The following is a 251,168-nucleotide window of genomic DNA, read 5'->3' as shown; positions in this document are numbered from 1 at the left end:
AGCCTCAAGCTGCCCACCCACACCTGCTGGGGACTGGGCAGAGGTGACTGGGTAGTAGCTAATGGAAGAAGGCAGAAGAAGGCAGTCTTGAAAAGTGGGGGCCCGGAAGCCAATCCTCGGCAACGCCTACCCTCAGGATCCAACCCGGAGCCCATCCACCTTCAAGACCCAGGATCCCAGCCCGCTTCCCTCGGCTCTGGGACTCCAGCCCCACTACACCGGGGCTGCCGTTGGCCAAAGACACATTTTTAAAGTCTGTCTTCACATTTATTGATTCTGGCATGGTTGAGGGAGAGCCGTCCCTGCCCTCTCCCCCAGGGCAAGTCCAGCTTCCAGCTGCAGGAAGAGGGATCAGAGCCAGACTGGAGAAAGGACTTCCCAAGGGTACCATCAGCAGCCTGGGTCTGCAGCTGGATCAGCCTCCTAGACAAATTTGACAGAAGAGAAATGCTAGGGGGAGGAGGCTCCCTGGTGAGTCAGGGCAGACCTCACTGAGACCCCCCAGGAAGGATGTGGCTTGGTCAGCTGCCAGCTAAGACCCCCCCCCCACACACACACACACCTGGGCCTCCCTCCAGGTGCTCCAGCTGGCCACGCCACTCTCTGCCTTAGGGCCTTTGCCTATGTGGTTCCCTGCCTGCAATTCCCCCCACGCACCCCAGCAGACTAGGCCAGTGTTTAGTGCTGGGAGGAGGTGCGGGGAAGGGCACTCCTGGAGGAGGGTACAATCCGGGCAAAGGCCGGGAGCCTCGACGCGCCCACAGAACCGAGCTCCACCTGCCACTTGGAGCTCCACCGGGTCGCTGAGCTGGGACAGCAGGGAGTGGGGCCAGTTGGAGCGGTAGCCGCAGCTGTAGTTGCCGGCGTGTTGGGGCCCCACGTAGGTCAGCACGAGGTCCGCGGAGGGGTGGGTGGTCCAGACCACCGCCGAGGGCTCCTCTTCGCCGGACCGTAGCAGCAGGAAGGAGACGTCGGGCACGTGGCCCTCGCAGCGTAGGACAGCGTCGCGGCCCGGAGTCACGGCCCCCGTCCACAGGGGCCGGAGCCGCGGCCTGGGCAGGGGTCCTGGGCGAGAAGCGGGTCGGTCAAGTGAAGCCCCTCGCCCCAGGCAGCAGCGGCCCAGCCCCGCTCCGCTGCCAGCCCCCTTCTCCAGCCCAGGTTGCTGGCCTCACACCGTGGTCACTGCCCTGTAACCGTAGTGTCGCCCCTTACACGCCCCCCCCCCAGACCCGGGCCTTCTCTGAGACTTCCTGGGGTCCCCAGCGAACGGCACTCAGGGCTTCAGGACAGGTGAGGAGAAGGAAGACAGGATCCAGGGGAACGGGTTCCCGCAGAGGGCACAGCGCAGTCAGTGGTCTGGCGGTGGACGCTGTGCCGGGGGCTCTGCCTGACCTCCGACCCCAGGAGATCCGGATGAGGAAATCAGAGGAACACACAAACCCCAGGGCCGGCGGGGGCTCGGGGAGAATTACAGCTCAACCCTCCACCGTGGGCACCTGGGCGCAGGCAGCGGTGGGGTCATAATCTGACTACAGCCGACAGGCGCGTCGCACAGGGAACCTGAGGCGTGAGCCAGTGCAAAGCCGTTAGCACTCTGAACCCTAAGTTCTGGGGCCTCTCTCCACGACCACCACCAGGGCGCTACACGTAGCCCCGGTGCTCACGTCGGTGGGAAACAGGCCGAAAGGCTGGGTGTCCCCGGGCCCTGGCGGCCGACCTCGCGCTCCCCTAAGGGGCCGACTCCGCGGGCAGGGCCGAGGCCCAGAGCGCTTCCCTTCGGCGTCCTGGGACAGGCGGGCGCCCTCGTGTTGCGCACGGGCAGAAGGAGGCTCCGGGCCGCTGTGCCCGCCGCTCACCGTCCACGCGCAGCTCCACGGGCGCGCTGGGCGCGGAGCCCGCCAAGGGCGGCGCCGTGTCCGTGTAGACGCAGCTGTAGTTGGCCGAGTCGACCGCCGAGACGTCGCGCAGCTCAAAGTGGGCCTCCGTCCCCGCGGGGCTCAAGAGACCGTGCACCCGGCGCTGGCCCGCGCCCTCGCGCACCAGGGCGAAGCGCACGCCGGCGCGGGGGGCCCGGCACCGCAGCTGCACCAGCGTCCCCGGCTCGGGCCTCAGAGTCGCGGGCTCGGCCGACAGCTCCGGCGCCGGGAGCGTCCCTGCGGCAGGACGCGGCAAGGCTGACGCCCAGTGCCGCATCTTTCCGCCGGAAAGAGTGCGCCCCGCTGCCTCTGCTCCCTCCCGGGAGGCCCGCCCGCACCGCCCTGCGTAAAACCGCGCCATCCGCCCGACGTCCCGGCCCCCGTCCTCCCTGGAACGCTCACGCACGCTCCTACACTGTGCCTAACTAATTTGTGTGCCACCAAATGAGAGGCGTGTGGCGTCGTGTTTTGTTGGGGGAGCATCCGCGCCGGCCTCGCCCGCCGGCGTCCGCTCCTGGGGTTTACGCCCCTGGTCCGAGTCCTTGGCGGGTCCTGCAGCCCCAAACTGGCCACCCTCAACAGACAGGCCTCAGCGCCCACCCGGACCCCGGAGGCTGGGGGCCCCCGTGCATGTAGCGCCTGCATGGCCAGACTTGCGCGTGGACCCAATTATTCTTCGCGGGGCCACGAGGCTGGGCTCATTTTTCTATCCTCAGCTGGGGAAACTGAGGCCGGGCAGATGAGTCGGGATTGAGCCGTGCAGTTACCGGGACCCTTCCCTAGGTCTCTCCTCCCGCTGCCCCGAGGGCAGAGCGCCCCCGCCCTCCCTCCCCGCTGCCACATCCCCCAGGCTCACCATCGCTCAGCACCAGCTCGGCGGGCGCGCTGTCCAAGGACCAGGGCGCTAGCTCGTCTCGCAGCCGGTAGCGGCACGTGTAGACACCGCCGTCTCCCGGGGCCAGCGTGTTCAGCTGGAAGAAGACGCGGTCTGGGCTGGTACTGGCCATGGGTACCTGCAGCACCTCCTCGCCCCGCCGCAGCTGGAAGTCCACCCCGCTCAGGGGCGCCACGCAGGTGAGAGTCGTGCGCGAGCCGGGGCGCAGGAGCCCGGCGAACCCGCTATCCAGAGTCAGCGTGGGTGGCGGCGGCGTGGCTGCAAGGCAGGGACACTCACTGGGGCGGCCAGAGTCCCAGCCACCCCCGCTGTGGGAGCGTTCCTTGGAGCCCAGCCTCCAGACCTCGGCCCCCGGAACAAGCCTTCCTTGTGGCAAATTCCCACGCCACTATCAAGGCGGGGCAACTGCGTGGCCACTGTTTCCCAGACCCAGTCCTGGGCAGGGGTATTCAGGGCCGGGGGTCAGGGTAAAAGCTACTCTGTCTCCAGGAGCCTCCGCCCCCAGGAAGCCCTCTGGGATGGTCCACACACTCACCCAGCTCCTCTATGGTCACAGTGGCACTGGGCTCCGAGGGGGCGCCTGATGCGTGGGTCCGGTAGCTGCAGCTGTAGTTGCCAGCCCGGTGGACTGGGAAGGTGGCCTGCGTGTCCTCTGGGGCCTCAGCCACCTCCAGAAACTGGTCGTCGCCTTCCCGCCTCAGCAGGAAGGTCACACCGCGAAGTCCCCCGAGGCACAGCAGCGTCGTGTTCAGGCCCCGTGTGATCCAGGGCACGGGCTTGGTCGAGAGCAAGGGTGGGGGCAGGGGCTCTGCGGCGGGGGCGGGGGGTGGGGCGCAGGGGTCACGGGTGGTTCTACCTGAGTTGGAAGATACAGGGCCCCAGCCGGACCTGGACCTCCACACTCATGGGAATGTGAGGGAGCCAGGAGATGGAAGGCATTGGCGGGGGTGGAGGGGTGGAGGGGTGACAGGTCGAGACGGGGACAGGGGACTACAAGGGGAAGTCGCGTTCAGGGCCCACCTGTGGCCAGGCCTGCCCTAACCGCTTCCTGGGGATTCAGTCATTTATTCCTCACAGCCTTCTAGGGTTGCTACAAACATCACCCTCATTTTACCAGTGGGGAAACTGAGGCTCAGAGATGTCACCTGACTTGCCCGAGGCCACCAGCCACTCGGGGAGGGGGCCGGAAGAGAGCAGGGAGAGTGAGGAGTGGAGGAAGGGAGGCCTCTCCAGCGGCCTCTCTTCCGGCCTCGAGGCCCGTGAGCCCTCCACTCACCTGCTCCAGTCACCTCCACGAGGTTGCTCAGGCTGGTCCTCCCACTGTCCATGCTGTAGCGGCAGCGGTAGAGGCCCCGGGTGTCACCGGTCACTGCTCCCAGCGGGAACCTGTACTCGGTGGCAGGTGAACCCAGGTGCACCAGTTCCTGGGCCACCCCATCCTTGAGGAGCTGGAACTCCAGGGTCCACAGGGGGCTCTGACATGTCAGCGTCACGTTGGCCCAGGGTTCCAGCAGCGATTCGACCTCTGCCCACAGGGTTGGCCTTGTGTCGAAGACTGCGTGGGGATGGGTGTCAGACCTGGGTGCCCAGGCAGGGGGCTCACCCCGCAGCGCCCACCATGCCCAGGCCCGGCCCACTCACATATGGCCTCCTCGGTCACTGGGTTCAGGGCGAGACCTGCGGAGACCCACCACCTGTGAGGCCCCATGGCTCTTCCTTCCCGCCCCTCATCCTGGCCCCGGGGACCCCAGGCCAGGCGCCTCACCCCAGAGCAGCAGGAGGGGCCACCCGTGCGGACATGTCAGCCTCAATGCAACCCCAGGAGTGTCTGCCGGGTGATAAGGCCCAGCCAGGGCGGCCGGGAGGGTGGGGGCGGTGGAGGGAGGGCGCGGGGCACTGACCTCGCAGCTCATTCGTATTTCCAGGAAAGCAGGGCTCCAGGGGTCGGGACAAAGGGCAGATGTGGCCTCAGGAATCTCAGCTATAGCAACAATCAATAACTATGCAGAATGAATAAACTAAATTAATAATAAAGAGTAAAGATAACAAAATAAATGATGTAATAACAGCAAAGAATAACAAATGAAGACAATTAATAATAAATAGTAAATGGAAAAATAATAAGAACATTTTTAAAATAAAAATAAAATTATGAATTCCCTGCTGGTCCAGTGGTTAGGACTCCACTGCAGGCGGCAAGGGTTCGATCCCTGTTCAGGGAACTAAGATCCTACATGCCAGGCAGTGTGGCAAAAGAAAAAAAAAAAAGAGAGAGAGAAAAGAAATACATTAAAATAAAATAAATACTAAACCAAGTAATGTAATAAATAATAACAAATACATTTAAATAATAGAATGGAATCATAGTTAGCAAACAAAATTACCAATAAGTCATAAGATGATTAAAGTGAAAAGAATTAATTAATGATAAGAGAAAGGATAAAACACTAAGTATTAAAAATAGATAATGCAATAAATGACAACAAATTAATAAAAGTAATAAAATAATGTTAGAAAGAGATAGTATAATAAATAAGAAATACATTAAAGTAATAAACGAATATTTAAATTGATGGTTTGTTTATAAGTAATAAATAATTGATAATAAAATAATAAATCATAAAATAAAAATAAGTCATAAAATTATGAGGCACCTACTGTTGTGGTTCACAGCATTCTGCGCGTGGACTTGGGCAGTAGGTGGTGTTACTGTCAGTTCTGCGTTAGGCGTGAAGGAAATGAGGCAGGTGGGGGCCTGTCCTCCTGGCACGTTCCCCTCTGCAAGGCCTCTCCTCTCCTCCCCCAACAGCTGAGCAGTACTGGGGTCCCCACTCACCTTGGGGCAGGTGAAGGCAGCGGGCAGGGCCCAGGCCAACCCCAAGCCCCACGTGGGCCCCCCCGACGTGCAGTGTCGGAGGTGTGCCGGCCGAGGTGGGATTCGCCCGTGTCTGGGTTTTCTACGCTTGGCGTCCTGCGGGCCTCCTGCAGGCGCATCCTGGCTCTTGCCTGGAGCTGATTCCTCCTCCAGCGCTGGTTGATTCCGCAATGTGTGACCCACCATGGATTTGGAGACACATTCGCACCCAGGCCATTCAGTTCAGACCTGTGCTTCCACCCTGGTCCTGCCCCTGTGCTCAGGTTGTGGACAGTTTTCTGAGCTGCCCTTGGTCATTCTTGTGGCTGTCGCTCACTGCGGAGAGGCCAGGCCTCACCTGTCCCCAGTGGGCCTCCCCCTCCCCCTAAGACACAGCCCAGTGGGAGAGAGTGGGAGGTGTGTTCTCACTCTGGACCTCTGAGGGGGTCCGGTCATCCCACCCCTGGAGGTCTGGTCCTCAGCCCGGGTGTCCAGGCCGCAGCTCTCCAGCTCGTCGCAGGCTTGTGAAAACCTCCCAGCTCTCATCTGCCAGCTGACCCGCCTTCCTCCTCCCCCATGCATCCCACAAGCTTGTACTGAGCACCTCCTGTGTGCCAGACACAGAGATGACAGTGTGAAAATGTCCACCCAGGCCCTGCCCGTGTGGAGCCCAGGCTGGTCAGGGAGACAGAGGTGCTGGGAAGAACACACATCCCGAGGACATGGTGGAGACGGGGGCAGAGGGGCCACGTGGCTCTGGAGGGTCAGGGAAGGCTTCTTGGGGAGGTTGAGCCCTGCGGGTCACTGGGGGAGGAGCATCAGGCAGAGGGGACAGACAGCGTAAAGGCTGTGAGGCAGCTTGAGCAGTGCGGAAACCAGGATGGTGGGAGTGGGGGAGCTGGGAAGGTGCACAACACCGTGAACACACAGCAGGAGGTGCCTCGTAATTTTATTACTTATTTTTATTTTATTTATCATTTATTATTTTATTCTCATGGATTATTATTTATAAACAAATCATCAATATAAATATTCATTTACACTCTCATGGTTTTTTTTTGGCCATGCCACTCAGCTTGCGGGATCTTAGTTCCCCAACCAGGGATCAAAACCGGACCCCTGCAGTGGAAGCGTGGAGCCCTAACCACTGGACACCCAGGAAATTCCCACTATAATGTATCTTTTATTTATTATACTATCTATTTCTGACATTTATTATTTTACTTTTATTATTAATTTGTTGTCATTTATTGCATTATCTATTTTTAATATTTAGTGTTTTATCCTCTCTCTCATCATTAAATAATTTATTATTTTCACTTTAATCATTTTATTGCTTATTGGTAATTTTATTTGCGAACTATGATTCCATACTATTACTTACATGTATTTGTTATTATTTATTACATTACTTGGTTTAGTATTTATTTTATTTTATTTTAAAAATTGTACTTATTTTTCTATTTACATCATTTTATTATTTATTAATTTTCTTCACTTGTTATTGTTTACTGTTATATCATTTATTTTGTTATCTTTACTCTTTATTATTAATTTAGTTTATTCATTCTGCATAGTTATTGATTGTTGCTATAGCTGAGACTCCTGAGGCCACATCTGCCCTTTGTCCCGACCCCCTGGAGCCCTGCTTTCCTGGAAATACGAATGAGCTGCGAGGTCAGTGCCCCGCGCCCTCCCTCCACCGCCCCACCCTCCCGGCCGCCCTGGCTGGGCCTTATCACCCGGCAGACACTCCTGGGGTTGCATTGAGGCTGACCATGTCCGCACGGGTGGCCCTCCTGCTGCTCTGGGGTGAGGCGCCTGGCCTGGGGTCCCCGGGGCCAGGATGAGGGGCGGGAAGGAAGAGCCATGGGGCCTCACAGGTGGTGGGTCTCCGCAGGTCTCGCCCTGAACCCAGTGACCGAGGAGGCCATATGTGAGTGGGCCGGGCCTGGGCATGGTGGGCGCTGCGGGGTGAGCCCCTGCCTGGGCACCCAGGTCTGACACCCATCCCCACGCAGTCTTCGACACAAGGCCAACCCTGTGGGCAGAGGTCGAATCGCTGCTGGAACCCTGGGCCAACGTGACGCTGACATGCCAGAGCCCCCTGTGGACCCTGGAGTTCCAGCTCCTCAAGGATGGGGTGGCCCAGGAACTGGTGCACCTGGGTTCACCTGCCACCGAGTACAGGTTCCCGCTGGGAGCAGTGACCGGTGACACCCGGGGCCTCTACCGCTGCCGCTACAGCATGGACAGTGGGAGGACCAGCCTGAGCAACCTCGTGGAGGTGACTGGAGCAGGTGAGTGGAGGGCTCACGGGCCTCGAGGCCGGAAGAGAGGCCGCTGGAGAGGCCTCCCTTCCTCCACTCCTCACTCTCCCTGCTCTCTTCCGGCCCCCTCCCCGAGTGGCTGGTGGCCTCGGGCAAGTCAGGTGACATCTCTGAGCCTCAGTTTCCCCACTGGTAAAATGAGGGTGATGTTTGTAGCAACCCTAGAAGGCTGTGAGGAATAAATGACTGAATCCCCAGGAAGCGGTTAGGGCAGGCCTGGCCACAGGTGGGCCCTGAACGCGACTTCCCCTTGTAGTCCCCTGTCCCCGTCTCGACCTGTCACCCCTCCACCCCTCCACCCCCGCCAATGCCTTCCATCTCCTGGCTCCCTCACATTCCCATGAGTGTGGAGGTCCAGGTCCGGCTGGGGCCCTGTATCTTCCAACTCAGGTAGAACCACCCGTGACCCCTGCGCCCCACCCCCCGCCCCCGCCGCAGAGCCCCTGCCCCCACCCTTGCTCTCGACCAAGCCCGTGCCCTGGATCACACGGGGCCTGAACACGACGCTGCTGTGCCTCGGGGGACTTCGCGGTGTGACCTTCCTGCTGAGGCGGGAAGGCGACGACCAGTTTCTGGAGGTGGCTGAGGCCCCAGAGGACACGCAGGCCACCTTCCCAGTCCACCGGGCTGGCAACTACAGCTGCAGCTACCGGACCCACGCATCAGGCGCCCCCTCGGAGCCCAGTGCCACTGTGACCATAGAGGAGCTGGGTGAGTGTGTGGACCATCCCAGAGGGCTTCCTGGGGGCGGAGGCTCCTGGAGACAGAGTAGCTTTTACCCTGACCCCCGGCCCTGAATACCCCTGCCCAGGACTGGGTCTGGGAAACAGTGGCCACGCAGTTGCCCCGCCTTGATAGTGGCGTGGGAATTTGCCACAAGGAAGGCTGTTCCGGGGGCCGAGGTCTGGAGGCTGGGCTCCAAGGAACGCTCCCACAGCGGGGGTGGCTGGGACTCTGGCCGCCCCAGTGAGTGTCCCTGCCTTGCAGCCACGCCGCCGCCACCCACGCTGACTCTGGATAGCGGGTTCGCCGGGCTCCTGCGCCCCGGCTCGCGCACGACTCTCACCTGCGTGGCGCCCCTGAGCGGGGTGGACTTCCAGCTGCGGCGGGGCGAGGAGGTGCTGCAGGTACCCATGGCCAGTACCAGCCCAGACCGCGTCTTCTTCCAGCTGAACACGCTGGCCCCGGGAGACGGCGGTGTCTACACGTGCCGCTACCGGCTGCGAGACGAGCTAGCGCCCTGGTCCTTGGACAGCGCGCCCGCCGAGCTGGTGCTGAGCGATGGTGAGCCTGGGGGATGTGGCAGCGGGGGGGGAGGGCGGGGGCGCTCTGCCCTCGGGGCAGCGGGAGGAGAGACCTAGGGAAGGGTCCCGGTAACTGCACGGCTCAATCCCGACTCATCTGCCCGGCCTCAGTTTCCCCAGCTGAGGATAGAAAAATGAGCCCAGCCTCGTGGCCCCGCGAAGAATAATTGGGTCCACGCGCAAGTCTGGCCATGCAGGCGCTACATGCACGGGGGCCCCCAGCCTCCGGGGTCCGGGTGGGCGCTGAGGCCTGTCCTGTTGAGGGTGGCCAGTTTGGGGCTGCAGGACCCGCCAAGGACTCGGACCAGGGGCGTAAACCCCAGGAGCGGACGCCGGCGGGCGAGGCCGGCGCGGATGCTCCCCCAACAAAACACGACGCCACACGCCTCTCATTTGGTGGGCACACAAATTAGTTAGGCACAGTGTAGGAGCGTGCGTGAGCGTCCAGGGAGGACGGGGGCCGGGACGTCGGGCGGATGGCGCGGTTTTACGCAGGGCGGTGCGGGCGGGCCTCCCGGGAGGGAGCAGAGGCAGCGGGGCGCACTCTTTCCGGCGGAAAGATGCGGCACTGGGCGTCAGCCTTGCCGCGTCCTGCCCGCAGGGACGCTCCCGGCGCCGGAGCTGTCGGCCGAGCCCGCGACTCTGAGGCCCGAGCCGGGGACGCTGGTGCAGCTGCGGTGCCGGGCCCCCCGCGCCGGCGTGCGCTTCGCCCTGGTGCGCGAGGGCGCGGGCCAGCGCCGGGTGCACGGTCTCTTGGGCCCCGCGGGGACGGAGGCCCACTTTGAGCTGCGCGACGTCTCGGCGGTCGACTCGGCCAACTACAGCTGCGTCTACACGGACACGGCGCCGCCCTTGGCGGGCTCCGCGCCCAGCGCGCCCGTGGAGCTGCGCGTGGACGGTGAGCGGCGGGCACAGCGGCCCGGAGCCTCCTTCTGCCCGTGCGCAACACGAGGGCGCCCGCCTGTCCCAGGACGCCGAAGGGAAGCGCTCTGGGCCTCGGCCCTGCCCGCGGAGTCGGCTCCTTAGGGGAGCGCGAGGTCGGCCGCCAGGGCCCGGGGACACCCAGCCTTTCGGCCTGTTTCCCACCGACGTGAGCACCGGGGCTACGTGTAGCGCCCTGGTGGTGGTCGTGGAGAGAGGCCCCAGAACTTAGGGTTCAGAGTGCTAACGGCTTTGCACTGGCTCACGCCTCAGGTTCCCTGTGCGACGCGCCTGTCGGCTGTAGTCAGATTATGACCCCACCGCTGCCTGCGCCCAGGTGCCCACGGTGGAGGGTTGAGCTGTAATTCTCCCCGAGCCCCCGCCGGCCCTGGGGTTTGTGTGTTCCTCTGATTTCCTCATCCGGATCTCCTGGGGTCGGAGGTCAGGCAGAGCCCCCGGCACAGCGTCCACCGCCAGACCACTGACTGCGCTGTGCCCTCTGCGGGAACCCGTTCCCCTGGATCCTGTCTTCCTTCTCCTCACCTGTCCTGAAGCCCTGAGTGCCGTTCGCTGGGGACCCCAGGAAGTCTCAGAGAAGGCCCGGGTCTGGGGGGGGGCGTGTAAGGGGCGACACTACGGTTACAGGGCAGTGACCACGGTGTGAGGCCAGCAACCTGGGCTGGAGAAGGGGGCTGGCAGCGGAGCGGGGCTGGGCCGCTGCTGCCTGGGGCGAGGGGCTTCACTTGACCGACCCGCTTCTCGCCCAGGACCCCTGCCCAGGCCGCGGCTCCGGCCCCTGTGGACGGGGGCCGTGACTCCGGGCCGCGACGCTGTCCTACGCTGCGAGGGCCACGTGCCCGACGTCTCCTTCCTGCTGCTACGGTCCGGCGAAGAGGAGCCCTCGGCGGTGGTCTGGACCACCCACCCCTCCGCGGACCTCGTGCTGACCTACGTGGGGCCCCAACACGCCGGCAACTACAGCTGCGGCTACCGCTCCAACTGGCCCCACTTCCTGCTGTCCCAGCTCAGCGACCCGGTGGAGCTCCAAGTGGCAGGTGGAGCTCGGTTCTGTGGGCGCGTCGAGGCTCCCGGCCTTTGCCCGGATTGTACCCTCCTCCAGGAGTGCCCTTCCCCGCACCTCCTCCCAGCACTAACACTGGCCTAGTCTGCTGGGGTGCGTGGGGGGAATTGCAGGCAGGGAACCACATAGGCAAAGGCCCTAAGGCAGAGAGTGGCGTGGCCAGCTGGAGCACCTGGAGGGAGGCCCAGGTGTGTGTGTGGGGGGGGGGGGTCTTAGCTGGCAGCTGACCAAGCCACATCCTTCCTGGGGGGTCTCAGTGAGGTCTGCCCTGACTCACCAGGGAGCCTCCTCCCCCTAGCATTTCTCTTCTGTCAAATTTGTCTAGGAGGCTGATCCAGCTGCAGACCCAGGCTGCTGATGGTACCCTTGGGAAGTCCTTTCTCCAGTCTGGCTCTGATCCCTCTTCCTGCAGCTGGAAGCTGGACTTGCCCTGGGGGGAGAGGGCAGGGACGGCTCTCCCTCAACCATGCCAGAATCAATAAATGTGAAGACAGACTTTAAAAATGTGTCTTTGGCCAACGGCAGCCCCGGTGTAGTGGGGCTGGAGTCCCAGAGCCGAGGGAAGCGGGCTGGGATCCTGGGTCTTGAAGGTGGATGGGCTCCGGGTTGGATCCTGAGGGTAGGCGTGCCGAGGATTGGCTTCCGGGCCCCCACTTTTCAAGACTGCCTTCTTCTGCCTTCTTCCATTAAGCTACTCCCCAGTCACCTCTGCCCAGTCCCCAGCAGGTGTGGGTGGGCAGCTTGAGGCTCCAGACATACCTTGACTGAACTGGGAGGCAGTTCAGAGGCTGCACTGTGTAGTTCTGTCTTCCCAGTCTGAGTGGCCACCGTGTGGTGGTGCCAGACTGTGTCTCCAACCAGAGGCCAGGTCTCCCACATCCGAGCTTGGAGCTGTGGGAGGAGTGGGAGTCCTGTCCTTCCCCACTGTCCCTCGATCCTGAGCCCCGTTTACCCCACCCGACGCCCTCCTGGACTGTTGCCCAACCCCTGCCTGGAGCTTGGCCCTCGAGGTGCTGGCATACAGCAGTTGTGTATTAGGCTAGCATTATCAACTAATACTTGATAAACTGTGTGTTTGCCTATTTCTTCTGAGAGGTCTGATTTACTGGCATGGAGTTGCTCATAACACTCCTGCATTCTTTTAGTGCCTGCAGGGTCTGTAGTGATGTCACCTCTTTCATGACTGATGTGGTGTCCCTTCTCCCTCTCTCTCTGTCAGTTTAGCTAGGGGCTCATCAACTGCATTAATCTTTTCAAAGAACTTACTACATTTTGGCTTTGCTCATTTTTGTACTGTCTCTTTTCTACTTTGTGAATCTCTTCTTGTATCGTTACTGGTCCCTTCCTTCTACTTACTTCTGAATTAATTTCTTCTTTTTCCTTTTCTTCAGGTGGAAACTTAGGTCATTGACTTTTGGGGTTAAACATTAGTAACAGTGTTACTTTTTAAAAATAAATTTAATTTACTTATTTTTTTAAATTTTTATTTATTTATTTATTTTTGGCTGTGTTGGGTCTTCGTTTCGTGCGGGGGCTTTCTCTAGTTGTGGCAAGCGGGGGCCACTCTTCATCGTGGTGCGCGGGCCTCTCACTATCGCGGCCTCTCTTGTTGCGGAGCACAGGCTCCAGACGCGCAGGCTCAGTAATTGTGGCTCACGGGCCTAGTTGCTCCGCGGCATGTGGGATCTTCCCAGACCAGGGCTCGAACCCGTGTCCCCTGCATTAGCAGGCAGATTCTCAACCACTGTGCCACCAGGGAAGCCCTATTTTACTTATTTTTAAATTTTTGGCTGTGTTGGGTCTTCGTTGCTACGTGTGGGCTTTCTCTAGTTGCGGCGAGTGGGGGCTACTCTCTGTTGCGGTGCACGGGCTTCTCATTGCAGTGGCTTCGCTTGTTGTGGAGCACAGGCTCTAGGCGCGTGGGCTTCAGTATTTGTGGCACATGGGCTCAGTAGTTGTGGCTCACGGGCTCTAGAGCGCAGGCTCAGTAGTTGTGGCTCAAGGGTTTAGTTGCTCCGCGGCATATGGGATCCTCCCAGACCAGGGCTCAAACCCGTGTCACCTGCATTGGTAGGCGGATTCCTAACCACTGCGCCACCAGGGACGCCCTGTGTTACTTTAAATCATGGGAAATTACTTCTTTGTGGATAAAAAAAAAAATCGACTATTGGCAAGTTCATCCATTACATCCAGTTGGTTGATGATGTTGTTCAGTTCTTTTGTAACCTTACTGATTTTCTGTCTTCTTGTTTTGTTGATTATAGAGAGAGGGGTGTTGAAGTCTCCAAGTATAATTGTGAATTTGTCTACTATTTTCTTTCAGCTCTACCAGTTTTTGTTTCCTGTATTTTAAGGCTTTGTTGTTAGATTCATACACATTTGGAATTATGTCTTCTTCGTGAAGTGGCCCTTTATCACTGTGTAATTTCTCTCTTTATTCCTGGTAATTTTCCCTGTTCAGAAGTCTACTTGGTTCGATATTAATATAGTCACTGCAGCATTCTTTGATGGAGTTTTCATATTATATACCTTTCCCCACTCTTTTACTTTAAGCTTACGTATATTATATTTAAGGTATGTTTCTTATATTCTTTTTAAAATATTCATTCTGGCACATTCTTTTAATTGGTATATTTAGATCATTTACATGTAACAATGGATATGCTTGGGTTTTCATCCACCTTTTTCTTTTCTGTTTATTCCTTCTGTTATCCATCTGTTTCCCCTTTCCTGCCTTCTTTTGGGTCATTTCTTTCTCGGTTCCATTTTTATTCATCTACTGAGCCTTTGATCATCTCCTTTTATAGTCTTTTTAAGGGGTTTCTCCAGGGATTAGAGTATTCATAACTCTTCACAGTGTACTTAGAATTAATATTTTACCACTTAAAGTGGATGTAGAAACTTTAGCACTATATAGGTCTCTTTACCTACTGCTCTTAAAATTTTTTTTTTAATTTGGTACACTAATGGTTTTCTTTGAGATATTTATAAACAGTAAAATGTTCAAATCTCAAATATATCACTGAATGAATTTTGATACCCTCCTCTCTTTATGCTGTAGTTGTCATTTATACCACATTAAAACCCTGTGGTATAAATGACATTTCATTGTCAAGAAAACCCTACCAGACAATGTTATAAATTTTTCTTTCAACAATCATACATATATTAAGGATCAAACATATGCAATCTGTTACTCTTCCTTCATTCCCAAGGTTCAAATTTTCCTTCTGCTTTCATTTCCCTTCTGACAAATGCTAAGCTCCCTATTTAGCATTTCTTTTAGAACAGGCATGCTTGCAACAAATTGTCTTAGTTTTGCTTCATTTGAGGATGTCTTTATTTTGTTTTCATTCTTTTTTTTTAAATATTTTTTTATTTACTTATTTGGTTGCATTGGGTCTTAGTTGCGGCACGCAGGCTCCTTAGTTGCAGCTCGCTGGCTCCTTAGTTGCAGCACGTGGGCTCCTTAGTGGTGGCATGCGAACTCTTAGTTGCAGCATGCATGTGGGATCTAGTTCCCTGACCAGGGATCAAAACCAGTCCCCTGCATTGGGAGCGCAGAGTCTTAACCACTGCGCCACCAGGGAAGTCCCTATTTTGCTTTCTTTCTTGAAGTGGATTTTCATTGTATATTGAATTTGGACTGACAGTTCTTTTCTTCAGCACTTTAAAAATGTTGTTTCCCTGCCTTCTGGACTTCATGATATCTGATAAGAAATCTATGATCTTTTGTATCAATCTTTATGTGAGGCATAGTTTTTCTCAGGCTGCTTTCAAAAAATTTAAATTTTAGTTTTCAGCTTTGCTTATGATGTGTCTGGGCATGGATTTCTTTAGGATTATGCTGTTTTGGGTTCACTGAGGATGCCCCCTACATCCACAAGGGTTCTCCCTAGCAGGAAGTTAGAGAGAGAGGGGTTTTGACTGGGCTCACAGCCCTCCTTGCCCACATGGACTGTCTGGTGCTTGATGAAGCTGAACCACCAGCAGAAGCTTTTCCACATGCTTCTCACTCAGACAGTGTAGTAACCAGCCTTCAAGACAGCTGCTAATGACCCTCATCTCCTGGCCTCCACACCCTTGTTTGCATATTCTTCTCTGCATTGAGTCCGGGGTGATCTGTGGCACGAATATTATACGGCATGAGTGACAGTGTGTGACCTGGACTCAACTCACTCGCTCTGGGGAGAGTCACCTGCTGTGTCATGAGGACACTCAAGCAGACATGCACAGAGGTCCACATAGAGAGGGACCACCTGCCAACCACACTAGCAGCCAGCCATGTTTGACATAGTGGCCGCTCCGTTGTCAGGGGCCCTGGTGAGTGAGTGGGGGCGAGTGTTGCCCTTGCCAACCCACAATGTATGGTGGGAGTGGGGGGTTAGTTTTAGTGTTTTCAGTCGGTAGGGCATCAGCGTTGTCACTGCAGTGGAGCTGAGCCCACCTGGTCACATTCCTAGGCTGTCTCCAGAAAGACTCCCCTTGTGTTCAGGCTTGATGGAAACTGTCACTACACTTGCATATCAACCGGGTTCCTCTTTGGTTTGAACGTGTTTAGGTCTATCACGACGACTGACGGGTGTGCATCACCCGTGACACACTGACCACACTGGGAGTCTGCCTCCCTCATCAACCCCCTCGTGTCCACCAAGGATTGCATTCTCAACAACAGAACGTCGCTTCAGAATAAATGTCCTGGGTGTCTGTAAAAGGTTGAGCTGTCCTTGGGGGTACCACTCTAGTTGGGTTTCTCCTCAGGATGAATTGTGTGGACAGTAAAAAGAAAAAACCCAAGTTCCACTTTTGCCTGAGGTGCTCCATTGGCCGCAGGGGTGGGGAGACTTCCAGGTCTCCTGAATGGCCTCTTCCACTTGCCCCACCGCACTGCTCTCTGGAATGAGCTGTCAGGCGTGCCATGTGGGCTGCAACTGCAGCCTTCCTCACAGTCTTGCACTACCCAGGGTATCTGTCCAGCACGACTTTGCTGGTGTTTAGTAAGTATACAAGGAAGTGTAAATGCGCCCCTAAAATGCTGAGAACAGAAGGGCAGGGGCATGTGTTTTCATTTCTGCTGGACTTGCGAAGAGACCAGCTTTGCGAATTTAGCCTCTACTCCCGGGTGGAATGTGACGTGGCCAGGATAGCTGCAACTTGGGAGAAACCTCTGGAAAGAGTACTGGGTGACTGGGTCCTGCCTCATGGGGGCAGGACAGGGGAGGGTTTCAAGGAGACCACCTGGCAGGACACAGTGGGCTGGGCTTGCCTCAAGAAGGACGGCTTGCCGCAGAGCAGGGGAACTCAAGCCCTCGGGAGGTGAGTCCTGAATTAAGCAAGACACAGTAAAGGGCTGGATGGTGTCCTGCAAGCCAGGCCTGGGAATGGAGAGCCAACAGCTTCCTTACCCCAGGGGACCCACACATCCTCCCTTTCCCAGGCGACAGGATTTCGGGACAGGAGACAGAAAGTGAAGGGTGATTCACCAGGGCTTTGCTGCAGGGTCCATGGCCACATTCAGGGAACCCCTTTGGAAGCACGGAGGCCCAGACGGTGAGGGACTTGGTGCTGAGCCCAGCTCTGCCCTCCCTCCAGGAGGCTCTGGCTGGGCCCCCCGCCCATGGCCTCTCTGGGCACCCTGATATGGTTGAGAGTCTTCCCTGCCCCCCACCCTCAGTTAAGGTGAGGATCCAAAGGGGTGATTAAGGGCAGAGTGCCCAGCACGGTGCCCGGCCTGCAATGAGTGTGCGCAAACCTTGGCTTCTGGAGTGGAGAGTCCTCGGAGTTTCACTTTGGAAAGAGTGTGGAGGATGGGGTGGGGAGTAAATTAGAATCATATACAAACATAACCATACATACAGCTAGGAAAGAAACACGCTGCTCCGGGTCTCGGCTGGACTCCACGTAAGTGATGGCCTCGGGCAGGTGTAGCCACACCTTCAAGTCTCCCTCCTTGATTGCGCCCGCGCCGCAGGGGCTTCTGGGAGACGTAGTCCAGCCTGGCGTCCCGACAGGAGGAGACGAGCGCTCGGGGTGGGAAGGACCCCCTGGCTTTGATGTAACGTGACATCCCCACCTGCCAATCACAGACCAGCCCAAGGTTGCCAGGGAATCCCCCCCCAGCAGAGCCCTCTCCACGGCGACCACTGAACCGCCGGGCGGTGGGCAGGCAGAGTCCCAGCCCCAGAAGCCCCCGGCCAGCGGCCTCGGGTAGGTGCACGAGGTGTGCAGGGTCCCACTCCCGAGGCCAGGGAGGTCAGAGGCGGAGGCCTCGCCAGATCTAAGGGAGGTGGGGGGGGCCCAGCTACACCAGAGGGTGTGCAGACACCCCCGAGGCGACCGAGGGCTACTGAAGCCCCCTAGGAAGCTTCAAGTGGGGGACACCTGTGGACGCCGTGTGCGCGAGGCGAGGTTTAACGCGCCGCCCGCGGGCCGCTGCTGGTGCTCGTGGAGGTTGGAGCGCTGGCTGAAGGCGCGGCCGCAGCGGCCGCACGCGTAGGGCCGCTCGCCGGTGTGCGCGCGCCGGGCGCGCGAGGCTGCAGTTGCGCACGAAGGCCCGGCCGCAGTCGGCGCGGATGCAGGGCTTCTCCCCCGAGTGCAGGCGCTCGTGCTGGTGCAGCTCGGAGCAGCCCCGGAAGGTCTTGCCGCACTCGGGACAGCCGTAGGGCCGCTCGCCGGTGTGCGCGCGCCGCCGGTGCTCCGCCAGGTGCGAGAGCAGGCCGAGTGCCTTGGTACACTCGGTGCACTCATGGGGCTTCTCCCGGCGCGGCGAGCACCTCGGCCGGAAGGCCCGCGTGGCCAGGGCCGCGGCGCGGTTGCGGTGCTCGGCCGAGTGCGTCTTCTGGTGGCCCTGGAGGCCGGAGCAGCGCACGAAGGCCTGGCCGCAGTCAGCGCACGTAGGGCCGCTCACCCGTGTGGATGCCCTCGGGCTGCAGCAGTCTTGAGGTGCACGTGAAGGCCTTGCCGCACTCGACGCAGGCGTACAGCTGCTGGGCCGGGCGGCCGGGCTCATGGGGGAAAGGACCCGAGGCCTGGTCGCACCTAGGACACATCGGGGTCCCTCGTCCCATCCGCTGCTCGTTGGGGCCCAAGCGCTTTCCGCACCGGGCGCACGGAAGGGGCTCCTCTGCCGCCTGCAGCAACTCCTGAGGGGCCAGCGGGGACATTCGGGTACAGGCCTCGCTGTGCCGGCCCGCGGCAGGAAGCTCCACGAAGGGACTCTGCTGGAGAGAGGCCGGCGGCAGGGTCCTGGGACAGGGATGTGTGCGCGGGGGGCAGTCCGAGCGGACCTCGCACAGCGCAGCGCGGGGGCAGCTCCAGTGCAGCACCTGGGCCCCACGGTGGTCACACGCGGGGGCAGCTCCAGTGCAGCACCTGGGCCCCACGGTGGTCACACGCGGGGGCAGCTCCAGTGCAGCACCTGGGCCCCACGGTGGTCACACGCGGGGGCAGCTCCAGTGCAGCACCTGGGCCCCACGGTGGTCACACGCGGGGGCAGCTCCAGTGCAGCACCTGGGCCCCACGGTGGTCACACGCGGGGGCAGCTCCAGTGCAGCACCTGGGCCCCACGGTGGTCACACGCGGGGGCAGCTCCAGTGCAGCACCTGGGCCCCACGGTGGTCACACGCGGGGGCCTTCTCCCCAGGGGGTGTCCTGGGATGCTGCACCAGGAAGGAGTTCTGGCTGGAGGCCCTGGCACCCGCTGGGCACGGACAGAGGCCCTGCCCGGCATGCGGCCCCTGGGGATGACCAGGTCGGGGTCCGGAGAGGAGGTGGGGCCACGCGGCTCTTGCACCAGGCGTCCAGCTCCTGCACTCTGACAGTCCCTGCAGTGGGGCTCACACCCAGGGGAGCTGTCCTGCCGGCCACGGTCCCTCCATGCAGGTCTCCCCCACTGAGAGGGGTGTCCTTCGGCTGGGTCCTCCTCCAGGGGCCTCAGCTCTGTCTTGTGCCTCTCCGCCTGGCCCCTGTGGGCTCCCTGGGGGTCTACCTTGGGGCTGCCTTCCTGCCGAGAGCTCTGGGCCCAAGGCTGCGTCCCGAGGCCAGCCCACAACACGGTGTCCAGGTTGTGGGATCTGGAAGAGCAGAAGAGAATGAAGGTTTGCAGTTCCCCAAGAATGCTGACCCCAGGATGGATGCCTAGTGAGTGGCCCCCACTCTCGGCAGTCCAGGGAAAGGGGCAGGAGGAATGACACAGGCCATGAGAACACTGGAGCCTCCTGTCCCTACGCTCAGCACCCACGACACTCCAGAGACCTGCTTCCCTGCCTCTCTCTGCTCCCCGGCACCCTCCCTCCTCGCCACTGCTGGAGTACCTTCACCCCTGGCTTGGGACCTCAGTGGCCCCTCCCTCAAGCAACAGGGACACCCCAGTTGCTCAGCTGCCCAGTCCCCAGGATCCCTCCTCCACTCCTGACCACCAGGCCCCCGGAGCCATGCCCTGATGGCTCCCTGCCTCGGTCTGGCCCAGGCCCATCCACCTGCCATTAGCCAGCTCTTCTGTAAGGTGTGAGATGCGACTCACCTGGCAGCAGGGCTGGAGGCCCAGTGTGCCCCTCCCCACTTCTACCAGGCAAGCTTGGTTCTCAGGACTGCCAGCCTCATCTACAAAATGGGTATGATAACTTTAAATGTAAACAGCTGAGCACGGGGGCCCCCGCTCATTCCAGTGACGGCCAACACCGGAAACGGACTGATGTCTGCAATTACTATGTCCAAATTCATCTGTGGCCATTGTTGGTTTCCTACTGCTGCTGTAACAAATTACCACAAGTTTAGTGGCTTAAAGCAATGCAAATTTATTATCTCAGTTCTGGAGGTCAGAAGTCCTCAATCAAGGTTTCGGCCGCATTGCTTCCTTCTGGAGGCTCTGAGGCTCGGTTTGCTTGCCTTATCCAGCTTCTAGACACCACCTCCTTCCCTGTCTTGTGGCCCTGTCTTCCATCTTCAAAGCCAGCAGTGAAACATCACTCTCTGTGTATGTCATCATATCTCCTGCATATGGACTCTGACCCTCCTGCCTTTTCTTGTGCAAAGACGCCTTGGGCCCACCATGAATCTCACATATCAAGATGCTTAATCACACTTCATTGTCCTTTTTGCCACGTGGAGTAAATTCCCAAGTTCTGGGGACTAGGACGTGCATATCTTTCGGGGAAGCGGGGAGCATTATTCTGCCTACCACAGTGGCCTTTTCTGAGCTTTTTATATGATTTACTGGGGAAAAACAGTAACTGCATCAAGATGCCATTTCGGTGAAACAAAACTATAAATATTTAGCCTGGAATCTTGACGGATACTCAGAACCATCCCATCTGGGGAGGAGCTCGCTCGGTGGGGCGTGGCTGCAACATGCAGCTGCACCCCACGAGGAGGGGCAGGACAGAGGAGAAGGCCCACCCGGTGGGGAGGAAGATGGAAAGAAGGGGAAGAAGAGGACGTGCATGTCAATCAGGTTCCTGGCCAGTGACAGTCACTGATGACCAGAAAACTGACCTATTAAAGAGCCCATGGGTAAGGATGAGAATTTTCTCTAGGTTCTTGTTCCTTCCAGAACAAAGACAGATCTGTCCAGTGCAGCCTCTGGGTTATGAATGTGTGACCACAGTAAATCACCACCTCGCTGAGCGCCAGGGCTCAAGCTCGCCTCCTTTTGCTGTGTGGAAGGCAGGTATTCCTCCATCAAACATTCCAGAGCTCCGAGTTTATTTAGGGAAATTGCTTGCTCCAACCTTCTCCTTCGACTCACTGTTGCTTTCCCATCAGTTTTGCAAATTTATAACAAGCAGTTGCCCAGGAACTAAAAGCAATCAGGACGCATTTAACCAGGACGCTACACATTTTCAGCCAAGGACACATCAGAATGGCTGGATGTGGGTTCTTTTTAGGATTCTGCTGCCAGCCATCACTGGTGGGTTATTTTGCCTTGGATATCTCAACCACAACGGCAGAGATGCATCAATGGTCTGCGCTCTGGGAGAAAATGTTTTTGAGTGGAAATTGGACACACTGAATTGGTTAAAGGTGAAAATGCAGGGGCTTCCCTGGTGGCGCAGTAGTTGAGAGTCTGCCTGCTAATGCAGGGGACACAGGTTCAAGCCCTGGTCTGGGAGGATACCACATGCCACGGAGCAACTAGGCCCGTGAGCCACAACTACTGAGCCTGCGCGTCTGGAGCCTGTGCTCCGCAACAAGAGAGGCCACAATAGTGAGAGGCCCACGCACCGCGATGAAGAGTGGCCCCCGCTTGCTGCAACTAGAGAAAGCCCTCGCACAGAAACGAAGACACAACACAGCCAAAAATAAATAAATAAATAAATAAATAAAAATTTTTTAAAAAGGTGAAAATGCAGAGGAAGGCACGTCCCGCAGATGGCGAGGGGCCATCTCACCAGCCAGTGCCACTGCTCTGCTCGTCAGGGGGCTGCTTGCTGGAGCCCTGGAAGCTGAAGGCCCAAGGTAGGGGTATCTTCTCTGGTCCTGTGTTCAGCAAGTAACTGGTCTGGTGCATTTTCCAAAAAAAACAAGGATGGACTTCCCTGGTGGCGCACTGGTTAAGAATCTGCCTGCCAATGCAGGGGACACGGGTTCGATCCCTGGTCCAGGAAGATCCCACATGCCGTGGAGCAACTACGGCTGTGCGCCACAACTACTAAGCCTGTGCTCTAGAGCCTGCGAGCCACAATTACTGAAGCCCGCGTGCTTAGAGCCCGTGCTCCACAACAAAGAGAAGCCACCACAATGAGAAGCCTGCACACCGCAACGAAGACTAGCCCCCACTAGCCACAATTAGAGATAGCCCACACACAGCAACAAAGATCCAAGGCAGCCAAAAAAATAAAAAAGTAAATTAAAAAAAAAAGAAAGAAACAAGGATGACAGGAAGGACATTCACAGAAAGATAGACAAAATGAAAAGGCAGAGGACTTTGTACCAGATGAAGGAACAAGATAAAACCCCAGAAAAACAACTAAATGAAGTGGAGATAGGCAACCTTCCAGAAAAAAAATTCAGAATAATGATAGTGAAGATGATCCAGGACCTCGGAAAAAGAATGGAGGCAAAGACTGAGAAGATGCAACAAATGTTTAACAAAGACCTAGAAGAATTAAAGAACAAACACCTAGAAGAATTAAAGAACAAACAAACAGAGGTGAACAATACAATAACTGAAATGAAAAATACACTAGAAGGAATCAATAGCAGAATAACTGAGGCAGAAGAACGGATAAGTGACCTGGAAGACAGAATGGTGGAATTCACTGCTGCGGAACAGACTAAAGAAAAAAGAATGAAAAGAAATGAAGACAGCTTAAAAGACCTCTGGGACAACATTAAACGCCAGAACATTCACATTATAGGGGTACCAGAAGGAGAAGAGAGAGAGAAAGGACCCGAGAAAATATTTGAAGAGATTATAGTTGAAAACTTCCCTAACATGGGAAAGGAAATAGCCACCCAAGTCCAGGAAGCGCAGAGAGTCCCAGGCAGGATAAATCCAAGGAGAAACACACCGAGACACATAGTAATCAAACTGACAAAAATTAAAGACAAAGAAAAATTATTGATAGCAACAAGGGAAAAATGACAAATAACATAGAAGGGAACTCCCACAAGGTTAACAGCTGATTTCTCAGCAGAAACTCTACAAGCCAGAAGGGAGTGGCATGATATATTAAAGTGATGAAAGGGAAGAACCTACAACCAAGATTACTCTACCAGGCAAGGATCTCATTCAGATTCGAAGGAGAAATCAAAAGCTTTACAGACAAGCAAAAGCTAAGAGAATTCAGCACCACCAAACCAGCTCTACAACAAACGCTAAAGGAACTTCTCTAAGTGGGAAACACAAGAGAAGAAAAGGACCTACAAAAACAAACCCATAACAGTTAATAAAATGGTAATAGGAACATACATATTGATAATTACCTTAAATGTGAATGGATTAAATGCTCCAACCAAGACACAGGCTTGCTGAATGGATACAAAAACAAGACCCATATATATGCTGTCTACAAGAGACCCACTTCAGACCTAGGGACACATACAGAATGAAAGTGAGGGGGTGGAAAAATATATTCCATGCAAATGGAAATCAAAAGAAAGCTGGAGTAGCAATACTCATATCAGATATAATAGACTTTAAAATAAAGAATGTTACAAGAGACAAGGAAGGACACTACATAATGATCAAGGGATCAATCCAAGAAGAAGATATAACAATTATAAATATATATGCACCCAACATAGGAGCACCTCAATACATAAGGCAACTGCTAACAGCTATAAAAGAGGAAATCGACAGTAACACAATAATAGTGGGGGATTTTAACACCTCACTTATACCAATGGACAGATCATCCAGACAGAAAATTAAAAAGGAAACACAAGCTTTAAATGACACAAGACCAGATAGATTTAATTGATATTTATAGGACATTCCATCCAAAAACATCAGATTACACTTTCTTCTCAAGTGCACATGGAACATTCTCCAGGATAGATCACATCTTGGGTCACAAATCAAGCCTCGTTAAATTTAAGAAAACTGAAATCATATCAAGCATCTTTTCCGACCACAGCGCTATGAGATTAGAAATCAATTACAGGGAAAAAAACATAAAAAACACAAACACATGGAGGCTAAACAATACGTTACTAAATAACCAAGAGATCACTGAAGAAATCAAAGAGGAAATCAAAAAATACCTAGAGACAAATTATAATGAAAACACAACGATCCAAAACCTATGGGATGCAGCAAAAGCATTTCTAAGAGGGAAGTTTATAGCAATACAAGCCTACCTCAAGAAACAAGAAAAATCTCAAATAAACAATCTAACCTTACACCTAAAGAACTAGAGAAAGAAGAACAAGCAAAACCCAGAGTTAGTAGAAGGAAAGAAATCATAAAGATCAGAGCAGAAATAAATGAAATAGAAACAAAGAAAACAATAGCAAAGATCAATGAAACTAAAAGCTTTTTCTTTGAGAAGATAAACAAAATTGATAAACCTTTAGCCAGACTCATCAAGAAAAAGAGGGAGAGGACTCAAATCAATAAAATTAGAAATGAAAAAGGAGAAGTTACAATGGACACCACAGAAATACAAAGCATCATAAGAGACTACTACAAGCAACTCTATGCCAATAAAATGGACAACCTGGAAGAAGTGGACAAATTCTTTGACAGGTATAACCTTCCAAGACTGAACCAGGAAGAAATAGAAAATATGAACAGACCAATCACAAGTAATGAAATTGAAACTGTGATTTAAAATCTTCCAACAAACAAAAGTCCAGGACCAGATGGCTTCACAGGTGAATTCTATCAAACATTTAGAGAATAACTAACACCCATCATTCTTAAACTCTTCCAAAAAATTGCAGGGGAAGGAACACTCCCAAACTCATTCTATGAGGCCACGATCACCCTGATACCAAAACCAGACAAAGATACTACAAGAAAAGAAAATTACAGACCAATATCACTGATGAATATAGATGCAAAAATCCTCAACAAAATACTAGCAAACAGAATCCAACAACACATTAAAAGGATCATACACCATGATCAAGTGGGATTTATCCCACTTGATCCCAGGGATGCAAGGATTCTTCAATATACGCAAATCAATCAATGTGATATACCATATTAACAAATTAAGGAATAAAAACCATATGATCATCTCAGTAGATGCAGAAAAAGCTTTTGATGAAATTCAACACCCATTTATGATAAAAAAAAAAAAGCTCTCCAGAAAGTGGGCATAGAGGGAACCTACCTCAACATAATAAAGGCCATATACGACAAACCCACAGCAAACATCATTCTCAGGTGAAAAACTGAAAGCATTTCCTCTAAGCTCAGGAACAAGACAAGGATGTCCACTTTCACCACTATTATTCAACATAGTTTTGGAAGTCCTAGCCATGGCAATCAGAAAAGAAAAAGAAAAGGAATACAAATTGGAAAAGAAGCAGTAAAACTGTCACTGTTTGCAGATGACATGATACTGTACATAGAGAGTCCTAAAGATGCCACCAGAAAACTACTAGAGCTAATCAATGAATTTGGTAAAGTTGCAGGATACAAAATTAATGCACAGAAATCTCTTGCATTCCTATACACTAACAATGAAAGATCAGAAAGAGAAATTAAGGAAACAATCCCATTCACCATTGCAACAAAAAGAATAAAATACCTAGGAATAAACCTACCTAAGGAGGTAAAAGACCTGTACTCAGAAAACTATAAGACACTGATGAAAGAAATCAAAGATGACACTAACAGATGGAGAGATATACCATGTTCTTGGATTGGAAGAATCAATATTGTGAAGATGACTATACTACCCAAAGCAATCTACAGATTCAGTGCAATCCCTATCAAATTATCAGTGGCATTTTTTACAGAACTAGGACAAAAAATCTTAAAATTTGTATGGAGACACACAAAAGACCCCAAATAGCCAAAGCAGTCTTGAGGGAAAAAAATGGAGCTGGAGGAATCAGACTCCTTGACTTCAGACTATACTACAAAGCTACAGTAATCAAGACAATATGGTACTGGCACAAAAACAGAAATATAGATCAATGGAACAGGATAGAAAGCCCAGAGATAAACCCATGCACTTATGATCAACTATCTATGACAAAGGAGGCAAGGATATACAATGGAGAAAAGATAGTCTCTTCAATAAGTGGTGCTGGGAAAACTGGATAGCTACATGTAAAAGAATGAAATTAGAACACTCCCTAACACCATACACAAAAATAAACTCAAAATGGATTAGAGACCTAAATGTAAGACTGGACACTATAAAACTCTTAGACGAAAACATAGGAAGAACACTCTTTGACATAAATCACAGCAAGATCTTTTTTGATCCACCTCCTAGAGTAATGGAAATAAAAACAAAAATAAACAAATGGGACCTAATGAAACTTAAAAGCTTTTGCACAGCAAAGGAAACTACACACAAGACAAAAAGACAACCCTCAGAATGGGAGAAAATATTTGCAAATGAATCCACGGACAAAGGATTAATCTCCAAAATATATAAGCACCTCATGCAGCTCAATATTAAAAAAACAAACAACCCAATCAAAAAAATGAGCAGAAGACCTAAATAGACATTTCTCCAAGGAAGACATACAGATGGCCAAGAAGCACATGAAAAGCTGCTCAACATCACTAATTATTAGAGAAATGCAAATCAAAACTACAATGAGGTTTCACCTCACACCAGTTAGAATGGGCATCATCAGAAAATCTACAAACAACAAATGCTGGTGAGGGTGTGGAGAAAAGGGAACCCTCTTGCACTGTCGGTGGGAATGTAAATTGATACAGCCACTATGGAGAACAGTATGGAGGTTCCTTAAAAAACTAAAAATAGAATTACCATATGATCCAGCAATCCCACTACTGGGCATATACCCAGAGAAAACCATAATTCAAAAAGACACATGCACCCCAATGTTCATTGCAGCACTATTTACAATAGCCAGGTCATGGAAGCAACCTAAATGCCCATCAACAGACGAATGCATAAAGAAGATGTGGTATATATATACAATGGAATATTACTCAGCCGTAAAAAGGAACAAAATTGGGTCATTTGTAGAGACGTGGATGGATCTAGAGACTGTCATACAGAGTGAAGTAAGTCAGAAAGAGAAAAACAAATATCATATATAAACACATATATGTGGAACCCAGAAAAATGGTACAGATGAACTGGTTTGCAGGGCAGAAACAGAGACAGATGTAGAGAGCAAACGTATGGACACCAAGGGGGGAAAGTGGCAGGTGGGGTGGGGGGCGATGAATTGGGAGATTGGGATTGACATACATACGCTAATATGTATAAAATAGATAACTAATAAGTTAGTTATCTGTATAAATAAGTTATAAAAAATAAATAAAATAAAATTCAAAAAAAAAAAAAAAAAAGGATGACAAGACGGACAGGACCCGAGGTTTCTCAAACAGCCCTCACTCATCACACATGTGATAATTGCACAACGCTTCCATCCCCTCTGGGCCTGTGCGGGACTGGCCTTTGACCCAGGGCAGGTGAAGCCGACACCACCCCCTCCCCTTGCTGGCTCTCCTTCCCCCACGGGTGGCACTGATCAGGGCTGATTCCTCGGAAATCCAACATCTCCCCCGCACTGTGGCAACTGCCACTTTGTACCTTGGTTTCTCCACCTGACAAGTTAGCCAGCTGGATGTCGAGAGCAAAGGGTGGGTACTCGGAGCCCCTTCTCCAAGCAAGTGTGAGGACACCTGGGTGGCAATGAACACCGGCCCATCTCGCCCCATGCCAAACTGCCCACGGGGCCCTGACAGAGTCACCAGCCATCACCACGTGAACAAATGGGAGGATGTGAGAGAGGAACATCTCTTCCCCAAACACCTGTGGGCTTGAGTCCCAGGATATTCTTCCCAGGTGGGAAGTGGCCTGGCTGCAATCCTGCCTCTCCACCTGAGACACTGACTGTGCAGCTTCCTGAGAACATGGGTGGGGGTGACGTGGGCACACTGGGGAACAGGCAGCTGTGGGCCCCACCTGCCCACCAGCGTGATCATCAGCAGGTGGGGACAAATCTAACCTGCAGCACACACCAGCTCAGGGCTGATGGAGCTGGGCTCAGTGGCTGTGGATCCTGAGGGGCCCTGCCTGGGGGAGGTCAAGGGAGGTGCTTTCTCTAGAATGTGGAGCCTGCTGTGCAAAGCAAGTAGACAAGTTGGAGGGTCCAGGTCCCAAAAAGCGTCGCTTGTCCCCCAGGACTGGCAGAGCTGCCGGCAGCAAGCCCTGTTGTGCGTCACCCACTGCAGGTAAACTGCTCAGACTCATCCAGCACTCTCCACAGGCAGCGTCTGCCCCAACAAGGACAGATGCGCAGGAAGAGCTGGCAGAAAAAGGCAAGTGCAGAACGCACTCCCACACGGCTGGTGGCAATGGAAAAGGACGCGGCCAGCCACCGTGGACAGCAGCCTGGAAGTTGCCCCAGATGGTTAAACATGACACCGCAACTCCACTCCTATGTATCTAGCCGAGAGAAATGAAGACAGGTGTTCAAGCAAAAACTTGTATGCTAATGTTCACTGCAGCATTCTTCATAACAGCCAAAAGGTGGAAACAACCCAAATGTCCATCAGCTGATGAATGGATAAACAAATTGTGGTCTATCCATACAATGGAATATTACTCAGCAATAAAAAGGGATGAAGTACTGATACCCGGTTGGACCTCGGAAAATATCATGGTCAGTGAAAGAAGCCAGACACCAAAAGACCACATAGTGTATAATTCCATTTATATGAAAAATCCAGAAAAAGCAAATCCAGAGACAAAGGTTAGATTCATGGTTGCCAGGGGCTGAGGGGAGGAAGAATGGGGAGTAATTGCTTAATGAATATGGAGTTTCACTTTGGGGTGCTGGAATTAGTGATGATGACTGCACAACATAGAAAATACATAAACTAAAAAATATACCAAAAACCAACCTGAATTGTACACTTTAAAATGGTTCATTTATGTTATGTGAATTGTATCCCCCCCCCAAAAAAAATGGAATGCACTTATGCCACAAGGTGTTCCTGCCTTTGGCGTGCCGGTGTGTCTGCCCAAGGCCGCCTGGGCCAGCCCACCCTGCCACATCCGGGATGTCATCTGAGCCCCGGCCACAGGGACAATACTGCATGGAAAGGAGGTGTGTGTGTGTGTGTGTGTTTATTTTTTTATTTATTTATTTTTTTAATTATATTTATTTATTTTTGGCTGAGTTGGGTCTTCGTTGCTGCGCGCGGGCTTTCTCTAGTTGGTGTGAGTGGGGGCTACTCTTCGTTGTGGTGTGTGGGCTTCTCATTGCAGTGGCTTCTCTTGTTGCGGAGCACGGGCTCTAGGTGCGTGGGCTTCAGTAGTTGTGGCTCACAGGCTCAGTAGTTGTGGCGCACGGGCTTAGTTGCTCCGCGGCATGTGAGATCTTCCCGGACCAGGGATCGAACCCATGTCCCCTGCATTGACAGGCAGACTTTTAACCACTGTGCCACCAGGGAAGTCTCATGTGTGTGTGTTTAAACAATACTCTTGTAGTAAGAAAAACAAGGTCTTCAAAATTGTTAGGTAAAAATAAAACATCAACTTCTTGCCCGTGGCCAAGCTAACTGCACACCAAGCAGTTTTCACATCAGAAGCTTAATGCCGGGTTGACAGCATTCTCCCACAGGGCACAGACGTTTCTTCAATCGGGTGTCTCTTAATCCACTCGTTTCAAGAAGAAAACGCTTTGTGGGAAGATGGACACAGCTGCTGGGAATAATGGGTAGCATGCTGGGCACAGGGCGATGCCTTATGGTGTCTCCAGCCTCAGGGCACTGCTGTCACCAATTCACAGATGGCAAGCTGTGATTCAGCGAGAGCGAGACTTGGGCAGGACGTGCAGCACGTGCGCTCATGCCGAGTCTGTCTGACCCTGGAGCCCTGTCTCCGCACCCAGGGGGCCCACTGGCTCCTACCACCACCCACGGCTTTCAGCATCTGCCTCTCACAGGTGTGGGCTCCACCCTCTGGCAGGTGTCTGCCAGCCAGAGAGCTGTGCAGGGCAGGCCCGTGCTGCCATCACCCCAGCTTCCCCTGTACCCCTGAGTCTCTGCCTCTGGGCGCTGCAGGTTTTGCGGATTTCCTTGGTCTGCCTCCGAGAAGCCAGGCTGACCCTGCAGGGGGACCAACTGCAGAGCTGCTGGCGCTGCCACCAGGACCCTCTACTAATGGGGATCAGTCCAGGGACACTACCAGGCTAGGATCTGAGGTCCCCAAACACAAGAGAGTGGGGGCTCCCCAGCCACGAGTGCTGATGTGGGGACCCTGCCACCCCTTCTCCTTGTACAACTATAACCCCAGGGGGAGCTCCAGCCCCTCACACAGAGGAGGGGACGCCACATGGGTGCTGAGCAGCAGGAGGGCAGGCGCCCAGGTGTCTGTGCATCAGCTCAGGAGAGGGACCAGACTTCTACAATGTGCATCCTGGAAGCCCCACAGCCGGGTTCCAGGTCCCTCTGACACAACACCAGGTCACCTGTGTGAAGGACACTGGGACCTGCCCCAAGGCTTCCAGTGAATGCTGCCCCCGTGGGGTCATGACTGCTGGCCTCACGTCCCGGTTTGCACAACAGCTGGCAGCCAGAGCAGGGCCTCAGGCCACCCCGAGTATGACTTCCTGGACCCCCAGGGACCCAGAGGCCAAGGACCCACAGGATGAGAGGAGACGCCAGGGCAACCTGGCCAACCCAGGACAACCAATCACCATGGAATCAGTGGACATGAGGTCACCTAGGACTGAGCAGGTTCCACTGAAGGAGGCTGTAGTGGATTGAATGGCACCGCCACCCCCAAAAGATACGTCCACACCCTAATCCCTGGAACCTGTGAATGTGACCTTATTTGGGGAAAGGGTATTTGCAGGTGTACTTAAGAATCTTGAGGACTTCCCTGGTGGTGCAGTGGTTAAGACTCTGTGCTTCCCTATTTACAATAGCCAGGTCATGGAAGCAACCTAAATGCCCATCGACAGACGAATGGATAAAGAAGATGTGGTACATATATACAATGGAATATTACTCAGCCATAAAAAGGAACAAAATTGGGTCATTTGTAGAGATGTGGATGGATCTAGAGACTGTCATACCGAGTGAAGTAAGTCAGAAAGAGAAAAACAAATATCATATATTAACGCATATATGTGGTACCTAGAAAAATGGTACAGATGAACCGGTTTGCAGGGCAGAAATAGAGACACAGATGTAGAGAACAAACGTATGGACACCAAGGGGGGAAAGTGGTGGGGTGGTGGTGGTGGTGGTGGGATGAATTGGGAGATTGGGATTGACATATATACACTAATATGTATAAAATAGATAACTAATAAGAACCTGCTGTATAAAAAAAATAAATAAAATTAAATTTAAAAATTAAATAAATAAATAAAAAATTTAAAAAATACTCTGTGCTTCCACTGCAGGGGGTGCGGGTTTGATCCTTGGTTGGGGAAGTTCCACATGCCACTGGGTGGGACCAGAAAAAAAAAAAAAAAAAGGATCTTGAGATGAGATCATCTTGAATTCCTGGGGTGGTCCCTAAATCCAATGACAGAATCTTTATAAGAGGAAGGCAGACAGAGATGACCAAGATTGGAGTGAGGCAGCCACAAGCCAAGGAACACATGGAATCACCAGAAGCCACGACAGATGTACAGGATGGTTTCTGCCTCAAGAGCCTGCCGAGGGCATGGCCCTACCAACACCTTGATTTCAGACTTCTGGCCTATAGAACTGAGAGAATAAAGTTCTGTTGTTTTAAGATGCCCAGTAGGTTGTAATTTGTAGTAGCTACAGGAAACCAATGCAGAGACCGGCCCAGCACCCTCGACAGGATGGGTGGGTTGCACAGGGGGCTCTCCTGATCCCTGGTGATGCAGAGTCAGATGACTGCTCAGTGCCTAGACAGAGGGTCAGGAAGACTGGGTGGTCCCAGGAAGCAGCAGCCCCCGTCTTACAGGAAGGGACCCTGAACTCGCAGGAGGCAGGGGCTGAGGGCACCCATTAGCCATGTGCACAGGGCACCTCCAGAACTGTCCCCAGACACCCTGCTCCCACCGTGGCCCCACTGCCCAACTGCTTCCCAACACTGGACTCAGCAGAGGGAAGCTGCAGACCATGGCTGTGTCTCTCTGCCTCTCCTGCCCTGCTCCTAGCCTGCACCATCAAACTCCCTTACCTGTAGCTGGATGACCTTCCCGCCATGCACCCAGGATCTGTGACTGAGCTCGGCAAGGGCTGCCAGGAGCCTGTCCCTGGCCCTGAACTGCAGCTGCTCCAGGTGTTCTACCAGTAACCTCCCGTCTGCCCTGGGTAACCATGACCTCCACTCTTGAGTGCTCGCCCAGCTTTTCTAACTGTCCCCGGGGCTGCTGGTGTATGGGAATAGGGCACGAGGCAGCCACCTTTGGGCAGGGAGGCGGGGTGCTGAGAGGTTAATATGACCCAGGCCGAGTCCTGCAGAACCGCATGGCAACAGCCCATGGAAAGGAGGTTAGTGAGGGTGAACGTTCTCAGAACCTGGACATGGCCCCCTGAGGCTAATAAGAGGCTTTTCAGGGAAATCAAGAGAGGCAGCTTTGAGGTGAGGAGGGCACAGATTCCGTGCCGAGGCCGGGGCGGCTCCACCACCCTGAATCACAAGCCAAGCTCACCCCCACTGACAGCCGCAGAGGACGCAAATCCTAGCGCGTCTGTCCTATTCTACACCGTACACCCAATGGGAAGGCAGAGCATGACACACAGTAGGGCGAAAGGAGTACCCTCTGAGTGCGGGCTAAACTCCCTTCTAGGCCTGTCCTCCCGGTGCTGCCTCCCCTCGTGGGCCTCAGCCTCCACGATCGGGATGGGGGACGCCGGAGCCAGATCTACGGAAGACAGACCCGCCCGGACCTGAAGGACCCACGTGCGGCGGCCAGCCCGGGCCCATAGCATGCGGACCGGAAGTGCGCATGTCAGGCCTCCGCCGGGGACCCCGCGTGCGGGGGTGGCGGCCGCGCCGAGCGCCCCGAGGCCCCGCCTCGCTGGCTGGGGTCGTGGGTACGCGCAGGACGCCACTTACTCGCTGAGGGCTGCCGGCACGGGTCCCCGGCTCTCCGTCCGCCCCAGGACTCCGGTTGTCGTGGTAACCGAGGCCAGCGAGGCGTGAGCCTGCGTCGTCGCCAAGGAGATGGCGTCCCGGACGGGGCAGTCCGGCCCACCCGGCCGGGGAAAAGCGGGTGAGTGGCCAGGACGGTGGTTGAGAGCCCTTGCCCCCAGTCAGACTTCTGGGAGATCTGGACAGGGAAAGGCGTGGGAGGGTCGCGGGTGGGAAACACCTGGGCGGCTCTGAAACGTCCCGGTGAGCGGGTCGCTCGCCAGAGCTGAAATCAGAATCTCTGGGAGTGGGGCTCGAGCATCTGGGTTTGAAAGCTTCAGGGCAGATTCCGCGGCCCCCGGGGCCCCAAAGGTGACCTGAGCCTGCTTGCTCTCCTGGGCGAGATGCGCTGGTCAGGCCCCCCCCCGCCCCCTATGTCAACCCGCATCTTGTGCCCACCTATCCCGTGGCCCCTGCACCACAACCATACAGACACATCTGATGTTGTTAGCCGACGCGGCCCCCGTACGGCACTCAGCAGCCGGCTGTGACGGCCCCAACGGTCTGCTCCCACTGTGTGTCCCTTTCTCCATCCTATGGGTGTTTGCACAGGGTGTTTGCCCTGCCTCGGTGAGGTCTGTCTCCCTGCCCAGGGGCAGTGTTAGGGCTTGGTTGACGCTGTTGGTGGGGCTTACCACGCTCAGTGAGGTTGGAGCGGTGGCTGAAGGGCACTCGGAGGGCCCCTCGGCTGCATGACTACCCTGATGGAACACGGAGGCTTGGCCAGGGTTGCTGCAGAGGAAAAAGCGTGGGTGCGCGGGTGTGCCGGCGTGTGGGCGGCTTCCACCTCTGGCAGAAGGCCCTTGCGCACTCCCTGGGGCTTCTCACTGCTGGCTCTCCCAGGGCTCAAGAGGCTTACAAAATTGGGACCTCTCATGTCTGTGGGCGCACTGCTGCTGGAAGAGCGTGGAGCCCTTGTGAAAGGACCTCGCACTCTGGGTGCACAGAAAGGGCCACTCCCTCTCGGGTGAATTATCTGGCGCTGCCACAGGCCCGCCTACCAAAGGCCTTCTTGCTGTCAGGCAGGCCTGGAGGTTGGAACTCCGACTGAAGGCGGGCGCCAGTGTGCGGGGCTTGTCTGGACGGGGGCCGGCTGCAGCGTCTGCCTTTACAGAAGCTTGTTGCATAAGATGCTCTCCCCCTATCCCAGCCCCCTGCCCCCTAGGGCTTATGCTGGGAGCAGCACCAGAAAAGCACCTCAGTACACTCACGGGGTGCGGGGGGGGGTGGGATTAGGAGCAAGACCCCTGGTCACACAGGACACTGGAGAGGAAGTGGGGCTCCCACACGGGGTTCCTTGAAATGTCAGGTCCTGGACTGGGGCTCATACCAAGGGCACAGCCCGGGGAGCCTGCGCCCCGGGGTAGCTGTCTGCCCACCACCCCTCCACGCAGGCCGCCCTCCTGAGCGGGGGGCCTCTCAGCAGGGTCCTCGGCCGGAGTCCTAGGCTCCACCTCAGCCTCTCCTGACATCCCAGGGCAGCTCACTGGGAATCAGCCTGCTCAGTGTACTGGCCCGAAGAGCCGAGAAATGGAGAGGCTGGAAGTTTCCAAGAGGGGAAAAGGTGCCGGGAGCCATGAAAGCAAAGCCCCATGGCTGAGGCATCCCGGATGGCTTGGCCAAACTTCCTCAAGAGTCTTGAAAGCTGTAAAAAGGGGAGAACATAAAGAAAGGCGTTTCAGCAGGAGCTTAAGCAGCCAGCTCAGTGGGTGAGGTGGTCAGGGGTAACTCTTTGCGTCTCCAGGCTTGGCTCTGCCCCGCCCCTCCACTGTCCTCTCTCACCTGTCTGACCACTGGCCCCCGGCTGACCTCTGCTTCCCTCAGACCCATCCCCTTCACCAGCTGCTCTGCACATACTTCCGGACTGCCCATCTGACAGCACTCACCCAGTGCTGGCCATTTGGTGTCTGCGCCAGCCCCACGATGGAAACTGCTGCTGACCAGGGATTAAAGTGCAATGTATACGTGTGCTCGACGGAATAACAGACTCCAAAGAGGTCCACATCCCAATCCCCAGAGCCTGCGGACGTGCCACCTCGTACGGCAAAAGGGACTTTGTGGATGTGATGAGAGACCAGGAGATAGGGAGCGTGTCCTGGATCAGCCAGGTGGGCCCTAAATGTGGTCACGATGCTCCTTATAAGAGGGAGAGCCAGAGTCAGGGGAGGAGGAGGTGTGATGACAGAAACACAGGTGAGAGCGGTGCGGCCACAGAAATAAGGAATTCGAGCCGCCTCTGGAAGCTGGAAAAGGCAAGGAGCCTTCAGGAGGAATGCAGCCCTGCCCACACCTTGATTTTAGCCCCTAAGACTCACTTTGGACTTCTGACCTCCAGAACTTTAAGATAATAAACATGTGTTAAGTTTGTGGTAATTTGCTGCAGCAGCAGCGAGCAGGAAACCTCCATGAGGCACTGGAAGGTCTTTGACATTTCCACTCTGGCCCCTCTCTCTCTTGTCAGAGCGAGGGCAGGCCTCAAGCCCGGGGCCTCTGCTTTCAGCATCATCAAGCACAGTTTAACCAAAGGAGTCTGTCCAAGAATTTACACTTCGAGTTCCCTTCTTTTTCTGGCTGTTTTTATGTTTTGGTGGATGCCGTCAGGTTTCCTTCTAAGCAAAAACAAGTGAGTTGATGTAAATCAGCAGTTCTCAACCAGGGAGAGTTTTGCCCCCCAGGAGGACCCTTGGCAATGTCTGAAGACAGTTTTGGTTGTCACAACTGGGGGTGAGGGTGCTGTGACATCCACTGGGCGGAGGCCAGGGACCCTGTAACACTCGGCACAGCCCCACCCCCAACCCCAGGACAATGCGTCAGTAGTGCTGAGGTGAAGAAACCCTGGTGTAAAGAAAACCATGAAGCACAGGAGGCACGTGCTGGAGGAAAGGGTCGCTTGGACAAAGTGGAGCTGGGCTTGGAGCTAAGTGAAAAAGCCAGACATGAAAGGCCACGTATTCCATGATTCCACTTTTATACGATGTCTAGAATAGGCAGATCCATACGGAAAGTAAGCTAGTGGCTGCCAGGGGCTGGAGGGTGGGGGGAATGGGAGTGACTGCTAATGGGTATGGGGTTTCTTTTTGGGGTTATGAAAATGTTCTGGAATTACAAAAGTGGTGATGGTTGCATGACTTTGTGAAGATACTAAAAACACTCAATTGTGCACTTTGAAATAGTTTTGTGGTACATGACTAATATCTCAAAAAAATTACAGTAAGTAGAGTAGTCAGTGAAGGCCTCATGGAGAAGGTGGGATTCAAAACAATACCTGGGGGGACTTCCCTGGCAGTTCAGCTGTTAAGACTCCGTGCTTCCACTGCCGGGGGCATGGGTTCAATCCCTGGCCGGGGAACTAAGATCCCACATGCCACATGGCATGGCCAAAAGATAAAAATAAATAAGTAAAAGACATGTGAAAGTCATTAAAAAAAAATTTTTTTTAAAAAGAAAATAAAAACAAGACCTTGGGGCAGGGGAAGAGTGAGCCATGAGGCTCCCTGGGGAAGAGCATGTTCAGTGAGGGAACAGCACGTGCAAAGGCCCTGAGGAGGCCTGTGTGGCTGGGACGGAGCTGAGGGGGAGAAGAGAGTGGAGGGTGACAGGGGCCATATCCTCTGGGCCTAGCAGGCCACTGTGTGGATTGTTTTTTCCCGTGAGTGACACAGGGAGGATTTTGAGCAGGGGAGGGATGAAACCTGACTTGGGTTTTCAGAGGCTCCCTCTGGTTGCCATGTGAGAATGGATGTTTTCCTCTTTGGGGCCTAGCCCGAACCTCTAACTTTCTGCAGGGTTGAGGAGTGTCTGAGACCCCATGGCTACGCCTGACTCCCAGACACAGGGAGCCTCACATGTCCCAGCCCACGTCAGAGCCCCATTCCCCCGCTTCCCTGGAAACCCGGGAGATGGCCTTGCCCCTGGCGCCACCCAACCTGAGTCAGGGGGCCACTCACTTGGCAGGGTCTGCTATATGTCTGCCCCATGTCTTCATACTAATAACCTGGTGGTGGGGCCTCTGATCTTTCCCTCACCATTCAGCCTCCTTGCAGATACCTGAGGGACCTAAGATTCCACACTGAAGTTGCCAAGTGGAAACAAAGGATGCAAAAGCGAGCTCACAGGGAAAGTATTTCTGGCATTCAACTCCCGGTGGCTGCCTCTGGGGGGGTCTGGGACTGCGGGCCATCTCTTTACACCTCTGTGATCATACCTTTCCTGTATTTTGTCCAGTAAGTAGGTATTATGTAATCGGAAGGCATCACGTTTTTGCTGTTACATTTCAGCGGCCCACTTGTCCTGACACCTGGGCTGAGTTACCTACTGTTGAGTAACAAACCACCCCAATATATGCATCCCCCGCTTTTCAAAAGTTTGCTTTATGCCACTTTGCTGTTATGAAAGACCTACATTAGCACCTATTTTATCTAAGTGAAAGAAATTTTCAGTTTGAAGAAAAAAGTTAAAAAGCAAAAATAGTGTTCAGCATTTGTTTCGCAGTGAGCTGAGTGATAGAGGAAGCACACACCCCAGTCAGGGGGAGAGGCATCGCCGAAGGAGCTCCTTCCCCAGAACTACTCTCACCACCTCAGCATCAAGCTGCCATAGCTTCGAACTGTCTTTGAGCATCTGTGCTTTATTTCTATTTATTTTGCGCATCTATTAGCAAGATGTGTCCTAAGGTAATTGATTCTTCGCTGTACACCATTTTGACTTAGGAAAGGTTTCATAGAAACGCTCTACTTTTGGCCAGCGGGGAATACCTGTGCTTTATTAGGCTGTGTGTGGAGATCGAGATTCCGGCAAAACTCCATTCTAACCAGATCCTCAGGGGATGTAGCTCCAAAAGCTGGAGCATCAGGAGCCTGTAGCACAGCAGAGTTTCATAAATGTCTGCTGAATGGATAATCCATTTCTATTTATTTTTTGGCCGTGCAGCGAGGCTTGAGGGATCTTAGTTCCATGACCGGGGATCGAACCCAGCCCCTCAGCAGTGAACGCACGCAGTCCTAACCACTAGACCGCCCGGGAAGTCCCTGGATCAACCATTTATTTTACTAAGCTAAAAGCGGCCACAATTCTGAGTGCCCGCTAGGCACCACCTGGCCCTGTGCTAAGAGTGTTACACACACTGATTCTTTAGTCCTCATGTCAAGTCTAGAAAGGCGGTGGCAGTACCCCACCCATTTTACAGATGGGGAAATGGGGGCTCAGACAGAGGAAGCCAGGCGTGGGCCAAATTCTTAGCCTTCAGATCTCCAGGAATCTCCAAACTTTACCACCCAGTGCAGGGCTTTAAATGCAGTTCTGGGGCCACCTGTAAAGACTGGAGCTCACACCTCTCCATGAGGTGGTTGCACGTGTCATCCCCACTTTACAGATGGGAAAACTGAGGCTCAGATAGGAAAGCCGCGCATCTCGGGCAGAACCCATGCAGCCGGACTCGCAGCCACCGTCCACGACACAGTCCAGGGCTCGACCTGCACCAACGCTTCACCTCAGCCCCGCGAGCCGCGGGAGGATCGTGACCCCGCCTCCATCCCCGAAGGGCGGAAGGGAGGGCCCCGGGGGCGGTATCCAGGCGCCCCCACCTTCACGGAAAATGGGTGGCTCCTCGGGAGCTCTAGCCGGCCCTCTACTCAGACCTGAGGCTCCTACGGGGCAGGAGGCTCAGGCCGGTCGCCCCTCTAGGCCGCGGACTTCCGCACAAGCCCGAGGTAGAGCCCGCACCGCCTCAGCTCCGGAACCAACTAGCCGACCCCGCCGCGGCCCCGCCCGGACCGGAAGCGCAGGAGTCCTGGCGTTCGGCCTTCGGGGTGCCCTGAGCGGTCGGCTCTTGGCGCCCAGAAGACTGCCATCTCCGTGGTTCTCCAGGCCGGCGCGGCGTCAGGGTCCCTTTTCTCAAAAGTGACCAGAGGAGGCCGGTACGGAGAGGCTTGAGAAAATGAGGTTCTGCCCCGGGTCCGCCCCAGACTCTGCCGGGTAGTGCAGCGGCGGAGAACCTGGCGGGAAGGGAACCGGCGATCTTGTCCAGGCTTGACTGGGCCTTAGGGTTACCATGGCGACCCCTCATTCCCCCGCCTCCGCAGGGGCGGTGGGAACTCCAGCTTCCGGGTGAAGCTGGAGCCTTCCTGCGATTCGCCATCGTCTTGGAGACGCATTACGTCATCCAGGCAGGCACTCACTTGGATTCTGGTGATTGGTCGTTCCCAGGGAAGGGCGGGGCTTCCGGCCTAGGTCCAAGCTGTCAGTCGGTTCCAAGTGCAGGACTGAGGTAAGCCGGAGCGTCCCCCCAAAGGTTTAGGCCGTGTCCTTAGACCCCCGCAAGATCCCCATGGCCGGGTCCTCCCGCTCCGTGACCAGTAACTTAAGTTCCCGCCTCTACTTCCGCCCAATCCGGATGCCTGGTTCTCCCCCCAATTCCTGCCTCTGAGTCCCCCCCAAATCCAGGTCTCTGTTTCTCTTGCAGGTAAGGCCTTAGATTCCCCTTCGAGTCCAGGTCCCCATTTCTCTCCCAATTTGTGCCTCGCACCTCCAAATCGCAGCCACCAGAATCTGTATCTGTGAGACTTCTGATTTCATATATCTGGTCTCCAAGATTTGAGATCCTGTACCCACTAATTCTGGATATTTGGATGTTCAAAATGTGTTTCTGGATTTATCCTTAACCCAAGCCTCTGAGACCCCTGTTAATACCCTGTCCTAAGGTTTCCAAATCCAGCCCAGTTCCTCCTCCCCTCTAGTCTTTACCCCAAGTGCTGCAAGTGAGAAGACAGGTCCGGATTTGATCCAGCGTTGCCACCCCCGTCCTGCACATTCTGCCCTGTTGCCTCACTCCTGCCCCCAATTCCAAAGAGCCACCATGAATGCGTGGTCCTAATTTACAGCTAAGCAAACTGAGAATGGGGAAGGGGCTTAGGCTGGCCCACCTAGCAGGTGAACTGGCCCAGGCACCTCCCTTGCCTTGAGGTCTAGACCTTCCGCTCCTGTAGCACGCACCCAGGCTAAGCCAACCACTCCTGTGAGCCCAGGTTTAGACTCATGGTCAGTGGCCAAGGCAGTGAGAGGCCCAGGACAGTGGGAAAGATCAACTTGTTCTCTGCCAGGCAGCTGTGGGAGGGGGAGACACAGTCCTGCAGGAGTTAGAGGAACAATAAATATGCTTGTTTGTTCGCATTCACTTGTTCCTTTGTTTGAGCAGGTTTGGAACCAAAGAGACCATCTTTCCTCAGTAATTACATGGTTACTGGCTCAGCAGCCTTTTCTTTAAAAAGGGAGAAGCCTAAGGCACAGGGAGAGCCCCTCTCTGGATCATGCTAGATCCAGTGGAAAGGCCCAGAGTTGACTGAACTCATTTGTTTATTGGGCACTTTGTATGTTCAGAGATCGGCGGCACTGGGGGAGACATGATGCAGAGATGGTGGAGAGGCCAGCGGAGGAGGGAGAGAGAGGTCAGGCTCTGGGGCCAACCACCTTAGAATCCAGCTCTGCCCCCTTTTGCTGTGTGACCCTGGGCAAGTTACTGCACCTCTCTGGGCCTCCCTGACTGCCTAATCAAGTTGTTCTGAAGAGCAAATGGTCTGATTCCCAGACTCCTAATGCCTACCTGGCATTAGGAAGGGGTTTCCCCAGGCTGTGGCCAGGAAGAGGGGCAGACTCAGGTAAGGAGGTGTTCTGAACAGGAGACAGCAGGACTCTGGGTCTGGAATTGGTGTCTGGTGGAGGAGGGAGGCCCAGCCGTTCGGTGTCTGCCTGAAGCCCAGAGAGGGAGCAGCAAGACTAGGGAGAACTGCCCCATCCATCCTTCCATCCATCGTTTTTTCAGCAGTTACTTGTGAGCAGATACTGTGTGCCAGACTCAGTACTTCCAGCTGGGGACACAGTGGGGAAGAAACCAAACAGCCTCTACCCTCATGGAGCAGTTAGAAAATCAGGGCAGAGGAGATGGCCAGAGCTGGTCAGCCCAGAGTGAACATGATGCACCAGGAATGCAAAGGGGCTTCTGCAGACTTTCCCCCTCCAGCCTGAGGAACACAGCACCAACATCCCTAGACTTATGGGATCAGACTCCGGATTTTGTGCCTGTGTCCTGGGGACCTGGGGAGGCTGGACTGTCTCAGGCCTGGCAAGTAGTGTGTGATCGTCAGCTATGCAAGGTGACCCCCTACCCTGCACCACATAGGGCTTTACTGCAGGACCTCTCTCCTGCCCTCCCATGCATGGTGGGTCACTCCTGTCAGGTCTATAAAGATGCCCATTATCAAGTGACCGCTGACAGTCAGGCCACAGGCTCCAAACTCACCTTGTCTGATTTAGTTCTCATTTCCACACTGACAGGGGAAACTGAGGTTCAGAGAGGGTGGGCCCCTGCCCACTTTTGAGGAGAAAGAGGCAGGGTTGGGGGGCCCCTCTGGATCCTGCTGAGTGTGAGGGTGCCTGGTGCCTACTCCCAGCCTCCCTGTTTTCCCCCAGTCAGCACCTCCCCAGCTGTGTCCCCCAGGACCAGGGAGGGCCCCCAATGATCAGAGAGGGTCCCTCCAGGTCCAGGAAGGAGCCTACTTAGCTCCTCCCCATCCCCACAGACCCCAGTAAAAGGCCCGAGGCTGCTGCTCTGTACATACCAGGGCAGAGGCCAGGGATAAGGCCACAGGCTGCAGTGGCTGGGGCCCTTGGCCTCTCTGGGTGCGGCTCCCAGACTTCAATCCACCAGAGCCTGAGGTCTCACCCGCTGCCCAGACCAGCTTCAAGGCCTGTGTCCCCCTTAGCAGTGGCATGAGCCGTGACTGACGACGACAGTCCAAGGGCACCCAGAGTTTCTGGTCTGAAACGCTCCTGGAATTGGGATAGGGATAGGGCCGAGCCTTTATAGTCAGTCAGTATCCTTTACAATCAGTGAACAAACATCGCGGCTGCTGAGCAACTGTAATGTGCATGCCCCGAAGGTGTGCAAGTGGGGCTGGTGCGGACAAATGAAGGACCGCCTGGGTCATGTGGCTGGGCCCCTTCGGGTCTGAGAAGGGGAACTCCCACCCTTGGAGGTTGAGGTGGGCACCTGGAGGTGAGGAGCCTCAGGCGCCTTGGAGACCAAGCTCTGCCAGATGCCGCTCCCTGCCATCTGCAGCCAGCATGGGTGTGCAGCTACAGTGGTCGCTGCCTCTGCGAAGCCCGCCGAGGAGGCGTCCACAACCCAGCTCGGCTCCAGAGTCTAGGCGGGGGATGTGAAGTCTTGGCACGTGCTCTCCACGCAGACCACCGGGGTCACTGGGTGCGGCTGCAGAGTGGGCAGGGCACGCACCACCGTGCCTACCCTGCACTCGATCAGTGACCTCGGCAGCACAGACCCCAGCTGGATCAAAAAGGGCGGGGGCTGTCCCCCAGGCTCCTCCTCCAGGGCCCCTCCCTGACCCCCTCCCGCACGCGGTAACGGGGCAGGAGAGGCGGGAGCCAAAGAGAGACAATGGTCGGTCGGAGGCTCAGGCCCCAAGCAGCCCAGAGCACGCGAGTGCTGGGGAGGGGGACCCGCGAGTGGTGCCCGCCCACGCGCGCGGGACCCGGACCACAGCGGACAGCAGTCGCGACGCCCTGGCTTCACTGAGCCGCCGGGTCCTGCAGCGCTTGCTTGTATGGGCAGCGACGAGCGCGGGCCAGACTTTTGCCCTCATTAGACATGGCGGCGTTGACCTCATAGAGACCTCTGCGCCTGTGCAAGGCACCCCCCCCCCCCCCCAACCCCGAACTGGCAAGTGCTGGAAATTGGACATCCGCCAGGCACAGCCTTTGGGCCCGCTTCTGCAAGTACGCATGCGCGGGGGGTTTACGGTTTCCATTTGGCCCAGAGGGTGCCTTTACATGCTCGCTCCGGATTGGTCTGTAAATACGCCTTGTTCTGCGCACGCGCCGCCTTCGGTGACCCGGAAGTTCTCGCCTCCCTTAAAAGCGTCGGCCCGCAGCGCGCGGCCTTTTCTTGTCTGTGCCAGGGCGTCGCGTGGTCCACGCCGAGCGACCGAGACGTCTCGGCTGCGCCTTAAGGTGAGGCTGCCGCGGAGTCGGAAGTCCGAAGGCCGATTCAGGGTCTTCCGGGAGCCGTGGGTGGGCCCCGAGACCAGGGGCTTCCCTCGGGCAGGGGACAAGGATGGAAGCGCGGGGAAAGTTACTCTCGCCCCGTTGCTGATGCCCCGCCGCCGCCGTAGCCTTGCCCCCAGCGGACTGGGGAATGTTGGTCTGGTGTCTGTAGTTGTACTTTATTAATTATAAGAAGTTTCCGTTATCCTTACATGCACGATGCACACTTTGGTCTGGACACGCTTTCTCCTAAATAGCAGCCTCTAATCCCCCCGTCGGGGTCGGACACCAAACTCGACCTTTGCACTGGTAAAGCGCAGAATTAATACCATTGATCCTTCTGTTTTACTGATGAGGAAGCTGAATCCACAGCGGCTTGTAGACTCTCCTAGGGTTGCAGAGCTCTTGAAGAACAAGGTTGGGATTTGACTTCGAGCGGATGCAGCGTCAGGGCATTTGGCATCTCCTGCCCGTCTCTGGGCCGCCTTGCAACCGTTGAGGGGGTGCCTGCCAGCTGTTGGCCTCATAGTTCCTGGGTGAGAGACCGGTGTTTCTTGCTGACAGATGAGTGGTTTTCTTAAGGTTCCACAAGGTGGCCTCAGATGTTCACAGCCTTTCTCGGTTCCTGGTAACTTCCCAATTCTCAGGTTGTGCGCTAGCCTCGGAATCCGTGGTGAGTATGCCTGGGCTTTGACAGTTTCTGTCCCTAGGATGACGGAGTGGGAGACAGCTGCACCTGCAGTAGCAGAGACCCCCGACATCAAGCTCTTTGGGAAGTGGAGCACCGATGATGTGCAGATCAATGACATTTCCCTGCAGGTGAGGGGGGTGTAATGATTGTGCTCCCCAGCTGGGGGTGGGTCACTTGAAACTTGTAGCTGTCCCACTAAGTAGAGTTGAAGATGGAACAGGTGAAGGAGGGATCCCTGGACCACCACCTCCATCGTGTCTGTTTTTCCTTGTATCCTGTTAGAGGTTGCTACAGTTTTTGTCAGGAGATGGTTCCTTCCTCAGGGGGAGTATCACATCCCACAAGTTGTTTAGTTAATTGTTTTGTAGTGAAGTACACATAAAGTTCACCATGGTACCTTTTATTTATTTATCTTTTTAGTTTCATATATTTTATTTTTTAAAGGTTATCTATAAGATTTGAGTGTTTTTATTTTACTCAAGTGTTGAAGATGACAAGGACAATATTTCATTCAGGCTATAAAATTTTATTTAAATTATATGTTTTAGAATTAAATAAAAATGGGCAGTATTCTTTAAGTTCAGAAGTTGTGCCTTGGAGAGACGAGTCAATTAAATTATAAAGATTCAAATGCCTAAAAATCTAAATGCCTTACCGTTGTTCCTCAGTATCTGAGGGGTGTTCTTTCTAGGAGCCCCCAAGTTTACCAAAATCTGCAGATGCTCAAGTCCCATAAAGTGTAAGGGCCTTAAATGTAGGCAATAAAACGTAACTTCAGTCTCATTTATACATTATATGTATGTGTCCCAGCACCATTTGTTTTTTTTGTTTGTTTTTGCAAGAAAACCCTTTTATTATGATTAAAGGGTCAGTACACCAAGATGACATAGCAATCCTATATGTGTATGCACCAAACAACAGAACTTTGAAATACATGAAGCAGAAACTTACAGAACTTGTAAGAGGAATAGCCAATTTCTCAATTATACTTCAGGACTTCATTATCCCTCTCCCTGCAACTGAGATAAATACTAGACAGAAGGTCAGCAAGGATGTAAAAAATCTGAGTAATAACCCCAACCAAGAGGATTGTGAAAACATTTATAGAAACTTCACCCAATGACAGCAGAATACACATTCATTTCAAGAAGCCTTACAGAACATTCAGCAAGATATACCACACCCTGGGTGATAAAACAAACATCAGCAAATTTAAACAATCAAACCAAACGTGAAACAAATAAGAAATCAGTGACAAAAAGATACCAGAAAATGCTCCAAATAGTAGGAAATGAAACAATATACTTCTAAATAATACACGGGTGACAGAGGAAGTCTCTAAGGAAATCAAGGGATATTTAGAACTGAATAAATTGTAATGAAAACTTGTGGGATAAAGCTGGAACAGTACTGAAGGAACTTTATAATACTTAATGATTTGTTAGAAAAGAAAAAAAAGTTTCAAATCAATAATCTCAGCACCCCTCAAAAAATAAAAAGAGCAAAATATAAGCAAAGCAAAGTAGAAGATAGGCTATCATAAAGATCAGAACAGAAATCAGTGAAATTAAGAACAGAAAGGTAAAGGGACTTCCCTGGTGGTACAGTGGTTAAGACTCTGTGCTCTCAATGCAGGGGGCATAGGTTCAATCCCTGGTTGGGGAATGAAGATCCCACATGTGCAGCACCATTTGTTGAAGAGAGTATTTATCCCATTGAATGGTCTTGGCACCCTTGTTGAAAATCAGTTGAGCAAGGATGTAAGGGTTTGTTTCTGAACTCTGAACTCTATTTCATTGGTCTCTATGCCTATCCTTTTGCCAGTACCACACTGTCTTGATTACTATAGCTTTGTAATAGGTTTTGAAATTGGGAAATGGGAGTTCTCCCACTGTATGTTGCCCCCATACTGTTTTACACTTGGCCTCATTAGGACTTTTGTGGGGCCTTCATAAAAAGAAATTTATGTTTTGTGACTGCATTGGTATAATGACGAATAAAATTCAGGTTTGATCATATTTTTCCCTTTCTTTTAAAAGAAATTAAAACTTTTTGTTGCCTCTAAATATATCATGGTACCTAGGCACTGAGCCTAACAGAGAATTCAAACCTGTTTTTCACTCTGAATGTCTTGCAGAGCTGTTTTCCTTCATGGGTTTGTTGGGGGAGAGGTCTGTAAACTTAAAAGGACCAGTTAGTAAATGTTCTATAAAGTCTTTGTAGGTCACATGTGGTCTGTCACATGCGTGTTTGCTTCCTTGTTTTCTTTTTCTTGCTTTTTTTTTGTACAACCCTTTAATAATGTAAAAACTATTCTTCACTTTCCCCTGGTGCTCTCCTAGGGGCTGGGAAAGCAGAAGTCAGCATGGTATCAGAGTTCTCACTCTCTTGAAAGCTGTGTTGGGCTCTACCGTGGGGCCCAACAGCTCAACCAAACGCTTGCTGGGGCATTTGGTATTCGCAGGTTTTTTTCTGGCACAGTGTGAGTCTCTGCATGGACACCCGTCTGTCTACTTGCCTGTTTGTGTAAGTGGTCCTCTCCAGGCTAGACACCAGACTCTCGTGCCTACATCAGAGTCCTCTGTGTTCTTTTCCTGTTAATCCTTGTATTTGTAGAAACTCACTGTTTGTACATGTTCTCGTGTGTGTGGTAGGATGACTTGGTGTAGGTTTCATACTGGAAATATCAGAAGTAGTCCCCACATGCACAGTTCCTCTGACTCAGCCCCCCCGAACGGTTTAGTGTTTCTAGACACTGTCTTGGGATATGTATGTATATATAGGCAGGATTGTTGAATGATTGTTTGAAACACTGGTTCTCTGGGTTAGTTCCCCCCACCCCTACCCCTTTAGGGTACATTTTTGGGTGTCAGCAATGAGGAGTGCTACTGGCATACTACAGTGCACGGGACAGCCCCTCCAGAACAGAGTTATTTGACATAAAACGTCAGTGCAGAGTGAAGAACACTTTTAAAACAAGACTGGTATCGTGGGTGGTTATCTACTTAGTTTTCCATACCCTTCCTCCCATTAGAAAGGAAGTACTCTTTTTAGTGGCCTGGTAAAGTCACTTGCTTCGGTTTTACTTTTCTGTGGCAGGCCCGTGAGTGGGCGCTACCCTGAGTGGGTGTTCAGTCTCTGTGGTCCCCTGCCGAGATCCATCCTGCTCCTGACCGTGGTCCCTTCACCCCCTCTTCCTGCTGCCCCAGGATTACATCGCAGTGAAGGAGAAGTATGCCAAATACCTGCCCCACAGTGCAGGGCGCTACGCGGCCAAGCGCTTCCGCAAGGCGCAGTGCCCCATCGTGGAGCGCCTCACCAACTCCATGATGATGCACGGCCGCAACAACGGCAAGAAGCTCATGACGGTGCGCATCGTCAAGCACGCCTTCGAGATCATCCACCTGCTCACGGGCGAGGTAGGGCCCTGAGGCCAGGCGGGGCAGAGTGCCCCTGCACACCCTAAAGCCAGCAGCCGCCCCGCCGTATGCGCGCCAGGGTCCTCCAGGTTTATGGGGTGGAGGGTCGGGGAGGGATGCCTGCCAGGTATCTGGCTCAGGGCCCCTCTCTCTCTTAGAACCCCCTGCAGGTCCTGGTGAATGCCATCATCAACAGCGGCCCCCGGGAGGACTCGACCCGCATTGGGCGAGCCGGAACAGTGAGGCGGCAGGCCGTGGACGTGTCCCCGCTGCGCCGTGTGAATCAGGTGGGCTTGGGGCTTTGGGGCACACGTGGGTGGCCAGGAACGGCCACCAGGCTCTGGCAGAATCCTGCCTGGGGCAGCAGAGGCTGGCAAGTGGGAATGTTCATCTCCGTCTGCATGTTTACCTGAGGGTCAGGTAATGAAGGCTTCCTGGATTCCCACCCCACGCAGAGCAGGTCCTAGCTCTGGGCCCTCTCCTGGGCAGCATTTGATTGAAGGGCCTGTTTCATTTGAGTATATGTTTTTACACTTTTTTTTTATTTTCTTGGACCATTTGAGAATCAGTTGCAGGTGTTTTGACCATTTCCCTGTTAACATTTCAGTGGGTGTCTCCCTAGAATAAAGATGTTCTGTCCCCACCGTCACCCCCAAGGAATTTAACAGCAAACTAACATTTGACATTACATCACTGTTCCAGTTTATGGAGCTGTCCCCAAGCATACCCTTTATAGCTGTTCGTTTTTAGTCAAGGGTTCCAGGCCAGGAACACATTGCATTTCCCTGTCACGGCTAGTTTCAAGTCACCTGTCATCAGGGACCCAGCTTCAGCCTTTGTGTCCGCACGCTTTTTTGTGCCCCTCAGTCTGATCCCAGATCTAGCAGCATGGCACCTGGGCAGCGCTGTGGGCTCCCACTGTGTCTTGCCTCAGTTGGCCTGCGGATGGCAACGTGGTAGGCAGCATTTGTTGGGTCCCAGGGTACTGGAGAGCCGTGTCCCTGCGTGGTGTAGGGGCAACCCCTACTTAGCACAGGGACCCCTGTGCTCCCTAGGCCATCTGGCTGCTGTGCACTGGTGCCCGTGAGGCCGCCTTCCGGAACATCAAGACCATTGCCGAGTGCCTGGCAGACGAGCTCATCAACGCTGCCAAGGTGGGTGAGGACACCTGGGGGGGTGAGTCTCAAGGGGAGGGTCCTCCAACATTGGAGCTAACCATCCCTTCTTGCAGGGCTCCTCCAACTCCTACGCTATCAAGAAGAAGGATGAGCTGGAACGTGTGGCCAAGTCCAACCGCTGATTGCCTGGCCGCAGCTGCAATAAACCTGCTTGCCCTTTGGGGTGGCGCCACCCACCTGTGCCGCTGTCTGTGCTCAATGGGGAAGGGTATCTGGGAGCAGGGGCTGAGGGGCAGGATGACTGGTGTTTTGGGGGAGCTGCCCATGTCCTTGGTGTGTCTTCTGGTCTCTCGGGACCTGGACTCACCAGGGGAGTGCTTGGCTCAGGAAGCGCCACTGACTCAGAACCATGGCACCTCGGGCTGCAGGCCTGGCTGCCTGGACTGTGCCAGCAGGTGTTGGAAATGAGGGGGGTGGGGTTGTCCTGGCAGAGATGTCACTGGTCTGGGGAGGGGCTTGGTGGCTGCAGCCCACCACCTTGAGAGGTGTGTTGCCAGGAAGCAGCCCCAGGGGGAGGAAGCCAAGGCCTGGGCTCTGGACCAAGACAGTTTCTAGCCCCTCGTCGTTGGCTGGACAGGGCTGGTCCGGTCCAGTCCACTGTGGGGTCAGCCTGCCTTCAACCCCCAGGACTCCAGGAGTCCCACTCTTCTTCCTGGACACGCTGCCCCCACCCAGAGCCACTGACACCCCAGGTTGCGCTCACCCCACCAGTGGCTCTAGGTGGAGGATTCATGAGGTGTTGAAGGCTGGGAGTGGTGGTGGGGATCCCCTCTCCTGATGAGCCTGGACCGTCACTGCCCAGTCAGCCTGTGCCTCCTTCCTGGCACCCCGGACATCCGGCCGAGGTCAGGCTTGGTGTTCCCTGTCCTGGGGGCGGGGAGGGCAGTGTGACAGGTCTGGTGGGAACCTGGCATCCGGAGGGAGTGGCCCCACCACAGGCACCCTCCCATGGGGAGGAGCACTTCGTATCCAGCTGCAGGTAGGGCTAGGGTTGGGGTCAGAACAGGCAAGGAAGCGCCAGCCAGAGGGAGGAAGCACCAGCGGGTGGGAAGAGCCTGCTGGCCCGCTGGGGTCTGTCACTGCGGAGTCGACTCCTGGGCTGCTGGCCACCTATCCTGAAGCTTCCGTCCTGTCCTTCATCTGCCTTTCCTGTCTGTCTTCTGTGGTCTCCCCAGGGTCTGTCTCTGCCCAGCTCTCCTGGGAGTCCCTGTCTCTCCTCTCCACGCCTGTCTGGGGTCCTTCCTGGGGTCACTCAGGTCCACCTGGCTCTTGGCTGGGGCGTCCCCCAAGTGTAGCTCAGAATCTGCGGTGCTCCCTGTCTGTCCCTGATGCTCTTCAGAACCCCTCTGGGTCTCGCCTGTGTGTCCAGATCCTCTACCTGCACGCTCCCCTTCTCGGTCCCGACTCCCAGTCTCCTTGCTTACTGGGCTCTGCTCCCCTTTCTCTGGACGCCGCTTCCCTGTGTGGGGTGATCCTTCCAGAGCCCAGCCCCTGACCCTCCCCAGACCCCCTCTGCCGTCTCCCCCCGGCCCCTTCGCTGCCTGACCGCCTTTCCCCGCAGGCCGGGTCCAGATGCCCTGCCCTCGGCCGCCCTGGCTCCGCCGCCCCCGGGTCCCCCTGGGCTCGGAGCCCAGCATCCCGGGCTCGCCGTCCACACCCCGGTCCCCCGGCAGGGGGGAGGACGAAGACGAGGGTGATGAGGAGGAAGGGGACGGCAGCCGGGGAGCCATCCTGCCGCCCGCGTCCCCCGTGGAATGCCTCATCTGCGTGTCGCCCTTTGACAGCGTATTCAAGCTGCCCAAGTGCCTGGACTGCAGCCACGTCTTCTGCCTCGAGTGCCTGGCTCGTCTGTCTCTGGCCACGGCGGGCGGCGGCGACGCGGTGGCCTGTCCCGTGTGCCGCGCGCCCACGCGCCTGGCCCCACGCCGCGAGCTGCCCGCGCTGCCCACGCAGCTCGGCCTGCTGCCCGGCTCCGCACGCGCCCCGCCGCCGCGCCAGGGCTCCGTGCGCTTCGACCGCCGGCGCGGCCTGCTCTACCTGCGGCAGCCGCCGCCCGCGCCCGGACCGCGCAAGGCCCGCCCCCCGCCGCCGCCGCCGCCGCTGCGCCTCGGCCGCCCGCTGTCGCGCCGCCTGACGCTGGCCCGCTCGGCCTGGGTCTTCCACGCGGCCGTCGCCGTGGCCGCGCTGGTGGCCGCGGGCCTCGTGGTCACGGGCCTCTACATCCTCTTCCTCATCCCGCGCGCCACCACCTCCAGCCCCGCGCGGCCCCAGCTCGTGGCGCTCGCCCCGGCGCCCGGCTTCTCCTGGTTCCCGCCTCGGCCCACGCCGGCGGCGCCCTGGACCTCCGGCTGGAGGCCGCGCCCCGTGGGCCCTGACCTGGACGCCGCCCCGCCGGGGGCTGCGGAGGACGCGCTGGAGCCCGAGGGGGTTCCCGAAGAGACAGAGACGCCGGACGGGTCCTTGGACCGCAGGTGGGGGGCGGAGGCTGGCCCTGGCTGGGCCCCGCGGGCACGCGGCGGGAGGAGGCGGTGGGGGCACAGTAAACGCGTCTGCGCCGCAGGCCCTGCCTCAGGCCTGGGGACCCCGGTGTCATCCTGACGCTCGCCATGATTCCCGTGGAGGCCTTAGAGGGCGCATGGCAAGCACGCATTTCTCTAGAGAGGCCTGGAGGGATCATTCCTGGCATCATTAGCACGGAGCAGGGACCCTCTCAAGGAGCACCCCTGACACCAATCCCTGTGGGCATCCAGCTGTGGGACCCCCATGTCTGTAAAGGTCCTGCTGGTAGGCACTCATAAACCAGCTGGGGGTACCCTCGATCCTCAGCTCTTGTGGGAGCCCAGCCGCAGAGTCCCCCTGACCAACATCGTGCAGTGGCCCTGCTAGGGGTACCGCATCCCTGATCCTCGTAAGGGTCCTGCTGAGTACACCCCAATCATCAGAGCTCCAGGAGAACGCTCATCCTTGGCTGGCACCAGAGCTTAAGTCTCTGATTTACGCATCCTTTGGGCTTTCTGCAGGTGCTGGAGGCCCCCATCTTTGGATGGCAGACTATTCCCTGGCCACACCTGTGAGTGGCCCACTGCAGGACCAACCGCCCCACTCCTCCCCAGGCTGTGGAGTTGCTGCCTGCAGGCTGAGCCAGGGTGGGATCCAGCCATCTCCATGCTGGTCCTGCATTTGCTGCATTACGCACCTGGCTGGGGCTTGGGCTTGAAGGGGGAGGTGTGGCCTGGCCAGGACTGGGGAGAGACAGCAGGGCCCGAGCCTCAAAGACTGGCTCCCACTTGGGTCCTGAGTATCAGCTTGCAATGGGGCCTCGACTTCCCCTATGGCTAGTGGCCTCTGGGATTCGCCTAATATGCTGAGGGGCAGCTGTGGTCACTGAGGCTCAAAGAGGCCAAGGTTGCCCTCTGGGTCAGCCAGTGTCATGTGATTTTGGGTGAGGGGTCGCTCCTGGACATCCCTGGCCCCTCTCCTTAGCCACTAGAGCCCTCATCACCCCCATCTCCACTCGTTAAATACTCAGCGTCGGTTACTTCATCTCCTCCAGGGCTCCATCAGCATTTTGTGGCAACCCTGCTGTACGCCAGGGTGAATGAAGCCTCAGCCCTCCCTCAGCAGGGAGAGTGGTCCTCCTCTCAGAAGCCTTCCTGGGTTAGTCACAGTGGGGTAGATAGCAGCCACCTTCTGCACAAACTGAACATGGACTTTCTGTCTCCCCCCAGGCCCTGGAGCCCCGAGTCTGCCTCACTTCACCCCAGGTTGGGATGCTGTGTGTGGCAGGTGGGCATCCAGCATTTTCCAGACAGAAATGTGACTTCTTTGGGGCTAGAGGCTCCTGTTTGATTTGTTTACATGTGTGTCCTCAGCACCTGGCATACAGTGGGTGCCAAGTAATTTTGTAGGGAGTGACAGCATTGCCGGTAACCAAGAAGCAACCCAGGAATGTCTGCGGGCATCCTAGGTTCACCCGGCTCCCAGCCACCTTGACCTAGGCATGTCAGCGGAGCTCCTTCTGATGGGAGCCGCTGCTTCCAGGTGGGAAGCAGGAGGAGGAACGTCAAAATCAGGTCCTTAGAACGGCACGTGTTAGTTATCTTACAGTTCTGCGGGCCAAGGGTGTTGAAATCAGTTTCACCAGGCTAAAGTGGAGGTGTCCGCAGGACGAGTTCCTTCTGGCTGCTCTGAGAGAGGATTTCCTTAGCTTTTCTAGCTTTTCTATCTGCATTCCTTGGCTTCCTCCTCTGTCTTGAGAGGCAACAGTGTAGCCTCTTTCAATCTCTTCCTGACTCTCCTGCCTCCCTCTTTCACTTATAAGGACACTGGGATTGCACTGAGCCCACCCAGATAATCCAGGATAACCTCTCCAACTCAATATCCTTAACTTAATCACATCTGCAAAGTCCATTTTGCCATGTGAGGTAACAGATTCACATATTCCAGGGATTAGGATCTGGATACCTTTGGGGGCCGTGACTAGGCTTACCAGAGGGTCTCCAATATGCCCCTCCTCATCCCTTCCCTCCTCCACCCCAGGCTGGGAGAATTACGGTGAGGGAGTAGAACTGGCAGGGATGGGCCCAGCCAGGGGGGTCAGAAGGGGCCCTTGGCTGGTGGTGCACAGAAGAGAAAGATGATACTTTCTGCCTGAGGGTGTTCAAGGAAGGCTGCCTGGAGGAAGAGGCCTCGGGGCTAAGGGGTAACACCAGCTGGCATTGAGGCAGGGGGCCCTAAGCAGGGAGCTGGTGGCTGAGGGCAGTGGGCAGGGTTGGCTCCTCCCTGTCCTAACGTGCTTCCTCCTCAGGACTGTGGGGAAGGGTTGCTTCTCCACCCTCCCAGCTGGGAGCCTGAGACCTCAGTCTCTCTTCCCGTAAAATGTAGCCTACCTCGATGTCTGCCCGCCCACTGCCTGCCCACGAACAAAGGGGCTGCCTGAAACCACCCCGGGGCCAGGATCACAGGGGACTCCTCCCGACACTTGCCTACCAGCCTCTGTGGCCACCTGGAGCTGTGCTCTCCCGGCCCTCCCTCTGCCCACTCCATCCCTGCCGGACGCACCCCCCCACGAATCTGCCCCAGACTTGCTCCTCCTTCCACTGGTCCCAATGCCTGTGAACACCCAAAGTGTGGGAGTTAGCTTCAGTGCCTGGCATGGGTGCCCAGGGACGCCTTTACTGGCCAGACTTTGGTTCTCGCTTCTGTAAAACGGGAGACAATAAACTATTTGCAGGAAGAATTCGTTCATCCACAAGTATTTATTGAGCGCCTGCTGTGTACCAAGGGGGGACTCGGGGCACCTTGCGAACAAGGGAGTTCGCATGGCAGATGATGTCCAGAGGGCTGAGGAGAGGAGCCATCATCTTGGCAACACTGCCTCCCCCTCCACGCTCGTGGGGCCCTCAACTCCCCAAACCTTTTGCAGGCCCTCCGCCAGGTGTCCTGCATTTGCCCCCGAGGGGCGCCAAGTGCTCCACTCTACCGGGATCCAGCCAGCCTCTCTCCTCACGAGGGTCACGGAGGCCTCTGCCCACACCACACTCGTCTCCTGTCATTGGGGCCTCTTGTGTTCAGGCCAAGGGAACAAGGCCCACGGGGGGCCCTCGCTGGACCCTGAGAGCGGAAGTGTCCAGCTTACAGATGGGGAAACTGAGGCTGGGCGGGGCAGGGCGTGGGTTCGAACAGGGACCAGAGAGCTTTCTGCAAAACACCTCCCCTCAACTCCACACCCTGGCAGGGCAGCCTCACTTTTCCTTCCTCCCCGGGCCCCTCTCCTCCTCTCATCCTGAGTCTTTCCCGCTCACAAACCTAAGCGGTGTTCGAGGCGGGGAAAGCTAGGAGGTTGTCAGCTACGCGGACCAATCGGAGGCCGCATTCCGGGCTTGGGTCGTGACCTTAATTGCCATAGCAACCTGGCCCGCCTTCGCCCCGCCGCTCTGTAGAGCTGCGCGCGCATCTTGCCCCTCCCGGAGCCTGGTGGGAGGGGCAGAGAAGGCGCGCCAGCACTGATAGCCAATCAAAAGCTTGAGACTGTCGTTGCTATGGCGATTTTGCCCGCCTTCGGCCTGTCGCGCGCATCGCGTTCAGGCCGCAGTCTAGTGGGAGGAATTGGGGGAGGGGTGCGTGTGTGTGTGTGTGTGTGTGTGTGTGTGTGTGTGTGTGTGTGTGTGGAATTGGGGGAGGCGTGTGTGTGTGTGTGTGTGGAATTGGGGGAGGGGTGTGTGTGTGTGTGTGTGTGTGTGTGTGTGTGTCCGACCAATCAGGGGCCCGAAGCTGAAGCGAAGGCCGACCTGGGAAGTGCTGGGATCCTCCGTCCCAAGGGGGAAACAGGCTCGAATGGGGAGCGTCTCCCCTAGGGGCACACACCTTGGCGGGGCAGAGCTGGGCCTGTCCTCCTAAGCTGCGGCTTCCTCTGCCCTGTCAGTCTCTGCAGAGGCTTGGGGCCAGAGGGGCCAGGAGAGACCTATGACCTGCGTCCCTCTTTCTGGGGCATGGATGTTTCCATTCTAATGGCCGTGGAAAACTCCACATTGGGTATGGGACGTCTCCCAGGAATCTTCCAGAAATCTACTCGTTTTTATTTTTAATAATAGCTTTCTTGAAATGTAATTCACACACCATACAATTTGCACATTTAGAGTGTACAATTCATCGGGTTGTTAGTATGATCACACAGTTTATGCAACCATCACCACTATCTAATTTCAGAACATTTACAAAAAGAAGCCCCATACCCTTTCGAGTCATGTCCCATTTCTCCTTTTCCTCAACCCCTGGCAACCATTAGTCTACTTTTTGTCTCTATGGATTTGCCTATTCTGGACATTTCGTACCAATAGAATCATACAGTTTGTAGAAATCCACTCTAAAAAACAGCAGTGTGTGGATTGTTCTTCCCAACCGGTGGGGCCAGCTCAGCCATGGGTGTGGACTCTGGAGCCAGAGAGATATGGGTGTAAATCCTACTCCTATTATGGCCTTGTTCTTAGCCCTTCTGAAACTCACTCTCCACTTGGGGAGTGGTGGGGTGTACTCTTGGCCTTGGGCTCTCCTGGCTTCACTCAGGCCGTGCTCCCTGCTCTCAGGTACTGGTGGGCTGTGACAGGGCTGAGGGTCTCTGCTGGATTTTGAGGAGCCACAGGAGGCCAGACACAACAGGAGCAGATGGGCCCTGGGGGCTTGTCCTCTGGCCAGCCTTGCTTCAGGCCAAGCATTTGTCCCAGTGAGCCGTGGACCTACTCAATCTCTGTCGCATGCTGAAATTTCATCTCACAGTTCTTTCCTTATCTCAAGGGGCACCTGTGATATTTGCCAGGCTCTGGGCTGGCTGCTGAGGTTGTAGCAGTGAACAAGAAGGTCACAGATGTTCTTATTTCTCTCTTCCTTAGAAGTCACGTTCCAGGGCAGAGCTGGACAGTCCACAGCCAGACAAACCATTCATAGTATTCTTTAGGTCAAAGCTAAGTGTTCTGTGGAAGACAAAGCAAAATGATGTGACAAAGACTGTCGGGGGCCCAACCTCGATGGTGGGGTCAGGGGGTAGGAGCACAGATGCCCAAACAAGGCAAGTAGAGGCCAGGGAACAGCCTGCAAGGCTGAGAAAATGGCAAGAGCAAAGGCCCTGATGCAGGGACAGGCTTACTGGTGCCACCGTGAGGAGCAGAGGGCCATTGGAGGAGGGCTGGCCAAGACGGACAGGAGTGCGGGAGGGTTGATGTTGGTAAAGAGCACTTAGTGATACGTGGGTTCTTTTGTTTCTCTTTCTTTTTTCTTTTTGTTATTTATTTATTTATTTATTTATTTATGGTTGTGTTGGGTCTTCGTTTCTGTGCAAGGGCTTTCTCTAGTTGTGGCAAGCGGGGGCCACTCTTCATCGCGGTGCGCGGGCCTCTCACTATCGCGGCCTCTCTTGTTGCGGAGCACAGGCTCCAGACGCGCAGGCTCAGTAGTTGTGGCACACGGGCTTCGTTGCTCCGCGGCATGTGGGATCTTCCCGGACCAGGGCTCGAACCCGTGTCCCCTGCATTGGCAGGCGGACTCTCAACGACTGCACCACCAGGGAAGCCCTCTCTCTCTTTCTTTCTTAAGGTATTATTTAGGAAGCCAGTCTAGGTACTTTATGAGCTTCATGTTCTCATACTTGAGGTATCCCCAAGATAAGGAGGCAGCTTATTCTTGAGAGATGCTGCCTGTTTTCCAGGGGGTTTAAAGCCTCATCGTGTTTTGTGCTAAGAAGTAGGCTACAGTTGGGACCTCCCAGGTGATCCAGTGGGTAAGACTCCACGCTCCCAATGCAGGAGGCCCGGGTTCAATCCCTGGTCAGGGAACTAGATCCCACATACATGCCGCAGATGAGACCTGGAGCAGCCAAAATAAATAAATATTTTTTAAAAAGGGGGGGGCAGGAATAGAGACACAGACGTAGAGGACACGGTTGGGGGGGTGGGAAGGGGAAGCTGGAACAAAGTGAGAGAGTGGCATGGACATATATACATTACCAAATGTAAAATGGATAGCTAGTGGGAAGCGGCCATGTAGCGCAGGGAGATCAGCTCGGTGCTTTGTGACCACCTAGAGGGGTGGGATAAGGAGGGTGGGAGGGAGACGCAAGAGGGAGGGTCTACGGGGATATATGTATACGAATAGCTGATTCACTTTGCTATAAAGCAGAAACTAACACCATTGTAAAGCAATTATACTCCAATAAATATATTAAAGAAAAAAAAAGAATTAGGCTACAGTCTTGAAGAAGACATTGATCTTTCTGCCTGTGTTAGTTTCTGCCTCAGCCTTTTCTATTGTCATATATTGTTGCTGGGAGAATCCGGCACTGCACTGGGAGGGGGGACACCTGGAAGCTTGTGCCTGGTCTCTCCTAGAACCTGCCCTGTATGCCTCTTTCCTTTGCCAATTTTAATTTGAACCTTTTCATTGTAATAAACTGTAACTAAGAGTTTGAAAGATTTTCTGAGTTCAATGTGTCCTTTTAGTCAGTCTTCGGAACCGAGGGCTCTGAGGTAGCTCCTAGCCGTCTTGCAGGGCTTGGCAAGGCCACCTCCTTCCAGCTGCTGACTTGTGATGGGAGGGCGCCCTCGCGATCTTCGATCTTCACCTGCAGGCAGCGCTGGAGTCAGTCGCACTGCAGCTGCTGAGTGTGGCCATCCCCATCCTCTCCTCCAGCAAATTCCTTCCAGCCACCTTTGTTTTACATGCCGCTCCTCTGGTTAAATTCTTCAGCTCTATGACTTCCTAATCAGGGGTCAGCAAACTTTTTCTGTAAAGAGCCAGATAGTAAATATTTTCACCTTTGCAGGATGTGAAGTTTCTGGTCACTGCTCAACTCTGCCACCATAGAGTCAAAGTACCATAAACAATATGTAAATGCATGGCCGTGGCTGTGTTCCAATGAAACTCTATTTATGGACATGGAAATATGAATTTCATGTAATTTTCATGTCATGAAATAGTATTCTTTTGATTTTTTTTTTCAATCACTAAAAAAAGTAAGAACTGTTCTCATTTTGGGGACGAGACAAAAACAGAAAATGGCCTGTATTTGGCCCACAGGCTGTAGTCTGCTGAGCCCTGGCTTAAATTACTCACGACTCTCGACTTTGATTTCCAGGTATCCCCAGAAGCGAGTGTCCTTTCCTGACTGGTTGTGTGCATGTGGTCTGAGAAGCATCATTCACGTCTGCACCAGGCTGGAGTATGGCTCTTCTGATCCAGCCCGCTCTGGGTGGTCCCCCCAACCCCCCATGGCATACAGACTTGGCTCATCAACACAGGTGGCCCCTCCCTTGCCCAGAGGCCAGTCCAGAGCTTGATGCTCCCAGCAGTTCTGGACTCCCCCCCAAGCAGAGTGAAGGGCTCTGTAGTGGGAAGAATAATGCCCCCCAAAGATATCCATGTCCTCATCCCTAGAATGTGTGAATGTTACTTACCTTATATGGCTGAAGAAACTGCAGATGTGATCGAGGATCTTAAAATGGGGAGATTATCCTGGATTCTTTGGGTAGGCCCTCAGTGCAATCACAAGTACCCTTCGAGAGGGAGAGAGAGGAGACAGAGAAAGAGATGTGACGACGGAGGCAGAGATTGGAGTAATGTGGCCACAAGCCAAGCAAGGCTGGCAGCCACCAGGAGGTGGAAGGGGCAAGGAACAGATTCTCCCCTGGACACGACGGAAGGCACGTGATCCTGCTGACACCTTGATTCTGGACTTCTAGCCCCCACAACTGTCAGACAATAAACGTCTGGGTTTTTTGGTTTTGTTTATTTATTTATTTATTGGCTGCGTTGGGTCTTCGTGGCTGCACGTGGGCTTTCTCTAGTTGCAGCGAGCGGGGGCTAATCTTCGTTGCGGTGTGCGGGTGGGCTTCAGTAGTTGTGGCACACGGGCTCAGTAGTTGTGGCTCTCGGGCTCTAGAGCACAGGCTCAGTAGTTGTGGCGCACGGGCTTAGCTGCTCCGTGGCATGTGGGATCTTCCCGGACCAGGGCTCGAACTCGTGTCACCTGCATTGGCAGGCGGATTCTTAACCACTGAGCCACCAGGGAAGACCTGTCTGTTGTTTTAACTCACCCAGTTCCTGGTCCTTTGTTATGGCAGCCTAGGAAATGAATACGCCTATTGTTCCTTCCCTTTCTGGACATTCCACCCTCTTGCCATTTCTTTTTTCTTTTTTTGTTTTTTTTGGCCACGCCACACGGCTTGCAGGATCTTAGTTCCCTGACCAGGGATCGAACCCAGGCCCCCGGCATTGGAAGCGCAGAGTCATAACCACTGGACCACCAGGGAACTCCCAGGATTGCCATTTCTAGTCTGACTTCCTCCCCTGCCTGTTTCCCACCTCTCTGTTCTCTGTCCTCTGCCTCTTATCTGCTCCTCTCTGCCGTGCTCCTTCACTCTTCACCGCTCCTTCTGCAGTGCTCTCCAAGTCGGCCTGCACTTAGTGTGTCATGAGGTGTGCACATATGCTTGAATAGCACTTGAACACCAGCTGCTCAGTTACAGTTGGATTTTCCTGGGCCTGAACACATCCTTCTACACAATGTTCACAGATGAAACCTATTTACAGAGGAGTGTGTTTGAGAGTCTACCTCCAAGCGGACTCTCCATCTTCTGTACCTCATCCCTGTCTCCGTGCCCTTCATGAGGAATCCTCCACTCTGTGATCTTGCACAGTAGCCCATTAACCTGACTCAAGCCTCCTCAACGGACATATTCTTGGTGTCAGACACACATGTGTGATGGGGCTGTCCTCTCCTATCAAAGTCAAGATGCACTTTTGCCAGCATTTCTTGGCTTTCCAGTTGTTGACTTGGAGTGCGGGATGAGGAGGCACCTTTCAAGCAGGGTGTTTCTGTAAGAGTGTCACAAGTCCTCAAGGGAGGTCCTTCCACCCAGAAGACCACCCCTGTGACACATGTAGCCCAGTCTTTTTTATAATCTAAAATGTGTTTATTAGGATGGTTTCCCGTTCATCTTGATTCAGTGTGCTTTTAGTGCCTTTTTTTTAAACGTGTGGTTCAGTCTTAAAAGACTTACACTTAGCTGAGCATTAAGAAATAATCCTTGGGTAGGAACCATACATATGTGGGGCATGTGGGAGAGGATTCTAGTTCAGTGCAAAATTTCACCAGCACCCATCTTCAAGTAATAATAATGTGTTAATAACCATGGTGGTAATGAAGTAATAACACTTATTCAGAGTTCACTGAATTCCAAGCACTATGGTTTGCCTGTCATACCTTTTATTTGAAGCTCATAACACCTCCACAGATAAGTCCTAGAGGTTGTGAAGAAGCTAAGGACATAGACTCCAGAGCTAAACTACGTGGGTTCACATCCCACCCCAGCTAATAATAAGCTCCATGCTCTTGGACAAATAATGTAAGCTTTTTGTGCTTCAGCTTCCTTAATTAAAAAATGGGGCCAATAGGGAATTCCCTGGCGGTCCAGTGGTTAGGCCTCTGCGCTTCCATTGCAGGGAGCACGGGTTTGATCCCTGGCTGGGAACTAAGATCCCACAAGCCGTGCATAGCGTGGCCAAAAATAAATAAATAAAAAAAAAATAAAAATGGGGCTGATAATGGCACATGATTTCTTGGTGTTTGAGAGGCTCAAGTTGATATGGGTAAAGGACATCAAGCAGAACTCAAAATGTGCAGTACTTGCTACTATCTCTATATCATAGGTGAGGACAGCAGAGTTCACAGAGGTCCAACTGCCTGCCCCAGGTGACTCCTCCTGTCCCCAGTGAAATTATGCTTGGGTTGGGGTTTGAACCTGGGGATACAGTACTGTTGTGTGTGCAGAGGAAGATGTTACTTTTCTTATTTCATGCCCAATTTACTAACATGGATTTGTCAAACAATTAGCATTTTAAAACATTAAGCAATCCAAATTTCTAAATAATTATAGGTGGAATGAGTAAAAAAGCTTATGGATTTAAGAAACTAATTGTATCCATGCTGATTTCATCCCACTCCTAGGTATTTACTCAAGTGAAATGAAAACTATGTTCACAGGCTTATGCAAATATTCATAGCCACTTTATTCAAAATAAATAAAAAGTAGAAACAACTCCAATATCCCATTACCAGGGTGGATAAACACAGTGTGGTGCATCCATAAAATGAAATCCGTTAAGCCCATCAGAAGCAAAAAATTAATGATCTATGCGCAACACTATGGGGAAAAAATCTTAAAAGCATGAAGGTAAGTGAAAGAAGCCACGAAAAAAGATGATAACCTGTAAGACCCCCACATATGAATTCTAGAAAATACAAAATTATAGTTTCGTACATTGGCTGCACTCACAAGGTGACAGCTTTATGAGCTCCTACAAGAAAAGGTATGCAGGGCATTTTTTTTTTTAATATATAAATTTATTTATTTATTTATTTGGCTGTGTTAGTTGTGGCTCCTGGTTTCTAGAGCGCAGGCTCAGTAGTTGTGGCACAGGGGCTTCGTTGCTCAGAGGTAGGTGGGATGTTCCCGGACCAGGGCTCGAACCCGTGTGCCCTGCGTTGGCAGGAGGATCCCTAACCACTGCGCCACCAGGGAAGTCCTGTAGGGCATTTTTGACTGAAGGCTTTCCGCAGTGGTTGCCCGAGTAGAACTCTCTGGTGTTGAACTTGCTGCTGCAGACTTCAGAGGTGGGAGATATGACTGAAGGCCTTTCCACACGCCTTACACACACGGGATTTTGCCCCATCATGTATTCCTCAGTGGTAAAGAAGGGTTGCTTCTCCTCGAAGGCCTTTCTGTAAGCCATGCATGCATAGGGCGAGTTTTCAGCGTCCGTTCTCATGAGGTTCTGCAAAAGGGAGGGATTGTTGAGGTCCCAGCTGCTGGAGACAGGTACGCACTGAGCAGTGCAGCACAGGCTCTGGGACATCCACACCTCTGCCCACGTCCAACTACTGATCTTCCCGACACCTCCTCAAACTTTGCACTTGAAATGAGTGCATTTCAGTTGCACCTCTCTACGGCCGGGGTCACCTCGGCTCGGTCACCGCGGGTACAGGGCGTGGTGGGACCTCCCCGACTCTCGCGCCTCGCCCGCTCCGCGGGCCGCGGGCCCGGGGAGCCTCCTGGACGCCATGTCCCGCTGCAGCAACCCACTCTCTCCGCCCCGGCGCGGGTCCAAAGGAACTAAAGCCGACACTGGAAGTCCCTGCCCCGCCCACGAGGCTCTCCCGGAAACGCCCCCCTCCTGGGCTGTCATTGGCTACGTCGGCACGGACGCAGTCTGCGACGTCACTTATGGGAAACGTAGTTCGCGCCCGCCCCGAACGAGGTCGCGGGTGACGCGGGCGCAGACTTAACGGAGGCGCACGGGCGGGGCGGAGCGGGACTTCCGGCGTTGCCCTGTGGTACCCGTTTTGCCGCCGCCGGTGGTCGATGCGAGCACTTTTGAGGGCAGCGCTCGCACCGCAGAGACCACCCCGGCTGAGAGAAGCGCAGGTACCCTCGCCGCGCCTTTGCATGCGCCGTGACCCCCGGGCATGACTCCCTTTTCCTGAGACTCGCTGTCGTACCCTGAGAACGTCCCGAGGTTGCTCCCAGTCCTCGGGCACATTTTCCTCGGTCGGCCGGAGGCTCCAGCGCGCTAGGCGGGGTGGCGGGTGCGGATCTCAGCTGCGTCCGCTGAAACTCTCTGCCCACAGGTTCCAATGGCAGAGGAGGCGCAGGTGAGTGGGAGGTGCGCCCCAGGCTCTCACCACCCGGATCCCCACCCAGCGGGTCCGGACTCTGAATGAGCCCGTGACAGGTGAGGAAGGCTATGACAGGTGAAGGGACAATCTATGCAGAGATAGAGAAGAGGAGGGCCGGGGGTCTCGGAGCTCCGTGTGTGGATCCCGGCGGCTGAAGGTTGAAGAGTGAGGAGGTCCTCTGTGCAGAGCTGGGGGTTGTCCTTGGCTGTGGGCCATTGGAGGTGTGGGGTGGACGAGGCAGGATGGGATTGAAGATGCTCTCTGTGGTAGCGCACTGGAGACACACACCACTGTGCACAGTGGAACGCGGGAGTTGCCAGTGGGGTGGACTGGCGAGGCTGTGGTGAGGGTGTGGAGTTGTACCATGCTGCGGTAGTTATGTGTCTGGCATGCAGGAGGACAGACTGGAGGGCCCTTGGATGATGTACTCAGGCCTAAGAGAGAGAGGAGAACATAGGGGTTTTTCCTTATGAAAGGTGATCTCTGGGACACGGACGGAATTGGCTGGCAGGAAATAGGGTGGAGCCTGAGTGCTTGGCGGGGTACGTAGATGGCATCTCTCTGGTCACCAGCCTGTTGTTGTGGGCTGGATGCAGAATTTAGTAGCAGCATGAAGAAAGAGGCACCAATGGTACTGGGGGCCCTGGGAATCCTCTGAGATAGGGGTGTTAGGAGGAGGGAGGTATGAGGGTATGTTTGGGGTGCGGGCTCAAAGGGAAAGATGATGTCAGTGAGAGATGTGGCAGGACCCTGAGACACAGGTCAAGGGCATGGATGTGTTTCTCTGTTCATATTTTGGTTGGCTTTCTGCCCACTATTGACCCTAAGGCTCAGTTGAATTCATCATTACAGGCCCCGGTGACCTTTGAGGACGTGGCTGTGTATTTCTCCCGAGAGGAGTGGGGGCTCCTTAATTTGACCCAGAGGAGCCTGTACCGTGATGTTATGCTGGAGAACTTTGCACTCATTGGCTCACTGGGTAAGTCTCTCACACTTTCCCTCAGCAAACTGACCACCTCTGCCTTTAATCCATGGGAAGTTCTGTGTATCTTAAAGCCCACAGAGGCTGTGTGCTCTTCCCCTGCGTCTCTCTGAGGAGCCCTGTTGGCAGCCTCAACACCTGTTGCCCTACAGGCTCCTGGAGTAGGGCTTGGGGTTCAGATGTCTACAGTTTGCCTAACAAATCCTATCCAGCTCTTCCTCTTTCTGGCCGCGTGACTTTGCTGAAGCTGTGGGCCCTCTCTGCTCTAGTTTTTGCCTTCTTCCTCCAAAAGAAGTTTTGTAGGGGCCTCCCTGGGCCAGGTGTGAGCCATGAATTTAAATCAGTAGATCAATTTGGGCAGGATTGCTGTCTTTTTTTTTTGTCGCGCTGAGTGGCTTGTGGGATCTTAGTTACCCGACCAGGGGTTGAACCCGCACCCTCGGCAGCGAAAGCGTGGAGTCCTAACCACTGGACCGCCAGGGAATTCCCAGGATTGCCACCTTAATGTATTTCAATCCATGAACATGGGTGTCTTTCTATTTATTTAGCTCTGTAATTTTTAAAAGTGTTTTCAGTGTACAAGGCTAAATTTATTTCTAAATATGTTATTCATTTTGATGCTCTTTTAAGTGGAATTACTTTCTTAATTTCATTTTAGATTGTACATTGCTAGTGTATAGAAATATAATTGATTTTTGTATACTGATCTTGTATCCTGCAACCTTGCTAAACTCATTTATTAGTTCTAATGGTTATTCTTTTTGGTGGATTCCTTGGTATTTTCTCTATATATAATGTCATGTCATCTGTGAGTAGAGATATTTTTACTTCTTCCTTTGCTTAACTGACTTGGCTAGAACCTCAGTACTTTATTGAATATAAGTTGTAAGAGTAGATATCCTTGTCTTGTTCCAGATCTTATGGGAAAAGCGTTCAGTCTTTCACTAATAAGTATGATGTTAGCTGTAGGTTTGTTGCATATGCCCTTTTCAGGGGAGGAAGTTCCCTTCTCTTGTTTGTTGAGGGCATTTACAGAGAAAAGTCGTTAGATTTCGTGCAGTGCTTTTCCATGTCTATTGAAATGACCATGTGATTTTTGTCCTTTATTCTGTTAACATGGTATATTACAGTAATTGATTTTCTGTATTCATAAGAGTTATCAATGGTGTAGTTTTCTTTTCTGGTTATGTCTTTATTTGGATTGAGTATGAGGATAATTTTGGCTTCAGTGGATGAGTTGGGAAGTGTTCCCTTCTCTTCTTTTTATGGCACAGTTTGTGAAATATTGGTGTTAATTCTTTTTTTAAAAAAATATATTTATTAATTTATTTTGGGGTGCGTCGGGTCTTAGTTGTGGCACACGGGATCTTTCGTTGCGGCACGTGAGCTGCTCTCTAGTTGTGGCACATGGGCTCAGTAGTTGCAGCATGTGGGCTCTGTAGTTGTGGCGCCCAGGCTTAGATGCCCTGCATGTGGCATCTTAGTTCCCCGACGAGGGATCCAACCTGAGTCCCCTGCATTGGAAGGTGGATTCTTAACCACTGGACCACCAGGAAGTCCCCTGGTGTTAATTCTTATTCCTGTGTTATTATTAATCTGTGACGCCATCTCGGCCTAGTTTTTTTTTTTTTTTTTCCTGTGAGGGAAGTTTTGTCTTTTTTTTAAAGTCTATTCAGCTGTTCTGTTTCTTCTTCAGTCGGTTTATCTCTGCTCTTTTTTATTGCCTTCCTTCTTCTAGTTTTGGGTTGCTTTTTTGTTGTTGTTGTTCCTTGAAGTATACAGTTAGGATATTGGTTGAAGATTCTTTTTAAATAATTTTTAATTTATTTTTTAATTGAAGTGTGGTTGATTTACAATGTTTCAGGGGTACAACAAAGTGATTCAGTTACACATATAGAGATCTTTTTTTTAATATGTGTGTTGTGACATAAGAAATATATACTTTGTCTTTGTTCCCAGTTCCTTGGCATGCAGCTCCTAAAACCTTTGGAATCTCTGGAGTGATAAGAGAGTCTTTTGTATGCTAATGGGTTGACGGTGGCTGGGGACCCCTAGATGGTTTCAGGATGGGGGATGGTCACCAGAAAGACCAAGGCATGATTGTAAGGTTGGATTTTCAGCTACTCCCAACCCCTCCTCTCCACTTTCCTACCCTGACCTTTGGGGAAGGGAGAGGGGCTGGAGATTGGGCCAGTCATCAATGGCCAATGATTTAATCAATCATGCCTATGTGATAAAACATCCATAAAAACTCCTAAATGACCAATTCGGAGAGTTTCTGGGTTAGTGGACACAGCGAGATCCTGGGAGAATGGTGCCATCAAGGGCATGGACACTTCTTACCCCCTATGTCCTCAATCCCCACCCCTGGCATACCTTGGCCTTTTCATCTCTTCCATTGGGCTGTTCCTGAGTTGTATCCTTTAAAATAAATTGGTAATAGTAAGTAAACTCTTTTCCTGAGTTCTCTGATCTGTTCTAACAAATTATTGAACCTGAGGAAGAATCAATAATTGTGAGAATCCCAGATTTATAGTCAGTTGGTCAGAAAGTACAGGAGGCCTGGGACTTTCCATTGATGTCTGAAGTGGGGGCAGTCTTGTGGGACTACGTCCATAACCTGTGGGATCTGATGCTAATTCCAGGTAGTTGGTGTCAGAATTGAATTGAATCCTTGAACACCCAGTTGGTGTCAGAGATCTGGAGAAATGGTATGGAAAAGCCCCCATGCATGTGGTGTCAGAAGTGTTGTGAATAAGACAGCTCAGAGATGTTTCTGTAATTTTCCCTCTAAGCAATACTTTTCCCAATAACTTTTGGTATGTTGTGTTCTCTTTTTCTTTCATCTCAAAATGTTTTGTAACTTTCCTTGTGGTTATTTAGGAGTACTTAATTTAAATTCCATAAATTTGTGAGTTTCCCAGACTCACTGACATAGAGAATAGATTTGTGGTTGCCAAGGGAAGGGGGGTGGGCAGGGGAGGGATGGATTGGGAGTTTGTGACTAGTAGATGCAAACTATTACATATAGAATGGATAAACAACAAGGTCCTATTGTATAGCACAGGGAACTATATTCAATATCCTGTAATAAACCATAATGGGAATGAATTTTTAAAAATTTGTGGGTTTCCCAAATTTCTTTCTGTTGTTGATTTCTGTTTTAATTCATTTGTAGTTAGAGAACATTCTCTATGATTTCAATTGTCTGAAGTCTACTGAGTCTTGTTTTATATCCTAGCAAATGGTCTATTCTGGAGAATGTTCCATGTGCATGTGAGAATGGAGGAGAATATGTATTCTGCTGTTGTTAGGTGGCATGTTCTATAGATGTCTTGGAGGTCTAGTTGATTTTAGTGTTATTCATGTGTTATATCCTTTTTCATTTTCTGCCTAGTGGTTCTATCCATATATGAAAGTTAGAAATTGAAGTCTCTAAATATTATTGTTTGTCTATTTCTTTCTTTAGTTACGTCAGTTTTGCTTCACAGGAGGGTCTTTTTTTAAAAATTGTGGTAAAGCAAATAAACCATGAAATCTACCTTCTTAACAAATTTTTAAATGTACAGAAGAGGTTCCAACAAGTATCTACTGTATAGCACAGGGAACTATATTCAGTATCTTGTAATAATCTATAATGGAAAAGAATATATATGTATATTTATATAACTGAATCACTTTGCTGTACACCAGAAACTAATACAACATTGTAAGTCAACTATATTTCATATTAAAAAATAAATTTTACAAAATGAACATTACAATTGCTTCTCTGACAATTTTTTTTTAAAAATGTACAGAAGAGGTTCATGTTCTAATACTTGGTTTCCTTCCTGGTTGCCATGGTGACATGAGATTCCTGTGGTACGTGTAGGGATGGGTCAGCCTTGATTTGGGCTGGCATCTTATTACCTTTCTACCTCCTAGGCTTTGCACCTTTGAGGTCCCTATGAAGGGTGAGGTGGCCCAAATGAAGGGTGAGGAAGAGCCCTGGGTGCCCAACATGGTGGACATGACTGTGGTCAGCAGAGCAGAGGCCAGGATGGGTCCTGGTCTTGGTGAATGGGGCTAGGGGGTGCCTTGGTTTCAGTGATGGGTATCTGAGTACACTGGCATTTTGGTGCTGGGGCCAGTGACCACACCTTATTCCCACCTTTCCTCTCCCCTCTTGTGGACTCACTGTGTGGTCTTGCTATCTCTACCATGGCTCTGGATGACCCACCTCTCTGGCCTCTGTGTCTTGTCGTTTCCTCTCCTCTGTGCCAGTGCAGAGCTGTCCACTGTGACCTCCTGTGTGTGTGATTTGAGATGCGTACATATCCCTCAGTAATACTTGAACACCAGCTGCTGTGTCACAGTCATGTTTTCGTTGGAGTAGACACAGCCTCTTCACAGTGCTTGCTGTCCCCAGCAGCTAAGGCCCTGCCGATACCCTTTGCACAGGAGTGACTTGGAGGCCCTGAATCCCTTCCCTGCACTGCTCCCATCTTTGTGTCCTGGTCCCTGTTGAGGTCTCCCCTATTCTGGGCTCTGGCAGAGCCCTGTTCCACTGGGCCAGCCCTTCCTCGTCCAGACCTTTCCTTGCAACCTCCTGGCAATTCTGTGGACTCCTTTATGGGTGTGTCCGACATGCACTGGTGATGAAGGTGCCTCTTCCCTCTAAGCCAGCTCTCAGTGACTGACTCTTCTGTCTCAGGTTTTCTGTGTAGACTGCGGGATGAGGAAGCCCCTCCCGAGCAGGTGAAGAGCCGCAGAGTCCGCCTGTCAGAGACCCCCTTTCTGTGTGGGGTGTCTGGGAAGGACATCCCTGCCACCTTAGGCTTCCTCCAGCCCCAGGCCACCCACAGAGAGGCGAGACCTCACAGAAGCACCGAGCGCAAGGCCTTCCCACCCAGCTCCACTCGCCAGCAACAGCAGGGAGCCCATGCCACACAGAAGCCCTTCAAGTGCAGCGACTGCGGGCAAGCCTTCCTGAAGGCCTTCGCGCTCCTCGACCATCTGATCACTCACGCCAAAGAGAGACCCTTCAGGTGCCCAGCAGGTGGAAATGCCCCCAAGGAGAGCTCAACCCTGGTTCATCACCGAAAAACTCACACTGGAGAAACATCCCATGTGTGTAGTGAGTGTGGGAAGGCCTTCAGTTACCCATCTAAACTGAGGAAGCACCAGAAGGTTCATACTGGCATAAAACCTTTCAAGTGTAGTGAGTGCGGGAAAACCTTCAACCGCAAAGATGCACTTGTTCTGCACCAGAGAATTCACACTGGAGAGAGGCCTTACCAGTGCAGCGAGTGTGGGAAGTCCTTCAGCGTTCTGTCTACCCTCATTCGGCACCGGAAAGTTCACATTGGAGAAAGGCCCTATGAGTGCAGGGAATGTGGGAAATTCTTCAAATACAACCATAGCTTCATTCTTCACCAGAGAGTTCACACTGGAGAGAGGCCCTATGAGTGCAGTGAATGTGGGAAAACTTATGTGACCCGCTCTGGGCTGTATCAGCACTGGAAAGTCCACACTGGAGAACGTCCCTACGAGTGCAGCCTGTGTGGGAAAACCTTCACTACCAGGTCCTACCGGAATCGGCACCAGCAGTTCCACACTGAAGAGAGGGCTTATGAATGTACAGAATGTGGGAAAGCCTTTAAACATAGTTCTACCCTCCTTCAGCACAAGAAAGTCCACACTGGAGAAAGGCCATAGGAGGACGGGGATGTGGGAAAACCTTTAGCCATGGCTGGCACCTTGTTCAACATGAAAGGTCTCACTCCAGAAAGGAGATTAAGGAGAGTAGCCATTTGAAAGCTAAACATGTCACACCCCAGCACCCACACTGGGCTGGCGCCAGGTATGTGGGAAGCGTTCAGGAGCTGTGTTGCACTCTCACCTGCCCAGGCTGTTGGCAGTGTTGAGTCACTGCCAGTTTCTGTGACAGAAGCCATCCCACTTCTACCACCTGGCAGGTCCCCTTGGTGTGCATCAGTCACTGTGTGTGCTCAGGGAAGCTGACCTCTGTGTTCCCCACTTGATAAAGGAGAGAATCATGAGTGGTGGAGCCCATAATGGGTCTTATTCCCTCCCCCTCCAACTGATTTAGGTGTGGACATGACCTAGTTCTGGCCAAGAGTAGCTGAGCAGTGTCTGCTGGGGGCTTCCAGGAAAGGTTAACCATTTTCATGGACACTGTTGACACTACATTTGGTCCCTGTCGTGCATTTATCCAACCCTGGAACTGGCTCACACTGCTCTGGAATGTCTGGTAATAAAGGCCTTTTTGTTTAAACCACCCTTAATCTTTGGGATCTGTGTGTGGAAGGATTGAGAACAAAATTGGGCTCATGGATAGAGGGAACAGTTTCTGTGGGGGTCCCTGACTTTTGTCTGCCTCAGTGGGGACAGCAGGATGGCAGAGGACAGCTCCAGTCAAGGTTGGCCTAATTTGCACTGGTGCCTGAGACCTCCAGGGAAAGACTGAAGGGCTTTGTGGATAAATCTTCAGCCTGGATGTCAGGTTTACTTGAGGATCCAGAGCTCACCTGAAGAATGGGGTGGTTGGCATAAGATCCCCGTGTGACTAGGGACAAGCACCTGGGTTCCTTGTTCCCAGGGAATGTTCTGCAATCTCCAGCATTGGTCAGAAGAAGCTGTTTCCAGAATCAGCTCAGAAGCCATGCCCTCTGAAATCGAGAACGTGGAGGTAAGTTCTAGACTGGCCGTAAGTCCTACAGGGGCCTGTTGGAAAGAGTAAGTGGACACAGAAGCACTGAGTGAGGTCATGTGGAGTGGGGAGTCTGGTAAACAAGAGGGTTTGAGCTGGTTCTAAAGAGGCATCCACAAATGTTCCAGGAACCATGGTTTCACAGGGTGCGGCATGCAGAATTTCTCAGGAATTGCAAACCTTTTCCCTGTGTCCAAGGTCACTGTCAGCAAATAACCTACAGGTTTCCTGGATTCTCAGAGCCTTTCCGGGCATGTTCACCTCATGGCCATCACCCTGGGACTGAAAGAAGATCCTGTAGTCCTAGGATGTGGCTTTTGTGACCCAGCTAGTGTTCCTGATGTCTCGGCACACCATGGCTTTGGCTGCTTTGGCTGCCGCTGTCCCAGGGCTCCAGGGAATGAAGTGGTTGAATCAACATATGGATCCAGATCTCTGTTTAAAATTTTGGAAACTTTTTTCAAAAGGTAAATAAAATGTCAGTTCAGCGAAACTTGTTATGTGGTTGTAGCTGTGTCCCTGGTCTAGAAATCGTGCTTCATGTCAAGAAGGAAATGTTAGCTGAGAGGTATGTTTGGGGAGAGAGCCACCAACCCCAGACTTGAGGGGCTTTGGGCCATGGTGCTCAGCCAGTACTGTGGGTTGGGGTTGGAAACTGCTGCTTCCTTTAGCTTCAGTGATTCCTCTCAGCCAGCCCCTGATGGCAGGAGGGGTGGTGGCCACGCGGGGTGGGACCCTACGGGGTTCTCGCCAGTCTCCTCAATGTCTCTCCAACACCGTAAGGCATACACCCACCCCCAGGCCTGCTCGGGCCCTTCTCCCTGTAATACTTGTCTGCCCCTGGTGTGGCGGTCTGTGTGGGAGCAGAGTTAGAGTCCAGCTGAGCAGAGTAGGGCTCAGATGACAAACAAGTTGGGGTAGGGTAGACTGAACCAAACTCCTCACCCCAGCCAAAAGGGCCGGCATGATCTGTTTCCTGACCTCTTGGCCTTCTTCTCTTCATGGGCCACTGGGTCTCCTCATTGTTCATTCCTGCCTGGGGCCTCTGCACTGCGGTTCCCTCTGGCTGGAATACCCTTCCCCTGGAGTCACCTCCTCAGCTCTTCCCAACCAATCTGCAGTAGCAGCTATCACTTTGTCACCTCTGCTTCATTTCCTTCATAGCTCCAGCCACCCTGCAATGACGCTGCTTTAGTCTGTTTGCATGTTAAATTTCTGTACTGCACATCAGATGGAGATGAAATGTATCTACCACAGAGCTCAGGCAAGAGCCTGGCACACAGTAGGACCCCAGGGAATGTTTGGCTGCTCTGAAGGACTGTGCTGGGCCCAGACCACAGCCCCGTCATCAGAGCTGACTCTGGGGAGGGAGAAGGTAGGACAGCACAGGGAAATAGTAGTACGTCCCCCTTCCTGCACTCCCTGAGTGCTTACACACCTACCCCAGGCTGTGTAAACTGCTGCTGTGCTCTGGAGACTGAACTCACCCAGCAGGGTCAAAACCCATAGGGGCCCTCCTGCATGAAAACTGACATTCTAGTAGGTGATGTAGACCAAATGTTGTGTCCCCCCAAAATACACAGGTTAAAACCTAACCCTCAATGTTTTGTATTTGGAGGTGCGGGCCTTTGGGAGATGATTAGGTCATGGGGGAGGAACCTTCATGAATGGGATTAGTGCCCTCATAAGAGACCCCCCCCCGAGAACTCCCTCTCTCCTTCCACTGTGTGAGGACACAGAAGACAGCTATTAACCAGGATCCTCACCAGACACCAAATCTGCTGGCACCGTGATCTTGGATTTTCCAGCCTCCAGAACTGTGAGAAATTTCTATTATTTATTAGCCACCCAGTTTATGGTATTTTTGTTCTGTCAGTTGGAATGGACTAAGACACGGGGAGACAGACATCCCTTAAGAAACCACACAACTGGCAACTGTGAGCAGGGCTGTGGAGGGGCCCCAAGTGTGTCGACGAGGCCCCTCCGGATGTTCCGCATTTCTGTCTCCTGGGGGCTCAGATGACCTCTGCAATTGGCTTTTACCTTTTAGTGAAGGGAAAAGTTATCATGGCTTGTATTCGTCATGGCTGATCCTTTTGTTGTAACTTTTTAAAAATTGAGCATTTAATGATTCTTTTTTACACTCTAGGGCTTATTCATATTTCACCAGTATACATGGAGACACACACACACACACACAGATATTTCTCCCTTGGTACTGCTTTAGGTATATTCCACATGTTGTGATACGCTCTGTTTTCATTTTCATTCAAAATACTTTCTAATTTTTCTTTTGATTTCATCTTTGACCATGGATTATTTATAAGTGTGCTATTTAGTTTCCAAGTGAGGGTTTTCCACACATCATACTATCCTTGATTTCTTATTGAATTCTGTCATAGTCAGGGTCCATACTTTGTATTATTTCAATTCTTTTCCATTTATCAAGCCTTGTTTTGTGGCCCAGAAGATGCTCCATTTTGGTAAATGTTCTATGTGCCTGTGAAAAGAATGTGTATTCTGCCTTTATTGGACAGAATGTTCTATAAATGTCAATTAGGTCAAGTTGGTTGGCAGTGTTGTTCGTCTTCTATGTCCTTACTGATTATCTGGGATGGATGTGGACATCTCCAACTATAATTGTGGATTTGTCTATTTCTCCTTGCAGTTCTATCAGTTTTTGCTTCATGTACCTTGAAGCACTGTTAGGTACATTAACGTTTTGGACTGTCATGTGTCTTGATTAATTAATCTCTCAACTGGCATGGGGTTAGTTCATTCCTTAACCCTCTCAGAGGCGATGGGAATGAAGCCATTCTAGTGAGCCTAGGACAATCCCAACACCCTCCAGGAAAGGAGAAGGGAGGCACAGGGAGGTGTTCTCTCCATGTATATGAAGGTGACTGCTGCAAATATTTGGATCCAGGCAGCTAGAAAGAGGTTTATGCTCCAGAGGCGAGACAGTGCTGCCTGGGTTCCTGGGCTGCTCAGAAAGGGCAGAGTAGCTTCTGAAGGCTCTTCCACATTAGTGACCCATTAGGTAATTTCTCTGTGGGTATTCTGCTGCATGAAGTTTGACGTGGCTGAAGACTTTCTCACGAAGATCATTTCTACAAGGCTCCACTCAGGTATGAATCCTCTTATGCTGAGCAAGGTTGCAGAGGCGGCTGAAGATTTTCCCACAGTGGCCACACTCGTAAGTCCTTTCTCTGGTGTGAACTATCTGGTGTCGAACAAGTGTGGATCTTTCACTAAAGGCTTTCCCACATTGGCTGCATTCATAGGGCCTTTCTTGTGTGTGAACCCTCTGGTGACGAACCAGGTGAGAGTTATTGCTGAAGGCTCTCCCGCATTCACTGCACTCATAAGGCCTTTCCCCGGTGTGAACTCTCCAGTGATAAATGAGGCTGGACTTGCGGCTAAAGAACTTCCCACATTCAGTGCACTCATAAGGCCTTTCTCCAGTGTGAACTTTCTGATGTTTAATAAGAATGGAGTTTTGGCTAAAGAATTTCCCACATTCACTACACTCATAAGGCCTTTCTCTTGTGTGAACTCTCCAGTGCTCAATGAGACTGGAACTGTGAGCAAAGGCTTTTCCACATTCGTTGCACTCGTAAGGCCTTTCTCCAGTGTGAATTCTCCAGTGCTGAATCAGGCTGGAGTTGCGACTGAAGGCTTTTCTACATTCACTGCACTCATAAGGCCTTTGACCAGTATGTACTTTCTGGTGCTGAATGAGGGTGGAGCTATTGCTGAAGGCTTTCCCACATTCACTGCATCCAAAAGGCCGTTCTCCGGTGTGAACTTTCTGATGTCGAAGGAGGTGAGAGCTTTGGTTGAAGTCTCTTCCACATTCACTGCATTCAAAAGGCCGTTCTCCAGTGTGGACCTTCTGATGCTGAGCAAGGTTGGAGTTATTGTTAAAAGCTCTCCCACACTCATTGCACTCATAAGGCCTTTCTCCAGTGTGAACCCTCCAGTGCTGAATGAGAGCAGAGCTGCGGCTGAAGGCTTTGCTACATTGATTGCACTCATAAGGTCTTACTTGGGTGTGCACTTTCTGGTGCCGAAGGAAATTGGAGCTTTGGCTGAAGGCTCTTCCACATTTGCTGCACTCAAAAGGTCTTTCTCCAGTGTGAACTTTCTCATGCCGAGTGAGGTGTGACCTGTTATTGAAGGCTTTCCCACATTCACTGCATTCATAAGGCCTTTCTCCTGTGTGGATTCTCTGGTGATGAACAAGTGTGAGTTTGTGGCTAAAAGTTTTCCCACAGTCACTGCACTCATAGTATTTTACTCCAGTATGAAATTTCTGGTGCTTCCTCAGCTTAGATGAGTGACTAAAGGCCTTGCCACACTCCTTACATATGTGAGATGTTTCTCCAGTGTGAAACTTTTGGTCATTAACAAGAGTTGATTTCTCCTCTAAGGAATTTTCAACTCTTGGGCATCTAAATTGTATCTCTTCAGAGTGAGTTCTCAGGTGGTTGAGGAGGACAGAACTCTTCTGGAAGGCTTTTCCATAGTCACTGCACTTGAAGGGCTTCTGTGAGGCATGGACTTCTAGGAGCTGCCCAAGACTGGAAGGATGTGGTAAGGCCTCCCTGCACTTTGTGCTGCTGTGTGGCTTCCCACTGCCATCTGTGTTTGGGTGCTGGAGGAGGTCATGGCCGTCCGAGACATCCTTACCACCTAACCCACATGTAAAGGGCTTCTCTGATAGACAGACTGTTGAGCTCTTCACAAACAAGTCCCTGTCCTTGTCCCATTTGAAGGGCTTTTCTCCACTGTACTCCTTCTGATGCTGGTGAAGGTTTGCACCAAACCAAAACTCTCTGCCACATGCTACACGTGTGTAGGGAGTCTCCTCAGCGTGTGTTCCTTGATGTACATCCAGGTGCAAAATGTCTTTCAAGAATGGGTCACACGTGTCACAACTGTCAGCCTTCTGGGTGGAAGGATGTGCACTGAAAATCCTGACCTGTGACACCACATCTACAGAAGCATCCTGCTTGGAATGTACCTCCTCATCTTCCACTCCATGCCAACAACCTGAAAGCCGAGAAATTTCTGGTTACTGAGTGTTCCACTTAGTGGAAAGGGTGACTTCATTAGAAATATGTGATTGACACATACAGAAATGGGCCCAAGGGTTTGTTGATAGACCAAGGGGGCCAGAGTAAGAGTGAAAGGCTCACTGTGCAGGACAGGGCCCAGCAAGCCACAGAGTAAAGGGGCCTCACCGGAGGCATGGACACAGAGGCAAAGAACTTGAAAAGACATTTCTCAAAGAAAGATAAATATACACAAATGGCCAATAAGTACGTGAAAAAAATGCTCAACAGCATTAGTCATTAGAGAAATGCAAACTCAAACCACAATGAGATACCACCCCACTAGGATAGCTATAAGAAAAAAGATAGTAACAAGTTGTTTATGAGGAAGTAGAGAAATTGGAACACTCATACACTGCAGTGGGAATGTAAAATGGTGCTGCTAATTTGGGAAACAGTTTGCGAATTCCACTGCTATGTATCCACCCAAGAGCAATGAAACATATCTACACAAAAACTTGTACCTGAACGTTCATAACAACCATAATTTTTGTAACAGTCGAAAAGTGGAAACAAGCCAAATGCCCATCAACTGATGAATGGATTAAAAAACTGGTATATCGATACAATGGAATATTATTCAGCCATAAAAATGAACAACATATTACTGATATGTGCTGCAACATGGATGAACCTCAAAAACATTATGCTAAGTGAAAGCCAGTCACAGAAAAATGTATATTGTATGATTCCATTTGTATAAAATATCTAGAATAAGCAAATCTATATAGTCAGAAAGTAGATTTCTGGTTGCCTAAGACTCAGGAGGAAGGGATGAGGGGGAATGGAGAGTGACTGCTAAAGGCTACAAAGTTTTACTTTAGGTAATGAAAATGTTCTAAAATTAGAGTATGGTGATATTTATTTATTACCTCTAATTTTTAAAAATTTTAATTGAAGTATGTTGTGTTAATTTATGCTGTACAGCACAGTGATTCAATTACACACATATGTACAATTCTTTTTCATAGTCTTTTGCATTATGGTTTATCACAGGATATTGAATACAGTTCCCTGTTCTATACAGTAGGACCTTGTTTATCCATCCAATATGTACTAGTGTGCATCTGCTAATCCCAAACTCCCAATCCATCCCTCCTCCAACTCCCACCCTTTGCAACCACAAGTCTGTTCTCTATATCTGTGAGTCTGTTTCTGCTTCATAGATATGTTCATTTGTGTCGTATTTTAGATTCCACATATAAGTGATATCACATGGTACTTGTCTTTCTCCTTATGACTTACTTCATTTAGTATGATAATCTCTAGGTCCATCCACGTTGCTGCAAATGGCATTATTTCATTCTTTTCTAAGGCTGAGTAATATTCCATTGTATATATACACCACATCTTCTTTACCATCTGTTGAGGGACATTTAGGTTGTTTCCATGCCTTGGCTATTGTAAATAGTGTGGCTGTGAACATTGGGGTGCATGTATCTTTTCGAGTTTTCTCTGGATATGTGCTCAGGAATGGGACTGTTGAATCATATGGCAACTCTATTTTTAGTTTTTTAAGGAACCGCCATACTGTTTTCCATAGTGGCTGCACCAATTTACATTCCCACCAACAGCGTAGGAGGGTTCCCTTTTCTCTACACCCTCTCCAGCATCTGTTATTTGTAGACTTTTTAATGATGGCCATCCTGCCCAGTGTGAGGTGGTACCTCATTGTAGTTTTCATTTGCACATCTCTAATAATTAGTAATGATGAGCATCTTTTAACGTGCCTATTGCCCATCTGTATGTCTTCTTTGGAGAAATGTCTATTTAGGTCTTCTGCCCATTTTTCGTTTTCTTTTTCTTAATTTATTTTATTTTTATGTATTTTATTTTTGGCTGTGCTGGGTCCTTGCCACTGCACATGGCCTTCTCTCTGGCCGCAGCGAGGGGGGTTCACTCCTTGCTGCGGTATGCAGGCCTCTCATTGCGGTGGCCTCTCTCCAGCTGCGGAGCACGGGCTCCAGGCATGCGGGTTCTAGCATTTGTGGCACACAGGCCCAGCAGGTATCTGCCCATTTTTCAATTGGATTTTTTGTTGTTGTTGTTACTGAATTATATGGGCTGTTTGTATACTTTGTAAATTAAACCCTTGTCAGTTGCATCATTTGCAAATATTTTCTCCCAGTCCGTAGGTTGTCTTTTTGTTTTGTTTATGGTTTCCTTTGCTGTGCAGAAACTTGTAAGTTTCATTAGGTCCCATTTGTTTATTTTTGTTTTTTTTTTCTATTGCCTTGGGAGACTGACTTAAGAAAACTGGTACGATTTATGTCAGAGAACATACTGCCTATGTTCTCTTCTAGGAGTTTTATGGACTATGGTGATATTTATACAATGAGAACATATGAAAAGCCACTAAACTGTACACATTAAAAAGGTGAACGTGGGACTTCTCCGGTGGTCCAGTGGTAGCGAATCCACCTTCCAATGCAGGGGAGACGGGTTCGATCCCTGGTCGGGGAACTAAGATCCCACATGCTGCGGGGCAACTAAGCCCGTGTGCCACAACTACTGAACCTGTGAGCCTCAACAAAACAGCCTGCGTCCCACAAACTACAGAGCCCACATGCTCTGGAGCCTGCGTGCCACAACTAGAGAGAAGCCTGTGCACTGAAACAAAGAGCCTGCATGCTGCATCAAAGATCCCACTTGCCTCAACTAAAACCCGACACAACCAAAAAAAAAAAAAAAAGGTGAATGTTATGATATGTATCAGTAAAGCCATTAAAAAAAAAAAGTCTCTGGGGGAAGGGGCAGAACCTAGGCATGGCCCCACACTAGGTCACCCCGCCAGGAACTGGTCAAGCTCAGTGGGATCCTTTAGGCAGACCAGAATGCCTGATCCCCAACCTCTTCTCCCACAAGGCCTCTGTGGGACATAACAGCTATTAGGATTGCTCATCAGGCTGCTCAGGGAGAAACAGGGGGAGTGCATACAGCTCAGTCCCAGCACTCACAGCACCTACAACAGGAAACCTGAGAAGGAAGCAGTGTCCATGGTCCAGATTTGGGATGAACAGAGCTTTCTATGGGGGAAGGCATAAGGCAGATGCTGGCCACCAGGCTGGGCAGGGCATAAGGGCCTTACCAAGTGAGGTCATGAGCTCCAAGTTCTCCAGCATCACGCTGTGGTACAGCTGCCTTTGGGCTGCATCAAGGAGCCCCCACTCCTCCTTGGAAAAGTGCACGGCCACATCCTCAAAGGTCACCAGACTCTGCAATGATGAGACAGCTAAGCCAGGGGGCCAATAGGTAGGCTGAATAACAAATAGTCAAATGGGCACATCCAGGCCCTTGACCTGTGACTCAGAGTTCTGCCACATCTACCACTGGCATCTCCTCTTCTCATGACCCCCTCAGTCCATCCTCCCCTCACCTACCTGCAGCTCACCCCCCTCTTCAGGCCCTCACCTCAGAGAAGACAACAGGTGCTGGCACCACTGGTGTCCTTCTCTCCTCATAGTCCCACTGGCCACTTTATCCAGACCAAACCAAACAAGAGGAACAAATGGAAGGTGGATAGATGGATGCTGTTTCAGCTCTAGGTTGGCACACAGCCCACTTCCCCCATTGGACAATTTCCCTTGTGTCCTCCAGGTCACACCTCCCAAACATAAGAAAATTTGGGCTCTCTTTTTTTCCTTAAGCCTCTAGTACCAGGGCTCATTCCCTTACCTTGTACACATAGGACCATACCTTCCTCATATCTCCACTCCCCACAGCCCGCAATACCATCGCCCCTCTCCCTGGCCACACCACAAGCATCTCCCTAGTGTACCCATATACCACTATGTACATAGCTTGTCGACAAAGGCAAGCAAAATCCAATACTAACCTTGCACTGCCCTTGATTGCCAAAACTTCCCACTGACAGAGACAGCCCTCACTCCTCTATTTAATGCCTCCCTTCTTTGCTCTGTTGCTTCAACCTTGCACCCCAGAACCATGAGTAAGATCTCAAACACCCTCATTCTCTTCCAGCTCTGACCTTGCACATGCTGTCCCTTCACCAGTCATAGCTGTCCTTGCCCTTCCTAATACACGAATCCCAGACCCGATGGCCCCCACTCTTGGCTTAGGAACTCTTAGCTTGGGCTGACCCTTTATGTCCCTGCTACTCCAATAGCCTGACAAAACCCCCTGGACCCAAGGAGGATGGCCACAAAAACCTGGTGAGCTGTAGAGAGGTAAAACAATCTAACCTCGGGCCCCTCTGTTATCATACCTGTTACTTCCATGCTTCATTTTTTCATCCCAAGTCTACACTCTACTCAGAGGCTTGGTCATCATCCTGAACCCAGCTCACAGCTGCACACAGTGTCTAAGCACAAGCCTCCACCCCTTAGATGTCTCCAGCCTGGACCCGGCAGAAAGCACACTTGGCACCTCAATTTGGCAGTCTCTGGGACATTGTCTTTTAATATTTATTATTTATTTAGGCTGCGCCGGGTCTTAGTTGCGGCACGCGGTATCTTTAGTCGTGGCATTTGGACTCTTAGTTGTGGCATGCGGACTTCTTAGTTGCGGCATGAGGACTCTTAGTTGTGGCACACATGTGGGATCTAGTTTCCCGACCAGGGATCGAACCTGGGCCCCCTGCTTTGGGAGCACAGAGCCTTACCCACTGGACTACCAGGGAAGTCCCTCTGGGCCATTTCAAATACAATAAGGCCAAAACCCAACTCTTTATCTTCCCTCTGAAATCTACTTGCACCAACTTCCACATCTGGAAAACCTATCAGGGTCAACCAAGATACCTCATTGCCACACATCAGGAAATCTAGTCCGTCCTACTCAAAAAGCACATCCAGGAACCAACCACTTGTCCTACCTCACAGGCACCTCTAAGAGCACACACCTGGACTACCGCAGTCTCCTCCTCAATGGTCTTCCTGCCTGCAACCGCACCCCACCTCCCAGTCTCTTCTCCCCCCAGCATCCAGAGGGAGCTTGTTAAGATCTGAGTCAGAACACCTCCCTCCTCTGCTCTACACTTCCTGTGACTCGCATCACACTGCGAAGAGAGGCCCCAGCACCTCACTCTGCTATTCCAGGCCTGCCTCCAGTTCCCCTGCTCGTTATTTCCACCAGACGAAATGGAGACCTGTGGTTTCCCTGAACACTTCCACCTTATACTCACCTCCAAGCAACTGGCACATACTGATCCCTGTGCTAGGGGCACCTTTCCAGACCTTATCCCACGTGATCCGCTCCATATAACCTCTGACCTAGGTTCCGGATGCTAGGACAAAGTGACTCTCAGGGCCCCAGACTCATGTGCAGGTGAAGAATTTGGGACACCACCATTCTCTAACGGGCTCCAGGCTCAGGAGGGCGGGGATCCCAGCGGGTGAGGACCTGTGCACCCGCCACTCACCTGCGCCGGGTCCATCTGCGACGCTGCAGGCCCGGTCACAACCTGTGGGCTGGGCGGGGCCCTGCCAGGCGGCGACCGGGACGAGCCCAGCGGGCTCATCCAAACCCCCACACCCACTGGGTGGAGTGACCGCAGGCTGACGGTCTCACTCAAGGCCTTTGTTTTCCCCAGTATGATATAGGAGCTGTCTCCCGGGAATGTGGGACGAAAGCGGGGCGCGGAGACTCTCTGCGTCCGTTCCACTTCCGGGAAAGCCGAGGCTCAGGAAGGAAGGGCCGTCAGCCGAGGGTAAAAGTGACTGCCAAGATGCGATAACGGTTCCAGCACGTCCCCCCCACCCCGGCCCCCTTCGCCGCACTTCCCAGCGACGGTCTGCGCATAGCCCCACCCGCCGCAAAACGAAGACTGCAATGGCCGCGCCGGAAGTCCCGCCCCACCCCCTGCAGCCAACGCGAAAACGCCCAAATCCTGACCGTTCACTGGTTCAAGGCTCGCGGCCTCCTATGGCGCTTTTCCCGGAGCCAATCGCGGTGCCGCCTAGTCGTTGCCTAGGTGATCAGGAAGGGCGCACGTTGCGTCACGGCTCACGAGACACGAACTACATTACCCAGAAACGCCCTCGCCGTGCGACCGCACCCAGTGTTGACCAATGAGAGCCCAGGATAGGGACCAATGATAACCTAGGGGAGGGGCGTTTCCGGAACGGCCGCGCCGGTGGGGGCGGGACTTCTGGGGTCGGACCATTGCTTCATTGTACTGCCTTTATGTCGGCACTTCGTGGAGGGACGTAGTTGCTGGGCTGTGGACAGCATCCAGGAGGCTCCCCGCCCGCGGAAACGGGAGTAGGGTAGGTACGAGAACCTGGGAGGTCCAGCCGCTGTGCCTTGTACGCCCCATGACCGCAGCGAACGTCCCGCCTCCCCGAGCTCGTGTGTCCTCGGCTGTCGGGGGACCGCCTGGCGCCGGGGTGCCTTGCGGTTATCTCCGTCAAGGCCCGTCTGTGTCCGTGGCCGCCCCGGAGTCGTCGCCCTGTACGTTGTGTCCGCTTTACGGAGAAGAAGACCCAGGCTCAAAAGCCAGCCATTCTGAGGTCTTGACCCAGCATGTAGCTGGACTGCAGGCGTGATAAGCGAGCCGATCGACTAGGCACGGATGAGGTAGAGTCTCCTGACCTCCACCTGGCTGGACTCCGAACCCCAGTGCCCCAAGTCCCTGACTCAGCCTCAGGCCTGGGTGTTCAGGACAGTGGAACGTTGACAGGTAAGGGGTCTCCCTTTAAGAATCCAGTGTGATAAAATGTGGAGCGTGCAGGCGGAGGAATGTGCATGTGCGAAGACTCGGAGGTGAGACTGACCTGAGAGCATTCAGGAAAGTTTTCCAGTCTCCGTTGGTAACCGAGGGCGTGAGGGTAGGAGTCCTACCTCTGTTGACGGGCTGAGGATGCTGGGAGCCACAGAAATTTTTCATTAGAAGATGGATGGCCGTGATCTGACTCAGGATTTTGAAACTATCCCAGTGGATCCCGCGTAAACACACTGAGCAGCCTTGTGGGAGAGGGGTTGTGGTGGGGCTGAAAGCAGGCAGCTTCATGAGGTTGCTGCTGCAGGTATATGTCGGGTGACCTGCGCAGAATAGAAGCAGGAGAGGTGGGAGAGATACTCAGATTCTGGATGTGTCTTTCAAAGTGGAGTTGATGGGGCCTCCAGTTACACGTGGAGAGTGAACGTAGTGGAGGGTAAAGGACCACCCAAAGTGTTCAGATAAAGAATGAGATGGAGATCGGAGGTTGGCAGGAGGAGTACGTTTGGGGGAAGATTAACAGTTGGATTTTGTACGGGTAGAGACTGAGTTGTCTGGAGGCCTCTAGGTGGAGGTGACACATGTGCCCGTGAACAGATAGGGGATTTTGATTTGGCCTCCTGATTTCCAGACTGCAGTGCACTGGTGGCCTGGACCAGGGAAGATGCTGAGAATGGGATTTTGGAAGGAAACTCTTAGGTTGTTACAGATAGGCCTTGAGGTGAGTGTGGGGTGTCCAGACTAAGGACCAGTAGCTGAGTAGATGAGGTGGGTGCAGAAAAAGAGAAGCATTGTCCAAACACCAATGGACATGGGGAGAGTGCGTACCCAGGAGGACGGCCCATGCTCTCAGATACGAAAGGGTGGTCAGGTGTGTCAGGGGACAGGGTTTGGGAGACATAAGGGGAAGTGTGTGGCAGGACAGAGACTGGCGTGTCAGGTCCAGTGCCCGATGCTTAGAGCACATTCATGTGCTCCTTGCCTGCTGTTGCAGGACCCAGTGACCTTTGAGGACAAGGTCGTGTGCCTTTTTTTCGGAAGAAGTGGGTCTCCTTAGTGAGGCCCAGTGGGGCTTCTGCTGTGATATGGTGCTGTCTTCACCAGGTCAGGCTGCCAGTTTCCCTGTGAGAGGTGCTGCTGGCCCTAGTGCTGTCCAATGTTCTGCTACCTCTCCTCCCAGACTACTGTATAAACAACCCCCAACACCTTTTGCCTTGGGACCTTGACAACTGTGGTCCAAGGTCAAAAATATCACAACCCGAGTAGCCGATCACATCCAGCTTGGTTATTTTCTGGTCCGATGAACCAGTCAGGGTCTGTGACTTTTTGGTCCCTCTATCACACCTCCTCCAGTGGAAGTTTCCTGCCAGCTGCCCCTTGTCAGCGCCTTTACTGGCTTTATGGGCACTAACATGGCCATTGATTCAGGGGCCACTGAGCATTTCTAGTGAGGCCTTCCCGGGGTGTTCATTTTGTGAGGTTCAGTTCTCCCAGATGCGTAAGTAATCCCCATCCACCTTGGTCTGTCATGGGGTGAATCAACCCTGACCTGGGGCTGGCTGACCTCTCACAAACGCCTTGATCCCCCTTAAGAATTACTGTCTCCACCCACCCCAGTGCGGTCACCCAACTTGAACATCGAAAGGGGACCTGGCTGGTGGACAGGGTGGCTCGAATCAGTTCATGACCAGACACCCACGGAAGACCAGTCCTGGTGAGTGCAAGACAGGTGTGGAAGGGCCTGTGGCAGTGGGCTGATCTCTTACCTGGTGCCTGACCTGTGTCTTCTGTTGCCCTGGCATCAATGTGAGCACCCATGCCTCTTCTATCTTTCTGACACCCCTTCCTAATTTCCCCTGACTTCCTGTCCCCTGGCTAACCCCTCTTGGTCCTTTGCCTCTCAGCCTCTCTCTTTCTCCCCTCTTATGGCCAGGTCCTCCATCACTGGCCTCCCCTTCACATATCCTTAAATAGTTCTTGAAAACCTGTTCTTCCATGAACCTGACTTGTTCCCACTGAGGAAGGTGGGCACAGTGTCAGGGGTCCCAGGCCTGGACTCCGCTCACTGCACAGCACCTGTCTGTCACCAGACACTGAGGCCCTGCCAGCTCCCCAAACTGCAGAATCCACAGAGAGCTGACACTGAAAGAGACACCTGATCAATGCACAGCAAATGGAGAGGTGTTCAAGGAGAGGTGTTCCCTTTTCTACCACCAAAAAAAACCTTAAGAATGGGAAAAAAAATCCCAAGTGCATTTTGAAGGCCTTCACCTTTGTCTCCATCCTGAGAAAGCAGGAGTACATTCACACCTTTGAATGTTACATGAGAAAGCCTCCAGCCAGACCTCTGTTTCCATCGAGCACCAAAATATTTGCCCCATAGAAAGCCCTTATGAGGGCTTCCCTGGTGGCGCAGTGGTTGAGAATCTGCCTGCCAATGCAGGGGACACGGGTTCGAGCCCTGGTCTGGGAAGATCCCACATGCCGCGGAGCAACTAGGCCCGTGAGCCACAATTACTGAGCCTGCGCGTCTGGAGCTTGTGCTCCGCAACAAGAGAGGCCGCGATAGTGAGAGGCCCGCGCACCGCGATGAAGAGTGGCCCCCGCTTGCCGCAACTAGAGAAAGCCCTCGCACAGAAACGAAGACCCAACACAGCCATAAGTAAATAAATAAATAAAAATTACAAAAAAAATGTCTCTGCTTAGGCTTACTAAATACACTGAAAGGAAACACAAAATCAATGTTAGCTGAAAAAAAAAAAGAAAGAAAGAAAGCCCTATGAGGGCAGGGAGTGTGGCCCAAAATTTTGAGCAAAATTTTGCACTTCCCCCTGTACCAAAGCATTCACACTGATAAAGGACTCACAAGTGTGGAGAACGGGCATCTCCATTCAGAGCTCCACTCTTGTTAGCACCAGAAAATTCACACCAGGCAACAGTTGTGCAAATGTAGTAACTACATGAAAACTTTCAGGAAAATATGAAACCTGTTTCATGCAGTCACCATCGGAGAAAGGCATAATGAGTACAGCTCGTGTTGGAAAGCCTCCTCTCAGAGTTAATCCTGTTTTGCAGCAGCAAGTTACCACATTGTGAGTGAGGTAGGTAGGAGAGCAAAAAGCTGCAGCTCCTGCCTGTTCCACGTAGAACGCTTCACACTGGAGAAGGACCCTGTGTGTACAGCTGACCTGGGAGAGGTGTCAGCCACACTTCCTCCTTCCCAACGCCAGAAACCTCACTCTGGAGAGAAGGCTCCTGAGGGCAGGGAATACAGTAAAGTCTTCAGCTCTCCATCCCCACCCCCCGTTTTTAACGTTTTATTTAAAATAATCAGCCTCTTTTTTTAACCTTATCAATATAAGAGAATTAACACTCAAGAAAGAGCCTACATGAGTAGCCTTCAGGCAGAAGCTGGACCTTGTATAGAAGGACCGCCACCAGAGGAGACACTCCAGGACTGCCCTGCGCATGGGGAAGCCTGAAGGGGCAGTGTTGTAGTTTGTGACTTGTTGGGGGACTTTGGGAGAGCTGTCGCACCACTGGCTCTTAGGGAAGAAGCCCTTCTGTGTTTGATGGTCACCTCACAATTGCTCAGCATAAAGCAGCCCCTGTTCCCTGCTTGCAGTGCCCTGGAGGGTGATGGCCCTGCACCCATTGGCATGGCATCATGCTGCTTTCCCATGACTCAGTAGGGCATGGACTTCACTCCTGCTCTGAGCAAGGGGCCTGATGGGATGGTTTCTGGGGGCCTTCTGGGTAAGGTTCCCATTATTCATGGACATTGTGAAGTCTGCGTTTGATATCAGTGATGCCTTCATGGAGCTGCTTCAAGTACTCATAACATGATGGTTTTGTGCATTCCTGTCATTCAGCCCTGGTACTGTTTGACGGTGACTACATCACCAATTTACCTTTGATATTGGAGTCCTATTTAGTGGATGGAGTGAATTGAGAACATTGAATTGAGAGGTGCTCCCAAATTAGCCATTGGGGCCCCATAACACCTGAAAAAAGGCACAGCAGCAAGGCATGGAGCATCTGTGTCCAGCTGTGACTCAATTTGCATTTCTTCCCCATGTCCCTGTGAAATGTAAGGATGGAAGCCTCTGTTCTGAAGCTTCTGACCTGGAGTTCTCCTGGGGAAGACAGTGTTTGGTCTGGAAGAAGCAAGATGATGGTCTCTGTTCCAGGGAATACCTCCCTCCAACAATACACCCAGTATAAGTATACAATTTAATGATTTTTAATTAATGTAAAGAGTTCTGCAGCCATTATCTTACCCCATTCCCATTGCCCCAAAAAGCTCCTTTAGGCACTTTTATAGTCAAAACTCCCTCCCACCCCACCTCCCAAAACCTGGCAATCACTAAATCTCCTTTATGTCTCCCTATGGTTTCCTTTTCTGGATATTTCAGGTTCATGGAATCATACAGCATGTGGCCTTTTGTGTCTGGCTTCTATCACTCAGCATAATGTTTTTGAGGTTCATTCATGTTATATCATGTATCAGTATTTTATTCCATTTTATTGCTGAATGATATTCTCTTGTGCAGATATACCAAATTGTGTCCATCACCAGTTGATGGACTTTTGAATTTTTTTCAGTTCTTGGCAATTATAAATAATGCTTCTAGGAATATTTGCTTACAAATCTTTGTGTAGACATATGTTTTCACTTCTGTTGGGTAAATGCCTAGGAATGGAATTGCTGAGTCATATGATAATTTTATGTTTAACTCTTTAGAAACTCCAAAGCCATTTTCCAAAGTGACTGTGCCATTAACTGTACAGTACAATGGCATTAAATAAATTCACACAGTTGTGCAACTGTCACTCGTACACATCTCCAGAAGCTTTTCATTATCCTAAACTGAAACTCTCTACCCATTAAGCAGTCATCTTACTGGTGTTTTAATCCACAGTGTTTTTGTGAGTAATGATGTTGGGCATCTTTTCATGTACTTATTAACCATCTCTTTATCTTCTGTGATGATAATTGGGTTGTCTTCTTATCATTGAATCGTAAAGTTCTTCATAGATTTTATATTCAGAATCCGTATATATATACACAAGTATTTTCTCTCAGTCTGTGGCTCATCTTTTAATTTTCTTTTTTTTAAAAAAATTATTTATTTATTTATTTATTTATTTGGTTGCGCCAGGTCTTAGTTGCGGAAGGTGGGCTCCTTAGTCGCGGCTCACCAGCTCCTCAGTTATGGCACGTGGGCTCCTTAGTTGCGGCATGCGAACTCATAGTTGCGGCATGCGAACTCATAGTTGCGGCATGCATGTGGGATCTAGTTCCCCGACCAGGGATCAAACCCGGGCCCCCTGCATTGGGAGCGCGGAGTCTTAACCACTGCGCCACCAGGGAAGTCCCTTAGTTTTCTTAATGGTGTCTTTTGAAGAGCAAAATTTTACATTTGAAGTATAATTTATTAGTTTTCCTTTTATGTATTGTCATCATGTCATACCTAAAAAATTCTTTGCCTAACCAAAAGGCAGAAATTTTCTCTGTTTTCTTCTATAAATTTTATAGTTTTAGCTCTTATATTTATGATCTTTTTTGTGGTAACGTTTACATATGGTATGAGATAAGGATCTAAATTCATCTTTTTGCATGTGAATATCTAATTTTCCCAGAACCACTTGCTGAAAAGGCATCTTTCCACATTGTACCTTTGTTGGAAATCAATTAAGGGCATTTTGGTACTCTCAAATCTATTCTGTTGATCTGTATGTTTGGCCTTATGCCAGTACCACATTGTCTTGATTACCTTAGCTTTATAGAAACTTTTTTATTTTTTAATTGGCCTTGTTTCGGCTTGCGGGATCTTAGTTGCCTGACCAGGGATCGAACCTGTGCCCCCTGCAGTGGAAGTGGGGAGTCCTAACCACTGGACCACCAGGGAATTCCCAGCTTTATAGAAACTTTTGAAATTAGGTAAGGTAAATCCAACTTTGATCCTTGTCAAAATTGTTTTGGCTGTTGTAAGTCTTCTGCGTATCTATGAGTTTAGGATCAGCATGTTAGTTTCTACCAAAAATGTCAGCTGTGGTTTTGATAAGGATTGAATGGAATCTATGCATCAATTTGGGAGTATTGTCATTTTAACACATTGAGTCTTTTTTTTGTTTTGTTTTGTTTTTTGGCTGTGTTGGGTCTTAGTTGCTCCATGCGGGCTTTTTTTTCTCTAGTTGCGGTGAGTGGGGGCTATTCTTCATTGTGGTGCACCGGCTTCTCATTGCAGTGGCTTCTCTTGTTGTAGATCATGGGCTTCAGTACTTGTGGTGTGTGGGCTCAGTAGTTGTGGTGCACGGGCTTAGTTGCTCCACGGCATGTGAGATCTTCCTGGACCAAGGCTCAAACCCGTGTCCCCTGCATTGGCAGGCGGATTCTTAACCACTGTGCCACCAGCGAAGTCCCACACATTGAGTCTTCTAATCCATGAACATGGAATGTCTCTCAGCAGTTTCTCAGCACTGTTTTATAGTTTTCAGAGTACAAGTATTGTACTTCTTTTGTTAAATTTATTACCATTTTAATCTTTTTTAAGGTACTGTGAATGGAGTTGTTTCATGAATTTCATTTTCAGATTGTTGCTAACATATTTTGGGTTTTATCCTGCCCCTTGCTAAACTTATTTACTATAGAGGTTTTCTTTTTAAAATGGATTCCTTGGGATTTTTTTACATACAGGATCACGTCATCTGCAAATAAAGACACTTTTACTTCTTCCTTTCCAGTGGGTATCCTACTTTGCATATCTGCTCTCCTGGGAAAGGCTGAAAGATTCTATGTTCCAAATCTTTTGATTTGGCTGCTAAGAGCTCACCCAGGGAAGGGAGAGAGGGCTCTGAAAACATACCAGTGGTCCAGGAGGCGAGGCTGCTGCTTTCTTGTTCTAGAGGATATTTCACATCACACACCCAGCCACAATGACAGGAAGCTCTTTTCCTGGGCTAGAAGTCATGTCCTCCGGACACCAGACCCTGAAAGGCAGGGTCACCTTCTTGTATTCCTGTAAGAGCCAGGTGGGTATATTAAGTGGTAAAGGAACACTGGGTATGAGGAAATAGGGAGTGGGGGAGACTGGCAGCCTGGAGTGACTCTTCCCTTTCTGTGGAGCAGTCATGAGTCTGCTTTGATGACTGAGTCCATGTGGAGTGAGGGTGTGCAGACTTTCTGAGGATCTGCAGACCTGCACCTCTGCCAAAGCCATCAATTCAGTATAGGGGAATCGGGACTTCCCTGGTGGCGCAGTGGTTAAGAATCCACCTGCCAGTGCAGGGGACATGGGTTCAAGCCCTGGTCCAGGAAGATCCCACATGCCGTGGAGCAACTAAGCCCATGCACCACAACTACTGAGCCTGCACTCTAGAGCCTGTGAGCCACAACTACTGAGCCCGTGTGCCATAGCTACTGAAGCCCACGCACCTAGAGCCTGTGCTTCACAACAAGAGAAGCCACTGCAATGAGAAGCCCACACACCACAACGAAGAGTAGCCTCTGCTCGCCGCAACTAGAGAAAGCCCATGTGCAGCAACGAAGACCCAACGCAGCCAAAAATAAAAATAAATAAATAAAAATAAAAAAAATATAGGGGAGTCATTATCAATAATCTATTATAGGGCTTCCCTGGTGGCACAGTGGTTAGGAATCCTCCTGCCAATGCAGGGGACACGGGTTCGAGCCCTGGTCCGGGAAGATCCCACATACTGCAGAGCAACTAAGCCCATGCACCACAACTACTGAGCCTGCACTCTAGAGCCCGTGAGCCACAACTACTGAGCCCGTGTGCTGCAACTGCGGAAGCCTGCGCACCTAGAGCCTGTGCTCCGCAACAAGACAAGCCACTGCAGTGAGACGAAGAGTAGCCCCTGCTCGCCGTAACTGGAGAAAGCCCGCGCACAGCAACAAAGACACAATGCAACCAATAAATAAATAAATAAATAAATAAATAAATAATCTCTTACATATAGGGGGAACTGAGACTTTGGAATATGTCCAATGGCACACAGCTAATTATCAGCTGTGATGTGTAGCTCCAGATTTTGTGTCCTTTACCAGCTCAGTATCTCTAGAACACCTATGGGGGTGCCGTGAGCTTTAAATAAATAACACGTTTTACATGGAAGCCATGTGCTTATTTGCCATCCAGATATCTTCTTTAGTGAAGTGAGTGTTCAAGTCACTTTTGCCCATTTTTAAAAATTAGGCTGTGGGAGTTCGCTGGTGGTCTAGTGGTTAGGGTTTGGCTCTTTCACTGCCGTGGCCTGGGTTCAGTCCTGGTTGGGGAACTGAGATCCCACAAGTCCTGTGGTGTGGCCAAAAAAAAAAAAAGTTGTTAGAGTTCTTTATATAGTCTAGATTCAAGTCCTTTGTTAGTGTTTGTTTTACAGATAGTTTTCCCAGTCTGTGGCTTACATTTTCATTTTCTTGAGAGTGACTGTTGAAATACAAAAGTTTAAAATTTTGATGAAGTCCAATTGATTTGTATTTTTCTTGTTATGCTTTTTATGATATATTTAAGAAATTCAGCAAATCCAAGGTCACTATGCTTCCTTCTAGAACTTTTATGGTTATAACTTTTATAGGTATGTCTATGATCAAGTTTGAGTTAACGTTTGCACATGACTTGAGGTATGGGTGGAAGTTTGTTGTTGTAATATATGGCTGTCCAATTGTTGATGGTTGGTTGAAAAAATTACCTTTTCCTCTGTGAATTGCTTTGGTCAGTTTTGGTACATGGAACCCAAAAGTCCACTTGGCATCTGGCTTCAGGAACTAAGTGGATCTGGGGCTCAACTAACGCTGCCTTCCTCCGTGGCTCATTCACAGATCAACCTTCCCGTAGAGTCAAGACAGATGTCAGTAGCCCCAGTTCATAGATGCTCAGAGCCGTAAGGGCTTTATTTTGGATGTTCTGGCACATGCACATGATCATGTACCCACAGACGCACGTGCATGCACACACAAACACCCCCGCCCACACACACACACACCCCTGCAGGCCAGCTGCCCTGCACAGAGCCCTGTTGGGGAGACCACAAGGCAGGTTCAGGTCAAGGGCACTTCACCAAATCAAGGACTCTTCACCAGAAGTCTTCATTTTATAGGATCTACACATCGCAGACCATTTGGGGTACAAAGGATTCAGCTCTGATGACAGGTGTCTGCCCTACCTTGCTTGGAGGCCTGAGTCCCACATGTCTCAGCTGGACTTTAATTCTGATCCCAAGCCACTCTTCCATGTTGGTCGGAGGCAACTGATACACCCAGGAGAGTGGGCCTGAGCAGGCCAAGGGTCCCTGGATATCTTGTGATGCTAGGGATGAATTGGTACTCTGGGGAATCAAACGCTCAGAACCAACACACCTTTGTTCAGTATGTTCTGGCATCACCAGGGAAATATTAAGGTTCCAGTAAGTTGGCTGGTGTGACAGAGCCCTGGTGGGGAGAGTAGAAGGTAGGTGAAGGGCTTCACCCATGCACTGGGGGCAGTGTTATGAGGCCTGTCTAACCACAGCTGACGACAAGGGTTCAAGGACTTGAGCCATTGATGATGTGTCCACCCTTTGCTAGGAAGCCTGAGGCCCCAAGGTTCATCTGAATGTAACTCTGATCCCAAGCCTCCCAAGTTGGTGGAAGACAATCATTACACCCAGAAGGGATGGTCTGAGTTCAGGGGATTCCCTGACACCTTGGGATGCTGGGGAGAGCTCAGGCACATCTGCCACGTGCTCGGCTGACCACAAGCCTGCCAGGAATGCCATCCCTCATATGGTCAGTTTCAGGGAACTGGCGGAGGATTGGGGGGGGCGGGCAGAGAGTCATCCTGAGTGGAGTATCAGCAGTGCCACTGTCCCTGCTACATGCTGTGCAGTAAACATGGCCAAAAGCCTTCGTGTCTGGGGACCCCCAGGGACCCTTGGGCTCCCTGAAGCCTGGTTTGCTTATTTTCTAAGAGTCACAAGTGTTGGTCCAGGAACACATATGGAACACATATATATAGTTTGCATTTATACCTATAAACTTTGAAGTTTGGGGAAAATAGTTTTCAACCTTTATAAAATCAAATGGCTCCACATAAAAACATGGATCTCTCACTCCTCTTGGAAAACCAGAAAATGGGGCAACCATATGTTGATTCCACCGTCTCTGACCCCTATACCTGGGGACAGCTGTGCCTCAGTGGCAGCAGAAAACAGGAGATGATGAGGCCAGTGGCCACCACACTCGCCTGGAATACTGAATGGGCCACTAAAATCCTGGACTGCAGGACCTCCCTTCTCTCAGTCCCAGGGTTCCTGCCTTTGCAGTGTTGGCCTTGAAGTGAGCAGCTCTGGGAGGCTGTAGGAATCCAAACCACCTCAAGATTATTGTCTGGCAGTGAGCACCTCACCGCTGGTTACACCCCTCAAGTGGCATCGCACTTGTTCTGGAGGACAAGGCAAGAGCATGCAGGACTCCCCTGTACAGCTGAGCCTCTCCTGTGGCCAAGGTCACTGTCAGCAAGTTTGGCAAACACTACAAATCAGGTTTTCTCAAGTGTGTTGTTATTTTTTCCCTGAGAGCTATTATTTGCTAATTTCTGTGGTATAAATTCCACCATGGCTATGTCAAGCCGCCCACTTGATGTTGAACACACTCAGCTCTTGTGAGTGGGTATGATGTGCGTGGCCCAGGCACAGCATCGGCCACATCTCCTCCATTTGTCACAGTCTTCCTGAGCTCAAACCCAGTGTGTCCACACCCACTTGTGCTTTTACCTGGCCCCTGTAGATCTTAAATCCAGAGATACCTACCAACAGATTCTGGACATCGGGGGCCTTACTGGACCCATGGGCAGGTCCCAGGAGACATCTGCCCCTCAACACTTTTGAGGGATGTGGGATATTCCCAGGAATGCTGTGCAGGAATTACTGGAGATTCCCACACCAGTACTCAAACCCCAAAGCTCTGGGCCGAACAAGTAGTCCTGGCACCAGGATATAAGATTTGGCCCAGAGACCTTAAGTGTGTCCCAGGAGGCCTTGGGCTGCAAGGCAAATTAGGTTAAACTAGACTGCACGCTATTCCTTGCCATCCTACTATCAAAGTCTGGGCCCCCACAAAAGCCCTTCCCTCTCTTGGCACCATTAGAGCCCAATTCTGTTCTCCATCTTTCCCCATACACAATGGACGGAGTCTCAGGATTAAAGATGGCTTCAGCAATAAGGTCTTTATTATCACACTCTGCAGGCAGGCAGTTCCAAGGCTGGGTGATTTGGAGGCTGGACCAGTTCACTGCAGGCATCATCTGTAGACTCAACAATGCCCATGAAGAAGGAAGCTTCCTCTGGACATCATCAGACTCCAGTTCAGATCCTCCTGGAGACAACTACGTCAGGGCAACACCTGAGCCACTGGGGACAGGGGAGAGGTGGAAAATGAGGCCACCCCAATGGGCTCCCAACGTTTATGGCTCCCTCCAGGGAATGAGAACACAAGCCTGCATTCCCTGAGTATGTTGAGATGACAGGCACATGGTGTGGGGACCTGCCAGCTGGTAGAGGTGAGAGGGCATCTGGCAGTGACATAATCTGGCAAAGCACCTGGACAGGTTAGAAAGTGCAGCATAGCTCCTGCAAGCTTCCCACTTACCACTGGCACTACAGCCAATCTCCCAGTAGGGGTGTGGGATGCGCAAGTTTCAAATTTTGGCTGATGGCTTCCTCACAAAGGTTCCTTTCATAGGAGTTTCTCAGGAGTGAGTCCTTTTATGGAACAAGGAGAAGGTCCCCACTAGTGCTTATCCATTCTTGCCACATTCCTAAGACCTTTCTTTGATGTGACCTTTCTGGGTTGAGGGAGGCTGGAGCTCTGGCTGAAGGCGATCCTATGTCCACTGCACTCAGATGGCTCTTTTCCAGTGTGACCCTTCTGGTGCTTAGAGAGGTTTGAGCTGTAGCGGAAAGCTTTTCCGCATTTGTTACACGCATAAGGCTTTTCTCCAGTGTGAACTCTCTGGTGCTGATGGAGAATGGAGCTTTCGCTGAAGGCCTTCCCACACTGGCTGCACTCATAAGGCCGTTTTCCGGTGTGAACTTTCTGGTGCTTAACAAGGTTAGAGCTGTAGCTGAAGGCTTTCCCGCATTCAGTGCACTCATAAGGCCTTTCTCTGGTGTGAACTTTCTGGTGCTGAATGAGGGCAGAGCTTTGACTGAAGGCTTTCCCACATTCGGAGCACTCGTAAGGCTTTTCTCCAGTGTGAATTCGCTGGTGTGGAACGAGGTTGGAGGGGCAACTGAAGGCTTTCCCACATTGGTTGCACTTATAAGGTCTTTCTCCAGTATGACTCCTTTGATGTAGAATAAGTTTGGAGGTTTGCTGGAAGGCTTTTCCACATTCACTGCACTCAAAAGGCCTTTCTGTGTTGTGAACTTTCTGGTGCCGGACAAGATGAGAGGTGTTAACGAAGGCTTTTCCGCATTCGCTGCACTCATAAGGCCTTTCTCCGGTATGTATTTTCTGGTGCTCGACAAAGTTGGAGATACAGCTAAAGACTCGCCGACACTGTCTGCACTCATAAGGCCTCTCTGTGTTGTGAACTTTCTGGTGCCGAACAACGTGGAAGCTACGAGTGAAGGCTTTCCCACACTGGTCACACTCATAAGGCCTTTCTCCAGTGTGAACTCTCTGGTGCTGAGTGAGTGAGTGTTTGCGGGTGAAGACTTTCCCACATTCACTGCAACTGAGATGCGCTTTTCCAGTGTGAACTTTCTGATGCGTCCTCAGGCTAAACAGGTGGCTGAACACCTTCCCACATTCCTTACACACATGGGATGTTTCTCCAGTGTGAGTTTTTCGGTGTTGAACCAGGGTTGAGCTCTCGGGGGCATTTCCACCTGCTGGGCACCTGAAGGGTCTCTCTTTGGCATGAGTGATCAGGTGGTTGAGGAGTGCAAAGGCCTTCAGGAAGGCTTGTCCACAGTTGCTGCACTTGAAGGGCTTCTGTGAGGCGTGGCCTCCCTGCTGTTGCTGCCAAATGGAGCTGGGTGGGAAGGCCTCCTTACACTCGGTGCTTCTGTGTGATGTCCCCTCTCCGTGGGTGGCCTGGGGCTGGAGGCCATGGCTGTCCAGGACAGCCTTAGCACACTCTCTGCATGTGAAGGGTTTCTCTTCACTGTGCTCCTTCTGGTGCTGGTGAGAGTTTGCACTGAGCCAGAAACCTCTCCCACATGCCTCACACATGTACGGTTTCTGCCTGGGGTGTATTCCCTGGTTCTCAGCCAGGTGTAATATGTCTTTTAACACTGGGTCACGCACGTCACAGGTGTTGGCCTTCTGGATGGATGGACCTGCCTTGGGGGTCCTGGACTGGAGCACTGCTACATAAACACTCTGCTCATAAGATGCCTCCTCAGCCTCCGCTCCACACCAATAATCTGAAAGCAGAGAAATGCCGGTAACACGTATGTAGGCTTTGTTGGGAGAGGGCAGCCCCTTCACAGATGTGTGTCTGACACATTCAGGAATGAGTCTGTAGATCAAGTCAGGGTGAGGTAGAGCCAGTGGTGCAGGACTGGGCCCAGGAAGGCCACAGAAAGCGAGGGCCCATCACCTGTGAGAACATGGGTGAAGTTCAGGCTGGGAGGAGAAGCAGAGATTCCAACTCATTCCTCAGCTTTCATCAGGAGAGGAGAGAGCTCTGCCAGGAAAAGAGAACACAGAGCCATGTGCACGAGCTCAGGAAAACCCAGGGCACCTGGTGCTCTGAGTCTACATGAAGATACACACACATATCATGACATATGGACTGTAGACTAACCTGGGACAGCCCTGCAAAAGGAGGAAAGGCAGGGAATGGGGGAGAAATGGAGATCAGAGCAGTGAGGCTGTCCGTCATCAGGGCCTACGTACAAAAGACAAATGGCAAGTAGGTGGTCTGTCCTCAGTGAAGAAGGAAGGTGGGGGTAGGGTGGGGCTACTGGCTCCAGCAACAAGCTCCAGTGGACACAGGGGAAGTACCCAGTATAATGTGAGCCCACCACAATGTCACCTCTGCCCCCAGCTCCCACTCACCAGAGCCAGGCCCCCTCCCAGCCTCTCTTGCTGTGGCTGCAGACATGGGCACCCATGGTCCTTTGCCCTGTTCCTGTGGTTGGGCAACCACACAGGACATGGAAGATGCAAGTCCTGGCAGAAAGAGCGGATAAGGGGGTGGCCTAGCTCAGGGCAACCTATCCGGTGACAGACCAAAGGGAGCTCGTGTCATCTTTGCAACTGGGAAGAAAACCCAGTGTTACAAAATCAGCCCCTGAGGAGCGGCTCCCAGGAACAGCCCTGTGGTCTCCACAAGCAGTGACCACGTCGGTGTCTGCAGTCCACAGCACAGCCAGGCACAGAGGTGCCACCGATCCAGACAAATTTAGGCAGCCGGATTGAGACTCCGAGCCCTGAGCCCTTCCCCAGAAGGCTTCGGAAGCAGGTGTTGGGGCTCCTCAGAGAAAGGAGCAGGCAAACACGAGGCAGGTGGGCCAGGGGAGGAAGCAGCGCCCATGCTCAGCTGCGGGAAGACAGAGCTGCTTCTGGGAGAAAAGGAAAGGCAGAGCCTAGGAGGCTGGGAGGGCCTTACCCAGTGAGGCCACAAGTGCCAAGTTCTCCAGCATCACATCACAGTACAGGTGCCTCTGAGCCTCGTCAAGGAGCCCCCACTCCTCCTGAGAGAAGTACACGGCAATGTCCTCAAAGGTCCCCCAGCCCTGCCATGATGAGGACAATGAAGTCAGCTAGACCAAAGGGTGGTAGAAAAACGAACAAAAAACAAACAGTGCACAGATGAGCCCATACGGACCTAGATCTTTCACCCTGCATCATACACCTCTGTGGTGGGCAGTCTCTGACCCCTAAACCATCCTCCCCAAACACTCCAGGTCACCCACTTCCTCCAGATGCAATGTCATGGGTGCCGCTGTCTCCTCATGTCCCATCGGTCACTGTCCTTCAAAGAGCAGGCAGGTAGATAGATGCTATCTAAACTCTGAGCCTGGCATGTAGGGCCCCACTTCCTCCTGCTAGGTAATTCCCCTGGGTCCCCAGATCCCGCCACCCAGAAACACCAAACCGGAGGCCCCCTTTCTCCCAAAGGGCCCCCAGTACCAGATTCCAGTCCACTGACTCACCTCCTCTGCTTGCACACATCAGGCTTTGTATCGCACATCTCCAGACCCCACACTGTTCCCTGGCCCACACAGTGGGCATCTCCCAGCCACCCCACATGCCACTGTGCAAATGGCGTCCAGAGCCTGGCTACTTGGTGAGGTCAACGAGTACCCCATCCTGACCCAGACTTCAAAGAATTCTAACTGCCAGGGGTGGCACCCAGAGTTTCCTTCATTGTTTCTGCAACTGGACCTATTCCTACCTTTGACCCTCAGCCACCAAGGCCAGACATGGATCTCTGGCATGTCCTGGCCTCTGACTTTCTGCATGCTGTCACCTCCCCAGCCACTGTATTCTCTCCTAATGTATACTCAAAGTCCAGGCCCACCACCTCCCACCCCAGGCCTGCGACACTCCCAGTTGCCTGCCTGCCACTGAGCTAACCTGCCATCCTAACTGAAACTCACAGGCCCCGCAGAGGGGGCCAAGAAAGGCTGGTGAGCCATAGAGAGGTGAACAGCCACCAGCCCCGGTCCTGCTGTCATCTACCTCCACCTACAGTACGCCTCAGCCTCCACCCCAGCGACCGGGGGCCCCTTCTGGACCCTCCTCTCCACACACCCCTTCCTTTGTGGCTGCTCCTCCCTTCACCTGAATTTGTGACCCCACAACCCCTGTCCAGGTACCCAAAGAGCCACCCAGTCCTCAGCTGCCCCCTTGGGGCGTCCATCACCATGCCCTAAAGACGCTCCCTCCTAAATCTGCTCCTGAGTTCCACCTCGCTTCACAGGCTGGCTACTGCCAACTGGATGTCTCCAAGTGGAATCCCTCAGCATAACGTAGACCTGCACTCAGAAGTCTCTGGGACATCTCAGTCTCAACGTGGTCAAAATCCACCTCCTGATCTTCCCTGAAACCACTCCACCCACCAACTTCCCCATCTCAGCCGAAGCACTTCCACCTTCTAATCGCTGAGGCCCAAAACCCACGGGGACATCCCCACCTCCTCGTCCTCTCTCTCTCTCTCTCCCCCTCCACCTAAAATCAGGCTGGCTTAACTTAAAAGACAGATCCAAGCTCCAACCACTTCCCCCAACTCCAGTCACCGCTCTGGCCAAGCCACTGCTGTATTAAGGTAGCATCCTTGTGTGCCTCCTTTTCTCTTCCCTCACTCTCACTCTCCTGTCTGTTTTCCACTCTGCAGCCCGAGGAAGCCCGTGAACACCTGAGTCAGATCACCTCCCTCTTCTGCTCCAAACCTTCCGTGGCTCCCACCACCCTCAGGTGACAGGCCAAGCTCTTGTCCACCAGGCACCAGGGAGACCTTCAGTTCCCCGAACACTCCCAACTGAGCTTCACCGCCAAGCACGTGCACATCCTGGCCCCTGTGCCTGAAACTGCTTTGCACGCCTTGTCCCACTGGATTCCAGAATGAGAACCTTTCCACAAAAATCCTGGCCAGGACTCGGCACCTTGGGCTTTCAGTGACCCAAGGGTCCCAGTAGCGAAGATGGAGGGGCAGAGTCCGGGAGCACCCCCTCCCCTCTGTCCGGGGTCCCGGGCCACATGGGTAGGGGTCCGAGTGAGTGGGGGCTGCGGGGACCCTCCACTCACCCGCAGCGGGTCCCTCAGCGCCGCCGCCATCAGATCCAGGCGGGCCCTGCCGCTCCCTACACCCCCCGCCCCAGGCCGGGGGCCTCCCACCGCCCGTTGCACGCGGGGCCTCTGTCCCCACGGTGTAAACGCCGCCTCCAGGGACCGTGGGGACGCAGAACACCGCGTTACAGGACACTGCGGCTCGTACGGAGCCCGGAGGCCGGTCCCATCCTCCTCACTGTCCACCTCGGCCGGGTCCCGAGGAGGAGCCTGGAAAGCGGCCACGACCCAACACTCGGGTCCCCAAGGGCAGTGGAAAACGACCTGTCAAGAACAGAAGGAATGCCAACAATGGCGACACCGGAGGTTCCGCCCCCGCCGACCGAGCAGCAGGAAACAGCCCTTGTTCTGGGCTGTGATTGGTCCAGAACCCGCCGCCCCCGATGCCTTGTGGTCAATGTAGTTTCAGTCCTGCATTTCCACCCCACCCCCACCCCCCAGCGCGGCGCCCACACATTCTCCATTCTCCATGGCAACGCCAAGCTACCTCTGGAGGGGCGCTGGGAAATGGAGAGCTGAAAAAAAGACTGGCAGGGGCGTGTCTTTGCTTCCTCTTAAAGGAGCCGCTCCCAGGTTTCCTCCTGCAGAGATAGTTGTCCAGCAAGTGACCCGTGTCCTGGGCCTCGGACAACCAGCCGTGAGGAGGCCCCTGGGGAACCACTTGTTGCCTTTGAGGGTGTCAAGTGAAAATACTATCTCCCTCATGGAGACTTTGTTTAGTAACCTTAAATGTCTCTCTAATTCAGTGGTCCCCAAACTGTGGTCCCTGAATCTGCATCACTGGGGAACTGGCTAGAAATGCAAATTCTTGTCCCTGCCCCCCACAGGGATGAGCCTGACAAGCCCTTCTGGAGATTCTGATGCTCTAAATTCAAAGAATCAGCTCTAATTCAAAGTCCTGTGACAAAATTTGGAAAATACCACAACTTTCCTCATGAGAGGTGACATGAAAGTGCTTAGCACGGGGCCAGGCACGTGGTGCTACATATATGAGAGAGCTAGTATTGTTATTGTCCTTATTGTCACCAGCACCATCATCCCAAGGCTCTTACATACACTGCCAGGGAGGGCAAGTAAGAGATGCCTGTCTACAGAATGCTTGTTGACACTGTCGCTGGAAGTAATCAATAAACAATCTCTACTAGGGATAGAAGACAGTTTTATTTGAGCCAAACTGAGGACTATAGCCCAGAAGACAGCCTCTCAGATAATTCTGAGGAACTGCTCCACTGAAGCATGGCACATTTTTATATCTTGTCAGAACAAAGAACATCAGACAGGTCAAGGATGCATTCCTTCGAGGTTTAAAAAGAAAAACAAAAACAGGTCAGCATGCACACACAGTCAATATGGCCTTGAGAAGAAGCTAGTCTTATCATTGAAGGAATACCAGCATTGGCATCCCAGGAAGGGAGGCATTTAAACTTTATTTTTAACATGGACATTCTTTACTTCTGGTCAATGCACCCTTTTCTTTAATGATTACAGCAGATGTACCATGTGTTTTTGATAGGCCACAAACAGGCTGTTTTAGTTAGCATAAAAAAGTCAAATCAGGGCTTCCCTGGTGGCGCAGTGGTTGACAATCTGCCTGCTAATGCAGGGGACACGGGTTCGAGCCCTGGTCTGGGAAGATCCCACATGCCGTGGAGCAACTGGGCCCGTGAGCCACAATTACTGAGCCTACGCGTCTGGAGCCTGTGCTGCGCAACAAGAGAGGCCGCAATAGTGAGAGGCCCGCGCACCGCGATGAAGAGTGGCCCCCACTTGCCACAACTAGAGAAAGCCCTCGCACAGAAACGAAGACCCAACACAGCCATAAATAAATATAAAATAAATAAATAAATAAATAAATAAATAAATAAATAAATAAGACTTAAAAAAAAAAAAACTTTAAAAAAAAAAAAAAAAAATCAAATCATGTATAAGCCAGAATAACTTCCCCATCCCTCAATATGTGAATATAAAATGCACTCATTCTTGACTTAACGAGTAGCCAGGTAGGCAATGTTTAATTTTTTTTTTTTTTAAGTATGCTCATGGTAGGCAGACTAACGCCTCCCCCTCCCCTCAAGATGTCCAGGACCTAATCTCCAGAGCATGTAAATATGTTATGTTACAGGGAAAGGGGGAATTAAAATGATAGATGGAATTACGGTTGATAATCAGCTGACCTTGAAATGTGGAGATCATTCTGGATTATCTGAGGTTGGGAAGGTGAGATGAAACATTGTAATCACAAGCGTCCTTAAAAGTGGAAGAGGGAGGCGGTAGAGACAGAGAGAGATTGAATCAGGGTGATGCAATGTGAGAAAGAAGTTGCCGTTGCTGGCTTTGAAGACGGAAAGACCCACAAACCAAGGAATGCTGGCAGACTGTGGAGTCTGGAACAGGCAAGGGAACCCATTCTTCCCCAGAGTCCCCAGAAGCAACACAGTCCTGCTGATGCCTTGATTTTTTTTTTATATTTAAATATTTATTTATCTGGCTGCACCGGGTCTTAGTTGCGGCACACAGTATTTTCGTTGCCGCATGCGGGATCTTTAGTTGTGGCATGCGAACTCTTAGTTGTGGCATGTGGGATTTAGTTCCCTGACCAGGGGTCGAACCCGGGCCCCCTGCATTGGGAGTGCAGGGTCTTGGCCACTGGACCACCAGGGAAGTCCCGATTCCTTGATTTTAGAGTAGCTGACACAAGTGTCAGACTTATGACATCCAGAAATTTTTAATAATTTGTGTTATGTTTCTCTGCTTTCAAGGGCTCATGTGATTATACTGGACTCACCCAGACAATCCTGGATATTCTTCCCATCTCAAGATCCTTAACTTAATCCATAAAGTGGGCCATGTCAGGTAACATATTAACAGGTTCTGAGGATTAGGATGTGGACATCTTTGGAAGACCATGATTCTGCCTACCACATTGAACTCACATGACTATTAGATATTTTAAAACAGGTGTTGGGACTTGCCTGGCAGTCCAGTGGTTAAGACTTTGCGCTTCCACTGCAGGGCACACGGCTTTGATCCCTGGTCAGGGAAGTAAGATCCTGCATGCCGTACAGCGCGGCCAAAACAATAAAACAGGTGCCAACTTATAAAAGCAGAAGTTTCCACAAAGAAATCTGAAGCTCTAGCTCCTCCAGGAAACACACACAACAGAAGATCCCAACACCGTGTTTAAATTTCCTGCTTCCCTTCTCTGCCCTAGGTTGGGCCAGCCATGCCTCTGGCCTGAGACTGGACAGCCATGAAGGTCACGTTTGCTAAAGTCACTGGGAACCCAGCCTGGGCAACAGAAGCCTCCCTGGGTTTTGGCTGGAGGGGTGACAGCTCTCAAGAACATGGCTCAGAAGACTGCAGAATACAGGATAACTTTATCTGCTCAGAAAGTGACCTCGGCCATTGTAGATACGAGTTTGGCCCCTGCAGATCTCACAGATGGTGCCCTTGCCTACTGGGCTCTGGCCTCCCCCATTCCCCGTTACCTATGCCCCATCATTCCCCATCTACATAGAGTTCTGACCTGCCCCTGTCGGTCTGTAGTGGTGAGCCTGACTCCAGGCGTCTGGTTTTTCTGGCCAGGCACAGAAAGACGGCTTCATCTTCAGCTGGTGGCCACCCTGAGACGTGCCTGGGATGAGGGACCTGCTTCCTTATTCTCTCAGACCACTGTACCCCTGAGATCATCCACTTCCGCCTCAGGTAAGCTCTGCGTGCACAGGTAACTCTGAACTCCTGGCCACAGTTCTTTCCCTGGAGGACTTGAAGCAGCAAGACCCCTTGGACCACAAGAGGACAGAGTGCCACCCGCTGCCCTCCCAGCCCATCCTCAGAGGCAGGTGGACATTGCTGTCGCCTCTGAGAATCTGACCCCTGTGCAGGCTGGCAGTGACCCATGTCTGTTCTCTGCCTCCAGGGCCATAGCCCTAGCTCAGAGTTGATGTAACCAACCTGGCTTTATTGTCACACAGTCCGGAGCAGTCGGAGGTAAGGGGAGGAGTTGCCCCCAGGACATCACAGGTGCCCAGGGCAGACCTAACCTGTCCATGAAGCAGAGTAGCTTCCCCTGAGCTGCCAGCAGACACTTTGTGGGGCCCTTGATCAGAGCGGGTCAGTTCCTGGCTACCACACAATTAGAGCCCCTGGGGCTTCTCCCCACTGGGGAGGGACTCTGCATGGAGCCCCACCTTCAGCTGCTTCTGGTGTTAGCGGAGGCTTGGGCTGAACCAGGAGCCTCTCCCCCGTGTCCCTAGGTACACAGCTTCCTCAGGTACTGCAGCCAGGTGTCTTTGAAGATGGGTGCACAGGTGTCACTGGGGTGGGCTTTCTGGCTTTCAGGGGCTGCCTGGTGGTCCTGGCCTGTGATATTGACCGCACTGGTACGGATACACTCTGCCCAGATGGCACCCCTCCTCCCCTCCGGGCCTCATGGTGGCCCTGGGGGGTTGGGACTTCTTCACAAGTGTGTGTCTTGTGATACACCCAGGAATAATTCCATGGACATCTTTGGTGGGGGGCATTATTCTGCTGACGAGGAAGGGGAGGCTGAATTAAAGGGCCTGACCGGAAGAGTGGGAAAAGGGAATGTGTCAGATGTGGAGGCCCAAGATGGGCCCACCCACCTCCACCTTCACCCAGCCCCCCATCCCTTCTCCACATGGAAGCCAAAGGGATTCTTGTCAAATCAGATCAGGTCACTTCTCTAGTCACACATCTCCCCAGATCCCACCCCTCACCCCCCCAGGATAAAGGCCTAGCATGAATCCTTCTCCCCTAAGGCTTTCTGGTCCCACCAGAAGTAAAGAACTTCAGGTTTCCTGAATGCCCGCCTGCAGGCTTGCCTCCAAGCCTTTGCACATGCTGGTCCCTCTGAAACAGGAGGGAAGGGGGCAGGGCACAACCTTTAAAAGAATGACACACATAGGACATGACAAAAACTGCTTAGAACCAACTAGGTCCAAGATGGCAGAAGATTCAACTTCCAGTGGACCTTGAGACTCATTTTATGCTCGCTGTAATACATTAGCTAAATGACACACCCACAGGCGCCATGACAGTTCTGAGGTCAACCATAAAAGGTCAAAAAGTGGGTGGCGGCCCAATTCCTGGAAATCTCCACCCCTTCCCCCAAAATACTTGGAATAATCCTCCCACTCATTAGTCTGTGAAATTACCCAGACCATAAAAACTAACCACCCCATATTTCGGGGCCTATCGGCTTCTGAGATGGCCCACACTCTGTGGAGTGTGTTTCTCCCAAGGCAGTTCTTGCCTTTTGAGACAGACCGCATTCTACCTATGGAATATGTATGTGTCTAAATAAATCCATTTCTTACCTATCACTTTGTATCTCACTGAATTCTTTCTGCGATGAGACATAAAGAACCTGAGCTTCATTAAGTCCTGAGACCAAGTGTGTCATCTCAGTTAAAATATGGGGGGTTAGGGCTTCCCTGGTGGTGCAGTGGTTAAGAATCCGCCTGCCAATGCAGGGAACACGAGTTCGAGCCCTGGTCCAGGAAGATCCCACATGCCACAGAGCAACTAAGCCCATGCACCACAACTACTGAGCCTCCGCTCTAGAGCCCGCAAACCACAACTACTGAAGCTCACGCGCCTAGAGCCCGTGCTCCCCAACAAGAGAAGCCACCGCAATGAGAAGCCCTCGCACCACAACGAAGAGTAGCCCCACTCACCGCAACTAGAGAAAGCCCGCGCGCAGCAACGAAGACCCAACACAGCCAAAAATAAATACAAGAAATAAATTTTTAGAAAAATACTGGGGGTTGGGACTTCCCTGGCGGTCCAGTGGTTAAGATTCCACGCTTTCACTACAGGGGGTGTGGCTTTGATCCCAGGTTGGGGAACTAGGATCCCCATGCCGGGCGGCACGGACGAAAAAAGAGACCGTGGGTTCAAGTCCCAATCTGGGTTTAGGCTGGGTTCTAGTCTCGGCACGTGGGTTCAAGGTGCACCTCACGTGGGACTTGAACATTCTTTTTTTTTTTTTTTTAATTATTTATTTATTTGTCTGCACCGGCCCTTAGTCATTGCTGCATGCAGGATCTCCGTTGCGGCATGCGGGATCTTTAGTTGCGGCATGTGGGCTCTTAGCTGCAGCATGTACCTAGTTCTCTGACCAGGGATGAACCCAGGCCCCCTGAATCGGGAGGGCGGAGTCTTAACCACTGGACCACCAGGGAGGGACTCAAACATTCTTTGTTTACTGGAATGGCAAGAAACATTCCCTACCCACAAATACATTAGATTTTCTTCATTTATTTCAAAGTGAGCAAAATTTACACACAAATACTCCAAAATTGATGTTATCTCTTGCATTACAAGTATTTACAAAGAGTAATGATACTGCAGACAGAGCTGATATAGATGTTATAACAATCACTTATAACTTACCTAGGGAGGTAAGCAGGGAGGGAGACAGAGTGAATGAAATCGACACAGATTGGTTCCATATTAACTTACAATAGCCCTATGCGGTGGGTACCACTACTGTCCCATTTTGTGTATGAGGACTAAGAACCCTGAAAAAAAGACTCTCAGAGTGAAACAACAAAGAGAAAACCTTTTCCTCTCTGTCAGCAGTAGTCAGTCTGCATTGAGACTACCCTTCCGTTTGACTTTATGTGTCGTACCCATGTAGGTTGCCCCCTCCCCCCAAAATAAAGGAACAGGGAATCAACACCATGACGTGCGGGGCAAGGCAAGACGTAGACGACCTAGGGACAAGTGCGTCTGGGAAAGTACTTTGTGCGCGGCCCAGTTGAGCCAAGAAACAGATGGTGGAGGAAGTCTCAGAATGATTTCAGACGCTAGAAAAAGTTAGGCTAGGGCCTTGCGACTCGACGTGGGGGCTGTTCCCAACCATAACGGGACGCTGACCCGCGGGGGTCACACACAGCCCTGGTGCAAGGCCCCAGGAGGCAGGGATGGGATGGGACCCCCGTCGTGCTCCGTCCCTGGTGCTGCGCTGGGCGGGGGTGGGAGGTGGGGGGGGCCCTCCGGGGGGGGCCCCCTCCCTCCCGGGGCCTCAGCAATTCATCGTTCACCCGCAGCGCTGACGGCCCCGCCAGGACCCCACCCCACGCGCAGCCCGGAAGCCTGGCGCTGCTGCAGACTCCACTTCCCAGCGGCCCCGGCGGCGGCGCTTGGCCGTTGCCGTGGAGACCAGGCGCGCTCCGCCTACCGCGCCGGCAGCCAGAAGGCTCTGCGCGTGCGTCCGCAGCGCGCCACTGGCCAATGAGGGCTCGCGAGATTGGACCTCCGGCGTCCGGGACTGTCACTTGGCTGCCGGCGTCGGGCCACGCCGGTGACGGCCGGAGAGCGCTGTGTCGGGGCAGGTTTTGCGGAAGGGTCTGGAGACCCGAGGTGCGGGCAGCGAGGACGTGCGGGCGGAGATCCGAGGCACGGGCAGCCGAGCCCGGGGGCCCACGGCCAGTCCCCGGCCTCAGTTTCCCGGGGTGCGGCGTGGGCGCCCCCCGAGCCACGTGCTCTCCGGCCTCCACGCCGTCCCGACGCGGCGCCCTTGACGGACTGGGAGAGAGGCCCGGAGCCTGAGCGCCCGCTCCTTTCTGCAGGTTCCGATGGCGGCGGCGCAGACAGACCCGGCGCAGGTGAGTAGCGGGAACCCCAGGCCCCCACCCACCCGGATGCCTCCTCCATGGCCCCGAGCCCCGATCGAGGGAGGCACTTTACCTGGACGTCTTGTCTTCCCCTCGCGCTTCGTCTTAGGCCCTGCTGTCCCGGTCGGTTGGGAGTGCACGCGTGGGATCCCCACTTCTGGCAGCTAAGGGGGTGAGGTGTGGAAGGAAGTTCCAAGGGGAGGGTCCCCCGTCTGCAAAAGCTGGGAGGGAAGCCTGAGTGTAGGCGCTTCCGGAACTGAGCTGCTCGGCGGGGAGAATATATGTATGTCTGAAAGGGCAGGCCGAGGAGTTAAGACTATCCCGAGGGCACCGGGAGACTGGACATGCTTTAAGTTACGATTTTTTAGGGTATTCCACCTATTGTTGAGCGGAGAACAGAAGCAGAGGGGCGTGGCGGTATGCAGGGAGGAGGCTGCTGCCACAGTCCGGGCAGTGCAGGTGCGAAAAGCCGTTGGATTCTGGATAGATCTGCTGATGCATCAAGTGCGGGGTGTGCGGGAGTGTCCTGCGTGAAGGGCCATTCTAAGGTTTTCCGCCGGAGCACCCAAAAGAATGGAGCTGCCTAGCACTTTCACAGGTCCTCCCCCAGGCAGTGGGGCCAGGATTTGGTAGCTGGTGCTGAAATTGAAAACCCTTGATTGTATCCTTGCCCTGGGACTGTGCCAGTGGCAACTGTCACTCAATGGGACAGAGAAAAAAAGAACGGAGCTGCTGTAGACAAAATTAGGAAGTTGAAGGGAAAGTAGGTTTCAGGGGGAAATTGGGAAGAGTCTGTGCTGTCTCAGAGTGGAGGTGTCACATGGACCTGGATGTCCAAGGACAGAGTCCTGATGTTCTGAGTGAGGTAGAGCCTGGGAATCAAACTTAGGAAGAGGGCATCTCACAGACTCAGCCAGGGGTAGGCATGGGCTGTTAGGGCTCTAGGGAGATGAGGAATGGCTGGCAGTCCCTGGGGCTCTCAGGGGAAGTCTGGCAGGTGGCTGAGGGAAGGGAAGGTGGCAGCCAAGTGAGGAGGAAATAGAGGGGGCCTAGCTATGGAGGGAGGAGGGAAATGGCTTCTTGTGTGCCCACCAGATCCTTGGGGCCACCCCTGTGGTAACTGGAGGGGATCAGCCAGTCCTTCAAGTTCAAAGAGCAGCCTTGAAATGTCAGGCAAGTTCAGCAGGAGAGGGCATCCCTACAGGGATGGGCATGTCCTGGGGGCTCTGCAGCTGGAACTTGTACAGTTACGTATGCAAGAGCAATGAGGGCACCTTTGGGGAGGCTCAGCTTGTGCAAAGGCTGGAGAATGAGTGGACGCCAGGGGCTGACCTTGGTGTGGCAGCCAGCAGAAGGCCAGGGGCTTCCCCTGGCTGCCCTGTGTAGAGTGGCCAGGTGGCATTAAAGAGGCATCTATGGCCTAGATGGGGAAGGTGGAGGGGAGGGTCCAGACAGGTGAGGGAAGTCCCGTCTGCAGAGCCTTGGGGGAGGAGGCTGAGCACCTGAGGGACGTGAGCGGAGGTGGTCTTTGGGGCAGGGAGCTGGGTCTCGGTTCACACGGCTATAGCTTAGATCGTGTCCATCTTCCAACTCTTGTAGGGCCTGATGGCCTTTGAAGACGTGGCTGTGTACTTCTCCCGGGAGGAGTGGGGGCTCCTGGATGCAGCCCAGAGGGCTCTGTACCGCTGTGTGATGCTGGAGAACTTCACCCTCCTGGCCTCGCTCGGTAAGCCCTGGGTCCTCCATGGGGAGCTCATCTGTTGCCAGGCTAGGCTGCCAGCACTAACCTCTTACCAGCCGGTGGCCTGTGGGCAGCCACATGTCCTCTGGCTGAGTGTCCCTGTTAGCTGTGGTGCCTCTGTGCTCAGTCCCCTTCTGGTGCTGCCAACACGGTTCTCCTCACAGGAACCATCGAGCTGCTCCGAGAGCCCTGCCCTGTGATGCGACCTCGGGTATCCTTGGTTGCACAGATGATGCTGTCCGTGGCCCACGAAGCCCTGACTCCTGCCATCTGCCAGGGCTGACCCCTCACTTGCTTGTCTTCTCTCACAGGACTCTCTGTCTCCCGACCCCGCGTGGTCATCCAGCTTGAGTGTGGCGAGGAGCCCTGGGTTCTCAATGGGACAGATGTGACCCTGGCCAGGAATGCCCAGAGGAGGCCGAGCCCTGGTGAGTGGGGGCTCAGGGGTGTGAGCTTGGGGCCAACCTATGGCCAAGCTTCCGTCCACCTTCCCTCCTGGACGCTCTCCTCTCCAGCTTCCCACCCGACCGATTCCTTTCACCATCAGCCTCTTCTGGAGGCTCCGGCTTTGGCTGCCCTTGAAGGGGAGCTCCAAGGGCCACCCCCAGGCCATGGTGAGACCTGCTCAGAATTCCACCCTCAGGCAGACTGTGTGGCCTCAGACCCTGCCCGTCTTCCCTCACCACCTCATCTGTGGGGCCGTTTGTTCACGTGTTCATCGTTGAGCACTTGCAGTGGCCAGTCCCGTTCCCGGCACTGGGGACACAGCCTTGCCCAGATCGCTCCTGGTCCTGCCTTTGTGGGGTTGACCCTGCTAGGGGAGAGGCAGTCAGTAAGCAGAGTTGGTGAGTAAAATCTGTTACATCAGGTAGCCATCAGTGTAAGGGGCAAAGCCGCCTGGGGGGTGCCCTGGGACGGGCTCCGTGCAGGAAGGGAGTCCGGCCCCTGCTCCTCTCCCCAGCTTCCACGCCCGGTCCTGTGGGCCCCCTTGCCTATCCACGCGGCCTGTCTGGGAGGACCCAGGCGTCCACCGTTTCTCCTCCTTCAGGTTCCCCTCATCTGGCAGAGGACAGAGATGTTTCTGGAGAAGCAGCATTGCCAGGGGCCTTCCAGGACGGCCCCCCTCTGGCACCGACTAGGGTTCTCCCCAGCGCTGGTGCCTCTGAGCGTGGGAAGAGCCTGGAGGGTCGGCGCGGCGTGTCCCCCTCTCGGGAGAGGAAACCCACAGGGGTGTCTGTGATCTACTGGGAAAGCGGCGAGGCCAGCGTCAGCCTGCGGCTGACCTCTTCTCTGCGGGCCCCACCCGGGGGGAAGGCCCTCGCGGACCACCCTGCGCCAGGCAAGCAGCCGAGGGCGTCGGAGCGGCAGAAGCTGTACGCACGCGAGGCCCCGGGGAGAGCGTTCCCGGGCGCCCCAGAGGCTCAGGGGGCCCGAGGCATGGGTGAGGCTTGGCGCGAGCCTCAGAGGCTGCTCGCTGTCCCAGAGCCCCCGACCTGGGCCGAACTGGGCGAGGCCCTGCACGCTGGCCCCGGCCTCCTCTCTGGGGAGAAGCCCTTCGAGTGCAGGGCGTGCAGCAAAGTGTTCGTCAAGAGCTCGGACCTGCTGAAGCACCTGCGCACCCACACCGGGGAGCGGCCGTACGAGTGCGCGCAGTGCGGCAAGGCCTTCAGCCAGACGTCGCACCTGACGCAGCACCAGCGCATCCACAGCGGAGAGACGCCCTACACCTGCCCGGCCTGCGGCCAGGCCTTCCGGCACAGCTCCTCGCTGGTGCGGCACCAGCGCATCCACACGGCCGAGAAGGCCTTCCGCTGTGCCGAGTGCGGCAAGGCCTTCAGCCACCGCTCCAACCTCAGCCAGCACCGCAAGATCCACGCCGGCGGCCGGCCCTACGCGTGCACGCGCTGCGGCCGCAGCTTCTGCCGCAACTCGCACCTGATCCAGCACGAGCGCACGCACACGGGCGAGAAGCCCTTCGCCTGCGCGCTCTGCGGGGCCGCCTTCAGCCAGGGCTCGTCGCTCTTCAAGCACCGGCGCGTGCACACCGGCGAGAAGCCCTTCGCCTGCGCGCAGTGCGGCCGCGCCTTCAGCCACAGCTCCAACCTCAGGCAGCACCGGCTGCTGCACACGGGAGAGCGGCCTTTCCGTTGCTCGGACTGCGGCAAGGCCTTCGCCAAGGGCGCCGTGCTGCTCAGCCACCGACGCATCCACACGGGCGAGAAGCCCTTCGTGTGCGCGCAGTGCGGCCGCGCCTTCCGCGAGCGCCCGGCCCTCTTCCACCACCAGAGGCTCCACACCGGTGAGAAGCCAGCGCGGCGGCCCCGGGCCGGCCCGCTCCCCCAGGCCAGGCCTCCTTCGGGGGCATCGTCCGAAGGCACACTGGGGAGGGAAGCCGGGCCCACTGCCGCCTCGGGCCCAGCCACGGTTCCGAAGACGGCTGAGCCGTGAGGTCGCAGCCCCGACCTTCCCCCGCCTGTTGCGAGTCCCTTCCATGGGCACGGGGCCCCGCCCTCTGCAGAGCCAGGCTGTGGAGCAGCTCTGCGCGTGCGCTGCCGTTCCCCCTGCACGTGGTGACAAGATCTGCCTCTTGTCAGCCCCCGCTCACTCCTCCAGCCCCAGGCGGTCGCGCTGCACAAAGGTCAGGGGGAGGCCGGCACGGTGCTGCCAGCTCGCCCATATTTTGACTGTGCGCGCGAACGGGAAGCGCTGCGGTGGGGCGGAGGTGGTCCTGAGAACTTTCTGAGGTTTACGCCCAGCCTGCAGGGTCTGTGTGGAACCTCTCCACCCCCACCCCCAGCGTATTCCCCCAGCCCTCGGTTCATCCAGGGCTTCCTGGGAACAGGCCCAGAAGACAGGACGTCATGGGGGAGGCAGGTACTGGCTTCGGACAAGTGGCTGGGCTCTGAGCCTCAGCTCCCTCCTCTAGGGGAGAGAAAAGATTCAGCCCTGCAGAGGGCATTTGCAGCACCCTGACAGGCAGCATCTTGATAAGGGCCAATACGTGCCAACCGCCAGCGCCCGTTCGGAGCCCTGCACAGCTTCTCCTGACAGCTCTGTGAGGTGGCTGCTGTGGCTGGTATCCCCACTTCTCAGATGAGGAGACTGAGGCACAGAGAGGGGATGTGAGTTGCACAACAGCAGGGCCACTGGCCCAGCATCCAGAGAGCTCACCACTTTACGCCCACACTTAGCCTGCCAGCTCTGAGGGTCGGGTGAAGCCTGCCTGGCTCCCTGCTCATGGCAGACCCTCAGGAGGTGGAGGAGGGTGGAGGCGGGAAGTCCCCGGGTGAAGGACGGAGATTGAGAGTGATGCTTCCCCAGCTGTGCTGGTGCATTCAGAGTGTGGTCCACGCCTCAGCTTCGGCCGTGTCCTGTCGTTACCAAAGTCAGCGATACAGCAGCCTTTCCATCCCCACTGCCTTGACTGGAGGTGACCATAACAACAGGTGCAGAGGAGACAAGATGGGGCTGCTTGGTTCTCTGGGGTCCAGTGGCCACGTGCCTGCCATTACCTAAGGCTGTGTGTGGCGCCCTCCCAAGATCCCCTCCCCAGTGTGACATAACCCACAGGGTGGGGACACTGAGGCAGACAAGTTTGGTGGGAGCCTGGTTGGCTTCTTGTGGCCTTCAACAGACCAGCCCCATCTCCACCTTGGGCCTCACCCGCAGGGAAGTTAATGGTGTTTTCACTGGGAGTAAAAAAAAGACTAGAACTTACGGCTTGGAATGGATGTACATTGTAAATTCTCGCACGGCACTGTGTAGGTCCACAGCCTCAGCCTCCAGGTCACGGTTCAGAAGGTTTTAACAAGACAGAGTCCAGAGAGGCTCTCTAATAAAGGTTTCTTTTTAAAAACATGTGAGTGGTAGCAGCCTGAAACTGGTGTCATCCCAGCACGATGCAAACGTGTCATCACACAGCTGCAGGGACCTGGCTTCAACCTTGGTCCCTTTGAGAGGCCTCAGGGTAGAGGTGCAGCCTGTCTGTGGCCCACCGGAGGTCTGTGTCCCCTTGGCAGCCAGGAGACCTGGGCAGGGCGGGGCTGCCCCAAGCAGCAGCTCTGCTGGGACATGAGCCTTTGTGGATCCAGGCCCTGGAGTCTGAGGCACGGGGCACATGTGGAGACCCGAAAGGTCGACCCCAACCCAGTGGGTGCTCCAGTTCAATCACCTCAAAGACCTCGCAGGTATCTGCCATTACCAAAGAGCAGAGACATGACACCCCCAACTCTCCACCTGCCAGCAGGGTTCCACCCCTGAAACCTCACAAGTTCCTGCAAGGAAAGGAGACATGGGGGTGGGGAGAATAGTCACACAGGGCCAGGCTCCCCAAGCCTCCTCAAGGGCAGGTCCCCCGAGCCATTGTCCGCCCCTCTGGGGGCCCATCCTCTCTCTGACCTGGTCCATGCCCTGGCCTTGCCCTATTTCATCTTCCCCCAGGCTGGCCCCCGTGAGGGATTCTTGAGCAGCTCACTTCAGGGTCAGTGTGGATGGCTATGAGATGCAGACAAACCCCACAGAGCTTACAGAAGGCTATTGTAGGGAGCCCATGGGATTCAGGAGCAAAGGAATGTTGAACATCAAGTGGATGCCCAGAGAGTCACTTGCAACCTTTTTTGCATCTTGGACAGAAGCTGGGCCTGGTGCTCTATCCTGTCTCCCCACCAGCCTCCTCCCTGCTTCACTGAGCCTTTCCTGCCTGTGTGCTTGGCCCTTCCTATCCCTCCTTTCCTCCACCCTCTCGAGCCCACCCTCCCAGCACCAGCGGTGGTCAGAGACTCCAGCCCTGTTCCTGTGGGAAGAGCAAGCATGAGCACCCGCCTTCCCCCACGTCTTGGCCCCTAAGTTGTTCTCCCCCAAACCTTTTTGGTCATGTTGGGCCACGTCCTGCCAGGCTGACCCTTCCACTCAACCGTGAACGGGTCATGACTATAAAAAGTATCCGTGGGCTTTCTGGGTCAAGATGATGGACTGAACACATGCATCTCACTTGGTCCAGAAGCCCACTGAAACCACAGAGAGCATTTAAAGCAAACCCTTGAGAATTCACTGGCGGTCCAGTGGTTAGGACTCTGTGCTTCCATTGCCGGGGGCTCGGGTTCGATCCCTGGTTGGGGAGCTAGGATTCCACAAGCGGCACGGCCAATAAATAAATAAATTAAATTAACTATAACACAAACCTACAAATATGAGGATGGTAAAAGAGGAGGCAAAGGCATTCTGAAGCTAGAAGTTGTTGGGGGTGGGAGAGCTGTCACTGATTTGGGGAAAGCCAAATACTGAGTTGGCGCTGGCGGAAGTGGAAGGAGATCCCATCAGGCTTACGCTGCAGAATTCCAGAAGGCTTGAAAACCAGCAGACCCCTGGAAGGGGAGACCCAAAACAAAGATGACTGAGTGGGAGCTCCTGGAGAAGCTGTCAGAGCTCCAGCTCTCCCCACAGGGTAGATGGTGGAAGAGTCCTTTCTGGGGAATCCGAACAGTCCCAGAGAAAAAATCAAATCCCTGGTAGCCAGGGATTCCTAGGTATTAGAAGAAACCAAAACAGGCAGGCAGATGCACCTTAGGGTCGAATAAATAAGTCGTGGTTCAGCCATTTGATGTGTGGAAGCAAAACACCCTGACCCACAGTCAGATTTTAAAAACAATAACATCGTCTACTGATTTAAAATAAAAATAAAGGTCACCCTTACTAGTTCTGGTCCCCAAAGTAAATAAAAGGCTAAACACGTCCCATAATTCTGGACAGAAATCTCCAGCCCTCACTTTGCAGTACTGATCTAGCTGAAGGTATGTCTGAGACTCTGAGGGTATAAATCATGGAACAGTTTCATCAGGAGATGGGTGCCTGCTGTCCCCGCATATCTGCAGGGCGCTCAGCAGTGGTCGAATGAAGGACCCCAGCACCATCCTCCCTGGAGAAATTCCCGGGGATGGCGGAGAAAGCCCATGGGTTAGGTCAGCCTTCCCGGTAGGTCCCTGCTTCCTCCTAGGACCATCGGGAGGCGAGTCTCGGCGAAACAACACTCCCCCAGACCGCGACTTCCGGCCTCCGGGGAGGGCAGGGCAACTCTCGGGCCGTTGTCTTGGAAACAGCTGGAGCAGGTTGGTTGTGCTCCAGGAGTTACCAAGGCGTCCCCCGGGCGACCAGAAAGAAGCCTCAGGTAGGGCGCTGGGGGAGGAGCCTAGGCGGAGCGCGAACTCTGATTGGCCGAAAGGTCACGCTCCTCCCCATCCGTCACCTCCTGCCAATAGGCGCCGGGCCTGTTGTGCACATGCGCAGGATTCGAAGGTACCGTCCGTCTCCGCCGTTGGTGAGTCCTAGGGTGCGGATACAAAGGAAGGGCGGCTGCCGGGGAGGGGAGGGAGCCCCCCAAACCCTGCGACTCTGCAGATTCCTCTCGGAGGGATGGGGCGCCTCTCAGTCGTGAGAGGCCTCTGAAAATGATCATCTACTGGCGGAGGCCGCGCCTGTCCCTGTTTGCTGAGGCTCATGGGAAATGTAGTCCGAAGGGAGGGGGCGCTGCCTTCGGAGCAGACGTGTGATTGGCCAGGGCGGCGTCGCCAGGGCAACGCGCGAGGGGCTGACCGCTGGGTCCGGGGAGAGGCGGGCGGGACCGCGTGGGACCACTTACCCGAAGTGGCCTCGGGTGGCCGAGGTGAGCTCCGGCCGGCTGGGTGGGCGTGGCCTTTCCACTACCTCCCGACGTGCCCCACCTCCGAGCCTTCTCCCGGGCCCCTCCTCCATTCCGGAGCCCCGTTCCCCTCCTTCGGGAAGACCTGCCCCCCTTTCCTCTGTGGAAGGCGGACTCCAGGAGTCAGGCCTAGTCCAGCCTGTCGGACAGGCCCACCCCCCCCCCCCAAGTGGGCGTGTTTCACTCCAGACCCTCTGCAGGGCCGGGACACAGTTGCCGGTCCACCGCTCCACACAACTCGTGATTCCGTTTTGCTTTGCTTCTGCATTTCACACGCACGGTCCATACCGTGTGAGTCATGCACAGCTCTCCGCGGTCAGCGAGCACGGTGTCTCGGGGTCCACATCAGCCCCTGCCTCGAGCCATGGCGCAGGCCAGCCCCTCGGGGTGCCCCACTTGGGTCAGCGTGTCCCGGAGATGGTGGGGACAGACAGCCTGGCCCCAGTTCTCACCCTGGATCACGGCCCCACCGCCTCCCTGGCTACCCCCTCTCTCCGCCGCGGAGGCACCTGCCGGGGCTCAGCCTGAGCCTGGAAGCCTGTGCTAACTCCTCTTGCCTGCGCTGCAGCATCATCTCCCGACAGTTACCTGCAGTTTCCTGGAAGCTCCACCGGCAACTTGCCTCCAAGTGTTGGTTCCTTCTAACCTCAGTTCCAGCTCCTGTGACCCCTCCCTCCATGAAACTTTCCCCAGTTCAGCCTCAGGCATCCCCACACCAGGGTCCTCTCTGTCACAGCCTCAGCCCCCTGGGCTGGGCCTCTCTGCACAGTGCCTTAGCCTGCCTGTGGCCTTGTGGCCGGCACCCTGACCCCTCCTTTCCTGCAGGTCCCCCGTGGTGGCTCCAAGAAGACTCCCGGCACAACAATGCCATCCCCACTGGGCCCCCCGAGTCTGCCCTCTGTGGACCCCGAGGCCACCCTGGAGGATCCTGAGGCAGCACGCCAGCGCTTCCGGGGCTTCTGCTACCAGGAGGTGGCCGGTCCCTGCGAGGCGCTGGCCCGGCTCCGGGAGCTCTGCCGCCAGTGGCTGCGGCCCGAGGTGCACTCCAAGGAGCAAATGCTGGAGCTGCTGGTGCTGGAGCAGTTCCTGGGCGCGCTGCCCCCCGAGATCCAGGCCTGGGTGCGGGGCCAGCAGCCAGGCAGCCCTGAGGAGGCCGCTGTCCTGGTCGAGGGCCTGCAGCATGACCCTGGGCAGCTGCTGGGCTGGGTGAGTGTGGTGGTGTTGGCTTCTTGGAGGGACAGAGTGAGACTAGAGCCCCGATGACTTGCCTCTCCCCCTCAGATTACAGCACATGTCCTGAAGCAAGCGGTGCTCCCGGCCACACAGAAGGCAGAGGAGTCTGTGGGGAGCTCCCACCCTTCAGGGACAGTGGAGCCCCTAAGGGCAGCCTCTGGGGAGGGGTCCAAAGATGCCCAGATGGAGGGGAACGCCCAGCTCAGCTGCAGCGTGAAGGAGGAGCCTGATGGCTACGGGCAGGAGACGGGTGAGAGCGGGGGTGCGCGAGGGCTGGGGCCTCCTTGAGAGAGTGCGAACGTCCCCAGCTAGTGCGGGGAACCCAGGTGCGGTTGTGCTGGAGCTGGGGGCTCCTGGAGGGAGTGCGGGTGTCCCCACCTGGGAGCGGGACCCCCAGGGACTGCAGACTGCAGAGCGGGGTCCCCGGGAGGCCGGAGGGCAGGGCTGGCTGCCTGCCTGCTTGCTGTGTGCCTGGCACACGCAGAGGACTCCTCCCTGCTGCCGAGGAGGGCCCAGGCTGCGACACCAACGCCAGCTCCTCGCCTGCTCTGGCTCAGGTGGGAGCCCCTGAACCCTGTCTGCCTTGCTTCCTAGCACCGTCCAGCCCCCCACATCCAGGCCGGTCCCATGAGGGGCCCGCTGAACAACAGGAACCGACCTCCGTGCCCTTCCAGCCACCCGGGATTCAGGTGAGCAGCCCCTGGTGGCAGGTGCAGGCCCACAGTGGGAGGAGAGCCCTGCCAGTTGTCCAGGCTCCTTGGCCAGCACCTCTTGTGCTCTCTGCTCCCCCAAAGTGGAGTTGGTATCACGGCACCCCCTGCAGGTCCGGGGGGGCAGGGGGACAGACCAGTGCTTGGAAAGGATTTTGGCCTCAGGTAACTGGGATTCTGGTTTAGAGTGATTGGAAACGGCAGGGGTTGGCTTCCCACTCACAGAGAAGCCAGTCAGGGGCTTGACAGCGCCCAGCAGTCCTGAGCTGGCTCCTGGGGAGGGGACAGGATGACCAGGAAAGCCTGAGTGCCACCCGGCAGTCTGGCCTCCCCTGCACACCTGAGACCAGAGTGGAGACACTCTTCCCAGGAAATGCCCGCAGCTCCCCCTCTGCCCGGGCTTTTCTCCAAGGCCAACCAGCCCTCAGCTGCGACCAGCTGGGCATGGAAGCCCCTGCCACCCAGAGGGCTTGGTTCCTGAGTGTGGGCAGCAGGGGTCTTGTCCTCTCCCAGCGACACTTCCTAATCCACTCCACACTGAGAAGTCGCCCAGGACCCAGCCGCAGCCTGAAGGCATGGTTGCTTCAACCTCCGGCACCCAGGGGCCGGCCCAGCCATGTCCTGAGTGGGAGGCTGTGCCTGGCCCTCTGCGGCGCCTGCCTCCCTGCAGCCCGGTCCCCACAGCCAGGGATGCTGAGGCCCGTGACACTTCCCCAAGGAGGATCTCCATTACTCGTGAAACCAGAGGCCTGGGAGAGGTGCTTGGGGTCCCTGCATTCCCCTGGCTTTTTGATCTCGGTGCAGCACACACTGTTCAAGGCCCATCCCTGATGGGTCCTCAGCTTCCATCTGTGCGGCCAGAACATGGGGTGGGGCAGCTGAGGGGGCCTGATGCATCCCCCAGGTGAGCCAGAAGGCAGCTCCCTTCCCGGCCCTGCATCCCCGGCACTCACAGGTTCCCATCTCAGCTTCCCCTTTAGCCCCACCCCCGGGCAGGTGAGGGCGGTTTACCTGCCGCTCCCCAGGTGATTAACAAGGCTGTGCCCATGGGATGGGCCGGGTGGGGTGCGGGGTAGACGGGCCTTCTGTGGGTGATGGGCCGCGTCCCTGCAGGAGGAGTGGGGGCTCCTGGACCCGTCACAGAAGGAGGTGTACTGGGACGCGATGCTGCAGAAGTATGGCACGGTGGTCTCCCTGGGTGAGGACCCCTCTCCTCCGGGTCCTTGCGCGCACCTTGCCTCCCGGCGCTTCCCAAGCCGCACCCTGGCCACCCGCCGGGGCCCCCACCCCTGTCCCTCATTTGTGCGAATCCCTCACGCCCCCGTGCCAGGGCTCGCGCCTGATGGGCCCCCGACCCCAGCAGGGTTGCCGTGCCCCCTGCCGGAGGCGCGCACTGAACCGGAGCCGGAGGCGCTGAGCACCGGATCCGAGGGAGCGAGAAGCCTCCGCCCAGGTGAGTGGCCTCCCGCTCTCCGGTGGCGACGGGGGCGGGGAGCGGGGAGCCCAGGCCGCCCCGCGCCTGGGGGGCTGCGGGCGGAGTCACCAGGCGACCTGGCTCTGCCCCCCCCCCCGCCCCCAGGAGGTGAGAGCGAGAGCTCCCGAGAGGGCAGGCCCGGCTGCCCGGAGGCCCCGCCGCCCGCGCGGGGCAAGCCCTACACGTGCGCGCAGTGCGGCCGCACCTTCGACTGGAAGTCGGTGTTCGTCATCCACCGCCGCGCGCACGCGGGCGGCCCGGGCGCCGAGAAGCAGCCGGTGGGGCCGCCCCGGCGCGCGCTCCCGGGCCCGCGCAGCTACGCCTGCGAGGAGTGCGGCCGCAGCTTCAGCTGGAAGTCGCAGCTGGTCATCCACCGCAAGGGCCACGCCGGCCAGCGGCGCCACTTCTGCGGCGACTGCGGCCACAGCTTCGACTGGAAGTCCCAGCTGGTCATCCACCGCAAGAGCCACCGGCCCGAGGCCCCGTGAGCGCTGGAGGGGCAGCCTCGCCGGGGCCCCGGGCCCAGCCCGCCCCTGCTACTCCACTCCGCCGCAGCCTGGAGAGCTGGAGGCCGCCCAGGGCAGAAGTCAGAGTCCCAGGAGGGTGCCCCGTCCCTGCTCAGTCTCCCCCCAAAGCCGCGGCTCCCTCCTCTCCTGTCTCGCCCACCCCACCATTCAGAGAGAGAGGCCTGGGCGCCAGTGCACCGCCGCACGGGGCCAGCGGCAGCCGGGTGACTTCCAGACCCCTCCTGCGACATGGTGCAGGCGGTGCAGAAAGCCCAGGAGAGCACAGCCTGCTGCTGTCTGCAGGCGGGGGGAAGGCTGAAGTCTGTCCGCTGTGCGTTTCAGATTTTTACCAAGTTCCAGTTTTATCCCGGAGGAGCTTCTGCGTAAGAATCCTGAGCTCTGGTCTCCGGCGGTCAGAGCAGCAGCCCCTGCCCTTCCTGCCCGGCAGCTGGAGCTTCAGAGCTGCCTGCGCACGAGCAGGGTCGGTGTCCGGCTTACCTGTTGCTCGGCCGCACACATCACTCCCTGGCCTTGTCCTTCCAGCTGTCGAGTCCCAGCCTGAACGGACGTGAAGGGAACTTCCTTCCAAGTATGGATGGACAAGCATGGTGTCTGAGAACAGATGTCACTTAGGCCACGCGTGCTGGCAGATCAGTGAGTCACAGAGCAGGAGGGCGGACGATCAGCTACCTGCCGCCCACGGCAGTCCGTCTGTGGGCATCCAGGACTCTGGCCAGTGTCCTGTAGTACTTTCCTGCTGTTGCTCTAACGAACTCGGTGGCTTGAAACAACACAAAACGTACTGTCTTGGGACTCTGAATTGGGTCTCACCGGGCCCAATCAAGGTGTCAGCAGGGCTGGTTCCTCCTGAAGGCTCTAAGGGGGGAATCCACTTTAAGGCTTTTTCTAGCTTGTAGAGGCCGCCGCGTTCCTCAGTGGTGGCCCCTTCATCTTCAAAGCCAGCAGTGGATGGTTAAGTCTTATGCTGCCTCCCCCTTGTAAGGACCCTCAGGGTTACATCTACGGCTCCCCTGGTAACCCGTGATGATCTCCCCATCTCAGGGTCACATCTCATCCATGCCCCACCTACACACCTGATCTCATCTGCAAAGTCCCTTCTGCATGTGAGACAACATTCACAGGTTCCAGGGATTAGGACATGGATGTCTTTGGGGACTGTTATTCCGCACCCTTCTCTGTCACCTTTCTGCTCTGAAAACAAGGGACATTTTCGTGGGAGGTGGTTTCAGGGAAACAGGTGCACCCACAGAAGGAGCCCTCTGCAGCCTCAGGCTCATGCAGGGGTGGCAGGTGGGTGTTGAGTGTGGCTGTGACCATGGTTACTAGCAGAGGTGGGGTGGACACCTGGGCTGCGTGGGGGGGACCTTGCTGCAGCCTGAAGCTGGGAGGGAGAGGCCTCCATCTGGAGGACCCGTCTCCTCCATCCCCAGTCTTCTGAGGACCTTTGACCTGTCGACCACACTCAGGCCTGGGGAAGCAGAGCCAGGCTGGAGATGGAACTGGGCACTGGTGATCTTGTTACCGAGTCCAAGCTTGTACTGCTGGCCGCACCACAGGCCAATAAATTGAGAGCCGAGTTGTTGAGGCGAGGAATAATGACTTCATTCAGAAAGCCAGCAGACTCGGGACTTCCCTGGTGGCGCAGTGGTAAGAATCCGCCTGCCAACGCAGGGGACACGGGTTCGATCCCTGGTCTGGGAAGATCCCACATGCCTCGGAGCAACTAAGCCCGTGCGCCACAACTACTGAGCCTGCGCTCTAGAGCCCGAGAGCCACAACTACTGAAGCCCGTGCGCCTAGAGCCCGTGCTCCGTAACAAGAGAAGCCACCGCAGTAAGAAGCCTGGCGCAACTGGAGAGAAAGCCCGTGTGCAGCAACGAAGACCCAACGCAGCCAAAAATTAATTAATTAAAAAAGAAAGTGCTTTAAAAAAAATAGAAAGCCAGCAGACCAAGAAGGTGGTGCACTCGTGCCCCAAAGAACCATCTTGCCTGAGTTAAAATTCAGGTCTCTTTCATACTGAAAGGGGAGGGAGTAAAGTCAAACATTTCCTGGCTCAGGTCAGCCCCGGGAGGGGATGTGTTCATTTCTTCTCCCTGCAGTCATTCACAGGGGGGCCTGGTCAGGAGGTTTCCTGGGAGCTGAACAAAGGTATTTTAGCTTAATGCCCATTATACCTGGGAGGCAGGGCTCCCAGAAATGGGCCATTGTGTATATTGAAGCTTAAAGGCAACATCCCTCCGGTGACTAACTTGTAACAGAATACAAAGGTGCTTCCCTGTTACAATCTGGTTGGCAAGCAGGAAGCTTCAACCATGCCAGGGACACGGCGGAAGAGGACAGCAGGGCCCGAGCGCTCAGGCCAGGCCGAGGGCCCAACATCGGGACCACCAGGTGCTGAGGGAGAGCGGTGGGCAATCTTCTAATGCCATTTTCCATATTTAAAAGTAGTTTATGTTCACTTAGAGAAATCTGAAATATACAAGAGGGCAAAGGAGATCGCAGAAACGACCCCTAATGCTGCTGTCTTATTCTCAGTGTTCACCCGCGGGGGTTTGGTCACACAGCTTGTGAAGCTACTGTACGTTGTGAATCGTGCTCTTCCCACGCAGCTCCCTGTGTTATTAAAAATGCCTGGGTGGGGGCTTCCCTGGTGGCGCAGTGGTTGAGAGTCTGCCTGCCAATGCAGGGGACACGGGTTCGAGCCCTGGTCTGGGAAGATCCCACGTGCCGCGGAGCGGCTGGGCCCGTGAGCCACAATTACTGAGCCTGCGCGTCTGGAGCCTGTGCTCCGCAACGGGAGAGGCCGCGATGGTGAGAGGCCTGCGCACTGCGATGAGGAGTGGCCCCCGCTTGCCGCAACTAGAGAGAGCCCTCGCACAGAAACGAAGACCCAACACAGCCATAAATAAATAAATATTAAAAAAAAAATGCCTGGGTGGAAATCCCGTTTTCTGGCCGGCAGTGTTGTTCCCACCAAGCCCAGATAGTTCCTTGCTTCCCGCCCCCCTTAGCACCCAGTGCTGTGGTGGCCGCACCTGAGCAGACACCCCAGATGCAACCTAGCTGTTTCCTCAATACAGACACCCCCCAAAGTGGAAGCGGTGAGTTTTCAGGAGCATGGGATTTCTGTTCTTGTTTTTTCCTTTTTGTTTTTGTCTTATAACAAAACATTATTTTTTTAAATTAATTAATTTATTTATTTATTTTTGGCTGTGTTGGGTCTTCGTTTCTGTGCGAGGGCTTTCTCTAGTTGTGGCGAGCAGGGGCCACTCCTCATCACGGTGCGCGGGCCTCTCACCGTCGCGGCCTCTCTTGTTGCGGAGCACAGGCTCCAGATGCGCAGGCTCAGTAGTTGTGGCTCACGGGCCCAGCTGCTCTGCGGCATGTGGGATCCTCCCAGACCAGGGGTCGAACCCGTGTCCCCTGCATTGGCAGGCAGATTCTCAACCACTGCGCCACCAGGGAAGCCCCCAAAACATTATTTTATAGTTCTGGAGGTCAGGAGTCAGGCACAGCCTCACTAAGCTAAGCTCCAGGTGCGGCGGGGTTGAGTTCCTTCTGTGAACTCTGGGAGAACCCATCCCGTGTGCTCGACTTTTCCGCCCTAGAGATGGCCTGCGAGCCGGCTTACGGCCCTTCCCCACCTTCTGAGCCAGCGGTGGCCAGTCGGCTCTCTCCCACAGGGCGTCACCCTGCTACTGTCCTCTGCCTCCCCTTCCACCTCTGAGGGTTCTCGTGGTGATGCTGGGCCCACCAGGATCATCCAGAACCATCTCCCCACCTCAGGGTCAGCTGATGGGCCATGGGAGGGTTTTTTTGCTTTTATTTATTTATTTATTTATTTTTGGCTGCGTTGGGTCTTCGTTGCTGCGCGCAGGCTTTCTCTAGTTGCGGTGAGCGGGGGCTACTCTTCGTTGCAGTGCGCGGGCTTCTCATTGCAGTGGCTTCTCTCGTTGCGGTGCACGGGCTCTAGGCGCACGGGCTTCAGTAGTTGCGGCACGCGGGCTCAGTAGTTGTGGTGCGCGGGCTTAGTTGCTCCGCGGCATGTGGGATCTTCCCGGACCAGGGATCGAACCCGTGTCCCCTGCATTGGCAGGCGGATTCTCAACCACTGCGCCACCAGGGAAGCCCTGGACCATGGGAGTTTTAAATTCTCATGGATACGTCAGTGTCTTCTGGAAACGTGGGGCCCGCCTGGCTGCCTTCCCTCCAGAAGGGCTCCCTGGCAGCTAGAAGGCCCTGGACTCCCGTTCTCTACCATCTTCTCCATCCTGCAGGCAGAGCCCAAGAGCACTGTGTCTCCATGGATGCCAGGCAGGCTGCACCCTCCTCCCCACAGCCGCTCGCGTGGGGCTCCTCTCCCGGTGACCACACCGTTGGTCACGTCTTCACGCATCTGACTTTTGAATTTTCACGTAGTCAGATTCTGACTTTTGAATTTTCACGTAGTCAGATCCATCACTGTCCTCATCTTCCGTCGCTTTTCTTTGTTGTTGTTGTTGTTAAATATTTCTTTATTTGGCTGTGCCGGGTCTTTTTTTTTTTTTTCATTTATTTATTTATTTGGTTGCCCCAGGTCTTAGTTGCGTCAGGTGGGCTCCTTAGTTGCGGCATGCGAACTCTTAGTTGCAGCATGCATGTGGGATCTAGTTCTCTGACCAGGGACCGAACCCGGGCCCCCTGCATTGGGAGCACAGAGTCTTAACCACTGTGCCACCAGGGAAGTCCCTTCCATCGCTTTCCTTAGACGGCTTGCCCCAGCCAGCTCAGCAGCATGGTCAACCTGCAGGGCGGGTTCCAGAATCTACCTCTTCGCGTTAGAAACCGGGCCAGGCCACCCCTCCCGTGGCACCTCCTCACCCCTGCCATCCCCTGGGCTGCCTCTGGACTGAGGCTGCAGGAGGTGTCTTCCTGCCCAATTCCAGCTGCTCGCCCCCCGCCCCCAGTCTCCTCTGATCCTCACGACCACCCCAAGAGCCTCTCCTCCTCACCTGGGTCTCCCTCAAGCCTCTTCTCCTTCCTCGGCCGCTGCTCCTGAGGTCAGCCTACTTGAGGTGACCCAGTGATTGGCAGAGCCAAAATCTGACGTGGGTCCATCTGACTGTGGAAGCATCTGTGAATGTAGGGAAAGGCTAAAAGCAAAGCCCGATTCTAGGTGCCTCCCTAACACCTGAAACCAGGAGAACTCCAAGGGCAGGTAGCAAGTCCCCCTCCCTCCCTCCGCTACTCCCGCAGTAAGAGCTCCAAGTCACACAGCCCTCCTCATCAAGTGGCTGATCCTGCCAAGCCTGCAGAATTATTCCAGAAAGCCAGTCACATCCTGCAGCAGGGGCCAGGGGCCACCCAAGAGCACGTGACCCTGTGTGGTGCGAGGTCCTCTCCTCCGCAGGCTGTGAGCTCATCTACGCGTGTTGTGCGTTCAGCCACTCCCCATAGCCCTAGGGCTGGTTGAACAGAAGATGATTACAACAGTGGGCCCCCACGCACTTATGGTCAATAATCTATGACAAAGGAGGCAAGGATATACAGTGGAGAACAGACAGCCTCTTCAGTAAGTGGTTCTGGGAAAACTGGACAGCTACATGTAAAAGAATGAAGTTAGAACACTCCCTAACACCATACACAAAAATAAACTCAAAATGGATTAGAGACCTAAATGTAAGACCGGACATTATAAAACTCATAGAGGAAAACATAGGAAGAACACTCTTTGACATAAATCACAGCAAGATCTTTTTTGATCCACCTCCTAGAGTAATGGAAATAAAAACAAAAATAAACAAATGGGACCTAATGAAACTTAAAAGCTTTTGCACAGCAAAGGAAACTACACACAAGACAAAAAGACAACCCTCAGAATGGGAGAAAATATTTGCAAATGAATCCACGGACAAAGGATTAATCTCCAAAATATATAAAGAGCTCATGAAGCTCAATATTAAAAAAACAAACAACCCAATCAAAAAAATGGGCAGAAGACTTAAATAGACATTTCTCCAAGGAAGACATACAGATGGCCAAGAAGCACATGAAAAGCTGCTCAATATCATTAATTATTAGAGAAATGCAAATCAAAGCTACAATGAGGTATCACCTCACACCAGTTAGAATGGGCATCATCAGAAAATCTACAAACAACAAATGCTGGAGAGGGTGTGGAGAAAAGAGAACCCTCTTGCACTGTTGGTGGGAATGTAAATTGATACAGCCACTATGGAGAACAGTATGGAGATTCCTTAAAAAACTAAAAATAGAATTACCATATGACCCAGCAATCCCACTACTGGGCATATACCCAGAGAAAACCATAATTCAAAAAGACACATGCACCCCAATGTTCATTGCAGCACTATTTACAATAGCCAGGTCATGGAAGCAACCTAAGTGCCCATCAACAGACGAATGGATAAAGAAGTTGTGGTACATATATACAATGGAATATTACTCAGCCATAAAAAGGAACGAAACTGGGTCATTTGCAGAGACGTGGATGGATCTAGAGACTGTCATACAGAGTGAAGTAAGTCAGAAAGAGAAAAACAAATATCATATATTAACGCATATATGTGGAACCTAGAAAAATGGTACAGATGAACCGGTTTGCAGGGCAGAAATAGAGACACAGATGTAGAAAAAAGAAGCATGGACACCAAGGGGGGAAAGTGGCGGGGGTGGTGGTGGTGGCATGAACTGGGAGATTGGGATTGACATGTATACACTAATATGTATAAAATAGATAACTAATAAGAACCTGCTGTCTAAAAAATAAAATAAAATTCAAAAAAAATTTTTAAAAAGAAAAAAAATTTTTAAAAATACACTGGGCCCCGGGTGCCCGCTGCCCGCTGTTGGGGCCATGGTACTAGTTGAAGACGCTCCAGAGTTGGGTGGGGCACCACACTCCAAAGCTGCTGAGCAAGGCTGAAGCAGGGCGAGGAGAGCAGGGCTTTGAAGGGATGCCACAGACTCACCATCAAGACAGGTAATAGCTTCATATTCTACAAAATAAAAATGAATGCAAACATCATAAAATGTTACATTTCAGTGTAGCGATTTTTCACAGCTTTATGGAGATATTCACATACCATGCAATTCACCCCTTGAAGGTATACAATTCAGTGGTTTTTAGTCTATTCACAGAGCTGTGCCTCCATCATCACACATTTAAACATTTTCTCACATTATCCAAAAAACACACACCTGTCAGCAGTCATCCCTAACTCCTCCTCCCCGGCCCCTGGCGATCACCAATCTCCTTTCTGTCTCTGCGGATCTATCAGGGCTTCTTTTTTTGCTGCCGAATAATATTCCATTGTATGCATGTAGCACATTGTGTTTATCCATTCCTAAGTTGTTTGGACAGTTTGGGTTGTTTGCACGTTTTGGTACTGTGAATAATGCTGCTATGAATGTGCAAGGGTTTGTGTGGACATATGTTTTTATCTGTCTTGGGTATAAGATTATGTTAGGGGACTTTCCTGGTGGTGCAGTGGTTAAGAATCTGTCTGCCAACGCAGGGGACACAGGTTCAAGCCCTGGTCTGGGAATATCCCACATACCACAGAGCAACTAAGCCCGTGCGCCACAAGTACTGAGCCTGCGCTCTAGAGCCCGTGAGCCACAACTACTGAGCCCGCGTGCCGCAGCTACTGAAGCCCGTGCGCCTAGAGCCCGTGCTCAGCAATGAGAGACCCCACCGCCGTGAGAAGCCCGCGCACCGCAACAAAGAGTAGCCCCCGCTCGCCGCAAATAGAGAAAGCCCGCGCAGCAACGAAGACCCAACGCAGCCAAAAATAAATAAATAAATAAATTTATAGGAAAAAAAAATTATGTTAGAACTGGAATTACTGATCGTACAGTAACTCTACATTTAACCTTGAGATGACTTTTCTAAAGCAGCTGCACCGTTCTGCATTCTCACTAGCAGCGTACAAGTGTTCCAGTTTCTCCACCCCTTCCCCAACACTTGTTATTGTCTTTTTTTATAACCACACTAAAGGGTGTGAAGTGTGATAAAGAGGTGTTATAGGATCTACCTTTTTAATCGTAATCAAACACATTTAGAAATAACACCAAAAAAGCAAACTATTGACAATTCTCCTGAAAAGACCTCTGGATCAGAGAAGCAATCGCTGTTTCATAGTAAATTGACTCTTGTCCACTGAATTTGCCAGGCCAAGAAGTGACTCCCAAATCAGACTGTGTCTTGCTGTGTGATATATTTGCTGGCATCCAAAAGGGAAAGAGTCTTTCGGGGGGGCTAGAACTTGCTTTTTTTCTGTTGCAAAATGTATATTAGGGCCCTCAGGCCCAAGTCAGCGTGAGGGAGACATGGTTTGGGGTAAAGGCCTGAAGTCACAAAACAACAGCAGAGTGCAGCTAGATGTGGCTCACAGACTCTGCTCACAGGGTAGGCTTACAGGGATCTTGTTTTCAGGGCTGAAGCGAGGACAGCCTGGCCCAGCTGAGAGGACCTCTTGTGCTGGCTCTCCTGGCCGTGCCCGCTCGTCACCCCAGAAGTTTACACAGGCAGGGACAGTACACAAACTTAAAAGAGCAATCCAGAAGAGTAGAGCAAATAAATCCAAAATAGAGCTCTCTGCACAGAACAATAAATAAAATAGATTACACCACTGAACCTGAGCAAAGAAATGAGAGAGGGCACTAAAGTATGTAAGTCTAGTCATGAAAAAAGAGTAAAATGTACCCACCAAATAGACTTGTATCAGAGATATAAGGAAATATAAATTTATGTATATTATGAGCAACCCCATGGCAACACATTTAAAAATCCATTAGAAATGGATTTTCTACAACAGAAGCCCAGGGATACAGAAATCTATCCAGTTATTTTATGGAACTGACTTAATCTTATGTGACTACATAAAAGTCTAATTTCTGTACAGCAAAGAGTTACAGAAACAAGATTAAAAGAGTCTGCACCATATCTGTGCCACCCAGTACAGATAAAAGGCTAATATCCTGAAAAGACAAAGAGCTCCTTTAAATTGTTAAGAACAAGGCAAACATCCAAAGGAAAGTCAGCGAAACACACAAATGGAGAAGTCACAAGGAGGAACAGCCAATGTCCCTGTCACTTGAAGACACGGGATTTAAAGTGGCTACAAGCTGTGACTCTACCTGACAAGGCAGCAGAAAACAACAACAAACGCAAACCTCCTTGCTGGCATTAACATGAAGCAGCCTTTGGGAGAGAAAGCTGGGGACACCAGCCACATTTTTTTTTTTTTTTAATTTTTGGCTGCGTTGGGTCTTGGTTGCTGTGTGCGGGCTTTCTCTAGTTGCGGTGAGCGGGGGCTACTCTTCGTTGTGGTGCGTGGGCTTCTCACTGCGGTGGCTTCTCTTGTTGCGGAGCACGGGCTCTAGGCACACGGGCTTCAGTAGCTGTGGCTCGCGGGCTTCAGTAGTTGTGGTTTGCGGGCTCTGGAGCTCAGGCTCAGTAGTTGTGGCGCATGGGCTTAGTTGCTCTGGGGCATGTGGGATCTTCCTGGACCAGGACTCGAACCCGTGTCCCCTGCATTGGCAGGCAGATTCTTAACCACTGCACCACCAGGGAAGCCAGAACAATTATGTTTTAATCCTTGCAAAGGTAATAGCAAAAACTGTGAATGTCCGAAGCTGGCTGGGGCTTGCAGGGGCAGGAATTTGTTTAAAGTGCTGGTGAACCTGTAAGCCTTCAGATCCATAGTGAGATCTTTTTATAACATCCATGCGATGACGGAGGGACTTGACGCCTGCCCTGACGGTGCTGGCTAAAAGCTCACAGCTGAAGCACCCCCTCAGCCGGGGCTTCCTTGACGGTAAAGTGGGAATAACGCTACAACCACCCTGTGAGATGGGATGAGGGTGACACAGACTGTTGACTGAGACGTACCCGCATTGGCCCAGCTACAAGGGCAATCTTGAGGGTTCTTAGGTACAGTTTAATCCTGTTGTTGCTGACAATGATCCCCGCCAGTGACACTGCTGATGAAGAAACAGGCCCGCAGTGAGAGCCGAGCCAGGATGCCAATGCCAGGGACTACAGGTAGCCCTTGCGGGGAACTCTCCCTGCACTTCTATCTTGTTTAATCCCCACAAACATCTGTTGAGGTGGACACGATCACCAGTCCCATTTTACAATGAAGGAAGACAGTGCTCGGGAGGTAAGGGGTTGTAGGCCCAGGCCATCCAGCCTGTAAGCGGCCAGCTCTCAATCCACACTGAAACCTCCGGGATCCACAGACCCAGGTTCGCATCCAGCACACGTCCCCGAGCGCCACTCTCCAGGCATCCCAGCACATGTCCTTCTGTTGACTGGGTGGGTCTCTTTGGCCCACATCCCAGATGCTAGCCTCTTCTGTCAGGAGGAAATGCAGTGACACGGCCTCACCAGTCAGGGCCCCTTGACCTGGGTGCAGGAATGCAGTGTTCCTCATCGGGGGGGATGGCCACAGCTTCACCCCACTCGCAGCATGGTACATGCAAGAGAAGTGGACGTATCGGCTCATGCTGGCACAGGCGATGGGCAGCTTTTCCTTCTCCAGGGAAGCCTGGAGAACCTGTAGAGCAGTGCCCAGCAGGTCTTAAGGGACAGTCACAAGTCATGGCAGGAGCACTTAGTCGCAGTGGGGTGGCCAGTGGCAGCCTCTACTGCTTCATCCATACACTCCAAGCTCTCTTCCAGGCTGGTTTCTGGTCCCGGAGGGTACCAGGGCCTTAAGGGCAGGACACTGGGCCTCAAGGTGGACCAGCCCAGTCTCTGCTGCTATGTGCCAGCTGTCAAACGATACTGGACCTACTGTGTGCTCCAGGAGGAAGTAGGCCTGGGCCAAAGCAGGGGTGGCCAGCCTGGGCCTCTGCTGCTATGTTCACACAGCCCCAGCTCCCTTCCTAGCCAGGGTCTCTCATGGAGGGAACGGGCGTGTGAACAAACCTGACGACCTAGTGTGTGTAGGGATGTGGGCTGGACCACAGTGGGCCCAGATTGAGTCCAGCTGTGTGCACCAGTGCCAAGAAGGGGCTGTGGTTCTGTGGGGGACAGACGGGGCTCCCTTGGCCCCAAGGGCAGAGAAACAGTCAATGACAACAGGAACAGCCACATCCCGGAAGATAACCCCAGGGATGGCCCGCAGTGCCTGGTCTGCTGTGCTCAGGCTGCACACAGCGCCCGGCCACCGCCACCGATGAGAAGATTCTCATAGCAAACCCACCTTAAGATGCCCAGGGAGCCGTGGGGCCATGATACTGCCTCGGGGACGTCACCCAGCAACAGCTGCTCCTGCTAACATCCCCCTGCCTACTGCTCCCACAGTGGCCCCTAAGACACTGTGTACTCTGTTCCCCAGAAGCCTCTGCCTCTGCTCCCCCCAGAGGGACTTGCCGCAGGGCCTTTGCACATGCACTCTGCCAGACACACTCTTCCCCCAGTCACACCCTTCCTGCCTCAGCCCAACGCCCTCTGGCCTGTGTCAGCCTGCCCATCATGGCACTTCTCCCCACATCCTCCAGACCACGTCCACATCCACTGGCCTAGCCCAGCCCCAGCTGCATCAGAGGCCACAAATGACCCACAGATAGAGTTGTCTCTCCACCTGGGGTGGCTGTGGGGCTGCGGGCTCCTCCCACACCCCTGGCCTTGCCCAGACAAGGCCACTCCTCAAGAAGGGGGGGGACCCTGAAGTAAGTGAGGGCACCGGCCCCTGCACTCCTTGCTTGTTTCCCCATCCACACAGACATCTGTGTACACCTCCAAGTTTATTCTCGCTCTGCTGTGGGGCCAGGGTCATCCCACACTGTGCAGCTGGGGATAAGGCCAGGCTGGGGTTCCTGGCGACCCCGTGCAGGTCTGGGGTGTGGGTGACAATACAAGAGGGGGTGGTGATCAGCGTTGGGCCTAGTGCCTTCGGATGTCCTGTGGGCTGACCCGAGGGTTAGAGTCTCCAGGCTCCCTCAGATACTGCCCGGTATATGTCTGACGTCAGGGGCCGGAAGGCTCGGGCCCGGTTGTCCAGCAGGTACAGGGGGTCAGCAACAATGCCCACGTTGAAGCCCTCGCGCACCAACCGGGACTTCACCAGTTTGAACGTGCTTGTGATCTCCAAGGCGTCCTGCAAGGGCAGAGACTGTAACCCCGACTGTGACTGTCCCGCCGAGACCTCCCACCCACCTACTCCAGCCACGGCGAGCTCACCTGAACACGGATGAAATGGGGGGCAGCGTAGGCGGGGAGCCAAGTGCGCACGTGCTGGTACAGCCTCTGCCCGTCAAAGGCCTGGCCGGGGGCCAGCTGCACGGCAGCCATGCCCACCTTGCCCTCACATCCTGTGGAGCACATGCATCCTCGGCGGACCCGCCTCACAGTGCCCGCGGCTGGCTCTCTCCCCTGGGTCCCAGCAGCCCCCCCGCCTGTAACAAGGCTCCGGCACCACCCACAAAGCAGTTGGCGGGTTAGAATGAGGTGAACCCCCCGCACCTGGCACAGGCACACCGTAGACGTTCACCTCCTGCAGGAAGTCCACGAGTGACAGCACGCCCTCCACCTCCCGCGTGGACACGTTCTCACCCTTCCACCTGCGGGGTTGGAGGGGGTGCTGGGACCAGGGCCCGGGAGAGGAGGCCCCGCCCCTGACCAAGCCCCGCCTCCCGGCGACTAGGCCCCATCCCCTCCGGAATTCAGAAGTCCCGCCCCTGGAAAGGAGAGGCCCCGCCTCCTTCCACAAGCCCCGCCCCCTCCAGAATCCAGAAGCCCCGCCCTGAGAAACCCCGCGGGACCGGAAGGTGTCCCCGAGGCGGTCGCGGAAGTAGAGGAAGCCTTCGTCGTCCAGGGCCAGCACGTCCCCGGTGTTGTAGTAAAGGTCGTTCGGGCGCCGCACGTTCTTCACCAACTTCCTTTCTGTGTGCTCCCGGGGCCCACGGTAGCCCAGGAAAGGTTGGTGACGCAGCACCTGGGTCAGCAGGAGCCCTGCCTCCCCTGGGGGGTAGGAGTGGGAGTCGGGCATTAGCCGTGGACGAGAACATCAGGGGCCCACCAGGCCGCGGCCGGGACTCTGCCAGAGAAGAGACAGAGGGAGACCCAGAAACAGATCCAGAGACAGAAAATGAGAGGCAGAAGGAGAGAGAAGGTGGCATCAGGGAGTCCATTAGAAATAGGGGACCACCGCCGCGGAAAGGAACCCGGAGGAGTCTCTGCAGGGAGCGTCGGGAAGGGAGACGCTAAGGGGATGGATGAGTCTTCAGCTGCTGCGAAGTCGAGCTTGTGGAAGGACAATTAAGGCTCGTACTGTGTGGCCCCACAGGGGCAGAAATAGAATCAGCGGGTGGAAATTGCAGGGAGGCAGCTGGGGTCAATATAAAGAAGATCCTTGCAATCACCAGTTAGCTATCAGTGTAATGGGCTGTTCCAGGGGGTAGTCAGCAACTTTGTAGGCGTGCACATAGGGCTGGGTTCATTCACTCAACAAACTGACCTCTGGCCGTGGGCCACACAATATGCTGGGGGTAGATATTAAATAATTGTATGTATAGCACAATACCTGCCACATAGTAAATGTTATCTAAGTGTTAAAAAAAAGAAAGAAAGAAAGAAAAGAAATAGGGAAAGGCTAACAAGGATGGACGAGGGAGAGAGGCAAATGGTGGTGGGAAGAGAGCGATTCCGCCAGGACCTTGCAACGCCCCCGGAGAGAAGACCCTAGGAGAAGGTTCAGGACAAGAGATAGATGCCTGGGAGGATGTGACTTCCACAGAAAGCTCAAGAGAACAAGTCAAATGGACGAGAGGTTGAGGCAGAGCTGGGCAGAGCTGACAAGCTGCGAGGGAGAGCGCCCCGGACCGCCGTCAGACAGGCCTGGGGCTCAGGGTCAGGTGAGGACTGCAGACGCCACCACTGGACCTCAGCCTCAAGGCTTTGGGTGCCTTGTTCCAGCTACGGAGGAGACTGAGGGTCTCCACCCTTCCCACACCCTGGGAAGGTTCTCCAGCCCCCATACCTGGCCTCGCAGGGATGCAGAGGCCCCAGCTGTCCCTCACAGGCTCCTCTGTCTCCATGCTGTACTGTACAAGCTCGAAGGGGGACAGCATCTGAGTGGAGGGTGGGGAGGTGTCAGCAGAGGTCCTGTGGGCTCAGCCTCAATCAGGGCCACTGTCACGCCCAACACACTCACTCGAAGGAAGCAGCTTATCTTGCCCTGGGCCCCACAGCGCCCTGGATAGTTGACAAAGCCACCGTTGCCTTCCGTGGAGCCGTAGACTTCCCAGATCCGAATGGGGCCAAAGCGCTGCTGGAAGGTCTCCCACACTTCTGCCCGGAGTCCACTGCCAATCGCCAGGCGGACTTTATGTGTTCGGTCCTCTGGCCGCTGCAGGGACATCCCAAGAAGGGTGAGGAGGAGGTGCCCTTGGGTGTGCCCAGGAACCCTTACCCGGGAGGGCTATCTTGGGTCCTGACCTGAGGAGCTACCTGGGAGGTGATGGGGGGCCTTTACCTTGGTGATCTACCTGAGTTCTTACTTGAGCAGTTACCTGTAGTCTGTACCTGGAGAGTTACTTGCAGGGGTTACCTGCAGAGGTTACCTGGGAACCTTACCTGGAGCGATATCTAGGGGTGACTGGAGGCCTCATCTGGGGTCTTACCTAGGGGAAACATCTGGGGTCTTATATAGGGGTAGTTACCTGAAGCTTTTACCTGGGGGGGGTGGTTAACTGGAGGCCTTACCAGGAGGGGTTACTTGGGGGCCTTTACCTGAAGGTAACCTGGGGAGTGACTTGAAGCTTCATCTTGGGGAGTTATCTGGGAGCCTTACTTGGGGGTAGTTACCAGGAGGCTTTCCCTGAGGGGTTACCTAGAGACTATATTTGGAAGGATACCTGGGGACCTTGCTTAGAGACAGTTACCCAGGGTCCATACATCATTGATACATAGCATGAGGCCAGCTCACATCTAGTGAGTTTATCCTGAGCCACACCCTGTTCTAGGCACTTTACGTGTTTAATTCTCACAATACTCCCTTGAGGTATTATTCCTGATTTCCAAAAGAGGACACTGAGGCTGAGAGACGTGAAGTCACCTGCCCAAGATAGCACAGCTGATCATCAAAGCAGCCATGACTGGAAACCTTGTGTGGGACTCTGTCCGTGCCTCTTGTCTGGGGTGTTTTATTGATACCTGAGCAACCTTGCTTGAGCCCTGGACTGAATCTACGTGAGATCTTTACCTGGGATGACTCCTGGGGTGTCCACCTTGGAGCCCTGATCTTAGCACCTCACCTGGGGGGTGTTGCACAGGTACCGCAGGACCTCGCCCACATACTGGATCACAGTCACACCATGCTGCCGACAGTCGTCCCAGAAGCAGGAGGCAGAGAACTTGGGGGCCAGGACACAGGTCACTCCTTGGAGGGAGGAGAGGAAAGGGTTTCAGGTCATCCTTCCAAGCCACTGTGAGAAGCTGCTTTGATCACCTGGCTGTGGCCCCTGAAACCCAAGATGACATCAGGCTCACCTCTGTGTTGCTGGCCCAGCCAAAACTATTCCCATGAGAAGAGCACAGCCGAGCCTGAGTTTGAATCCCGTCTCCAGAATGTGTGGAAAGCTCGGTGCCTGGTACAAAGTGAGCACTGCTGAATAAGGGCTGTGAGTAGGAATCACTCTTGATTGTGATAAATGTCTTAGGAATGTCTAGCTCGGCAAATGGATAGATGGATGAATGGGTAGGTGGATGGAAAGGTGGGTGGAAGGATGGATGGGTGATGGATGGGCGGGTTGGTGGATGGATATATGGATGTTCTGAAGGATGGACACATGGATTAATACATCTTAGGGGCCACTACATCCACTCCAGGAAAGTGCTCCCTCCCTTTCTGATCCCCTCCTCTGCAGCTGGCTCTGTGGATGGCACTCTCCTTACCTCAACCCTGACCCTCAACAAAACCCTGAAAGCTAAGTACCATCCCTGCACCCAAAGGGACGATGGCTCGTGTGCTTGGTGAGGTAGCAAGTATGTGTCTTCTTCGAGGCTGTATCTTGACGGAGGTGAAATATATTGCCCTCTCTGTGAAAATGGATGCTGGGTCCTTGAAAGAGATAGCTTTGTTAGCAACCCCTAGTGAAATGCCTGGATTCGGGAAAGGTCTTCAAGAGCTGCTAAAACCAGGGGGGAGGTTGATAAGGATTTTTCCAATGAAAGCTTCCCAATTCTTCTCAGCCTAAGGTAGGATCCCAGTTTTGAGCAGCCTCCAATGTGACAAATTAGCAGGCACTTTGCACCCCACCAAGGTTCTTGACGAGAATAATTGAACTGAATCTGAAAACATCTCTAGAGGGAACATCTAGTCTACCAGGAAGTGTGGGAGGGAGAGGAGCAGAGACCAAGCAAGCAAGTACAATGAGAAGAGTTAAACTGCAAAAAGACAGTAAGACAATTGGGGAAATTTTTAACATGAAGTGCACATCAGATAATATCAAAGAGTTACTGTTAATTTTTTCAGGTGTGATGATCACTCTCGTTACAGTTTTTTAAGGCCTTACCTGTTAGAGATACATACTGCAATATTCACCAACAAAAAGATAGCGTCTGGGATTTGCTCCAAAATAATCCAGAAAGCAGGAAGGGAGTACATACGAAATAAAATTGGCAACATGTTAACAATTGTTGAGGCTGGGTGAGGATATGGGAAGCGTCATCAAACTATCTGCTCTGCTTTAGTGTATGTTTGAAACTGTCCATGATTTTAAATTTTTTAAATAAAATATGAGTAAAAAGACAAGTGGGAATAAGGGGGAGGCGATAAATGAAACACAGAAGAGCAGCATGCTGATGGTGGCTGAAGCTGGGTGGGGAGTACCTGAGGATGCATGTAGAGAATTTTAGAAATTTTTATATTTCAAAATTTTCCATGTTAAAATTTCAGGGAAGAAAACCAAACAAACAAACAACAACAACAACAACAAAACAGACCAGCGCAGTCTGTTGACTGAATTCATGGTCAGGTGTCTGGGGAGACAGCCTGATGGAGTGCTTGGTGAGTGTTCCCTCACTGGCTTTGCCTGTGACGATGACAGATATGAGTGACCAACACTCATATCAGCTCTTTCACCTCCTGACCACAGCACAGCCATTAAGGACGGTCTGGGTGTCCAACCCTCTGTCCAGGTAGCCCTGGGGCTCGCTGTCCCTTGTCGAAGGTAAGAACCTGGGGTGCTGGGTAACCTCTGGGGCCTTGACATCCAGTCTGGCAGTCCTGTGGATTGGGGGGTGGTCCTCAGAGAAGGGCTTACCAAGCTCCAGGCAGCTAAGGACCCCAAGGACCAGCCCCATCGTGTGGTACAGAGGCAAGACCGTGTAGACCACGTCATCCGCTGTGACCCCACACAGGGTCAGCATCCCGCTTATCTGCAGCACCCGCTCATACGTGAGGATGGCTGGCTTCGGGAGCCCTGGGGGATGAAGGAACGGGAAGAGTGGGGTGGTGCACGGACAGCACTAGAGGCACCTGCACGCAGGAGTGGGTCTCCAGGGCCAGGTCTGCGTGGTCAGGGGTTTGAGGCTCCTGAAAAGTGGTCAAGCGTGGGACCTGTGGGTGGGCTTGGGGAGGACAAGTTGGACGAGTTCAGAGGCTGAATTCCAAAGTTCAGGGTTTCAGCGGCTGTTTACTGGGCAGAGGCAGGATTCTGGCGCTGACCATTCAGATAACACTGGGGGTCAGAGTTCGGCCAGGTGTCAAAATCAAAGGGCAGAGTGGGTTTCAGGTCAAGTTTGAGGCACAGGTCAGGCTTGGAGTCACGTCAGCGGAAGGGTTCAGAGGTTGGGCTAGGCTGCTGGGCACCCTCACCGGTGGTCCCCGAGGTGTAGATGAACAGGGCTGGGCTTCTCAGCTTGATCTCAGCTCGAAGGTCAGCGGGCACGGGGTCTGAGGGTGCAGCATCCAGGGCAGCCCCCAGAGCCCTCACCCCCGGCGTGGGGGAGGAGCGGCTGAGGTAGAAGCAGCGGATGTTCTCTGCCTGCAGCTTGGGAAGGACCTCCTCCAGGTTCTCCCGGAGGTCTGTGGGAATGCGTCAGAGGAGGAATTTAGAGGAGGCCCACCTTTGGGGGGGGGGGACCCGAGATGCGGGAGAGGAGCCCACTGCCAGGCATCGAGGAAGCGGCCAGCAGAGAAGAGCACCTGCCTTATCTGTAAAGAGCCCCGTAATTAGTATTTGGGGGCAAAAGAAGTTGAAATAGCCACGTTGAAGAAAACACAAAGCAGAACTCTGGTGCCCTCTGAATTACTTTCCAGCAACTAAGTTTTGGCCCTAATTGCCTGGGGGTGGGTGAGGGGCATGGAGCTCTTGCCCAGCCCCCACCAGGACCCTCTGAACTGCAATCCTCCACGTCTGTCTCCCGCCCCTGTCCCCACCGCATCCGACCTCCGCTGGTCTCTGAGATCCTCACCTGGGTCCACCACCAGCACCCGAGCCCCAGAGCTCAGCACCGAGTGCACCAGGGGCGCCCCCCGGCCGTGCGGATTAATCCAGGCCACCGGACAGCCCAGCTTGGCCAGCCCGAGCCACAGACCCAGAGCAGGAACGGTCTGCGAGGGCAGCACGACGAGGGCGGTGGGCTCCTGGGCGCGGGGCCCCGCGGCGCCGCCCAGCTCGGCCTTCATGACCCACGCCGCCCGGCAGGCCCTGGCGTCCAGCTCCCCGAAGGTGACCGACCGGCTCCCCGGCCCCGTCCACACCAAGACCGCGCGCCCTGGCTGTGCTCGCACCCGCCGCTCGAAGGAATCTACGAAGGTGTCAGGTGGCTGGCGGCTCAAGCGCGCCCAGATGTTCAGGCCCAGGCGGAGAATCTTGAAGACGTAGGCCAGGTCTGCAGGCAGCCAGCGCAGCCCTGGGGGCGGCTGCGTGGGCAGCAGAGCCAGCGTGAGGGCCGCAGCTGCCAGACTCAGCCAGTGGGGCATCCAGGGGCCGAGCCAGGGCCACGCCAGCACAGCCAGGCCCAGCAGCACACAGCAGGCGGAGTCTCCCAGGAGCCAGCGCAGGGCCAGGGCCACTGCTGCAGGCCATGCGGACTGCCCCAGGCCTCGCAGCAGCAACAGCAAGAAGGCCAGTCGTCCCCAGATGCCCATCGTACCTGCTCCTGCCTCAGGGAAATGTCCAGGAATGCCCACCTCTTGCCCGGGCTGATGACCCGTCAGCCCCGCCCCCTGGCGGTGACCCAGAGGCTGTTGACCATGGTGGTGGCTCCAGGACTCTGCCTCCAGCCCTTCTTAACCCCAACTGTTTCACTCTGCCTGGTCTTCCGCGTGGTTCCAGCCCCTCTGCCTCTGTCCCCCACGCTGCGCCCCAGGCACTTGGGAAATAGGCAGAAATCCCTCTCTCAGGAAACTGAACTTCCAGCCATGCCAAATGCAAATTCAGCAGGATAGCAGGGCAGCTCTGGTTGTAAGCACTGCCTTCCCATCTGCAGACCTCACCAGGAAGTTCTCCTGTGGCACCTACTTAATCTGAATCCTCCGGGAGATGGGGCCTGGCCGGGATGAGCCCCCAGCCTCCTGCCAGGTACACAGCAGGTGCTCAGTAAGCCCTTGAACACCTGCAGTGCCCGAATTCAAACCCAGCTCTGATCCCCAACCCATGTGGTCCACTCTGACTCTCTGCCTTACCCTTGGCATCAATGGGGACAATGCTCAGGGTTCAGGAGGCTGAACTCTGCCTGGAATGTGGGTCTGGCAGTCTATGCACGGTTGGACCAGGAAAGCCTTAGCCCCCCTCCTCTGGGAGGCAGTCACAGGGGGTAGCGCAGAGAAACGTTGCCATTGGCCTAGGATCACGGCAAGCCGGGCTACTGGGGCGCCCTACAGGCCACACCGCCCTCACCGGCTCCAGATACTTTGGACCGGGGTGCCCAGGCCACGTGCCGACAGTGTGATGGGGGCACGCGAAGAGTAGCCTCGAACTGACACTGGCTGGCCATCTTCCGCAGCCCAATGGGCAGCCCAAGGGTCCCGGCTGCCGCTTTCTGCCCTGCCCCCATCCCAGCCCTGCCTGGCACTTCCGACCTTGCCGGCCAGGACAGCTATCCTGGGGCTCGGACCCCCTAGTGGCAGCCTGGCCCCAAAGACCCCCTGGACCCCCCAAAAGTGAGGTGCTCAACCATCATGCCCATCAGGACAGGGGAGGAGAAGTCCGAAGGCTAGAGAGTCTGTCTGGAAGATCTGGGGGGAGGGGCCTCGAAATCTGTATCTTGGGTGGCAGCAGCTGGGATTGTGGCTGCGAACTTCCCACACGTGGCCTCCCTCTCCGAGACCCGCCTGTACCCCTCCCCACAGGACGGAGGGCTCTGGGAGAGTCAAGCGCCAGTCATACGTGCACCCCACTCCCACCCAGAGAACAGAGACACGAGATGGCTAAGCGGATCATCCGCTCGCAGCCCAAAGGAGCCCAGGGAGCAGCAGGCATGCTGCCCAGGGACGGGGGCACTGAGGCCCGACACCCACAGACGGTCTGTGAGGAAGAGGAACACACGGGTCCGGGAGCTCACGCTTCCGAGTTTCGGCCCCACGGCCCACAGTCCTTTATTACAGAGCAGGGGTCCCAAGACCAGGCCTCAGTCCATGATGGGCCCACCTGAGACGCCCCCGGCGCCAGATGAGGGAGGATTAGCTCGGGTCGGGGAGGCGGGGACATTTCCCGGCCTGACACAGGGGCAGGGGAGCAGACCCCACCCCACTCACGGGAGGGGAGGGGCGTGAACCAGAGTCGGAGCCATGAATCCTGGGCCCCGCACCATGGCTGAGCCCTAGTTCAGGTTAGAGACGATCCAGTTCTCAGAGGTGGTCGGGTCCCTGACCATCCCCAGCCAGCCCCCACCCGGAGGGCCGAGTACGTAGGAGGCGAGGAATAAGGCGGGCTGGGCTGGAGAGAAGGGCGGAAGCAGGAGGAGGGCCTGCTCTCAGGAGAAAGCGTGGGCTGGTGGCGGGAACGTGGTCAAGTGGCCGCGGCAGGCGTGACAGCGGTGGGGCTCGACCGATCCGTCGGTGGGCGTGGCCAGGCCCCAGGCCCGGGTCAGGGCGCAGGGTGCGCGGCCAGGTGGCGCTCCAGCAGCGCGCGGTGCGAGAAGACCTTGCCGCAGGCGGGGCACGGCGCGCGCTCCGGCCGGTGCGTGCGCATGTGCACGTTGAGCGAGCTCTTCTGCGTGAAGCGCTTGGCGCAGACGGCGCACTGGAAGGCGCGCACGCCCGTGTGCGTGACCATGTGCTTGAGCAGGTAGTCGCGCAGCGAGAAGGACCGCCAGCACACGGCGCACTGGTGCGGCTTCTCCCCTGCGGGCGACAGGGCGGGCAGCAAACTCAGGTCGGCTGGGAAGGGGCCCCGGGGCGCCTTTGCCGGGCAGGGACTCCCCTCCCCAACCGGACCAGCCATCCACCCGGAATGCCCCCGCCCGGCAGCGACGCCCCTCTCCCCGACCCTTAGGGTCATACCGGGATGCCACTGCCTGTCTGTGACCCACAACTCCAACAGGTAGCCTCCCAGCGGGGAACCCCGCAGGTCTGGGACATCGTTGCCCACCGAGGCTGACCACTCAGGTCTACCCCCACCTCCAGGGACCTTCCCGCCCCCAAACCGCACCGTGCCTGGCACAGGGCCGGGCTACCCCTCCCCCATCCCTGCCACGCTCATAGAGCGTTCTGGACCGTCTGGTCGCTGGCCACCATTCTGGGGACAGTCTAGCAAGGCCCAGCACCCTGACACTGGGAAAGACCCCGGCATACCTGCCCCCTCCCTGCTGGTTGCTATCATGTCCCCGGGGTGACAGAGTAGGCTGCCCCCCTCCCCCTGAATCAGAGAGGGGGAGACAGGCTGGGTTTGACCCCTAGGGTCATCAAGTATTAACAAAAAGCCTATCTCCGATGATCAAGGGGCTCAGAGACCCAGCCCGGCTCACCCGAGTGGATGAACATGTGCTTGGTGTAGTTCTTCCGGGAGCTGAACGTCTTGTGGCAGTGACTGCACTCATAGGCGGGCGGCTCGGCACCCGGGGCGCGCGCAGGGGTGGTCGAGGGGGCTGCGCTGGGAGCGGCCGGTGGGGCCGGGGCCTCCCCTAGAGGCGCGCTGGGAGCTGCGTCCGGCTGGAGCGCTGGGTAGAAGGCGGGTGGGGGCGCAGGGGCCGGCCCCGAGGGCGCGGGAGGGGGCTGCGCTGGCGGCCCGGGAGCGCCCAGATGAAAGGGGAAAAGCGCGACGGGCGGCCCGGGGGTCTTCACGCCAGGTGGGCGGGGTCCGGATAGGACACAGTCGGGCGGGGCAGGGGTCTCGGCGGGACAGCCTTCAGGGGCGGTTTGATCTCCGTCTTGCCAAGCGGAGACGTAGCTGTCGGGGAACACGTCCTCGGCAGCCGAAGTCCCCCGGAGGAAGTCCCTCCCGGCGCCGCCGTAATCGGAGAGGCCGGCGGGCGCAGGCGGCTCCTCGCGCGCGCCGTCCGCGGCCGCGGGTAGGAAGCCGGCGGCGCAGTCGGGGAAAGAAGGGGGCGCCTGGCCCTCACCCGGGCCGCCGCCTTCGCCATCCTCGCCGTCGGTCTCCTCATCGGTCTCGTCGTCGTCGTCGTCCCCGCCGTCGTCTGGGGCAGCGGTCAGGGCAGGGTCGGCGTCCGATCCCTCCGCCTTGGCAGGCGCGGGGGGCGCGGGCAGCTGCAGGCGCGCGGGCTGGCGCTGCTTGCGTGTGTGCGCGGCACCGGGGTGGCCCGGGGGGCGCGCGGCCAGCAAGTGGCGCAGGCGGTGGCGCAGCTGCGCGGGCGCGAGCGGCGGGGGCACGGGCGTGGGCAGGGGCGCGGGCGCGGGGGTGCCCGGGGCAGGGGCGCGGGCGCGGGCTATGATTTGCGTGCATTCGTCTATGACCGTCTGGATGCGCAGCACCGACGCGGCCGTGAGCACCTGCAGCGCTTCACCCTGCGCCACCACGAGCGAGCCGCTGTAGAGGAACTCGACGAGCTGGCGCACCGTCTGCGCGGGCACCACAGGCGGCACGCGGATCTCAGAGTGGCCGAGCAGCAGTTTGTCCTGGAAGAAGGGCGAGCCGGCGGCCAACACGCAGCGGTGTGCACGCAGTGAAGCCTCGCGGATGCGCACAGTCACGTCACAGAAGTGCCCACCCAGCCGCTGCCCGTTGAGCGTCTCAAGCAGGGATCGGGAGAAGTTCTGCAGGTGAATGTGGTGCACTGCCTCCGCCGCCGCCATCTGCACCGGACGAGCGGGTGTGGGCAAGAGGAAGTCAGCCAGGGACCCCCCCCCTCTGCCCCAGCGTTCCCATCCCTTCAGCGGGACAGGGCCCAAAGGTGAACCACACCCCCAGGCTTCAGGAACCCCAACCTTCTCCAACGCCCCCGGCCCCTCGAAGTCCTGCTTCCCAACACACGCAACACAGCAGGACTCCCTGCCCCCACCCCAGGACTTCTGCAGCCCGCTCTACCTCTGCAGCCCCCAGCACACCGCTGTGGGAGGGCTGGGGACACCAAACGTTTGCTGCCCTCCGGTCTTGCTCACTGCCAGCGTGGGGAGCTCCAGGGCTCGCTTCCCCTATTTTGCCCCACCCGCCCTGCCCGGAACTCTGGTATCCATCCTTCCCCATATCCTCCTCTGACAGGACACCCTGTGGAGAAGAGGGCGGGGACCCCTATCTAGAACAGGCTTCCGTGTCTCACCCACTCCCCACCCTGCTGGCTGCGACTCCCACCACGAGTGGCTTCTTTTTGATCTCCCCTTGATACAGCCCCCAACCTTGGAACATCCAAGGCCCTGTGCAGACCGAGGTCCGCTGCCTCAGAACCTGGCTACATTAACTAGTGTATATGGAAGTCTTCGCAGGGGTGCAGCTGGCATGAACTGCCTCTGGGGCTAAGCGATTCGGGGTGTGCATAGTCACACAGAGTTGAGACTAGGTTGGGCCTTAGCCTAGCAGGTGCCCTGCGGGAGGAAAATACATGGTCTCTGGCCCGCTCCAGCACAGCTAGCGGGAGATGCCTCCTGCAGCCTGATGCTTCCTGGAATCTTGATTGGGCCTGTGGGGCGCAGGGTGTGGGTGAGGCGTAGAGAGGGGGCTTGTGGACTGTGCAGGGGTGTGTGATTGGCTGGGTGCAGGTGGAGCAGCACAGGCCTCAAGAGCAGCAAGGCTGAGCAATATGGACCCTTCCTGGTAAACTGTGGCCTCGAAATCCCAGCACTGCCCACCCTCAGGCACTGGAAAGGGAAAGGGGTACCACCCCCCAGGGAACAATGGGCATCTGAGAAGCTCAGCCACTTCACCATCAAACAGGCACCGTGCTGGCTTGGCCTCAGTTTCCCCTCTATCTTAGATACCTGGCTCACCCCGCACCCAGGCCACACACACCTCCAGTCTAGGGGAGAAGCATCAGTCCGGACACAGGACACACCCTGAGACCCACCCACTCTGCACCAGCCTGGCTCAGGTGAGGCCTCTCTTAACCCCTCGGGGTCTACTTCGGTCTCAGACTCACCCCCTCGGGCGCCTTACGCCCAAACAGCCTTTCCTTTGCTGGGGCCATTCATGATCCATATCTGACCCCTCAGACCACTTTGCACACCTCCACTGCCCCAGTAACCTCCTCGCGTCCCCCCACCTCCCGGTCTATTCCCGACGCGACAGCCAGAGGGAGCCTGTTCAGACCTAACAGATCGGGACCCTCCTTAGCTCAGAGCTCGCCAGGCAATTCCTTAAACAGGCCAACTCCGCACGTACCGTTACCTCTGCCACAAGCACCCTTCACCGTCTTTTTTCACCCAGCACCTAAAGGACTTCAAATCCGTGCCCGGGCAACGGGGGCAGAAACCTGCGCCTCAATCCGTAGGGACTGAACCCTTCCTCTTCCGATCCACCCCCGCCGTGCTCCCCAGCAGGCTCCAACTATAGTGCAGGTGCGGCAGAGCCTCTGGGCGCCTCGGAACAAAGGCCCACCTTGAGACGCTGCACCCAGGCGTCCTCGCCACCACGCCTTTGCCCACGCCATGCACTTTGCTCCGAGCACCCTCTCCCGTTCTCTGCGCCATTGCCCGCGCCTCACCCTGAGTCCAGCACCCCCTCCTCTGATCTGCTCCGGCTGCGCCCGCCCCAGCCCCGGCCGACTAGGTTTCCCGCCTCCGCGCTCTTGCCCGCGAAGTGCCCCCGTCCTGCAGCGCCCCCTCACGTCTGCGGCGCGCGCTCCAAGCCTAGCGCGGGCGCCCCTCCCCTGGCACGCCCCGGCCTCCCCGCCGGCCCTGCGGCAGGGGGATGCCCGCCTGACCCCACCTCCGGCTCCTCCTCAGGCACCAGGCCGGGCGGTGGCCGCCTCCAGCTCACCACTTTCAAGGCCGCACTTCCGGGCCCCAACGCCGGCGGAACCAAAGTCCGCCGCTGCAGCGGCGCGGCGAACCACTAGGTCAGAGCAAGTTTCCGGTGTCTCCATGGAGACTAGTCGCCGCTGCAAGGTCGCACTTCCGGCCAAAGTCGCAGGGGCTGGGACAACCAGGCAGTGTCGCCCTAGAGACGGGGCGGGGGCGGATCCTGTGCTGTCAATCTGTGGGCCGCGCCCACTCGCCTGTGCTGCGGGGCGGAAGACGGTGAGAGGGAAAGAGGGTGGGAGGGCGGTCGGCTCCGAAGACCCTGGCGGGTCCCGGCAGGTTTAAACCCCACTGCACCCCAGCCTTCCACCCATATGGATGGAAGCAGCAGTAGTAGGGCTCGCCCCCGGTGTCGGACTCCAGCCCGAGTGGGGCCTGGGGGCTGCAAGTGGGATGTGGGAGCGGACGCCAACCCGGGCCGGCCCTGAGCCTGGGTCCCAGGTAGAAGATGGAGGCAGCCAGACTCGATGCCCCTACACCAGGCCCACCTGCCCCAGGGCGAGTAATGTTCACTTAGTGCCCTCTGCGTGCCACACTCTGGGCCGAAGCTAAGAAGGGGAGTGGGGTGTGTGTATGTGTGTGAGCTGGGTCCTACGTCTGCCCGGAGGGTGGTGAAGAGCCAGACTCCAAAGACCAGAAGACACTTTAGGGGGCAGAATCTGTGGGAAGAGCTGTCTGGGCAGAGGAACAGCCTTGATCCGCAAGGGCCTTGAGGTGGCGCTGGCTGTCCAGGACATCCGTGAACCAGGCCCACTAGATGGTGAGGCTGCAGTGGTGGGCTGGCTGGGCCTTGTGACCTACTCATGGGGGCTGAAGGAAGGCGGGGAGTCAGGGGGGAGCGGTGCCTAGACCTCAGTGGACCCCATGCCTTGTGCAGCAGCTGTGGAGTCCAAAGTGGAGGGGCTGACTTCTCTGCTGCCAGTATGAGGACAAGGTCAGCATGCCGGCCTCCTGCCTCAGGCAGCTGCTGAGCGAGCGGCCGTGTTGTAGATGTGTTCTAGACGTGTTGCAGACGTGTTCCAGGCAGGGAAGGGAGGGGATGTGCCAGGTGGGGAGCATTCCATGGCCCATGCCCCGAGGAACCTCATTAAAATCCCAGTCCCGTGGCCTCATTGTCCTTGTTCAGAATCTAAGTCCTTCACGACGGCCTGCCCAGCTCACTGGGTCCTCTTCCATCCAACCTCCTCTGCCCAGTTCCCATCACTGTTCATTCCTCTCTGGCTTCACAGGCCCCTTGCTGTGCCCACCTCGACCTGTGAGGCTAGGGGTTCATCTGTGTCCTTCACCTTGACAGACAGCTATTGCCACTACGACCCAAACAGGAGGACAGTGGACCTAGTGGGGCAGCACACATAAGAGGTCCAGAAGGCAGCAGTGGCGGCTCAGACCTCAGCAGGGAAGGCCAAGCGGGGGCAGAGTCAGGGTAGGAAGGAGAGGACACGGTGGCTTCAGAAACGTTCTCAGCAGATGAGGGTGCGATGGAGGACCTGGCCCTGAAGGAGTGTGAGAGACAAGAGGAAACACCCAAGCCCCGACCCCTCTCAGGTTGCAGAGGAGATGGGAGCTGTGGCCTCCAGCGATACAAGCCTTCAGAAAATGTCTTCTTTGCTTTTCTCTCCAAAGACCTTGTCCGGTGATTGTGGGGGCATCTCGAAGAATAAATAGTGTGGCTGAGGACGCAGGGTTAAGATGCCAGGGGTGGGCCCATGTGGCCTGCCAACATGGCAAACTCCCGACCAGGTCTGAGAGTCTTGGAGGCGGTGGGGATGAGAATGCCACAGTGAAGGGAAGAAGCCGAGAGCTCACGGCAATCACAGACACATGAAAGGAGCAGAAGAAATTGAGCTCCCACGTGACTGGGCCTCCTGAGCGCGGAGGCAGGCCCCCACCCCCAGCCACCCAACACACACACACACAGAGTTTTCGTTTTATTTATTTATTATTTTTTGGCCGCACCGCACGGCTTGTGGGATCCCAGTTCCCCGACCTGGGATCAAACACGTGCCCCCCCCCCCCAAATGAGAGCATGGAATCCTCACCACGGGACTGCCAGGGAAGCCCCTACAGTTTACGTCAGCAGTCAGAAGGCTCAGCCCCTCCTCCCAGCTCAACCAGGGGCCCCAGCCTGTCTCCAACCTCCTGCCGTGGCAGCCACTGTCCACGGGCGAAGCCCAGTGTTCAGGCCTCTGAGCCCAGCCCTATCCTAGTGGGTCTGGGCTGTGCCAGGTGTGGGATGCAGGGCCCAAGACTCAGTCTGCCAGGAGCTTCCGTCGGCCAGCCCGGGGTTAGACACCAAGAACGTCCCCAGGAAACAGGGTGGAGACCGAGGGAGGTCCCTGGCAAGGCAGGTACCAGCAGTGGAGGGTTTAGCCCTCCAGACGGTGCTGAGAGGAAATGGAGAGCCCTTTGGGGTGGGGGAGGGGCAGTGGCAGGATCCCGAATACACCAGAAAGGCCCTGGAGGCTGCAGGCTGGGGAGGGGGCTGGAGGGGAGCCCGGACCCAGGCCCTGGTGGAGGCAGTAGGAACAATGGGTGGGACCAGGCAAAGTGCCTTCAGACTTAGAAGAAAAGAAACATCCAGATAGACATCAAAGACTGTCATTGAGGGGGTAGAGGTGGGGGGGAGGAATAATTGCAACTTTAATTTGCTTTTATATTTAAAAGATAACGAACCTCCTACTAGACCTGTGGCCTGAGGAAACCATGTGGGGAGGAGGAGACCTAAACTGAAATAACAATCTTAACTGCACAACCACCAATGTCGCTTCTCCAGGGTCCCTGCACCTGGGTCACGTACCGGGCCCTTGGATTAATTTTCAAAAGTTAAAAAACCCAAATATGTGGAACCTAGAAAAGTGGTACAGATGAACCGGTTTGCAGGGCAGAAATAGAGACACAGATGTAGAGAACAAATGTATGGACACCAAGGGGGGAAAGTGATGGGGGGGCGCGGGGAGGGATGAATTGGGAGATTGGGATTGACATATATACACTAATATGTATAAAATAGATAACTAATAAGAACCTGCTGTATAAAAAATAAATAAAATAAAATTCAGAAATTCAAACAAACAAACAAAAAACCCCAAGTAACAGAAAACAGTAGAGTACACACCGGAGCACTCACATTCTCAAATTAGCAAATATTCTTGTTTGGTCCTTTTTATTTCTCCTGTTTTTAGTACACTAAAAATATTTTTTTCAACTAAAAACCTTTTTTTTTTTTAAGTAAAGCTTGTAGGTGAAGGGGAAAATCCCTGGAGGTGTCACACCTAGGCAATTCTGTCCTTATGGCCTCTTGTTCCATCCCGGTTTAATGCATCCCCTGAGGCCAGATTAAAATGTTTGTTTTAATCAATGTTCTAATCCCGTCCCCTCCCATCCATCATTGCTCCTTGGTGCCCTGGGGCTGGGAGTTCCTGGCACCCTGGCACAGGGGCCCAGTACAGCCTTTCCTACTTTTTTTTTTTTTCTTAAACTCCTTTTTTTTTAAATTTACTTATTTTTGGCTGTGTTGGATCTTCGTTGCTGTGCGCAGGCTTTTCTCTAGTTGCCGCGAGCAAGGGCTGCTCTTCGTTGCAGTCCGCGGGCTTCTCATTGCGGTGGCTTCTCTTTGTTGAGGAGCACAGGCTCCAGGCGCGCAGACTTCAGTAGTTGTGGCACACGGGCTCAGTAGTTGTGGCTCGCAAGCTCAGTAGTTGTGGCGCATGGGCTTAGTTGCTCTGTGGCATGTGGGATCTTCCCGGAGCAGGGCTCAAACCCGTGTCCCCCTGCATTGGCAGGCGGATTCTTCACCACTGTGCCACCAGGGAAGTCCGCCTTTCCTACTTCTGAACACCAAACTCTCTGATAGAATTCTCCCATCTCAAGTGCACATATGATCCAATCATTTTTAGTAAATCTACCATTTTCTGTAACACTTAGCATCCTCCTGTTTTAGAACATTTCTGTCATTCCCAATGAGATCCTCTGCCCATCTACTGCGAGTCTCTGTTCCCACCCTGTCTCAGGCAGCTGCAAATCTAATGTCTCTATAGATTTGCCTGTGCTGGACATTTCATAGCAATGAAACCGCACAACATGAGGTCTCCATCACTTTGCCTCAGGCTGGTGTGCCAGCCACCCAGATGTTGTGAATTTTGTCTGGTTGGATTGTTCCTTGTTTTCCATTCAGGAGCTGTGCCCTTGGCTTCAGGTCTGAAAAGCACTTGCCTGCCGAGGTGGGTGACTAATGCAGAAACCTCCCAGGCCTGCTCTTCCAGGCTGTCTTCCTGCTGGGTCCATGGTGGCTGAGGCCCACCCAGACCTGGTCCCCTCCACTCTGCCCTCTTTGTGTTTAAGACACGGATTAACTCTTCTCTCTCTCTCTCTTTTTTTAAAATTTATATATTTTGGCTGCACCAGGTCTTAGTTGCGGCATGCGGGCTTCTTAGTTGCGGCACGTGTGCAGGATCTAGTTCCCTGACCAGGGATCAAACCCCAGCCCCCTGCATTGGGAGCGTGGAGTCCTACCCACTGGACCACCTGGGAAGTCCTAACTCTTTTTATTTTATTTTATTTTTATTTTATTTTTCTTGAAGTATAGTTGATTTACAATGTTGTGTTAATTTCTGCTGTTCAGCACAGTGATTTAGCTATACATATATATATATATACAATTGTTTTTCATATTCTTTTCCATTACCGTTTATCACAGGACATTGAATATAGTTCCCTGTGCTACACAGTAGGACCTTGTTTCTTATCCATCCAATATATACTAGTGTGCATCTGCTAATCCCAAACTCCCAATCCATTCCTCCCCCACCCCCCCTTCCCCTTGGCAACTGCAAGTCTGTTTTCTATGTCTGTGAGTCTGTTTCTGTTCCGTAGATAGGTTCATTTGTGTCATATTTTAGATTCCACATATAAGTGAAATCATATGGTACTTGTCTTTGTCTGGCTTAGTCCACTTAGTATGATAATCTCTAGTTCCATACATGTTGCTGCAAATGACATAATTTCATTATTTTCTAGGGCTGAGTATTATTCCATTGTATATATGTACCACATCTTTTTAATTTTATTTTTACTTTATATTTTTAAAATTTTATTTATTTATTTATTTATTTTGACTGTGCTGGGTCTTAGTTGCGGCATGTGGACTTCTTAGTTGTGGCATGCGTGTGGGATCTAGTTCCCAGACCAGGGATCGAACCTGGGACTGCTGCATTGGGAGCACAGAGTCTTGCCCACGGGACCACCAGGGAAGTCCCTGTACCACATCTTCTTTATCCATTCATCTGTTGATGGACATTTAGGTTGTTTCCATGTCTTGGCTATTGCAAATAGTGCTGCTGTGAACACTGGGGTGAATGTATCTTTTTTTTTCTTTTTTCTTTTTGGCCGTGCTGTGAGGCATGTGGGATCTTAGTTCCCTGATTAGGGATTGAACCTGTGTCCCCTGCATTGGAAAGCGGAGTCTTAACCACTGGACCGCCAGGGAAGTCCCTGCGTGTATCTTTTTTTTTTTATAAATTTATTTATTTATTTATTTATTTTTGGCTGTGTTGGGTCTTCGTTTCTGTGCGAGGGCTTTCTCTAGTTGCGGCGAGCGGGGGCCACTTTTCATCGCGGTGCGCGGGCCTTTCACTGTCGCGGCCTCTCTTGTTGCGGGGCACAGGCTCCAGATGCGCAGGCTCAGTAGTTGTGGCTCACGGGCCCAGCTCCTCCGCGGCACGTGGGATCTTCCCAGACCAGGGCTCGAACCCGTGTCCCCTGCATTGGCAGGCAGATTCTCAACCACTGCACCACCAGGGAAGCCCGCGTGTATCTTTTTGAATTATAGTTTTTTAAAAAAATTTATTTATTTTTGGCTGCGTTGGGTCTTCTTTGCTGCGCACGGGCTTTCTCTAGTTGCGGTGAGCGGGGGCTACTCTTCGTTGCAGTGCGCAGGCTTCTCATTGCGGTGGCTTCTCTTGTTGCGGAGCATGGGCTCTAGGCACACGGGCTCAGTAGTTGTGGCTCGTGGTCTCTAGAGCGCAGGCTCAGTAGTTGTGGCGCATGGGCTTAGTTGCTCCGTGGCATGTGGGATCTTTCCGGACCAGGGATCGAACCTGTGTCCCCTGCATTGGCAGGCGGATTCTTATCCACTGCGCCATCAGGGAAGCCCTGAATTATAGTTTTATCCAGATATATGCCCAGGAGTGAGATTGCTGGATCATATGGCAACTTTATTTTTAGTTTTTTAAGCAACCCCCATACTGTTTTCCATAGTGACTGTATCAATTTACATTCCCACCAACAGTGTAGGAGTGTTCATTTTTCTCCACACTCTCTCCAGCATTTATTATTTGTAGACTTTTTAATGATGGCCACTGTGACGAGTGTGAGGTGGTACCTCACTGTAGTTTTCATTTGCAGTCCTCTAATCATTAGCGATGTTGAGCATCTTTTCATGTGCCTGTTGGCCATCCTTATGTCTTCTTTGGTTAATTCTTTTAACCTCAGGATTCATCTTTTAAAAACAAGGAGGTTTCCTAGATGCCTGTCTTTGGAAGCTTCCTTAACTCCTTAGCATGTCTGGTCCACATCCCCACATCACCAGCTCTCCGCAAACAGGCCCTGATGGCTGGCTTGTCCCTGCCCAGGACCCATTCAGGATAGCTCAGGTCCTTTGCTCCCTATTGATCTGGAAGCCTCACCTCTCCTTTTAAAATTAAGGTGATCCACATAACACAAAAATTAACCATTTTAAAGTGAACAATTCAGTGGATTTTATTTTTTGTTTGTTTGTTTGTTTGTTTTTTGGCTGTGCCACGTGGCATGCGAACTTCCCCAACCAGGGATCAATCCTGTGCCCCCTGCATTGGAAGCATGGAGTCCTAACCGCTGGACCGCCAGGGAAGTCCTCTGTGGATTGTAGTATAGTTGCAATGTGGTGTAACCACCACCTCCATTTAGTTCCAAAACATTTTCCTCACTCCAGTAGCTCCTCATTTTCCCCTCCCTCCAGCCCCTGGCAATGAATAATCTGTACTGTATGTCTCTATGAATTTGCATATTCTGGATATTTCATAAAAATAGAATCATACAATATGTGGTCCTTTGTGTCTGAGTTTTTCACTTAGCATAATGTTTTCAAGGTTCATATATGTTGTAGCACATACCAGTGCTTTGTTCTTTTTTATGGCTAAGACTCCATTGTATGGAAATACCACATTTATTTTTCCGTTCATCAATTGGTGGACCTTTGGGTTGTTTCCACCTTTGGCTGCTGTGAACAGTCCTGTACCAGGATTTGTTTGAACACCTTTTTCAATTCCTTTGGATACATCCCTAGGAGTAAATTGCTAGATCAAAAAGTTAAATCTATCTTTAGCTATTTGAGGAACTGCCAAACTTTTTTCCAGGATGGCTGCACTATTTTACGTTCCCACCAGCAATGTAGGACGGTTCCAGTTTCTCCACATCCCTGCCAACACTTGTTTTTTTTGAAGCCATCCTAAGCGGGTGTGAATCAGTACTTCACTGTGGTTTGGTTCGCATTTCCCTAATGACTAGTGATGCGGAACGTCTTCTCATGTGCATATCGTCCAGGCCATTTGTATATCTTCTTTGGACCTCCCCTCCTTTTTCAACAGTTGTATTGAAGTAGAATTTATACGCCATAACGTACACCCATATCGGGTACCCTTCAAAGATTTGTAGTAAATTAGTATTCATATCGTGCAGCCATCGCCGCTGTTCAGTTTTAGAGCATTTCCCTCCACCTTAAGACTTCGTGTGGTCCGTGTCCATTTCTGCTCCAGCCCCAGCGGCAACTGCTCCAACGTCTGGCTAGAGACACAGCCCCTCAGTGAGGACTGGGCGGGGACAGTGGACCCTGGCTTCTAGCAGGACACGCCCCATCCAGATGGCCTCTCTCCCTCCCCCCAACATCCCCTTTAGCTCCCACGGATGGAAAATTAGATCTAAAGACTCGCTGGGCTTTGGGCCAAATGTTGTTGGCTAGAACCCCTCACAGGGAGTGTTAGATGGGCACCATTGCATCCCATGCAGGACCTCGGTGCTGCTGACCCTAACAAGGGTGCAGTGGCAGCCTGACTCTGCTCACTCGTGGGTCCCCACCCCCAGATGTCCACATTGACACCCCACCCTCCATTCACCTCATAACGTGTACACCAGATAGTCCTAGCCTGCTCAGGAATCTCATTACCGCTTGGGAAGTGATGTTTTCCAAACTCTAGCATTTAATTATCTCATCAAGGACTGGGGCCATGTGTTCCGCTGAAATACAGGTTCCTTTGGGGAGGCAGAATCGGTGCTGAATTCTCAGAGTGAGGAGCTGCCTTAAAAGCAGCACCATGGGGACTTCCCTGGTGGTGCAGTGGTTAAGAATCCGCCTGCCAATGCAGGGGACACGGGTTCAAGCCCTGGTCTGGGAGGATCCCACATGCCACGGAGCAACTAAGCCCGTGTTCCACAATTACTGAGCCCACGTGCCACAACTACTGAAGCCTGCGCGTCTAGACCCCGTGCTCCGCAACAAGAGAAGCCACTGCAATGAGAAGCCTGCGCACCGCAACAAAGAGTAGCCCTCGCTCGCCGCAACTAGAGAAAGCCCGCGCGCAGCAGCAAAGACCCAATGCAGCCAAAAATAAATAAATATATTAAAAACGAAAAAAAAAAGCAGCACCATGTGGTGACAGATGGGCTTATTTTTCGACTCTTCCTTTTGAGAACCCTTAACTCATGGATAGGGTGGATTCATTGTGTGTCAGTCAATGACAGTCATTGTTTTTTCTTTTTTAAAATTTTATTTATTTATTTATTTATTTTTGGCTGAGTTGGATCTTTGTTGCTGCATGTGCGCTTTCTCTAGTTGCGTGAGCGGGGGCTACTCTCCATTGCGGTGCACGGGCTTCTCACTGCAGTGGCTTCTCTTGTTGCGGAGCACGGGCTCTAGGCGTTTGGGCTTCAGTAGTTGAGGCGCTTGGGCTCAGTAGTTATGGCTCGTGGGCTCCAGAAGGTAGGCTCATTAGTTGTGGCGCACGGGCTTAGTTGCTCTGCAGCATGTGCGATCTTCCCGAACCAGGGAACGAACCTGTGTCCCCTGCATTGGCAGGCGGATTATCAACCACGGCACCACCAGGGAAGCCCAGTCACTGTTTTTTCTGATGCTTGAGTCGTATCATCATGTATGGCTTCTGTGTTCTTTGAACAAGTTTCTGTCGTGCTCCTGGGGCTCACCTGAGGCTCCCCCTGGAATGCTTTCTCCCAGGAGCCCTGGTCCCTAACTGCAGGGAAAGGGCTGAAACTCTGGGCTCTGGTTGTCTCCTGTCCTTTCCTTCCCTGCCCTCCCTGGGGGCCAGAGATTCCCTAGAACTGGGTTGAAGTCATGCAGGCTGTGCGGCCCTGGATGACACCTTCTACTCTCTGGGGACCAGTTTTCCCATCCGTGAAATGTGGGCTGCAATAGGCAGAAAGGTGGCCCCAAAGATATACACATCCTAATCCTCAGAACCCGGAAGTGTTACCTTATCAGGAAAGAGAATCTTGGCAATTGTGATTAAGGATCTGCAAACGGGGAAATCATTCTGTGTTATTTGGGTGGGCTCTAAACGTAAATTCACATGCATCCTTACAAGAGCGGCAGAGGGAAATTTGTCAACTGTCTTAGTTGGGCTTGGCTGCCATAACAAAATACTATAGACTAGGTGACTCAAAAGACAGAAATTTACTTCTCACAATTCTGGAGGCTGGGAAGTCCAAGATCAAGGTTCCGGCAAGGTATGTTTCATTCTGAAGCCCCTTCTCTTGGCTTGGAGAAACCTGCTGTATTGCTGTACGCTCACGTGACCTCTTCTTTGTGACCACAGCAAACTCTCTGGTGTCTCCCCCTCTTTTTTAAAAATTTATTTATTTTTGGCTGCACCATGCGACTTGCAGGATCTCAGTCCCCCGACCAGGAGTTGAACCCTGGCCACAGCAGTGGAAGCCCGGAATCCTAACCACTAGGACACCAGGGAACTCCCTGGTGCCTCTTCTTAATAGGACACTAATCCCATTATTAGAGCTCCTCTCTCATGACATCATCTAACCCTAATTACTTCCCAAAGGCTCCATGACCAAATACTATCACATTGTATTTTGGGGTGGACACACTTCCGTCCATAGAAGGACACACAGAGGAAAAGGCAGTATGAAGTTGGAACAGAGAGAGATTTGAAGATGTGGACCTTGAAGACTGATGTGATGCAGCCACAAGCCTAGGTACCCCTGGAGCCACCAGAAACTAGAAGAGGTGAGGAAGGATTCACCCCTAGAGGCTTCAGAGGAAGTGTGGCCCTAACACTTAGATTTCAGAATTTTGGCCTCCAGAACTGTGAATTAAATTTTTTAAAATATAAATTTATTTATTTATTTATTTATTTTTGGCTGCATTGGGTCTTTGTTGCTGCACGCGGGCAATCTCTAGTTGCACCGAGCAGGGGCTACTCTTTGTCATGGTGTGAGGGCATCTCATTGTGGTGGCTTCTCTTTGTTGAGGAGCACAGGCTCTAGGCGCGCGGGCTTCAGTAGTTGCGGCCCGCGGGCTGAGTAGTTGTGGCGCATGCGCTTAGTTGCTCCACAGCATGTGGGATCTTCCCGGACCAGGGCTCGAACCCGTGTCCCCTGTGTTCGCACACGGATTCTCAACCACTGCACCACCAGGGAAGTCCCTAAAGTTTTGTTTTAAGGTACCAAGTTTGTGGTAATGTGTTACAGTAGCCACAGGAAACTAATGGAGGAACCATAGTTGTTTAATTAAATTAATTAATTAATTAATTTTATTTATTTATTTTCGACTGCGCCAGGCATCTTGCGGGATCAACCAGGGATCAAACCCGTGCCCCTTGCAGTGGAAGCGCAGAGTTCTAACCACTGGACCACGAGGGAACTCCCGAACCATAGTTACTTTAAAGCGTGATTTTAGGGGATCTAGTGCCTTCTCTGCCTGGCCGGCATGGATGCTTATCTTCTGCTTTCCAGCTCCTACCATCCATTCCCTACCTAGAACACTTACAATGGGCGTCCGATCCTGCCATATTCCAAAACCTTCTGTTAGCTCCTTACGGTGAAAGAAAAGCCCAGCCAAAAGCCATGAATGGGGAGTTCCCTGGTGGTCCAGTGGTTGGGACTCGGCACTTTCACTGCTGTGGCCCAGATTCAGTCTCTGGTTGGTCCTGCAAGCCGCCTGGCGATGGAAAAAAAAAAAAAAAGCCACTTATGGTGCTGCTGCAGCCCTACTGTGCTTGCAGCACAAGCAGGATGGAGACCCAAGTGCCGCCAAGAGGAGAACATGTAAACAAACTGTAGGATATTTGCAGGTACGGAGGGAATCAAGGCCACACACAGCCACGTGAATGTGAACGCGGGGAAGAAGGCGTGTGAACACACGGTGTGGACATGCAAACTGTGTGTGGTTCCATACGTATACCAGGAAAGCCTGTCCGGGGTGGGAGAAGTCAGGATGGCGGCAGCTGCGAGGGGCGTGGAAGGCTTCTGAGAGCCAGAGACATTCTGTGTTTTGCTATCAGAGCTGGTTACCAAGGGTGCTCACTGTACGTACACTGTGTAGGCTTTTCTCTATATATCATAAGCCTCCATCAAAAGGTTTAAAAGTCCATAGAAACAGAAAGCAGAGTAGTCACTGCTAGGGGCCGGTGGAAGCGGGAATGGGGGTTAAGTGCTGATGGATACTGGGTTTCCTTTTGGGGTGATGAAAATGTTCTGGAATTAGATGAACTGGTGGTTGCACAGCATTGTGAATTTATGAAATGCCACTGAACTTACACTTCAAAATAGCTAAATTGATGGATTTGATATTACGTGAGTTTTAACACAATTTTAAAAAAAGCTTAAAAAGTAATAGAACTCAAACCTTATCTTGTAGCCTACAAAACTGGCCGGGTAGAGACAGTCATCACCTTCATGCATTTGTTTGCCCTTTTACTCACTGACGGAGTGCCCACTGCGGAGCAGGCCCCGAGCAAGACATGGCAGACGCAGCAGTGACGTGAACCGTTTGGAGCTCACTTCCTTGTGATTCTCTCTGGTTGAAATGTGAAGGAAGAGAAGGAGCCAGCCAGAAAGGGAGGTGGGAAGAACGTTCTGGGTAGAAGGAACGGCAAGTGCAAAGGCTGTGAGGTGGGAACAACAGGTCAGCCTGTATGGCTGGAGCCAAGCGGTGAGGTCAGAGGTCAGAAGGGACAGACTCACCAAAATCTGATTTTTATGTGTGTGCTAAAATACACATAAAATTGCCATTTCAGGGACTTCCCTGGTGGCGCAGTGGTTAAAAATCCTCCTGCCAATGCAGGGGACACGGGTTCAAGCCCTGGTCCAGGAAGATCCCACATGCCTCGGAGCAACTAAGCCCGTGCGCCACAACTCCTGACCCTGCGCTCTAGAACCAGCGAGCCACAACTACTGAGCCTGCGAGCCACAACTACTGAAGCCCGCGTGCCTAGAGCCCGTGCTCTGCAGTAAGAGAAGCCACCGCAATGAGAAGCCCGCTCGCCGCAACTAGAGAAAGTCCGTGCGCAGCAACGAAGACCCAACGCAGCCAAAAAAATTTTTTTTAAAAATTGCCATTTCAACGCTTTGTAAGTATACAATTCAGTGGCATTAAGTACATTCATGATGTTGTGCAACTATCACAACTGCCTAGTTCCCAAATGAAACCTGTGAAGACGGAGAAAGAGATCAGAGTGATGCAGCTACAAGGCTTCCCCAGGAAGTGGCTTTGGGGGTGACACCTGAAGGTCAGAGGGAGAATCGGGAGCAAGCGCGGAGTTTGGGAAGTGAAGCGGCAGTAAGGATGGCTGTCTGCAGGCGGGTGCCTGCAAGGGTTGGTGGTCTGGCTGGCACCTCCTACACATTGCTTCACCCCTTGAGCCCTGTCCGCAAAGCCAGGATATAGGCAGTTTCCAGTGGTCCAGGATTCGAAAGGGTGAGAAGCCGTGAAGGGTGGACAAGGAACACAGGGGATGAGAGTATAAGATGACACTGGCCCACTGGGAGGCAGAGTCAAGATGTGCCCATGTCCTGCCACTCACCTCTGGACGGGCTGGCTCCTTGGAGAGGGCCTCTGAGGGAGGGTTCTGGCCTGGCCTTGCCCTCCTGTATGCCCACTCTGGCTCGGCCAGTCCCAGGATGCTCCCTTGCGCTTCCCTGAGTTTGCCTGAGCCTGATTTCCAGGTGAACCTGCCCGCACGGATGCTGTTCCGGAACAGTTGCCAGGGTCTAGTGAAGGGACCATACCAGGGGGAACCGGAGGGCCCAACGCATCCCCAGCAAGCTGTCCAGCAACCTCTAGGCATCTCCCACCACTCTTCCTGTCACTCCTCCCGGTGTGCCTGCCTGCCTCCGGGCCTTTGCACTTGTTTCTCCCTGAACGGTTCTTCCCCCAGGCGTTTGGGGGCAGCCCCGAGGCAAGTCCACTCCTACACTCTTTACCATCACCTACTTATTGTGACTGTCTGGCCCTCGACACCCCCGCGTCTGCCCGGGCGGGGGTGGGGGGCAGAGTAGGTATGGATCATCTCTACCCCACCCAACCCGGTGATTTCGGGGCCCAGCGCAGAGAGCGGGAGGGGGCGTGGAAAGTACTCAACAAATATCACTAAAGGATTCCGCACCTCAACCTGGGCGCTGCCAGCCACCAACTCTCCTTCCCAATTCTCGGAGGAAGGAGGCGAGGGTCTGCAGCCCAGGCCTCGTGGGGAGGGGCTGAGCCGGGGGGGGGGGGCAGTCAGTGGGGGGAGGGGCCTCGCGCGGACCGGGCGGGGTGGGCGCTCCGGCGGCAGAAGGGGCGGGGCGGGGCGGGGCGGGGCGGGGCCCGGATTTGGGGGCCGCACTCGAGCTGGAACAAAGGCAGGCGCAGAGACAATAGGCCCGAGTTTCCCCCAGGCCCTGCGGCAACAGGAGCAGCGTCGGACGCACTTCCACCACCGCCACCTACACCGCGTGTGGGCGCCTAGGGGAGCTGGGGGGGCGGGAGGCTGCCCCCCGCTCCCCTGAAGCTTTTGCGCGGTCGAGCCCGCGGGAGGCGGAGTAGGGCCTGGGGGCTGGACGTGCTGGCCCTGCCGGCCCTCCAGATTCTCTGCATCCTCTCAAAGCTGCCGCCCAAGCCTCCCCCTGGAGTGGCAACCGCAGGACTGAGGAGCCCTGCACGGGGACGAGGGCCCACCCCAGGCAGAGGCTCCAAGGCACTCATGCCTCAAGTATTCTCCGTGCCTAGTGACTTCAGACAGGATCCCCTCCCACAGGCCCCGCTCCCACCTCCGACGGGATCCCCTCTCACTGATCTTGCTTTCCTCCTCGTCAGGACCCCTCCTCCGCCAGCTCCAGCCTTAGGCCCTGCTTCCCTCCTTCTCAGCTCAGACAGGACTCCTCTCTCCCCACGGACCCTGCCCCTCCCCCAGGATTCTCCTCACAGACTCTGCTTCTCCCTCAGACAGGATTCCCACAAAAAGACCGTGTTTCTCTCGAATAGGATTCCTCCTCCAGGCCTAGCTTCCCCCATCTGACAGAATTCTCACCAGACACTCTACGTCCTTCCTCAGACGGGAACACCCTCCCCGCACGCAGATGCTGCTCCCCACTGAGGCAGGCTTCCCCTCCCTACAGATCCTGCCTCCGCCCACAGATGGATTGCCCCACGCAGACCCTGCTTCCCCCTCAGAATTTCCCCACTGTTGCGGTTCAGTCCGCCCGCTTGAAGAGCATCAAGGCCAGCGCAGTGGCGGGCTAAAAGATGGCAAGGGGCGCTTGCAGGGCCAGGCGGGATTTTAGTCTCGGTGTTCTGAGCCCCGTGGGATCTATTTAATTTAGTCAGGTTTCAGTGTTTCTCATGTTAAACAATAAAAAGGTTAAAACCCCAAAGTCAGCGTCCCGGTTTAGAAGAGTACTTCCTCCACGGGATGGGGACCCTTCGCCCCTCTCCCTGGGCCCAGCATCTTCCCGAGGTCTCGGCCCCGCCCCCTCTAGGGAACGCTTGTCGACGCAGCAACTGGAGACCTCCCCAGGAGGCCAAAGGGGCGGGGATCGAGGTGGAAGAACGGACTGCCGGGGCGCGTGCGGAGTAAGCGGCCTGGAGCAGTGACTACAATAACGGGCGCGAGCCCGGCCGGTGGACCAGGCTGCGGCGACAGCGACGCAGAAACCCCGCCCCTGCCGCACGAGCGGCGCTGCGGGTGGTGGTGGCGGGGGGGGGGGGGGGGGGAGGAGCCCGCTCAGGCGCGTGCGTACTCATGGCCACCCCCGCCGCGGCCAGCCCCGGCCCCGCCCCCGGGCGCGAGGCGCCCAGTGCGCGTGCGCGACGGCGTCGGCGCCAGTTATTTCTGTCCCGCCCCCCAACCGCGGCTCTTTCTGCGAGCGGGCGCGCGGTCGAGCGGTTGTGTGCGTGCCGCGTGGCGCTGGTCTCGGTCGCCGCTGAGAAGGAAGCGCGGGCGGCGGCGGAGGCAGGAGAGCGGGCAGCGGCCGGCCGGGCCTCGGCAGCGCCCCGCGCGCAGCGGGCGGCGACCTAGGCGGCGCGTGGTGGCGCTAGGCCTCGCGGCGGCAGCGGCCCAGCCGTTGGCGGCGAGCGCGTCTGCGCCTGCGCGGCGGGCCCCGCGCCCCTCCTCCCCCCGTGGGCGCCCCCGGCGGCGTGTGAATGGCGGCCTCGGCGGCGGCGGCCTCGGCGGCGGCGGCGGCCGCCTCCGGCAGCCCGGGCCCGGGCGAGGGCTCGGCGGGCGCCGAGAAGCGCGCCGCCGCCTCCTCGGCCACGGCCTCGGCTTCGGCCTCGGCGGCGGCGTCCGCATCGGCGTCGTCGCCCGCGGGGGGCGGCGGCGAGGCGCTGGAACTGCTGGAGCACTGCGGCGTGTGCCGGGAGCGCCTGCGGCCCGAGAGGGAACCGCGCCTGCTACCCTGCCTGCACTCGGCCTGCAGCGCCTGCCTCGGGCCCGCGGCGCCTGCTGCCGCCAACAGCTCGGGGGACGGAGGTGCGGCGGGCGACAGCGCTGGTGAGTGCGGTGGGGCCGGGGGCGGCCCCTCCCCCACCTCGCAGCCTTTGATCCCGACGAGGCTCGGGGGCTGGGGGTCTGTTCCCAGCGTGACGAGGGCGGGGGTCGCCTGGGCGAGAGGATGGGGACCCGAAGAGTGGCCGGAACGGGTGTGGGCAGTGGGCTGTGGGCCGGGCACTGAGATGGGGCGACTGTTTAAAGTTCGGTCAGAGAAGGGTTTGGTTCTTTCTCCAGGAGGGGAGGGTCGGATCGGCTCGGCAGGGGATGGAGGTTGGGGCCCAGTGGGGGTGGATGCGCTCACCATGCGATGGTGTTGTTTCTTCGTGTTCTTCGTAGTGGTGGACTGTCCCGTATGTAAGCAGCAGTGTTTCTCCAAAGATATTGTGGAGAATTACTTCATGCGCGACAGTGGCAGCAAGGCTGCCACCGATTCCCAGGATGCGAATCAGGTATGTCTTGCCCAAGCAACCCCCAGGAGGTCTCTGGCCATGAGTAGGGGTCATTAGCCCAGAGTGTGGTGCCAGCTCCAGGCTTTACTCTCCCCGTAGTGGAAGGCTTAGGGCAGGTTGTCTAGGCTAAGTAAAGACCCCACCTTTCTTCATGTCGTATTTCTGGTTGTAAGTGCAGATTCGTTTGGTGGTTGTGTCTCTTCTGACTCTCCCTTTGCCCAGCAGTGCTGCACTAGCTGTGAGGATAACGCCCCAGCCACCAGCTACTGTGTGGAGTGCTCTGAGCCGCTGTGTGAGACGTGCGTAGAGGCGCACCAGCGGGTGAAGTACACCAAGGACCACACTGTGCGTTCCACTGGTATGCAGCGTGCAGGGGCTGCCCTGGCCGTTCTCCTGTACATGCCTTCAGTTGCTTATGATGGTAGTTGCAGATGGGGGAAGGGTCTCAGGGAGTTTCTCTACGGGGTACCAACTGAAGGGCCTGAGGGCAGAACTCAAAAAGGGGGAGGCGGGGCTCTGGTGGGCAGTCTCTGCAGGTTCAGTGGCAGGGGAAAAGCCACAGGCAGGGAGCGGGGGGAGTTCACAGGGGATCTCATGGTGCCGCAGGGGGCGTATAGAGAGCTTGAGGAAGCTCATCAGGGAACCCTCCTAGGCAGGGGATAGGCCTCCAGTGGTAGAGAGATCGGCATGTATGGATAGGGAAATGCAGGGTGTTTGGGGAATGATGTGAGGGACCTCCTGGACCAGAGGTTCCCTGGCCCCTGTTTTAAGCCTCTGTAGGGGAAAGTGAGGTCTTTGGGCCTTGTGTCTTAAACAAGCTGGTAGGGTTATCAGACTATCACTGACCAGTGAGTGCTAGAAGTGTTCTTATCATTGGTCACAGATATTTCACAGCCTAGCTTGGTATTTCCAGACTCTTCTGTGAATGTGCTGGAAGTGCTATGGAGAGGGGCTTGCGCTTGGTTTTTGGCCCAGAACTCCCCATGAGTGGCGTTTTGGTAGTCACGCTGTGGCTCCGCCAGCCCAGAGGACAGTTTTGGTGGGAAAAGTTGGGTGGTGGAGGTGGTTCCTGTGGGGCATGAGGAGCCAGGAGAGAAGGGCAGGGGTCTCAAGGGGGTCCTGGGTTCCAGGCAAAGGTCAGGGTGCAAGAGGAGGCAATATTTAGTGGAGCTGAGGCTCGGCTTATTTGTATCTAGATGTTCCTATGTCTCACGCTGGGCTGGTGTAGTAACGAGACCTGACAGGGATCGGGGAGGAGAGAGTGATGGATGTTCCCGGTTTTCTAGTGGCAACAGCCTCTGGGGAGGAGTGGGGGGTCACCGTGGTGTATTAGTCTTTGGGGGGTGTTGCTCTGAGCAGTAGAACCCTTTTCCCAGCACAGGGGCCTGACACCTCTCTGAGGGCCCTGGTCTGATACTGCATCTCTCCAGCCTGAGAAGGCTTTGCAGGTTCCCCCGTGGGTTGTTAAGACGGTGTGGTCTCCTTTTATCAGAGAAGAGGGGAGGTCACCAGGCATGGCTTATGAGGAAAATGTGCCTGACGGCCTCTTTAAGCCCTGATTTGCTTTTTGTCTGAGCCGGAAAGCAAATGTTGTGTGTGCTGGGATGCCACAGTAGCCAGAATCTCCTCCCCTGCTCTACAGAATCTTCTGTGAGTGGAGGAGAAAGGGAGCCCAGTGGCGGGTGGGGGCAGGGGTTCAGAAGTGGAGGAGCTTTCTTAGAGAGTGTTCACCTGGAGGAAGTTTCAGTAGGGGGAACAGCGGGGAGGTCTCTCCTGGCACAGGCCGTCAGTCTTAACGCTTTAAGTTGTCACTTCCAGAAGCTGAAAGGAGAGGGGTGTGGTTCTCTTGGTCAGGCTGAGGGCAGAGGGTTTTGAGAGCAAGGGTCTCGGCTCTTCCCTGTCCGCTGCTGTAGGCCCTCTGGGTTCTTCCGGCAGATAGCCCAGGGTTGCAGGACAGGCAGGAAGTGAGGCCCCGATCTCTGTCTGCTCCTCGAGTTGGAGATGGTGAGGATGAGCTCCCGCTTCATAGATCCCATTCCCCAGGACCAGCCAAGTCGAGGGACGGTGAGCGCACGGTGTATTGCAACGTGCACAAGCACGAGCCCCTTGTGCTGTTTTGCGAGAGTTGCGACACCCTCACCTGCCGGGACTGCCAGCTCAACGCCCACAAGGACCACCAGTGAGTCCTGAGGCTTGGTGGGTGGGTGCTGCCTGTTTCCGTGCTGGGCGCCCAGGCCCACCTCTATCTGCCCTCAGGTACCAGTTCCTGGAGGACGCTGTGAGGAACCAGCGCAAGCTCCTGGCCTCACTGGTGAAGCGCCTCGGGGACAAGCACGCGACATTGCAGAAGAACACCAAGGAGGTTCGCAGCTCGTAAGTGTGGATACCCGTGCTGTGCCGGGGCAGGGTGGGGGGCAGTGGCCCCGGGTGAGCACCTGCCTGAGTGGCCCTCACCTCACCCACTCTGCCACCCAGGATCCGCCAGGTGTCTGACGTACAGAAGCGCGTGCAGGTGGACGTTAAGATGGCCATCCTGCAGATCATGAAGGAACTGAACAAGCGGGGCCGTGTGCTGGTTAACGACGCCCAGGTACCGCCCGCGTGGCCCTTCTCTGTTGGCAGCTCGCTCTGCCTCTAGTGGAATCGTTCTGGGGTTCGGCGCCCTCTGTTGGCTGCTGATGCCTCCCTGGGTGGGGAGAGGTCCTAGGGCTCTCTGTCCTCCCTGACGCCATCTGCCCTCCACCTGCAGAAGGTGACTGAGGGGCAGCAGGAGCGCCTGGAGCGCCAGCACTGGACCATGACCAAGATCCAGAAGCACCAGGAGCACATCCTGCGCTTTGCCTCATGGGCTCTGGAAAGCGACAACAACACTGCGCTGCTACTCTCCAAGAAGCTGGTGTGTGCTGGTGGGCACCCAGGTGGTGGGTTCCAGGTAGGCGCCTCCCAAGACCCTGGAGCCCTGTTCACTGCCCGTGTGCTCACGTACCGCCCACCCCCAGATCTACTTCCAGCTGCACCGGGCCCTCAAGATGATCGTGGACCCCGTGGAGCCCCACGGTGAGATGAAGTTCCAGTGGGACCTCAATGCCTGGACCAAGAGCGCGGAGGCCTTTGGTGGGTTTTTGTCTTTCTCTTGCTGCACCCTGCCGTCCCAGGCACTGCACTTTCTTGTACTGTTTTACTTCTTTACTGCAGGCAAGATCGTGGCAGAACGTCCTGGCACCAACTCCACAGGCCCTGCACCCATGGCCCCTCCTCGGGCTCCAGGGCCTTTGAGCAAGCAGGGCTCTGGCAGTAGCCAGGTGAGCCAGGGAGGGGACCATAGTGGGAGGAAAGAGGCACGGGGTCCTATGGGATGCCTGTCCACTGAGGTCCACTTGCTCTGCCCACAGCCCATGGAGGTGCAGGAAGGCTATGGCTTCGGGTCAGGTGAGTGATTCTGCCCCCGCAGTAGGTGGGAGAGCTGCGGTGCCCTATGTCCACCCCAACCTGTTTTCTGTGTTCCGAGCAGATGACCCTTACTCGAGTGCAGAGCCCCACGTGTCAGGGGTGAAGCGGTGAGTGTGGCTGCCCTTTGGTGGTTATAGGGACAGGGTGGCCGTAGGGGCGGGGAGCTCACACCAAGCCACGCCCACAGGTCCCGCTCAAGTGATGGCGAGGTGAGCGGCCTCATGCGTAAGGTGCCACGGGTGAGCCTCGAACGCCTGGACTTGGATCTCACGGCTGACAGCCAGCCCCCAGTCTTCAAGGTCTTCCCAGGCAGCACCACTGAGGATTACAACCTCATCGTCATTGAGCGAGGTGCTGCAGCTGTTGCTGCTGGACAGCCTGGGACTGCGCCCCCCGGGGCCCCTGGCGCCCCGCCCCTGCCTGCCATGGCCATCGTCAAGGTGAGCCTGCCCAAGTGACTGTGGCTGGGAAGTGAAGACCTACTGCCCAGGCCGGCGCCCCACTGAACACCCCTCACCTCCTCGCAGGAGGAAGAAACAGAGGCTGCCATTGGAGCCCCGCCTGCTGCCACTGAGGGCCCCGAGACCAAACCTGTGTTGATGGCCCTGGCAGAGGGCCCCGGCGCCGAGGGCCCCCGCCTGGCTTCACCCAGTGGCAGCACCAGCTCAGGCCTGGAGGTGGTGGCTCCAGAGGGCACCTCAGCCCCAGCTGGTGGCCCAGGTGCCCTGGATGACAGTGCCACCATCTGCCGTGTCTGCCAGAAGCCAGGTGACCTGGTCATGTGCAACCAGTGCGAATTCTGCTTCCACCTGGACTGCCACCTGCCTGCCCTGCAGGATGTGCCAGGGTGCGAGGCTGTGCGGGGTCTGTGGGGCGGAGGGCTGGGCCGGGTCCCGTGCAGCCCCTCACGGTCTGTTCCCTCCAGGGAGGAGTGGAGCTGCTCTCTCTGCCACGTGCTACCCGACCTGAAGGAGGAGGATGGCAGCCTAAACCTGGACGGGGGTGACAGCACTGGTGTGGTGGCCAAGCTCTCGCCAGCCAACCAGCAGGTGAGGGTGGGGCCCACTCCCTTGGTTTGGCCAGCAGCACCCCAAGTCCCCTGTGACTCTGACGTTCACGTAATGCCTGCAGAAGTGTGAGCGCGTCCTGCTGGCCCTCTTCTGCCATGAGCCCTGCCGGCCCCTGCACCAGCTGGCTACTGACTCCACCTTCTCCCTGGTGAGTTCTGGGACTTGGGAGGGTGGGAGGTGCAGGGGCTGTTTGGCCTCACCTTCAGCCTGTGGCCTCTGCTTGAAGGATCAGCCCGGCGGCACCCTGGACTTGACGCTGATTCGAGCCCGTCTGCAGGAGAAGTTGTCACCCCCCTACAGCTCCCCCCAGGAGTTTGCCCAGGATGTGGGCCGCATGTTCAAGCAGTTCAACAAGCTGACAGAGGTGAGCCGGTTGGGGTGGGGATGGGTTGGGGAGGGGAGGCTGGGGGAGGCTGGGGGCAGAGAGGTGGGCGACCTGGGGCCCATCCACTGTAATTTGCCCGGCAGGACAAGGCCGACGTGCAGTCCATCATTGGCCTGCAGCGCTTCTTTGAGACTCGCATGAATGAAGCCTTTGGTGACACCAAGTTCTCCGCTGTTCTGGTGGAGCCCCCGCCGCTGAGCCTGCCTGGTGCTGCCCTGAGCGCCCAGGACCTGTCCAGTGGCCCTGGTGATGGCCCCTGAGGCTGGGCGGCCCCCGAGCCGCTCCAGCCTGGCTCTGTTCTCTGTTCTGTCCTGTCACCCCTCTTCTCTCTCCTCTTCTCCCTCCGGTGGCCTGGTTCCCACTCCTTGGTGGCCCATACCCCAGCCCCTCACAATATGGTTTTTACTTCTGTGGATTTAATAAAAACTTCACCCGTTACTCAGGCCTTAGTTGGTGGGGGCAGTGGTTCTGGGGGCCTGGTCTCTGGCTGTTATCGATCCCTCACCAAACCCTGTTGGGCCAGGTGGGGGTGGGGCACTGGTCTCCGGCCACCCGGGTGTCCAGGGAGAGGGGAGCAGCGTCCCTCCTGGGTCCTTTGCGATCTGGGGAGTGTCTGGTGGGTAGGAGGGTCACCCGGTAGGTAGGCAGACCCAGGCTACGCTGCGGGCAGGCAGGGTGAACCCCCAGGTAGGTGCTGCATGGCAGCTCATTCTCCCCGAGAGTTTCTGGAGTGGGTTGGAACCGTTTCTCACAAGCAGCTCGTCACAGTGAGCTGGGTGGGCTGGGCTAAGCGGAGTTGGGCACTGTGTCCCTGGGGGACAGGCCTGGGCTGCTGGGGTGCTACCGGGATGTCTGGGGAGCCGGCCTTCCTGGGGGTGCTGGGCCAGTGTTCGCTGCTCATCTTCACGTCCCAAGCCCTGAAGATGGGGGTGGGCTTGGTCTGTCCACTCCCGCCAAAACGAGAAAACAACTCCAGCCCTCTGTCTCATACCTCAACTAATCTGGCACACGTTACCAAGCCCTGCCTGAGCAACTCCTGTCAGCCACGTCGCCGGACTCCCTAACCCAGCCTGGCTCACATCAGGCCACTCACACAGGCCCAAGACTAGTGGCCAACTTTTATTGCAGGAGGTACAATGAAAATGCTGGGCCCTCCGCTGGCTCCCTAGGGTGGCACGGGGCGGGGGGTGCAGTCAGTCCCTTCGAAGGTTCTTGAGCCGCTCCTCCAGGTCTGCATCTGCATCGACTAGGGCGGAGGCGGCAGCCTCTGCTTTCTTCCCACTGGCAGCCACACTGAGGGAGCCTCCGGTGGACGGGAGGTCTGCAGAGAAGGGGGGTTAGGAAGAGAGCCCCTGCGGAAAGGAGTAATGCTGGGAGAGGGAGGGTCTGCGCGGTGGCCGAGCTGCGTGCAGGACAGGGCCCAGGGTCTGGACACTCACTTGACAGCTCGTCCGTCAGGCTCAACCCCAGCTCGTCCAGGACCTGGGCTACAACAGCGTCACTACGTAGAAAAAGAACTATGAGGGCCAGGTGACCGGAGGGCCAGGCATCCGTCCCCACCCCCCTGCCTCCTGTCTCCAAACCTCTCCTCTTCATCGTCCTCGTCACCCATGGCATCGTCAATGGCATCGTTCATCATCTCCTCCTTCATGTCCATAATCTCCGCCTGCCGCTCAAACTCCATCATGATCTTCTGGATCTGGGGCAACTTCAGCTGGAAGTGGGAGGAGGGTGAGTCTGGCCCCTGAGGTTAGCAGGGGTAGGGAGGGGGATCGGGAGAGGCGCACCTGTCTGTTCATGGTGCCCATGGCCTTGGTGACGCCCTTCATGGCTTGTGCCATTGAGTTGTTAGACTTGAGCGTCTGGATCTTGAGGGACACAGCCTGGATGTTGGCCCGCATCAACACAAACTTTCGCACGTACCGCCTTGTGCGCACCAGGTCTCTTGCCATGATACGCACAGCGTCCTGAGAAGTGGACAGAGATGGCAGGAAGCCAGCCTTGGGAGTGTGCCCACTGCCACTCCACCATGCCCACTGAGGCGTTCAGGGGCCCCTATGTGCCTGCTCCCAGCGGTGACTGTTGCCTCGCCCTCAGGCCTCTTGGGTCACCACTGCAGACTCCTCCGCAGGCTTCTCACCTCGGATCCAGAAATGAGAGGAAGAAAGGTGGGGCCGCCCTTCAGGGGTCCTTTTCTCTCCGCGTCTATAGAGTCAACGCCCATTCCTGAATTCCCCTCCTGGCCAAAGAATGTGTGTCTCCCTCCGCCTCACACAGGCCCTCACCTCAAGAACAGAATCCTGATTCACACACAAACACATCCAAACCTCACCTTTTCACTTCCTCCCCAGAGCTCTTCCTTGCTCTGCCCATCCCAGGAAATGGCACCTGCTCAACCCAGCTGCTCAGGCCAAAACTCTGTCACCCATCAAAGGTGCTGCTCCCCAGCGGTTCAGGCTGTGCCCATCTCTGCTCACCGGCCCCCAGGGCCAGTGCATCCCATGCCACGTGGGCTCCCACTGTGGCCCACGATTCCAAGTGGTCTGGCCCACATCCACTCCTCTGGGCTCACCCATCACTCCCTCATGGAGCATCTGCTGTTCTACCTGACACACTTGCCACTTGGATCTTCACGGGCTCACTCTCCGTTACTCAACGTTCGCCTCTGATACCACCTCCACAGAGGCAGCCTTTTGGACCCTGAAACTAGGGAAAGCCCCACTCAACCCTGCATTTCCCTAGAAGCACCTCCCTGTTGGTGCTCAGCCTGTCCAGTTTGCTGCAGCTCCGGTGTCTTAACAAGCAACAGCACTGGCCCTGTGTCCCAGGCTGTGCCAAATCGAGCTTACCATTTGGCCCTGCTTGGCCATTTTCTTGATGTCTGCAATGATTTTCTTCTCCTGGGTCTCTAGCTTCTGTCGCTCACGGTCCAGCTCTCGCATGGCGCGGTTCAGGGCGCGCTGGTTCTGCCGCAGCAGCTCCTCCGGCGTCTTCCGGCGCCCAAACAGCAGGTCCATGGCCGCAGGAGCCCACCGGTAGGACTGGGGCAAGTGTGAAGCCTTACTGCAGAGTGGTGTGAGGCCCAAAACGAGGGCATGAGGCAGAGCTGGGGTCACACTGTGTATGGGCAGGGACAGATGGGGGCTCCCAAAATGGAAAAGGCTGAGCAGGGAGGAAAGGCGTGAATGGAAGGCCAAAAGAGTGGAGTCTGGAACTTGGGTAGCCCCAGGGACGTGAGTCGGGACAACGTGCCCACCCCAACCCCTCTTCCATCACAGTGCCCCCACAGAGGTTCAAGGCTTCCACCTCCTCCTGCAGACCCTGCGATGAGGCCCTAGCGTGTGCGGTGGAGATGAGACTGAGAGACTGAGACTGGAGATGGCCGTGGGTGGGCGGACGGGGGGTAGGGGGCACTTGGAACCCTGAGCGCCAAGGACAGGGCACTTGAGAGGGTCCCTGACAGGAGGAGGTGGAGGCCGCGAGTGCTAGAAACAGGGTGGATGGGGGGGGGCGGCTCTGAAGCTGACAGCGTATGGATGGAATTCGGTTTGGGGCGGGGGTCCTAAACGCTGAGGGAATCTGGGTGCGGAGAATAAGGTTGGGGGGCGTTGCGGACTCCTGTACAGAGGGAGGGATGCTAAGTGTTGGGGTGCCTTGTTCACGCAGGAAAGCCTGTGGGACCATTCGGGGTGTTGAGCACCGAAGGCAAGACAGCATGGGGTCCCCTGATGATAAGGCCAGGTCCCAGGGAGGGGCGAGGCCCTCGTACGTCGCCGCCCACGCGCCCACCCAGGGCCCGCGCCCCAGTAGGGGCCACTCACCGGAGTTGCGACAGGGACTCGCTTCCGTTTCCGGGTCACGCTCTTCTCGCTGGGAGCCCCGGAGCGCCCACCAACGACAGCCCCTCGGTTCTGTCGCCTCGGCGGTCGCCGCCGTTTCCGGATTAAACCACCCGACGTCACACGTCCCGCCGGCGCCCGGAATGCTGGGCGGGGACAAGAGCGCGCGTGCGCACGCGCCGGAGACCAGGCCGGCCCCAGGCGCATGCGCACCAGCTTCCGTTTCCCTGCCGCAGACTCGGTGTTCTACAGGTTCAAGTCCAGCCTAAGGGAGCCGAGCCACGGCCGGAGTCCTGGTCCTTGCGGAGTTGGCGCCCTTCCGGGCGCCTTCCGCGCAGCCACCCGGAGGCCCTGCACCCCACCACGTCATCCACTGTAGGGCCCAGCTCATCTCAGGGACCCAGAACTCTCGCTGATGTTTCTGGACCTCAGGCACCCGGTGGCCCTCCCATGGCAGAAGGGGGCAGAACAGGAGATGGTGCGGACTTCCTTGGATGTTGGCTTACTGGCCAGGAAGCCTGTGGTTACTGGATCCTGCCCCTCCCTTGTTCCGGAGTGGGATTCATCCCCCCCAGCCCGAGGCCTGGGGCTTGGTCCCCTCACCACTCCCAGGGCTGCCCCAGGCACTGGGCAGCCTGCTGACGCGGGGGCGGGAGGGGGGCCCTAATGCCACCTGTGAGCACACAACTCCCACCACGCTTGCTGCAGGAGCCCTGGTGGACATCACCTGCCCCTCCCACCCCACAAAAGGAAGAGGCAGAGGCCATGCAGTAACATTCCCCTTTAATAGCCTGGCGGGACCTCCAGTGGTGCAGGGGTGGGGTGCCGGGTGCCCAGCCACCCTTGGCCTCCCACCCCAGAGCCCAGATTAGGGGGGCTGGATAGCACCCAGCGTGGGGCTAGACAAGCCAATTCATTTCCCATCGCTGAGCAGGTCGGGGGAGGCAGCGCCGACCTCAATCACATGGTGGTTTAAAAAAAAAACAACTAGGAGCGGGTGGCAGGGAGGGGTGGCAGGTCAGGGCATGGGATTCCCCCACCGGCTGCCCCATGCCCCCCCCACCTGTGGCCCCCAATAAATATTTGCAGGGGACGCCGGGGCTGGTGGCCCTGGCAGGGGTGGGTATGCGCCGACCCTATTTCAGGCAGCGCTCGAAGTAGGTGGAGCCGATATAGCCACCCCGCATGGAGCGCTGCACGTTCTGCTCAAACAGCCTCCGGTTGTTCTGCAGGACCTCGGCGGCTTCCTTGTTCAGTGGGTCTTCAGGGTTGGGCTCCTGTGGCCGGTATGGGTGGGCGTCAACAAGCCCAAGGGGCAGAAGGCCAACCTCCCCCAGCCCCAGCGCCCCTGCCCCTACTCACCAAGAAGAGATACTGCAGGCCATAAATTATGGAGTTTATCGTAAGGACTGGCTTCCAGTCCTCTCTGTGGGCAGAGAACATCGTGATCAGGGGCTGGTGAGTGGGCAGCCGCCACAGGCCCTGCTGGGACCAGACAGGTCAGGCCCAGGGCACGGGACAGTGCGGATGGGAGAAGCTAGCGGGAGGGTGCAGAGAAGGACAGACCATGGAGAAAGCCAAGGTCAAGCCACGAGGAAGAAAACGTGGAGATGAAGAGACAGAGGAACACACACCACAAGGGGTAAGGAATGGACAGAGACAGGTGTAGTGCAAGGCCACGAAGGGCGCCTGGCAGGCAGGGCTGGGGAGAGCTGTGGAGGGCTCGTGCCCTCACCTGAGGATGTTGAGGCAGACGTTGCCCTCGAGGTCAATGTTGGGGTGATAAACCATCGTCTCACACTTCACCTTGGGGGGGTCATGCGGGTAACCCTGGCCCACCTGGCTCCAGGAAAACAGAGGGGAGGTGGATAGGTGCCCCAGCAGTGCCTGGCCGGGGCCTCAGCTGTCGCTTCCTCAGCCCAGGGAGCCACCCCGGCCCACCGAGACTCACCTTAAAACTGAACACAAACTTCCCGCTCTTGTAGAAGCCCTGTGAAGGAAGAAAAGAGGAGTTGGGATCCCATCCAGCAAGGCCTGGCAGGGGAACCAGGTCTCCCTACTTGAGGTGGGGCCACCCGCCGTGCCTGGGAGTCCAGCTGAGTGTGCCCTCACCTCATCAGGACAGATAACCAGCTTGAAGTTGAGGAGGTCGTCTGGATCTGAGAAGCTGATGTCACACGTCTTGGGCAGATTCAGCTCGTTTATGTCTGGGTTTTCACGCAGAAAAGGGAAACAGAGAGAAAGGAAGAGGGAGAGAGAGGAGGGTGCTCAGAGCAGGTGCAGGTGCCAGCAGAGCCTCCGTAGCCTCCTCCAGGACCCCGGCTCTGGCCTGGGCAGTGGGCCACACCCCCAACCCTCTCCCTGCTCCCCAGTCTCCAGGCAGGCTCTTCTGGGTCTACAGAACACCACAAACACGCATGTTCAATTGTGACTGTGCTTGAGCTCCTGGCCCAGGGTAAGTTCCAACTCTTCTGAATCCACAGCCCTAAGTCGCAGCACCCAACAGCTGGGTCCCCCCCAACCCAGCTCCTAAATGCCCCCACTCCCATGTGCCCTCCAAGAGCCTCTGACTACCCCAAACCCAGGATCCCTGGCCATAACCCCCACCTTCTAGAGGAGTCCCCAGTTATCTGCCCAAACTCAAAGACCTTATTCCCCCTCCACACCCTAAATCATCCCCCCAGCAATCCCTGGTCCGCACGATCCATATACTCCTCTTTCTGCCTGTCATCCCAAACCCAGGTTCCCATCTGACCCCCAGATCTGTGAGTTCCCAGCCCTCCTACCTTACACTGTTCTGACTATAAGATTTCCAGCATCTCCAGCACCATGGTCTAAACCCAACCCTACTCCTATCTCTAATCTCTGGCACCCACTGTCCCTCCTTCCTCCTCCTGTCACCCTAAACCCCAAATTGCCATGTGACGCCTCCCCCCCCAGACCCACGAAACCCAGGCCCCAGAACGTACTTCACCACGCCTGACTCTGATTCCCACTGACCCCAGCATAATACACTAAATCTCCCACTCGGATCCTCAATCCTTGGCCCCCACTATCCATATCTCCTCTGCCTTTCACCCAGGTTCCCGTCTGACCCCCCCCCCCCCAGACTCTCGAGTTCCCGGTCCCCCCACTACACTGCCACTCTCAGATTCTCAGTCCCTAATATCAGACATCTGGCTTTCCAAATACCTTCAGTGCCCCATTCTCGGCCCCGCATCTCTGACCACTTCAGTGACTATTACTCCACCCCTGATCCCTCAATCCCCAGGCCCTGATCTCCGATCCCCACATCCGCGGCCCCCCCATTTCTGACACCTCTGACCCCTGGCGACCGCATTACCCCAAGCCAGGCCCTGACCTCCGACCTCCACCCCCATCCCGACTCCTTACCCTTCTGGATCCGCAGCTGCGCCGCCGACGCCTTCTTGCTGCTGCCCTTGGTGCCGCCCGCCGACTCCTCCTCCTTCTTCTGCTGCTTCAGCGAGAACAGCTTGATCATCCTGCCGCCGCCGCCGCTGCCGCCCCTGCGGGGCCCGGGACCCCGGCCACCCGGCCCCCCGCCGCCGCCGCCCTTGCCGCCTCCGCTACTCGGACCCGCCGCCGCGGCCTCTTTGGCTGCTGCCGCCGCCCGCCCGGCCTGCCGCGCCGCTCCGCGCCCACCGCGCGGCCCGCGTCGGCTCCCGTAGTCGGCTCCGGCCTGGCCCGGCGCCTCGGGCTCGCTCGGCGGCGCTCGGGCCCACTCGGCTGTTCTCGTGTCCGCTCGGCCCCGCCCCCACCCGCCGCTCCCTCCGCCCCCTCGCCCGCTCCGGTGTCCTCAGGCCCAGCTGCGGCTGCGGAAGCGGGGTCCTTAGGCCGCGCCACTGGCCCGTTCACTCGCTCCCTTCCCGAGGGGGTTGCGGCTCGGGTCGGAAGAGGGAGGCGGGGGCTGCGGTGGCGACGGCCGTGTACTGGAGGAGGCTCGGCTTCCGCGGCAGCAGCGGCTTCGGCGCGGAGGTCCGCAACGGCCTCGGGCGCCCCACCGCTTCGGATGTTTCCGCCGCCTGCCCGCTTCGGCTCTTTCCGCCCGGCCTGCGCTGTGCGCCTGCGCAGCCGCCGACGCCACCGCCCCGCGTTGCTCCGCGATGGGACTTGGGGATCGGGCTCCTTCGGCTAGGCTCGGGTATTTCCGTTCGTGCAGGCCGGGCCGGGCCGGTCACTTCCGGGGACGCCCGCGGGTCCAGAGAGGGGGGCGGTGTTGCCGCCATCTTTAAGTGGGGCAGATGCGGGCAGCTCCGCTTGCGGTCCAGCCATTCCCACTTGCACTCGTGCAGACGGCGGCGTAGGCGGGCCAAACGACGTACTTGGCCCCGGGGGTCACAGACTGAGGCTGGGTCAGGTCAGAGCCTGAGCAAGGCAGGGGCGTTGCCTAGAGGGTGCGTGGTCCAGCACTTTCGGTGTCCCATCGCAAACCCAGAGAACCCTCTCGCAGAGAGTCTGGTTGAGGTTAACTAACAAATAAAACGTGTATTGTGTCAGAGGGTAGTAAGCACCGTGGAGGTTTACACGGGCTGACACACTTCGGAAGCGGAACGTGGGGAGGGGCCGCGCTCTGCGCGGGTCTACAGTTCCAGCGGAGGTGTCCTACGACCTTCCGCCGGCTGCGCGTGTGGTGTGGGCGGGGCCAATCTCCCCTCCAATCACGGCTCAGCGTGCCCCGGGGTGGGCGGGAGGAAGCGGCGCGGAGCGGTTGTGCGATTTCAGGCTGTCACCAAGGGAGCCGTCAGGCGGTGAGCGGCGCCGCGAGGGCTGGTTGGGGCGGGGGGGCCGGGCCCGTGGGGCGGCGGGGGCTCTGTCTCTCAGCCTGCCCGCGTCCGAATGAGGCTCCTGCCGCACGTCCCATCCAGTCGCTGAGGCGACGTGCCGCCATCATACGGCCCACCAAGGGAGAAGTAGTCCCGGCGGCCCAGTTGGGCCCGCGCTGGGGGTGGGCAGGCTCAGTCCATGGCCTCCTCTTGGCGAACGACCCCGGCCCCATCATCACCCCAGGGAGTCGGCTCTACCCCTTCGGGTCTTGATTTGGCGTCCATCCCGGCCCCAGCCTCCTCAGAGGCCCTGCCCGGGTGCCCTCGGCGTCTTTGGGCTCCGTGGACTGGTCCCAGTGGTGTCTGTGCAGCCGCTCCCCCTTTCGCCCCTTTCCATTCTCTTTCCACCATCCCAGACGCCCCTCTTCAGCCCTCTAGTTGTCCTAGCCTCACACTCCCAGCTTCGTTGACTCCCTTGAGAGCTGAGCGCTGGAGAGGCGCCGGGGTGAGGATGGGAGAGCAGAAGCTGCAAACGGCTCAGGTTTGGGGCTGACAAGATTGCAACCGTCCCAGCATTCTCAGGCTTCAGACATGGCTGGTCCTGGGACCCAGAGAGCTCTTCCAGACTCAGTTTCCCTCTCCCTCTCCGTTCTTCTCATCCGCTCTGCTCTTGCTGATTATTTATTTTTGTACAGGACGTGAGGGTTGATGACCATACTGCGGTTTCCAGCCAAAGTCTCAGGGGTGGTTTCTATTGGTCAGCCTGGTTCATGTGCCCATCCCCAGGCCAGTTGCTGAGGCCCTTCCGCTAAGGGCCCATCTGGGGATGGGGAATTGGTTCCCTGGAGAGGACTAGCCAAAGCTCGACTCGCGTGATCTCTGATCTTGTGGCTTCCCCACCGTCCAGTGGGGGAAGACTTGACCATGCAACAGAATGCTAGGCAAAGGGGGCCATGGTTTCTGGACCAGGGAGGAGAGAATGGCCTAACTGAGGCAGGGGGCTGGGTTGGAAGTGGTGCAGCTAAGCTGTATATTCCTTGTCACCTTCGTGGCCACTCAAGTGGCAGAGAGGCACAGGTGGTTTTGGTGGCAAAGGTGCCTGTGGCCCTTGGGCCTGCAGCCTCTTAGGATGCAACCTAGGGCTTAGCACATGCAGAGGTCCTGAGGGAAGCTGGGGCCAGTGCCTTGGAGGGACTGGGCAGAACGTGGCGGGTGAGTTGTGAGGGTGGAAGTGCACGTAGGGTTGTTAGCGTAGCCTCTGGGAGCTGACACTGGGAAGAAAGGGTCTGTTTGGGGAACGAGGGAGCGGGAGTAGGCAGGGAAGAGAGGCTGAGTGCTGTGGGCCTCCAGGCTGGAGATGGACGGCTGGGATCAGAACAGTGCTGGGGCGTGGAGAGAAGTGGATAGATTCGGGAGGCTAGGCTTCTGGTGAGAATAATTGGATGGACGTGGCATGGGGAGGCTGGGCTTGGGAGTGAACAGTATGGGCTCAGGTACAGGCTGGCTGGGCACTGTTGTAGCTTTCTTAGATGACCAGTGTTTTGGTATTCCTCTCCTGGGTGCCTCATATGGCTCTGGCCAAGTGGGGCGAAGTGGTCATTCTGTCCAATCCCTCAGCCCTGATGATAGTATGGTAACACTTGGTTCTCGACCTGCAGCCACATGACTGGATTGCAGAGGTGTGCCTGGCCAGCTGCGGAAATGACCTTTCATGGGTGGCCCTCACATAGCTGTTCATGTTGATTTCTTCTCAGAGGGCTGTTTTGCCAGGTGGGTCCATGGACTTCTCAAGGCTTCGGGTGTGGGGCCCTGGCCGGATGTCTCCATGCTTTTCATGTTTACTGTAATTTTTCCTGTGTGAAATTTCATGTTTTTATGTAGTTGTATCTGCACAGATTTCCCTTCATGATTAACACGAAGATGATCAAAGATGAGAGCTTTCTTGTTTTCTTTGTTTCAGATTATAAAAGTCATACAAGTTGTAAAAAAAAAAAAAAAAAAAAAAAAAAAGCCATGTTACAGGATTTATAAAGTTCCGGCAACATTCCTCTAACCTGAGACCACTGGCTACCTCAGTGTTCATTCATATGCCTTCTCTGATCTGATTCTCCCAACCCCTCCCTGCCTTCCTCTCCCCTCTGATTCTACAGATCCCAGACCAGGTTTCCTAGAATCCCCTTTGTGATCAGAGAGAACCGTGAGTGCTGTCAGAGGGTCCGGGGACGCCCCACCCCTGACTGTGCCACACAGGAGTGCCCCTGCATGGGGGGGTTGCTGACTTTGCCAGACGTAGTAGATGCCAGAGTGGCTCTGGTCTTGGCTGGGGCTAGACTAGCGGGGAGGTGGGGAAAAGAGAGGGATAGGGGAGAGGAGGAAGGGGGGCTGAGGCAGGGAGCATGCCTTCTCTAGCATGTCTGTAGGAAGCCTCTGGCCCAGGCTGGCTTGTCTTTCCCTGATACCAGGGCCCAAGTCTTGAGGGGATCAGGGTGACTCAGTGGCAGGGGCAAGTCCAGCTGCACTTCTGGAAGAAGCTTGGACATACAGGCCTAGAAGGGCTGTTCTGGAACCCTCTAGGCCAAGGGCAGGCTGACACCCTCCTGGAGTGGGGTTTAAGCCCCAAGCCAGACCCTGCTGCATGAAGATGCCCTCTTTGGAGCTGCCTTTCTCCATTGTCTCTGGCACTTACAGCACCCATGGGTGGAGTGGGGGACTGTGTCAAGGCCTGAGCAGTAGGATGGAAGGGGAAGATGGGGCAAAAGAAGCAATGGCACCGGAAGAGGCTGGAGGGTTCCAGAGACGCCCGCCCTCAAGTCTGCAGGACACGGAAGTGGAACTGGCAGTATCTGTCCATCTTCAGGAAAGCTGCTGCCGGCTGTGCTTCCTGCGACTCGTTACTGAACACACTCACGATAGAGCCCTCCCAGCGTGCGGGAGCCCTTAGGGGCTGTGCGTGGGGCCGGGGAGGGAGGAGAACGGCGCGTGATGGGAACGATACTAGAGGGCTGGGGAAATGGCCTGGGGCTTGCAGCCGCCTGCGGGTCGCGGACTGGCTGGAGTCTGCGGGGAACAGAGGAAAGTCTCGCAAGAATATGGATTCCCAGGTAAAGCCTTGTAGCTTTCACACCTAAGAAGTGGCTCCCTAGGTTTAAAGTTTCATAAACACATTCTCAGGCCGGCTCTGGCTTGCTGGACACCAGCCTGATACTTCAGCACCTGATGATGTTGGCTGGCTGGGGAGAACTCTGCCAGTCCAGGTCCTCATCTGGCAGCTGGCTGGGCCGGCAGATGTGTGGGTCGAAGGGAACATGGGCAAATAGTACAGGAGCCGTGGTGCAAGGGGGGCACCCCACAGATATGGCCAGGCTCTGCTAGGGGCCACATCTGCAGGGGGCTCTGGCTCTTACAGGAATCATGTGGTTGCAAAGAAAGTGGTGGACCTGTGGGGTGGGCAGAGAGGGACCCAGGCAGGTGGGGAGGAACTGAATTGGTGCAGACCCAGACGCAGGTTCCGTGTACTGTTTATTGAGCACCTACTGGGCACCGGGCCCTAAGAGGGCTGGCTTGTACCCACGTGATCACAGGCCTCACAGCATCCCCCGCGAGGTAGGTGTTCTGCAGCAGCGCCCCCCCACCCCTGCACGGAGGACCGAGGTGAGGGCGGAGAGGGGGTGCAGCGCGCGCTGGCTACTCTGCACTGTGGACGCGCTGATGCTGGATGAGCTTGGTGCTCTGGTGGAAGCAGCGGCCGCAGTCCTGGCAGGCGAAGGGCTTCTCGCGCCGGTGGGTGCGCAGATGCTGCGTGAGCGTGGGCCGCTGGCGAAAGGCTTTGCCGCACTCGGGGCATGCGTACGGCCGCTCGCCCGTGTGGATGCGCCGGTGCTGCGTGAGGTTGGCGTGCTGCCGGAAGCTCTGGCCGCAGTCCGGGCAGGCGAAGGGCCGCTCGCCTGTGTGGATGCGCTGGTGCTCGGTGAGCCGCGAGACTTGCGTGAAGCCCAGGCCACACTCGCTGCAGTGGTAGGGCTTCTCGCCGGTGTGCGTCCGCTGATGGCGAGTGAGCTTCAGACGCTGGCTGAAGCGCTGGCCGCACTCAGGGCAGGCGAAGGGCTTTTCCCCCGTGTGCACGCGCAGGTGCTGCGTGAGCGTGGGCCGCTGGCGGAAGGCCTTGCCGCACTCCGCGCAGGCGAAGGGCCGCTCGCCCGTGTGGATGCGCCGGTGCTGCGTGAGGTTGGAGCGCTGCCGGAAGCTCTGGCCGCACTCAGCGCAGGCGAAGGGCCGCTCGCCGCTGTGCACGCGCCGGTGCTGCAGCAGCACCGAACGGCGGCCGAAGCGCTCGCCGCACTCCACGCAGCCGAAAGACTTGTCGCCCGTGTGCACCGCCTGGTGCTCCAGCAGCACGGCGCGCCGCGCGAAGCTCTCGCGGCACTCGCTGCACGGGAAGGGGCCTGGGGGCTCCGGCGCGCCAGGAGGCGCGGGGGGTGCCGCGCCGGGGCCCGGGGGGTCGCCGTGGATGCGCTGGTGCTGCAGCAGGTTGGAGCGCTGCCGGAAGCTCTGGCCGCACTCGGCGCAGCGGAAGGGCTGCTCGCCCGTGTGCACGCGCCGGTGCTCCTCCAGGCGTGCGCTGCGTACGAAGCCTTGGCCGCAGTCGCCGCACACGAACGGCCGCTCCTCGGTGTGGGTGAGCTGGTGGCGCAGCAGGTGCGAGCTGCGGCTGAAGCTGCGGCCGCATTCGCCGCACACGAACGGCCGCTCGCCCGTGTGTATCTTCTGGTGCCTTAGCAGGTTGCTGCGCTGGCTGAACACCTTCCCGCACACGTCGCAGCGGCCACCTCGCACGGCTCCGGCGCCTGTGCTGGGGCGACCTCGACCCCGGCTCCGGCCCCTGGGGGCACGCCAGCGAGCGGCGGCCAGCCCGGGGCCCACGCCCTGGCGGGGATCGTACGTGGGGTCCTGCTCACCTCCCGGGTCGCTGGAGAGCACCAGCGCGTGTGAGAAGCCACCTTCGAGGGAGGGTGACTCGAGTCGGCCCGTGAGGCTGGCCACGCCGAGGTCCCAGGGGAGGTGGACGTGGGGGCTCACAGTGTCTGGGCCAGCAGAGATGCTGTCCATCTGGAGTGTAAACCCTGCATTGCAGAAGGGGATCCACTCATTCATGACAGAGAACCCACTTGTGCCCAGAGCCACTCCAGCCCTGCGGGAACGGTGCGAACTAGAGCGACCTGAAACTGACCAAGGAGGCAGACAGAAGTGACGTGGGCAGGGGCAGGGGTTGTACCTGTGCAGGCTTCCCTAAGGAGGTGACAATGGGACAGACCCTTCAGGAGGTGGAAGACTGAAAAGCTGGGGACAAGCTTTCCAGGTCTGACTTAAGTTTGTAAAAACCGCCTTTCTGGAAGGGCTGTAGGGCAAAGGTGGGGCAGGTGGCCCTTGCACTGTCCGGGTGGGTGACGATGGTTTCCACAAAGGCAGAGCTGTGGGTGGGTCTGAGGGAGGCTGGAAGTGGAGCCAACAGGAAGGGAATAGGGGCAGGGGGTAGAGGCAGGGAATGCAGGCAACCAGGACTTTTGTCTGCCGTGCCTTCCCTGAGATGCCCAAGGGACTCCCGAGGGTCAGAGGCCACACGCAGGCTGTGGGGCACAGGAGTTGGGCCCAGTCTGCCGGGAAACGTGAACGTGGGTGCTGTGGCATGTACATGGCCTACGGAGTCCTGGGCCTGCATGTGATCAGACAGGGGTGGGTGTCTGCAGATAAACGGAGCAGGTTCCAGCCATGCTGTGAGCACTCCATCATTAGATGCTGGGGGAGGCAGGCGATGTGAGCACAGGCAACGGAGAAGAAGGAAGTTAAAGCAAGGAGACTGGGAGACTAGCAAGGGCTTCAGTAGGTGACAGAAGACCTATCAGCTGCCAAAGAAAACTCAGAAAAACTATACTGTGTCAAAGGAAATCATCTGTGCACAGCAAAAACCCTCCGAGTCAAAAGACGAATGACAAACTGAGAACTCTCCAGAGGCAAGAGACTAATTAACCAAAGTAAGGTGCGCCAATCAATCAACAAGAAAGACGGACAACCTGACAAACGGGAAAGGGCAGGAAAAGGAAAGGAAATGTCACTGATGCTTAAATCCTGTAAAATATGCTCAGTCCCCTCCTAGTAAGCAAAGTGCGTATTAGGGCCGTACTCGTTACCGGTTCCACACCCTAACTCCAGGAACCCAAGCATTTGTGTGCACCGCTGGCGAGCATCAACAGAAGCCAGTGTGGCAAAGTGCATCAAAGCGTCCAATTTCCCACCCTCTGATCCAACAGTTCCACGTCTAGGTGCTTCTCCACCAGTTGTGTCCCCCCTGTGTGAAATGACCGGTGTAGGAGGTTTCTCAGTTCTCACTGAAAAGTAACCCAAAGGAATGTCAGTAGGGGCCTGTGTGGATAAACGGGTGTGTCCACGGTGAGCCCCAGTGGGCTCTATGCAGCTGTCCAAAGAGGAGGGCGCTCGTTGCTGTGTGTTCAAGTGGGAAGATGCGTGAAAAACGTCAGGCGTGGAACAGGGGAAAGATTAAGCATCCACGTGTGTTTTAAAAGCGGGCAATGAGTATGCACCTGAATTTGTGTTTGTTCTTCTACGCAGAGAATCTTTCTGGAAGTACACACAAAAAACCGGTGATGTTGGCTGTTGGGGTGCAGGACCATGTGATACAGGAGAGGGGCATTCCACTGTATACTCCCTTGTGCTTTCTGAATTTTCTAACACGTGAATGTCCTAGCAATTCAAAATGTTCTCCTGATAAAAGCACTGGCTGCACAGAAGATGTTCGGTTGAGGGCAAGGGGAGCAGCCAGGAGACCTTATGGGGAGACCAAGGCGGCTGAGGTGAGCTGTGGTTGACTGTGGAAGAGTGCAGCCTGAGGAAAGAATGGGACTGCAGAGAAAGAACCCGCCGAGGAGCCTGCGGTGGAACTGCCGGTGTGGCTGGAGAGAGCAGAGAGACCGGGGGGCTGTGGGCTGAGAGAAGCAGGTCCAGGCTGGAGCGTCAGCTACACAGCATGAGCCAAGCCTGGCCAGCCAGCTGAAGACTGAAACAGCAGAAGGGGCATGTATCAGATGCTACTCTCTCAGCTCCAACATGCACAACTGACAGACGGAACACAAGAAAAGAGCTTTCAAAATACCTGGGGCAGCTCCAAAGCAAGAAAGGACGGTGAGATTCAGGAATCCAGAGCCTGGTGCACCGTGCTGTATGGTGCCGAGGCTGTGGACACTGAGGACGAGAGCCAGGCTCTGTCATGAAGTTGGGGGTTGAGGACACAGCCTGGGTGAGCCCTGTGCACCCGCGGACCTTTTGCTTTCAGTGAGGCTGCAGAGGTATCTCCATTGAATGGCTAGGGGCCCAGACGAGCCTTCCAGTTCAGAGTTATGCTGGACCCTGTGGCAGTCCCTCACCCAGGATGACGCTTAGGGCAGGGACAAAGAAGAAGCCCCCAGAGCTGTGAAGGGCAGGCTGTCAGCAGTGCACCCAGTGGGAGCATTCACACCCAAGGAAACTGAGCTAACTAACAAGGCCAGAAATAACATAGGGTACTTGCAAATTCTCAAAGGACGGATCAGTATCCACAAAACAAGGACGTTATGAAAAAAGAATGAGTCTGGATCCTTATTGATAAAAAACAGCAAATGGGGACTTCTGGGTAGTAATGATATCTATTTAAATTTGTTTCATTGTGAAACAACATTAAAAACCACCATAAAGGTTTTGTTTTGTTTTTACAAGGCATAAAGTCCACAGAGATGAAGAGAAGAGAGGAAACAAACAAATCCCTGATATTTTCTACTCTGGAAAGCAAAATGGGCAAATGGTAACTGTGCAGCAGACTGGAGAAGGCGAATAGTAAGTCAGCAGTGGGGAAGACTGAAAGAAATCAACCCGTTTTACCCCAGAGGTTGAAAAGTTCAGGAGTTGGAGGTACCAGGTACCTCTGGCCAGGCAGGTGAAGGGGCAGGGGCACCAGGCGGGCTGGGGAAGCTGTTTCAGAAGCTGAAGCTGAAGCTGGGCAGGGCTACTGCAGGGAACAGCCCGGGGTCTGTCTGCACAGAATTCTGAGGAAGCAGTGGGCAGTGCTGTAGCTCTGACTTCTGGACCTCCTCTCCCATCCTGGCAAAGGGCTGGGTTGAGGGCGGGAGAGGACCCTGAGGGAGTCAAGGGAGTTAAGGGAAGTCACATTGGGCGCTGCGACGCTAGCCTCTCTCCCCGGATGCTGGCAAGAGGCTAGGAGTGCCTTCTTAGAACACTCAGAGGAGAGAACTGAAGATCCTCACAGCAGGGCTGCCTTCAAGCAGCCCAGCCAGACTGCCCTACGACTGCTTCAGTGGCATCCACTCATGCTCCACCCACCCACTCACGTTTCCCAAGAAGTGAGTCTCCTTGGGGAGTGAACCCCTCACCCTCCCCTCCCAGCCCCGATTTGTTGTCCTGGCCGATAAGACCCTCACCCATCTGCTCAGAGCTGCCAGAGGGACCAGAGACCACACTGGAAGAAGAAAGCTTAAAAAACAAGTTATTGTTATCCTCAGAGAAATAAGGAAAGATGTTACAACTGTAAGAATAACAGAAGGTGGTTAAAAAAATGAATGTTCAGGGAAAGAAGACACTCCTGGAAATTAAAACTCTGCTAGCAGATATGCAAATCTCAAAGGAGGGTCTGGAGGCTATAACTGAAGACATTTTCCAGAAAATAGAGCAGAAAGAAAGGGATGGGGAAATCGCAGTGGAGAGAACATTGGAGGATCTGTCCTAGAGTCCAATAACAAAGTAACAGGCATTCCAGAAACAAGAGAACAGAACAATGGAGGGGAAGGAAATCAAAGAAACAATGCAAGCCAGTTTCCCACAATTGAGAAATGTGAATTTCAAATTGAAAGGGCTCACCAACAGTGGTGATAAAAAATGTTTTGACCCAGTTTCACAGCAATTAAAAAAAAATGTTTTGAGACAGAGTTAATAAAAAGAATTCTTCAGCCAAAATTCAGTGTAATACAAATGTGTTTCAGATATGGAACATAGCTCAGAACTTTACTTCCCACACCAGAGTTCACAGGAAGGTTCACCAGAACAAGGGGGTGGGACTTCCCTGGTGGCACAGTGGTTAAGAATCCGCCTGCCAATGCAGGGGACATGGGTTGGAGCCCTGGTCCGGGAAGATCCCACATGCTGCGGAGCAACGATGCTCGTGTGCCACAACTACTCAGCCTGCGCTCTAGAGCCCGCGAACCACAACTACTGAGCCCGCGTGCTACAACTACTGAAGCCCGTGTGCCTAGAGCCTGTGCTCCGCAACAAGAGAAGCCGCTGCAACGAGAAGCCCGCGCACTGCAACGAAGAGCAGCCCCCGCTCATCGCAACTAGAGAAAGCCCGCGTGCAGAAACGAAGACCCAACGCAGCCAAAAAAAATAAATAAATAATGAATAACAAGGGAGTAAACCAACAAAGAGAAGGGGTCCAGGGAACAGGGAGGACAAGGAGGCAGGGAGCCTGGCCGACGGCAGACCGTCGTAGGCTGTGTGGCTGAGGGGGACAGCACAGGGCATCTGGCCTGAGAGCAGGGCACCGCTCTGTCTTGCCCAGGCCCCACCCTGTGTCAAGGTCCCCCCTGTCTGCCCACCCTGTCTACTAACCTGCTGTCCCTCTCTGCCCCGCCCCCCAATCAGTGGGATGCAAGCCCGTAACCCGGGGGCCATCCAGGGTGCCGGGGCTGGGAGCGGACGTGGGGAACACAAGTCCTGCTCTCAGGAGGTTTTATTGGGGGTGGGGAGCAGCAGCTGGAGGGGCCATGAGGTTAGTGGGGGGCTTGGCTCTCGCGGGTAGGAGATGCTAAAGCAGGTTGAACGCTGCAGGCGATGGAGGAGCTCGGGGAATGCCGGAGTAAGGGGGCCACCTGAGCAGGGCCAGGAGTGGGATGGTCAGGGGTGGTGCTGCCCGTGCGGAGGGCCCCATATTACTCACCTGGGGAGAAGATGCTCCCAGCTTCCTCCTGCCACAGGGCCTCAGGGTGCTCCGTCCATGAGGACCCCTCAGGCCCAGCCTCACTATGGGGAGAGGCCTGGTCCAGCGCCACGCCACAGCCCTGAAACCACAGTGGTCACTGCTCGCCTGTGTCTGGCTAGGCCCAGGGAGGGACCTACCCAACCCCCACCCACTGAGGCTCCAGAGCAGGGGCTCCACCTGGGCCTCCTCAGGTAGGACAGTGGAAGTGGCCTCCTGGGGGTTGGTTAGAGGCCCAGAGTCCAGGAGCTCTGGAGAGGAAGGGTGGGGTCAGGCGGGCTCCAGGGGCCCCCCACCCTGATGCCCTCCTCAGTGGATGTGCCAGGTGCTGGGGTCCAGGTGAGGTGAGACCTGGGTGTAGACTTGGGGGCTGGGCATGTCAGGGGGGCTCTAAGGGTCCACACAGGAATGGCAGAGAGGTGTGGGGTGGGGCATGTCTGGCACCTGCCTGGGAGGCGTATGAGAGAAGGGAATGCTCCCCAGCACTTTGGGGTCCTTCCTCAGCTGTGCCCACACCATACTCCAGCCTTCTGTCTGCTCTCGAGCAATCGGCTAATGTCCCCCAGTGGATCTCCTCAGGGAGAGAACCCCACATGCCTCCCAACCACCAGGAAAACCCCAATAGCCAGCTCCATGCCAGTTGAGAACATGGAAGGAACCACAGTGGTGACAGTCAGGCTTGGCATGCAAGGGATAATGACGGCCACTGGCTGGGCGGGATGTGGGGACCACCAATGCATGGGCACGTTGCCTACCCTCACCTGGATCCTCTGTAACCCCAGGCTCCTCTTTCACCCGTAGGCCCAGCGACGACTCCTGTGTGGCCCCATGGGGCATCTCAAGCCCGGGTTCTGGAGCCCGAGGTGTGACTTGAGGGAGGGGCTGGAAGTCGGAGGGCTCCGTCTTCTCCGATAGCACCTCCTGGCCTTGCACCTGGACTGTGACCTGGGGAGGTGCCCCTGCCATCAGGAGCTCAGGTCGGGAGTTCACGGGCATCCACCCTATCTTGGGACCCCAGGGGTCCCGACTGACTAGGTCCTCTAAGGACCCATGTCCACCAGGGACTGAGCAAGGCATGAAGGGACCACCTGCAGTTGCTCTCCTGCTGCTGACACCCACCCTCTCTCCCCACCCTGCATCCCTTGTCCATGCCTCTGGGTGACGGAGGGATGGGCCAGTGAGGCTGGCCCTGGAACCCCATCTGCCCTCACACAGGGTCTGCCGCAGGTGACCACTTCCAAACCACAAGGGACCAGTGTCTGGCTGAGCATGGCACCGCCCAGGAAGAGGCAGAGATGCATACTGTTCCAGCCCCGACCCCAGGGCCACTGACTCACCCATCTCCGGGGCCCTCCTGGCTCCCGGCGCAGGCCCTCGACCAGGGCAGCGGCCCTCCTCAGGGCTGCCCGGCTGCTGTCCCGCACACGGGCCTGGATCTCGGCGGGCAGCGCGCCCAGGAACTGCTCCAGCACCAGCAGCTCCAGCACCTGCTCCTTGGAGTGCACCTCGGGCGCAGCCACTGGCGGCACAGCTCCGCAGCCGGGCCAGCGCCTCGCGGGGACCCACTGCCTCTCATAGCGGAAGTGCCGGAAACGCTGTCGTGCAGCCTCTGGGCCGGGATCCCATGGGGCGGCTTCCACCCTCCTCCTCAGACTCCTCCAGCTTCACCGTGAGGGCCCCTCATCTTCTGGGGGTGCGTGGCCCGGGAAGCCCAGAGCCGTGGGCCTCATTGAAAGAGCAGGCTGGGGCTCTGAGGCCAGCGTCTCCCCCTGGGGGAGGAAGGGGGTGAGGCGGCTGCGATGAGGACAGCGGTGACGATGCGCTTTGAGAGCCTACTGGATGCTGCGCTGTTGAATCCCGAGACCCGCCAAGTGGAAGGAGGATGAGGAAACGGAGGCACGGAGGTCGTCCCGTGCCAAGGACCTGTGGGGCTGGTGAGCCCTCGGTGAGCCTCTCTAGCCGGGCCTGTGCAGGGTCTCTGGTAGCCCCCTGTTCCTGGGCTGCTTCTTAGGCCCAGAAGGCACCTCGTCTCTCCCCCAAAGCCCACGCTTCTTCTACACGCACCACCTAACCCCTGCTCTGCATCCCTCTCCCTACCAGGTGAATGCCACCTACAACATCCACTGCCTGGGCATCTGCACCACTACCACCCCTCCCCCCACCAACGCCAGTCTATCACTGCAGCGTCCACTCTCCCGCCTTGTCTCTCAGACCACTCCCCTCCCAGCGCGGTTTCACAGCGCAGCCTGGCTGCACCTGCCCCACCCCACACCTGTGCAAGGTCACCTGTATGGCCCAGCACCCAGACACCATTGTCCCCCCATTCAGCCCCATTCTCTGAGCCGACTTATCAACAAACGCAATGCCCCACTATCTCCTCCGTTTCCTGATTTAGGTGGCACTAGGAGGTAACGGGGGAGTTTTCAGAGGGGAGCTACAAAGGTGCCGAGACCACTGGACTGCAAGGAAAGTCGGAGATTCTGCCCAGCCTATTTGCCACGTAACCTCGGCATGTCGCTGTGCCACTGTGAACCTCCGTTTCCCCCACCCCCACCACACTTGCGCTGCTCCTTCTGCAGCTGGAGGTACAGTGCGACCTTTGTGGAGAGATCTGAGTTTATTAAGGAAGTGGATTCGATTTCGAGGGCCGCCTGATCCCGTGGGTCTAACCTTCGCTCCTCAAGGTTCCAAGTCAACCTGAAACCCCAGGAGACAGTTGGGCCTCCGCAATCGGGCCGGCCCTGCGGAGCTCCCTGAACTACATTTACCAGAAGCCTGGGCGGGCACCTTCTGCTTTAGGGAGCCGGGGCAGGTCCGGGTGCCGCCATGGCAACTGGGGGCGGGGACTCCAGATCCTGTCGCCGTGGCAACGCGCAGTGATTGACGAGCCTCGCGCGACAGCGCTGGGCCCGGCACGGGGGGCAACCCAGGCCCCTGTCCTGCGCTCCCGATCCCGCTGGGCCGCCGCCCCGTCCCCGCCCGAACCTTCCCGGTTGAGGGGCCCCCGCCCTCACCTCCGCGCTCAGCGGGCCGCTCCGCGCTCCTGAGCATGCGCACTCGCCGACCTGCCCTCCCCGGCCGGACTATGTCTCCCAGAATGCTCCACGCACCAGCCCGAGCGCCGCCTTGCCCGTCCCCCACCCTCGCCTCAGTTTCCACCCTCCTCCCGCTGTGCCCCGGGGCAGCGTTGTTCGCAACGATCGGGTCACACTCCGGGCCGCGTCTTCCCACGCTCCCAGCCTCAAATCCAGGCGTCCAGGCGCCCGTCGACGCGAGCAAGCTTCTCAGGGGGCAACGGGCGGCCGCACCACCTTCCCAACCGCGCATGCCTCCACCAAGTCTCCCTGAATTCTCTACGGGGCTTCGCGGATTAGCAGGGTTCTGCACCAATCAGGGCCCTCGCTAGGACGCCGTCAGCCCCCGTCTCCATGGCAACCCCCTGCGGAGACCCGGCCACCCGTTCCACCGCCCTCAGGACCGCAAGCGAGCCTCTCCCACTTTCGCCTTGGAGAGAGGCTCGGCCGGCTCCTGTCCGGGAGGAGGTCAGCCAGTCCTCCGCGCGCGTGCGCGGCGCGATGACAGTTTTGTTTTTTTTTTTTTGTGCTCGCGGGCGGTAGGCGGGCCCGGGCGTCTCCATGGTAACCAGTGGGCCGTGCAGGCGGTTTCCATGGTAACCCTGGGTACCGGCCGGCGTCTGAAAGAGGATGGGAGAGGTAGGGTGAGGGTAGAGATGCGGAGCGAGAGAGACAGGACAGACAGACACAGACTCGGGGGCGGGGAGAGTTGTGAGGAGAGACAGTGAAAGTAAGTGAACAGACACGGACAGAGACATGGGCAGGACAGAAAGAGACCTAGGTCAGAGAGTCAGGGCTGGGCAGACATGTGTGTCGGAACAGTTAACAAGAGGGAGAGCGATCAGGGCGGGATGGAGAGGAAAGGAGAGACAAAGATTTACAGCGACAAGACATGCAGCTCGAGATTCAAGGGACAGACAAGGATCAGGAGTACAGAAGCAAGAGGGGAGAAAGGGACAGAAATTAGAGATACAGTAAAGTGGATCGAGAGTTTTCAAAGACTCAGAGAAGGGTGACAGCAAGAAGAGAGAAAGACGGAGCGGGAGGGACACATGTTAAGCAAAGTTATCCAAAACTTGCCATTAAGAGAAAAAAAGATGACTAGAAGAGCTAGCACCATCTCTACCAAGCCTGCTTCAGGCCATCTGATTCCCTAAGTGAAGCAACTTTTTTTGAAGTTAACTGCTTTTGATCAGAGTCCAGATACTGTGACGTTAGATGCTAACGAGTAAAAGGTTGATAGGTTGTAAATGCCTTCTGTCCAGTAGAGAAGGGTACCCCAAGTTTTTTGTCACCCAGTAGGACACTAAGCAGAACACTAAGATGCCTGCCCACTGCCCCATGGGGCACTACCGATCCGACTTGGCGCTTTTATTTCACTGTTCGTTCTTTCACCCTTTCTGTTGTTCCTTCTCTCTCATCTTCCCAGAACCACCTATGTCATCCTGCTAGTTCCCACCGGAGGTAAACAGATATTTGACAAGTGCTCACGGAGTTTGTCTTTAGCTGTTTCGAAAATTATATTTTGACAGTCTAAAGGGAACCATTTCTCCGGAATGGGGGACAGACAGGGAGAAAGAGAAAACAGTGAGACAGACCCAGGAAAGGAAAAGACGTAGCGAGGATGGAGGGAAAGAAAGAGACCAGGTCTGGGCGCGGAGGCTCCGGTGGCCTCGCAGTGAGCTGGACCCTGACCTTGTCCCGCGTGGGAACACGAGCCTCAGCTGGGCCTGGGGGTGACCCTCGGGGCGGCTGGTCCAGTCATGGCAGACTGCTGTGAGGTCACAACCAAGAAATTCTCTGATTACTGCAGGTGCTGGATTGCGACAATAGGTCTAGTGTTGAACTTCATGAAAGAGGAAAGAATCATAAGGAAATGTGGCAAAGAGGATCAGTGAGATTAAACCGAAAAGCGGGATAGGGCAAAGGAAGAAGAGAAGGCATCAAAGGAGTTTGCTGCAATGGAGGCAGCTGCCCTGAAAGAATACCAAAAGGATTTGAAAAGCCTTGGCTTAGAGTCAGAAACTTCAGAGCCAAGCATATCACCAGTAACCAGCACTATCCCACCCGCCTCTGCATCAAATCAGCAAAAGAAAAAAAGAAAAAAAAAGACCCTTCAAAGGGCAGATGGGTAGAAGGCATAACCTCTGAGGGTTACCATTACCATTATGATCTTATCACAGGAGCATCTCAGTGGGAGAAACCTGAAGGATTTCAAGGAAACTTTAAAAAGACGGCAGTGAGGACTGTTTGGGTAGAAGGTTTAAGTGAAGATGGTTATACCTATTATTATAATACAGAAACAGGGGAATCCAGATGGGGAAAACCTGATGATTTCATTCCACACTCTGGCGATCTGCATTCTAGTAAAGTCAATGAAAAGTCACTTGGTACCCAAGAAGAGTCCAAATCATCAGATTCACGTTGTGATTCTGATGTGGAACACCAAGCAGAAAAAAGGGGGGGGGGGGAATGGGACTTCCCTGGTGGCGCGGTGGTTAAGAATCCGCCTGCCAATGCAGGGGACACGGGTTCGAGTCCTGGTCCAGGAAGATCCCACATGCTGCGTAGCAACCAAGCCCGTGCGCCACAACTACTGAGCCTGCACTCTAGAGCCCGCGAACCACAACTACTGAGCCCGCGTGCCGCAACTACTGAAGCCCGCGCGCCTAGAGCCCGTGCTCTGCAACAAGAGAAGCCACCGCAATGAGAAGCCCGCGCACAGCAACGAAGAGCAGACCCCGCTCGCCGCAACTAGAGAAAGCCGCGCGCAGCAACGAAGACCCATCGCAGCCAAAAATAAATAAATAAAAGATAAAGGAGGGGGGGAAGGAGAGGTCTCTACAGAAATGCAAAAGCTAAAAGTAAAGTTTAAAGAAAAAAAAATAGTGATAAAGGAACTGAATCGGAAACACAGAAAGAAAAAAATGCCCAAGGGTATTCATCAGGTCCAAATGAAGAAAAATCCAAAGCTCATAAAAAATCAGACCCATATGGAGGGACTTCCCTGGTAGTTCAGTGGTTAAGACTCTGTGCTCCCAATGTAGGGGGTCCAGGTTCTGTCCCAGGGAACTAGATCCCCTATGCCAAAACTAAGACCTGGCGTAGCCAAAATAAAAGTAATAATAATAAAGAAAACTCCTCTGTGTTTGTTTTACATTACTTAATGCTAAAATTTTAGACTTATTCTAAATGTATTTTATGTGAATTTAAAATAACTCTTTTTTCATGTGAAATTGATTTTTGTTCCTAAAATGGAAGCCTACCACATTGCATTGTAATACAGTGTATTATGTTCAGTGTCTAAAAATTGCTAATTACATCATAATATAAGATGCTATGTATCTGTTATTTAAAACATGAAAAGTAAGGCCTTTATTCAATTCTTACTCGTATGAATATACTTGTACTGCACTGAAAATGCATTACTTTTTTTTTTTTTTTTTTTTTTTTAAATTTAAGTTATTTCATCTTTCTTTTTTTTTTTTTTTTAAGAGTGAAATAGAGAGAAAGTCTTTTTATTTATTTATTTATTTATGGCTGTGTTGGGTCTTCGTTTCTGTGCGAGGGCTTTCTCTAGTTGTGGCAAGTGGGGGCCACTCTTCATCGCGGTGCGCGGGCCTCTCACCGTCGCGGCCTCCCTTGTTGCAGAGCACAGGCTCCAGACGCGCAGGCTCAGTAATTGTGGCTCACGGGCCTAGTTGCTCCGCGGCATGTGGGATCTTCCCAGACCAGGGCTCGAACCCGTAGTCTCCTGCATTGGCAGGTAGATTCTCAACCACTGCGCCACCAGGGAAGCCCCTGCATTACTTTTTTTTTTTTTAATATTTATTTATTTATTTGGTCTCACCGGGTCTTAGTTGCGGCAGGCAGGCTCCTTAGTTGTGGCATGCGAGCTCTTAGTTGCAGCATGCATGTGGGATCTAGTTCCCTGACCAGGGATCGAACGCAGGCCCCCTGCATTGGGAGCACGGAGTCTTATCCACTGCGCCACGAGGGGAGTCCCAAAATGCATTACTTTTGCACACTGATATTATTCAAGAAATAAGAATTAGACCATGTAAGAGAAGATTCACAACCTGTGATAATTCAGTTCTGAGGATCCTGTCAGAAGGCTGATGTAGAAAGTGTATGCATATTGGCTTACCTTACTCAATTTAAGGTCAAGGGCCAAGAACCGGGCCTGCAGCTCAGGTCATTGCTTAATATGGAATGAAAACTGGACCAAAGATGTATTCTGCCTGGCTCAATGTAAGGCGACAACCATTGCTTAAGCATTTTCACCTTGAGCCAGGCACTATGGGAGGAACTGGAGGATGTAAGGTGAACAAGACATATCTCTGTTCTTCATGGCTTCTCATTCTGACGGAGTCCTTTTTTTCCCTACTCGTGCGCTCTGTGTAGAGGCCTTACATATACTGGAAAATATTTTTTAGGGTTTATTTAAAATATGTAGATGAAGAACAAAAATAGTAAGTTCTCTGACTTCAGTAAATGTTTTTGGTGTTCCTTTAGAGAATTGGAACGTTCCCATTTCCTGGTTAAATTTCTTAAAAAGTGGAATTTTTTATCATTTAATCCATTTGAAGTAGGTACCTTCCCTTTATTATTCCAAATTCTTAAAATTATATTTTTTTGTAAATTGTACAGTAGTTAACATTTGGTAGTAAATGTTTGTCTTTTTAAGGTTACTAGTGTACATGTAAGAAAATTATAGGTTATTAAAAACTTTATGAAAGAAGAAAAAAAAAAGAAAGAAAAGAAAGAGACCGAAAGTAGACGGCAGGAAAGACAGGAGACAGAAATTAATAGGCGAGAATCCGGCCTTGGGCAGAGGCGGCCTTGGGCGCCCCCGGCTGGACTCTGTGCTCGGCGGCCTCGTCGCTGAACTACGTTTCCCGGTAGGCCCTGGGCGACTGGACGCAGCACCTAGCGCGCCGTCGGGGGCGGGGCCCCACGCTGCCTCCTCCAATCCAGGCCGTCGCCCGGCAGCCTCCGCCTCCGCCGACAAGATGGAGGCTGGCCTCGGCCGCCGCCAGGAAGCGGCACCTGAGGCCGGAGATGGGGAGGGGCCGCAGCTCAGTCGGGCCCACTTGAGGAAGCCGGCCCACATCGCGGTCCGGAGGTTGAGAGGGTCGGGCGCGCGGGAGCCGCGCTCCGGGGGGAAGGGGCCGAGGCGCCTATACCCTTGGTTCCCGTGGGGGGAAGGGAACGGACGCGCGCGAGGGAGCCAATCGGGGCCTCCGGCGGCCCCGCGGCCTTCTGGGAAATGTAGTCTGGCGCCTTCCCCGTCGGAGGGCTCGGGGACTTTCTAGAGCGGGAGGGAGAGAATGAATGAATTAATTTAAAATTGTTGGTGAGGGACTTACCCTGGTGGTGCAGTGCTTGGAATCGAGCCTTGGTGGGAAGATCCCACATGCCGCGGAGCAGTTAAGCCCGTGCGCCACAACTACTGAGCCCGCGTGCCAACAACTACTGAAGCCCGCGTGCCTAGAGCCCATGCTCCTCAACAAAGAGAAGCCAACCGCAGTGAGAAGGACCGCGCACCTCAACGAAGAGTAGCCCCACTCGCTGCAACTAGAGAAAGCCCGTGCACAGTTACGAAGACCCAACGCTGCCAAAAATAAATAAATAAATAATTTATTAAAAGAAAAAATTGTGGGTGAGCAGGCGAAGGCAGGGATGTGGAGACAGAGGGATGGGCGCGTGAGTGGTTCGGAATTTGGGGCCTCATTCCAGGCAGGAAGCCTTCCCCATGCCCACCTCCCCTTTAAGCCAGGTGCAGCCCATGTGTCCCTGAAGGTACTCTTCCTCAGTGCCATGGACACTCCCAAAACACAAAGAGCTGTCAGGCACTGTCCTTGTTTTTCACACGCATTCCTTCAAAAAAACTTTACTGTTCTGATCAGGTGCTACTTTCACATGGTTTGAATGCAAAGGGACAAAGTGAGAAGCCTGCCTCCATCACTATACTTCATTAAATAATTCAGTCAGCAAGTGACTGTTGGATGCCTCCAAAGTGCCAGGCTCTCTTCCTGGGCCTGGAGACCCAACAGAGTGCTCAGTAGGTATAGCTCCTGCCCTCAGGCAACGTGTGATGGATGCATAATAAAATATAGGTGGGGAGGGCCTCTCTGGTTAGGTTACATTTGAGCAGAGACCTGCAGAAGAGGGAATAAGCCATGCAGATTACAGGGAAGGGCCCCCACTGTGGGCCAAAGAACCACAGTAGCAAAGGCCCCTGGGTCGGGAGTGCCCTTAGTCTGCCCTGAGGATGTGGTCAGGAGTACGCAAAGGACAAAGGAGGCCCTTGACAAAGCTGGTGATGACTGTGGCTTTGACTTAGAGATGTGGGAGGCCTGGGAGGCTCTGAGCAGAGGAGCCACTGTTTTGTTTGTTGCTTTTTTTTTTTTTTTGCCGTGCCGTGCGGCTTGCTGGGATCTTAGTTCCCTGACCAGGGATTGAACCTGTGCCCCCTGCAGTGGAAGCCCGGAGTCCTAACTGCTGGACCGCCAGGGAATTCCCTCCTGACTTGGTTCTTACTGAATCATTCCGACTGCTGTGTGGAGAACCACCTTCCTCCTCTATCCCCAAGTACTCCACGGTGGTGGCAAGAATTAGGAGGTTACCTCTGTGTTAGTTTCCTGTGATTGCTTTACCATATTACTACAGACTTAGTGGTTTATTTATTTTTAAATTAATTAATTAGTTTATTTTTGGCTGCGTTGGGTCTTCGTTGCTGCGTGCAGGCTTTCTCTTGTTGTGGCGAGCGGGGGCTACCCTTCGTTTCGGTGTGCGGACTTCTCATTGCGGTGGCTTCTCTTGTTGCGTAGCACGGGCTCTAGGCGCGCGGGCTCAGTAGTTGTGGCTCACGGGCTCTAGAGCGCAGGCTCAGTAGTTGTGGCGCATGGGCTTAGTTGCTCCGGGGCACGTGGGATCTTCCCGGACCAGGGCTCGAACCTGTGTTCCCTGCACTGGCAGGCGGATTCTTAACCACTGCGCCACCAGGGAAGTCCCGACTTAGTGGTTTAAAACAACACAAATTTATTATCTTAGAGTCTTGGAGGTCCTAAATCTGAAATGGGGCTCCTGGGCTAAAATCAAGGTATTGGCAGGGCTGGTTCCTTCTGGAAGCTCTAGGCTTCAGTGGTCACATTGCCTTCTGACTGAGTGAAATCTTCTGTGTCCTCTTACAAGGATCCCTCTGATTACGTTTAGGGCCCACTGTGATAATCCAGGATAATCTCCGCCTCTCAAGATTATTAACTTAATCACACCTGCAGTGTCCCTTTTGCCCTGAAAGGTGAACTTATCATAGGCTCCTGGGATTGGGATGTGCATGTGGGTGTGGTTAGGAGCCGTCATTCAGTCTCCCACACTGATGTTTCATGTCTCTGGATGGCATGGAGATGCTTCTACTCATCAGTGTCTGAGAGATGGGTCAGGATTTCTAGACTCTCTTTGCATCTCCTTGTGGTTGCAAGAGGTTTTCTGGGGGAAGAACAAAGTCTCCCTGCAGAAATTTTTCGGTCTCATAAGCTAAAACTAAATGAAATGCTCCTCTACATGCAGAGTGTGCTGGGAAGTGCGTATGCAGTGTCTTTAGCGTTAGGGAGAGAAGGGACTGGGCCTGCCTCTGAGGCAGTGGTCAGCAGGGCTGGGGGCCTTAGGTCAGAGCATGGGAAGGCCAGGCAGTGGTCCAGGCTCTCATGTACTCGCACATTAATGCCCACGTGTTCTCCTCTTCAGGCAGAGGCGGGCGTGGCAGGAGAGGCCCAGAGGCCATTGTGGGCACGGCAGTAGCTACCGCGGACGGGCAGTGGGGAGAGAGCTTGTTGAGGTGCATGGCTCGGGGAAGCGGCATGAAGACAACCCCCCACCCGCAGGTGCTGGGGAAGGCGCCCCTTGGGATCGGCCTCCGCCACAGTGCCAAGCGGGACCGGAAGTCCATCACCCTGCATGTGAAGTTGGAGGTGCTTCGGCGGTTTGAGGAGGGTGAGAAGCTGACGCAGATCGCCCGGGCCCTGGGGCTGGCCACCTCCACTGTTGCCTCGATCCGCGTGAACAAGGACAAGATCCGGGCCAATTCTCAGGCAGCCACGCCCGTCAGCACCACCCAGCTGACCCGCTGCCGGGGTGTGCTGATGGGCCGCATGGAACGCCTCCTGAGCCTGTGGATCGAGGAGCAGAGGCGGCAGAACCTGCCCGTCAGCACGCTTCTCATCCAGGACAAGGCGCGCCGGCTCTTCGCCCAGCTGCAGCGCGAGCAGGGCAGCGGCGCCCAGGCCGAGACGTTCGGGGCCAGCAACGGCTGGTTCGCCCGGTTCAAGGTGCGCCACAATGTGCTGTTGACGGGTGAGCCGGCTGTGGCCGACGCCCAGGCTGCCGCACGCTACCCCCCGGTGCTGCGCACCGTCCTGGACGAGGGCTGCTACTCACCGCGGCAGGTCTTCAACGTGGACGAGACGGGCCTGTTCTGGAAGCGGCTGCCTGAGCGCATGCTTCTGGCGCTGGAGGGGCCAGCGGGGCCTGGGCCCAAGGCCTCTAAGGACCACCTGACCCTGCTGCTTGGTGGAAACGCGGCTGGTGACTTCAAGCTGAAGCCCCTGCTGGTGTACCCCTCGGAGAACCCGCGCGCCCTCCGGGGCTGCTCCAAGGCCAGCCTGCCTGTGGTCTGGCGCTCCAACCGCAATGATTGGTTGACACCTAGCATCTTCCAGGAGTGGTTTACCGGCTGCTTCTGCCCAGCCGTGGAAAGCTACTGTGCCAGCCATGGCCTCCCACACCGCGCCCTGCTGCTGCTGGACAGCGCACCCTGCCACCCCGTCCACTTGGGTGGCCTCTCAGCCCACGTGCGTGTTGAGTTCCTGCCCAAGAACACGTCAGCCCTGATCCAGCCCATGAACCAGGGTGTCATTGCCGCCTTCAAGGCCCATTATCTGCGCCGCACGCTCAGCCAGCTGGTCCAGGAGACGGCGGGTACAGACCGGCCCTCCGTGCGGGAGTTCTGGCGCAGCTATACTGTCATGACCGCTGTAGACAACATCGCTAAGGCCTGGGCAGAGCTGCAGCCTGCCACCATGAACAGTGCCTGGAGGAAGCTCTGGCCCGAGTGCGTGCCCGCTGGTGCCCCCGAGCACAATGTCGTCCCCCAGCTCCGTCACAGCATTGTGACACTAGCCAGCCGCGCAGGCCTCGGGGATGTGGCCGAGGCCGACGTTGCACACCTGCTGCAGGCCTGTGGGGAGCCCCCGCCCCGCAGCACCCCCCGGGAGGCGGAGGTCGGGGACGTCAGTGGCTCTGGGCTGCCCTGTGAGGCGGGGAAAGGCCTGGCCTCCAGAAGCCCAGAGTCAGATCTCACGGAGGCCATGGTGGGTGTGGGGACCGAGGAAGCAAGTGTGGGTGCACTGCGCCCTGAGCACCTGGCCCAGGCGCTGTCCCACTTCGCTGCTGGCCTGCGAGTCCTCACAGAGAACGATCCCAACCGGGAACGCAGCCTGCGGGTGTCCCGGGGTGTCCACTGTGCCCTCACCCACCTCCGAGAGCTGCAGCGGGAAAGGAGGCGACAGGCTCGGGCAGTCGCGGGGCCTCAAGAGGCCCCATGATGGTGGCAACAAAGGAGTTGGCAGAAAGCCTGCACTCACCCCAGCTGGGGCCCACAGCGGGTGGGCAAGCGGCCAAGGGCACAAACCCTGAAGGACAGACCTCTTTGGCTGTCCTGTGTGATTTAGGGCTTGGGCCTGACCTCAGATGAGCTTTGTCTGATGATGTGTTGTTTCTGGAGGGTAGACACTGCCACTTCCCACCCATGGTTCTCATACCTCATGCACTGCCATCTTTGTACAGTGGCACACAGAGCGTCAGGCTTGGGGAACAAGAGGGTGGTGTTCTCTGATTGGCAGATGAGCTGTGGGACCCAGGAGTGCCCATCCGTGTCAGAGACACACCCTGTAGAACAGCAGTTGCCAAGCACAGCCCACCAGGGTAGCCTTCCTTGTGGTGAGGGGCCAGGGTTGAGACAAGCCTCTCCTATTTGCCAACCCTGACCTGCCCGTGCACCGTTGTGACTCTTCCTAGCCAACTCTAGATGGGGGTTTCCTACTCTCCTTGCTCACCTTACGTGCCATCCTCACTCCTTCTGGCTTCCACGGCTTGTGTTGTCTGAGGTTTCTGGTACCTTCCCTGTGCCCGAGCCTATGGGCGTGTGTGGCTTTCCTTGGTTTGGAGATGTTTTCTTCCCTGGGTTTCTGTGCCGTGGTTGTCTTGGCTTCCCCCCAGCCTCTGAGGCTGAGCCTTCCGTCACTTCGATGGTCTCCCAGATCTAGAGCTCTTTGGAAAATCTCAGCCATTCTTGAGGGCTCAGTGGCCACCTCAGGGTCAGCTCCCAGCACACTGGCTGCAGCCCAGCCTCTCCCCAAGGTTAGAAACATGGCTCCGATTCCAATGGATTGACTCCTTGGATGGTCTTGTTATCTCCCGTCCCAGCTTGTTCTCCTGTCCCCCTAGATTGTAACAGCAAGCACACTGGGGTATCCACTAGACTCTGTAGACATGCCATATGGGCCACCAAAACCCAGAGTCATCAAGGGAAGGAGTTCTTGTACTCCAGCTAGGTGAGCCACAGGTGGTGAGACAGGGCTGTCTGGCCTCCTGGACTCCTTTCGACTCAGGTACCTGCATGTGTCCGTGAACGTGTGCGCGCGACACACACGCATGCTAAGAGTAAAGCTGGGAGAAAGGATTCCTTCTACCTCTGTCCCAGCTGACACTTGCAGTGCTGGGCCTGCTGTCAATACGTAAAAGGGGCCGGAGGCCAGGGAGGGGCTCCAGGGTCCAGCCTTCCTGGGAGAAAGGTCAGATGAGGTCCCTTGTTTGCTTTCTTGGGGAGCGTGGCAAAAGGGATGGCAAGGAGAAGTAGAAGAGCTTTTCTTAGGAGCCTGGTGACTGACTGGATTAATAAACTGCACAAATTATGAGCACTTGTAATGTGCTAGGTGTTGGGGAGACCAGGGTGGGAGAGACTGGCTTCAGGAGCTGCCGGTCCAAAGGCTGTTACATTCTGTGTGACGACGGCTATGACGGGCGACTTGTGAGGGACCCAAACCTAGCTGGGGTCAGAGGAGAGAACATGATAGGGAAGGCTTTCTGGGGAGGTGCCGCCCCAGCTTATGGAAACCGGTCATTTCAAAATGCCAGGTATCAGAGAGGGGCCTGTTTTAGGCAGCCCAGCACGGTGTGGCTGGTGAAGCCCTGAGGACGGGGAAGCAGGAGCAGCCCCGACGGAGGCGGAGTGCGGCACAGCAGCTGAAAGAGGCAGGTGACCAGGTGGGAGGAAATGCCACATCCGCCGGGCGGCAGGAGTAGAGAGGCAGCTGAGGGGCAACCTGGCACAGTCGAACGGACGGAAAGCGAGGGGATCTGAGGTCGCACAGGCAGGGTGTGGCGGAGACGACGCACGGATGGGCCCATCTAGCTCCACAGCTCTTTACCTCGGAACCCGGGACACAGCCAGGACCTCAGGGAAAGCGCCGCGGAGCGTCGGCAGTCGCACCACTGGCGCCCCCTTGCAGGCCCCTGAAGAACTCCATTTCCCGGCGGCGCCGAGCGCTGGTGCTCGCTGCCTTCTGGGAAATGTAGTGTCTACAGGTCCCGTGGGCTGTTACTCTGGCGGGCCAAGGACTACATTTCCCAGAGGGCCTCGCGGGACAGGGCCGGGCTTGCGTACGTTCCACTTCCGGGCGCCGGACGTCGCCAAAGAGTTGCAGAAGTATATTGTTACCTCCCCCTCACCTCCGGGCGCTAGCCTGTCGTGGGGAGGTGGGTGGTTGCTAGGGAAGGGAGGGAAGGGGCGGGGTGGGCACAAGGCAACGGAAGTAGTCCTTGGGGCGGACGGAAGCTCGTGGTCCTGGGGCCCCAGGGTGGTTGTTCTTTGTTCCTGCAAGGTGTTGGTTGACGCCGTCCGCGTGGCTTCCGGGGGCGGTGAGTCTGGGCGCGACGCGGTAGAGGCGTCGGAAAAGCCCGGGGTAGCGTGTGCAGCTGGCCAGAGGGCAGCAGGAGAAGGGGGACGTTGGAACACTAGCCGCTTTCCGAGGACTCCGGCGAGTCCGCGGGGAAGGGCGGCGCGTGGGCTGCTGGGACATGGAGTCCGGCGGGGCTGGGCCTGCCCCGGAAGTGATTCTGGCCCGAGCTGGGCTCTCGCCACGCCTCGGGGGTCGGTGCACGTGCACCCGCGCTAGTCCCTTTCTCGGCGGAATTCCTGGGCTTCTGTCCACCTTTCCACCCAGCTCCCCCTAAACGTCTCACCTCCCCTGGAAAGTCTTCCTGGATTTCTGCAGCTCAGACCACCTCTTTGCTCCTGCTGCACCTGCGTGCGTGCCTGTATAAAGTGAGAGTGCGGGCGGGGTGGGGGGACGGTCCCCGCATAGGGGGATTAAATCCAGATCCTTCCCTGGCCGAAGGCTGTACAAGTTCGCCCAGGCCACACAGCCTTCGCATTTGCTGATTCCGCTGCGCAGACCGTCCTCCACTCTAGCTGTCATCTCAGGGTACTTGGGGGAAGAGAGCCGGGGGTTGGGGGCTGTTGGATGGGGCGGCCTGGTTCAGGGGACCCCTGACCAAGAGCTTTAAAGACGTGCATTGGCATTGAAAATGATTTGTGTTCTTTTTTCTTAAATATTTATTTATATATTTTTCTTTTTGGCTGTGTGGGTTTCAGTTGCGGCACGCGGGATCTTCATTGCGGCGCGTGGGCTTCTCTCTACTTGCGCGCGGGCTTCTCTCTACTTGCGGCTCGCATGCTCAGTAGTTGTGGCGCGCAGGCTTAATTGTCCCGCGGCATGTGGGATCTTAGTTCCCGGATGGGGCATTGAACCCACACCCCTTGCATTGGAAGGCAGATTCTTAACCACTGGACCATCAGGGAAAAAGTCCCAATCTGTGTTCTTTTCTGAAGTTGCAGTGGTAGTAAATGGCCGTTGGCAGAAAAATTCAGATGCTCTGCAGACATTACAAAAGAAAAAGCAGATGTCCTACTCCAGTTTCTTTCTCCAGAATTGCCAGCTGAGGCGTTGCTGGTTTTCAGGATCCTTTTCTGAACACTTGTAGCAGTAGCTCCTGTTTTTTGTTTTGAAATTTTAACATTAGTGGGATCGTGTCAAGTGAGGAGGACCACAGCTTACTTTCTTGTTTAGCACTGTAGCGTGGACGTCTCTCTCACTGTCCATTGTTGACCTTGACTAGTTGAGTTGGGCCGAGCCTCTCAGGCCTCATAGGATTGTGCCATGAGGGAAGGAAGTCTTTCCAGTGTAGGAACCAGCTCTTGCTCTCCCCGTGCGGCTGCACTGCAGCGGTCCCCACTACCATCTTGGTCTTCCAGCCTGTTCCCCACATCACTCTTTCTAGTGCCCCACAGACTGCATCCTTCGCTTGCACAGAGCCTCCCTGGGATTGGACCCTCCCTGGGCACGGACCCTCCCTGGGCACTGAGTTTCTGCTAGTTCCCGCCAGCACCTCTGCTTGGCTGCTGATGGGATTCTCTCTGCCACTGAGACACTGGACATGTCCACGCCCCATCCCCAGGAGCAGCCCTCCTACCGGCCCAGTCTGGCCTGAACTCCTGAAGGCTTCCCTGCAGGAAGCGCTCCCTCACTGTCCTAACCAGATTCCCAGTGTGAGGCATCCTCTTGAGGGCACAGATAGGGAGGTCGAGGCTGGCGGTGTCCCCCTGCCAGGTTGTCAGCTGGCCAGGTGTGGGGACAGATTCCACCACAGCAAGTGACCTTGCAGGGTGTGAGTCGGTGGAGGGGTGTGGGTGGTCCATGGCCCTGACTGGGTGTGTGTGTGTCCCAGGAAGACGGTGTGTGTGGCCTGAGTGAAGGCAGAGAGGCCAGCTTCCCCAGGTTTCGCCATGGCAGCCGACCCAGCACCCATCGGTCAGGAAGAGCTCGTGATCATCAAGATGGAGGAGGATGAGGCCGCCCTGTGGGATCCTGAACCGTTCTTCAAGCCTCAGCCCCAGACCCTGTTGCCTGGGCTTGGTAGGGACCCCCGGCAGTGCTTCCGGAGCTTCCGCTACGAGGAGGCAGCAGGGCCCCGCGAGGCGCTGGCCCGGCTGCGCGAGCTGTGCCGCCAGTGGCTGCGGCCCGAGGTGCACTCCAAGGAGCAGATGCTTGAGCTGCTGGTGCTGGAGCAGTTCCTGGGCGTGCTGCCGCCTGACACCCGGGTCTGGGTGGAGTCCCAGTGCCCCGAGAGTGGCGAGGAGGCTGTGGCGCTCGTGGAGGACCTCGCTCAGATGTTGCAGGAGACTGGTGAGCCGCGGGGGAGTGGGCTTGGGGGCAGGGAAAGTGCAGGGGGACACAGCCCATGACGCCGGGTCCTGAGTGCCTGCCCGTGCTGCCCAGGCCCTGTGTCCTCATCTCTGGGAAGAAGACTCAGAAGCTGTGGCATGTTTGGAGACTTTCCTAGACTCTGAGCCTCCCAGAGGTGTGAGCCTGGGGTTGGCGTAGCACTTCCCCTGCTCAGGTGCACTGGCCTTCTTTCTCTTCCTTTTCTCCTTCCTGGCAAGGTCACGGAGTGCATGCCATGTGCCAGGCCCTGTGGGTCCAGCAGGGGAGGGAGAGAGGCAAGGTCCTTGGCCTGTTGGAGCCCAGTCTGGTTTGAGAGTTGGACAGTGAGACCTCCAATCACAAGTAGGGTGTCCTTCTTTCTCTAGAGGGGGTGGACGCAAGAGGAGGTGGGCACGGAGGTCGGCCCGGCCAGGGGTGGCTTTGCAGTTCGTGCTGTGTGACGTCGTCACCTTGGACGTGTGCTTGCGCACCTGTGAGGAGGTGACAGCCGTGCAGCAGGGAGGAGAGATGGTTGGTTACCGCCTCGGTCCACCCTGGCATGTGTTTACTTGTTTACTCGTGTATTTGTGCAGTTCCTTTTGCCTGCTTGGCCCCTTGTATCGAGGGGTGGAAACCGTAGCACTTAAACAAGCAAACAAAAACCCAGCTTTATTAGGCTCTAACCCACATGATCAAAAAATTGTACACTTTGTGGGTTTTAGTACAGTCACAGGTTTGTACAACCATCACCCGTGTCTAATGTCATCACCTTCAAATAAACTCCGTGCCCGTCAGCAGCCACTCCCCATTCTTCCCTCTCCCAGTGCCTTGGCAGCCAGGAACCTGCTTTGTGTCTCTGTACACTTTCTTATTCTGGACGTTTTATTAAATGGAATCATACATGGCTTTTTATGGCGGGCTTCTTTGATCGACTCTGATGTTTCCCGCGTTCATCCGCAGTGCAGTATGTTAGTGCCTCACGCGTTTTTATGCCTGGTCGTATTCCATTGTGTGGTTATACCACATTCTGTTCATTCGTTTATCTGTTATGGCTATTTGGGTTGTTTGTACCTTTTGGCTGTTACAATTAATGCTGACGTGAACTTACGTATACTTTATTCTCTTGGTTATATACCTAGGAGTGGAATTGCTAAATCACATGGTAACTCTGGCCTTTTGAGGAACTGCTAATGCACCACTTGTTTTAAGAGAGGGGATTTAATGGAGAGAGTGTAACCTAGGCATTGAAGGAGTGAAAAAGTACAAAAAGAACTCTAAGGTGTCATGGCGGTAGGAGCTGCAGGGAGCTGTGTCCGCTCCGGGAAGAGGTCGGAATTCTGACAGTTAGAGACTCAGAGGAGGGGCTGGGAGGTGGGGCTGCTGCTGGATGGTGCTGGGGTCTCCCAGGGGGACAGGATGAAGCCGGTTCTGCACATGTTGCAAAAGTTGCTGCTAAGGAAAACCTTGCTAATGCAGGACTGGTTTTCACCCAGGCATGAACGTGAGGTGCAGGTGAGACACCTTGTACGCATGGGTCCACAGTTCTCCCAGGGTGTCTGGCTGTCGTGCTGGGCTGTCCTCTGAGCCATGGGTAGCGTTTGTCGTCTTAGGGAACTGTTCCCTGGTACCGGTTCCCAGCTTCCCACTGAACGGATGCTTAGGTGATGCACGCTAATCTCTATTAAAAGAGATTTTGCATCGTAAGAGTCTGGACGTTGGCAAAGCAGCCTGCTGGCTCTGCACGGACTCAGGCCTGGTGCTCCCGAGGGTCCTGTGGGGCATGCATGGTTATGTCCACTCAGCCCTGAAGCCGCACGGTCTCACGTTTACACGAAAACTCCTGCCTTTGCTGCGTACCCTTACCTGCTCTCAGCCTGTTGCTGGCCCCTTCGATGCCCCCACGTGGGAGAGGGTAGGGGCTGGCCCTGGCTTTCTCTGGGTGGTTTTGGAGGTGACTGCTCTGATGCTATCAGGGAGACCAGAATGATGTCCCAAGCTCTTCCTTGGCTGTCGCTGTTGCTGTGTGTTCAGGGGTCCCCAAGACCCCCCCTTAGCCTCAAGTGATTTGCTAGGAGTCACAGAATTCAACAAGGCTATTATATTCGTGGTTGTAGTTTATTACAGTGAAAGGATACAGATTAAAGTCAACAGTGGAAAAAGGTGCCTAGTCTGGGAGATACCAGGCACGAGTTTCCGGGTGTCCTTTCCTGTTGGAGTCGTGTGGGTCATGCTTAATTCCCCCAGCAGTGATGTGCAACGACACGCACAGGATGCTGCCACTGGGGGGCTCGCCTGCAGTGACGTCCAGGATTTTTACTGGGGGTCAGTCACCGAGGTATGGAACATGACTGACCTTAGTTACTCAGCCTGAACTCCCCCCAGAGGTCAGACCTGTACAGTGTGGCCCAGGGTTACTCCCATGTCACATCGTTAGCATGAACTATCTGTGTGACCCAAGAACTTAGGTAAACAAAGATGTTCTCATCAGGCAGAATCTTCCTAGGGCTTAGAGGTCCCCTCCCAGGAGCAGGTCAAGGGCCAGACTTTCGTTTGGAGTGTGGAGGGTTTGGACAGCTCAGGCCTGCTAAGTCAGCCCTTTACTGACCACCCAGCTGCAGCTGAAGGAAGCTTCTAATGACTATTTCCTTGGTGTTTCAGTGACTTGGGTTTCAGGGGCCTTGGGTGTGCTCTTGAGGTACGTATGTGTGTGTGCATTGGAAGGGGCTGCCTGTCAGCCAGGGTAGGGTGTTGTGTGTGAATCAGAGGGCAGGCGGTGTCTCACCTGGCTCAGAGTTCCCGGCCAGTGGGACATGTTGACCTCCGGATTGAGTAATGGGCCTGGGTGCCTCACCCCTTTGTCCCCAGGGTGGGCCTGCAGACACTAACACTGCTGTTTCCCCTCAGCACTGGCCCAGGCCCCTCCTGAGGACCAACGGTTTGGAGACCTGGCAGAGCCGGCCAAGCCCTTCACGGATGGAGCTCAGGTGAGCTGTGAGTCCTCCAAAGTCAGAGATGCCACATCCTGCGGGACCCTGCCCGCCCCCCCCCCCCCCCCACCTTCTTCACCCCAGGCTGTGGAGGGTCATATTCAGCAGCTGTGCCCAGCCCCCACCCCCACCGCCCCTCGCCCTCAGGCTGGGCTCAGGACCTGCCCTGCACCCTCTCCCAGCTCCTGGGTCTGAGGATGGGGCCTCCCCAGGCTCACACCATTTGACTACAGAGTACAGTAAGTCCCCTACACACAAACCTCCAAGTTACGAACTTTCAAAGATGCGAACATGCGTTCGCATGTCCAATCACGTAAGTTAGTTCACGTGTCTGGCGTGCATTGTCATGTGCGTGCATCCTCTACAAGTGGTTGTGCTTTTGTGTACTTTACAGTACTGTATAGAGTACAGTAGTACAGTATCTTTATTTCAAGCCCAGGATGTCCGGAAGCAAGCGTAAAAGCAGCGGTGATGTAGCTGGTACTGCTAAGAAGCGCCACGCAATAACGATGGAAACAAAAGTGAAAATAATTGAGAGAGTGGAGCGAGGCGAAAAGATGGTAGACGTCGCTCATTCTTATAACCTGAATCGTTCAACCATCGGCTCAATCGTAAAGAACAAGGACAAGATCATGGAACATGTGAAGTCTGCTATGCCGATGACGTCGACAATAATAACGAAGAAGCGTGGAAAAGTGATGGAGGAGATGGAGAAGCTTCTCAGTGTGTGGATGCAGGATCAGCGTCAGCGTCGAGTCCCACTCAGCTTAATGCTGATTCAAGAGAAAGCTAAGAGCCTTTACGAAGACTTGAAGAAGAAACACGGCGAAGAATCAGAGGGCAAATCTTTTAACGCCAGCCGTAGCTGGGTTCACCGGTTCAAGGCTAGAGCCAAACTTCACAACGTAAAAGTAAGTGACAAGGCAGTGAGTGCAGATACAGTAGCTGCCCGGGAATTTCCTGAAACGCTTCGAGAAATTATTGATGAAGGCGCGTATTTACCCGAGCAGGTGTTTAATGTGGACGAGACAGGACTGTACTGGAAGAGGATGCCAGACCGAAGTTACATCAGTAAGGAGGAAAAGTTGATGCCAGGCTATAAAGCATCAAAGGATAGGCTCACGCTGTTGTTTGGTGGCAATGCTTCCGGGGATATGAAGCTGAAGCCTCTCTTAGTTTATCACTCAGAGAACCCAAGAGCCCTTAAAAACATAGCCAAGGGCTCTCTTCCTGTTGTGTGGAAGAGTAACCCCAAAGCCTGGGTCACACAGGCCATTTTCCAGGACTGGTTTTTCCACCACTTTATCCCGGAGGTAGAGAAATATTGTTTGGAGAAGGAGGTCCCATTCAACATTCTTTTGCTGCTTGACAATGCTCCGGGCCACCCCCCATTCATGGATGACTTTCATCCCAACGTCAAAGTAGTGCATCTGCCACTGAATACTACGGCGCTCATCCAACCTATGGACCAGGGAGTTATAGCGACTTTCAAGAAATATTACTTACGTCACACTTTTCGTCAGGCAGTTAAGGCGAGTGACGAATCAGGAACAACCTTGCGACAATTTTGGAAGGACTATAACATCTACAAGGCCATAAAGAACATTGACTTTGCCTGGAGTGAGGTTACGGCCGTCACCATGAATGGGGTTTGGAGGAACCTTTGCCCGAAGTTTGTTCACGATTTTCGTGGATTTGAGAAGGTGGACGAGGAGTCCAAAGAGGTCTTCAGCAACTTAGTGACCCTCAGCGAGAAGCTGGAGCTAGATCTGCAAGAGGACGACTTCATTGAACTCCTTGCTGTGCAACACGAGGAGCTGACTAATGAAGACCTGATGGAATTGGAGGCCCAGAGAAAGGACGAAGAGGGGCAGGAGGAAGAAGAAGTAACTGAAGAACCGAAGAGATTCACGACGCAGGAAATGGCACGGGGGTTTTCTTTATTTGAGGAGGCACTGGTAGTTTTTGAGGCACAGGACCCGAATGTAGAACGGTACACGAAGGTGGCAGCAGCCGTTCAGAATGCAATCCAGTGCTACCGTGTCATCTACGACGAGAAAAAAAGAGCTACCACCCAGACATCACTGGATCGTTTTTACAAGAGGGTAGATAGAATTAAATCCAGCAAGGAACCAGAACCTGTGCCGTCAACGTCAGGCGTGAGTGAAATTGCAACTTGCCCTCCGTCTCCTATTGCTGACGATCCTTCAGCTCTACCATCTCCCACCTCCTCTTCCTCCTCCAGTCAGTAACTCTTCCTGCCTGTTCCCTCAATGCCAGCCCCTGGGTGCCAGCTATTGTACTGTACTACGGTACTTTTCAAGGTACTGTACTGTAAGATTAAAAATGTTTTCTTTATTTTTTGTGTGTGTTTGTTTTTTATGTATTATTCGTGTGAAAAGTATTCCAGTACAGTACTGTATAGCCGATTGTGTAATTTGGGTACCTAGGCTAACGTCGTTGGACTTACGAACACATTGGACTTACAAACGTGCTCTCGGAACGGAACTCGTTCGTACGTAGGGGACTTACTGTAGTTGCAGTCTCTCTTGCACAGAGATAGAAATACAGCAGTCGTTATTTATCCTCCCATTTTAAAGAAAATTTTAAAACGTATATAAAACATGTACGTGCATTATCAAGTAATCCCAACCTTCAGAAAAGCACATAAAGTTGAACCCCAGCCAGTCTTCCTCTCTGGAGATGACCACTGCCACCCACCGTACACCCTTCCTCTTTCCTGTACACAACGTGAAGTTCCCACACATGGGCGTGTGTGTGAACGGGGCACACAGCCATTTCCAAAGGAAGCCCCATTAACGCTCTGCACCCCACTGATTTCACTGCGTCTCGTGTTGAGGTCCCTTCCAGTGGCACAGGCAGTTCCAGCCTTTCTTTTTAGTGGCTCTCTTGGAGTCATGTGCCCAGCCCTGCTAGGGCACGTGGGCCGCTGTCGGTTTCTCATCCCAGAACACACACCCTCATCTTGGCTGCTGCCCCTGGGCCTGCCTGTCCTCTGGACGGCCTCAAGACACAGGGACCAAAGCTTATCTCTGTGTCACGGGGCGCCTGCATGTTTTTGATCCTGGTGGGTAACCCAGGGGGCTTCCCCAGGAGGACAGAGGGACTTGCTCACACATGGGAAGGAGGGCAGACCAGCCAAGGAGCATGGCTGGGGTCTCCTGCCAGGTGAGGGGGGAGAGTGGACCACACCCTGGCCTTTCCCACCCTTGACTGCCATTCCTGGGTCTTCCTGAGACACTGCGAGGCCTGGGAACGCCTGCGGTGGCCCTGCCTAGATCTGCCCAAGTCCGGCTCAGCCGGTGTCCTGCCGGCAACTCTCAGAGAACACCCAGGGCTGCTTTACTGTCAGACTCCCATCACCAGTCGAGAGGGTAGAGCTGGGCTCTGAGAGCTGCTGCTCCTGGAAGAAACAAGGTGCTTGGCCCACCGCCCTGTGGAAGGACACCGGGAAGTGGGTCTCCTTGGCCACCTCGGGGCCCCAAGGCGGGAGGCAGGCCTGCTCCTCGCCTGGTTCTCCGGGAGCCCGTCTGGGTAATTGAACCCTGCACAAGTATTTCCTCCATTAAAAAAACCAAAAACAGGGACTCCCCTGGTGGTCCAGTGGTTAGGACCCCGCTCTTCCACGGCAGGGGGCACGGGTCCGATCCCTGGTTGGAGAACTAGGATCCCCCATGCCACACACAGAACAACACACAGAAACAAAAACCTTGAGTCCTGACACCCTTAATTACATTGCTCAAGGTCTTGCGAGCTCGGGGCTATGAAGCGTGTTGGCTCCAATTGGACAGCTTGTTCCCCTCCTTTCCCCGGCTGCCACCAAGCTCTGAGCTGAGGCTTATACACTGTGGCTGCCCGTTCCTGGGCCCAGCTATGACGTGCTGGTAATTTCTGCTTTCTGTATTTGGTCTGACATCAGTCTGTGGTGTATTACGCCACCCTGGATGCTTCAGGAGGCCGGCGAGTAGGCGACTTGGGATGGTGGTGACAGCGGGGGGCTCCCTCGGAAAGTGGTAGTGGGCTTTCAGAGGCTTGCTGCAATCCTGAGGGTGAAGTTTGTTTAGTCCACGGGGCCAGAATTCATCGAGTGGCCGGATGTGGCCCCGAATCTCCCACCTAAAGAGACTAGTCAGTGACTTCTAAGGGTTTTCCCCAGGCCCATCGGCACTTCCCACCGATAAACGTTGTCTCCCCACTTTACAGCGGGTCAGGGCTGGGGCGGCAGCGGCGCTGAAATCAGCGGGCACAGGGCGGGGACACAAATATTCTCTTGTGGTGTCCGGAGAGAGTGATGCGGGCCCGAAGCCCCCCCGGAAGAGGCCGCCGAGGGCGGGCCAGCGCCGAAGTGCCAAGCGGGACCGTAAGGCCATCAACCTGCAGGTGAAGCTGGAGGTACTGCGGCGCTTCGAAGCCGGAGAGAAGCTCAGCCGAATCGGGAGGGCACTAGGGCTCTCCACCTCCACTGTGGCCACCATTCGTGACAACAAGGACAAGATCCGAGCGAGTTCCCAGGCGGCCACCCCGCACGCGGCCTCTAAGCTGACGCGCAGCCGCAGCCTGGTGATGGAGAACATGGAGCGGCTGCTGAGCGCGTGGATCGAGGAGCAGACCCGGCGTGCCGTGCCGGTCAGCGTGGTGCTCGTCCAGGAGAAGGCGCGCAGCCTGTTTGAGGAGCTCAAGCGGGCGCAGGGGGAGGGCGCCGAGGCTGAGACTTTCGGCGCCAGCCGCGGCTGGTTCGCGCGCTTCAAGGCGCGGCACGGGCTGCGCAGCCTCGGGGCCGGCGGCGAGGCGGCGCGCGCAGGCGCAGAGGCTGCGCGCCGGTATCCGGTGCTGCTGCGGCGGGTGATCGAGGAGGGCGGCTACACGGCCCGGCAGGTGTTCAACGTGGACGAGACCCGGCTCTTCTGGAGGCGGCTGCCGGGCAGGACGGTCCCTTCCACGGCGGAGAAGCCAGGCCCCGGGTTCACAGCCGCCCAAGATCTCCTGACCCTGCTGCTCGGCAGCAACGCCGCCGGCGACTTCAAGCTGAAGCCGCTGCTGGTGTACCCCTCGGAGAACCCGCGCGCCCTCCGGGGCTTCTCCAAGCCCAACCTGCCCGTGCTGTGGCGCTCGCACAGGAAGGCCTGGGTCACTGTGAGCCTCTTCCAGGAGTGGTTCGTGCACTTCTTCTGCCCCGCCGTGGAGAGGTACTGCGCCCGGCACGGGCTCCCGTATAAAGCTCTGCTCGTCCTGGACAGCACTCCCGGCCGCCCCGGGAACCTGGACGACCTCTCCGACCACGTGCGCGTGGAGTACCTGCCCAAGGACACCACGGCCCTCATCCAGCCCATGACCCAGGACGTGGTCGCCACGTTCAAGGCCTGCTACCTGCGGAGGGTCTTCCGCCTCTTGGCGGCGCGGGCGGGAGGCGCCGGCGAGCGGTCAGCGGCCCCGGACTTCTGGCGGGACTACAGCATCCTGGACGCTGTGCACAACATCTCCGAGTCCTGGGAGGAGGTTCCGCCCGCGACGTTGAACCGGGGTTGGAGGAAGCTGTGGCCCGAGTGCCTCCAGCACGACGCCAGCCCCCGACCCGGGGAGGCCCTCCCGCAGATCCGGCGGGACGTCGTGGCGCTGGCGCACGGCTTGGGTTTCGGGGAGGTGGCAGAGGCGGATGTGGCTGAGCTGCTGCAGAGCCAGGGCGCAGACCTGTCCAACGAGGAGCTGGTGGGGCTGGAGCAGGAGCGGGCAGCCGGGGAGGAGGGGGAGGACAGCTGGACGGCCTCCCGCCAGCTCACGGCCAGGCACCTGGCCAAGGCCCTAGCACATTTCGATGCTGGCCTGCAGATCGTCAGGGACGACGACCCCAACCTGGAGCGCAGCCTCCGCGTCTGCCGGGGCGTGAACAACGTGATCAGCTGCTATCGGGAGCTCTTCAAGGAGAAGAGAGGCCCCAAATAGTGTGTGTTGAGGGGGGAGGCGGTGTTGGGAGTTCTGAGACCTCCGGACTTTGTTGGGGAGAGGGGGTCCTCCCTCCCCATCTTTCACGTGGAAGTGACACTGGTCTGCATGTTTCCATTTCATTATATTAATCCCTCAAATGTTTTTCTGTCAGCAAATAATTTAGTGTCTCAAGTGAACTTCTCAAATACATGGTTTTAGAAGCCTTGATGAATTCTCAAGTGACTTTGTTGCATCCTGGGCCCTTTTGGAGCGGGGCATCCTCGCTTGCCTAGTGGAAGCCCACGAGGAAACCGGCGTCACTGGGTAGCACCCCTGGCACGGTATTCCTGCCACCTTGCTCACTGCACTGAGCTCTCCCTGTATTCAGAGCTGGCGGGCTCACGGAGCTGAGAGGGGTTCAGAGAGGGGTTCTGCTTGTTTTCTGGCCCGCTCACCTTTCAGCTGGGCTTCAGGACCTGCAGGTGGCAAAGGCTGACCCCAGATGAGCACCCGGAGAGACTCAGGGATCCAGAGAGTGGGCCTGGGTGGGAGGAGTGTCCGGCCACACACCTCCCATCGCTGTTCTCCCGGGACACTGGATGCGTCTTGTCATCCTGTTCTGTCCTCTGAAATGATGCTGTGCCCCTGCTGACTGGCCGGTGGGAGGGGGGGGGGCGGGAGGAGAGACTACAGCCCGTTGTGGGTGAGCTGGTGAGGCAGCACACTCACCAGGCTCCCCGGCCCCGGCGCGGGCGTCCTCACGGCTGCAGGCACCCCTGCAGGCCTGCTGCTAATTCTCCCTCTTCTTGTCTCTCTCCTCTGGTGCTCCCTCTCTCCACCAGTTTCCGTTTGACTCCTGCCATGCCCCTTTGACTCTTCTTCCCGTGGACACGGGCTCATTCCAGGCAGTGGTGGCATTTGGAGACAAGGCCCCGGATGCCATGTGCACACGATGCCCCACAGAAGGAGGGGTAAGGATGTGGGTTTTGGGGTAGGGTTGGCCTTACTGCAGGACGCACGGGTCCTCAGGTGAGTGGTGCCTGTCTCCAGCCAAGGGGCCCTGTTAGAGGAAGCCTTCCCTGAGCCTGCCTTCCTCCTGCAGGAGGTAGGGGGCAGGGGGGTGGGCGGGCTAGCCCGGGAGATTGGTTGGGGGCTAAATTTGGCCCGAAGGTTTTGCTGGGGAGGCCAGGGGCCCTCACATCTCCCATCTGCTGTCCATACACCCCTGTGTACACCTGGCTGAGGTATGCCCAGAGCCGACCTCTGATCACATGCACAAAGCAAGCACTCCCTGCTGGCTGGACCTCTTGCATCCGAGCAGGTAACTCTTCTGCCCCAACTCTTGGGCCATCGTGGGTACCCGCAGCTCTAGGCTCTCCTGGGGGTGGCCACTGTGGGTATACCTGACCAGGGATGCTGGTCTGCTCCTCCTGCTTGGCTGTCTGCACCATTCAGTGTAGAATCAGAGCCAGAGGAGAGACTGACTTTAAAGGACACTTTTGGGCATATTAATCACGTAAGGCTGTACACGGGTCTTCTCTTCCTGGCTGGGGTCTGGCTGGACACGGGGTGTTCCCAGCGGTTGCTGGGCGCGGAACCGGGGCCCCGGGCGCTGGGGGCGGAGCAGGGTTCGGGCGCTGGGGGCGGAGCCGGGCCCCGGGCTCTGGGGGAGGAGCAGGGTTCGGGCGCTGGGGGCGGAGCCGGGCCCGGGCTCTGGGGGAGGAGCAGGGTTCGGGCGCTGGGGGCGGAGCCGGGCCCCGGGCTCTGGGGGAGGAGCGGGGTTCGGGCGCTGGGGGCGGAGCCGGGCCCGGGCACAAGAGGCGGAGCCGGGCCCCGGGGCGCTGGGGCCCTTCGGGTCCGGGCCAACAAAGAACAGCCCGGATACCCACGCCCACGGCTGGGCCTGCTGGTCTCTCCGTCCTTCTGTCGGACACAGTGTTCACGTTCCCCTGCTGCCCCGGCTGGCCTATCTCCTGTCGGGTGGTAAGCTCTTCGTCCCAACCGCCGTCACCCGGCTCCACACCCCTCCTCCAGCCTCAGGCATGACCCAGGACCTCCCTGGGCTTCTCCCGCCTGCCCCCCTTGGTCGGTGTCCTCAGTCCACCTGTGCTGACAGATGAGGGTTTCCTCCAGACGCTCCCAAACGCTTCACCTCAACATCCTCCCCGGGGTCGGCCCCATGTCCTGTCGGGATGTTCCCCTGTCACCAAGCCCCAGCTACGTGGCAAGGGCAGGCATCGGGCTTGCAGCAGGCACCGCTGTGCGTCCTGCTGTACACACAGGCATGGCCCTGCCCCAGGATGCAGGAGAGGCAGCCCTAGCGCAGGATACGGGGAGACGACTGACTGACTACAGGCGGCCGTCCTCTCGGCTTCACCGGGCAAGAGCAGCCGGGTTCTCGCTCCTTGGAACCCTTTCTCACCTGTGACCCGGCTTTGTTCCCACCCCCGCTGTCCCTCCATTGGCCCTCGCTCTTCTGAGCAGAGCAGACAGTGTGGGTCAGCGGTCACAGGCTGAGGCACAGGGACACTGGCTGACCCGCGTGCACCCATGCTGACCCCACGGAACGGGCATGCACCAGGCCCTGTGCAGTGCGGGTTCACCTGCCCACAGAGAGGCCAGGCCTCTGTTCTGGCTCCAGAGGTCACCTTGAGTCTGACGGGAGTGTCCGGCTCCGTTGGGCCTCGCTCCAGGCTGGTCTGTGCTCACGGCGTGATACACGGTGGGGCTTCCTGAGTCGCCCCCCGGGGGCTGGAGGGGCCGAGGTCCGGCACATGGTGGTCCTCATGTCGACATGACCGACCCCAAAAAATCCTGCACCTCAGGATTCAGGTGGGCTTCCCTGAGTGGCCACACCCAAGGGACCCCCGACGCTGCTCCTGACCTCTGCCCTCGGCTGATTTTAATCTACATCCTACGCAACTCTGTGCCAGCTGCAAAGAGAGGGAGCTTGTTCATACCACCCCTCCCAGCGCATGGGGCTCTCGTGGACAGACCCCTCCCAGGATATGGAGTTCACCTGAGCAGGCACCCAGCAGCCCATGGGGCTCTCGTGGTCGGGCCCCTCCCTGGGTATGGAGCTCACCTGGGCAGGCACCCGGCAGGGCTGGGCACACAGGAACCGTGCACGTAGCCCTCATTGCAGAGCACCCCCCAGCTCACCTGTTGGTCAGAGCTGACACAGAGCACCTCAGAGCAGGACCTGAACTAACAAACAGCAGCTCCGACAGGTCTGTGACCCTGGGCTTCACTCTGTGTGGCCTCCCTTCACCTGGTCTTCCAGAGGCTTCCACTGCAGCCGGGGCACCAGGCCTCTGTCTCCACCCACCACCCCTCCTCTCCCTGACTCCTGGCTTCTTCTCATTAGGAGAGGGTCTTTGTGAAGTTGTCTCCCACTCATGGACCAGATAAAATGATTAGAAAACAAGCCAGAGCTGCAGCCCCTTGTCTATCCTGACCCTCAGGACACCACACCTGTTTCCTTGGACTCTGGCCGGTGCAGCAAGGCCCATTTTCTGCAACTCTGAGCCCCTGAGGGGCGAGGATTGGCTGACCTGGCAGCCTGACCCGGCCGGCCAGCCTCCCCAGGTGTGCCTGGGTTGAGGTCAATATAACACCCCTCCAGGCAGCAAAGAGCCCCTGCAGCTGTGCCTGACGCCATATTCTCTGTCCCGTCAGCAGTCTCAGGGTTGGGCTGGTGGGAGGGAGTAGGGCCCACGGCTCTATGGGTGTGGCCCCGTGTGAGTGGGGCTCTGCTGTACTCTTCCTGCAGGAGTTTGCCGGGGCTGCCACCTGCTAAAGAAGAGGATGTGTCACCCATACCTGCTGCTGGAATTTCTCCCCAGGCAGAGGTGAGGAAGGAAAAAAGCAGTGGGGGCCGGGACGGGAGGGGTACCTCAGGCAGGGAAATGGAAAGCTTCCAGAAGAGCGCCCGGGGCCAGGACCATCCTGGCTGACCTGCAGGCACCAACTCAGGCCTGCGTGCTGTCGCTGGTGTGGCCCTTCCTCTAGGCTTTAAGTCCTTTGCACACATTCAGGATGTTTTACCTGGGAAGGGTGGGAAAAGTTCAGCAGCAGCTGGCCTGGGCTCAGCTCACGTTTACTCAGAGACGCCTCCTCACGGTCCCCCCAGCTTTGCAATGAGGACGCTCCTCGTGTGGGGGCTGCTGGCTGCATGGGAGACGATTCCCCACCTGTGACCAACTTCAGAATTGTTTACCACTGGAGCAAGTGTCCTGATAGGGTTTTCATCTTTGTAACTAGTGGGTTCTTAATGAGCAACGTGAACGGTGACATCAGAAGTCCTGAATCAGGATGGAAATACTTATCCCCAACATGTACAGGCGTAAAAACCTGGGGAGGCCATGTGCAGCCGGCACCCTTAGGGATGGGCTTCCGACTGACCCCTCAACATTCTGGTGTCCAGCCACTGCTTTAGGATTTCTGGGGCCCAATGCTGACTCTAAGGGTTCTGCAATCCAGCCTCTGTCGGCCTTTAATGAGACCCGCACTTCCAGGATCCTACAGAGCAGGGTCTGTGTGACCGTTCTGTGGTTTGTGTAACAAATGACCACAAGCTGGGTGGTTTAAAACAACAGGAATTCATCCTCCCCCAGTCCTGGAGACCAGACATCTGAGATCAAGGTGTTGCAGGACGGAAGTCTCTCCAAAGGCTCCAGGATAGGGTTCTTCCTGCCTTTTCCAGCTTCTGGGGGCTCCAGGCGTCCCCAGGCTCGCGGCTGCATCCCTCCCGTCTCTGCCTCTGTCTTCACGTGGCTTCTCCTCTGTGTCTGTGTCTCTCCTGTTTTGTCTCTCATAAGGACTCTCTCAATCGGATTGAGGGTCACCCTAACCCAAGATGACCTCACCTCGAGATACTGAACTACATATACAGAGACCCTTTTCCCAGATATGGTCCTGTTCACGTGTTCTGGGGGGGGGCACATCTTTTGGGGCCAGCATTCAACCCATTACCTGTGTATAAAATAACCCTCTTTTAGGAGATTACCAAGGTCCCGTATAGACTGGCACAGACAGCAGCCATGTGGGTGGGGGTCTGGGGAGAATGAGGACCCTGGAATCACCTGGAAAGGATGAAGTCCTGGCTGAATTAGGTGAGCTCTTCCACCACGGGGTCCATGGAAACAGCCACTCTACTCTGTCCGTGGAAAGGGAGCCAGTGCCGAGTCCAGAAATGGTTATATTGCAAAGCTGGCTCTTCTGGGATTTCATCATCAGTAGCATCATGTAACCAATAACTACGGGCTTGGAGGAGTCACTCTCTGGCACATGATGACAGCACTGTCACTTTAGGCTCATCAAGCCTAGAATAGGAATGTTTGAAGGAGAAGAGTTTGGGAGATGGCCAAGCTTGGTTGTCAAGGAAACTGAGCAGGTTTGTCAAGGTTGTCAAGGAAACTTCTCCCTTAAATTGAAGGCAGGGCTGGGAGAGCTGAACTCCAGGGATCTTTTAAAGGGGCTGCTCTGAGGCACCATCACCTGAGAGGCGGTCTCAGCGTGAGCTGGGGTTTGAGAAAAGTGTGATGAGATTAAGCCTGACTTTCTGTGACAGCTGGGGAGGGGTTTGTAAAGCACCTTGACTTTTTTTTTTTTAAAAAGTCTTTATTGAATTTGTTACAATATTGCTTCTGTTTCGTGTTTTGGTTTTTGGCCACAAGGCATGTGGGATCTTAGCTCCCCAACCACGGATCGAACCTGGACCCACTGCATTGGAAGGCGAAGTCTTAACCACTGGACCACCAGGGAAGTCCCAGCACCTTGGCTTTTTAAGGCAAAGGTTTGTTGCTGGAACAAGTGTCTCCAAAAAAATGGGCTGAAGCTCAAGCTGTCTCTGTCCCCTTCTTGTGAGAGTCCAGGGCAGGTGGGTGTCAGGTCCCAGGCTCTGTCCCCCTTGTTTCTCCTCCCTGCTTCCAGGTGAGGGCTCCAACCAGCAGGGTGGGGTGACCAGGTGGGCATCATGCCCTCCGTCCTAGGATGCAGTCTGGTCAAGGCCCTCACCACCTCCACCCCTTCCCCTTGGTAACACGAGACACTGTGCCCCAGCTGTAAGGGGTGGAAGGCTGTGAGGGGCAGGGTAGCTGTGAACAGGAAAAAGGGAATGGGATCTGGTGGTGCAGCTTGCGCGGCTCTGCTGTGAGGGTCACCTGGGACGGTATAGCACGCAGACTCTGGGTCCTGTGAAGCTTCGATGCGTTGTGGGTTCTGGAAATCCTATAGGAGAAGACGGTCCACAGCAGGTGAAGCTAATGCTCTCAGTGGAGGTGGTGAAGCCAAAGATCCGCAGTTCAGACTGAAGGTGCCGAGGTGGGGCGTACATACAGGACAAAACCATCTCGTGTGAATGGATTTCAGGCACGTTTAACACGAATGCAGTCGTGTTAATGCCTGGCATCTTCTTCCTCTCCTCAGGGACCCCCTCCTCAGTTCCTGAGGATCCTGTAACTCCCGTACAGGGGGATGGAGAGTGGGCTCTGTCCAGTCTGAGCCCTGAGTTACCCTGCGTGTGAGTCTGCTCAGGACCACCGTAACAAATACCACAGACTGGGCAGCTTGAATAACAGACTGATCTCCCAGTCCTGGATGCTGTCTGAGATCAAGGTGTGTGCAGGCTGGCTTCTCCTGAGGCCTCTCTCCTTGGTGCTTAGACAGCCATCTTCTCCCCAGGTCCTCATGTGGTCTCCCCCTGTGCCTATCTGTGTCCTAATCTCTTCTTGTAGGACCTCAATCCTATTGGATTAGGATCCACCCTAGTGACCTCATTTTTACCTTGATCACCTCTTTAAAAACCCCATCTCCAAATACAGCCACATCCTGGGGTCCTGGGGGTTAGGGATTCAGCATGTGAATTTTGGGGGGCACAACTGAGCCCACAGCATCCTGCTTAGGAACTAACATGTGCCTGGGTCCTTCCTTCCCTCAAGTCCCATGGGGATCATGCGATAGCTAAGGGAGAGGCCACTCGTGCAGTGTTTGTGTCCCAGTTGGGGAACCCTTCTCTGCTCTCTTTGATCAGGCAGCGGCAGTGCCAGCCCCATCCTGAGGTGAGCAGTTCTGGGGTTTCCTGCCGTGTCTCCTGGCCTGCTGAGGTGCTCAGTATCAGGGAACCAAGAGCCACCAGCCTAGTAGGGATGCCGGGGACTCTCAGGGCCTTGGCAGATGTTTCTCCCAGCAGATACTCTAGCGAAAGTGGGGAAACATTTGGGGATTACATGTGGGAGAGAGTCACAGTCTCGTTTATGCTTCAGAAAGATCACGTTGGGGTGGGATGTGAGACGCACCGTGGGGGCAGGGAGATTTGTCAGGGCCTGTTGGAGGAACCAGGCACTAGATCGGGCTTGGGCCAGGGCTGTGGGTGTAGAGGGGAATTAGTGTGAATTTGGAGGAGGGGGTCGCAGGGTATGAGATCAGCTGGTGCACAATTCTCTGGTTGGTTGATGGTGAGGTAACAGGGTGGTGAACAGTATCAATCCTTAGGTGCCAGTAGGTCTGGGGGCTCTTGATCATCAAGTACAGTAGTTAATGTCTTCCATCTGGTAGAAGTCTGTAAAACAACTCAGGAAGCGTGCATCAGATGCTGTTATCCAGGTACTTCAGAGAGGAGCTACAGCAGAGGATATGGGGGGGTGGGTCTGTCCTGGGAAGGCCCCGTAGGGTCCTGCTCGGTTACACCCGGTGTCTGGGCTCAGCAACCAGGGAAGGTGGGGCTGCTCCTGGGTGTGGGGAGCTGCAGGATCCCGGTCCCCTGAGGGCCCTGTTACCCCCAAGGTGAGATGGGGGTGCAGTGACTGGACAGAGGCGTCTGGCCTGGGAGAGGGGTCCAGGCTGGAAATGTCACGGGACTCATCGCAGGGAGGGAGAGGAAAGACCAGGCTGGGGAAGGTGGGTTACAGCAGACTCCATGGATGTGTCTGTGGGCCTGACAGAAGCAACTCAGAGCTAGAAGAAGTGGCCGTCAGGAGCTCAGCTTCATTCTCCTGTTCCTTTGTAAAACTGCTGTGTCAGTTTGAAACACCACCAGGAGACTTCTGGGCCCATTGCTGCCATGGTTTCATCAAAGGGGCCCGGGTGGAAAACAGAACCACTGCAGGCCCCACCCATGTCCCCACTGGGGGTGAATCCGATCAGGGCTCCAGGGCTCACAGACTTGAGGGAACCTCTGTCCTCCGGACTGGTCTTCCTCCTTCCTCTCACCTGCTGGTCAGCAGCCCAGGCACCCCCATCCTGGCTCCATCCCCCAGGGCCTGGATTCTGGGACAGCTTAGAGGTAATGCAAGACCCTCACGCTCCTTTATGTGCCTGGGGGTGAGAATGTCTAAAAAGGTGCAACTGGCTGATTACAGAGGGCTGAGTGTTTGCAGCAGGTATGGTTGGAAAGATGGGGTGTGAGTTTCCTATGTCTTCACAGCCTTCCCAGTGTAAAGATCTGTGCATGTCCTATGGCCAGTGAACTCCCCACACCATCCTCCCAGGAAGCTCAGCCAAGTATTATGAGGGCAGAGGCTCTCCCCTTGCTTATCTGTAACTTCCCACTCCCACAATGAGGAGCTTGGTGCCCACTATCTGCCGTTTACCTATGCATTGCTCCTTTCCAGATTACATGTGCAGAGGTTTCAGAATTGTTAGTTACTTCACCCTGGAAAGAACTTCATAAAATAAAGCCCTCTGTTTATGTACGGTCCATTTTGCCTTTAGTCTACAGATTCCATTCATTTCCAAAGGTAACTTAGATCAGCAGATTTTACCCCATCCCCTTCAGTGAGTTTTTTCCATATATTTCTTTTTTTTAAAAAAAATTAATTTATTTATTTTTGGCTGCGTTGGGTCTTTGCTGCACACGAGCTTTCTCTAGTTGTGGCGAGTGGGGGCTACTCTTTGTTGCGGTGCGTAGGCTTCTCATTGCGGTGGCTTCTCTTGTTGCAGAGCATGGGCTCTAGGCATGTGGGCTTCAGTAGTTGTGGCTCTCAGGCTCTAGAGTGCAGGCTCAGTAGTTGTGGCTCGCGGCCTCAGTAGTTGTGGCACAGGGGCTTAGTTGCTCTGGGGCATGTGGGATCTTCCCGGACCAGGGCTCGAACCTGTGTCTCCTGCATTGGCAGGTGGATTCCTAACCATTGAGCCACAAGGGAAGTCCCTGGATAGCCTCTTTTGATGGACAAAAGTTTGTAATTTTGAGGAACTCCAGTTTATCTATTTTTTTCTATCATTGCGTGTGTCTTAGTGTCAGATCTAAGAAACTATTGCTAAATGCAAGGTCATGAATCCCTTGGTTTATTCCAGAGTACTGTCATCGCTCGGTATCCACTGGGCTAGTGTTTAGGTCTGGGGTTTGAATCAGTGTTACGGTTTAGGGGTCAGGGTCAGGGGTCAGGGTTGGAGAGTCAGGGTAGAGGGTCTAGGGGTCTGGGGTTAGGGTGTTAAGGTTAGAGGTTAGGGTTCTTTAGGGTTAGGGTTAGGTTTAAGCATAACTGGCCCCCATTGCGATTCCTTTCTCCTCTCTGAGGTCTCCAGGATGGATAGGATTTGCCCAGGGTCACACATGAGTCAGGGAGGTGAGCTGGACCACTGTTTTTCTACCCCCCAGTCCTGGGCTCTGAGAGAAGAATGAAATGTCTGTACTGTCTCTGAGTGTTTCACATTGACCTCGATGTCAGTCACGGGTTGTGGAGGGTGTCAGGAGCCATGCATGGTTGCTTCCTGCCCTCCCATCTGGGAAAGGTGGTGCTGGCCCTGCTCTGCCTGGGCAGCCCCAGTTCCAGCAGAGTGCCCAGAGAGGAGGGCGCTCAGTGGACATGTGTGGATTAATGCAGGACTGGGTGTAGCAACCTGCCAGCCCCCTGCCTACTTGAGGGCTGGTGGGGCCCTCCTGGGACTGCAGGCATCCTTTGTCCCATCTGAGTGGGTAGCAATAGACAATCAAGTCTCAGGCAGGACAGTCCTTGGCCTCTGACCATTCAGGCAGGCATCTGTGGTCCTCTAGCTCAGTTCAGCCTGGGCCCTGTCAAGACCCCATGGGCAATTAGTGAGCTGACCATGCTGCTGAGCAATGGAACAGCTACCTGGGCACTGTAGACGTTCCTATGAGATGTTTCAACTACCAACATCCACGTGGCTGAGAAAAGGGCCTCCTCTTCGCAGCCTTCACAGCCTCGTAGCCTGCCAAGAGAGGTAATAACCCTCTAAATATTTGAGTGTGTCCCTGACACAACAACCATACAGGAGACCATGGCCCTTCAGTCCTTTGTCTTTTTAGTTGTTAGAAATTTTGACATTCATATTCATTAAGAATAAAAGTTATGGGAGTAACTGGGCCTCCCAATGAGAGGTTCACACTGACACTGCATTGTCTTGGAGAGCCATATGCATCTATGTGGCCTCTGGAAAGCCTGCCAATTATGGGTTCCATGGCATGGAATAATTCTTGAGCCTCCCATTACTTCATTGCACAAGAGTTTCCTTACCACCCTAGCATTTGGTTTCTTCCCTTAGTAAAGGAGAGAGAAGAAACTGGAAAAGGAGCAGTACTGTTTTTCAGGGATGGGTAATTAATATGGCCAGGGAGATGGCATAACTCAAGGGCTCCCGCCTCTCTGGGGCAGGAATGAGGTCTGTGTGTCTTCTGAGGGCACATGGGCTCTTCTGGGCCAGCCTCTGAGATGTGAGGACCTGATGCCCAAGGAAAGAGACTTGAGTTTACCACCACCAATGATCCTGCCTCTTCAGCAAGTGAAAGAACTTCTTGCAGTCTTGGGAGGACAGTAAGAGCACTGGATGAGTAGCTGCAGCCTCTGACCTTGAGTGAACCCCTTTCTTCCTTTTGTGTCAGATTCTGTGCTGTGCAGTGAGCTGTCATTGACTTAGAATCTGCTGCTTTCTGCCAGCCAGCATCTGTTCTTAGGCCCAAGTGCCTCAGTTTTCCTTTGGGAATTACATCTCACCTGCTTCCAGTCCAAACAGTTGCAGAAGGATGAGCCCATGTTGCACCCAGCTCGAAGATGGGTTTACAGCCCACATCTAGCCAGTCCCACTTTCCATCTTCTGGTGATGGGCCAAGGATGAGAATGCAACCCAAGCCAGATCAAAGGCATTTAAACCCACTACTTTCTTGGAATCCAAGAAAAAGAGAGACTCTTTCTGGGAAAATGGATGGTGAGTGGTTGTCAGCCTAGAATAGCTGTTGGCCCAAGGGCAATGAGAGAGCCTGTGCCTGTGAATGGGGTCCCCCAAAGGCACTGAGCAAGACAAAGTTTTGGAGAGAAACAAGGTCACACTGAGATAGTGTGAGCCACTGGACCTGGCAGGTCCAAATCCATTCTTCAACTTGCCACTTGCAAGTATTAATTTATTTCTACCCTTACAATAAATACTAATTTATTTTACTTCAGTAAGTGTGTCCAGTTGCTGGGAATAAAAAAAGTCCTAGTTGACACATCCGAATCAATAATCCCTGATCCTTCCTCAGGTGTCCTCACTGGGTAGGCATGGCTGGGGGAGATGAAGACACTGGGTGGGGTCAGATACTAGGGGAGCTGCCAAACAGCTCTGTCCCTGTTCCTTCCATGTCCTGGGAGAGGGAAACCCTGGAACAGTGATAGGATAACCCATAAGGGAAGAGGTTCCTCAGTGGTTAATTGGTCTTTTTGTATTTTCCTTAATTTAGGGTCCATTTTGGTAATGTGTTTTTTACAAAGAAATCACCTGTTTCCTCTAGATTTCTAGTTTGTTACAATAGGTTTTTCTTATTTGACTTTTAATTTTTCCCGTCTGATTATCTACAGAATCATCACAAACAATGAACAAATATTGATACTTTATTATTAACTGAAGTCCATAGCCATGTTCCCTTTTTTATACCTTTCCTAGTTCCAGGATCACAAATGACATGTGATCTTCATGATCTCGGGTGCCTCGGCCTGCAGCGGCTTGAAGCAGGGTTTTGGTTCGCGGCCAGTGATTGAGGTCGGGTCGCGGCGGTGAGAGCACCGAGTCCCGGCCACTAGACCAGCGGTCAGTGACGAGGTCCTGGCCCTACGGCTTCGCAGAAAAGAATTCCCACAAAGACGGAAAGTATTGAAACAAGTCAAGTATTTATTAGGAAAAAAAAAAGAGTAGAGTACGTGTGGATAGACACACGGGCGGTCTGAGAGAGAGTTGTGCCCTAGAGGCAGTTTGAATCACTTTTATGGGACATTCTTCCATGTTTCCTTCGGGCAATCATTTTGATTTGCCTGGTTCAGAGTCTGGATTTGCTGTATCTCGGGATCTTCCCATGCGTGCACGTGCATCTCTTAGCCAAGATGGATTCTACCGAAGAGGCCTATGGGTAGACTTGGCCCCTTAGCATCGGTCCCCTTTTGACCTCCAAGGAGCCTTTCTGTGCATGTAGTCTGGGAGGTCTCCTGACTTGGAGAATGAGGAAGATGTGGTCTCTTATCTTCTATCTGGGCAGGACCCAGCCTCCTCTCTCAATTGTCTGTTATTCCCATCTCGGAGTATTGGTTCACAGGGAACGAACTCAAACCGTTTGCCCTGGGGGGGCCCATCTGTCTCCTGCCTCAGTCATGTCTGTTTAGTCTCTTCTGGGCTTTGACAGTTGCTCAGACTCTCCTTGTTTCCATGACCTTGACAGTGTGGAGGAGGACTGGTCAGGTATTTTATAGACTGCCGGGCACTGGGATTTGCTTGGTGTTTTGGTCGTGATTAGACTTGGCTTTGAAAAAGCAGATCACAGAGGTGAAGTGCTTCCTCTTCACTGTATGTCAAGAGGACAGGCTCTCAAGGGAACTTCTCACCGATATTCTCAACTTTGGTCACCTAGCTGAGGTAGTGTTTGTCAAGTGTTCCCACAGTGAAGTTAATTTTTTAGAATTTATTTTATTTAAAAATTTATTTTATTTATTTGGTTGTGCCAGGTCTTAGCTGCGACAGGCGGGCTCCTTAGTTGAGGCTCGCTGGCTCCTTAGTTGTAGCATACAAACTCTTAGTTGCAGTGTGCATGTGGGATCTAGTTCCCTGAGCAGGGTTCGAACCCAGGCCCCCTGCATTGGGAGCATGGAGTCTTAACCACTGCGCCACCAGGGAAGTCCCATGAAGTTAATTTTTCCCCATGTCCATCCTGTGTGTCTTATTTAGGAGGAAGTCATAATGCAGAACCCACACTTGAGGAGAGAGGGGTTAGTTTCACATACTTGATGGACAGCTGAGTGTCTATATGAATTGTTTAGAAGCTTTCTGTGTAGGAGATTTCTATTTAACACCATTCATCAACTATGTGATTTATTTTTACCAGTGTGGATCCATGAATAATTATTGTAAACTTTTGGTTATAATCCAGCACTGCATTATTAGACTCCTTTGTTCATTCTTGCTTTGGCTGTTGAGAGCTTTTTCCATTTGCTCCTGTTTTCATTTTACATAATTTTTCTTTTTTTTAAAATTATTTATTTTTGTCTGCGTTGGGTCTTCATTGCTGCTGCACGCAGGCTTTCTCTAATTGCGGTGAGCGGGGGCTGCTCTTCGTTGTGGTGCACAGGCTTCTCACTGAGGTGGCTTCTCTTGTTGTGGAGCACGGGCTCTAGGTGCATGGGCTTCAGTAGTTGTGGCATGCAGGCTCAGTAGTTGTGGCTCGTGGGCTCTAGAGTGCAGGCTCAGTATTTGTGGCGCACGGGCTTTGTTGCTCCGCGGCATGTGGGATCTTCCCAGACCAGGGCTCGAACCCGTGTCCCCTGCATTGGTAGGTGGATTCTTAACCATTGTGCCACCAGGGAAGTCCCTTACATAATTTTTCTTTTGTGGGGTTTTTTTTCTTTTGGAATTTGTTTACTTTCTGATATTTTAAGATTATCCTGCTTCACATATTTACTATTTCAGCCCTAGTATCAGACCTTTCTTCAAAGAGCCCTTGTTCCTTTTATTAGAGAATGATATTAAAAATGTACTTGTGGTAGCTAAATATGCTCAGCTGACAATGCTTGGAAGTATATGCACGTATCCCAGCCTATGCATATACACATAATTACACACAGTTCCACATGGAAATTTTTATATCTCTGTTAGGCAAAAGATAGTTTATACCGATGTCTCCAACCTGATCTGTTATGACATGGATTTCGTAACCTTCTCCCTTTGTTTGTAACTTCCCACTCCAGTGCTAAGAAACCTGGCTTCCACCATTTGTCATTTATTGAATTCAGTGCTTGTTCCATTCGATGACTCATGTAGTAGTTTCAGTACTGTTAGCTACTACCCACCATGGGAAAGAACTTCTGAGTCCACTGTGTATGTATGGAGCATTTTGCCTTTGGCCTACAGATTCTGTTCATTTCCAAAGTTAATTTAGGTCAGCCCATTTTGTCCCACCACCAACAATGAGTTTTTTCATACATTTCTAAATCAGTTAGATTCTTTGTTACATTCTGTATTCCAATCTTTGACACTTCCATATCCTAAGTAACTAAATTTGAATAGATTATAATTTACTCATTGGGTTGTAAAAATCTGTGAGTGTAGACAGATGCATAGTGGCAGGTGTTCATCGCTCTAACGTATCATATGGACTATTTCAACCACATATTCCATAAACTGTTTCCAAAACATGTCTGTTTTGCCTTTTCTAGAATATCATATAAATGAGGTCGTACAGTGTGTAGCACTTCAGACTGGATTCTTTCACTTAGCAATATAAGTGTTAGATGCATCTTTTTTTTTTTTTTTGCATGGGTTGATGGTCCATTCCTTTATATCTCTGAATACTATTGCATTGCATGTATGTGAGAGGAAAAATAATTTCCCCTCTACTCTTCTCTGTTCTTCATTGAGATCCCCCTTGTAATGAAAGGGAGATGAGCTGGAGAAAAATAATCAGAAGTTTAATATATACCATGCATACCTCCTTGTATACTTGAAAGATACCCAGGAAAACTGAGTCACTCCCTGAAATGGCCCAAGCCATTACCTTAAATGCTATCTTCAGCTGATAACAAAAGAAAGATGTTAGGGAATGGAGGAAACCATTTAAGGGAGGTTATTAGGCAAAGCACAGTAAACAAGGGCTATCGTTGTTATGCAGATTTATATCCAGGCCTATTTCACTGACAAGATTTTCTTAATATTTAGTCATTCAATTCCTGGAGAGGGACACACCCTTACAAATGGAGATATCCTTAACAAATGTAAATTTACTTCAGAAAAGGAAATTTTCTACTTGGTTTTCAAAGATTTTCCTGGGTCTGCTGTTTTTTAAATTAATCAGTCCAAAATAATCCTTTTGTCAAAGGGACATATTTTGGGGTGGTGTGTTCTGCTCCCCTTGACATGTTTGTGCCATAATTTGTTTATGAATTCACCTACAGAAGGACATCCTGATATCTTTACGTTTTTAGCCATTATGAATAGAGCTGCTGTGCATAATAACTTGATGCTAGTTTTTTAATACATAAATTTATTTATTTATTTATTTATTTATTTATTTATTTATTTATTTATTTATGGCTGCGTTGGGTCTTCCTTTCTGTGCATGGGCTTTCTCTAGTTGTGGCGAGCGGGGGCTACTCTTCGTTTCGGTGCACAGGCTTCTCATTGCGGTGGTTTCTCTTTTTGTGGAGCACGGGCTCTAGGTGCGTGGGCTTCAGTCGTTGGGACACACGGGCTCTGGAGCGCAGGCTTCAGTAGTTGTGGTATGCAGGCTCAGTAGTTGTGGTTCACGGGCTTAGTTGCTCCGTAGCATGTGGGATCTTCCTGGATCAGGGATCAAACCTGTGTCCCCTGCATTGGCAGGCAGATTCTTAACCACTGCACCACCAGGGAAGTCCATATGCTAGTTTTGGTTTGAACACAGTTTTTCAAAGCAGTTGTCTAAATACAAGAGGTGTGCTTCTTGGATCCTAAGGGGTGAGACTGTTTAGATTTGGAAAAAACTGCCAAACTGTCTTCCGAAGTTGGTTGTACATGCATTCCACCAGCATCATGAGTATATTCTTGTATGCTCATTTAGTGTCTGTATATCTTCTTTGTCCAGGTGTGCGTTTCAATCTTTACCAGTCTTCATGGGGTTGTTTGGTATAATTTGAGTACAAATCCTTTATCAGATATGTCTTCATAAAGATTCTCGGTAAAATAGAAGTAGAATGGAGTTTTCTCAAGTTGATAACAAAAATCTACAAAAACTGTAACTTCACATTATGCGTAATGGTAACAAACATGAAACTTTCCCACTAAGTTCAGTTAAAATTCAAGGATGTGGACCTCCGTCGTGGCACAGTGGTTAAGAATCCGGCTGCCAATGCAAGGGACATGGGTTCGAGCCCTGGTCCAGGAAGATCCCACATGCCACGGAGCAACTAAGCCCGTGTGCCACAACTACTGAAGCCTGTGTGCCTAGAGCCTGTGCTCCACAAGAGAAGCCACTGCAAGGAGAAGACTGTGCTCTACAACAAAGAGTAGCCCCTGCTCGCCGCAACTAGAGAAAGCCCGCGCCCAGCAGCAAAGACCCAACGCAGCCAGAAATAAATAAATAAAATAATAATAAAATAAAATTCACTTTACAAGGATGTCTCCTTCCATCATTCCTTTTCAGTATTTTACTCAAAGTCCTTTCTCACGCAATAAGCCACGAAGAGTAATAAAATAAACACAGATTGGGTAGGAAAAAAAATAAAAGCAGCCCAGTTAACAAGTGGACCAACAAAATTTACAAACACCTCACCAGAGAAAACAGACACTTTGCATGTAAGTATATGGAAGAATAATCCAGATTACATGCTGCCATTAAAATGCAAATTTAAAATGCAATGATATACCACTACATTAGCCTTAGAATGGCCAAAATGTGGAACAATGACAACAACAAATGCTGCAGAGCAATAGGAATTCTCGTTCGTTGCTGGTGGAAATGAAAAATAATAGAGCTTCTTTGGAAGTGAGATTGACACTTTCTACAATATTGAACATGCTCTTATTATACAATCCAGCAGGTGTTCTCATGGATATATGCTGAAAGGAATTAAAAACATTTGTCCATACAAAAACCAGCATATGGGTATTTTTAGCATCTTTATTCAATATTGCCAAAATGTGAATGAAACCAACGTGCCCTTCAGTAGATGAATGGAAAAGTATACTCTAGGGTATTCTGGGAATGGAATAATTTTCAGCACTGAGAAAGTAACCTATCAAGCCATAAAAATATATGGAAATATATGGGAAATTCTTTTTTTCTCTTTTGAAGTATAAGTGACTTAAAATACTGTTTCTGTTGTACAGCATAGTTTTTTTGTTTGGTTTTTTTTTTGCAGATTACATTCTGTGATGCTCCAAGGACAAAGGACGACCCTGCCTGAAAAAGTTTCAGCCTTTCACCCCCTACCGGACTCTTTAATTGCCCTCTCTGCCATGTTGCGATGGTTATGAAATTCCTGAGCCCACCTGGGTGACGGGACCTGTCCCAAATAAGGAAAGGAATCTGCCCTGTCCCACTTTCACACTATAGAAGGAAGGTATATGTGCCTCGACCAATCAGTAAATGAAATTTTCACCTTGGACCATTCCTTTGTTTTCTGGCTGTAAAAACTGATCAATAGCACATGTTCAGGCTCAACTCTCCCAGACTGCTAGGAAGTCGGCCTGCTGTTCTGGCAGTGACCCTTCCCTCTAACAAATTCTACCTTCTTTACATTCTGCCTTATGTCTGGAAATTCTTTTCCAACTGGCGTTTGGACCATGATACATTCTATTATAGGTTATTACAAGATACTGAACAAAATTCACTGTGCTATATAGTAAATCCTTGTTGTTTATCTATGTTATGTGTAATAGTTTCTGTATGTTAATTCCATGCCCTGATTTGTCCCTCTTCCCCTCCCTTTCCCCTTTGGTAACCATAAGTTTGTTTTCTATGTCTGTGAGTCTACTTCTGTTTTGTATATAAATTTATGTATTATTTTTTTAGATTTCACCTATAAGTGATCATATAGCGTTTGTCTTCCTCTTATTTCTTTCATTAAGCATAATGTTCTCTAGATCCATTCATGTTGCTTTTTAAAAAAAATTAATTAATTTATGGTTGAGTTAGGTCTTTGTTGCTGCACACGGGCTTTCTCTAGTTGTGGTGAGCAGGGGCTACTCTTCCATGTGGTGTGCGGTCTTATCATTGCAGTGGCTCCTCTTGTTGCGGAGCATGGGCTCTAGGCGCATGGGCTTCAGTAGTTGTGGCTCGCGGGCTCAGTAGTTGTGGCACGTGGGCTGTAGAGTGCAGGCTCAGTAGTTGTGGCACACTGGCATAGTTGTTCTGTGGCATGTGGGATCTTCCCAGACCAAGGCTTGAACCTGTGTCCCCTGCATTGGCAGGCGGGTTCTTAACCACTGCAACACCAGGCAAGCCCGAGGTTCCTTTTAGAAAAAACTTCTCAGCATTAAGGTGATGGTGACTTGGTCCAGATCAAATGTCTTGGTGGCAAGCTGGGGGAAAATCATAGGAGAAGATCCCAGGTCTGTTGTCTGTCAGCTTGGGAATGATGTTTGAGCAGTGGCCAATGTGCTTGAGTGCAGGTTGTGAGGAAATAATGATATCCGTATCCTGTCCTTTATCTGGTCCACAAGTTGAGAGCAAAGAGCTCAGTACAGAGCTCTTGATGTAAGGCTGTGCAGGGCAGATGGCCCGCATATCAGGTGTCTTGAGTGGTGGATGACCTGTGACAACAAGTTCTTGACAAATTTTTTAGTGACTGTGTGGACAGTAATTGATTTGGAAAGATGCTGTGGGAGAAGACACCACAAATATACAGTATATTCAAATTGCCTCTCAATCAAGAGAAAAAATAGAAGCAACAAATAAAAATATTTGGAACCTATGAAATCAAATTTCACTGAAAAAGAAATAAAAACAATCAATTTACATATGAAGAGGCACCCAACCTCAATGATGGTTGGGGAAAATAAATGACAGTGACAATATAATCGTTTTTGTTCTCCATTATATTGAAAAAGTGCCTTTGTAGCATCTCTTGTCATCATCAGTGGAAAAAAGCCCTTTGATGTACTCTTTCAGGGAGTATACATGACTAATATCCCTTTTGAGGCAGTTTGTCTCCTCTTTTGCTTCTTCAGGATCTGGGCTTTAGGGGTTCTGTGGGACTGATGTTTGTGTAATGACCTTGATATTTTCTGTGTCCTTGGGCCTCTGGTCAGTCTCCTTCAGGCATTGATAATTTGATTTCCTGAAGTAGAAGAAAAAAGGCAAACAAATCATATAGAGGTTGAATCAAGAGGGCAGAACAGAAGAACGTGGAGTTCACTCCTCTCACAAATACATAAAAAATACATACATGTGGAACAATCCTCACAGAATACCTACTGAATGCCAGCAGAAGATCGCAGACACCCAGACGTGCAAGAAAGATCTCCACGTAATGAGATAGGATGAAAGAAAAAAAGAAGCAGCAGCAGCAGCAGCAGCAGCTCCCTCCTGGGAGGAAGCTGTGAAAGAGGACAGTTTCCCTCACCCTGGGAAGCCCCTTCACCAGTGGGGACGTGCGCTGGGAGAGAAACAGAGCTGCAGAGGCTTGGAGGAGAGTGCAGCAGTCAGTTTGCAGCAGACAAAACAGAGACCTGCACAGAGGACCTGTGTTCCCTCGCTGCAGTCCTCAGCCCAAGACGTGTGCCTGCTGGAGTGTGTGGGTTTTGGGTGCTGAAACGTGGGCTTCAGAGGACAGACCGAGGGAGTGGGCTGGGTTTGGCCACACGCAGACAGCCCGAAGGGGCTGGAGTGTGGTATGTGTCCAACCCGGGGTGTATGCGGAAGAAGACCAGGCTGGCCATAGAAGCAAAACATCATTGTTGAGGGGCAGGTGAAGGGAGGGGCAGGTCCACCACAGCAGCCTCTTTCTTGGTCCCACCTCTACGACGACCTCTGGGAGCACACAAGCGCCAGCAGGTTGCCCACACGTGGAGGTGGGGCTGAAATCAGAGTTGATCCCCAGGTACTGCCTGACTTAGGAAGCAGGGCTGATACCTGAGCCCTCTCCCCATGGCTGTGCAATTTGCAGATTTATGCCACTGCCACTGGCTTTATAAACTCAGTGCCTGTGGGACATCCGAGTGGACAGTGGGCACTCCCGTGGCTGGGATGGGTCCAGCCTTAGTAGCTGTGGGCTTCGTGGGCACGGGCACATGAAGGCTGGGCTGGGCTGGGGTCTAGTCTGCTTCCATAGCTGCCACGGTGGATCCATTTGTGGGACTACTGTGGTCCTGGAACCTGACATCAGTGGATTAGCACCTACGGATCTGCGCTGGTGGCTTTGTGAACACTGTGCCTAAGGGACACCAGGGCTGATTGCCTGCATTCCCACAGTTGAGGCGGGGCTGAGGGCAGTGCCAACAACAGTGTACTTTGTGAGCCCACACTGTGGGTGACAGGTGGCAATGCAGAGCACACTTCCTGGTGGACAGCTCCAGCAGAGGAATGCTCAGTGACTCCCCTCCCATTGGGAGTGCTCCAATCCAGCCTACCTCATTATGCTCTCTAATCCAGCACAGAAACACACCTGGGGGCTTCTATTCCAACAACTAGGGAGCAGACCCTGCCCCCGAGAGAGCTGTGTCAACCACAGAGCAAAGAGGAGGCCCCGTTCAACATCCAGTGCAAGCTCTGGTCACCACGTATGCCTTCTGATAGTCTTCCAAAAGATCGAAGAGAAAGGAAGCCTCCCAAAGACATTCTATGAAGCCACTATCACCCTGATACCAAAATCAGACAAAGACACCACCAAAAAAGAAAATGACAGGCCAAAACCTTTGATGAATATAGAACCTAAAATTCTCAACAAAATGTTGGCAAACTGAACCCAACAACACATAAAAAAGATCATACACCATGAACGTGTTGAATTTATCCTAGGGTCACAAGGATGTTTCAACATATGCACATCAGTCAGTGTGATACACCACATCAACAACAAAAAAGACAGAAATGACATGATCATCTCAATAGATTCAGAAAAAGCACTTGACAAATTTCACCATCCATTATGATAAAAACTCTTATGAAAGTGGGTATAGAGGGAACATATCTTAACATACTAAAAGCTATTTATGACAAACCCACAGCCAATATGATACTTAATGGTGAAAAGCACTTAGCGTTCTCACTAAAATCTGGAACAAGACAAGGATGCCCAGTCTCACCACTTCTATTCAACATAATATTGGAAGTCTAGCCAAGGCAATCAGACAAGAAAAAGAAAGAAAATGTATCCAAATTGGAAAGGAAGAGGTAAAATTTTCATTATATGCAGATGACATGGTACGATATATAGAACCTAAAGACTCCACACACAAACTACTAGAACTGATAAACAGATTCATCAAGGTAGCAGGATACAAGATTAAAATACAGAAACTGGTTCCATGTCTTTATATTAACAATGAAATAGCAGAAACAGAATGGAAAAAAAAATCCCTTTTAAAATTGCATCCAAAAAAATTAAATACTTGGGAATAAACCTGACCAAGGTTGTGAGAGACTTATAAGCTGAGAACTATAAAACATTAATAAAGGAAAGTGAAGAGGATTCAAAGAAATGGAAGGATATTCTATGCTCTTGGATTGGAAGAAATATTATTAAAATGGCCATTGGACCCAAAGCAATCTACAGATTTAATGCCATCCCTATCAATTTACCCATGATATTTTTCACAGAACTAGAACAAAGAATCGTAAAATTTATATGGAACCATAAACAGCCCAGAATTGCCAAAGCAATCCTGAGGAAAAAGAACAAAGCAGGAGACATAATGCTTCCAGACTTCAGAGAATACTACAAAGCTACAGTAATCAAAACAGCATGAGATTGGCACAGAAACAGACATATGGATCGCTGAAACAGACTAGAGAGCCCAGAAATAAACCCACACACCAATGGTCAATTAATCTTCGACAAAGGAGGCAAGAATATACAATGGGAAAAAAGACAGTCTCTTCAGCATGTGGTATTGGGAATGTTGGAGAGGCACAGGTAAACCACTGAAGTTAGAAAATACCCTCACACCATGCAAAAAAATAAGCTCAAAATGGCTGAAAGAGTTAAATGTAACACATGGCACCATAAAACTTGTAGAAGGGAACATAGGCAAAACATTCTCTGTCATAAGTTTTGCCAATGTTTTTGTAGATCATTCTCCCAAGGCAATGGAAATAAAAGAAAAATAAACAGATGGGACCTTTACAAACTTAAAAGCTTTTGCACAACAAAGGAAACCATAAAGAAAATGAAAAGACAACCTATGAAATGGGAGCAACTATTTGCAAATGATGCAACCTACAAGGGCTTCCAAAATATACAAACAGCTCATACAACTGAATCACAAAAAAAACCAACCCAATCAAAAAAATGGGCAGAAGACCTAACTAGACATTTCTCCAAAGAAGACATGCAGATGGCCAATAGGCACATGAAAAGATACTCACCATTGCTAATTATTAGAGAAATGCAAATCAAAACTACAGTGAGGTATCACCTTAAACTGGTCAGAATGGCCATCATTTAAAAGTCTACAAATAAATGCTGGAGAGGGTGTGGAGAAAAGGGAATGCTTCTACACTGTTGGTGAGAATGTAAATTGGTGCAGTCACTATAGAAAACAGTATGAAGGTTCCTCAAAAAAATAAAAATAGAGTTGCCATATGATCCAGCAACCCCTCTCCTGGGCTTATATCCAGACAAAAGTATAATTCAAAAAGATGGACCGCTTGGTGGGAGGGCTACATAGTCTGGTGGGACAATCCTTCACCCCAGCACCAGTGCCTGCAACCTTTGCTCCTTCACCTACTCCTGCTGTGGTCAGCAGTGGTCTGAATAACCAACGTGAACTCTCTATGGGGATAGTCATGGCATCTGGTGGATATGCGGCTCCTAAGGCTGTCTGGCTGCCTGCAGTAAAGGCTAAAGGCTTGGAGATTTCAGGAACATTGACTCACTGCCAAGGGCACATCTATATGGAAATGAACTTCATAAAGAAAGCTCTGTAGCACATGATAGACTTGGCAATTCAGTTTAACAAGAATAACTTTGGTGTCATCCCCAGCACTCCTCTGGCCATCCCTACACCACTGATATCAAACCAGAGCATTGATATCTCCCTGCCTCTCCACACCTTGGACCCAGTCATGAAGATAGAACCTCTGAACAACCTGCAGGTAGCTGTGAAAAACAATAGTGATGTCTTCTACTTCAGCTGCCTCATCCCACTCAATATGTTTTTTGAAGATGAAACGCCAGGTCTTCCTTGCAACATGGAAGGATATTCCCAATGAAAATGAACTTCAGTTTCAGATTAAGGAAAGTCATTTAAATGCTGACACTGTTTCCAACAAATTGCAAAACAACAACGTTTATACTATTGCCAAGAGGAATGTGGAAGGACAGGACATTCTGTACCAATCCCTGACTAACTAATGGCATTTGGGTTTTGGCTCAGCTCCATAGCCAGCCAGAAACCCTAAATTACACACTGTCGCCGAAGTGTAGAGCTAGCTCCTGAAGCCTTCCAGTACATCTATCAGGTCTACGACAGTGTTTTGAAAAACTAATAGACTGGTCCGGTGCCCTCAGGCCATCCTGTGATTGGTGCAAGCCAAGAAATCTTAACCAGAAGAAACTGTATTGCCGTGTGGAATCTGAACCTAAACACACCGATGCCACCCGCTAAGGTAGTGACGGGTCTGACCTGTGCTAATATTAGGGCACAACCTTTTGGATAGTTTTAGCTATCCGACACTTGAGCATTTGTAGCCACAGCTTCAATCACTTCCCACCTCTTGCCACTGGCTGCTGTCTGTCCTTACTTGTGGGCTTCTCCATCCTGTGCCAGTGGTTGGCATTTTTGACTGTATTTTGATATTTTGTAATTGAGAGCTTGCTTCAAAAGCAGCAAAAGACAAAATATATTAAAGCAAGGAAAAGTGTCCCTGAAAGAAAAATAAGGTTATTTGTTGTGTTTTTTCTACTCAATTGTTTGAGCATTATTATACATATTAGAGAGGATTTTCAAATATTTTCCCCATTTTGTAGGTACACTCTGCTCACTGTAAATTGTTTCCTTTGCTGTTCAAAGCTTTATAGTTTAATGCAATCTGTTTTTCAATTTTTTTTTTTTTGCTTTTGCTGCCTGTGCTTTTGTGGTCACATCTAAAAATACAATGCCCATTGCAGTGTCAAGAAATGTTTTCCCCCGTATATCTTCTCCTAGTAACTTTACAGTTTTGGATCTTCTATTTAATTCTCTAAACCAGTTTGAATTGGTTTTTGTATACAGTGTGAGATTCAAGTCTAATTTCTTCCTTATGCTTGTGAATATTCAGTTTCCCAAGAATTTACTGAAGAGAAGATCCTTTTCTCATTGTATATTCCTGGCACTTTTGTCAAAGATCAATTGATTGTAAATATGTGGATTTATTTCTGAGGTCTCTATTTCGTTCCATTGTTCTATATGTCTGTTTTTGTACTGTGACCATACTGCTTTGATTACTATGCTTTGTAGTATAGTTTGAAATTATGAAGCGTGATGCCTTCAGCTTTGCTCTTTGTGCTCAAGATTGCTTTGGACATTTGGATAGTATGGCCATTTTTAACAATGTTCATTTATTCAATCTAGTAATATGGGCGATTGTTCCATTTATTTGTGTCTTCTTCACATTCTTTCATCAATATTTTATAGTTTGCTGTGTACAGCTCTTTTACATTCTTGGTTAACTTTACTCCTAAATATTTTATTCTTTTCGGTGCTATTGTAAATGGGACTTTTTTTTAACCTTTTCTGATAGTTTCTGTTGTTAGTATACAGAACCACAAGTGATTTTTATATGTTGATTTTGTGTCATGCCGCTTACTCGTTTTATTTATTAGTTTGAACAGTTTTTTGGAAGTGGCATTTTTAGGTTTTTGTAGATATAAAAACATGTCATCTGCAAACAGAAAATTTAGGTTTACCTTTATGACTTGGATTTACTTTATTTTTCTTGCCTACTTGCTCTGGTTAGGAATTCCAGTACTACTTTGAATAGAAGGGGCAAGAATTGGTAACCTTGTCTTGGCTGAAACTTAGGAGAAACACTTTTGGGACTGTTAGCTTTGGGCTTGTCATATGATTTTTAATGTGTTGAGGTATATTCCTTCTATAACTAATTTCTTGACAATCTTTATCATGAAAGGAAGTTGGATTTTGTCAAATAATGTTCATGTATCTATTAATATGATATTTTCCCTTTATTCTCTTAATGTAATATATCACATTTTAAAAAAAAATTTATTTATTTATTTATTTATCCTTGGCTGTGTTGGGTCTTCGTTTCTGTGTGAGGGCTTTCTCTAGTTGCAGCGAGCGGGGGCTACTCTCCATTGTGGTGCACGGGCCTCTCACTGTCGCGGCCTCTCCCGTTGCGGAGCACAGGCTCCAGATGCACAGGCTCAGTAGTTGTGGCTCACGCCCTTAGTTGCTCCGCGGCATGTGGGATCTTCCCAGACCAGGGCTCGAACCCGTGTCCCCTGCATTGGCAGGCAGACTCCCAACCACTGCGCCACCAGGGAAGCCCTATCACATTTATTGATTTGCATACATGGAGCCATCCTTGCATACAGGCATAAATCCCACCTAATCATGGTGAATGAATCCCTTCAATGTGCTGCTGAATTTAGTTTGCCAGTATTTTGAGTATATTTCATCTACGTTATTCAGGAATGTTGATCTCTACTTTTCTCATCGTGCCCTTGTCTGTTTTTCTTAAAATTTATTTATTTATTTTTGGCTGTGTTGGGTCTTCGTTGCTGCACGCAGGCTTTTCTCCAGTTGCGGCGAGCGGGGGCTACTCTTCGTTGCGGTGAGTGGGCTCCTCATTGCGGTGGCTCCTCATTGTGGTGGCTCCTCATTGCGGTGGCTTCTCTTGTTGCGGAGCACAGGCTCTAGGCGCGAGGGCTTAGTAGCTGTGGTGCACAGGCTTAGTTGCTCCGCGGCATGTGGGATCTTCCCGGAACAGGGATTGAACCCGTGTCCCCTGCATTGGCAGGCGGATTCTTAACCACTGCGCCACCAGGGAAGCCCCCTTCTACTGTTTTTGTAGTCTCTATTACTTTATTTTTAATTTTTGTTGGAGTATAGTTGATGTACAATGTTGTGTTCAGTAAAGTGAATCAGTTATACGCATATCCACTCTTTTTTAGATTCTTTTCCCATATAGATCACTACAGAGTATTGAGTAGAGTTCCCTGTGCTAGACAGTAGGTCCTTCTATTACTTTTATAACTGCTCTAATCCTTATTATTTATTTCATTCTGCTAATATTGGGCTTAGTTTGTTCTTTTCCTAGTTCCTTTAATTGTAAAGTTAGGTTCTTTAATTGAGGTTTTTTTCAGAGACAAAAGGTTTTATTACTTATGGCACAGCAAGCATGAGCATAATATTGTATTGGTTCTCCTTCCCCACACCCCAGTTCCCACTGGGATGACAGAGAGGGATCCAGTTGAGTGCTACGTATGGACTCGGTTCTGTTACACTGAGGAACACTGAGTTTGAGTACTCCACTGCTTTTAAAATGAGAGGTTAGCAGGTTCCTGTTTGTCTGAGGGAGACACATTAGCTCATTCCTCAAGGCTGTTCATTATAAACACACTCCCAAGAAATGGCTCAGGTGAAATGCTGTCAGGGCATGCATTCTTTTTCTTTCTTTCTTTTTTTTTAATTGAAGAATAGTTGGCATATAATATTACATTAGTTTCAGATGTACAACATAATGATTCAGCATTTAATTATACTACAAAACGATCACCTTGATGAGTCTAGTAACCATCTGTCCCCTTCCACAGTTACTGCAATATCATGAACCATATTCTTTATTCTGTATATTAAATTCTTGTCAATTTTTATCATATAACTGGAATTTTGTACTTCTTATACCCCTTCACCTGTCTTGTCCAAGACCCACTCACCTCCCCTTTTGCAATCACAAATTTGTTCACTGTGTCTGTAAGACTGGTTTTGTTGTGTTTGTTTTGTTTTTAGATTACACATGTAAGTGAGATCATGTGGTATTTGTCTTTCTCTATGTGACTTACTTCACTGAGCATAATACTCTCTAGGTCCATCCATGTTGTCAAAAATGGCAAGATTTTATCTTTTTATGGCTGAGTAATATATAATATATAACTGTATATGTACATTTATATACACATATATACATATATGTATCTGTATATGAATATATATCTACATATGTGTATAGATACATGTATATATATGTGTATGTGTATGTGCATTGTGTATATTCATATGTATGTATGTGTATACATGTATGTGTGTGTGTGTGTGTGTGTGTGTGTGTATATATATATATCACTTTTTTATCCATTTGTCTATCATTGAACATTTAGGTTTCTACCATATATTGGTTATTGTAAGTTATGTTGCAATGAAAACAGGGGTGCATGTATCTCTTTAAATTAGTTTTTTGCTTTGTTTTGTTTTCTTTGGATAAATAACCATACGTGGAATTTCTAACTCATATGGTAGTTTTATTTTTTTATGTTTTCAGAACCCTCCGTAATGTTTTCAGTAGTGGCTGCACTGACTTACATCCTTAGCCACAGTACAGGTGAGTGCTCTTTTCTCCACATCCTCAGCAACACTTATTAATTGTTGTCATTTTGATGATAGCCATTCTGACACCAGTAAGGTGATCTCTTTTTGTGGTTTTGATTTGCATTTCCCTCCTGATGATTAGTGCTGTTGAGCATGTTTCCATGTGCCTTTTAGCCATCTTTTTGTTTGTTTGTTTTGTTTTTGGCAAAATGTGTATTCAGATCCTCTATCCAATTGTTTTTATTTTTGAAAATTATAGTTTATTTACAATACTATATCAGTCTCAGGTGATCTGGGATTTTTTACAGATTACACTTGACTAAAAGTTTTTACAAGAGAATGGCTATAATTCCCTGTCCTATACAATATATCTTTGTTGCTTATCTATTTTATACATAGTAGTTTGTACCTCTTAATCCCATACCCCTAATTTGCCCCTCCCCCCCTTACCTCTCCCCACTGGTAACCACTAGTTTGTTTACAGATCTGTGAGTCTGTTTCTGTTTTACATATATATTCGTTTGTATTATTGTTAGATTCCACATATAAATGATATCACACAATATTTGTCTTTCTCTGACTTACTTCATTAAGCATAATATTCTCGAGTCCATCCACAATGCTGCAAATGGCAGAATTTCATTCTTTCTATGGCGGTGTAATATCCCATTGTACATATATACTATATCTTCTTTATCCATTTGTCTGTTCATGGGCATTTTGGTTGCTTTCGTATCTTGGCCATTGTCAATAGTGCTGCTATACACATTGGGGTTTATGTATCTTTTGGAATTATTGTTTTCATTTCTTTCCTAGATAGGTACCCAGGAGAGTTATTGATGGATCATATGGTAGTTCTATTTTTACCTTTTTGAGAAACCTCCATCCTATTTTCCATAGTGCCTGCAGCAATTTACAATCCTACCCACAGTGTACAAGGGTTCACTTTTCTCCACATCCTCTCCATAATTTGGTATTTATAGACATTTTGATGAGGGTTATTTTGACAGGTGTGGGGTTGATATCTCATGGTTGTTTTGAATTGAACTTCTCTAATAATTAGTGATGTTGAGCACCTTTGCATCTGCCTTTTAGCCATCTGTATCTTCTTTGGAAAGATGTCTATTCATGTCTTCTGACCATTATTGATTGTGTTGTTCATTTTTTGTGTGTGTGATATTGAGTTGTATGAACCATTTATATATTTTAGATATTAACCTTTTGTCAGTCATATCATTTATAAATATTTTCTTACACTTTGCACTTTGAATTTTGATTTTGTTGATGGTTTTCATGGCTGTGCAAAAGCTCTTAAACTTTATTTAGCTTCCATTTGTTTATTTTTGCTTTTATTTCTTTTGCCTTAGAGGCCAGATCCCCAAAAAATATCGCTACAATTTATGTCAAGGAGTGTTCTGCCTATGTTCTCTCCTAGGAGTTTTAGGGTTTGGTGTATCACCTTTAGGGCCTTAATCCATTTTGAATTTTGTGTCTGGTGTGAGGAAATGTTCTAAATTCATTATTTTACATGTAGCCCTCCAGTTTTCCCAACACCACTTATTGAAGAGACTGTCTTTTCTCCATTGTATATTCTTGCCTCCTTGGTGGTAGATTTATTCACCATAAGTGTGTGGGTTCCTTTCTGGGCTCTCTATTCTATTCCCTTGATCTATGTGTCTGTTTTTGTGATTATTGTAGTCAGGGAGCATGCTATCTCCAGCTTTGGTCTTTTTTTCTCAGGATTGCTTTGGCAGTGTGGGTATTTTGTGGTTCTATATTTATTTGGCGATTATTTGTTCTGTTTGTGAACAATGTCATGGGTATTTTGATAGGGATTGCTTTAAATCTGTAGGTTGCTTTGAGTAATAGGGCTATTTTAAAAAGATTAATTCTTCCGATCCAAGAGCATGGGATATCTTTTCATTTATTTGTGTCATCTTCAATTTCCTTCATCAATGTCTTATAATTTTTAATATATAAATCTTTCACCTCTGTGGTTAAATTTATTTCCAGGTATTTTATTATTTTTGGTACAATTGTAATTTTTTTTTCTTAACTTCTCTGATTGTTATTAGTGCAGAGAAAAATAACAGATTTCTGTATATTAATTGCATATACTTCAATGAAAATAAAGACAAAAATTAACAAACGGGACCTAATTAAACTTAAAAACTTTTTTGCCCAGCAAAGGAAACCATAAACAAGATGAAAAGACAACACTCACAATGGGAGAAAATATTTGCAAATGAAGCAACTGACAAAGGATTAATCTCCAAAATATACAAACAGCTCATGTAGCTCAATATCAAAAAAACAAATAACCCAATCAAAAAATGGGTGGAAAACCTAAATAGGCATTTCTCCAAAGAAGACTTACAGATGGCCAACAGGCACATGAAAAGATGCTCAACACCATTAATTATTAGGGAAATGCAAATCAAAACTACAATGAGGTATCACCTCACACTGGTCAGAATGGCCATCATCAAAAAAATCTACAGGGCTTCCCTGGTGGTGCAGTGGTTAAGAATCCGCCTGCCAATGCAGGGGACACGGGTTTGAGCCCTGGTCTGGGAAGATCCCACATGCCGTGGAGCAACTAAGCCCGTGCGCCACAACTACTGAGCCTGTGCTCTAGCGCCTGCGAGCCATGACTACTGAGCCTGCATGCCACAACTACTGAAGCCCATGCACCTAGAGCCCATGCTCCACAACAAGAGAAGCCACCACAATGAGAATCTCGTGCACCAAAACGAAGAGTAGCCCCCACTCGCTGCAACTAGAGAAAAGCCCGCGTGCAGCAACGAAGACCCAAAGCAGCCAAAAAAAAATCTACAAACAATAAATGCTGGAGAGGGTGTGGAGAAAAGGGAACCCTCTTGCACTGTTGGTGGGAATATAAATGGATACAGCCACTATGGAGAACAGTATGGAGGTTCCTTAAAAAACTAAGAATAGAGCTACGTTATGATACAGCAATCCCACTACTGAGCATGTACCCAGAGAAAACCATAATTCAAAAAGACACATGCACCCCAATATTCACTGTGACACTATTTACAATAGCCAGGACATTGAAGCAACCTAAATGTCCATCAATGGAGTAATGGATAAAGAAGATGTGGTACATATATACAATGGAATATTACTCAACTATAAAAAGGAACGAAATTGGGTTATTTGTAGAGACGTGGATGGACCTAGAGAGAGTCATACAGAGAGAAGTAAGTCAGAAAGAGAAAAACAAATATCGTATATTAACACACATATGTGGAATCTAGAAAAATGCTATAGATGATCTAATTTGCAAAGCAGAAATAGAGACACAGATGTAGAGAACAAACATATGGACACCAAGGGGGGAAAAGGGGGGATGGGAGAAATTGGGAGATTGGGATTGACAGATATACCCTATTGATACTATGTATAAAATAGATAACTAATGAGAACCTACTGTATAGCACAGGGAACTCTACTCAGTGCTCTGTGGTGACCTAAATGGGAAGGAAATCCAAAAAAGAGGGGATATATGTATACGTATAGGTGCTTCACTTTGCTGTATAGTAGAAACTAACACAACATTGTAAAGCAACTATACTCCAAAAAAGTTAATTAAAAAAAGAAAAAAATTGTGTATACTTCAAATTTACTGAGTTTATTTATGCTAATAATTTGTTGGTGAGATCTTTAGGGTTTTCTCTACATATTATCATGTCGTCTGCAAACAGTGACAGTTTTACTTCCTTTACAAGTTAGATCCTATTTTGTATTTTTATTTTTGTCTTTTGGCTGTGGCTACAACTATTAATCCTGTGTTGAATAAAAGTGGTGAGAGTAGGCGTCCTTGTCTTGTTCATGTTCTTAGAGGAGATGCTTTCTGCTTTTCACAATTAACTATGGTGTTAGGTCTCCTTTTGTCATATATACCCTTTATTCATTCATTCGAGCCACACCGCATAGCATGGGGGACCCTAGTTCCCTGACCAGGGATTGAACCCACACCCCCTGCAGTGGAATCGCAAATTCCCAATGACTGGACTGCCAGGGAAGTCCCTGTCCTTTATTATAAAAAGGTATGTTGCCTCTATACCCACCTTGTTGAGAGTTTTTATCATAATTCAAATGTTGAATTTTGTCGAATTTTGCCAAATCCTTTTCTGGAGGTATGAAGTTGATCATATGATTTTATCCTTTTTTCTGCTAATCTGGTGTGTCACTTAATTGATCTGCATAGACTGAGTCATTCCTGCATTGCTGAGATGATCCATTTGATCATGGTGTATGGTTCTTTTAGTGTATTGTTGAATTCAGTTTACTAATATTTTGTTGAGGGTTTTTGCATCTATGTTCATCAGGGATATTGGCCTGTAATTTACCTTTTTTGGTAGTGTGTTTATCTGGTTTTCATATATAGGTGATGCTGGCCTCAGAAAATAAGTTTGGAAGCACTCCTTCATCAATTGTTTGGAATAGCTTGAGAAGGATGTTAACTGTCCTTTAAATGTGTGGTAGAATTTATTAGTAAAGCCACCTGGTCCTGGGCATTTATTTATTGGGAGTTTTTTGATTATTGATTGATTTCATTTCTAGTAATTGATCTGTTTGGATTTTTTATTTATTGCTAACTCAGTCTTGGAAGATTTATGTTTTTAGGAATTTATCCACTTCTAGGTTGTCCCATTTGTTGGTGTATAATTGTTTGTCGTAATCTGTTAGGATACTTTGTATTTCTGTGGTGTCTGTTGTAACTTCATCTCTCATTTCTGGTTTATTTGGGCCCTCTCTTTTTAAAAAAACATACTACTATTGTCTTTTATTCTTTACAGAAGCTTAAGTCTTTGATCTACTACCCTTACTCTATGTATACTTTTTGCAGTGAGATTTTTACTTTTGTTTGTTTTCTTCTTCCTATCAATAATTAGTGAGACTTCTTTTAAGCTTAAGTAAATTCCTTCAACATTGCTTATAAGGCTGCTTTATTAGGGATGAACTCTTTTGGCTTTTGCTAGTCTGGGAAACTCCTGATCTCCCCTTCAATTCTTTTTTTTCCCATAAATTTATTTATTTATTTATTTTTGGCTGCATTGGGTCTTCGTTGTTGCACGCAGGCTTTCTCTAGTTGCGGCGAGCGGGGGCTACTCTTCATTGCGGTATGTGGGCTTCTCATTGCGGTGGCTTCTCTTGTTGTGGAGCACGGGCTCTAGGGGCGTGGGCTTCAGTAGTTGTGGCTCACGGGCTCTAGAGTACAGGCTCAGTAGTTGTGGCACACGGGCGTAGTTGCTCCGCGGCATGTGAGATCTTCCCGGACCAGGGTTTGAACCCGTGTCCCCTGCATTGGCAGGCAGATTCTCAACCGCTGCACCACCAGGGAAGCCCTCTCCTTCAATTCTGAATCATAATCTTGCTGGTAGAGTATTCTTGTTGTAGGCTTTTTCCTTTTAGCGCATTGAATATATCCTGTCATTCCTTCCTAGTCTGCAAAGTCTGCTGAAAAGTCAGCTGACAGTCTTATGGGAATACCTTGAACATAACTAGATGCTTTTATTTCACTGCTTCTATGATCCTTCTTTACCTTAAATTTATGGCACTTTAAAATATGTCTTGGTGTGGACCTGTCTGTCTTCATCTTGTTTGGGACTCTGTGTTTCCTGGACCTGGATGTGTGTTTCCTTCCCCAGGTTAGGAAAGTTATCAGTTACTATATCCTCTAATATGTTCTCTGCCTCTTTCTCTCTTCTCCTCTTTCTGGGACCCCTGTAATGCTCATGTGAATATTCTTGATGTTGTCTCAGAGGTCCCTTTACCTATAGTCTTAATTCTTTTTTCTTTGTGCTATTCAGCTTGGGTGGTTTTCACTACTCTGTTTTCCATTTCACTGATCTGTTCTTCTGTATCATATAATACATAATATAATGTTGCTTCCCTCGTGTGTGTGTGTGTGTGTGTGTGTGTGTTTTAATCTCATTTATTGTATTTTTCAGCTGTTTGGTTCTTTTTGACATTTTATTACTCTTTGTTGAAATCCTCACTATGTCCATCTATTCTTCTCCTGACTTGGGTGAGCATCTTTATAATCATTACTGTGAACACTTTTTTTATCGGCTAGAATGCTTATCCCTGTTTTATTCAGTTCTTTGTCTGATGTTGTGTCTTTTTACTTCATTTGTAACATATTCCTCTATTTCCTTGTGTTTCCTAATTCTCTTTGTAGGTTCAGGTTGTTACATTCCCGGGTCTCGGAGAAGTGGCCTTACATAGGAGATGACTGATATGGCCCCCCCAGCACATTGTCCTCTGGCCAGCAGAGCCACATGCTCCAGGGATGTCCCTTGTGTGGGATGCACACACCTTCCTCTTATGGCAGGGCCAACTACTGTGGACAAGCTGGTAGGCGGTGTTGGACCCTGGCATAAATGACTGTGAGGCCCTTCAGTATGGAATTGCCGTGGGTGTGCTGGTAACCAAGGCAGCCCTCCGTTACGGGTGGCTGTGTGGTGCTCCGGGTGCACAGGCGGACAGGGTAGGCCCCCAGTGTGTCTGGTTGTGAGGCCTTGTGGTGCAGGAATGCTATGGGCATGGTGGTAGATGGACAGGCCCCTGATTCTAATCAGTTCCAGGGAAGACTCTAAAATGTTGCTTGCCAATGTCTCAGTTCCTAGCGGGAGTTCCAGCTGCCTCTTGCCTTTCCAAGAAACTCTCCGAGATTAGCAAGTGGGTCTGACCCAGGTGTCTTTCACACTGCTGGCTCTGCACAGGGACTGAGAACGTGTGAGATGTGTGTGTGCCCTGTGAGAGCAAAGTCTCAGTTTTCTTTAGCCTCCAGCTTTCCTGAAAGTAAGCCCTGCAGGTTTTCAAAGCCAGACCTGCTGTGTTCTTTTCTTCCCAGTGCAGGAACCCTGGGCTGAGCAGCCTGATGGAGGGCTCAGACCCTTCCCTCCGTGTGGAGGACCTATGCAACTGTGGTATCTTCCAGCTGTGGGTCCCTGTGCTCGAGGTGTGGGTTCCAACTAGACTGTGTTTCCAGTCCTCCCACCTGCCTTGTGGTTTCTCCTTCCTTATATCTTTAGTTGTGGAAAACCTTCCCTGCTAGTCTTCAGGTCATTCTCAGAGATAATTTCCGTGTAAGTTGTTGTAATTTGGGTGTGTCCGTGGCAGGAGGGGAGCTCAGTATCTTCCTACTCTTTCATCTTAATCCCCTCTCAAGAATTCTTTTAAAATATATGCATTTATTACTGTAAACATAACTCTTTGAATTGCATTGTTTTTCCTGTATTCCATAAATTTAGGTACTTTGTGTTTCTAAATTTGTTTGCTTTAAGATTTTTTTAAAAATTTCCCTTTTGATTTATTCCTGTATGCATTGGCTATTCAGGAGCTTATTGTTCAATTTCTAAGTGTTCTTGAATTTTCAATTATTCTTTTTAATATTGAATTTCAGTTTCATACCATTGTGTTTGGAAATGATCCTTGATATGATTTCAATATTCTTGGATTTTTGAAGACTTGTTTTGTGGCTTAACATAGGATCTACCCTAGGAAATGTTCTATGTGTACTTAAGAAGAATGGAAATTTTGCTGCTGTTGAGTGGAATGTACTGTATATGTCTGTTAGGTTCATTTGATATCAAGTGTGTGTTCAAGTTCAATGTTTCCTGATTGATATTCTGTCCGAATGATCTATACAGTGTTGGAAGTTGGGTATTGATGTTTCTTACCGTTATTTTATTTCTGCACATTTTCCCCTTCATGTGGGTTAATATTTTCTTTATATGTTGAGAGACTCCAGTGCTAGATACATACATATTTATAATTGTCATAATTTCTTGATGAATTAATCCCTTTATCATTATATGATAACTGTCTTTCCTTTGAGAGGTTTGACTTCAAGTCTTTTTTGCCTGATAATATACTAGTCAGGCAAGTATGACTTTTATAGAGTATTTTTTTCCCCAATCATTAAATTTTATGCTATATATGGATTTAAAGTTAACATGAATCTCTCTCTCTCTTTTTTTTAAAGGAATTCCTTTTTTTTATTTTTTAATGTTTTTAAAAATTATTTATTTATTTATTTATTTATTTTTGGCTGTGTTGGGTCTTCATTTCTGTGCAAGGGCTTTCTCTAGTTGCGGCAAGCGGGGGACACTCTTCATCGCGGTGTGCGGGCCTCTCACTATCAAGGCCTCTCTTGTTGCGGAGCACAGGTTCCAGACGTGCAGGCTCAGTAGTTGTGGCTCATGGGCCTAGTTGCTCCGCGGCATGTGGGATCTTCCCAGACCAGGGCTCGAACCCGTGTCCCCTGCATTGGCAGGCAGATTCTCAACCACTGCGCCACCAAGGAAGCCCCATGAATCTCTTGTATACAGTATATAATTGAACTTTCTTTAATCCATTCAGCCACCCTATGGATTATTTAAATTGAAGTATAGTTGATTTACAATATTACATTAGTCTCAGTGGTACAACATATGGATTTAATATTTTTATAGATCATGCTCCATTTAAAGTTATTACAAAATAATGGCTATATTTCCCTGTGTTGTACTATATATCCTTTTTTGTTTAGTTCATACATAGGGGTATTGGATTTAGAGAAACAAACTACTGTCTTTCCTTCCCCCCTTCACTCACCCCACCAATAACCACTAATTTGTTCTCTGTGAGTCTATTTCTATTTTATTATATACATTCCTTTCTTGCATTTTTTAGATTCCACAGAGAAGTGAGAACATAGAGTATTTGTCTTTCTCTAACTTACTTCAGGAGGTATAAATATTCTAGGCCTATCCACGTTGTTGCAAGTCACAGAATTTGATCCTTTTTAATGGCTGAGTAATAGTCTATTGTGTATAGATACCACATCTTCTTTACCTACTCATCTGTTGATGGATACTTAGTTTGCTTCCATATGTTGGCAATTGTAAATAATGCTGCTGTGAACACTGGGATGCATGTATCTTGTCAAATTGGTGTCTTCATTTTCTTTGGATATATACCAAGTGGTGGAATTGTTGGCTAATATGATAGTTCTACTTTTAGTTTTTTTCAGGACCTCCATATTGTTTTCATAGTGGGTGTACCAATTTACAATCCCGTCAACAGTGTACTAGGATTCCCTTCTCTCCATGTCATGAACAACATTTCATATTTGTAGACTTTGGAATAATAGCCATGTTGAGAAGTGTGACGTGATGTCTCATTGTGGGTTTTTTTGTGGGTCATTCATTAAATTTAATTTACAAAAGAAGGTGATAGGCTGGATGTGATCTCCAGGTTGAGTTTGCTAATGCCTGGTATAGGCTAATTTGAGGAGAATTAATACCTTTACAATGTTATTTATTGCTTAATTTTTTCAGGTTGACATTTAATGATCGGTAACCGATTAAAAAATTTTTCTCCATAAAGGATATCTGAAGTCTGTCAGTTTGTTTCTGTTTTATAAATTAGCTCATTTCTATCATTTTTTAGACTCCACTGTAAGTGGTATCATAGGATATTTGTCTTTTTCTATCTGACTTACTTCACTTAGAATGAAATAATGCCATTTGCAGCAACAGGGATGGACCTAGAGATGATCATGCTTTTTCATTTCTGCATAATAACTGATCGTGTACATGTACCACTTCTTTATCCATTCATCTGTTGATGGACATTTTGGTTGCTTCCATGTCTTGGCTATTGTAAATAGTGCTGCAGTGCATGTTTGGGTTTGGGTGCATTTGTCTTTTTGAATTCTGGTTTTCTGCAGATGTGTGCCCAGAAGCAGGACTGCTGGATGATATGGTAGCTCTATTTTTACTTTTTAAAGGCATCTCCATACTGTGGTTTATAGTGGCTGTTACCAGATTACATCCCACCAACAGCATAGGAGGGTTCCCTTTTCTCCATGTCCTCTCCAGCATTTATGGTTTGTAGACTTTTTGATGATGGCCATTCTGACTGTGCGAGGTGATACCTTGTTGTAGTTTTGATTTGCATGTGTCTAATAATTCGAGATGTTGAGCATATTTGCATGTGTTTGTTTTAAACACTGTGAGAAAAAGTTACAGTTGACATTGGCTTTTTGAAAGTCTGACTATTTTGAATTTTTGTTCAATAACTACCACAGGACATTTGTTAAGGGCAGGTGTCATTTACACCCTGGCAGTCCTTGTGAATATTAAGTGCCCATAAGCACATGTTTTAAAGTTGCTGTTGTGGAAATGGGCACAAGCGGTAGGATTTCCTTCATGCCCCTCTCTGGTTACTTGGGTAACCACAGCCACTGTGAAAGACAGGCTCCTGGATTGTAAATTAGTGTGGACTGTGCCAGAACAAACACCCAAAATCTTGTGTTTTGTTACTTTGTTACTTCTTGTTTTTTTTAAATTTAATTTTTCTTTTTTATTGGAGAAAAGTTGATTTAAAATATTGTGTTTCTGGTAGGCGTACAGAATCTTGTTCAGTTATGTATATTCATATGTCTATTCATCTTCAGATTCTTTTCCCATATAGATTATTAGAGAGTGTTGAGTAGACTTCCCTTTGTTATATAGTAGGTCCTTGTTGATTATCTATTTTACATGTATTAGTGTGTAAATGATTTTCGCAACCTCCTGATTTATTCCTTCCCCTCACCTTTCTCATTGGGTAACCATAAGTTTGTTTTCTAAGTCTGTGAGTCTGTTTCTCTCTCTTTTATTTTATTTTTTTGGCTGCACTGCAAGGCATGTGGGATATTAGTTCTCCCAACACCAGAGATCGAACCCACGCCCCCTGCAGTGGAAGCTCGGATTCTTAACCATTGAACCACCAGGAAAGTTCCTGTTTCTCTCTTGTAAATTAGTTCATTGGTATCAATTTTTAAATTTCACCTATAAGTGGTGTCATATGATATTTGACTTTCTCTTTCTGGCTTACTTCACTTAGTATGATTATCTCTAGGTCCATCCATGATGCTGCAAACAGCATTCTTTCATTCTTTTTCATTTCTGAGTAATATTTCACTGTGAACATGTACCACTTCTTTATCCATCCATGTGCTGATGGATATTTTGGTTGCTTCCATGTCTTAGACATTGTAAATTGTGCTGCGGTGCACATTGGGCGCATGTGTGTTTTCCAATTCTGGTTTTCTCTTGTTATACGCCCAGGAGTGGGATTGCTGGATCATATGGTAGCTCTAATTTTACCTTGTAAAGGCACCTCCATACTGTTATTTATAGTGGCTGTTACCACCTTAGATCCCAACAGCAGCATAGGGGGGTTCCCTTTTCTCTACAACCTCTCAAGCATTTATTGTTTGTAGACTTTTTGATAATGGCTATTCTGACTCACGTGAAGTGATCCCCCATTGTAGTTTTGATATCCATGCTGCTAATAATACACGAATTAGAGCATCTTTTCAAGTGCTTTTCTTTTAAACAGTGTAAAATTTACCTATTGAAATAGGACCTTGAAAGTCTGTTTCTTTTGAATTTTTTTTGCTTACCTACCCCTGGACATTCCCTGATTGCAGGTGTCATTTACAGCCCTATGGTCCTTGTGAATATTAAGTACCCATAAGCGTTGGTTTTAACGTTGTAGTTGCAGGAAAGGGCAACAAGGCAGCGGAAGTTGTTCATACCCATCTTGATTGCTAGGGAAAACAAAGCCTTAGTGGAACTCCTGTTCCTAGGTTGTAAATTAGAGTGGAAAGTGCCAGGACAAATACCCAAAAGCTTGTGTCACATTACTTCTTGTTTAATTTAATTTTTATTTCTTATCAGGATAAATTTGATTACAATGTTGTGTTTGTTCTAGGTGTACAGAATCTGGTTTATTCATACGTATACATATATCTAATCAGGTTTAGATTCTTTGCCATGTTGGTCATTACAGAGCATTGAGTAGACCTCCCTTGGCATCCAATAGGTCCTTCTTGATTATATATTTTATATGTATTATTAAATGTATGTTAACCTAACATCCTAATTTTTCCATTCCTTTCACCTTTTTCTAAGTCTGTATGGGTCTTTCTCTGGGGAAATATGTTCATGGGTATCAATTTTTAGATAACACCAGTAAATGATATCATCGGATATTTGTCTTTCTCTTTCCGACTTACTTTACGTAGTATGATTATCTCTAGGCTCATCTGTGGTGCTGCAGAAGGCATTGTTTCATCTTTTCCATGGCTAATATTCCGTTGTGTACATGGACCACTTCTTTTTTGTCCATTCATCTGTAGCTGGACATTTTGGTTGCATCCATGTCTGGCTATTGTAAATAGCGCTGCAGTGCACGTTTGGGTGCCTGTGTCTTTCTGAATTCTGGTTTTCTCGGGCTATAGGCCCATTAGTGGTTCAGCAGGATCATATGGTAGCTCAACTGTTACCTTTAAAAGGCACCTTCATTCTGTTCTGATTAGTGGCTGTTACCAGTTTACATCCCAGCAACAGCATAGGAGGGTACCCACTCTCGGAAACTTATTCAGCATTTATTGTTTGCAGACATTTTTTTCTGATGGCCATTCAGACTAGTGTAACGTGATACCTTTTTGTAGTTTAAATGTGCATGTCTCCGATAATTCTTGATGTTGAACATTTTTTCATGTCCTTTTTAAAAACAAAAAACAAAAAACAGTGTGAGCAAATTTACCTCTTGAAATTGTCTTCTCGAGAGTTTGCCCTGTTTTGAATATTAATGTCCATTCCTGACCTCAGGACATTTTTTGAGGGCAGGTATCATTTAAAGCCCTGCATTCCCTGTGAATATTAAGTGACCATTAACACTGGGTTTAAAGCTGCTGTTGCGGAAAATGGCCACAAGGTGGCAGCATTTCTCCATTCCCAAATCTGGTTACTAGGACAACAGAGCCCTTCCTTGAAGTCGTGTTCCTCGGTTGTAAATT

The 251,168-nt window shown here is 53.2% G+C and overlaps 19 protein-coding genes, 1 long non-coding RNA gene, 1 other non-coding gene and 1 pseudogene across 41 annotated transcripts; 13 read left to right on the top strand and 9 right to left on the bottom strand.

Annotated features, from left to right (window-relative positions):
* Nucleotides 1-289: 289 nt before the first annotated feature.
* Nucleotides 290-4,724, bottom strand: LOC118885340 (alpha-1B-glycoprotein-like). Its single transcript, XM_036833965.1, has 8 exons — nt 4,577-4,724; nt 4,453-4,488; nt 4,088-4,366; nt 3,347-3,619; nt 2,773-3,069; nt 1,857-2,153; nt 778-1,065; nt 290-423 (listed from the first exon to the last, which is right to left on the bottom strand). Exons 1-8 carry the CDS (start codon nt 4,722-4,724, stop codon nt 416-418), a joined length of 1,626 nt encoding a protein of 541 aa, XP_036689860.1. The 3' UTR covers nt 290-415.
* A 2,665-nt stretch (nt 4,725-7,389) lies between these two features.
* A1BG (alpha-1-B glycoprotein) lies at nt 7,390-11,805 on the top strand. Its single transcript, XM_036833145.1, has 8 exons — nt 7,390-7,477; nt 7,566-7,601; nt 7,687-7,965; nt 8,434-8,706; nt 8,983-9,279; nt 9,901-10,197; nt 10,988-11,275; nt 11,627-11,805. The coding sequence occupies exons 1-8, from the start codon at nt 7,444-7,446 to the stop codon at nt 11,632-11,634; spliced, it is 1,512 nt and encodes a 503-aa protein (XP_036689040.1). The 5' UTR covers nt 7,390-7,443; the 3' UTR covers nt 11,635-11,805.
* Nucleotides 11,806-18,142: 6,337 nt separating this feature from the next.
* Nucleotides 18,143-18,948, bottom strand: LOC118884953 (zinc finger protein 837-like). Its single transcript, XM_036833163.1, has 2 exons — nt 18,903-18,948; nt 18,143-18,626 (listed from the first exon to the last, which is right to left on the bottom strand). The coding sequence occupies exon 2, from the start codon at nt 18,462-18,464 to the stop codon at nt 18,186-18,188; it is 279 nt and encodes a 92-aa protein (XP_036689058.1). The 5' UTR covers nt 18,465-18,626; nt 18,903-18,948; the 3' UTR covers nt 18,143-18,185.
* A 23,977-nt stretch (nt 18,949-42,925) lies between these two features.
* RPS5 (ribosomal protein S5) lies at nt 42,926-48,556 on the top strand. 2 transcript variants are annotated; one of them, XM_036833159.1, is made up of 6 exons: nt 42,926-43,061; nt 43,805-43,913; nt 46,995-47,204; nt 47,363-47,491; nt 48,260-48,358; nt 48,436-48,556. In XM_036833159.1, exons 2-6 carry the CDS (start codon nt 43,806-43,808, stop codon nt 48,502-48,504), a joined length of 615 nt encoding a protein of 204 aa, XP_036689054.1. In that variant the 5' UTR covers nt 42,926-43,061; nt 43,805; the 3' UTR covers nt 48,505-48,556. The 2 variants fall into 2 exon arrangements, with proteins under 2 accessions (XP_036689054.1, XP_036689055.1); XM_036833160.1 differs by having other exon boundaries at nt 42,972-43,061; nt 43,792-43,913.
* Nucleotides 48,557-48,687: 131 nt separating this feature from the next.
* Nucleotides 48,688-58,485, top strand: RNF225 (ring finger protein 225). Of its 3 annotated transcripts, none has more exons than XM_036833152.1 (2): nt 48,688-50,853; nt 58,008-58,485. In XM_036833152.1, exons 1-2 carry the CDS (start codon nt 49,955-49,957, stop codon nt 58,207-58,209), a joined length of 1,101 nt encoding a protein of 366 aa, XP_036689047.1. In that variant the 5' UTR covers nt 48,688-49,954; the 3' UTR covers nt 58,210-58,485. The 3 variants fall into 3 exon arrangements, with proteins under 3 accessions (XP_036689047.1, XP_036689046.1, XP_036689048.1); XM_036833151.1 differs by lacking the exon at nt 58,008-58,485 and adding an exon at nt 51,403-53,663; XM_036833153.1 differs by lacking the exon at nt 58,008-58,485 and having other exon boundaries at nt 48,688-51,531.
* Nucleotides 58,486-62,235: 3,750 nt separating this feature from the next.
* ZNF584 (zinc finger protein 584) lies at nt 62,236-69,872 on the top strand. Of its 3 annotated transcripts, none has more exons than XM_036833150.1 (4): nt 62,236-62,355; nt 62,559-62,662; nt 63,459-63,585; nt 68,285-69,872. In XM_036833150.1, exons 3-4 carry the CDS (start codon nt 63,552-63,554, stop codon nt 69,286-69,288), a joined length of 1,038 nt encoding a protein of 345 aa, XP_036689045.1. In that variant the 5' UTR covers nt 62,236-62,355; nt 62,559-62,662; nt 63,459-63,551; the 3' UTR covers nt 69,289-69,872. The 3 variants fall into 3 exon arrangements, with proteins under 3 accessions (XP_036689045.1, XP_036689043.1, XP_036689044.1); XM_036833148.1 differs by having other exon boundaries at nt 62,242-62,355; nt 62,559-62,582; XM_036833149.1 differs by lacking the exon at nt 62,559-62,662 and having other exon boundaries at nt 62,242-62,355.
* Nucleotides 69,873-72,152: 2,280 nt separating this feature from the next.
* Nucleotides 72,153-81,215, bottom strand: LOC118884938 (zinc finger protein 132-like). Its single transcript, XM_036833127.1, has 3 exons — nt 80,798-81,215; nt 78,509-78,635; nt 72,153-75,358 (listed from the first exon to the last, which is right to left on the bottom strand). Exons 1-3 carry the CDS (start codon nt 80,894-80,896, stop codon nt 73,428-73,430), a joined length of 2,157 nt encoding a protein of 718 aa, XP_036689022.1. The 5' UTR covers nt 80,897-81,215; the 3' UTR covers nt 72,153-73,427.
* A 186-nt stretch (nt 81,216-81,401) lies between these two features.
* LOC118884955 lies at nt 81,402-121,649 on the top strand. The gene is made up of 4 exons (XR_005017409.1): nt 81,402-82,057; nt 98,449-98,528; nt 102,486-102,605; nt 121,612-121,649. It is a non-coding gene; the product is annotated as an uncharacterized LOC118884955 (long non-coding RNA).
* Nucleotides 93,301-100,044, bottom strand: LOC118884941 (zinc finger protein 132-like). Of its 3 annotated transcripts, none has more exons than XM_036833131.1 (3): nt 98,859-100,044; nt 96,718-96,871; nt 93,301-95,527 (listed from the first exon to the last, which is right to left on the bottom strand). In XM_036833131.1, exons 1-3 carry the CDS (start codon nt 98,886-98,888, stop codon nt 93,885-93,887), a joined length of 1,827 nt encoding a protein of 608 aa, XP_036689026.1. In that variant the 5' UTR covers nt 98,889-100,044; the 3' UTR covers nt 93,301-93,884. The 3 variants fall into 3 exon arrangements, 2 of the variants coding, with proteins under 2 accessions (XP_036689026.1, XP_036689027.1); XM_036833132.1 differs by having other exon boundaries at nt 96,718-96,844; XR_005017403.1 differs by lacking the exon at nt 98,859-100,044 and having other exon boundaries at nt 95,438-95,790; nt 96,718-97,245.
* On the top strand, nt 106,362-112,134 carry ZNF324 (zinc finger protein 324). Of its 2 annotated transcripts, XM_036833138.1 has the most exons (5): nt 106,408-106,534; nt 106,912-107,002; nt 108,143-108,269; nt 108,596-108,712; nt 109,333-112,134. In XM_036833138.1, exons 3-5 carry the CDS (start codon nt 108,149-108,151, stop codon nt 110,730-110,732), a joined length of 1,638 nt encoding a protein of 545 aa, XP_036689033.1. In that variant the 5' UTR covers nt 106,408-106,534; nt 106,912-107,002; nt 108,143-108,148; the 3' UTR covers nt 110,733-112,134. The 2 variants fall into 2 exon arrangements, with proteins under 2 accessions (XP_036689031.1, XP_036689033.1); XM_036833136.1 differs by lacking the exon at nt 106,912-107,002 and having other exon boundaries at nt 106,362-106,534.
* Nucleotides 107,127-107,257, top strand: LOC118885962. Its single transcript, XR_005017597.1, has one exon. It is a non-coding gene; the product is annotated as a small nucleolar RNA SNORA30/SNORA37 family (small nucleolar RNA).
* On the top strand, nt 114,567-120,568 carry ZNF446 (zinc finger protein 446). Of its 2 annotated transcripts, none has more exons than XM_036833155.1 (7): nt 114,567-114,597; nt 115,804-116,184; nt 116,260-116,461; nt 116,806-116,900; nt 118,035-118,119; nt 118,285-118,374; nt 118,501-120,568. In XM_036833155.1, the coding sequence occupies exons 2-7, from the start codon at nt 115,843-115,845 to the stop codon at nt 118,881-118,883; spliced, it is 1,197 nt and encodes a 398-aa protein (XP_036689050.1). In that variant the 5' UTR covers nt 114,567-114,597; nt 115,804-115,842; the 3' UTR covers nt 118,884-120,568. The 2 variants fall into 2 exon arrangements, with proteins under 2 accessions (XP_036689050.1, XP_036689049.1); XM_036833154.1 differs by having other exon boundaries at nt 118,282-118,374.
* A 9,016-nt stretch (nt 121,650-130,665) lies between the features above and the next one.
* Nucleotides 130,666-138,134, bottom strand: SLC27A5 (solute carrier family 27 member 5). The gene is made up of 10 exons (XM_036833128.1): nt 137,356-138,134; nt 136,757-136,966; nt 136,203-136,361; nt 134,193-134,317; nt 133,091-133,285; nt 132,917-133,007; nt 131,700-131,898; nt 131,401-131,498; nt 131,119-131,249; nt 130,666-131,035 (listed from the first exon to the last, which is right to left on the bottom strand). Exons 1-10 carry the CDS (start codon nt 138,032-138,034, stop codon nt 130,859-130,861), a joined length of 2,064 nt encoding a protein of 687 aa, XP_036689023.1. The 5' UTR covers nt 138,035-138,134; the 3' UTR covers nt 130,666-130,858.
* Nucleotides 138,135-138,930: 796 nt separating this feature from the next.
* Nucleotides 138,931-144,280, bottom strand: ZBTB45 (zinc finger and BTB domain containing 45). Of its 6 annotated transcripts, none has more exons than XM_036833142.1 (3): nt 143,874-143,990; nt 140,854-142,138; nt 138,931-140,230 (listed from the first exon to the last, which is right to left on the bottom strand). In XM_036833142.1, exons 2-3 carry the CDS (start codon nt 142,136-142,138, stop codon nt 139,974-139,976), a joined length of 1,542 nt encoding a protein of 513 aa, XP_036689037.1. In that variant the 5' UTR covers nt 143,874-143,990; the 3' UTR covers nt 138,931-139,973. The 6 variants fall into 6 exon arrangements, with proteins under 6 accessions (XP_036689037.1, XP_036689039.1, XP_036689034.1 ...); XM_036833144.1 differs by lacking the exon at nt 143,874-143,990 and adding an exon at nt 143,658-143,859; XM_036833139.1 differs by lacking the exon at nt 143,874-143,990 and adding an exon at nt 143,416-143,650.
* A 15,671-nt stretch (nt 144,281-159,951) lies between these two features.
* Nucleotides 159,952-166,115, top strand: TRIM28 (tripartite motif containing 28). Of its 2 annotated transcripts, none has more exons than XM_036833123.1 (17): nt 159,952-160,323; nt 160,660-160,772; nt 160,998-161,130; nt 162,708-162,951; nt 163,029-163,145; nt 163,248-163,362; nt 163,522-163,668; nt 163,772-163,886; nt 163,968-164,074; nt 164,165-164,201; nt 164,284-164,329; nt 164,410-164,662; nt 164,750-165,069; nt 165,148-165,271; nt 165,354-165,440; nt 165,519-165,656; nt 165,761-166,115. In XM_036833123.1, exons 1-17 carry the CDS (start codon nt 159,975-159,977, stop codon nt 165,935-165,937), a joined length of 2,622 nt encoding a protein of 873 aa, XP_036689018.1. In that variant the 5' UTR covers nt 159,952-159,974; the 3' UTR covers nt 165,938-166,115. The 2 variants fall into 2 exon arrangements, with proteins under 2 accessions (XP_036689018.1, XP_036689019.1); XM_036833124.1 differs by having other exon boundaries at nt 159,956-160,323; nt 162,816-162,951.
* Nucleotides 166,116-166,783: 668 nt separating this feature from the next.
* On the bottom strand, nt 166,784-170,153 carry CHMP2A (charged multivesicular body protein 2A). Of its 2 annotated transcripts, none has more exons than XM_036833157.1 (6): nt 169,499-170,153; nt 168,527-168,718; nt 167,465-167,644; nt 167,261-167,391; nt 167,117-167,178; nt 166,784-166,998 (listed from the first exon to the last, which is right to left on the bottom strand). In XM_036833157.1, exons 1-6 carry the CDS (start codon nt 169,721-169,723, stop codon nt 166,871-166,873), a joined length of 918 nt encoding a protein of 305 aa, XP_036689052.1. In that variant the 5' UTR covers nt 169,724-170,153; the 3' UTR covers nt 166,784-166,870. The 2 variants fall into 2 exon arrangements, with proteins under 2 accessions (XP_036689052.1, XP_036689053.1); XM_036833158.1 differs by having other exon boundaries at nt 166,786-166,998; nt 168,527-168,740; nt 169,499-169,676.
* A 129-nt stretch (nt 170,154-170,282) lies between these two features.
* UBE2M (ubiquitin conjugating enzyme E2 M) lies at nt 170,283-173,537 on the bottom strand. Its single transcript, XM_036833162.1, has 6 exons — nt 172,910-173,537; nt 171,629-171,723; nt 171,468-171,506; nt 171,252-171,355; nt 170,879-170,942; nt 170,283-170,793 (listed from the first exon to the last, which is right to left on the bottom strand). The coding sequence occupies exons 1-6, from the start codon at nt 173,016-173,018 to the stop codon at nt 170,653-170,655; spliced, it is 552 nt and encodes a 183-aa protein (XP_036689057.1). The 5' UTR covers nt 173,019-173,537; the 3' UTR covers nt 170,283-170,652.
* Nucleotides 173,538-177,804: 4,267 nt separating this feature from the next.
* Nucleotides 177,805-187,878, bottom strand: LOC118884937 (myeloid zinc finger 1-like). The gene is given in 9 exon segments (XM_036833126.1): nt 177,805-179,420; nt 184,295-184,415; nt 184,514-184,584; nt 185,095-185,278; nt 185,671-185,846; nt 185,849-185,869; nt 185,872-185,907; nt 185,910-186,102; nt 187,004-187,878. Coding segments are annotated over 8 exon segments (2,199 nt in total). The 5' UTR covers nt 186,064-186,102; nt 187,004-187,878; the 3' UTR covers nt 177,805-177,984.
* A 1,292-nt stretch (nt 187,879-189,170) lies between these two features.
* LOC118885338 lies at nt 189,171-192,722 on the top strand (annotated as a pseudogene).
* On the top strand, nt 192,420-199,191 carry LOC118885246 (tigger transposable element-derived protein 1-like). Its single transcript, XM_036833764.1, has 2 exons — nt 192,420-192,532; nt 195,157-199,191. Exon 2 carries the CDS (start codon nt 195,252-195,254, stop codon nt 197,010-197,012), a length of 1,761 nt encoding a protein of 586 aa, XP_036689659.1. The 5' UTR covers nt 192,420-192,532; nt 195,157-195,251; the 3' UTR covers nt 197,013-199,191.
* Nucleotides 192,470-210,846, top strand: LOC118885245 (tigger transposable element-derived protein 1-like). 5 transcript variants are annotated; one of them, XM_036833763.1, is made up of 4 exons: nt 192,470-192,532; nt 201,256-201,713; nt 204,636-204,715; nt 208,943-210,846. In XM_036833763.1, the coding sequence occupies exons 2-4, from the start codon at nt 201,314-201,316 to the stop codon at nt 210,677-210,679; spliced, it is 2,217 nt and encodes a 738-aa protein (XP_036689658.1). In that variant the 5' UTR covers nt 192,470-192,532; nt 201,256-201,313; the 3' UTR covers nt 210,680-210,846. The 5 variants fall into 5 exon arrangements, with proteins under 5 accessions (XP_036689658.1, XP_036689655.1, XP_036689657.1 ...); XM_036833760.1 differs by lacking the exons at nt 192,470-192,532; nt 208,943-210,846 and adding exons at nt 199,274-199,386; nt 205,153-207,076; XM_036833762.1 differs by lacking the exon at nt 192,470-192,532 and adding an exon at nt 199,288-199,386 and having other exon boundaries at nt 201,260-201,713.
* A 767-nt stretch (nt 210,847-211,613) lies between these two features.
* On the top strand, nt 211,614-228,082 carry LOC118885337. The gene is made up of 4 exons (XM_036833962.1): nt 211,614-211,690; nt 212,241-212,644; nt 214,434-214,512; nt 227,968-228,082. The coding sequence occupies exons 1-4, from the start codon at nt 211,614-211,616 to the stop codon at nt 228,080-228,082; spliced, it is 675 nt and encodes a 224-aa protein (XP_036689857.1).
* Nucleotides 228,083-251,168: the final 23,086 nt, after the last annotated feature.

Source organism: Balaenoptera musculus, chromosome 19, assembly GCF_009873245.2.
Source record: "Balaenoptera musculus isolate JJ_BM4_2016_0621 chromosome 19, mBalMus1.pri.v3, whole genome shotgun sequence".
In the NCBI taxonomy this organism is placed as follows: Eukaryota; Metazoa; Chordata; class Mammalia; order Artiodactyla; family Balaenopteridae; genus Balaenoptera; species Balaenoptera musculus.
The sequence above is the reverse complement of the archived record's forward strand: the minus strand, read 5'-3'. Positions and strand labels throughout refer to the sequence as shown.

Bases quoted from the DNA above. Each gene is read 5' to 3' on its own strand.
- LOC118885340 (XM_036833965.1), bottom strand. From the start codon at position 4,724: ATGAGCTGCGAGGTCAGTGCCCCGCGCCCTCCCTCCACCGCCCCCACC. The intron at 4,489-4,576 runs GTGAGGCGCCTG...GGGTCTCCGCAG, and splicing joins GCCCCTCCTGCTGCTCTGGG to GTCTCGCCCTGAACCCAGTG. The intron at 2,154-2,772 runs GTGAGCCTGGGG...GTCCTGCCGCAG, and splicing joins CGAGCTGGTGCTGAGCGATG to GGACGCTCCCGGCGCCGGAG.
- A1BG (XM_036833145.1), top strand. From the start codon at position 7,444: ATGTCCGCACGGGTGGCCCTCCTGCTGCTCTGGG. The intron at 7,966-8,433 runs GTGAGTGGAGGG...CCCCCGCCGCAG, and splicing joins CGTGGAGGTGACTGGAGCAG to AGCCCCTGCCCCCACCCTTG. The intron at 8,707-8,982 runs GTGAGTGTGTGG...CCTGCCTTGCAG, and splicing joins TGTGACCATAGAGGAGCTGG to CCACGCCGCCGCCACCCACG.
- LOC118884953 (XM_036833163.1), bottom strand. From the start codon at position 18,464: ATGTCCCCGCTGGCCCCTCAGGAGTTGCTGCAGGCGGCAGAGGAGCCC.
- RPS5 (XM_036833159.1), top strand. From the start codon at position 43,806: ATGACGGAGTGGGAGACAGCTGCACCTGCAGTAGCAGAGACCCCCGAC. The intron at 47,205-47,362 runs GTAGGGCCCTGA...TCTCTCTCTTAG, and splicing joins TCCACCTGCTCACGGGCGAG to AACCCCCTGCAGGTCCTGGT. The intron at 47,492-48,259 runs GTGGGCTTGGGG...TGTGCTCCCTAG, and splicing joins CGCTGCGCCGTGTGAATCAG to GCCATCTGGCTGCTGTGCAC.
- RNF225 (XM_036833151.1), top strand. From the start codon at position 49,955: ATGCCCTGCCCTCGGCCGCCCTGGCTCCGCCGCCCCCGGGTCCCCCTG. The intron at 50,854-51,402 runs GTGGGGGGCGGA...GGCTTTCTGCAG, and splicing joins GACGGGTCCTTGGACCGCAG to GTGCTGGAGGCCCCCATCTT.
- ZNF584 (XM_036833148.1), top strand. From the start codon at position 62,293: ATGCGAGCACTTTTGAGGGCAGCGCTCGCACCGCAGAGACCACCCCGG. The intron at 62,356-62,558 runs GTACCCTCGCCG...CTCTGCCCACAG, and splicing joins CCCGGCTGAGAGAAGCGCAG to GTTCCAATGGCAGAGGAGGC. The intron at 63,586-68,284 runs GTAAGTCTCTCA...CTTCTGTCTCAG, and splicing joins TGCACTCATTGGCTCACTGG to GTTTTCTGTGTAGACTGCGG.
- LOC118884938 (XM_036833127.1), bottom strand. From the start codon at position 80,896: ATGAGCCCGCTGGGCTCGTCCCGGTCGCCGCCTGGCAGGGCCCCGCCC. The intron at 78,636-80,797 runs GTGAGTGGCGGG...TCATCATTGCAG, and splicing joins CGCAGATGGACCCGGCGCAG to AGTCTGGTGACCTTTGAGGA. The intron at 75,359-78,508 runs GTAAGGCCCTTA...CTCGGCTTTCAG, and splicing joins GGAGCTCATGACCTCACTTG to GTTGTTGGCATGGAGTGGAA.
- LOC118884941 (XM_036833131.1), bottom strand. From the start codon at position 98,888: ATGGCGGCGGCGCTGAGGGACCCGCTGCGG. The intron at 96,872-98,858 runs GTGAGTGGAGGG...CCTTTGGTCTAG, and splicing joins CGCTGAGGGACCCGCTGCGG to CTGACTTCATTGTCCTCATC. The intron at 95,528-96,717 runs GTAAGGCCCTCC...CTCTGCTTTCAG, and splicing joins GGCACTTGTGGCCTCACTGG to ATTATTGGTGTGGAGCGGAG.
- ZNF324 (XM_036833136.1), top strand. From the start codon at position 106,505: ATGGCGGCGGCGCAGACAGACCCGGCGCAG. The intron at 108,270-108,595 runs GTAAGCCCTGGG...CTTCTCTCACAG, and splicing joins CACCCTCCTGGCCTCGCTCG to GACTCTCTGTCTCCCGACCC. The intron at 108,713-109,332 runs GTGAGTGGGGGC...CTCCTCCTTCAG, and splicing joins CCAGAGGAGGCCGAGCCCTG to GTTCCCCTCATCTGGCAGAG.
- ZNF446 (XM_036833154.1), top strand. From the start codon at position 115,843: ATGCCATCCCCACTGGGCCCCCCGAGTCTGCCCTCTGTGGACCCCGAG. The intron at 116,901-118,034 runs GTGAGCAGCCCC...GCGTCCCTGCAG, and splicing joins TCCAGCCACCCGGGATTCAG to GAGGAGTGGGGGCTCCTGGA. The intron at 118,120-118,281 runs GTGAGGACCCCT...CCCCGACCCCAG, and splicing joins TGGCACGGTGGTCTCCCTGG to CAGGGTTGCCGTGCCCCCTG.
- SLC27A5 (XM_036833128.1), bottom strand. From the start codon at position 138,034: ATGGGCATCTGGGGACGACTGGCCTTCTTGCTGTTGCTGCTGCGAGGC. The intron at 136,362-136,756 runs GTGAGGGTGCCC...TTCATCCCCCAG, and splicing joins CTACACCTCGGGGACCACCG to GGCTCCCGAAGCCAGCCATC. The intron at 133,008-133,090 runs GTGAGTGTGTTG...CCCTCCACTCAG, and splicing joins AGATAAGCTGCTTCCTTCGA to ATGCTGTCCCCCTTCGAGCT.
- ZBTB45 (XM_036833139.1), bottom strand. From the start codon at position 143,463: ATGGCCCCAGCAAAGGAAAGGCTGTTTGGGCGTAAGGCGCCCGAGGGG. The intron at 142,139-143,415 runs GTGAGTCTGAGA...CGTCCGGTGCAG, and splicing joins GGCGTAAGGCGCCCGAGGGG to ATGGCGGCGGCGGAGGCAGT. The intron at 140,231-140,853 runs GTGAGCCGGGCT...TGTCGCCCGCAG, and splicing joins GCACATGTTCATCCACTCGG to GGGAGAAGCCGCACCAGTGC.
- TRIM28 (XM_036833123.1), top strand. From the start codon at position 159,975: ATGGCGGCCTCGGCGGCGGCGGCCTCGGCGGCGGCGGCGGCCGCCTCC. The intron at 160,773-160,997 runs GTATGTCTTGCC...TTTGCCCAGCAG, and splicing joins ATTCCCAGGATGCGAATCAG to TGCTGCACTAGCTGTGAGGA. The intron at 161,131-162,707 runs GTATGCAGCGTG...TTCTTCCGGCAG, and splicing joins CCACACTGTGCGTTCCACTG to ATAGCCCAGGGTTGCAGGAC.
- CHMP2A (XM_036833157.1), bottom strand. From the start codon at position 169,723: ATGCGCCTGGGGCCGGCCTGGTCTCCGGCGCGTGCGCACGCGCGCTCT. The intron at 167,645-168,526 runs GTAAGCTCGATT...TCCACTTCTCAG, and splicing joins TGGCCAAGCAGGGCCAAATG to GACGCTGTGCGTATCATGGC. The intron at 167,179-167,260 runs GTTTGGAGACAG...TTTTCTACGTAG, and splicing joins GAGGACGATGAAGAGGAGAG to TGACGCTGTTGTAGCCCAGG.
- UBE2M (XM_036833162.1), bottom strand. From the start codon at position 173,018: ATGATCAAGCTGTTCTCGCTGAAGCAGCAGAAGAAGGAGGAGGAGTCG. The intron at 171,724-172,909 runs GTAAGGAGTCGG...GTGAAAACCCAG, and splicing joins GCAGCTGCGGATCCAGAAGG to ACATAAACGAGCTGAATCTG. The intron at 170,794-170,878 runs GTGAGTAGGGGC...TACCGGCCACAG, and splicing joins GCCTGCAGTATCTCTTCTTG to GAGCCCAACCCTGAAGACCC.
- LOC118885246 (XM_036833764.1), top strand. From the start codon at position 195,252: ATGGCTCGGGGAAGCGGCATGAAGACAACCCCCCACCCGCAGGTGCTG.
- LOC118885245 (XM_036833760.1), top strand. From the start codon at position 201,314: ATGGCAGCCGACCCAGCACCCATCGGTCAGGAAGAGCTCGTGATCATC. The intron at 201,714-204,635 runs GTGAGCCGCGGG...GTTTCCCCTCAG, and splicing joins TCAGATGTTGCAGGAGACTG to CACTGGCCCAGGCCCCTCCT. The intron at 204,716-205,152 runs GTGAGCTGTGAG...CTTTATTTCAAG, and splicing joins CCTTCACGGATGGAGCTCAG to CCCAGGATGTCCGGAAGCAA.
- LOC118885337 (XM_036833962.1), top strand. From the start codon at position 211,614: ATGCCCCACAGAAGGAGGGGTAAGGATGTGGGTTTTGGGGTAGGGTTG. The intron at 212,645-214,433 runs GTAAGCTCTTCG...CTCTTCCTGCAG, and splicing joins GGCCTATCTCCTGTCGGGTG to GAGTTTGCCGGGGCTGCCAC. The intron at 214,513-227,967 runs GTGAGGAAGGAA...TTTTTTTTGCAG, and splicing joins GAATTTCTCCCCAGGCAGAG to ATTACATTCTGTGATGCTCC.